This window comes from Stegostoma tigrinum, chromosome 31, assembly GCF_030684315.1.
Source record: "Stegostoma tigrinum isolate sSteTig4 chromosome 31, sSteTig4.hap1, whole genome shotgun sequence".
Taxonomy (NCBI): domain Eukaryota; kingdom Metazoa; phylum Chordata; class Chondrichthyes; order Orectolobiformes; family Stegostomatidae; genus Stegostoma; species Stegostoma tigrinum.
The window spans coordinates 9,090,840-9,327,929 of record NC_081384.1 but is presented as its reverse complement, the minus strand read 5'-3'; the positions used below and the strand labels follow the sequence as shown (position 1 = coordinate 9,327,929).

Sequence of the window (237,090 nt, the reverse complement as noted above, 5' to 3'; positions counted from 1 at the left end):
ACTCTTATATGTCACAAATCAGGAGTGTGATGGACTATTCTCCATTTTTCTGCATAAGTACACCTCTGACTACATTGGAGACTTTTATTTTTCATTATTCATTCACGCGATGCATGTCGTTGTCTAGCCCTGCTTTTGTTGCCATCCTCTAATCACTCATAGAGTAGTTAAGAGTCAGCTATGCTGCTGAGAGCCTGGAGTCACATGGAAGCTAGATCAGTTAGGTACAGCAGACTTCCTTCCCCAAAGGATATGAGTGAACTAGATGGGTTTTTCCAACAATTGATAATGGTTTCATTACTCCAGATTTTCTTTCCCAGATTCCACATCAGCCATGGCAAGATTTGAACCGGTTCTGAAGAAAGGTCATAAAAACCAAAAGACCTGTGGATGCTGTAAATCAGGAACAAAAACAAAATTGTTGGAAGGTCATACTGGGCTTGAAATGTTGACACTGTTTCTTTGTGCCCATGGATGCTGTCAGACCTGCTAAGTTTCCCCAGCAAATTTTTGTGTTTGTTTCAGTCCTTTCAGCATTGATGGTCATTGGCAGCAATGTGTACCAGGTACATGGTGCGCTGCAGTAACTCGCCAAAGTTCCTCTGAGAGCAACTTTCAAACCTGCGAACAATACCCAGGGCAGCAGACGCAATGGCACATCACCACCTGCATGTTCCCCTCCAAACCATGCATCATCCTGACTTGGAACTATATCATCATTCCTTCATTGTCACTGAGTCAAAACCCTGGAGCACCCTTCATTACAGCAGCGTGGATCTCCCTACATCTCAAGGATTACATTGATTGAAGGAAACAACTCACTATCACCTTGCTTAGGGTAATTGGGAATGGACAATAAACATCCACGTCCCATAAACGAACTTAAAAGAAACTGCAGTCAGTGTGCTGTAGATATATTAACAGTGAACCCTTAGCTTCTGGCCCCGAGATAGCAGTATTACTATTGTACAGATTATGTTGGTGTCAAATAAAACATCGATGTTGAGAACAACCTGGTGTGCTGAGCAGGGTGGAGTTGGTAAGCTATTTTTGTGACAAGGACCAACATTTTGGTCTTCATAATATTTCATTGGAAGGCATTTGAGAGAGGTGATAGTGAAGTAGAATTGGACATTGGCAATCTACATTAAAACTGACACTACGGCTGTTAACATTATATCACTGAAGGGACAGCATGCGGTTGAAAAATAGGAGATGACCACAGTAAATGGAGGAAATGAAAAGAAGCAATGTAAGACATCCTTTGGCTATCATTTAGTGGAAAATAGTGGACCAAGCACATGCAGTCCCACCTAGTGATAGTGAAGAAACATTAGAGGAGGAGGTCTGGTCAACTGTGTCAAAAGCTGCAGACAAAATGAGAATAGAAGAGTAGTTTATGCTGAACAATGGAGTAGAACATAACAGCACATGTTTACTGGTGACAACTTGCTCATAAAAAGGTGTGTCAAGACATTTCACAGCAAAAGCTCAAGAAAGGGCCATTAGTCCAGATATCCAGCACCTCGATCAAAGAGTTAGGTTTTAAGCAAGTGTCTTAAAGAAGCTGAAACAATGAGCTTCAGGGATGGAATTCCAGGATCAAGGCTGAAAGCAAACCTATCAACGCTGGGGTAATGGAACTGGGGGATGCTCAGAAACCCAGAGTAACATACAGTTCTCAGAGAGTTGTAAGGCTGGAAGAGGTTCCAGAGTTGTGGAGAGGTAATACAATGGAGAGACACTGGATATCAACTGAGACTACAATCACCAGGCTGCTCCTGGGCTTGAACACCTTCTGACTCAAAGGCAGGAAGACAAAGGCACACTTTTTCAAAAGAACATTACTCCTAACTGTAACGGCATCTGAACATTCTTCTTCCTTTCTTGTCAGTAGCAGTACTAGCTTTTACAGCATGATAGGTAAGGATAACACATCTACCAGAGAAGCTGTTCCTCTAAACGTAACAAGGAAATTGCAGCATGACTCATTATGGAAAAAGTTAAAGCTCGTTCCTCCAATGATCATATGATCCCAAAGAAGAATGCAATGTATCGAATGTGGTATTGCATGGTTTAGGACTGTTCACACAATTATAGGATCTCTTTTTGACAGGGATTTGTTTGCTTCCTTAAATAAAAAGGAAATCTATGCCCAGACCCTTCAGTAAAGTTGTACTGCACTGAGTTTAGAATAAGTGCTGATGGACAGGTCTGAGCAGCTTCCGTTGGTTTAGTGAGTAAATGTACCAGCAATGAAGCATAAAGAAAGCGGTTGTAAGTAATTTTTTTTTGCTGTATGTTGAATTTACTGATTTCATGTAGGTTAGCAGTGGGAATGCTCCGCTGCACGGCAGTATCCCCCGGCTAGGGAGGAGTAAAAATTAGCCAGGGTTCATGTTGCAGGTTAATACTCATTTATCTCTGCTGAGAAACAAACTGGTTTTTTAACAGATGCTGACCGGCCTGCCCATTTCCAGCATTTTACACTTTGCTCAGCAGGTTTAGCATTTGTGTTAATTTGTTCTCTAAAAATGTTATGTTCGAAGAAAAGGAGACAGATTTGCTGAGGGAGATAGCAAGAACTGCAGATGCTGGAAGTCAGAGTCAATACAGTGTGGAGCTGGAGGAACACTGCAGGCCAGGCAGCATCAGAGGAACAGGAAAGTCGATGTTTTGGGTTGGGACCCTTCTTCAGGACGAGGTAGCAGGACTGGAGCTCAGAAACTAATAAAGGGAGGGGGTGGGGCTGGGAGAAGGTAGCTGGGATGATGACAGGTGGATGCAGGTAGGTGGTTGTAGAGATTAGTCAGTGGGAAGGGTGGGGCGGGTAGGCGACAAAGAAGATTGGCAGGTTGTGTCAATTCAAGAAAGAGGAGATGAGAGGGAGGGCTGGACATGGGATGAGCCTGGGGATGAGGAATTTTGAAGCTAGTGAATTCTATCTTGAGGCCATTGGGCTGTAAGATCTCGAGGCGGGACATAAGGTGTTGTCCCTCCAATTTTCGCATGGCGTCGTTGTGACATTGTAGGAGGCCCAGGATGGACATGTGGCCAAGGGAGTGGGAAGAGGAACTGAAATGGGTGGCAACCAGAAGGTGGTTTTGATTGGAGTGTAGAGAATGCAGATACTCTGCAAATCAGTCACCAGGTCTGTGTTTGGTCTCTCTGATATAGAGGAGACCATACCAGGAGCAACGGATGCAGTTGACCAGGTTAGAAGATGTACAGGTGAATCCCTGTCAGATACAGAATGATTGTTTGGGGCCTTCGATTGAAGTGAGGGGGGAGGTGTTGGGGCAGGTATAGCACTTCCTGTGGTTGCAGGGAAAGGTGCTGGTTGTGGTGGGGTTGGCAGGGAGTCTGGAGCAGACGAGATAGTCGTGGAGAGACTGGTCCCGATGGAAAGCAGATGGGTTGGAGTGGGAAACATCTCTTTGGTGGCGGGGTCTGATTGCAGCTGGCAAAAGTGGCAGAGCGTGACGTGTTGGATTAGGAGGTTGGTTGGGGTGGTATGTGAGGATCAGGGGAACTCTGTCCTTGTTGTTGTGGGCAGGAGTGTGGGAAATGCAGGAGTTGTGGCTGAGTAGCTGAGTTGTTGAGCCTGGAATTGAAGTGGTAGTGCACTCGTAAGACCTTTTGAAAAAGTGAGACTTAAATTTTCCTGGAACATAGCTGGCTAATAAAAGCATACAGACGTAAAGGCATTGCTATTCTGGTTTTCAAAAGAGGTATTCAATTTAGTTCCACTCCCAAGCTGGCAAATTACTCAGGAGGTGACCTCCAAAATGCCTAGCCATTATTTACAAGTCACAAGTCAGCATTGTGATGGAATGCTACCTATATCCCTGGCTGAGTGCAGCTCCAAAAATGCTTAAACTCAACGCCATCCAGAACAAAGCTGTCCCTTTCATTGGCATTCCATTCATTTTCTAGCCCCATCAATAGCTCACTGTCACTGCAATGTTTATCATCCATAACACACACTGCAGCAAATTGCCAAGGCTCTTGCAACATCACCTTCAAAATCTAAAGCCCAAGGACAGCAGGTTTATGGGAATATCACCATATCCAAGACTTGGAGTTGATGTTTCATTGCCACTGGGTCAAAATCCAGGAGCACACCACAAAACAGCACTAATCTCCTGGATTGCAGCAGTTCAAGAAAGATAACTCAATACCTTTTCAGGAGCAATTGGAGATTGGCAAAAAGTGCTAGCCTGGCCATATATGGTGAATGAATAGAACATGCTGAATCATTTAGCAGCGTAAAAATGGGAATAAATACCTTGTATTGCTAAAGAAATGTTATGTGTTGTCAAAGCTTTTCCTGTTGCCTTCCTTAGGACAGATGCAAGAATATTAAATTTCAAAGGGAACAACAATTTATACTGCATGAGGATGGGGACATGTGGACGAGAGACCTGTGGCATTGAGTGCACACTATGGGACAACATGTGGGTTCAGTTTAGAGACTTGTGAGAGTTATATTCAGATGACAATAGATGGAGTGGAGATTGGGGCAATAGGGGAACAGACTGTGAGAGTGGACACATGGGGGAGACTTTTGGTGGTGAGTTAGAGATCTTCGTGAGTTTACTGGAGGGGATGGCAGTGGAGCTAAGAGTGGGCTGATGGGGAAAGCTGTGAATCTATGGGTGCAGTAGGGAAGCATGGATGCAGGCTGGAGACCTGTGAGAACTGCAGTCAGATGGCAGAAGGGTGAAGGGGGGTAGAATGACACATGGAGGTAGGTTGGAGAGGTGGATAGAGGCCTGGGGTGTGGGAAGAGGGTTGTGCTATAAAAGTAAGTGCCATGTGGGGACAGAGGGAGGGCTATCAAGTGTCAGGCAGAGACCAGAGACAGCCTCCCAACTTGTGATCCCATGACATAGGTTCCTGAGAAGTCCCAATATAGTTTCTAGCCAGCGTTACTAGGGGCCTGACTGATAATCTTAAAAACATAAAAACAATGAATAAGCGTAGGCCATTCAGCTCTGCCATTTAAATGATCATGGTAAATCCTCTATCGCAATGTCATATTCCTGCTTTCTCTCCATAGCCCTGATGCTTTCAAAAATCTTAAAGTATATCTATTCTTTGCTTGAATGTATTCAGTGACTTGGTTTTTGGTATAATCCTTAGTAATCACTATTAATTTTTAAAATCCATAAGATCTTAAGACGAGTGGAAGCCCTTCAGCCCGTCAAGTTGGCTCCAGCATTCGATGAGATTGTGGCCAATCAGAAGGCCATAAGAAATACGAACAGGAGTAGATCATTAAGCCCCTCAAGTCTGCTTCACGATTCAACAGAATCCACGGCCTGTCCGACATTCCTCACATCAACTTTCCCGCTGTTTTCTATAATTCTTGATTTCTTGACTGATCAAGAATCTATCTGTCTCAGCCTTTCTGATTCACAGCTCTCTCTGGAAAGGAGTTCCAAAGACTTACAACCCGGAGAGAACAAATTCTTCCTCAATCCTCAACTCCACTTTGCTGCATTTTCCCCTTAATCTTTGATTCTTTTACTGATTAAAAAATGTCTATCTCATTCTTCAATATACCTAATGACCCAGTCTTGATAGCTGTCTGTAGTAAAGAATCCCACAAATTCCTACCCTCTGAGAAAAGAAATTCCTCCTCATTTCTGACTTAAATATACAAATTCTTGTTCTGAGATTATGCCCACTGTCCTAGATTTTTCCACAAGGAGAAAAGTCCTTTCTGTTTCTTCCTCATCAGAGAGCTTTATCCTTTGTTGGAGTGTTAAGTTTATCCTCCGTTAGATTGGAAGACCAAAACTCCATGCAATCCTCCAGATGTAGTCTTACCGAGACGCATATAACTGCAATAAGACATCCCTACTCTGAACTCACATCCTCTTTCAATGAAGGCCTATATAGGAGGTGGTGTTCTTGCATTGGTATTGTCAGTAAGTTAGTATTTCAAACCATAGTTTGAAGTTTTGGTGACGTAAGTGTGAATTCTCCCCTGGCAAAGGGTGTAATTTGAATTCAATAAAAAATCTGGAATCGGAAGCGGGCTTAATCAGAACCACTGTCAATTGCTGTAAAAACCCAGCTTGAGAATCTTGAGGGAAGGAAATCGGTCAATCTTGACGAGAGCTGATACAGGTCTTAGCCAGAATCTGAGGAAGGGTCACTGGACTCGAAACATTCACTCTGCTTTCTCTCCATACGCACTATCAGACCTGCTGAGTTTCTCCAGCAATTTCTGTTTTTGTTTGTTGCAGATTATTTTCTTTAATTCATTCATGAGGGCATCGTTGGCTGTGCCAGCATTTATTGACCATTTCTAATTGCCCAGAGGGCTGTTAAGAGTCAATCACATTGCTGAGGTTCTGAAGTTACATGTAGGTCAGACCAGGTAAGGATGGCAATTTCCCTCCTTTAACAACTGTAGTGAACCAGATAGGTTTTTCTGACAGTGATCATTAGACTCTTAATTTTAGAGTTTTAGTGAATTCAAATTCCCATGGCAAGATTTGAACCTAAGTTCACAGAACATTACCTTGGTCTCTGGATTAACAGTCCAACAGTAATTCCACTAGGCCGTTGTCTCTCCACATCCTCATTCCATTTCCAGCCTCTGCAGTTTTTGTTTCACATTAATCTGTCATTCTTGACTGGCCTGGCAACGACAGTGTGACTTTTAAACTGCCATCTGAATGGGTCCTAACAAGCAACTACAATATATAAGATGCTAAAGGGAATTGACAAAGTAGCTGTGGACAATCCAGATTGAGAGGTCTTTTTTGTGAGCAGAACGTAGATGTTCTGTGAAGCGGTAACCCAGTCTATGCATTGTTTCCCCAATGTAGGGGAGATCACATTGTGAGCAGCGAACGCAGTAGACTACATTCTGGGAAGTGCAGGTAAAGTGCTGTTTGACATGGAAGGTATTTTTGGGCTGTTGGATACAGGGGAGGGAAGAGGTAAATGTGCAGGTGTTACACCTTTGCCGTGGGGCTGTAGGGGGTGAAGGAAGAGTGGAAGAGGGTGTTCCGAGGGAATGGCCCCGATGGAAGGTGGGCAAGGGAGGAGAGGGGAATATGTGTCTGATGATTGTATCTCACTGGAGATGGTGGAAATGGCATCTAATGATCTTCTGGATGTGGATGCTGGTGGGATGGTAGGTAAGGACAAAGGGAACCCCATTGTTGTTGCGGATGGAAGGGAGGGAGTGAGGGTGGAAGTGTGGGAGATGGGTTGGACACAGTTGAGGACCCTGTCAACAATAGTGCTGGAGAATCCTCAGTTGAGGAAAAAGATGGACATTTCATAGGCTTCCTTGTCGAAGTTGGCGTCATCTGTATATGCGAAGGAGACAGAGGAACTGAAAGAATGGGATGGAGTCTTTACAGGAAGCAGGGTGTTAGAATGTATAAAGACAACAAGGTGTAGAACTGAGATAACAAAGTGTGGGGCTGGATGAACACAGCAGGCCAAGCAGCATCTCAGGAGCACAAAAGCTGATGTTTCAGTCCTAGACCCTTCATCAGAAAATGGGAATGAGGAGAGGATTCTGAAATAAGTAGGGAGAGAGGGGGATGCGGACTGAAGATGGATAGAGGAGAAGATAGGTGGAGAGGAGAGTATGGGTCGGGAGGTAGGGAAGGGATAGGTCAGTCTGGGCAGGACGGACAGGTCAAGGGGGCGGGATGAGGTTAATAGGTAGGAAATGGAGGTGTGGCTTGAGATGGGAGGAGGGATAGGTGAGAGGAAGAACAGCTTAGGCAGGCTGGGATGAGCTGGGCTGGTTCTGGGATGCTGGGGGGAGGGGAGATTTTGAAGCTGGTGAAATCCACATTGATACCATTGGGCTGCAGGATTCCCAAGCGGAATGTGAGTTGCTGTTCCTGCAACCTACGTGTGGCATCATTATGGCACTGCAGGAAGCCCAGGATGGACATGTCATCTAAGGACTGGGAGGGCGAGTTGAAATGGTTTGCGACTGGGGGGTGCAGTTGTTTATTGCGAACTGAGTGTAGGTGTTCTGCAAAGCGGTCCCCAAGCCTCCACTTGGTTTCCCCAATGTCCCCTGTGTACAGCGGATGCAGTATACCACATTGGCGGATGTGCAGGTGTACATCTGCTTGATGTGGAAAGTCATCTTGGGGCCTGGGATGGGTGTGAGGGAAGTGGTGTGGGGGCAGGTTAGCACTTCCTGCGGTTGCAGGGGAAAGTGCTGGGTGTGTTGGGGTTGGAGGGCAGTGTGGAGAGGGGAGTAGCATCAGAGCAGCAGGAAAGCTGACGTTTTGGGTCTAGACCCTTCTTTCTAGATCCGAAATGTCAGCTTTCCTGCTCCTCTGATGCTGTTTGGCCTGCTGTGTTCATCCAGCTCTACACCTAGTTATCTCCAGCATCGGCACATCCTACCATCTCTTTTAGAATGTATAGGCCAGGTAGCTGTGGGAGTCGGTGGGCTTATAGTGGATATTAGTAGCCAGTCCATCCCCAGAAATGGAAACAGAGATGTTGAGGAGGGGAAGGGAAGGGTCAGGAGATAGACTAGTTGAAAGTGAGGGTAGGGTGGAAATTGGAAGCGAAATCAAACTTTTCCAATTCCAGACGAGAGACGGAAGCAGCACCAATGATATCATTGATATCTCAGAGAAACGGTTACAGGTGGGGGCCGGATTAGGACTGGAACAAGGAATACTGCACGTATGGCACAAAGAGACAGATATAACTGAGGTCCATGTGCGTACCCATGGCCACCCCTCTGACCTGAAGAAAACGAGACGAGTTAAAAAAGAAGTTATTGAGGGTGAAGATAAGCTTGACCATGCGGAGGAGGGTGGTGCTGTGTGGGTACCATTCAGGTCTTGGCTCCAGGAAGACGTAATTGGGAAAGGATAGAGCCCAGAGTCAAATGGTGAAACGGGCGTGACCTAATTGGGAATGGGAGGGGCCTGGTAGGAAAGGGGCGTTGTCACGGCCAATGGGGCGGGGCTCAGTGGAAGGGGCGTGGCTCTGTAGAACGGGCAATGGGTGGGGGCACGGGTGAAACAGGCGGGGCTCCGTTGAAGGGGGTCGGGATAATGGGGAAGGGGGCGGGGCTCAGCGTGAAGGGGCGGGGCGTATCCTCGATTCTCCCGCGAAGATGACGCTTTGGCAGAGCCCCGCCTCCCCACACGTGCAGGCCCGGCCTCCCGCTCTCTGACTGGCTTCAGCCAGTCAGCTGATGCCCTGAGGCGGAAGTCTGGAGTTAAAAGCCGACGTTTGGAATTAAAAAAATTGTTTATTTTTGGTAAAGCTCGATCCGGGCGGCCTCGGTAAAGACCAGGAGAGTAGTGGTTCCCCTATTGGGTGGGAAGGAGCTGGATCGTGGGGGCAAGTAGACGAGAAGGGTTTTTTTTAAGGGGGGGGACTTTTGTAAATAAACCGGTTAGCCGGGGGCCCGGGCGTGTGGTCCAATCAGGTGCGAGGATGTTGGCAGGTGGGTGGAGTGTCGTGTCTGTTTTTGTTTTAATGTTTTTGTTGAAAAGTTGAAGAAGGCAAAGAGAGAGGGAGAAATAATATCCTCCGGTGTGTGGTGGGAAGGGGAGGGAGGGGTGGGAAGGGGAGAAGCGGCGAGTAGCCGGCCGGAGCCAGCGGCAGGATGAATGGAGTCACCAAGAGCAGGTTCGAGGTGAGTCAATCGGTGGTTGCTAGGGCGGGTAGGAGTAGAGGCTTCAGCCGTGCCTCTGCCTCCACTAGGCCACCCCATTTCCTCACCTTCCCCCTTTCAACCACAGCACCCAGCTCTTGCCTTCCATCCCCACCTTAACCCTTCGATATCGTGTGCCAGCTGAGGTCAGGCCTCGGCAGAGGCACGCATTCCTCTCCCTTTCCCCGACCCTTTTCCAAATTTGATTCCGTCTCCAAAACGCTCTCTCTTCTTCTCTCCCCGCCCCCCCTTCGCCCGAAATCCGCCTTGGCTTCTCTCTTCTTCCTCATCCCACCACCTCTTTCTTAAAAAATAAATATAAATCAAGCCTCAGATGTCGTAAAAGGATTTTTCTTTTCACTTCCTTTCACAATTCCTCTTCTGAAGCAGGCCGTTTATTCCTTTGTGTGATGTGCAACAGCTGATGAAAATGTTTTCAAAAGCCACTGCTATTAATTGTCTGTTCATTTTCCTTGATGTGCCTTTTTTTAAAAAACGAAGTCTTTTTAATTTTAATCTCGTCTGATCTCTTTATAGAAGTGGAAAATTCACTTCGCTTTGCTTGATTCATCTATTATATAAGTGTTTTTTTAAACAAAGTGACGTTTCCCCATTTTTCTGATCTCTGTTTTTACAAAATGTGCAATTTTTTTTGTTTACAAATCAACCTTTTTATTCGTTTTGACTTTTTTTTGAAATGAACCTCCTTTTTAATTTTTCTTACTGGATATCTAGATATGAGAATCGTTTTTGAATTGAACATTCGAAATGATTCTTTTACTTTTGTGCCTTGTGGTATCTTTTTAACACTGAAGGTTTTTAGAGCCAATAACTAAAATACATAGCCTGTATTAACTTTTTGGGTTTTATAAAGATTATCACAGTAAGTATTGAGTTTAGAATTATGATTGCAAAAATTTCTTTTTGCATAGTGAGTCTCCTTTGCCACTTTAACTATAATTGGTATTTGTGTTTTAGACTTCTGTAATGGTAATTACTAAAGAACAAAAAAACTTGGGGTGAAACTGGGGATGAAAAACTGAATAATTGTGAGTTTAAACTGTAAGCGTGGGTTTTCTCCACACAATGATATTTCATTTTTTTTATATTTGTCAGTATTTTCTGTAGAGAGTTTAATTTAAATGGAGATAAGGGAACATTTTTGCTTTGCATTCTGTCGGAGGCATATTTTAAGAGGGCTTATTATAGGTAATGTGGTTCTAACATATGTCAACATGTAGAAATGCAGTTGTAGCTGGGTAATTCCCTTGGATTCCATCTTTTTATAGTGTATAGCTATGGTTAATTGAGTGTGACGATTTTGCCATTCAGTCCTCAGTGCATATAGGCAATTTTATCCTGCACCCTTTTTCAATGTTTTCAATTTTTCTTGGTCCTTTCCTGATCAATTCTTAATTTGTATTATGAAGATGCAGTCCTTCTCAGAGAAGATAGCAGGAGGAAAGTAACAAAGAAAAATACGTAGTGTTGGTCTGAAAAAGATGACAGACTTTTTATTACCAGTCCAATAGTGTAAGCATTTACGAGAAAATAATAGTTAAAGCTTGATCTCTTCCTCCCAACTCTTTCTCTTCCCCCCCCCCCCCCCCCCCCAACCAAATAAACAGCTTTGTGGGTGGGGGGGGCAACAAATATGAATTCTACTTGAATTATGCCATATACCTGTAAAGTTGTTCAAGATGCTGCATGAGATTCCTAATGCCTTTTAAAATAGTTACATATTATCTATGTTTCTGCTATGAGAGGGGATTAAATGATTGTAGTAAGTTAATTTGTCCCAAAAAAGAAACTTGTTGAATTGAATGTCCTTTGTTCTCAAAACATGTTGTGTTGTTGGCGGGGGCTGAGCTGGGAGTCTGAGTATGTTCTTTCATGCGACAGGAAAAAGCTTTCCTAGTGATACCAGGAATTTGCAGTGTTGTTTTAAATTGTATTTGTTATTATACAGTCTGGTAAGCATTACAAGAAGAGAGAACGAAAGCAACACGTTAAAGTGCATTTTGTAGACCAGCAGAGAGCCAGTGAAAATTGCTTTTGTGGTTGTTGTTCCACTGTTTATCCATGATCATAATCGCAGATTTATATTGAACTCTGACTGCAGAACTGCTGGACTTATTGGCAATCTTTTATATATTTGAATAGTTCGTATAATAAAATAATTGTAAAGTAATTACTGTCAAAAGGAATTTTCTTTGTTTCTTCTCTCTCGTCCCAACAGTACTGTCCCCTCCAGTCTTCCAAACAATGTCTTTGAGCAGGCCACTAGCCCGGACAGGGTATAGTACAGAGATAATGGGAACTGCAGATGCTGGAGAATCCAAGATAACAAAGTGTGAAGCTGGATGAACACAGCAGGCCAAGCAGCATCTCAGGAGCACAAAAGCTGACTTTTCAGGCCTAGACCCTTCAGAGCTCTCTGACGAAGGGTCTAGACCCAGAACGTCAGCTTTTGTGCTCCTGAGATGCTGCTTGGCCTGCTGTGTTCATTCAGCTTCACACTTTTTGTTATCAGGGTATAGTACTATTTATTTATTTATGAAACCAGGATTTCGTTGACAGGAATGATGGAAGAAAGGAAAATGATTTCTTCATTCAGAGTCCACTTGGGGAGAAAAAAATTAGATGAGGAATCACTTTGCCCTTTGTCAGAATTAGGGCAGTCTGTGATGTACCTTGGACCCAGTTATCAGTTTGTGATGAACCATCTAATTTTGGCTGCAGCACCAGTAAAGGTGGAAGAGGGGAAATAATCATAGTTCTTTAGTATTAATCACTGTCCGTTGATAATTGCATGTGTGCAAGCAACAGCAAGTGTGTCTGTGATGATTTTTTCCTACGTTGGAATAGTTTGCTGGCAAGTAAGGTGAAAAGTCACTCAAGAATGGCGCTTTGCCTACCTAACCTCAACTTCATCAAATGTGCTATATGTTATGGCTCATTTCCTTGCAATGCTGAGTACAACACTTATGGAGGTGTTTATTCTAATTTTTCTTCCGGCTTTCACTCCTGTTTATAGTTCTTACTTTTTGAGGCACATGATATGGGTGAAAGTGGACCTGAGTAACCGTTCACTATGAGGGAGATAGAAGAATGTCATTGCTTAGCTTAGTAATGGTGGGCACTGCAGTCCAACCTTAGCTTATACTTGGTCACCAGTGTGTAATTTCCAACAGAATTTGGGTATGGGCTTCTCATTAAGAGTGGGAGCCTTGTTGAGAGATAATGGGAACTGCAGATGCTGGAGAATCCAAGATAACGAAGTGTGGAGCTGGATGAACACAGCAGGCCAAGCAGCATCTCAGGAGCACAAAAGCTCCTGAGATACTGCTTGGCCTGCTGTGTTCATCCAGCTCCACACTTTTTATCTGGGAGCCTTGTTGAATCTGTTTTTCTATCTCCTTTTTTTTAAACCATTGCTCAGTCATGAGACACTGTCAAATCTTCACCTTTGCTTGGCTAATGTCAGCTAGCATTACGTGAACTACTAATCAAACTTGGGTTTGGGTGGTTTTGTGTGCATGTTATCTCAGACAGTGTCTTTTGTCTAATGATCCATTAGACCTATCTCTCCACAGTTTATCCTCCTTATTTCAGACAGACCAAGCTGTTGTTACAAGTTGGAGAGACAACATTATCCAATATCACCTCTCCAGCCCTCAATGGCAGCATCATAGAACTGTATCCCTGTGGTACTAAAGGCCTTTCTGAGGTTCATATACTATGCAAGATTGGGTGGTTTGATGTCTCCAAGTGACTGATTTCAAGTGTTGCGTTACAATTTCTATATTTTAAGAAACAGTGATTGTCTAGGAGGGTGGGCAGATCGAATGTAATGTGGATGAAAGTGAGGTTTGGTAAGACGAATAGAGGTGTGGACTATTTTCTAATGGTGGGGAGGAGGAAGCTTCAGAAATTGCAAGCACAGACTTGGGAGTCTTGTTCAGGATTCTCTTTAGGTTGACATGAAGGTTTCCTTGGGACTTAGGAAGGCAAATGCAATGTTAGCATTCAGTTTGAGAGGGTTACAATGCAAGAACAAGAATGTACTGACGAGGCTATTGAGGGCATTGGTCAGACTGCATTTGGAATATTGTGAATAGTTTTGGGTCCCTTTATTGAAGGAAAATGTATGCTGGTTTTGAAGGGGTCCTAAGAAATTTCACAAGAACGGTCCAGGGAATGAAGAGCTTATCATTAGAGTGGTTGAGGACTCTGGGTCTGTACACAGTGGACTTTAAAATGATGAGGGGTGGATCCATTGAAAGCTACAGGATACTGAGAGGCCTGGTTAGAGTGGACATGGAGACAATCAGTCCTTGTTTCTCCTATTAATGGAAATGACAGCACAGCCTTGGATGAAGGAATGACCCTTTAGAAACTGGGTTGAGCAGGAATTTCATCAGGTGCGGAGAGTGGTTGATCCAGAGGGCTGTGGAGGCCAAGTCATTGAGTGTATTTAACCCAGAGAAGTCCTTTTTATTGGTAAGTAGATCAAAGGTTATGGGGAAAACACAGGGGAATGGGTTTGAGAAAGATATTAGCTGTGATCAAATTGTGCTGCAGACTTGCTGGGCCAAATGGCCTAATTCTGTTCCCACACTTTGTAGTCTTATGATCGGCAAGGCCAAAAATCAGTATGTAGGTGCTGAATGTTTGAGATGGATGGATACTGCGATAGGAGACATTGGAGTTTAGAGGGATGACCTTCTGTTCTGTTCTCTTCTTTTATCTTCGTTCTGTAATTTGTAGTAGAAGTTTCGAGCAGTGCATCTCAGGAGTGTTTGCAATACTTTATGCAAACTGTTGCTTCATGTTTGGAAATTGCCTCTCATCTCGGCATCAAGTTGTTGGATGAGCTCGGGATAATCAATTATCTAATTGCCTTGCAAGAGTGTGTAGAGAAGGAGGAATTTAAAGATTACTTGGGAGGTTTTTTATTTTAACTTTGCTGAAACCAGCTGAGTGCCAACTTCTCAGTTGCAGTGAGGTACATGTTGGTGCACGCAGCAGCTAATTGGTCTTTTTAAAAATTTATGCTTATTCACAGCTCCCTGCTGGCCAAAGATTACATAGTGTGTAACATATAAAATGTCAGTCCCAGGGGAATAGAGCAGGGAGTAAAGTGAGCTAATGGAATAGTCATATTTATAAATGCTTATTTAGATGCTCAATGGATAAAATTGCTAAACTTTTTGGTCTAGACTTGTGTGTTTTTTGTTTGAGAAGTGGCCAAAGACTGTTTGGGGCAGGGGTTACCAGCATTGGTGGATGATGGGGGTTTGATGTAAAAATGACTTCTAAAGTATATTAAACTATGGATGCCAGTCCCTGCAGAATGGTGTATTATCCCAAGTGGCACATTTGACAGAATGATCAGTGACAGCAGTGTAAATCCCATAGGAACAGCAAGGTTGGAGTAATGCTTGCATGTTTTGTATAACATTAGTTATGATCAGTAACGCACTCCACAACTGCTTATGCAACTATATATGATTATGGGCTATTTTGATTCCCACTGGGTGTCTGGCACCGTATTGTCTCCTTTTTTTGTAATCAAACAGATGTTGCACAGGGAAGTAAGCTAGGAAAGCTTGTCAATTTTGGATGCTGGGAGCAAAGTATTTTAAAGGAGAATGATTCTGGTACTTCAAAATGCTGCAGTGTCTGCAAGTTCTGGTGAATGAGTCATGTAGCCAGGAAGGCTAGTGGATACTGACCTTTACTTTTGTACTCCATTCTCTTGTAATAAAGATGTAATGCTTCACTTGTCCAGGGCACTGATGAAACCACATTTAGGACTGTGTGTACAGTTTGGGTCTCCCTTTTTTTTTTCAGGAAAAATGTAAATATATTGGAGGTGAGTGAGAATGGGCTCACTAGATTGATACCTCAAATGAGCAGTTTATCCTTTTTTGAGAAAAGATTGGACCTATTTGGTTAGTTTTCACTGAGAGATAAATGTGATTTTTGAAGTGTATTCAATTCTGAATGATGGATGTGGAAGGGAAGTTTCCTCTCCCGGATGAGTGCAGAACAAGGGGTCATAGTTTTAAAGTTGGGGGTTGCTGTTTGCAACAGAACTAATATTTGTTCTTTCAGAGGGTTATGAGAATTTTGGTACACTCTCCTTCAGATGGTGATGGGGGTGGATAGGCAAGGGAATCGAAAGTTAACTGGAATAGATAAGAATATGCAATTTGTACCATAATTGATTAGCCATTAACTTAGTGATATGGAAGGCTATAAGGGGCCGAATATCTTGCATCTGCTCCTAACTTGTATGTTCATTTGTGTTCTTAACCATCAGTTGACCTGTCCCTCTGCAATTTTTTCTGCTGTTTGTTAACACATTTCCAACATATTCCTGCCTTTTGTGAGTTGCCTCCAACTTGAATAAATATGCTTAGTTATGGTGCTCATTGTTAATTGAGGGATTACTGAACATCATCTGATAACGGAGTTCCAGAACTCCATTCACTTGGTTTTTTTAAATTTGTAATTTTCAGATTTGATTTTATGTTGGAATTTCTAGGATATCTGAGGTCCTAATTAGATAAGGAATAATGGAGCACAACCACTCCTTCCTAGCTGGGTCATATTTTTCAAATCTGTATATTGAAAATCTTATTAAGCGGGACTGCCCAAGCTATGCATCATTTTGAGCAGCTTAGATGCTTATCTTAGATCCCTGAGGGCCACATACAAAGTTTAAATCCGTGCTCCTATTAATCTCCATGTATCCCAAGCTGCAGGTACTAGATTGTGGCATTTTGATTTACCATTTATCCACTAGGATCTTTAAAACAAATATTTAAAACATTTCCAGATCCGCAACGCTGTTCAGCAGACAAGATAATAAAACTAATATCAAGTAGAAATAAGTTGCCTTGATTTTGGCTGCTGAGCCTCATGCACTGTCCATGGGTTATAATTAACATACTTCCGCTATCTACCTAAAGTAGGTCAGTCATTTCAAATTTGCCTTGATGCTTTGCTTTATGTAAAACAGGAATGGAAAAGTTAATTTGTGCTTGCCTGAAATTGCAGCCTTGAGGAAGGTGGGTAGTGCATTTCCTTTAATTGGATGTTCCTGGATTCAAGACTGACTCAAGCAATTTAAGTAGAAAATCCAGGCCTGCATGTGATAACATGGTTGGAAGTGCCTTCTTTGTAAATTCCAAAAGATTCACTGGCACAATTCAAAAGAAGTGCTTGAAACTTCTGTGGTACCCTGGCCAATATTTGTCTCAACCACCTTTGCTAGATAAACTAATTAGAAGTCCCTGGTCATTATCACACTGCTATTTGTATGATCTTCCTCCTGTCAAAATGACTGCAGTGTTTCCACCATTCCAGCAGTTGGAATAATTTTCAGGAAGCCTTTACCATGTAGATACAATGAATGCTATTGATTTAACTTTTATTTTTTCTTGTCAGTAAGTGCTATCAAAACCTATAAAGAAAAACAAAACTAAAACCAAAGGACTACAGATTCTAGAAATTAGAAACAAAAACTGAAATTGCTGGGAAAACTCAGCAAGTCTGGCAGCACCTGTGGTGAGAAAGCAAGAGTTAATGTTTTGGGGTCCAGTGACTACTTAGGTCTTGACAATAAGGTAACTTGTTGTACAGAAGGCTAGTTCTTTTAATCCTCCCTCCTCACTAGTTCACACCACCAGGCGTCTTTTTTTTCTTGCAACAGAAGTGATTGCTTCAACTTGATCAGTGAGTTTTATGTGGTTCAGAAAGGAGAAAGTTTGCATTTACGCAGTACTTTTTTTTGGTTTGTTTTCAAGTCTTCTGGTACTTCTGCCAGTGAATAACTTTGCTTTTGTGGGCAAATGGAACAGAATTTGTTGAGTGAACACAGTACAGTGAGATAGCTAACTGATTTTAGCTGAGCATTGGGCAAAACAATTGAAGTCATCCAGCAACCTCCCCCCCCCCCCCCTCAAATCCTTTAACTAGCTTTTTGTCCATCTGAACAAGCTGAATTCTTGATTAATTTTGGCATCACAAGGCAGTAACTCTGAACTCACAGCATTCCCAATTCTGAAGTGAAGATCAGTGTAGCATGTGGGCTCAAGGCCTCACTGGTGAAGTGCAGCGTTCTTACAGACACCTGGGAATCATTGGCCCAAGACCAGCCAAAGTGGAGGAGAAACATTGGGAAGGCATTGAACACGTTGAGAATTGCTGCAGGGAGAAAATGGAGGCCAGGCAAAAACAGCAAAAGGAGCTTGCTGTCACACGAATGCCTCACACGTCTATTCCTGTGACCACCACCTGCCCCGAGTATAACAGAACCCGTGGTAGCCGCCGCGGTCTGTACAGCCACCTACAGACTCCGTGAGTGGAAGAGGGTTATCTTTGTCTGCAAGGGACTGCCAATGAATTATGAGCATATGGGGTTAAGTCTTTGAGAGGCTTCAGCTCAAACCTTGGCTGCAAGCAAGTGATAACATTCTAGGCAGCACAGGGCACAAAGGCCTTTTTTTTAAAAAAAATGTTACACTGATTTCCTAAATTTAAAAATTAATTCAGTGCTGAGGTTGACTTTTCCAAGTTTATTTTGACTTTTGGTATGTATTTTTGTTTTTTTTCAGATCTAGTTTCCAGGGTGACATTACACCAACATTTTCCTTAGGATATTGAAGTTTTTAACTTTATTCCTTAATTGCTTATGGGCATTGCTGGCAAGACCAAAAATGTCCTTGAGCCAGCGGCTGGCTAGACCATTGCAGAAGCCAGTGATGAGCCCATCCCGTTGCTGTGTTCTGGAGTCTCATCCCAGGTAGACCAGGATAACAGATTTCCTTTCCCTGAAAGAGATTATTGAACCGCTTAAGTTTTTACAGCCACCATCACAATTGTCATAGCCCCTATTTCTGAGACAGGCTTTATTTTCTAGAATGGCGCACTTGCATTCCACCAGCTGCTGGGTTAGGACTTGAAACCATGTGCCTGGCCTGCAGGATTAATCCTGCAGTTCTGTGACTTCTCTGCTTTGGCATATTTTGAGAATTGGTTGTGGATAACTTGTAGGTGACACAGTAACTGCATTGGTAAGTTATCTGTTTAACTGAAGGGGTTTCAATGGAGATTAATTAAAGGTGTGGGGTTTGGAAGAGGGGAGCAGTTTAATCCTCATGCCCTCTGTCGGTTTTTTTTTGTTCTGTTATAATTAATGGGAGGTTAGGCATAGTTTTTTTCACTTTTCCTTTTCTCTCTCCTAATTCCTGCCATCGAGTTACCCACCACCATGTTTCCTTTGCAGTGGCTAATAAATCATGTATAGCAGGCTGAAAATCCAGTTGATATGTACTACTTGACTGAAATCCTCCTCTGTTTTCACCACCCCCCCCCCCCTTGCCAAATGAGAGCTTGTTTGCATGTAGAGAAATGTATTTGTCCTTGTAAATCATTTTGTGTGTTTTAATTTTGGGAACATGCCGTACAATTGTTCACTGTTGGACCTTGTTCTCCTACAACAAGCAACTTGTTTATTTACAAGGTGTAGTGCAAGGGTAAGTGTTTGCAGATAATTTTGTGTAGTGTTGATACCTTGTAGAAGCATGAAGAAATATGAAGTGCTCAGGGAGTGACCATAAACCATCTGGTTTTAACTGTTCAGAAATATAAATTACTGGTTTGTAACATAAGTAGTTTATTGAACCCACAACTATTACTCTGATCTTGAACATGTTCATTTTCGGAGGTTTTGTTTTGAACTAACCACATCTTTGTGTATCACTACATCAAACACGGCATTAGACGATTAATGATTCTGGTGACTTTGCACGTTGGAGAGTAAGGCTGAAGGCAACTAATGGAGTTCAGTTGTGGATGGTCATAGGTGGTAGCTTGTGAAGGAAATGTTGTCTTGAGGTGGTGACTTGGCAGGCATGATGCTGACTTGTATGTGAAACATGTGGAAGTGTGAATTCCACCCCTCCCGTTCACTATGCAGGAACCCGTTTGTGGGTTGGCTCCAAGGGCAAGACTGTTTGATACCTTATCAGCAACTGTGACTGTATGCTACTCAGCATGTTTTTGAATAGTGATTGGGTGTAGTAGCCTGGTATTTTTCTCAACCTGGCTTTTAGCCCTGGGCCTACACAAATGCTCTAGGTTTGGTGTTTGTTTCTGTGCACAACAGTAATTATTAATGTGTTGAATCTAAAACATTTTGACTTTGGACTGACAGCACTGTGGGAGGTCTGCTATGTAAGTTTGTTAAAATAAAGAATCTGGAATTTGCAAAATAGTACGTGCATTATGTGGCCCCCTGCCTAGTGAAATATTATACCAAAAAGTTTAAAATGTATAACTAACTTTTTGATCACACATCTTAGAATCTTCAATCGAGGTATTAAAGTTGTTTTTTTTAATTTCCATTTTGAGCTGTAGCAAGAATAGGCAGCCAATTTTCAATGGAGTCATAGAGATATACAGCACAGAAACAGGCCTTTTTCAGTCCAACTCATCCATGCTGACAAGAGATACTAAAAATAATCTAGCCCCTTTTGCTAGCGTTTGGCCCATATCCCTCTTAAACTCTTCCTATTCATGTACCCATCCAGTTCATTCCTTACACACACCACCGTCTGCATTGGCAAAAGTTGCCTCTTTAGGGTCTGTGTTTTTATAATTTTGCCCTTCACCTTAAATTTATGCCCTCTAGCTTTGGACTTCCCTTCCTGGATTAAAGACCTTTTGCCTGTTTACCCTATCCATGCCCTTTCATAATCTTAGAGGTTTATAAGGTTACCCCTCATCTGAGGCTTCAGGGGAAAGTTAGCTCCAGCCTATTCAACATCTCCCTATGGCTCCAACCCTGGCAACATCCTCAAATCTTTTCTGAACCCTTTCTAGTTTCACAACATCCATCCTATAAGCAAGAGTCCAGAATTGTGCACACTGCTGCAGAAGTGGCCTAACCAATGTCCTGTACAGCCACAACATGACCTCCCAACTCTTGTATTCAATGCACTGACCGACAAAGGTAAGTGTACCAAAAGCTGCCTTCACTATCCTATCTACCTGCAACAAACTCTGAATTTGCATTCCAAGCTCTCTTTATTCAGCAACACTCCCTAGGACCTTACCTAAGTGTATAAGTCCTGCCCTGAGTTGTATTCCCAAAATACAGCACCTCACATTTATAGGATGTCAGTTGACTCACTATCTCTCTGAAGGTTAGCCCTCCATGCCTGGCAATATGTTGATACTCTACTGTTGTGGAAATTACTTCACCAAACGCCATATTAGCAAGGAAGCCTATTGTGTGGAGACACTACATAAACTATACTGTTAAATTTAAATCAGTAAAGATTTCTTGCCAACTAAATATATTTGAAACATGGGCTGGTGTTTTTTTTTTAAAAGTATGTCTCCTGTGACAGTGTTAACAGACTGAAGAGCCGAGGCCCAGGAAACTAGTAAGTGGCAAGTCAAGAGTTGAGGCACTGGAGAGAAAGAAGACATTAGGGCTGGTCAAGGCTTCAAAGGAAAAGTGCTAACTGCTTGGACTTGTAGTAATTTGCACGTTTGCAGGTAGTGCAGAATGAAGTGGGGAGGTCTTTTGGGTTAAAAGGTGCTGTGTTTTTTTAGTTTTGTTGAAGCTACCATCTGCTTAATTTTCCCAACAAAACTATTGAATCAGTTGATGTAAAATTGTGGCTGACCAAACCCAATTTAAAAACTTTGGAGGGACCTCTGCAGCCAGATTGTGTCTAACGCTTCTTGTGCATCATCCTGGATAATGCTAACATCGATTTACTCATACCCAGGTTTGTTTCTGACTTCTGTAATTATGGCGTCAGTAGTTTCACTGCATGCTGTGAATCAGGAGATCATGGCTTTAAACCCTGCAACAGGTGCTTGAGCCTCTGTGCCAGACTGGTGCTCCTTGTTCAGTACAGAGAGTTCTGCATTGTTTGAAGAGCCACCTTCAGAGGAGATGTTGAACTGAGGCCCCAGCTTTCCCCTCCAGTGGATGTAATAAATCCTACTATTTGGAGAAGATCACAAGGTCTCCCTAGTATCCTGGTTGTAGCTTATTTCTCAACAAACATCACAAACAGATTCAATTCATAATGTCATCTTTTTGTGAGACTTTGAACTGCAAACAATTTGGTTATTCCTATTTTGCAGCAGTGATTGCATTTCAAAAAGTTTTTGTTTTGAACATTATTTGAGACTGCGAAAGCCACAAAAGACATTTCTATTTAGTGTTGTGATAATGTTTCATCTTGTACTTTCGAATGAAAAAATGAAGCTTAAAGTAGCTGATTTTGAAAATGTTTAGAACACGTTTGAGAACTCAAACTGAGATAACAAAATACGAAGCTGGATGAACACAGCAGGCCGAGCAACATCTTAGGAGCATAAAAGCTGATGTTTCAGGCCCATACCCTTCATCAGAGAGGGTCCTGAAAGAAATAGGGAGGTGAGGGAGGCGGACTGAAGATGGGTGGGGAAGTAGGGAGGGGATAGGTCACTCCTCAAACTGATGTTGCTTGGAGAAAGTATGTCCATTGGCGGCGGCACAGGTCTCAGTTAGCACTGCAGCATGACAGCACCAGGGACCCTGGGTTCGATTCCAGCCTCGGGCGACTGTCTGTGTGGAGTTTGCACATTCTCCCTGTGTCTGCGTGGGTTTCCTCCCACAGTCCAAAAATGTGCAGGCTAAGTGGATTAGCCATGCTAGTATTCGGGTGTGTGGGTTATAGGGGGATAGGTCTGGGTGGGATATATCAAGGGGTGGTGTGGACTTGTTGGGCTGAAGGGCCTGTTTCCACACTGTAGGGAATCTAATCTTGATTCCAAACAAAGTGAAGAGGCTGATACTTGCAAATATTGTCCTTCACCTTATCAACTTGCTGTATTAGTGTTCAGTATTGACATTTGACAGCTAGACTGCTGAATAAAACTGAGAAATCAGGCAGTGGTTATCTTTTCCGTGAGTTTAGGAAAGATTGGACTATACCCTCTTGCCTGTGTTTCACTCACATTGCTGCTGGCTGATGTGGAAGAGATGTTGACTGCAGTTGCAGGCCACTTATGTTTTACTCCTTGCTGCTGTACTCTCTGAGCAGTTTTGTTTGCTCTTTCTGTTACAGAATAATGAAGCTGTCCATTTGAGCATGGAAATGAGTGACCTGTTGTGCTAGGATGCAATGATGTCGCTTGCCTAATGACTTGCTGATTAAAGTCATTAAGGCTGTGCAGATGAGAAGGGCTACATGACCTGTCCCCAAAATAGCAGGTAGAAGCTCATTATGTTGTAGCCGGCTGTTATCCTGTTGCTGGTATAACTGCACCTCCAGAGAGTCTGGCGAGCTGACAGTCAGACACACAGCCAGACAATCAGACTGTGATATTTATTTGTGTTGTGCTGCTGGAGGCATAAACACTGCATCATTCTGTATTGCAGTGCTGCTGCCGAAGCCAAAACTGTTTTCAGTCGTGGCACTGTAATGAGAATGGGGCTCTCTGGCACTTTAATAGCTGCTTTAATTGATTCCACTTTATTTGTTCCATCGGCAACTGGACTGGTCCTTTGCACTTACCGTACTTATTAGAGCTCCCTTATCTCCGCAGAAGACGTGAGCCAGTTTACTGCATGGCTGGGTGGGATTTAGCAGAGTGGACGTTGGTTACTTATGCCTTGAATGAGATTAGTGGCCTGCTTTGCCTGAAGCTTCACCTTGTATTTTTAAAAAAAGTTTTGGAATCTGCCAAATCATTAGGAGAAATCTAAAAATTTGAAACATAATCTACTTCTGCCATTTTTTATTTGGCCTATCAAGCCCATTGTGCCATTCAATATGAAATAGCTGAAAACAAAACATGCTGGAGATCATAGCAGGTCAGGCAACATCCACGGAGAGAGGGCAGGTTAATGTTTTGAATCTAGATGACTGTTCATCAGAGCTGATATGAAGTATGATCCCTTCTGCAAATGCCATGATACTGCTCTCATCCTCATTAACCTCGGGACTTTTTAGCTGCATAAAAAAAGTCATCTCTTCCTTTCTTTACTATATGCTGTGACTTGTCTCCGTGACCTTCTGTAATAAAGAATTTCACAAGAATTCCACCTTGAGTGAAGAAGTTTCTTCAGTTTTGGTCCAAAATTGCCAATATGTATCCTGACACTGTTGGTTTGGAGAAACATTGTATCTGTACAGCCTGCTCAGTTTTGTAGTTTTAATGAGATCCACATTCATTCTTCTAAACTCCAGTGACTACTTGCCCAGTTGATACAACGTCTAGTCATGACAGACTTGCAGTTCCAGCAATCAGCCTGATGAACCTTTCGTACGCCATTTTAAGAAAAATCTACCCTCTCTTGGGTAACAAGACCAAAACTGCTCATAATACTCCAGGTGTAGTCTTACTAAGGCCCTGTGCAACGGTAGTGAGATTTCTTGCTGCTGTACTCAAACATGTTTTTCAGTTAGCGTCATTTTATTTTTGAATTAATTATCCATCAGATTTATTTACCACTTGCCTTCCTGATCACTGCTTCACCTACGTGCTTGTTTTCAATGACTGCGGTACAGGGGCACATTTTTGTGCCTTGCCGTTTTCCTAATCGTTGCTGTTTAAGTGATACTCTGCCAATTTGTTTTCCAACTGTACCATATAACTTCACATTTCAGAAGACCAGAAGAACTTGGAACAGAAGGATGCTATTCAGCATGCTCCACTAGCCAATAGGATCGTAGCTGATCTAACATTCTTCTTGTCCACTTTCTTGCCTTACCTATGTAATACTTGATTGCCCAGTGGGTCAAGGATTTATCTATCTAAGCCTTACGTTTTCACAAGAAGGGCTGCAACCTATCAGCTCTCTGGCTAGGAGATCCAAAGACACTCAGCCCTCAGAAGAAATTCCTATTTTTCACAATCTTAAGTTGGCACCCCTTTATTCTGAGACTGTTCCTTTGGCTCTGGACACACATTATGGCAAACATCCTCTCACCATTTATCCTGTTAAGTTCCTTAATGTGATATGTTTCACTGAGATCATCTCTAAACTCCAGTGAGTAGAGTCCCAACCTATTTAGCCTTTGCTCCTAAGACGACTACTCCATACCAGAGATCATCCTAATGAGCCCTGTCTAAACTGCTTTCAATGAAACCATATCTTTCCTTTTCAAATAAGAGGATCAAAACTGCTCAGTGTTTCAGGTGTGGTCTTAACAGCGCTTTGTACATTTGCAGTAAGATTTTCATACTCCAGGCGCCATGAAATTGGAGCCAGTATTCCATTAGCCTTCCTGATTATCCCGTGTATTTTCATTTATACTCCGTGTGCCATGCATTTGTCCACCAACTGAACTTGCCTGAATTGTTCTAAAGTTTCTTTCTGTATCCTCCTCACCAACTAGTTCTGTGTCATCACCAAGCTTGGAAATATTACATTTGATTCCCTTATCCAAATTTGAAGTGTGTTTCCATGATCCTTTTTTATGCTGGGTAAAAATATGTCTGTGTAGAGTAAGACTTGTTTGCAAAGCTAAATTGCAAAATTGAATTAATCGCCTTTTGAGAGTTTCTGAAAAGTAACAAACAGTTATCAGACTCTTAGAATTGGGCTCCTTTAGACACAGATGCTAATTATCATGTTTTAAAAGCTTTTAAATTAATTTAATCATGGACTATTATGTCAGTATAGCTAATGATTTTGTATGTTTTGGGCTTGTATTCAGTTATTTGAAATTGGGGAACTTTGCTGATAGTACTGATGCTGCTTGCAAATAAAATTTCACACTAAGAACTATTTACAACAGTATTACTAAAGGTGCACTAGACTACCCCTCAATGTTTTTTTCCATGCAAACCTTTTTAAAAACTACTTTTTAAAAAAAACGTTGTCTAAAAAGGCTAGTTGCAGTAGTTCAGTGTGGGTTTTACATTTGGCCAAAAGCAAAAGTGAGTGGAATCTTAAGCAAAAATATTGACTTTACAAAGTTAGCGCTATTTGTGCCTGGATCGCTGCATTCAAAGTAGAAATCTTTGGCTTTTAAGTTGGGGGGGGGGAGGAAAAAAAACAGCAGATGGTGCATGCAGTTCTGTTGTTCTAGACTCCACTTATAAGTGCAGCTGCCCATCTTCATCTGGCAGTAGAGGACCTACTAGTCATGTGGCTCCCCCTTGATCATGACCCCACCCCTGACCACCAAACCACAATCTTCCAAATCATCCATAGCCTCTTCACCTCAGGTGACCTCCCACCCACAGCATCCAACCTTATCGCTCCCCAACCCTGCACTGTCTGCTTCTATCTCCTTCCCAAAATCCACAAACCTGACTGTCCTGGTCACCCCATTGTCTCTGCCAGTACATGCCTCACTGAACTTATTTCCGCCTATCTTGACTCCATTCTTTTTTCCCCCTGGTCTGGAAACTTCCTACCTATGTCTGTGATACCACCCATCCCCTCCACCTCCTCCAAAACTTCCAACCCCCTGGTCCCCAACACCTCATCTTTACCATGGATTTGCAGCCCCTATACACCTGTATTCCGCACGCAAATGGCCTACAGGCCCTCCTCTTCTTCCTGTCCTGCAGGTCCGACCAGCAACCCCCCCCCCCCCCGCCGACACCCTCATCCGCTTAGCTGAACCTGTCCTCTCCCTCAACTTCTCTTTCCATTCCACCCACTTCCTACAGACAGAGGGGGTGGCCATGGGTACGCGCATGGGCCCAGGCTGTGCCTGCCTCTTTGTAGGTTACGTGGAACAATTCCTCTTCCGTAGCAACACTGGCCCTAAACCCCACTTTTCTTCTGTTACCTTGACTATATTGGTGTTGCCTTGTGCTCCCACGAGGAGTTTGAACAGTTCATCCACTTCAACACCTTCCACCCCAACCTTTTTAAGTTCACCTGGACTATCTCTGATACCTCTCTGTTTCCATCTCTGGCAACCACCTGGAAACTGATATCCATTTCAAAACCAACTCCCACAGCTACCTTGAATACACTTCCTCCCACCCACCTTCCTGCAAAAATGCCATCCCCTATTCCCAATTCATTCGCCTCTGCTGTATCTGCTCCCAGGATGAGACATTCCGCTCCTGAAAATCTCAGATGTCCTCGTCCTCGTTTTTCAAGCACTGCCAAACACCGTGCCCGCTCTCTCTCTTTCCCCCCCCCCCCCCTCACCACCACCACCAAAGTGGTCAAGAACACCCTCTACCGTGTCTCCCGCATTTCCCGCAACTCATCCCTCTCATTCTTCTTCCTCCTCCCCCCCCCCCCCCAAAAAAAAAACAACAACCAAAACCGAATCCCCAGTGTCCTCACGTACCACCCCACCTACCTCCGGATCCAACGCATCATCCTCCGACACTTCCGCCATCTGCAATCTGACCCCACCACCAAAGACATATTTCCCTCCCCATCCTTTTATCTGCTTTCTGGAGGGACCACTCCCTCTGTCTCACTGTCCATTCCAGCCCCACCACACCCGGCACTTTTCCTTGCAACTCCAAGAGGTGCTACACCTCTCACCTCGCGTCCTGCCGAGGCGCAGCCTTGGGAACCACTTTGCAGAACACCTACGCTCAGTTGGCACTAAACAACTGCACCTCTTAGTCATTAACCATTTCAAAACCCCCTCCCGTTCCTCGGATGACATGTCCATCCTAGGCCTCCTGCAGTGCCACAGTGATGCCACCCGAAGGTAGCAGGAACAGCACCTCCTACTTCACTTGCGAACCCTGCAGCCCAATGGTATCAATGTGGATTTCACAAGCTTCAAAATCTCTGTCTCTGTCTCTGTCTCTCCTCTCTTCTCTCCCCACCACCACTGCATCTGAAAACCAGCCCAGCTTGTCCCCACTTCCCTTACCTGTCCTTCCTCCACTTCAGGCCTCAGCCCCATCTCCTACTATTGTCTCATCCTGCCCCCTTGACCTGTCCATCCTCCCTGGACTGACTTATCCCTTTCCTAACTCCCCACCTACTCACCTTTTTTACTGGGTGCATCTCTGCCTCTTTGATCTGATCTGTCTGTTTCCTCTCCACCTGTATTCTCCTCTATCCATCTTATATCTGTCTTCTTCCTTCCTTCCTTCCCCCCCCCCCCCCCCCCCCCAACTTGTTTCAGAAACCCCTTCCCTCTACCCCATTTCTGAAGGGTCTAGGCCCGAAACGTCAGCTTTCCCGCTCTGCTGCTTGGCCTGCTGTGTTCATCCAGCTCTACACCATGTTATCTCAGCTTCTCTATCTGCCTGGAAAGCAAGCTGAGCACGTTAGTTTTGTTAGCCCATGGCCCTGACGCTAGACAACACCAGATTCCCTGACTTTACAATCCTATTGTGGCACTTCTATCTCTCTCTCTACCCTTGAGCTGATCTCCATGCCAATAGAAATTGTCTGTTTAGATATAAAGCGACTGTAGTCGTAATGGACTGTTGGGCTGCTCTCTCTTTAGAGGCTAGGGAGATATTGAAAAGGAGAATCCTTCGAGGCAACCTCAGCTTGTGCAGGGATAGAACTTGCGCTGTTGTTACTCTCTGGGTGGGCAGGCAATCTCAACCCTTTGTTTTGTGGTTAATCACTGTGTATTAATTTCTAAAAGTATAAAAAGCCACCTAACCAGTCTGAACCACATGATTTGAGATAATGAAAAATTGTGATACTGTTCATTTTAGGTATGATGCTCTGAATGAAATGACACTTAATTGCAGGTAGTCATAAAATTATTCAAATATATGATGGACAAATTACCATCATGGCCATTCTGCATTCAAAGTATTTGGCAGTGCTACCTGATTTCCCAGGGTGCTGGCCACGTGTATGGTACACTGTTTTATAATAATAGTAGTAATGCAACCATGTAATGCACCATTTATTATTCTGCTAATGGGGAATGTACAGACTTTTTAAGATGAGACAGGTAAAGTAAACCTGAGGTCTGATCAATCTGTTTAATTCTGTCCCAACTTTTTGCACTTGTCAGTTTCAATTTGCAGGTCAGACACTCCAGAATCTTGACACTGTTTTGTACAATGACACTAACATCTGAAGTGGGAAGTGTAGTATGACAGGTATTGCTGTTCACCTCTCTGAGCGATTGAGTGCATTTTATTTTTCTTTTTTGTAGTTTTAATTCTTGCTAGCCTTGAGTTCACTATTGTCAGGAAGGTCGATCTGTGATCATAAACCTCTTACCTTACAGCTTTTTACTTAAGTAGAAGTTCTGTATGTTGTCACAACTCACTTGGGTAGTAGACCTTGACCTTAACCCCTACTATTCCTCGAGTCATGATAAATGAGACTATTTAGGCAATCTGTCCACAGTCCTCAATTTGCTGGATTCTTCCATAAAGGAAATCTCAAAAAAATCAAGGCAGCATAGTTAAGATTTTAAGGCTGAGACTGGATTTTTAATCAGTGAGGGAATTTGGGTGTGGGGGAAAAGACTGGGAAAGTGGGACCGAGGATTGTCAGATCAGCCATGATCTCATGGAATGGCAGAGCAGACTTAATGGGCTGAATGGCCTATTTCTACCCCTACGTGTTATGCATCATCAATCTTTATTCTAGCAGTTTCCTGGAATTTTTTTTTCTCTTTCCTAATGATGCTAATTGCTTTTTCAGTCATTAGTGTCATTCGATGTCTACAGCATGAAAGCAAGCCCTTCGGCCCAACTTGTCCATGCCACCCATTTTTCACAATTTAAATTAATCCCATTTGCTTGCGTTTGGTCTGTATCCCTCCATACCTATCCCATCCATGTACATATCTAAATGTTTATTAAATGATGAAATTGTGCTTGCTTCCACCACAATCTTTGCCAGCCCATTCCACCTTCTGTGTGGGGGGAAAAAATGACCCCTCTAGACCCTTTTATGTCTCTTCCCCTCTTGTCTTTAAACCTGTGCCCTCAAGTTTTAGAATCCCCTACCATGGCGAAAAGCTGTCTGCTATCCACCTTATCAATGCCTCTTTTGATTTTATACATCTCTATAAGGTATCGCCGTTCAGTCTCCTACGGCCCAGGCAAAAAAGTCTCAGCCTATTCATCCACTCCTTTATAACACGCAAACCTTTCAGTCTAGCTAACATCCAGATAACACGAATTTATTTCTGATGGATTGCTGATGAAATAAGCAGTGTTAATGGTATAGTGAGTGCATAAAATGTATGCATACATGTAAATGGAATATATTTTTATCACTGAGATTTTCAATCACATACTGACCATTTAAGACCATGGAGTGATGCATTCATGGATTGTTTGGGTGGCATACTTCTCCCATCCATGGTACTTCATGTAAAGAATTCATGATCTATTAAGAAGGAGGCAAGTATGTTCTGGCCTTGAACTATTTTTGATTGCAACCTGGATAGCAAAAATTAGGACAGTTTGCCCAGCATTATACCTATTTGGAATGGAGTTAAGAGATGTAATAATTGGTGCTAATGAAGAAATAAATGGAAAATTTGCACTGAAATCCAGTCAGTAGCACAGATGTAATGCAAAGACAATGAAGACACTGATTCTTATTCGAGATAATGGGAACTGCAGATGCTGGAGATTCCAAGATAATAAAATGTGAGGCTGGATGAACACAGCAGGCCAAGCAGCATCTCAGGAGCACAAAAGCTGACGTTTCGGGCCTAGACCCTTCATCAGAGAGGGGGATGGGGGGAGGGAACTGGAATAAATAGGGAGAGAGGGGGAGGCGGACCGAAGATGGAGAGTAAAGAAGATAGGTGGAGAAGGTGTGGGTGGGGAGGTAGGGAGGGGATAGGTCAGTCCAGGGAAGACGGACAGGTCAAGCAGGTGGGATGAGGTTAGTAGGTAGCTGGGGGTGCGGCTTGGGGTGGGAGGAAGGGATGGGTGAGAGGAAGAACCGGTTAGGGAGGCAGAGACAGGTTGGACTGGTTTTGGGATGCAGTGGGTGGGGGGGAAGAGCTGGGCTGGTTGTGTGGTGCAGTGGGGGGAGGGGATGAACTGGGCTGGTTGAGGGATGCAGTGGGGGAAGGGGAGATTTTGAAACTGGTGAAGTCCACATTGATACCATATGGCTGCAGGGCTCCCAGGCGGAATATGAGTTGCTGTTCCTGCAACCTTCGGGTGGCATCATTGTGGCAGTGCAGGAGGCCCATGATGGACATGTCATCAAGAGAATGGGAGGGGGAGTGGAAATGGTTTGCGACTGGGAGGTGCAGTTGCTTGTTGCGAACTGAGCGGAGGTGTTCTGCAAAGCGGTCCCCAAGCCTCCGCTTGGTTTCCCCAATGTAGAGAAAGCCGCACCGGGTACAGTGGATGCAGTATACCACATTGGCAGATGTGCAGGTGAACCTCTGCTTAATGTGGAATGTCATCTTGGGGCCTGGGATAGGGGTGAGGGAGGAGGTGTGGGGACAAGTGTAGCATTTCCTGCGGTTGCAGGGGAAGGTGCCGGGTGTGGTGGGGTTGGAGGGCAGTGTGGAGCGAACAAGGGAGTCACGGAGAGAGTGGTCTCTCCGGAAAGCAGACAGGGGTGGGGATGGAAAAATGTCTTGGGTGGTGGGGTCGGATTGGAAATGGCGGAAGTGTCGGAGGATAATGCGTTGTATCCGGAGGTTGGTAGGGTGGTGTGTGAGAACGAGGGGGATCCTCTTGGGGCGGTTGTGGCGGGGGCGGGGTGTGAGGGATGTGTCGCGGGAAATGCGGGAGACGCGGTCAAGGGCGTTCTCAATCACCGTGGGGGGGAAGTTGCGGTCCTTAAAGAACTTGGACATCTGGGATGTGCGGGAGTGGAATGTCTTATCGTGGGAGCAGATGCGGCGGAGGCGGAGGAATTGGGAATAGGGGATGGAATTTTTGCAGGAGGGTGGGTGGGAGGAGGTGTATTCGAGGTAGCTGTGGGAGTCGGTGGGCTTGAAATGGACATCAGTTACAAGCTGGTTGCCTGAGATGGAGACTGAGAGGTCCAGGAAGGTGAGGGATGTGCTGGAGATGGCCCAGGTGAACTGAAGGTTGGGGTGGAAGGTGTTGGTGAAGTGGATGAACTGTTCGAGCTCCTCTGGGGAGCAAGAGGCGGCGCCGATACAGTCATCAATGTACCGGAGGAAGAGGTGGGGTTAGGGGCCATTTCAAGCCCACCGACTCCCACAGCTACCTAGAATACACCTCCTCCCACCCACCCTCCTGCAAAAATTCCATCCCCTATTCCCAATTCCTCCGCCTCCGCCGCATCTGCTCCCACGATAAGACATTCCACTCCCGCACATCCCAGATGTCCAAGTTCTTTAAGGACCGCAACTTCCCCCCCACAGTGATTGAGAACGCCCTTGACCGCGTCTCCCGCATTTCCCGCGACACATCCCTCACACCCCGCCCCCGCCACAACCGCCCCAAGAGGATCCCCCTCGTTCTCACACACCACCCTACCAACCTCCGGATACAACGCATTATCCTCCGACACTTCCGCCATTTCCAATCCGACCCCACCACCCAAGACATTTTTCCATCCCCACCCCTGTCTGCTTTCCGGAGAGACCACTCTCTCCGTGACTCCCTTGTTCGCTCCACACTGCCCTCCAACCCCACCACACCCGGCACCTTCCCCTGCAACCGCAGGAAATGCTACACTTGTCCCCACACCTCCTCCCTCACCCCCATCCCAGGCCCCAAGATGACATTCCACATTAAGCAGAGGTTCACCTGCACATCTGCCAATGTGGTATACTGCATCCACTGTACCCGGTGCGGCTTTCTCTACATTGGGGAAACCAAGCGGAGGCTTGGGGACCGCTTTGCAGAACACCTCCGCTCAGTTCGCAACAAACAACTGCACCTCCCAGTCGCAAACCATTTCCACTCCCCCTCCCATTCTCTTGATGACATGTCCATCATGGGCCTCCTGCACTGCCACAATGATGCCACCCGAAGGTTGCAGGAACAGCAACTCATATTCCGCCTGGGAACCCTGCAGCCATATGGTATCAATGTGGACTTCACCAGTTTCAAAATCTCCCCTTCCCCCACTGCATCCCTAAACCAGCCCAGTTCATCCCCTCCCCCCACTGCACCACACAACCAGCCCAGCTCTTCCCCCCCACCCACTGCATCCCAAAACCAGTCCAACCTGTCTCTGCCTCCCTAACCGGTTCTTCCTCTCACCCATCCCTTCCTCCCACCCCAAGCCGCACCCCCAGCTACCTACTAACCTCATCCCACCTGCTTGACCTGTCCGTCTTCCCTGGACTGACCTATCCCCTCCCTACCTCCCCACCCACACCTTCTCCACCTATCTTCTTTACTCTCCATCTTCGGTCCGCCTCCCCCTCTCTCCCTATTTATTCCAGTTCCCTCCCCCCATCCCCCTCTCTGATGAAGGGTCTAGGCCCGAAACGTCAGCTTTTGTGCTCCTGAGATGCTGCTTGGCCTGCTGTGTTCATCCAGCCTCACATTTTATTATCACTGATTCTTATTGTTTCTTAATAAATTTGCTGGATGAGAAGTAAGGCTTTCTGCTAAAATAACTACAGTCTATGAATACAATTTGTACTGTATGACAAGTGCTTTGGAATGGCTCCCACTAGAGAATGTACCGTTGAAGCTCACTTGGAAGTTGTGATCACCTTGCTCATGAGATCAAATAAACAGTGTTTCAGGAGAATTGTGAAAGGTTTGCTTGTAAATATTCATAGGAAATTAATTTCCTGCTCATCACTTATGGCTAAAGCATTGATAAGTGGCAGTAAAGTAAACATTGGCAAAAATCCAGTGCAATCATATGCAATACCCATCAATAACAATGGTTTAATATTTAATGAATTGGTTTAGTTGTTGAAACCAGAAGTTTTATTGATGTGTTTTTAGATTGTTCTTGAGCATTTATTTGGAAGTGTAGTTTTGAGGGCTCTGGTGAGATCCTGAGCATGGATGTAATCACTTATTCATATACAGTAAAACAATTTTAAAATGAGTCAGCTGCACTGTACTGTTTGAATGCAAGGTGCAAATGCATCAATTGTGGAGTGTCGTGTCACTGGCTTGATACTGTTTGTTTAGTGCCAGGCCTCAACCTGTTTTGACTTGACCTACAAGAGGATTATGTAAATAGAGCACACAAAATTTTTAAATGCTGTAAATATAAGATACTACGTTTGGCAGTAAAGGTAAAATGCTTTATTTATTTATGGAGAAATAGCTAATGGTTAGTGGCATGAGAAATATAAAGGTGCTGATAGACTTGGCACTTCACGTGTAATTGCACTGCAGAGCAACATTTGATGAAGCAAACTGAATACTGAACCATTTTTTCAGTGGTTTGGCTCAAATTTTATAGATTTATTTTTGAATCACAATTTGAATTGGATACCTAGTTCTCATTACAATGATGCCAGGGCAGTATTTGAGCAATGTTCTGAGAAGTATAACTCTCTTTCTTTCTGTCTTTCTTTCTGTTGTTTGCTGCCACAGACTTTGGAGTGGCTAATTTCGAGAAGCTGGCTTTTAACCTTAAACAGGAAGTGAGGGAGTGGGAGAGATCTTAGACTGTAAGATTTTTAAAACAAAACTATATTCTGGATTTTATTCTAGATTTTTAAAGTAGTATTAATGGTTCCTGTAACTTGGACTCAACATTCCATGAACTGGGGTGTGGCTTTACCTGCACAATATCTTTTGCATATTAGTGTGAACTGGCATCGGATCTAGAATCTTGTCACATTTCAGTAGTTTAATGTCTTTGCATGTGGTAGTGGGATTCACTGTCTCCTATCAAACTAAACCCAGGCTGTAAGCAATTAACACCAGAGTGGGGAAAATGAGCAATGTTTAGTGCAAAACAGCAATGTTTTGCAATTGTTTTGTTGTTTCTCTGTTAAAACGTTCTAATGTTTAGAAACATTCACTTGTATAACAAAGATTATAATTTTAAATAAACTGAACAAGTAGGGAGTCCCTTTTAAATCTGATACAGATCTTTTAATATTACAAATGGTTTGGGCTGATGTAGATGTGTGTTTCTGTTAGTGGATAGTTCCAAATCTGGAGATTATGAAAATACAATTTAGAAAAAAAAATTATTCCAAGAAAATAGGTATTGTGGTTGGGCCAGCATTTATAAACCTTCCCAAGTTGGCCCTTGAAGGTGGTAGTGAGATGCCTACTTGAAACACTACAGTCTTTTGGAGTATGTGAAACCATTGTACTGTTAGGAAGGGAGGCCCAGAATTTGAACCCAGTGGCAGTGAAGAAAGGGTGATTATAGTTCCAAGTCAGGGTAGTGAGTGGCTTGGATGAGACCATGCATGTAGTGGTGTTCCCTTGCATCTGTTTCGACTAGTCTTCTTGGTGACATGGGTCATTGGTCTGTAAGATCTTGTCCTAGAATCCTGATGAGTTGCTGTGGCCCATTTTGTACTGATACTCACTACTGCCATTACGCACCAGTGGTAAGAGGGGTGAATTTTAAAAGTGATGGGTAGGAGTGTCCCCTAAGCAGCTGCTTTTTGTCCTGAATGTTGTCCAAGTTCTTGTTATCCTGAAAAATGGAATTTGAAGTAGAATTTATTGTTGCATACTCATGTAAAGGAATACGTGAGTACAGTGAAAAGTGTATAAAGTCACCATTCTTTGACGTCCTCTTTGTTATAAATACCAGAATAGTTTTTAAAAAAAACCCGTGAAGTGTTTTCAGTCACACCCCTGCCCTGTGTCTTGGAGATGAAGGACAGGCAATGGGGAGATGGGTGGTAAAATACTTCTGCAGCACTCCTAGGCACTGACTTGCTCTTAATAGCCTTAATATTTTAGAAGTTGGGTCTAGTTTCTGGTCATTGATGATGCCCCAGACTATTGATAGAGGATTTAATTATGTAATACTATTTAATTGTGAAGGGGATGACTGACCAGTGGAGATAATCACTAATAAATCTAAGGAATTTCAGGAGAAATTTCTGTATCCGGCAAATGGTTAGAATGTGGGTGAGCTTGGGAGTGATTTGAAGGGAATAGCACAGATTCATTTAATTCAAAACTAGATAAGTATATAAGAGAAGGCAACATTATCTAATGCAATCAGCATAGTATTAAGTAAGGTGATAGGAGTGCCATGTGGAACGTAAATGCCACATAGACCCCTTGGTCTGAATGGCCTGTTTCTGTGAACCATTCATTGTACAATGTCATTGCTCACTGATCCCAGAGCCTCCTGATTGTAAACCCTCACTGAAAACCTCTGGCCACAGATCAAGCTGTGGGTTTTTTCTAACAACAGTGGTCAAATATAAGTACAAGTAGTAAATTTAGATCGTTGAACTGCAGCTGATATGACTGACCTGTAAGTTTTCATTGAAGGCATTTGGAGCAAGGAATCGTTTAAATTTTTTTTTAATTAAAAAGATTTGTTTGGATATTGCAAATGACAGTCACCATGTGATTCAGGACTGGAGGCCTATGCGTGTCAGTAGGCTCAAAACGAATATTTTGAGTTGTTTAAGCAGTTGCAAGATCTTGAATTCGTACAACACCTTTTTTAATATAGTAAAATATCCAAAGGTGTTTCACAAGACTAGTATCAAATTTGGTTTGATAACAATTCATATAGAGGTATTTGATTCAAAGTTTGCTCAATGCAGGTTTTCAGGAGCGCCATAAAGAAAGTAGAATTGAGAATTTGAGTGCCGAGCCGTGAAAGCTGAAGCCATTCCATTCATAGTGGAGTGATTTTATTGTTAGATGTGCAAGCGGCCAGAATCGGAGCAGTGCAAATCTTGGAGGGCTGTACAGCTGATGGAGATTCCAGAGATAATTGAGAAAGCCATGGATAATTACTTCAAAGGAGACAAGGGGGCAGACTGTGAAAGACACGTGCTGGGAAGAATTTATTCAGAGGGCCACTGAATGTTGGCATGAACATTGGGGAGGAATGGAATTGGCCACTAAAGACCTGTTGGGAGATGTTAGTTGCTTGTTTTGGATGGATGAACAAATGCCAGTCTGTACTTGTGTGTTCATCAGTTTATGACTGACATGCCTAGGCTCGATGCCTGGAGATCCATATCTCAAATTATTTATCTACAAAGCAGTGAAGCCCACATTATTACCAAAAAGTTGATTTTACTACCTGAACTTTTTTGAAAAATTTGGATGTAGAAAATAAATTCTTGACATCCAATGTACACTGAATGTTTAGCAAACTCTTCTTCAGATGAAGTGCCCATCCCTTTGAGATCTTGTTATCTTCAGCTGGAATCTTGCTATGCATTTCCAGGTTTTTTGGCTTTTGAGACTAAGCAATTCTGAATACTAGCAGGTGGAAAATGTGATGTATCAACAATTTCCAAATGGCAGTAAGTTCTGATTACAAAACACTCACAGGCAGTATCGACAGGGTATGTGAAATCTGGTTGTATGCACAACATAATTCACAAAGTAGCAAAATCTGTAGTTCTTTGTGGTGATACAAAAAGGCATGTGCTGATGACATTGGAGATACTGAAAATGAAGTCATTAATTACCAAATTTGATAGCATGTAGTGGCTGAATTACTGGCTCGCTAATTACCTCGCTTTATTTTAATGACTCCGCTCCAACTGTGTTAAAACTAGTTCTCTTCCATTTGAAACTCAGTAATTCCTTCAAGCTCTAATCAGGTGCCAGAAGGAAAAGGCACTTCTTTCCAAGCTCCTTTGTCCTCTTTTCTCCTCCTGAAACTAAGAAGCATGCTGTCATAGGGTTTCACATGAGCAAAGATCTCCCTGCTATCTATAGTCATTCTTTAATTTGTGTTCGGTCCACGTTTGTGTACTGGCTATGTATGGCTACATTTTACACTCAATCACGTTCTCAACCAGTGTTGAGATGCGCATCTTCAAGCAGTCACTATAGGGCAGTAGAAAATATTCAAAAACATTTGATTTCCGTTCATCCTCTTGAATGCCCCCAACACCCCCATCTCAAACTCCAAATTTAGACATCTAAACAATTCGCATTGAGTATCTTTTTAAATGCAGGAAAATGTCCAAAGAGGCTCATGGGAGTGATTTTTGAAAGCAGAAGAGATATGAGCATAGTTAACTAAAAGATCAAAGAAGTAGGTTTTGAGGAGCATCTTTTAAAGGATGTAGAAGATAGAGGGGTTTAGGCAGAGATTTTCAAAGCTAGGGGTTTGGACGAATGATGGCATAGCCACCAATGAAAACAATAAAAACCAGGATTACTTGAAAGGGCAGAATTAGATGAGCGCAGATCTCGGGGTGGGGTGCTGCTTTGAGATTCTGTACAAGATGTGGGAAGTCAATGAAGCTTTTGAAAAACAAGAATTTTAAAATTCATGTTGCTCAACACAACCAGTGTACTTCAGTGAACTCTGAAGGGTCTAGGCCCGAAACGTTAGCTTTTGTGCTCCTGAGATGCTGCTTGGCCTGCTGGGTTCATCCAGCTCCACATTTTGTTATCTTGGATTCTCCAGCATCTGCAGTTCCCATTATCTCTACTTTAGTGGACATGCGGGTGTTGGGTTCACTTGATGTTAATGCCTTCTAGAAGTTTTAAATTTGTAAACTTTCAACAGATTTGTAGCATACTTGATTAATTTTGTGACCCTGAAATTTTTTATTTGCTCATGGGATTAGGGCATTACTATCTAGGCAAGGATTTATTGCCCATCCCTAATCTTGAGTGTTGCTGGCACACTGCTGCCTTGAACTGCTGGAGTCCTTGGGGTCCCATTTGACTCTTGTTTCTTCCTCCCTTCACCCTCATTTTCTACCTCCAGCCAATTTTCAATATTCCAGTATACATGTAAACGTCAAGCAGTAGTAACTGACAACTTGGGAATCGAAACCCAGAGTAGCTTTTTATTTGTCTTTTCCTGCATGATTAAAGGAATTTAGACCTAGTTGCATGCATCAACTGTTGAGATTAACCAACTTAAACACAGACAAGGAATTAAGCATGCTCCTAGTCAGTCTGACCGTCCTGTACCATGCATCACATCTGCCTACCCAGTCATCCAGAACGCCATAGCTCTTTCACTTAATAAATAGTAGCTCTCATGTTGGCCATCTTGTCCTAATAGGTTTTACAAAACCAAACAATAAATTTTAATATGTATTTTGTTAGCTGTGGTCCCTAGCTGTCTCTGCTCAATGTTCCTCTAATTTGTATCCCTTCCCCTGAAACACCATTCATGCTCTACCTCTTTTTTTTAATTGCACCTTCCACTTTGAGCCACCAATGACTGCTAGGTTTTTAGCGGTTGAAGTCCCACTCTATGGCATCGCTTCCTAAACTTTCTCTTTCTCTTCACCTTTGAATATGTTCTGAGTCCTTTTACCAACATCTTTAACGGTGTTCTATAAATGTGGCTTGCTTAGAGGTAATAGATATAAAGGAAATGTAAAACAATTAGGATGTACTGGGAAGCTTATGAAGTGAACAGATTTTTTAAAAAAATGTTGGACTGGAACTGCAAAGATAAGTTATTATTGTATTTACTGATGTAATTCATTTTGTGTATAAACAGTCACTGTTTGGATTTAAAGTTATGTAGCTGACCTTTTCGTTCATGATGCGGGCTGGTTGCCTCAGCTTTGTTTTGTAGTGTTTGTAACAGTTTGAAAAATGCTTGAAACAACAGGCCTGTTTTGCACAGCATTCCCTGGGATATTTTCACTGAGCTAACTTAGAGGTAAATGAGGTAAACACTGTTGACTTGGTGAATGGTATTTGATTAACCCCTCTAACTAGATTAGTTTTCAGAGTCTCGTTAGACCACACGACAAGAACAAAGGTTTTCTTTATTGAATAATTCCAAACCATGGCTCTGATGTAGGAGGAAATGTGTTTTCTTTTTAATGTATAGCATTTTGTGAAGTTTTTAATGTTACAAAGGCTGTTCAAGCAAGGTAACTGCTTATGGCTCAAACATTTTCTTAACACCTTTGTCTGGTGTTCATGGTTCATAAGGAAACTGCTTAAGCAGATTGGATATCTTTTCAACCAAAGAGTGTATCTTTGGAACATGGACCATTTGGTTTACTTTATCTGGGTTAACCATTAATTCAGTGATGTTCTGATCACTGGAGACCATGTGGGTGCCTACCACATGGCCTTGCTTTGACTTTCCTGAAAGGCAGGAAATGACATACCATGAGACCAAAGTGCACAGGGTAAAACTAACAAATTTCCTTGCTGATTAATTATACACAGAGGTCAAATGAGGCTACATGTATCAGGCCATATGGGACTATTCTTTACAGGACTATTGCTTTTACAACTAATAATTAGTTTGTTTTTTCATAGTCCTGGTTGTTATGATTTATGTGGATGATACCAGATCTCAGCCCTTCCATGGAGTTTAAATCTAACAGCTAGAATTCTTCTGCTTCAGATTTTTTTGCTATTAACACTTTTTGGGAATTTGGTTGATCTCTGAACTTTTTGAAGTTTCAATGTTGAACTCTCTTACTTTGAATATTTTTCTTTTTAAGGGCTTCACAATTGGTGAAATTAAGTTGCCATTTATTTTTGTTTGAAAGATCTTAAATAGGTTGTATTCATAACCAAATAACTCAATCAAGATAATTTCTTACCAAAGAAGATCTCTTGACAGTGTACTTTTTAAAATATTTGAATATGCTGTTAAGGTCAGATTGTGTCAACCAGTTGTTTTGTATCCGTCAGCATTGAGAAGAATGGGGTTCCCCTTGACACAGCTGACTAAAGCAAATCTTTTAAGTCGACCCAAAATACCTAATGTTGTCTAAGACATTCTAGAGGATGTCCATTGATCCTCATTTTATGTTGGCTGAAGATGTACCCTGTGGCATCATCCATTGGGATTATTCATAAGGTCCATTCTTGGCAACCTGTGGTAGTGCTGGAGGTAGGAATTTGGCATGTTATTGTTCACTGCATTTCTTACTTAGCTCGCTTCCTCAATGTGTGAGCCTGATGCCATGAAATCTTTTTGTCTATTACTAAAATTTGAGTACTTCTGGCATCAGTGTTCTATAGAATATAATGACTGTTTGAAGTAGCTTGTGTACTGTAATCAGTCGCACAAGATGATCCAACTCTTGACTCTTACTAATCTTCCAAGTGAATGTTAATCTGGTCTATTCTGTGTACATGAAAGATCATTTGTTTTAAAGGGAAGTAGGATGTTTCTCTTGTATTAGTGTACTGTAGTTGTACAGACTTGTTAGTTTTTTTGCTTTCCTGCAAAATGACTGAATTCTTAATGTATTAAGGGGCATTGTACCTCAAACTAACTCATTGGATAAGTGCTTTAGGATGTTTCAATGAAGTACTAAAGTACAATATTAATTTGAATTTTTAACACCACCTTTCTTTCTTTTTTACTGTGTTTGTTAGTTTTAAATGCATGGGATTAACAGCTCTGCATACTATCTACATCAATCTTCTGGAGATGTTATTACACACTCCTGGATAATGTTGGACTTGAGCCTGGGTCAGTTTAGTCCAGGGACAGGGACACTACCACTGCTCCACTAGAGCCCCTTACTGGCTCCTCCAAGTTTCACTCATTTACAATGGAAGAAACTTCAGTGGGTCAGATGCCGTTTCTAAACTCTTGAAACTTCTGTTACTTGATACGCAGCTGAAACATTGGAAAGCCATGTTTCTTTGTCAGTCTGATGTAATGATTTTTGGGAGTCTCTTAATTTCAAGAGTTAAGAGGATTTGGCTGCCTTGTGTCTCTTCATTGGCAACATATCCAATATCTCCACACTCTACTCCACATAGTTAGAACTGGTGATACTTCAGTCCTGATGTAGTTTACAATTGAAAAGTCACTTTTGGACACACGTGGTTATCCAATAACTTCAATTGAGCATTATAAAAATACACGGCAGAAAAGAGCTTGGTGTTTTTTTAAAATAGTAATAGTTACTTGCTTGAATTTAGATACGATTGTATCAAGAGGAATAAACTTGGGGTGCCAGTTAATTAATTTGGAATATGGTGTCTGTAATTTCTTGCAAGGAGGGAAATCATTACTTTCCTAATGTCATTCTACTGTCACTTTTTCCAAACCAATGTAGCATTTGTTTTATAATTTTGCAAGTTATTTACTCTCTCTTTATTTTAACTGCTGTACAGCTTTTCTTTTAGAGCTAGACTTTGTGCCATGGCACTCCATTTTTAAGTTGTTCCTGATGCCATCTTGGATCCAAAATGATAGTACGACTGCATCCCAAATTCTAGTATGGACTGAATTGGATACTATTTTGACAAAGGTCAAACGAGAGGCATCCCTTATCAGTGTCTGAAGCCAGCACTGGACCTTTAAATTTATGAATGTTGCTAATCCCTGCTCCCTCTTGGAATTTTAATTTTTCCCTGAGTTAGCCAGAGCTGGTGTCTCTGAGAAAGTGGCATGTGGATTTGCCTTTTGTTTAGGAAATGTGCAATGCTCACTAATGCTTACAGTTTGGAGATTTCTGACCTCATTGTGAACTTGGACCTCCAATATATCTGAGCAGCACTTCAGATGAATGTTGTTTCTAAGTTGCCTGGCGGGGCAGTAACCCAAATATTCACTTTGCATTTAAATTGGCCTTCTAAGTTACCACACGTGCATAGCCAAGCAAAAGAAAAAGCAGAGCCTCACTAGTATCGTGTGGAAGCCCAAAAAAACACTGCTTCAGGTTGCTACAATTTATATCTGTGCCCTGATAGACCCAGCTGTTTCTCCACTAGGCACCCTATGATCTTGCACAAGCACTCAGATTAACACATACACCCATTTGCAGCTGCCTGCTGTTGTGCTATCTGCATTTTGGGTCTTGAGCTTCAATCTTGCCAGTGAATGTAAACACTAAATAAAAGCTATTTGGCCTATTGAGCCTCCTTTTATCACCCAGTAACATTATGCCTGATTTGTTTGCATTTCACATTTTATATTCCTGTCTAGACCCAAGTTAACCTTACTTTCTTGTTAGGAAAGTGAATCAGTCTATCTGGCTTTAAAAATATTTAATGATTCTGCTTCCACTGCGGTGTGTTCCAAGTTCATCAACCCTTTTTGGGGTGGGGGTGGAAGAATCTCATCTGTTCTTAATTTTTAAAACATTAACCTCCAGCCACCTCACTTTCCAGCGCTGGACTCATGTGTGAGGAAACCTTTTTCCCACATCCACCTTTTCAGAATCCTTAATCCTGCAATCAAGTTATCCTTCACGCTTCAAACCTTCAGTGGAAATGAGCCCAACTTTTTCAAATTATCTGTCATTACTTATACACTAGAACACCCAGATCTGTCTGCAGTTTCAGAATTCTGCAGTCATTTTCCATGTAAGTAATACTGTGCTTTTCATTCTTCCTGCCAAAATTAATAACCTGTCATTTTTCCTTATTGTACTCCCGCTGCCAGATTTTTTTGCAGTCACTTAACTTAGGAGTTTGTAGACAGAAATTGCTAATACATTACAACTGAGTTTCCTACCTATCTTTGTGTTGTCTGTAAATTTTGCTACCATTCTTTTAGTTCCCTTTACAATTTACATTAATAATTTTGGTAAAAAGATGGTGCCCCAGTGCAGACCCATGTGGGATTCCACTTGTCACAGTCATTGGACCACCCAATTTGAATATTTGAACTCTATAGGCAATTCTTAGTTTTTACTTGCCTAGTGGATATGTGGAGTAAAATATTGGTTTAATTTCTTTCTCACTTCACATCGCAAAGCTACTCCTTTGCATTTCACTATCTCTGGTGTGGCTTAGAGCTTCTGATTGGTGTTTTTTTTGTCTCCTACCAAAAACTGAAACATAGTTCAGAATTTGTAAACACCTGATCGAGTACAGTGGAGAATATTAGATTTGTAAAGGGATCTACTCTGGCGCCCTTCTCTCAGAAATCTGAAGTTTCAATATTGAAGGAAGTGATTTGACCATTAATCTGTGTAGTTATTAGCTCCACATTAGAACTATTCGAATTCCATTGCCCTGCTCTTTCTACATATCCTTTTAACACTTGTCCTCTTCAATGTGTACCTAATTACCTGTTACATATAATTGACTTCACAGAGAGCGATTTGTATTTTGTGATTGAGCTACGTTCGAAGAAAACCATACCAGAAGATATCTGTCTGTCTCTCTTGTGTATAGCACCACTTCCTGTAAGTGTAACATTTACTCTGTCATCCTTAAACTTCCTATTATCTAAGCCTATTTGTTATACTTGCCTCAGGTTGGTTCAGTCTACCAATGACTCCAGCTGAGTTCTCCAACTGTTGGTTTGCTGTTCTTTACAGTACTAAGGGCAAAAAGCCCAAGAGAACTGGGTACTTCTGCCTTTGCTAAACTTTGCCATAGAAGTTCTATCACTCTCTCTCTCTTTTCTGGGGAAGGAAGCAGAGAACTTATATAAAAAAAAACATAGTTAGACTTGTTGGCTTCCAGACCTTTCTGTAAGCAGCGTGGGTTCCTATGAATGGCTGTCTGGCGCTTGGCCAGGATTTATGTCAAGCATTGAGCATGCTTGTATTTTAATTGCTGGCATATGATTAACAATTATTGTTAGTGCAATAAGCACTTAATTAAGATAACAGTCCACCCCCATACTAAGAAACCACCTTGTGCTATTTTGAGAAGATATAATGAATTTGCTTTTGTTCATTCTGCTGTTTCCAAAAATACCTTCTGACTCCACCCAGCAAACACAGCAGTACCACAGTCAGAGGTCTCTTCAGTTCAAAGTCTCTCACCCATGCACCCTTTTTTTGATCTCCTCCTCTTCCGTCTCCCCGTACACTCAATCATGAGTTCATCCAAACCAAAAACTTTCTTGTCAGTATTGTCATGACTCAGCATGGGCTTCCATAGTCACACATTATGAATTTGCTAGTGTCATTATCTTCTGTGCTAACACTGTAATGCTCCCAGAATCTTGGAATGCTCTTGCTATCAAATTGTTTTGCCTCCCACCCTACCCTAAATTGTTACATGCCTTCTGCTTGGAACATCTCTCGGAGCATTGTGCATTATGACTTCTTGTTCTTAAGAAACAAAGTTGCATACCTGAGCAAATATATTTTCAGAAATGGTAAATCTGCAGTTCTTTTGTGCTCCCATAAAACAACACCATTTGAATTATTGTTTTTGGTATGAAACATTTTTGTTCTTCACCTTGCCATGAATAACATTGCAGGCGCTTTGAGAGTTGAGAAAACATTAGTAAGCTCAGACACCACACCTCTTGTCAAAGCTGGCTACTGGTGACCACTGTTCCAATATTCAATGTTTCCTGACCAACAAGTAGTGAACTCTGATTTTAGAACTCTTTTCTAAATGTTTAGGCTTAGTTCTAAAGGTCAAAGCTACATCCTTGCAATGTGACATTAAGGGACTTGGCAATTGTGTATTAATTGGCACTAAATCTGTGCATCAGGTGATGTGTAGTTTTTGCAATGGGAAGGAGATCAGTTCTTGTATGGCACCCTTAACAAAATATAAGTACTCCCATGATGCTTCACAGGAGCAGTATTAAACAAAGTATGACATTGCGTCTCACAAGATAATATTAGGTCAGGTGACTAAAAGCTTTGATCAGTGAGGTTTAGAAAGTGTCGGGGAGGAGCATGAGTGAGCGAGGGAGGACATTCCAAAGTGTAAGGCCTAGACAGCTGAAAGAACAGCCAATGATAGTGACTATAATTGTGACTGCATGAGACCAGAATTGGAGTGAAGCGTGGAGCTGAGATGGTTGAAATAAGGAGTGTTCAAGACAAAGTGAGAATTTTAAAATTGGAATGTTTATTAACTGAGACCTAGTGCAAGTCAGTGTACCCAGTAATAGAGGAATGGGACTTGCTATGAGTTAGGATGTGAACGCTGAGTTTATGTTGACTTCAAGTTTTGACTCTTTTTGACTTACTGAGGGTACAGTGTTGGGTGGTGGTGTGAAGTGGTGTGGGCTACCTGAAGTTTGGAATTATTGAATCTGTGGGTCCCCTACTTGGAGTGCAGGTGCAAAAAATAATACAAGATGGCTTAAGTCTGTATCGAACACATTGATGCAGAGAAATATAGAGATATCATTGTATTAATAAATTGACAGCTCAAACATGATGGCAACAATTGATCCTCTAGTATAGAATATTAATCCTTGGGTTTAGTGTCCAAATTTGTGCATATTAGTTGCTGAATTTAAATGGCTAGACAGTATTAAAGTGAAGATGGCAGAGTTTTCATGCTTTTTACCTGGAGCTGGACTTTCCCAGGTGCTGGTAAATGTGCAGTAGTACTTGACCTTAGGATTTAAAGTAATTGGGCATTAAGATCTAAAAGGGACCAGGTAGATTAAACACAGCTGAACCTTGGCCCCAGAACATCTTGCACATGGTGTTGCAAGATTTCAATTAATAACGTCTCCCTCTTTCTGTAGATTTTACATTTTAAACCAAAGGAATTGCAAATTATTGCAGAAGTATAAACGAATCAGCATTGGAACAATTGGCAAGGTGAAGATTTCAGTGGCATTGGTTATGTTCAGTGATTAGACTCCTCCAATACAAAACAAGTTTAGCATTTCCTATTTAATTCAGAGCATGCAATTTAATTCCTTGTTTGCACAGCGATTGTGTAGTTTAAGCTATGTTCAGCAATCTAATCCATTAGTGTTGACTAAATGCAGCTAGTCAGTTTGTTTTTCTCTAGATAGGCACCTCCAACTTCTTTGTAAAGACATAAGGAAAACAATCCTGGAAGTCTTTCGTGCAATCGTAAGTCCCAAGTTTGATACTGTAAAGTTTTTTGCTTTAAGGATACTGTCAGATGATAGGAAAGGTAGAAGAGACTACGTAATACTTGTAGGGAAGAATTTGCTGTCTAGCAGATGGACACTTGCTGTCTCTGAAGGCTTCCCAGCAGCATTCCTTGCTATCTGCATAACCCAACCCTTAGAGCTGACTTAGCTTGCCAGCAGTTTTGAGTACATAATTTTACCCACTTACTGTAATTTCAGCCACAAACCACAAAAGGACCCCCTGAGTATAGTTGAAAAAGCTACAAGGTCAGTTGCTGATGTATAACTTGAAGAAACCAGAAACCGTGGTGGTTTGTGTAGAGACTATACAAACTATTTAACAAGGTTGTCATCTAGATTCCTTACAGGGTGTCCCCCTTTTTTGAATTATTCCTTCTTTGGAGCTTGCAACTTGCCCCAAGCAATTTGCTCACTTTTTTTCCAGAAAAAAAGTAGGAACAGTTGATAGTTTGGGTATCCTTTTCCTGTCTTCACTGCACATAGGATTGGAAGACTGCTAATCTTGCAACATGCTTTAAAAAGCAAGTGGGGTAGATTGAATAATTAGACAAGCCAGTCTACCCTCCATAGTGGGCAAATGGTTAGAAGCCTTTCGAGATGTAGGATAAACAGAAATTGCAGTGATTAATCAAGGATAGTCAGTGTAGATCTGTTAAGACAATTAATATCTTGATTTAATTTTCTGAGGCTTACTTTTATTGGTCAGTGCATTGAGTATAGGAATTGGGAGGTCATGTTGCGGCTGTACAGGATGTTGATTAGGTTGCTGTTGGATTACTGCATGCAGTTCTGACCTTCCTGCTGTAGGAATGATGTGAAACTTGAAAGGGTTCTGATTTACAAGGATGTTGCAGGGTTGGAGGTTTTGAGCTATAGGTAGAGGCTGAATAGACTGGGCCATTTTCCTTTGAGTGTTGGAGGTTGAATGCTGACCTTTGTAGGGATTTATAAAATCATGAGACGCATGGATAGGGTAAATATAGAAGACCTTTTCAACAGGATAGGGAAGCCCAAAGCTAAAGGGCATAGGTTTAAGGTGAGAGGGGAAAGATTTCAATGGGACGTAAAGGGGCACATTTTTTTTTGTGCAGACAGTGGTGTGTGTGTGTGGAATGAGCTGCCAGAGGACGAGGTGGAGACTGGTAAAATTACAACACTTAGAAGGTATCTGAATAGGAACAGTTTAGAAGGATAATGCCGCAAATGCTGGCAAATGGGACTGGATTAATTTAGGATATTTGGTCGCCATGGATGAATCAGACCAAAAACTCTGTTTCTATGCTGTATATCTCTGACTCGGAGTCAAAGTAACAAGGAGCACTTAGGCTGGAGCACTTTGTGGTCCATGTGGATTTGAAAAGGTTTTTGACAAGGCTGCACATGTAAGATGGGCTTTTTCTTTAACAAGAAGCTCATGGGATCCAGGAAATGAAACCAGCTGGGTGCAGGAAACAAAGGTCATAGTTGAGTGAGTTTGCACCTGGAGTGTTGATTCACATGGAGTCCTGTAGGACTCCATTACGAGGTTCTTTTTTACATTTGTGGTAAATGTTAATAATTTGACAGTAAATGTTGGGTACATGATCAAGAAATTTGCAGATAAACACACATCGTCATGGTGGACCGTAGCAGTAGACTGCAAGAAGATATAAGTTGACTAGTTGGATAGATAGTAAAGTGGCAAGTGGAATTCAACATGAAGCCGTGCGAGATGTTGTGTTTGCGGAGGTCAAACGAGGCCAAGGAACACAATGGGAGAATGCTGTGAGGTTTTGTGGAAATGAGGGACATTAATTTCTGCAAATCCCTGAGGGTAACAGGGCAGGAAATAAGGTGGTTAAGAAGGCACATAGCGCATAACTCTGCCGCTGAAGAAAAGAATTCTGTGTAAGAGCAGGAAGGTAATGGTGAAACTATATAAATCATTTGCTAGGTCATAGCAGTTTGGTGCTCTATTCTGGTCCCCTGATAACTGAAAGCATGTAATTGCACAAGAAGATGCAGAAGAGATTTCAGGATGTTGCCAGTGCTGGGAAAAATACCACGATCCAAGAAGGTTGGACTTACTAGGATTGTTCATTTTTTTGGCACTGAGAAAGATGACTGATCTAATTGAGATGTATTGAACAGTGGGGGAGAGCTGGACGCAGTGGATGTGAAATATGTTTTACAGTATCAGGTCTGTAATGAATGGATGTAGATTTAAGTAATTGGCCGAAGGATTAGTGAGGAGATGAGCATTTTATGTTTTTGAACCCAGTGGGTTGTTGGAGTCTGGCAATTGCTGCTTGAAAGAAGATTTAGTAGAAACTGGAATACTTAACTCATTTTGAAGGGGTCTGGGTATATACCTCAAGTTCTGAAACTGCAAGGTTGTGGATCAGTTGTTGGGGAAGTGAGATCAGGCTGGATGGCTTGTTTACCAGATGTAGATACAATGGGCTAAGTGGCTGCTTTTTGTCTTAAAATGTTTATGGAATTTCTCCCAGTTCACCTACGGAGTTTATACTTGTGAAATCCATAGATCTGTGTCGTATCTTTTGAAAGTTGAAATATGGCATGTCACTGATTTGAGAGCATCTAGCCACATGCTTAACAGTTACTGTTTTGCCGAAATTATTTCATCTGGACAGTATGCCAGAAATTCTTGTCATCTGTGTAAAACAAATTGCATCATAGTGTGCCTAAATTGTTTAGGCTAATACCAATAGTCCACTTCAGTGAGATGATTCTAAAAATATGCTGAAAACTCATTTAAGTAGCATTACAGTTCTGTCTGATGTCATTTTTAAGCTGATGTGAAGATTGTTTGTTTCATGTTTTGAGTCCTTTTTTAAAGTCATTTGATCCAGATGCTGGAGCAGATATGAGTACTGTCTCAAATGGCAATCCTATTGATTTAGATGCACCCTAGTGGTAAAACTCTAACTTCTGTTCTGAATTGTTTTTGCTCTGGCCTGGGTAATAAAAACTTGGCAGCAGTATGAGGCTATAAACTCCTGTGCATTATTGTTTGAAAAATGAGCAGAATGGCAGACATAATGAACTTGCAGGTGACTAATAATGATGGATTGGTTGCACCCTTTTCTCTACTCCGTAGGACTAGGGGGAATTCTCTTCCACCGTAACCTCATGTTCACCTGGACCATTTCCAACACATCCCTTACCTTCCTAGACCCTTCTGTCTCCATCTCAGGCAACCACCTACAAACCAATGTCGATTTTAAGCCCACCGACTTTTTTTTCTTGCGCACTCCTACCTGGAATACACCTCCTCCCACCCACCTTCCTGCAAAAATTCTATTCCCAATTCCTTCGCCTCTGCTGCATCTGCACCCAGGATGAGGCATTCCACTCCCTCTCATCCCAGATGTCCTCATTCATCAAGGACCACAACCCCACCCCGTGCGCACTCCCCCACCCCGGCAGTGGTCGAGAACGCCCTCAACCGTGTTTCCCGCACCTCATCCCTCTCACCCCACCCTTGCAATAACTGCCAAAAGAGAATCCCCCTCATCCTCACATACCACCCCACCAACTTCTGGGTACAATGCATAATCCTTCGACACTTCCGCCATCCACAATCTGACCCCACCACGAAAGACATATATTTTTCCCATCCTACCCTTCTCTGCCCTCCGGAGAGACCACTGTCTCTCTCTCCCCGACTCCCTTGTCTGCTCTACACTCCCCTCCAACCCCACCACACCCGGCACCTTCCCCTGCAACTGCACGAAGTGCTACACCTGCCCCCACACCACTTCCCTCACCCCCATCCCAGGCCCCAAGATGACTTTCCACATCAAGTAGATGTTCACCTGCACATCTGCCAATGTGGTATACAGCGTCTGCTGTACACGGTGTGGCTTCCTCTACATTGGGAAAACCAAACGGAGGCTTGACGACCACTTTGCAGAACACCTTCACTCGGTGCACCTCCCAGTCGCGAACCATTTTAACTCTCCCTTCCATTCCTTAGACAACAGGTCCATCCTGGACCTCCTGCAGTGCCATAACGATGCCACCCGAAGGTTGCAGGAACAGCAATTTGTATTCCGCTTGGGAACCCTGCAGCCCAATGGTATCAATGTGGATTTCACCAGCTTCGAACCCCCCTCCCCCACCCCCACTGCATCCCAAACCAGCCCAGCTTGTCCCTGCCTCCCTAACCTGTTCTTCCTCTCACCTATTTTCGCCCCCCCCCCCCCCCCAACCTCAAGCTGCACCTCCATTTCCTACCTACTAACTTCATCCTGCCTCCTTGACCTGTCCATCCTCCCTGGACTGACCTATCCTCTCCTACCTCCCCACCCATACTCTCCTCTCCTCCTATCTTCTCTATCCATCTTCAGTCTGCATCCCCCTGTCTCCCTATTTATTTCAGAATCCTCTCCCCATCCCCCTTTTCTGATGAAGGACCTAGGCCCGAAATGTCAGCTTTTGTGCTCCTGAGATGCTGCTTGGCCTGCTGTGTTCATCCAGCCCCACACTTTGTCTTATGTTCCATACCCATGACCACTTCTATCTGGAAGGACAAGGGCAGCAGATATATGGAAACACGGCCACATCCAAGTTCCCCTCCAAGGCGCTCACCATCCTGACTTGGGAAATATATTGCCGTTCCTTCATTGTAACTTGGTCAAAATCCTGGAATTCCCTCCCTAATAGCATTGTGGGTCATCCCGTAGCAGGAGGTATGCAGTGGTTCAAGAAGGCAGCTCATCACCACCTTCTCAAGGGTAACTAGGGTTTGGCAAGAAATGTTGGCCAGCCAGTGACACCTGTATCCCACAAAATTAATAGAAAACAAAACAATTGTATTGTCGAACTCCAAGCATACACCATCTACAAGTTCGCTGACAACACCACTGTAGTGGGACGGAAAACTAACAACGACAAGTCAATACAGCAGGGATGCAGAGGGCCTGGTGACTTGGCCCATTGAAACCAACCTCCCCCTTGAATTTGGCAAAACTGAAGAACTGATCATAGACTTCAGAAAGAAAGGAAGGTGAACACCAACACCGCCCACCGCCCCCACCGCCCCCCCACACCAAGAAAACACCACCCGTCTGCTCTAATGGAACTGAGGTTAAGAGGGTGGAGAGCATCAAGTTCCTTGGGATGACAATAGCTGACAACCTGTCCAGGACTTCTCACATAGATGCAACAGTCAAGAAGGCACAACAATGCCTTTTCCTCAGGAGGCTCAGGAAATTTGGCATGTCCACAAGGACCCTTGTCAACTTCTGCAGGTGCACCATTGAAAGCGTGCTATCTGGTTGTATAATAGCCTGGTATAGCAACAGCTCTGTCCACGAACCTAAGAAACTACAGAAGGTGGTGTGCACAGCCCAGACTTTCACAGAAGCCAACCTTTCATCCATGGACTCCATTTACATGGCCTGCTGCAGCAGAAAGGTTGCCAATGTCATCAAATACTCATTGCACCATGGTAATGATCTCCTATAACAACTACAATCAGGCAGAAGATTCAGAATCTTGTTTGTAGGCATGAGCAGGTTCAGGAATGGTATCTTCCCGGTGTTGTCAAGACTGAGGCTAGGGAGCTCCATTCAGTGCTGATATTGCCTAGTGCACTCCCTGTGCAAAGTAATCTGTATGCCTCTTAAGTTTCTTTTTGATCTGTACATCCTTGCTCACTTATCTGCCTATACTGCTTATAAGCAAACCTTTTGACTACTTTGGTACACATGACAAAAAATCAGTTGGTCGGTAAGTCAGTCAAAAAGAAAAAGCTATCCAGCCTAATTTCACTTCCAGCTTTTGGTCTGGAGCCTTGTAAGTCAATAGTATTTCAAGCCCTTTTTAAATGTCATGAGAGTTTCTTCCTTTTCAAGCACTTAATTCCATACCCCCATTGCCATCTTTGTAAAAATTTTAAACTGTCATTGATTTTTTTTTTATCCCCTTCTAGTCCAGTTCTGTTTATATCTCGCTTTTTGGTTGTTAGCCTCTATGGATGAAACTAGGTTCTTTTAAATTCGCTGTCTAATTTATGATCAATTAAATCTCCTTCCAGTTTCTCTGTTCTAAAGAAAACTATAGCAGCCATTTCAATTCCCATCCCTTGCTCCAGCCCCTCGATACCATCTAATATAATCATATTCCTTCCTAGAGTACCCTAAGTGTTTACAGTTCTTCAGCTGTTGCCTAACTAATGTTTCATACAGTTTTAGCATAGACATCCAGCTCTTGTATTCCATTCATCGGCTAATAAGGAAACATGTATGTTGCTCAAACCGTTTTCTGTTCTGACGGCTGTGGCCATGCGTTTGAAGATCCTCCTTCCTCTGTTTCTCATCAGTATCATTTATTGTGTATTCTCTTTGCTCTCCTCCAAAGCATTGCCTCACTTTTTTCTGGATTGAACTGCATTTCTATTCACCCTACAGTACATTATTCCTTTTCAGTTTTGTTTTCTCATTATCAGCAACACTTTTTTCACACAAACCCAGAGGAACTTTTTTCTAATTCCAAACATACAAGATTTTAAATTTTTTTGAAAAGATACAAGCATGGATTATGCAGTCTTTAAAAATGTATGGTTATTCTGTTGTCACACTTGCTCACATTCCATCTTCTAAAAACCTAACCTTGATATTATCTGATTTTTGGCATATCTCCCCTCTGTTACTTGTGGTGCTGTGCTGTGGGCCTTCATCTTCGCCTGAGTTCTTGATCATTTAAGTATGTGAGATGTTACTTACAAAGCAAAACTGTACCAGTTTCTTCCTGTTCAGCTGGGATGTTTATTTCTACGTCAGATTTTTATCTGCCAGTCTGTCACTTTTTGTTAATTCTACATATCTAATGGAATATGGATCTTAGGTAACTGGAAGTGGCAGCAACAGGTTAATTTACTTAAACGGTTTTATTGTGGGTTAGAAGGAGTAATTAGCCAGATAGTTAGTTGAAATTTTAAGGTAATAGTTTCTCTTTTTTTTTAAATAACCAAAACAGTTTATTAGTTGTGAAATGTCATTAGGCAAACTGTTTAGTTTACAAACTAGACAATGTTTCCTCCAATCTTTTGATTCTTCAATCTACCACATGCACTTTCTGAATCAGGAGTCTGTCGGATTTGTGGCACTTTTTCAAAAGCGGTTTTTGACATGGCACCTTTTGCCCTGGGGTAATGTAAAGCAACAGCAATGGAAACATTGGTCACTAGTAATGTTGTAATTAATTGTTCTGACTTTTAACAATATCTGACCATTCATTCTAATCGCTATCTGAAAAGGAGACAATACTGTATGATTTTTCATGATTTTAGAGTAGCTTGCATGGAAATGCTTGGTGAGACTTTCCAAGTTTTAATCCACCTAGCCCATTCACTGTCATCAGTTGGTCACAGTGTCAATGTGAAGCAGTTCTCGTTCATTATCTTTATTGGCTATAGCAAACAGTACAACAAGACTTCCAATTCCGACACTTTTTGGTACTTTGTTTTTATTTGCTTTGTAGCTTCTTCAAATGCTAAGCATAACAAGGCTTGGTCACTTACTCTGACATCAACTTCTGAGTGTATCACAAGTGGAATTTTGATCAAAAATTCCCTTTTTTGGCTTGTGCACACCACTTCTGTGACTCAAAAGTTGGGGGAGGAAAAAAAACTGAGATGAGATAATAACTTTGATTTTAATGAGATGGTGCAGGCATGATGGGCCGAATCATCTCCTTTGTCCAAACACTTCTGAAGCTTGCATAAGCATCCTGGGATTTTGCCTGTTTCACTGAAGAATGACAAATATTGTTCTGTTCCCTTCTCCCTGTCTCTTTCTGCTTGTATATAGTCTTATGTGGAAATGTTTGTATACACAGCAAGATCTGGACCTTTGACGGCTTTGAACACATCTCCAGCAAGAAATAATCTAAGTGCCTCGCTTTTGCCATTCAGCAATGTTACTATTGCTGAATTCCCCAAATATTAACATCCTGGGAGTCACCGTTATTCAGAAATTGAACTATATATAGTAGCTAAAAGATCAAAGTTTGGGAATTCTGTAGTTAATAATTCATGACTTGATTCCTGAAAACCTGTCCACCACCTCTCCAGTGCAAGTCAGATTGTAATAAAAACTATTGCCTTCTGAATGCAGTTCCTGTAATGTTGAAGACAAAGTAGCCTGCTTGATTTACCACCTTGAACATTCCCTGTGTAGTGACAGTAAAGTGCATCATCTACAAGTACTGCATCAAGTTTCCAAGTGGAAGAACAGAAGGATAGAGAGGCATGGGAAAACCTCCATCTGCAAGTTCCCCACCAAACCAGACACCATCCTGCCTTGAAATTCTATTTCTGCTTCAGTGCCGAAACCTTAGCGTGATAAATGCACCCACCTTGTAGTCTAAGATTTGATGATGTCACTTCCCTAAAAGGGATGAGTGCTGAATGTTGGTTTTATGCAAGAATCCCATAAACTAATCAGGCTTTTAAAAAATGAGTGTTGACTGTTCCATTTTTGGCTCCAGTTATAAAGATGCACTGAAATTGAGCCATATAGATAAGGAAAATTGCTGTTTTCTGTTCAATTTGATTAGGGTCACCTGAGGAGCAGTGGGATGCTTTACCTTATCGTGTATATGGATGGCAAACAAATTTTGAAATGCCGGCTGCCTTGGCCAAGGATCAAATTTTTGACAACTTTTATATAGTTTTTTAATCTACTCCAGTTGTTTGGAAAAACAACCCAGTGAAGCTGAGAATATCCCATTTGAAGTTGAAGAAACCTGAATCATAAACTTCTGAGCACAAATTTCAGTGCAAAGATCCAAAAGGACGCTAATTCCCTTTTTAGAGGCGACTAGAAACCCGCACACTGACTTAGGATTCAAGGGTTTCTCCTGTGTCACTGTAGAATCGTTGAAGTTTACATTTACATTCAGGTTGCTATGTGACCTATCATCTGACCAGTAACCTTTGATCCCACTTTCCAGCTGTTAGTCTGCAAGCTTTTTAAAGTTTTGATTCTTAAAGCACATGTCCAAGTATTGATGGTTTCTGCTTCTTCCTCCATTTTCAGGGAGTCACTTCCAGATGCCCACCTCCACTTCAGTGGAGACAGAAAATTCTTTTCTTGAATCCCCTTTTTAAGCTAGGAGGAAGCAGCAGTTTTAATCGAAGTCACTGGTTAGTGCTCCCCTCCAGTCAAGGTTCTATCCACTCTATCTCACCTCCCAATTCTATATTTCAACTGGATGTTCCCACGATTTCATTTTTAAAATCTCTCTAAAGCTGGTTTGGAGGTGGGCATCAATATTTGTTGAATAATGCAGCACTGAAAATCTCCCACTCGGCCCATAATCTCTGTCAGCTCTTTTGAAAGAGCATACGTTTAAATCCAGTATTCTTTGCTCGTGATCTTGACTGTTTAATCTCTATTTATTCAGTTGTCTCTAATCATCCTGTTCAGTGATGCTATTACACACCTTTTTTTTGAAGCAGGTAGGATTTGAACCCAGGTCTTCTGACCTAGACGTTGGGACGTTTCCACTGCATCTCAGGGCCTTTTCAATTCTGTGCTTACATATTGGTTTTGAATGTGTTCCATCACACTCTCTCTCTCTGAGGTTGTGTGGGGGGTGCAGTGCATGGAGCACGAGTGGAATCTGTGTCCCTCACTTCCTTCCCTATGTCTTAATTCCTCCAATGTCTTCAATCTGTCCTCCTGGTTACTGATACTCCTGTCAAGTGAACTGAACTATTTTCAGTCAGGTAGCAGAAATACTGTATCTGGTGACAGACAGCAAGTGTTTGCTACTAGCCTAGTTCAATGGCTTTGTACAGCCTGTTTGGAGGTGAGCTGAATTTTTTTACGCGGTTTTGAAATCTGCATACCATATATAGTACTACAGCCTTATTTACCTTTTCATTTGTAAGAAATGGCTCTATTGGGTATTTGAAGTACCATTGGCTGCATTGCTCTTTTTTAATAAGACCATAAGACACAGGACTGGAAGTAAGGCCATTCGGCCCATTGAGCCCACTCCACCATTTAATCATGGCCGATGGGCATTTTTCTTTTGGTTTCAACTTCCGCGAGCATTGTCAGCATGTCTACTGACTAGTCACAGAAATAGTTTAACAATTAAGACATTGAGTGGTTTGTGAACCTTGAGCTGCTTGTGTTGAAATGGAGACCAGAAGTAAACCATATTATTCTTTTGTGATTTTGGTTTGTAGGAGAGAGGAACTAAAGTATATTGTCTAGTTTGGGGATATTTGTTCAACTTTCAAGTTAAGTTAGGCTTTGGGTTGAAATGTAATGACTGACCTGTAGGAGTTTAGCAGTGTTAATATATAACGAGTGCTTCTGTTATGAACTGCAGCACATCATTTGAGTTGTTAATCTCGCAACACATTTTATAATTTTCAGCTTTCATTGAGAAGTTAGTGGTGTTAGTATTTTCTTAGGTCAAGAGCAAAAGAAAAACCTTAAATCCCTCGTAGATTCAGCGGGTGGAGAGATGAAACTAGTGAGGTTCTTTTTTGTTTAATGTAAAGACAAATAGAAAAACTTAAAACGATTTTGGAATTGGGAAAAGGGGTTTAAAAAAACACAACCTCAATATTTGTTTTCTATCTCTTACCAAATAAAATGCCCAGACCCATTGTTTTCTGAATGAAGTTTTCCTGAGTGAGTAACCTAGATTTTTAAAAAATTTAGGTCTGGTATACATCCAATAAAGTTCATTCATGAGATGTGCAGGTCACGGATAAAGATTTTTCTTCTCGTTCAATTTTTGTGATTGTAAGATGTTAGCAATCTGCTGCCCTCTGTGCAGACAATCAAGTGAATCCCAAAACTTCAGCTTTTCTGGCCCTAAGATGCTGCTTAGCCTGCTGTGTTCATCCAGCTCTACACCTTATCTCAGATTCTCCAGTATCAGCAGTTCCTACTATCTCTGCAAGAATTGACAGTGACTTGATTAAAACACTTTTTTTTAAAAAAACATCCTCCTCCTTGCTGTTTCTATTTTCTCAGGGTTACATCTATCCTGAACTTAGTTTTGCTGTCATTTCAGTTTTGGATCCCTGCACAGTTTTGCTCTATTTGTACCTAAAAAATTCATTCAATTTGTGCACTATTCATAAACTAATGGCTTGTACCACAGTACTGTGAATTGAAGTTGGATTGTACAATTGCAGAAAGATGTTATGGAAGTTGCAACAGCTTTGAAACATCTTTCAGCATGATTTGTGTGCATTGTCACAAAACAAATAATGGTGTATTGTATGGGCCTGCTTTCTGGCTCAAAGTCAATCTTCAGTCAGAAGGGAAGCTGCACTGAGCAGCATGCAGGGAGTTGTCCACGTGCATAGCCTGATGCTTCAGAAATCTGAATGTTGTAGTCTGAGTCTGTTCATTTTGGGTTCAAACGCTGAAAAAGTGAAATAGGTTAATTTTAGTTATTTTAGTCATAAATGTACAAAAATGTAACCTGTATGTAAGCTGCTGTATGAACTACTATGGTCAGCACCTTTTTAATATTTGCTCCCAAATTGCTGACTGAACAGGCAACGTTTTCAATTAAATATTGTTGAATGGCGTCATTGGTGTCCCTGCTAACTCACTTCAGTGATAACTGTCTGCTAACTGTTGATTTGGTAATTTTTTCTGTTTGTCCAATGAAGGTTTTTTGTTATTCAGTTGTAACATAGTTTGTTCTATGAAAAGTATTTGAGCCTGTCATGTTTTTTTTTCCCCAAGCTCTGAAGGTCTTTGTTCTCTGCCATGCTTGCAGACTTGGAAAAGTACCAAGGAAGATGTAGCATGTATTTTTTTAAAATCTAGTTTTAACTGGAGTATCCTACAGTACATGGGCAGTTATAATTGACATGGCATAGAACTAGGGGAGAAGAGTGGGAGCTGCTGTCTTCTGGCACTGCATTTAACTGTTATATGTACATATGTATTGAAATATTAATCATTTAGCTTCATACATTGCCTCTCCCTACATATGTCATTTCCTCTCTGAAAGTGAGGATTAGGAGGTAGGATCAGTACTTTGTAATTTTCTTTTCAACTGACAAACAAGATAGCCCAGATGAGACTTTGGAAACTAAAAGCCTGGATTATTCCTAAGCTTCCCTGTTGCTGAGCTGTATATTTTCTGTTTGTGCGCAACAGCTGAAAGTTTTTTTTCAGAATTTTTCATCTTAATCTTGATCAGGGGTTGATGAGGTAATAATTCAAGTTTACCATTCACACAGTAGTTCCAGTGCTTGGCTGCTGTCGCTGATGCCTGCGGGGTTGCTGACTGGCCCTTATTTGAAATGGTCACTATCCATTCTGTACTCCCCATCCCCAGTGATCGCTGCTTTAAACAGCAGTGAGTAAAGAATGGAGCCTCCAAATTTGTTTCTATTCTTGTTGTTTGAATTTTGTTTTGCTCCTGACATGTTCTAACACTAACCCTCTGTTTTCTAGATGTTCTCGAACAACGATGAAGCTGTGATAAACAAGAAACTCCCAAAGGAACTGCTTCTCCGGTAAGAATAACACTAAGCTCCAGTAAAGGAATCTTTTTTGCTCTCATATAGAGATCATAGATCAAAAAGTAAAACAAATTCTTTAAATGGTCAAATTTTGCACATGTACAAACTTGTTATGTTGAAACACTACTAATGTGTCCAAAAAAGTACATACTGGCAGCACAACTTTAAGTTTTTATGGTTTAACTTCAAGCAGAAGCAATTATCAATTTGTTTTTAATGTTAAGACCATTGTATTTGAACCACGAGTATATGTAGTTTTTCCACCCAGAACTAAGCCTTTTGGCTTTTCTGTAATTCCCCACCTCCAGAAAATTCTCTTTTATCTTTGTCTGTCTTTTTAAGTTACATATAGGCTTTTTGGAAAATTTCTTCATGGTATTTTTATTCCTAAAAACTGAAGGCTACTGTCAGAAGGTAAGATTATTGAAGTTTTAAAATGAGCAGCAAACAACAAAGCTCTTGCATGTAACTTGCTGCTACTAAATACTGTAGGTTTTGTTCTGAAGTGTCAAGCGTACTGGCATTTATTTTGAACTTTTTTTACAACATGATTGGTTCTGAACCAATGTAATAGATATTTAGATACCTTGAGAATTTTGACAGTCTTTGGCAAAATCATTTCCTGATGTGATTTCTTCTTGCTGCTTTTGGTAAACTTTCAAAATGACTCGTTTGCCCTTTTTATCAAGTGGCTCCAATTACATTTCTTCCAGCATTCTGTAATGTCCTCAGGGTGCTGCCCAGCTGCTTCATTTTTGAGAAGGTGTCATCAACAAAGGTGCTGTTCTATGCTGCAGTTTGTCTTAGTACATTTATTTTGCTGCATGTCTCACTACGGATGGTGAATTTTATAAGATGTGTGGTTATGTCTGTAACATATGTCATTATTTGTCTCCCTGACAGAGAAGATGGTCCCAAAATCTGATTGTCAGGTTGGGTAAATCCTGACTTGCTTTTGAGACCCAAATTGAATTTTGATTGAGATACCTAGTACTTGAATGCTGAAACTAGTGACTCATCATTTTAATCACTTTTTAGTTGGTAACTAATACCATATTAAAATGGCTTAATTCCTGTTTACTTTATTCATTGTAGTGTTCGTAAAGTAATTTTGGGAGATGGACAGCTGCTTGTGCAAAGATTCAATCAAAAGCACTGATTTGAGAGTCACAAAATGACAATGTTTGACACTTGTTTTACCCTGAAGACTGTTGACTTCGCACAGTTGGTGGCGTTATTGCCTGAATTGAAGGTTTACTCTAAGACTTTTAAGATCTACAAAATAGAATCTAATTTACAATGCACTTAGTTGCAAGCAACTACATTTTCAGAAGTGCAGTTCTTTAGCTTATGCATGAAAATAAATGGAAATTACGCCTGTCATTTTCTAGTGGTTGAGATGGCTTTGAATATTCCATTTTTTAATATAAAAAAAACAGGAATATAACTTTCAACAATTTTCAGATAGCCACCACTCAGTACAATTAATCAGTCCTTGTTCTTGTTACTATTGTTGATCATTTATGTTGCTGTAAAGTAGTTACTAAATTTGACCAAATGTCAATGAACTATCTGAAAGACTGTGATATGCAAGGTAGTTATAGAAATATTTTCTTTTTTGGAAGAGCACAAATTTGAGTGCCCCAAGGAGAGTGCAGTGAGAAAAGTAACTTCATTTCAAAAAATGGTACGATAGGTAGGCTGTGATCACCAGTTAGTGGAGCATGACAAATAAGCTTAGGGTTTATTTCTAAAGTAGTCTGAGAGATTATTTTTGGTTGTTTGTTCTGAATTAAACCATAATAGAACACAACTAATTTTCAATATATTGGAGAAGCAGTGCTTAGAATCTGTGAATTTAAAGAGCCACTGTCCAAGCTGTTTGTTAAATTTTTGTTTCTAAATACCTTTTTTCTTTTAAAACTTCGTTATGCCAAAAATAACTTGGGCAGGAAACCGAATTGAATTAAATACAAAATGATTATTCAAGTATGCAGGAAACAATGTAGTTTTTAACATTTTAGTCAGTGAAAAAGTCCTAAGTATTTTTGTAACTGTGCAGCATAATAGCTTTGATCACAAACATGCCATTTTATAAATAAGTTGGACCAGAAGCAGCGGTGTAATTGGAATCTTTCATCATAGTGTAGTAAGCTCATGATTTCTCCACCTTCAAATGCTGCTCACACTTGTTCTGTCAGTTAAATGGTGAGCAAACAATGGCAGCCGTAGTATAGTGGTTGTATTACGGGCTTAGTAATCCACAGAGCTGAACTAATGATCTGGAGGCAAGTGTTATATCCTTCTATGCCAACTAAGCAATTTAAATTCAGTTAATTAAAAAAATCTGAAATAAAAAAGCTAGTGTTGATTTGTGTGTTCACCAGTACTATCTGATTTCTATCTGATCTGTCTGGTTTATTAATATTACCTAGAGGAGGAAATCTCTGGCTTCTGTATAAATTTGGAACCACATGAATGTTGTTTATTCTTAACTGCCTTTTGATGTGGTTAGTAAAATTCTGGACTGTGCAGAGGGTGACTGACTACTACCCTTAACAAATGTTGGTTTTGTCAGTGGCACCCAGAGAGAATGAATAAACAAAAATGTACATCTTCAAGAGCGAGTAAGGAATTGAAAATAAACAAGTTTGTATTCCTGATTCCATCTTGCTGGTATTTCTATGTCTAGTTCGAAAGTTGGTTTCTCAACTAGAAATGGGCTGTTTTACAATTGGGCACAGAGAACCAATATATACTTTAATGTGGAGCGAATTTTCAGTTCTCTACAAGCATCTGTCTTGAAGAAAATTTATAATCAATCGTTTTTGACAACTGTTGAGAAAAAGAAAATGGAAATTTCCTAAGAGTAGTGTGGTGTTATCAATAGTGATCTGTGAATTTCTTCCAAGACTTGATGGTTCATATTTGCATGTGTTGTTTTATTACCACCTTTAACATTTCGTTTTGTTTGACCATTACAAGAGAAGCTGATTAATATTCGCAGTTCTGGATGGAGTAAATATGAAATGGAATGGGGTTTTAATGTTGTGTGAAATATTCCATATTTTGGTGCAGTAAATCTAAATCTTTGGTAGAATTACATATAAACTTTCAGCCTAAATGTAAACTATTTTCCTCAACTTCCACAATCCTACTTTGGCCATTCAACTATCTTTTTCTCTCATGTATTTATTGAGCTTCCTCTTAAATCCACCTGTGCTGTTCTGTGGTAGCAAATTCTGATTTTTGCATGTTTTGAGGAACATTCAGTATTTCTGCTAGAATAGTACAGTGGGTATGTTTTTGCACTATTTTATGTAAGATATGGAGCTCATGTTCTTGACTTGTGATTTATCTTTTTAAGATTGTGACATATGATTTAACTGGTAGTATGTTGCCTCTTGCACCAGATGGTCATTGTTTCACATCTGTGCATCTTTGATTTGAATATCTAACCTCTCCTGATCCTCCTTTTGCATTACTGACGCAATGCTTTGCTGTCTAAATGCTGTTCTTTTGATGAGACTTTGAAAAGGAAGACTGCAAATGTTTCAGGTGAATAGTGAAAATTGAATGCACTTATAAGATGTTCCTCCTAATGTCCAGACCAACATTCTTCTTTCCGTGCAACCATTCAATGATGAATCAGCCAGCCAATAGTCAATTTCTATTTGTCGACCTTGCAACTCTCAAATTAATTGACTGACTCCTAGCAGCAGTGACAGAACCCAAAAGTAATGAATTATGTGAAGTGCTTTGGGGCCTTATGGCAGATTGGATATGGTGATTAATGCAATATCTTATCCTGAGTGTATATAGACTATAAATGGATCTTCAGTTACATTACAATAGAAATAGTTTCTACTATTTGGGCATGATGTTAAAAATAAATATTGTGCTGCAGGTGATTCACGTGAGACTTGGTTTGGGAAATGAGATTCACGTGTTTTTTTTCTTCTTCAGAGCAGTTGATGGGAAGATGTGTTAGATGTTTTACAATGCTGACCAGCATAGACAAGTTGAGAGCCTGGAATTTTGAAATTAGAACAATTTCCCTTTCAAAGTTTTTGATCTAGGTAAAAGGTGACCATTAAAGCATTTAATATTGTGCATCTTCTTCATTTAAGTAATTAAGAGAACAAAGGCAGATTTGCTGAATTTGTGATACACAGCTCGCAGGGCAGCAAGTTGAGAAGGATTTTGTCTGTGAGAAATATACATAGGCTAAGTAGATGAGAAAAGCATTTGGCAGTTGGAACATAATGTGAAAGGTTGGCAGAGTATAAATTGGAAGGAAACTGCAGAGTGACGTGGTATAAAAGCATTGGAGTGTCCTTTTGTGTGTGAAATATATTTTAAAAATTAGCGTGCAGTAATTGGGAAGGCACATGGACTGTTGACCTTTCCTTACTGGGATGGATGTAAGAATGGGAAGGACTTGCAAGAACTGTGCACTTCACTGGTGAAAGCAAACTGTGGAAACCAAAAATCAATACTTTTCCCTTGCATTAATAGAGATATCCTTGGATGTAGTTTAGTGAAGATTTTGGAAGGAGGAGATTGCTCATAAGACAAAGATTGGGCAATTTAGACCAGATTCTTGGGGCTTGTGAAGTGATCCTATTGAAACATAAAATCTTCAAGTATAGTTAAATAACTCCATGGAGGCTAGTATCCAGACACCAGGTCACCCTTTATTTACGTATGCACAGTACTTGGAGTCTTGCTAGCTCAGGGCCAGGCCTAAAGAGTGAAGAGATTCCACAAGATTCCTGTTTTTACATTTGTCAGCCAGGACTCCTTGATTGGGGCTATCCTGGGCCATTATAAAAGTTCTTACTCAATGAGATCTACTTGGGCAACTTCGTTCCAGTCACTCTATATCGATACTGAGAATATGTTGCCCCACGGCAAATGTAAAACTAGAAGGCATAGTTTGAGAATAAGGTATCACCCACTTGACTCGAGGATGATATTTTTTATTCTTTATTTGTTTATGGGATGAGGGCATTGCTGGCTAGGTCAACATTTATTGCCCATCCCTAATTGCCCAGAGGACAGTTCAGAGTCACCTGCATTGTGGGTCTGGAATCACATGTAGGCTGGAGCAGGTAAGGATGGCCGTTTCCTTCCCTAAAGGACATGAGTGACCCAGATGGGTTTTTCCGACAATTGACAATGAATTCACAGTCATCATTTAGATGCTTAATTCCAGATATTTTATTGAGCTTGAATCCACCATCTGCCATGGGTCATCGCCTCCCCATGTGAAATACATGCAATATCATGAATGTTGAGAATCTTTTAAGAATTCTCAATTTTGGAACTGGAGTCTTTGACTATGTCGTAACAGACAGTTAAACCACGGGAAAGTAAAACTGTAGGAATGTGGTTTTGAGTGGATCAGATAGTGATAAACTGAATGGCAGATTGGGCTTACTGAAGCTTCCTACTCCCTTTTTTGTATTATTTAAACATTCTTTAAAGATTCTTCAAATACGGAAATTATGAATTTAATTTGTTTGTTTTCTCATTGCCTTTTTTTTTTTAAAACCCTGTTGACTTTCTGATAAATCAAATTCTGAATAGAAATGAGTTGGCAACACAAACCCCTCTGGATTGGCATCTAGTACTCTGCTGTGAACAATTGTGGAGAAATTTCATTGGGGCATTAAACATTTTGCTTTTTAGAGTTTCGTTCGAATGCATCCTTACTCTTTGCTAAAGAAAAGGAGATGGTTAAGAGTTTGGAGTGGAGAAGATTCCAATTGTATATTCAAATCTGTTCACTTCAGAATTGATTTGAAAGTGCAATATGTTGTGAAGGTGGACATGATGGTAGATGAATGCTGTGGGCAGGGTAGTAGTAAACAGGAGATCGTGGGTTGAAATTTTTACAAATGCACTTGGAACTAGCAATTCTAGATGGGAAGGTAATGAGGTCTAGGTCTAGCACTCTACTGCAAACAATGCCAACTTAATACCTTTACATGTTTTGCTGTGTGTCCTGGTAACTGTTGCAATTGTTGGCAAACATTGACTGCTTCTGAAATTTGAAGTATTTGAAAAGGCATGTTGAACTAATGACACAGAGCAAATATGCAGGCTTGCCTGATGTGAGATGTTTGCTGACGTCAACAACCTGCATTTGTTGTTATTCCTTTTAAGGTAGAAAATGTATCCCTTGAGCCTTCTGAGAAGCACTCAAAAACTAAGTTTTTGTTACCCCATTAATATTTTGAAGAGTTAGGCTTTGAAGAGTATTGAGATGAGAGGCATGTGGAAAGACAGTAAGATTACAGTAGGTAACTCTGGCACATGGAGCCCCGGCAGCTGTAATCACTGTCTCTGATATGAACAAAAGAAAATAATGTTTCACAGAGTCTGCTGTAAGGGAATGGGGTTAGATCATGAAGACTGCTGTAGTTGCAGAAAAGAGAGGTCATGCCATTCAATAATTTTTAAATATGAAGATAACTTTTACATTTTGAAGCACCAGAAACTTGAGGTTAGGGATAATTGGTGAGCAGGATTAAAACCTATCTAAAATTACAGTATTTAAAAGGAATATGGATAGGTATTTGAAAAGGAAGGGCTTAGAGGGATATGGACCAAATGCTAGCATATGGAACTAGGTCAGATTGGGATGTCTGGTTGGTGCGTGAGTTGGGCTGAGGGGTCTGCTTTCATGCTCTATGACTGACCGAAGCCCATTTTTTAGGGAGGGATGCTGCCATCCTTGCCTGGTCTGGCCTGCATTTGACTCCAGAAACACCACAATGTGGTTGATTCTTAATTGCCCTCTGGATAATTAGGGATTGTCAACAAATGCTGGCCTAGACAGCACCAACCAAATCCCATGAACAAATTAAAAAGTTGTTACAGAATAGTATGCTGGGAAAAAGCTAGGTTGAAATTAGTTTTTAAGAGAGTTTGATTTTTATGTTTGTATGGTGTCCATTCAGTTTTGTCCAAAGAAAATTTGTGCTCATTGTGTTGATGAAATGTTTTAACTTTTCATTTTTTTAAAAAAAAAGTGTTTACTGCTTGCATTTGACTTGACTTCTTCTGATCCGAGCTTGTTGTTATATTCAAGAGTGATCTACTGATATACAACCAAAACAACAGTTCTGGTGCAAAACTGTTTTTCCAAGCCTCCTACTGACTTTAGATTAGATTCCCTACAGTGTGGAAGCAGGCCTGTCAGCCCAACAAGTCCACATCGCCCCTTGGAGCATCCCATCCCCCTATAACCACACACCCTTGAACACTTCTGGCAATTTAGCATGACCGATCCACCTAGCCTGCACATCTTTGGATTGTGGGAGGAAACCGGAGCACCCGGAGGAAACCCACGCAGACACGGAGAATATGCAAACTGCGCACACAGTTGTCTGAGGCTGGAATTGAATCCAGATCCCTGGCGCTGTGAGGCTGCAGTGTTAACCACTGAGCCACCGCGCTGCCCTTGTTCATAGTTTTGTCAGTATCCCAGATTGTTTAATGTTCCTTGTCCCAGTCATTGATGTTCACGCTTTTATAATGGGTCCTAATGAGTTGAGTAGTTGTAGAGATACTTCAAACATAGCTTTTCCTTTCAAAGATACTGGAGTCTGGTAGAAATCATGAGACTATATTAACGGTCCTTTTTTTTTGAAAAAAGAAGCATTGAACTACAACTGAATGCCTAATTGTGAATACCACGTTGCAGCATTTCAGGATGTGCATAAAATGGTGTGAAGTTTTAAGAACTCTTCCAATATTTATTTCTGGTTAAGCAATGCCAGTGATCTGAATACTTGCATCTTTCCTTTCCACCACTGATGGAAAAGCCTTTTGGAGCGTCATGGTCTACTTTATGGAATTCTGTAAACCACTTCGCCTTTTACTTTTTTAAAAAAAAAACCTCCCTTAAATGCCATCTGTTTAAGCCAAGCTTCTGGTTATCTTTCCAAAAAATTCCCACCACAATTTTTGTATTGGCAACATTTTGTTGTTAGTTTACTATGTCAAAACATGCTTTGTCAATTCATAAGGCTGTAACTGTGTTTGTTTTAATTTTAAAATAGCCTGTTAGAAATGCGTTTCAGTATTTTAGTTAGATTGAAGAAGGGGCTCCAGTTCAAATTGGATCAGCCCTTCCTTTGATCATAATGAAGGCAAAAAACTTGAGTCTGTATTCCAAAAATAAATCATTCCCAGAACTGAAGTTCAGAAGTTATTTTACTTGTGATTTTGTGTCTCTTTCACCATGCTAAACTTGGGAGTTCACATTTATCTGATTTGATATACATCCTGCCTGCTGCTGCTGGGTGTGGATTTTGCCATTGTTTTTGACTAGATTTCTGTGATGAGACCTTTTTTCAATGCCTTAGTATTTGTTTAACATTTTGGACACACCAAGTCAATTAACTGTGCTTGTCGCCCATTTTATAAATTCCCAGTGTAAGGAAGATTTGAAGAGACATCCAAATCCCTTTTTTAGGTAATTTGGATCAGCTGAGGAGGAGCCAGTTGGGTTAGATCTGCTGATTTTAAATTAGGACTTTAACAATTAGGAATAAGCATCAAAATGATCTCAGTTGATTTCTTGCTAATCAGAGCAATATTTTCTTTTTGTGCTGTGATGCGATGGCCACAAAGCTAACAGAATTAAGTGAGATTGCTGATACCTTTTTGTCAGAAGAGGATCCACTTGTAAAATGCCAGCAAATGGATGCTGACAAACCCTCCGTTATCCCATCAAACTCAGCTTTAATTGGACTACAGTTGGCAGGGGATGTTGGCGATGGGGCTTGATGGTTATAGCATCTGCCGTTTAAACTCCTGAGTATGCTCCAAGATGCAAGAGAATGCTTAGTGCTTCCTGAGTCACCAGTACTGTAAAATATTGTCCTTCACAAATGAAGAATTGGTGTGGTCATTCGTTCCATTTAATAGTTAATTTTGTAAACCATGGCTCTGAACTTCACTGCCCATGACCGATGTGAAATCGATGTTTTTTTGATTGACCAATGGTTTGGCTTGACTATCCAGCTTGTTCAAGTTGCCAGGTATTGATAAAAATTGTACCAGCACTTTATAAAATGCACATTGATCGACAGAAGTCGTCTTTTCTTTTTTTAAAATATTGCCCCAGCATTTTGTTAATTAGCCCTCTAAGTTTTCCACTGCAGTAATTAGCCTTTTAGATTTGTAATTAGTTAATTGAGAAGAGATTTGATAAAGTTGCTCAAAACTAACGGTCTAGACAGAGCAAATAGAGAAACTATCTTCACTTGTGCAAGAGTGGAGAACCAGAAGACACTTGAGTAGTTTGTTTGTTTGTTTGTTTTGTCAAAAGTGGCACGAAGAAGACACTTTTATTTGCAACTGTTTATGATCTAGGCCCAAAACGTCAGCTTTCCTGCTCCTCTGCTGCTTGGCTTGCTGTGTTCATCCAGTTCCACACTTTATCTATGATCTTGATGCCTTTTTTAAAAAAAAAGCAGGTATGATAGATTCAATTGTGGCTTTCAAAACCGAATTGGATAATCATCTGGAGGGAGAATGTTTTGAAGGACTACCGAGACAATGCAAGGAAGGGAAATTAGCTGAATTGTCCTTGCAGAGAGCCAACATGTGCTCCAAGAGCCGATGGCCACCTGTGCTGTAACCATCGCATGGTTCTGCGGCTCATTCAAGAGAATAGAGGAAAGACTTTTTTTATTCCATATCATTGCCTAAGAAAATTTTAACATCCTTTTCTTCACATAGGCTGGTTCCCTGTTTTTCTACAAAGTCTAAGTGTATGACAAAAATGGTCGTTAATGGTGAAGTGTCTTGATACACCAACATTGTATACCTTGGAGTAGGAATTTTCAATCCTTTGGAGTTGTTTCTGGAGAGGGAAACCACCTGGTAAGGCATAATGGTAAATTGATCAGAATGATCAACCTACCAGATCTTGCTTTGTAGTCAGACCTTGGTTTCAGATACTTTGGCAGAATATCACTGATTTTTTTCTTTAGGTTTTGCCCTTGATGGAAAAATTGTACAAAACCTGAATCAATAAGAAAATATTGAGTGGGGCTGGGAAGATGGGAAACAACTACTATTAGCCTTGCATTGTGAGCAAATGCAGGCAAACATGATGAAATTGCTTTCAACTTAATTTCCCAAAACTGCTGGAACCACCTTTTCTGTAATTAGCCTGGGTAAGTGTGGTTACAATAGAGGTAAGCAACAGCGGTAAACCTTTGTAACAGTTTGTTATTTTGCTTACAGTTGACAGTCCATTAGTACTTACTAAGCTACAAAATAGAGGGACAATTTCACTTCATCTTGTGATTCCTTACACAGGTAGGTTTTCATTTACTTGCCTGAAGAAGCTACTTGGAGAACGTTATTTATCTTGGACTCATCTTATGAAATGGTTCCCCCTTTGTATCTGTGATTCCACAATGACTTCTGGTTCTTGCCTGTTGGTATTCACTGATTCTGGTCTCTGTAAAACAGTTCCAAAAATAAAACCCCTTCCCTTTTTTGTTTTGCATGTATGGTTCCAGTTGTTTATTGTGTGTAGGACTGACATTGCTTTACACCACAAGATAGCAAGCAAACAGTGTCTATAGGTGAGATATTAAACTATTTTCACCATTTAACCTCTTTTGGGTATTAAGATGGTAAGGCATTATATAAGGACAAGTCAGTGGAATTTTCCCTAAAGTTCCAGCCAGTATTTATTCCTTGAGCAGCATTGAGGGAAAAATTATTTGGTCAATTCCTAGGGTCAATAAATGTTGAACTGGAAAAGCACAGCCTGTATCCTGACAAACTGTTTCAGCCCAAAACGTTGACCTTCCTGCTCCTCGGATGCTGTCTGATCAGCTGTCTTTTTCCAGCTCCATGTTTATTGATTCTAGCTTCCAGCATCTGCACACCCCGGTCATTCCTGATATGTGGGAGCTTGCTCTATGCAAACTGGCTGTTCAGTTTCCTACACTTCCAACAGTAACCACTCTTCAGAACATTCTTCACTTGACTGTAAAGCACTTTGTAGCATTCGAAAGTAATGGAAGTTAATACTTTTTTGATGTACTGAACTCAAAGCACACTTAAGTAGCCATTGGGGAAAATCTAAGTTGCGTCCTGGCACCTCAAAGATGCTATGGAATTCCCTTTTTACACTTGTCAGTGCTATTGATTGACCTGTGAGCCCTAGTCGCCAGAATTTTATTATATCGGCCGTTCTGTGCTCTGTCGAATGAGTGTTCTCAAAGCAGATTGCCCTTGCTCCAAGATGACCAGGAGAACGTTTTGTGAGAAGGTGGGTGGGGGGGAATCATTTTGTTATTTGCACTGGACTGATGATATCTATCTACTCATCCTGATAGGCCACTTTAAGGCTTTATTTGAGCCTGGTAGGTGTAAGTTTGGTGAAAATACAAATACACATCCCTCTTCGATCAGTGCAGCTTTTATACTGCAATGCACTTCATGCAGGTTGTTCAGAACTTCTGTTAGTTTGTAGAACTTCCTGGGTTGAAAAGATTACATTTCTTTTTAAACACTTGTTAAAGATGCTCATTCACCTTGCTGAATGAATGTGCCCTTCTAATTTCCTACTTGTGATACTGGAACAGAAAAAACGAAGTTGTGTGTCACCTCCAGAAACCCAGTAGCATGGCACAGCTAAGTGTACTACTCAAAATGAGCAAACAGGAGATTATGCAGCAGATCCATTAAGTGTCTGACTTTTCAAACCAAGGGAGTCGAAGCCAAAAAAATTGGTATTGACTCTTGAGAGAGCCCTGTTCTATTTGACCAGCTACTGATTGTCTAAACCAGCTGAAATATTTGGAATTTATGGAAATGAATGTAAATTGAAGGCTGCCTTTATCCAAAAGTGGTGATTCAGTTGTGAGAAGGCCTGTTAAATAATAAAATAGAAAGCAAATATAACCTTGGTAGAACTATCCAGATTATTTGATGCCAGGGTTGCTGAATTAGATATTGGTGCTAATCGAAACAAAAATTAAAATGCATTTCTGTAAATACATAACGTAAAATCTTTCTTAAAATACCAATTCCTGTCTGCACATCTTGCTTAAAACTTTTTTCTTTTATTTTGCTCAAATTTTACTGTTAAATTTATGTCAGCATTTCCCAATCATTGTTTCAGTGCCAACTGCCCTTAAGTAGTTTCACGCTCTTGCCACTAGGAGATCCTGGAGAGCACATTTCTTATTTGTGTTTTTGAACAGATATCATCTTTCATTTTAGTGGAAGCCTTCTGTAATCAACTGACAATGAACTCTGTGCATCAGTAAAGTAGATTGTAGAGAACAAATGAAGACTGCAGACATCAGAGATAAAACAATATCTGATGTTGGGGCTAGTTTAGGTGAGAAATATTGTCTGGTACATTTCCCAGTTCAAACAACAAGATGTGATCTCACTCATCTGAGTAATCAATCATTTTTGAACATATTTGAAAGGCAGTGCTCTTTGCTTACTAACCTCTGCACTGACATTTCAGCTTGGGTAGTATATATGTATAATGCTTCGGCTTGACTCACCAACGAATTTACTGTGGTAACTTGCATTTATCCCTTCATCCTTTTTTCTGTTTAACAATTTGTAGAGTATATGGTATGGAATTCAGTTTGTCAAGTGTAAATTAAGTCCTATTGGAATTAGTTGGAATAATAAAATCTAACTTGGTTGCTTAACAGCAGCAACTAGTGATCAGAAAAGTCAGGTGTTACTATTTTTATAAAGTTTTGAATAATATTTGTTCACTTTGTGTACTGTACCCAAAGATAATATCAATGCCAAGAAAGAGTTCTTTTACAAATGAAGCAATATTTCACTTCTATGATCTTTCCTGTAAACTTGATAATTGTGCTGTCCTGGGGTAGATATGCAGGTCTGAAAAGGTTCTGACCAATGATTTCAACTTGGTACTGCTTTTCAAGGGTGCAGCAACTTTCCTCCATCTGACGCATGGCTGGAAATGAGCAGGTGGTTTCTACTCCTGATCACTATCCAGTGATACAGGGGAAATTATGCAAAAAATAGCGAGGCTTTGGTAGTTGGTATGAGCAACGTATGCTTGAACAGCTTTCTGACACTTGCTGGCTTGGTCATGTATTAAATGAGGGAGCCATTTGGATAATAACCATAGACCCCTGGTGTGGAAATGCACAATGCTGTTAGGAAAGTGTCAGCCGACTGCAGTGGCTCAAGAATGTGTGACTGACCACCACCTTCTCAAAAGGATCAAAGGATGGGCAATAATTGTTGGCCCAGCCAGCGACGCCCACGTTCCATGAAATGAATTAAGAAAATTGTTGCAGTTAACAAATTGTGTGATGACAGAGTAACCAGACTATGTTGGAAAGTATTTTCTTTTTTGGATCCTGCGCTGAATAGGAGTACACTAAGTGAGCTGAAACAAAAACAGAAATTGCTGGTGAAGCTCAGCAGGCCTGGCAGCATCGGTGGGAAGAAAGTAACGTTTTGAGTCTGGTATTTCTTTTTCAGAACTCTGAAAAGGTGACCTCTAGTTCTGGATTTTTCTAAAAAGAGGAAATATCTCTCTTTATGATCCCAGCTGATGGTAATGCTGGACAAGTCAGATCCCAGACTGAAAGCTGGCATGAAGGATCATATGTTTGACTTTAATGAGGTGGTCTCTTGCTGAAACATAAGCATAATGTTGCAGATTTTGTTATCTCATTAAAACAGAAGCTTATTAATGAAAGAAGCGAAGATATAAATAGAATAAATCAAACCACGAATTAACACACGTTCAAGTATCATTTTAAGCAAACAGCAGAAAGTGTTGAATCCCATTAATCCAAAACAGTCCTTCATAAATTTGAAAGGAAAGCAACAACATTCATAGCACAAAAAGCAGACACTGCTTTTGGTTCAGTACCCAAAAGCACATCTCGAGCTATAGATAGAGTTGATGGTAGTTGATTCTTCCCTAAGATGGGGAATTTCAAGACTAGGGGTCACATTTTATGTTGAGAGGAGAGAGATTTTTAAAAAAGACATGAGGCAGATTTTTTTACGTAGAAGGTTCACTCCACGTGTGAACAATCCTAACGAAGTCATGGATGCAGGTACAATTACAGTGCTTAGACATTTGAATGGATATATGAATAGGAAGGGTTTGGAGGGTTATGGGCCAGGAGCAGGGATCATGATTACTTTTGGGATCACGTTTGGCATGGACTGGTTAGACTGAAGGGTCTGTCTCAATGCTGTGTGACTCCATAACACCACTTGTTCAGCATGAGCCCTAGAGTCCCTGACATCTCAGTAGGTTTAAGATTGTGGCTTTTGCCTATAGATTACAGCTACCTTCTTTCTGGAGCTATTATACCTATGATAAGTGATAATAAAAATATGCATAAATCACAGTTTACATCACACTTTTCCCGTCCAACTTGAAGCTATTCAGGGTGTTAATAGTTCCATCAAATCACCCCTTCCAGGTCTAAGTTCTAGTGGAAACCAGCGCAGCCTGTTCAGCCTGTCTGAAAACCAACCCACTCTCTTCCTGCATCAATCTAGATAATCTCGTCTGATCTGCCTTCAATGCATTTACATCCTCCTTCAAATGAGGAGACCCAAACTGCACACAGTATTTGTGATGTGGTCTCACCAGTGCCCTGTATAACATCCTTGGTTTTATGTTCCATTCATTTCGTAGTATTATGTCCCAATGGCTTTCCTGATTATTTCCAGGATTGGAGTGATCAATTCGGTGAGGGTACAATTTTCTCTCTCTTTTTTAATCTGTAAGTGTATGTTAGACCTTCTTGCATAGTTTTGGTTGTTTGTTCCCATGGTGAAACCAATGCAGAGTGATTATGAATAGTGGGTTCCATTCCCATTTGCCTGTAAAGACACTGCTTAAAACTTCTGAAATCAGGAGCTATTTGTCGTTTTAACCTTTATACCACTTTTTTAAATGATGAAGCATTGCTATCTCTGAGCAATGACCTCAAGTTTGGCAAACTAAGTGAAGGTCTGTTTCCTTCCATGATGTAAACACAAAAACCCTGTTTTCTCTAAACAAATAAAAAACTACTGCAAGCCCTGCTGTGGTTGGCCATTGCTGATGATAGCATATCGCCTGTCTGTGTCGATAGTAAAGTATAGGTAGAACAACTGTTGCTTTGTTTGGTCTTTTCACAGATGCTTAGGTGTTTGCTGTGATCACTTTTCTTTTGGGACAGAGGAAGACAAAATAGTTTTACATTAACATTCATGTTGACTTGAAATTTCAGTCCTGCAAAAGAAGTTGCTGATCCAGTGCCGAAAAAAGTCTCCCGTGGCCTCTGAGTCATGGTTGAAAAGATGGGGCATAGAAACTTCGGTGATATTGGGAGGCAGAATGACCAAATACATATTTTATTTTCTGAATGAGATTTATTCCCGGTAGCTAAGGAAGAACGGTCTTTTTCCAAGTAACCAATTTTAAGCTGGACACCCATTTGAGAAAAGTGAAACAAAGACTTGCATTCGTCACCTCGGGATGTCATAAAATGGCTTTACAACAAATTATTTTTTTTCCCCTGAAATGTGATTCCCATTGTAATGATCAAGACACTAATCCAAGTGGGAATAACAGCAAGGTCCCATGAATAACAGAGATGGTGACCAACTAATCTTGTTTTCAGTATTGGGTGAGGGATTAATACTATTGGTTAGGGCACTGAAAAGCACTCCTGCTTGCTTAAACAATGTCTTGGGCTCCTTTTACATCTACCAGAGGACTTTAGACAGGACCTCCCTGTTAACATCTGAAAAACATTACCTCCAAAAATGCATCATTCCTCTTGTATTGCACTGGAAAAAACCTTTTTGAAGTCACAACCCTCCAAATGGATTAAGACCTGGAGGTGACCACAGCTGATTGCCAAGCGGAGGTAGAATGTAAATCCCCAGGTTTTGTAGCCTAGATTGCTAAGGTTCAATGGATCAAGGATAGCCTCTGAACTCTGGTTTGGGCATGCAGTTGAAAGAAATAGATACATACATTTATTTATTTATGATCACTTTGAACTTGTTCTAGCATTAGCCTTATTCACTGACTTGGATTGACTATATAATCACTCCCCGAGGAGGTGTACGATAATCACTAAACTTCCACGTCCTTAAAGTAGGACTTCACAACTTTGCAGATAATTCAGATCAGAATAGCAGTGATTTTGTTTAAAAAATACTCAAAGCTGTATTTACTGAAAGATCAGCTAACTGCTGATTTTTGTTTTAATCTTGACAACCTTCCTTTGTTTGAAATATCACACCATTTTTCCAGACGAAATGATGTTGCTAAGCACTGCCTATCCTTGCTGGACCTTTTAACAGACTGAATGGTGACAATAGCATTCTGGGGTCATGGGCCTTTAATGAGTCATGTGCTCCCCTTTTAACAATGTCTGCATGAAACAGTATGTATTTTTGTTTTAGTCTTTCTGCAGTGCTGTGTTTATACAACTTTTGAGATATTTTAAATAAAAAAAAATCCATTGTCCTGGCCTGTTCTTGAGAGGGCAGATGTTATTTTTCAGACATTTGCCCTTTTTAATGAAGTAGAGGCGACTTGTGCCTGTGAAATTTTGAATAATCCTATTAAGGCTTAGGAAAATGGACAAAGCAATGTTGGAAGATGCTTTAAATCTTGCTTTAGTGCATTCTGCATTGCAGTACGTCGAGCTGTACCTTTTCCAGGACGGTTTTGAAACAGTCTTAATGAAATAAATATCCTTTCAAAAAGAACTTAGTTTGGCCTACTGCTGTCCTTGAATCGTGAGTATTTAAATGTATGCTTAATTCAGATTAAGCAAACAAAATAGTTAGATATTTAATTGCCCTAATTTTAATAATCTTCAGTTATGCTTAGCACTCCCCATCAAAGCCAAGAAGCAGTGAATTCTGCACAAACATAAATCACAGCACATGTGGTCAGTGACCATTTGCAGTGTTTTAAACAAAAATTGGATGGTGCTTTGCCTGTTCCAAATCAATCATTATGAATGTCAAGTATATCCTCAATGCAAGCCCCACTCATTTGATTGTATTGAGGGAAGAGCAAAATAATGCACGTGCTAGAAACCTGAAGTCAAAATAGAAACACTTAGCAATCAGATTGTGTCTCTCTAGAGAGAACGCTTGCAGTGGCAGCTTTTCCACTTGCAGACTGGAATTGGGATGCAAGAACATATCCAGTTTCTCAGCGCTGTACTGAACATCTACAGTTATGGCCTCAAGGTCTATCTCTGTATTGTCTGAACTGCCTCTGTTTTCATGCTGCTTGACCAACATCCTGTATTGGATAAATGGAAATTTTCATCCAGTTAAAAAAACTTCGGGCCCCACAAATCTATTCCCAAGCTATCAATAGCATTTCCTTCCCTGGCTACTATTTCAAGCTGGATCAGATTTTTTTAGCAAAATTTGTGTTCCATTGAGCCAAGAATTGAGTTCAGGACTCGGTGCTTCCCCCCCCCCCCCCCCCCCCCCCCAACCTCCTGTCTTGATAATTAGTGTTTTCCTTGCCAGCCACCACCTTTCCACACTGCATAAACTTGAGCTTGCCTAAAATGTTGCTGCCCAACCGTTAACATGCTCCAAACTCTGTCATGAACCACTATATGCTTGCTGACCTTCAGTGGCTTCTGGCCCTCGAAAGAATCAATTTAAAAATTCTCATCCTTTTTAATATAAAGTCTGTCTGTACATTTTCCACAGTAAACTCCTACAGCCGTTTGTTCTGAGGAGTCTTTTGCCCCTTCAATTCTGGCCTCTTTGTATACATTCCTTGCATACCTTGCCCCATCATTTTTGGCGTTCAGTCTCCAGCCCTGACTCTAAAATTTTCCCTCACTCCCACCCACCCCCAACCCAATACTGCTTCCCTCACACCCTCTTCTTTTATACCCTTGCTTCCTGACCCCCCTCCCCCACTTATTTAAAAGTAGTTGTTTGACCAAATCTGTCCTAGTATCTCCTCTCTGGGCTTGTATTCAGTTTAGTCTTCCCACATTAATGATGCTAAATAAAGGAGCATTGTTATTCAGAAATCATTTTAGCTTGGTGACATTTTGTCAGAACGCAGCATGTTTAACTATCAGAAATGTAAATATATTGTTAGTTTGTATGCAGGTTTTAGTTGATAAACATGAACATTTTGACTGAATTTTACTGCCAATGAATAGCCACTTAAACTGCCTAAAGATTCTGCTTGAAATAGAAACCTTTTACTTTTGTAGTTTAAATGGGGCTATTGGCCTTTTGCAGAGCTGGTGTCAAATAAGCTTGATTGTATCATGGCATTGAGTGATTTTTTTTTTGTAGGCTAGAATTTGACTATTATCATTTGTTTTACTTCTGAATAATTCCGCTTTAATGCTTGCCTTTCTTTTGCATAGAGAGGAATTGCACCCCATTATTCTAGCAATTACGTTGATTCATATTGTGACACCATTTTGCAGGATCAGAAAAAGGTTTTTCATTCATAATCCTATCAGTTGGCATCTTTTTGTCAGGAGGTTTCTCCCTATTTCCAAACTGTAAGCAACCTAAGAGTCGAGAAAGATGAAACACTGACCCACTACAATGGGATTGGATGTGAAATTAAGGTTTTGTTTTTCTAAGGTGAATAGAAATGATCTCTGGTTGCATGGTAGCAATTAATTTCTGTAGTACGCAGTTGTGTAATACACTCCTTGCTAGACAAAGGAAATATTCTGTAGTTAAAGTAGTTTCAGTAGATTTGGAATTCACCACTACCAGGGATTCTGAAAGAGAGAGAAGTGAAAATGTCTCCTGTTATGTGTACACTGTTTGCAAAGCATGTCATTTTATGGTTGGTGTACTGATTATTCCTATCTTGGCTACATTTTTAAACAAATTTTTTCCTCTTTGTCTACAGAATATTCTCCTTTTTGGATGTGGTCACTTTGTGTCGCTGTGCTCAAGTTTCCAGGGTAAGGTTTTTCATTACCTTCCTCACTTTTAAAGGACTAGTCTGGGCTGCCACAAAGGATAAGCTAATTGAAGTAATTTTTATCTTTGGATTGCTGTTAAGTCAGTTGGTGCCCAAGTGATACAAGTGACTGCATATTCACAAGAAGTAAGTCAGAAAGGGTGCCTAATCCTGGTCAAGATGCTCTGAAAGTGTGCATTAAGAAGCTGTTGATGCGTTTTGGGAGGGAAAGGAAGTGTTGGCATAAAAGCAACCGGGGTTGTGGGGGTGGAGTGGAGGAGGAAAACTGAACCATACTGACTTCTTTATAATGTAATCTGAACTATGTCAATAGTTATGTTAGCCAGAGTGGTGGTGGTGGTTTTCTTTTGTTTTATTTTGCTCCTTCACTAGATGCTCACTCCTCAAAAATGAGGAATAGATGTAGACTGTTTATTTCCTCAATCTGCCCTGCCATTCAATAAGGTTGTGCAGTCAACTCCGCTTTCTCGCTTGACCCCTTTTTAAAAGTAGCTGTCTAAATCTATATTGAACGTAGAACGTAGAACATAGAACATTACAGCACAGTACAGGCCCTTCGGCCCTCGATGTTGTGCCGACCTGTCATACCGATCTCAAGCCCATCTAACCTACACTACTCCATGTACGTCCGTATGCTTGTTGAGTGTATTAAATGCCCCAGCTTCTTCTAGCCTTTATGGTAGGGAGTTCCAAAGATTTTTGACACTTAAGAGAAGAAAATACACCCCAAATCCTCTTAAATGGGAGACAGCTTGTACCAAAACTGTGCCCCCACCATGTGGGAAAACATCTTTCAGCATCTCCTATCAAGAATATAATGTTTTAATGCGATCATGTTACCCATTCTTCTAAACAGCAAGTTGCTTAGACTATCTCCTGAGATTACCCTTGTCTAACTCTTGCCAAAACATTGGCATGTTACTATGTGTAACTACACGGGTCTGAGAGTCCTCAACCTTACCATACCAACCTGTGGTCGTGTGATTCCAGTCTTGTGCTCAGCTGCTATTCATGTGTACTCCCATCAAGGGTTATTTTAAGGAGACTGTCAGATGAAGCTTAGTTAAGCCACTGCAGGGGTACCGAGCTCCACTTCTTCCCTTTACTGTCAGACTGACTTGGATTACCTCATACAGCAAAGGTCAGATCACCCCTTTTTAATCAAATGGACTTCAATGTGGAGACAACTGATCAACAAGTGTGTGTTGGGAATCTTCCAGGGATTGATGTATCAGTGTCCTAGACTCTGATTTTAGAGGGCATAATTTTAATGGTTGCAAATAACAAAACTTGAATCCAGCAAACATTTAGGAGCATATGCTTCATTAGGTTATAAACAGATTGATGGAATAAGCAGATACATAGCAGGTGAAATTCAATTCTGCCCAGTTCTAGGTATCAAACCTGAAGGATAATTAGATCGTGGAAATGGTGAATAGGAGATTTTCAGAATGGTACCATTGATGGGGTCTTCATTTGAGTTGAAACATGTGTGAAGCTGGGCTCGTTCTTTGGAGCAGATAGGTTTAAGGCAATATTTGAATAAAATAATGAAGAGGTTTGATAGAAAAACTAAGAAAAAAAACTGGTACTGATAAGGATTCCAGCTATCTGGCAAAAGGACCAAAGAGACTGAAGAACATTTTTAATGGGTGATTTGTTATGATCTTCAATACACTGCCTGGAAGAGTGGTGGAAGCAGATTGAGTGAGTAGTTCCTTTAAAAGACTTGAACAGGAAATGTTTGCACTGCTTTAGGAAAATAGCTGGGGGATCACGATTAACTGAGTTGTCATTGCAGAAAGCCAACAAAAGCTGAATGACCTCCAATGCTATCGGATTCTAGGTAATATTTTAGACTCGCTGTACCTAAAATGTTTTTAATATTTTGTATACAATGATCTTTTTTTCCCCTCCACTGTCTTATCCCTGTGCCTACCACTCACCTTTTTGGATTTTTTTTTTCCTGTGCTCTTAACCTTTCATTACAACTCATTCTTTGTATTTGATCAATTATTTTGCTTTTCCCTGTGTCCTTTCTGCTCCTTTTTTGTTTTTACAATTTGCTTTTAGATGGTACTTCATATTTTTTCCGGATTCCTGGATGTACTAACTGAAAGTGATGTTTGTGCTGTACTTGGGGGTGGCAATGGCCTAGTGGTACAATTGCTGGATTGTTAACCCAGAGACCCAGATAATATTCTAGGGACCCAGGTTTGAATCCTGCTATGACAGAGATGATTTGAATTTGATTTTGAATTCAGTAAAAATATCTGGAATTACAAATCTAATGATGACCATGGACCCATTGTCGAAAAAAACCAGTATGGCGCTCCAAATGTTTTTAGGGGAGGAAACTGGCATCTTTACCTAGTCCGGCCTACAAGTGATTCCAGACCCACAGAAGTGTGGTTGACACTTAACTGCCCTCTGGGCAATTGGGGATGGGCAATAAATGCAGCCTAGCCAGCAACACCCTCCCCCTCTTAATGAATTAAGAAAAAACCTTTCTGGTTCTCCTGGCATCCTATCAGCCTAAAGAAACGTTTGAAATTACCAAAGCTTACATAATTATTTGCAAGTAAGCTAAAGAGTGCTCAGTATCTCATACTTAGCGGGGTTAATGAAGGGTGATGAAATGTTGAATCACTGGATCTTTTTGTGTTGAGACATCTATTTTGTAATTGTGTTCCTGAGTTTGATTCAGAAGCTCCATACAGGGTGGTCAAATTTGAAGATGTCAGGCTAGAAAAGGCATTTGAGTCTGATCAAATAGCTCAAACTATCAAATAGTGTGGGTGACAGGATGGAAGATCAAATTTAGTGCTGACAAACGCTTATTAAATGTAAGAGGGAAAAAATGAGTAACTTGTGAATGGGGTCAGATGAGACTGAAGAGAGTGTCAATGAAATTATTGCGCCCTCTAACCAATGGCGCTGACAGCGGCAAAGCAAGCAAAATATAACCTCATCAGTGGAGTCCATGTTAACAAAAACTATATGCAGACCATTGTCTGCTGGTCAAGCTACCTGAATACTTTCTGAAGTCTCAACACGAAAAGATCCAGTGATTCAACATTTCTTCACCCCTCATTAACCCCACTAAGTATGAGATACTGTGCCCTCTTCAGCTTACTAGCAAATAAATATGTAAGCTTTGGTAATTTCAAACGTTTTAGGCTGATGGGATGCCAGGAGAACCAGCAAGGTTTTTTCTGAATTCATTAAGAGGATGAGGGTGTTGTTGGCTAGGCAGCATTTATTGCTGGCAAAACTCAACAAGTCTGTTAACTCTGCTTTCTCCCCACAGATGGTAATGTTCAGAGTCTGGTGACTGTTCATTGGAACTTCAAAACTGGACTCAACATCAGCTCTGCTTTCTCCTGCACTGATGGTGCCAGACTGGCTGCGTTTCACCAGCAATTTCTGCTTTTGTTTGAGATCTCCAGCATTTGCAGTATTTTTGTTTTATTTATGTGGGTATTTTCTGATATAGATTATGAACACACCAAGAAGACACTTGAGCACTTTGTGCAGCTCAGAGAAGAGCTGCAAAACTAATACCCATGTCAGTGGTCTTTTAGTTATGAAACAATGCTGGAGAAATGTGGGACTTCTTAGCTTTTGAAGGGCAGTGACTGAAGAGTGTAAAGAAGTAATGTTTTCGAAATACCTTTGACTTTATTTGAAATGGATGGTATGCAAATGTGAAAGGTAAGAACACCCATGTAAGAATAAGTAAAAGTTCTTATCAGACCCATTTACGACAGCTATTTGAACAATCTTTGAGTCTTTCCAGAAGAGTAACCAAAGGTGGGCTGTTATCAGCATCTACACTTTTTTCTATTTGGGATTTGGGGAACAAAATGTATTTTTATAAAAGTTGCTTGAAGCATGATACCATTTTGCTGTTTGCGAAGAACTTTCTATTTCTGAACAGAAAATTCCTGAATTTAGCAGAGAGTTACTAATAATTTTGAGTAACCTTTTAACTGCAGAATTCCTCTGCAGTTTGAATTGGATAGACCTATGGTATTAACATCATACATCTGCGTGAGCGTCAAAATTTAACGTTTTTGTCATTCTTGCATTAACCTTTTCTGTTATTCAATGTCAGTACTTAAAATGAGAACTGTCAATGTAATCTTGTGTCTCAATGATAACATTGTGAAGTCTGACTTTGAAACCCGACCTTTTCAGTTTGTACTGAAATGAAACAATAATAATAACAAAATTATATGTTTTATTATTTCACTGTTTAAAAATAAATTCTTCAAAAATGAGTCATGGAATGACTTTTAACATGGGGCTGAGATAACAACCATGTGACCAGAAATCGCCACCTTCATTGAAAGACTATACTTGGTCTTGATGTCCTCTCCTGCTCAGTGGGAGCAACTTGTGTATCATTTTCAAAGTTCAAATCAGCAATTAGTACTCGGGTCTTTCTGGTGTTGGCATTGACTACTATTGGTTTTGGGGTTGCATGAAATAAGAACAATTGAAAATGATTCAGAAGCTTAACGTTTTGTGTTAGTTCATTTGTGCTGCAATTGTTCCTAATTTTAAATGTATACTTAAAGCTGAAAACCTAGCTGGAACCATTATTCCTGATCGCCTATCTTGTTCTAAAGTTTTGCACCAAGAGGTCCTGGTTATTAAGAAAAATTGGACTTTGGAATTTTTATAATGTGGAAAGCATGTATCTTAATTTTGAATCTTTGAGTAAAATCAAAAATATTTATTTCTTGTTAATTAAGTATTTAACCTTCTAAAACATTTCCTAGCTCTCAAAAGTTATAGACACTGAATATGAACTATTTATTGTTCTCAGAACAGACTCCATAGACCATAGCTTATCAGAACTGATTCTAAAGAATGATCTTGGCCTGACTTTTAACTACATTATGATTGCCAAAAGAAGCTTTTTTAAATCTGAATTGAGGAGATATTGAATTTTTTTGAAGAAAGATTCATGGTACATTTTCATCTGAACACCAGTGAGTGTGACCCTAAAATTGTTGTCACACACACTTTTGGTATTTCTTGCTCATGTTAATGACCAGAGAACAGTATACCAAGTAGAGAATCCAATTTTACATTTTTAAAAGAATAAATAGCCTGAAGTTCTTGCTACTCTGAAATTCACCATTGTTATGTTCTTAAGGCTATATGAGTTGCTCTATTCTGAAATGGGTTGTGATTGATAAAACAGAATTACTAGACATTTATTGCTACAAAACAACAGTCATGAGAAGTTTCCCACATTCAGATTCATGTTCGGGTCTGTACAGCCCACAGCCGTGAGAATTTCAGATCTCTTTTCATATTGCCTTCCTCTTTACTATTGGTTCAAAGTGACATCACTGTTTAATTCCCTGCTTGAGCCCAAAGATGCTGTCTCTTGGGGTTTTTGCAACTGGACACATGGATATGAAACAGCTTCTTCTTCTATCATGGATCCTTTCATCTTTGAGCTATGTAGGGGCAGATCGTCTATAGCATTGTTCATGGGGACACCCAATTATCTCTTCAGTAACTGCTTTGCACAATTCACCCTATACTATTTTCTAAATCCTTTGTGTCCTCTCGTCTCTTTGTTTATTTGACATTCCATTCCCCCCTTGCTCTCTACATGTAGCTCCTTAAACATTTCTTACTGTGATTTCTGTAATTCTCTGCTTGTGACCGACAGGTTGTCTTATCACTGCATGTGTTTTGACATTTCTGACAATCTACTGTTGAACGATGTAGCAAACTGTGTGTGTGTGTGTGTGTGTGTGTGTGTGTGCTCTGTGGCACATGGGTAAGAGGAACATTGCTTTTGGCATTGAGCCTGTGTAAGTGACGTGGTAGAAATTCTGGTAATATTGTATGTTGGTGTGGTGTAAAGACAGTTTAGGGCCTGACACCTTTCAGTGAATAGACCTTTTTTAGAATTCCAAGGCACATGGGAAGGGGCAGTTAAAGTCTGGGAATTGACAATAACCGTTATTTTTTGGTGGGGGTGGGGAAAGAGTGTGGGTCCTTTTGCCTCCCACCTTGGTTCATCTTGCCTGTGATATTGAAGTGAGCACACAGAAACATTTTACATTTGTGCATACATAAGCCCCAGTGATTCCAGTAGTCCCAAGAAAGGTTCTGCATGTTGTTTCAGAATTTTGGATCAGGACTGTGTGGTACATCTGGAAATGAAAAGTTAACTAGTTGGATGGAAGTTAAATATGGCTGGGGAAAGAGGAATGAGTAGGATGGAAAGGTGGAGGGAGGTAGCAGAGCCAAAAGAGAAGCCAGTTTGTGTATGTGATGCTAATTGATGATGGAAGAAACTCTAGGACCCTCATCACACCAGTGATTTGTTTTAGAGTGATATCCAACTTTTCTGTTTCATCCTAGGACTACATTCTGATAGACAGCATGACTACCACAAAGAATTTGAAAGACCCTTGTGCTAGATTCTGAACAAGTGGCTTTTCCTAATTGTTTGTTTGAGCAAATCCACATTATTTCTCAAATGCATAATATGTTTATTGTACTTGCCTCACCTTGTATGACAAGACATTTAATTGTGGAAAGCTAACACTGAGGCATTGTTTCAGAGATAATGGGAACTGCAGATGCTGGAGAATTCCAAGATAATAAAATGAGGCTGGATGAACACAGCAGGCCAAGCAGCATCTCAGGAGCACAAAAGCTGACGTTTCGGGCCTAGACCCTTCATCAGAGAGGGGAATGGGGTGAGGGTTCTGGAATAAATAGGGAGAGAGGGGGAGGTGGACCGAAGATGGAGAGTAAAGAAGATAGGTGGAGAGAGTGTAGGTGGGGAGGTAGGGAGGGGATAGGTCAGTCCAGGGAAGACGGACAGGTCAAGGAGGTGGGATGAGGTTAGTAGGTAGATGGGGGGGTGCGGCTTGGGGTGGGAGGAAGGGATGGGTGAGAGGAAGAACCGGTTAGGGAGGCAGAGACAGGTTGGACTGGTTTTGGGATGCAGTGGGTGGGTGGGGGGGGGGGGGGGGGGGGGGGGGGGTTGGGGGGAAGAGCTGGGCTGGTTGTGTGGTGCACTGGGGGAGGGGACGAACTGGTGTGGTTTAGGGATGCAGTAGGGGAAGGGGAGATTTTGAAACTAGTGAAGTCCACATTGATACCATTAGGCTGCAGGGTTCCCAGGCGGAATATGAGTTGCTGTTCCTGCAACCTTCGGGTGGCATCATTGTGGCAGTGCAGGAGGCCCATGATGGACATGCCATCTAGAGAATGGGAGGGGGAGTGGAAATGGTTTGCGACTCGGAGGTGCAGTCGTTTGTTGCGAACTGAGCGGAGGTGTTCTGCAAAGCGGTCTCCAAGCCTCCGCTTGGTTTCCCCAATGTAGAGGAAGCCGCACCAGGTACAATGGATGCAGTATACCACATTGGCAGATGTGCAGGTGAACCTCTGCTTAATGTGGAACGTCATCTTGGGGCCTGGGATAGGGGTGAGGGAGGAGATGTGGGGCAAGTGTAGCATTTCCTGTGGTTGCAGGGGAAGGTGCCGGGTGTGGTGGGGTTGGAGGGCAGTGTGGAGCGAACAAGGGAGTCACGGAGAGAGTGGTCTCTCCGGAAAGCAGACAGGGGTGGGGATGGAAAAATGTCTTGGGTGGTGAGGTTGGATTGTAAATGGCGAAAGTGGACTGTGTGGACCACACCACCCACGCCCTCCACCTCCTCCAGGACTTCCAATTCCCTGGCCCCCAACTCCTCATATTCACCATGGGCGTCCAGTCCCTATACACGTGCATTCCGCATGCAGATGGCCTCAAGGCCCTCCGCTTCTTCCTGTCCCGCAGGCCCGACCAGTCCCCCTCCACCAACACTCTCATCCGCCCAGCTGAACTCGTCCTCACCCTCAACAACTTCTCTTTCGACTCCTCCCACTTCCTACAGACTAAGGGGGTGGCCATGGGCACCCGCATGGGCCCCAGCTATGCCTGCCTCTTTGCAGGTTACGTGGAACAGTCCCTCTTCCGCACCTACACAGGCCCCAAACCCCACCTCTTCCTCCGGTACATTGATGACTGTATCGGCGCCGCCTCTTGCTCCCCAGAGGAGGTCGAACAGTTCATCCACTTCACCAACACCTTCCACCCCAACCTTCAGTTCTCCTGGGCCATCTCCAGCACATCCCTCACCTTCCTGGACCTCTCAGTCTCCATCTCAGGCAACCAGCTTGTAACTGATGTCCATTTCAAGCCCACCGACTCCCACAGCTACCTCGAATACACCTCCTCCCACCCACCCTCCTGCAAAAATTCCATCCCCTATTCCCAATTCCTCCACCTCCGCCGCATCTGCTCCCACGATAAGACATTCCACTCCCGCACATCCCAGATGTCCAAGTTCTTTAAGGACCGCAACTTTCCCCCCACAGTGATCGAGAACACCCTTGACCGCGTCTCCCGTGTTTCCCGCAACACATCCCTCACACCCCGCCCCCGCCACAACTGCCCTAAGAGGATCCTCCTCGTTCTCACACACCACCCTACCAACCTCCGGATACAACGCATCATCCTCCGACACTTCCGCCATTTACAATCCGACCCCACCACCCAAGACATTTTTCCATCCCCACCCCTGTCTGCTTTCCGGAGAGACCACTCTCTCCGTGACTCCCTTGTTCGCTCCACACTGCCCTCCAACCCCACCACACCCGGCACCTTCCCCTGCAACCGCAGGAAATGCTACACTTGCCCCCACACCTCCTCCCTCACCCCTATCCCAGGCCCCAAGATGACATTCCACATTAAGCAGAGGTTCACCTGCACATCTGCCAATGTGGTATACTGCATCCATTGTACCCGGTGCGGCTTCCTCTACATTGGGGAAACCAAGCGGAGGCTTGGAGACCGCTTTGCAGAACACCTCCGCTCAGTTCGCAACAAACGACTGCATCCCCCGGTCGCAAACCACTCCCTCCCATTCTCTAGATGACATGTCCATCATGGGCCTCCTGCACTGCCACAATGATGCCACCCGAAGGTTGCAGGAACAGCAACTCATATTCCGCCTGGGAACCCTGCAGCCTAATGGTATCAATGTGGACTTCACCAGTTTCAAAATCTCCCCTTCCCCTACTGCATCCCTAAACCAGCCCAGTTCGTCCCCTCCCCCCACTGCACCACAAAACCAGCCCAGCTCTCTCTCTTCCTTCCCCCCCCCCCCCCACTGCATCCCAAAACCAGTCCAACCTGTCTCTGCCTCCCTAACCGGTTCTTCCTCTCACCCATCCCTTCCTCCCACCCCAAGCCGCACCCCCATCTACCTACTAACCTCATCCCACCTCCTTGACCTGTCCGTCTTCCCTGGACTGACCTATCCCCTCCCTACCTCCCCACCTATACTCTCTCCACCTATCTTCTTTACTCTCCATCTTCGGTCCGCCTCCCCCTCTCTCCCTATTTATTCCAGTTCCCTCCCCCCATCCCTCTCTCTGATGAAGGGTCTAGGCTCGAAACGTCAGCTTTTGTGCTCCTGAGATGCTGCTTGGCCTGCTGTTCATCCAGCCTCATTTTATTAACTGAGTCATTGTTTATTTAGGTTAGAATTTAGAACGTGTTTATGGCAATCTGATGTTTGAACTTCTCTTTTTTTTTAAGAAAACGGAAGTGGAAAATCTGAGAGCTTGTCCTTTCCATGGTTTCTCTGATTATGGTAACTCAGGATCAGTTTGGTTGTGCTGTATGTTCCTCATATCTACACTTATCAATAGAACAGGCCTACACAATCCTACAAGTAAAATCATTCGTTTGCAAAGATTATTTAAATAATTTGTCAATTCAGTGTGACAATTTTTCTCTGACGTAATGGTTTTGTTGGAGTAGTAATCCAGAGGATAGGCTAATGTTCTGCAGACATGGGTTCAAACTTCACCATGGCAGCTAGTAGAATTTGAAATCAGTTGATAAATCTGCTTTTTTTTTGGGGGAAAGGTCAATTATTAATAGTGAACATGGCAGCTGTCAATGTTGTAAAAATCCACCTGCTTCACAGATCTTTTTAAGAAGTAAATCAGTCAACCTGGCCTATACGGAAGTCTACGTCCACATCTTAAGTTCCCTCTGAACTTGCCTAGTAAACTATTCTGTTCAAGAGCAATTTTAAAGACAAATACTGGTCTTGCCAGCAGTACTCACCTCCCACAGAGGCATGAAGGAAAAAAGAATCTACACAAAATGTGACAGATCAAACTCTGCCAGATAACATACTATCTCTTCATTCTTGTTCATCAGCAAAGTAATTTTTGGAATTGAGGGTTATCAGGTAGCAGTTGGTCATCACTACCGTTATCAGTTTAGGGACCATCAGGAGTGCTTTGGTCCAGATCTCAACATAACCTTGATCCAAATGTTGACAACCATGGAATTCTTTTGGCTGGCTGCAAGTGAGTGCTTTGACTGACTGTTAAGGCAGTATTCCAAAAATTGTGGAACTAAGGAGTCCTAACTGAGTCTAATGTGGGTCAGAAAACCAACTGTCCGCTGGCTGACTTCATGGCCACCATATGGAAAATAGTTCTGGTTGTTCAATTTCAAACCGCCTGAGGAGCTACCTGTCTTTAACTGCTTCTTTTGTGATCATCTTCCTCCATTGCAATGTCTGAAGTGGGTGTATTTGTTGGAGGTTGGACAGTATTCAGTTAGACTGTCAATTCCTCCAATAATTAAGCAGCCAGTACCCATGTACAGTATTAACATGAAACCATCCAAGTGTGATGTGAGAAGTGGCAAAAACCGTTAGTTTCTCAAGTGTCAGACAGTGACCATCTCTACACGAGTGCATAGCCACCCCCTTAAAAGACACTTGTGCAGCAGCTATACTATATTGCCTTTTTTGTTGGTTTTGCTTATAAAGTGGGATGATTAAAGCTGTATGAACTGATTTTGAATCCGATTTGAAAGAGTTAGTCCAAGAATGCAAACACAATTCAATTATAGCAGGGCATAGATACCGTTTGAAAGATGGAAGTATTTTGTATCTGAATTGGTATGCCTTTTAGCAATTACTATGAAAACTTCCGGCTGTTGTGTTCCACGGGACATGGTCCCTGTGGAAGCTTAAGACATTGCAAATGAGATGGGAAGTGGGTTGCTCTGAGTAAAATTTGTAACTTCTTCCCATAAGAAGGAGGTATGATTGAATGAAATTTGATTTGATGTATTTGTTACTATAAGCAGCTAGTCGAGTCCAGCTGTAATGAAATGCCAGTTGGTGGTAGAAACTTTCTACAAAATAGACGTAGGCTATGATGAAACTTGGTACGTAGCAAGTAATTGAATGCCTGATGAACAGTTAATGTTAGGTTTTAAATGACAAATATGATCCTCCATCCCTAAAATGATAAAATAGAGAAAGCAATTTAGACTAGTTGTTTCACTGTCCATCTATGATATTTTCTTTAAAAATCTATAATCGAATGAAGGATACTTCAGCCAAGAGCTAGTACCAAGAAAAAGCGATCCCACATGTTGGTAGTGCATTTGCCACATACCCCTATTCACCTTGTAACACTGAGGAATTTGTGTTGTGTAACTGCTCATGAGCACTATGTTGAGAAAATGCTAAATGAAACTTTCTGCATTTAGACATTTACATTGCAGATTTCCTGAAATGCTACCCATGGTATCCAGAACGATGTGCTTGCTTACAAATTGAAAAGAGGTGCTGTGTTGTGTTGTTGACAGCATGAAGCCACCAGGAGAGTGGTAGAAAGAATGGAATTAGTACATAAATATTTTGAACAGATCTGCTGGCGTCCATTCAAGATGGCACAGGTTTCAGTACTTCCAAGGTAGCCTAACAACAGATTGGATGGATGAGCAGAGGCCTCGGGGATAAACTGATAGTGACCTTGATTGTGGTAATATTCTTCGGTAACTCTCAAATTTGTTGCACCACTTTGGAGAAAATGGGCACATCCCTAATGGACCATGAGTCATAGCAGAATCCTTTATTAACCAGGCTATTAACTTGGTACAAAAACAAACGCATTGAGTTTCTAGAAGGTTGGGTTTCTCAATATCATGCATTCAATTCCAAAATGAAAATGTTTTTCTATCCTCCAATTATTCATGTCCCTCCATCTAAATTATTTTCTTCATCTCTGGCTTATTTATACTTCTTCCTCAATTTCTCTGCATTCTTCTGTGTTTTCAGTACTGGAATGTCCTGGCACTGGATGGTAGTAACTGGCAGAGAATCGACTTGTTTGACTTCCAAAGAGATATAGAGGTACTGTGCTTAAGACTTTTATAAAGAGTTGCTGATGGAAAAGTTAAATATTTCAAGAGGGAAAAATAAATAATTGGCAGTGTGTTTTATATTTTGTGAGATTTCATGGGGAAATAATGTGATGGACTTTGGTTGTAACTGTCTGGGTGCAACAAGAGGAGCTTGCACTCATCAGGTCAGCTCTTATCATTTTGGAATGCTCTGAAGCATACAAAATTGATGAATTACATTTTGTGCTACAGCCACAATTGGCACTGTCATAAAATGCATTAATTTTTAACACAACTATGTTCTACAAATGATTAGCTGAATACACATTTTGTGGTGTTTTACTTTGGTATACCACAAGACCCTCTTTCACATTCGTGGAGGAGAAGAGTTTCCTTTTGTGTCTCAGCTTGGCTCAAATTAGCAGTGCTCTTGTTTGCGGTGGATTGTAGATTCAAGCCCAATTCCCAAATTTGAAACACTGTGTGGCTTTGCATAAATATTGGTCTTCAGGTGTGGTGGTACAATGTACCGACTGTCAGCTGGCCTTTTTAGTGTCTTGCACCAAAGATACTGTAGCACCATTTGGAGAAAAGATTGCTATTTCTCATTATTTCTTCCTGAGTCAATATTGCCCAGGAAGAAGACTGAATTCAGCTAATCTTTTTGGAACAGCACTGTGTTTAAAAAATGGCAACATATTTACTATATAGCCAACTGTGATTGTAGCACAAATATAATGTTGGTTTTATAATGCTTCACAGAATTCTAAAAGGTGAGAGCTGGCACAATGACGGCAAGCTCCTATTTTTACCTTTAGATGGGCATCAGCTGACATGGTGAAAGAAATATTAACACTATATTAATATTGTATAAAATTAATTTTATAATTAAACAATAACACAAGAAATATTGCCTCCTTTAATGGCAACATCTTAAGTACACGTACCTAGGTACAGTTCTTGGATTCAGCAGAGGAATGAAATTATTTGCATTACCTACAGAGTTGAAAAAAAGTTTAAAAATAGGATGCCATTAAAGGTTTAACCTTTACAGTAAAGTAGGAATTTCAAATGTACATTAGTGTAACAGCTCAGTGCAGGGCCTTCATGTGGTCTGACTGCCCAGTCCAACAGCTGTCCTCATACCACTTAAGTTGCAGAATGCTCCAAGGAAAGTGCCAAGACTACTTCCCCTGTGCCTGTCTTGGCCTGGCACGCTCTGCCTGCATGATGCTTCCTTCTGCTGTTCTGAGGCTTGCAGCCCACACGCTGTTCCACGCTCACTGCCTGCGCTGCTCCGGGACCTGCAGCCTGTGGTCCGCCCTCTTGTGTCCATATTGAAAGTTCTGATGTGTTACTTCTGTGTAATTTAGAACTGAGGAATTGTATGATTTTGATCTTTGCTGGGTAGTAGTGAATGCTTAATTTCTAAGATGCAGGTAGTTGCCACTCTATTTCTGTAACTGCTTTAAACTCAAGAATTGCTTTATGTAAATTAGCTCACATTTAGTGAGGAATGAGAATGGTTTTGCCCTCCCTGTGATATAACTGCCTCTGCGATAGCAAGATAACAAAGGTCTACTGTCACAAACAAACTGGAACTTCAAAAAAAAGTTTCGACTGTGTACTTGAATTCAACTCGTTAAAATTGACCTTTTTTACTATTAAGATTTTTGATTTTTCTTCCCACCTCCACCTCTTGCACCATTAAAAAGACTTGAGCAAAACAAATAATGGAAACACTACAACTACATTGATTGCATTGGACCATAAAAATGCGTCCTTCATTCTCCATTTAATTAGGTGGAATTGTATGTTCCTTTCTGTCATGCTTCCAGGAATAACAGAAACATCTAGCTTTGAATAAAATCGACTGGTTCCCACAATGTGTGTTTCAACATTTTTTCCAAAATGAGTAATTCCAGCTGCCTTTTGCTTTAAAAAAAAGGTTTGATCGCATTTGTAGTTTTAACATCTAGAAGGTGTGTGGTGGTGAATTACTGGCGTCTTTTCAAAATCGGACTGCCTGATTTTTTTTTTTGGTTCAACATCGCCCACTGTAGCCCCAGAGTTCAGGAGCACTGGGGAAAATGAGAGCTGCATAAGAGAACAAAATCGGAAAGTGATGTGGTTGTTGAAATATTGTAGTCACGATAGGTCAGTGAGCTCAAGGTTAGACACTATGGGAAGCTTTGAATGTAATTGGTTGTGGGCAGTGCTCAAGTGTCAGAAAACCAAGTAGAACAGGGAGGATCTTAGTGCCCATTTTTTAAAAAAAGGGAGAGAGCCTGAACAGGAATTTGACCCCTTTTTTTTGCCCTGCCTCTGGACTGTGAGAAAATGTTTAATAGTCTGTACAGCCTCTGGGCAATAATGTCATGACATCAATTTCAAGTCAAAGTCCTTCTCAACATTTTTTTTCTTTCCCCCTACACAAGCCAAGTGGTGTGCATGATTGTGAGAACCTTTTGGACTGTGGGGATTCTGCCAGATGTGCAGGTTTTGTTTCTGCAGAAAGCACTGAAATAGGGAGGCTCAGTTGTTTTTAATGGGGAATATGGAAGTTTTATGTGGACTATTCCATGAGTCATAGGAATTTAAGGATCCATGCGATACACCACCCAGGCCTGAAAAGTCAGCTCTTGTGGTCCTAAGATGCTGCTTGGCCTGCTGTGTTCATCCAGCCGCAACTTTGTTATCTTGCATTCTCCGGCATCTGCAGTTTCCATTATCTCAGAAAATGCTTAGATGTGTGATGTAGGAGAGAGTAAAAGCCGATCCAGGCAAGAACTAATTACAATGGAAATCTTGACCTGGTGGAATGAAAGAAAGATAAAAGTGGGGGTGGGTGTCGGGGGAGAGAGAAGGTGACCAGTTTAATTTTTAGCATTTCTTTTCTATGTCTGCTAGAGTGGGATCAGGTGGAACTTGAGCCCCTGGCCTCCTGGTTCACAGGTAGGGACATCATTACTGCATCATGAGCCGTGCATCTCCAGGATAGAGTCTGAGGCCCAGCCATTCACAGCTCCTCCATCAATGACCTGGCCTAGCCATTTAAATCCTGTAGCTACAAGAGCAGGTCACAGGCTAGGAATCCTGCAGCAAGTATGACAGGTCGGCACAACATTGAAGGCTGAAGGGCCTGTACTGTGCTGTTATATTCTATGTTAAGTACAGCAAACTTTGTATTAACTGGCAGCTATGGGATCAGGAGTGGCCCAGTTGATCAAGACGTCCACATAATCAATGTAAAACACTAGGTAATAGAATTGTAAAGCTGAGGGTGCGCGTAGCACTGTAGCTCATCAACTGACTCCACAAAGCTGGTCCACAGTCTACAAGGCATACGTCACATGTGATTTCAAATACTCCCTACTCACCTGGATGAATGCAGCTCCAAGAACATTCCAATTTGATGCCATCCAGGATAAAGCATGGTTGACATCACATTCTTAATGTTCACTCCCTCCACCTCAGCACGGTTGCAACAGTATGTGCAATCTACTGGATATATTTGCAAGAATTCGTTGAAGCTCCTTCGACAGAACCGTTCCACCTCTGACCATTTTTATTTAGAAAGATGAGGCAACAGATGCCTAGAGTCATAGAAATACATAGCACGGAAACAGATCTTTTCAGTCCAGCTCATCCATGCTGACCAGATATTCTATATAAATCTAGTCCCATTTGCCAGTGTTTGGCCAATATCCCTCTTAAACTCTTCCTGTTCATATACCCATCTAGATGCCTTTATAAATGTTGTAATTGTACCAGCCACCATCACATCCTCTAGCAACTCAAATTCATACATACACCATGCTCTGCAAGAAAAATTTGCCCCTTGGGTCCCTTTAAATCTTTCCCCTCTCACTTAAACCTACGTCCTCTAGTTGTGCACTCCCCCAGCCCAGGGAAAAGACCTTGGCTATTCGCCCTATCCATGCCTCTCATGATTTTTATAAGCTTTTATTAGGTCACCCCTGTAGTGGAGATGGATACAATTACATTGAAAGGCATCTGGATGGGTATGTGAATGGAGGGCATTAGAAGAATCCTGGCTAAATGCTAGAAAATGGGACTAGATAATTTAGGATATCTGGTTGGTATGGACAAGTTGGACTGAATGGTCCGTTTCCATGTTGTACAGATCAATGACTCTCCTAAATGGAGTGCAGCAGTTCAAGCAAGCAGCTCACCATCTTATCAGAGGTAACTTGTGATGAGCAGTAAATGCTAGCTGAGCCAGTGAAGTCCATATGCCACAACCTAGCTAAAATGTTAGACACTGAGTACTGTATAATCATGATATTGCATTTTATTAAAAGAAGAGCAATGTATAATTGTGCCGTTGACTGTTCTATATTATGCAATCGCACAAAGGACTGCTGTGTCTCTCAATCTCTCACTCCATGTAATGGTTATTTCTACTGTTCTGAATATTGTGCACTGTGTTTCATGGGCATTTCCTGTGATGTCTGCTGAGTGTGACTGTTGAAGATGGATCTCTGTCCTAGGTTTCTAAAATGTATGAAGTTGTATGCTGTGGGAAAGCCACCGGTGGTGCAAAAATGAAGGATCAAGTTTGGAAAATTATGCCTATCTCTAATAATGCAAAGCCCCTGATTTTGTTTCTGTACCTGTAACTAAATTTACCCAATCAACAGCATCTGCAGAGGGTGCATGCAAGAGCCGATCCAGCCAGTTGAATCTGTCAGTAAGTGGTTGACCATTCAGCGACTGCTCTAGTCAGTCTGAGCGGTGACAGCATCTGCAACACAGCAAGGGAAAGTGAACTCGGGGGCAAAAAGCGGCAGCTTGAGACTGAATGTAGGGGCAGAATTCCAGAGGTGATGTCACAACTCAGAAGGGATACGAGCTTGGCTGCTCAGGAATCAGGTTTGTCGACTCAGTGAGTAGTGTCTTGAGCGAATAGTGATGGAAGGATGTTTTTCTAACTGGAGATCTGTACCCAGTGCTATGAACCTTGTTGTCTGGAGGCGAGTGCAGTAAGTTTGCCGACAAGACACAGTCTGTGGGAGCTGCGGGTGGTCCAGAGGATGCACCGGGATATAGGAGAATAAGCTTGAGTCTTGAGTGAGGAAATGGCGGATGGAGTTTAATCTGGACAAATATAAGGTGATGCATTTTAGAAGATCTAATGCAGGAGTCAAGTATGTAGTAAATGGCAGAACCCTTTTAGGAGCATTAACATAGAGGGGTCTAGGTGTACAGGTTCACGGTTCCTGAAAGTGCCAACATAAGTGAAATTAGTGCTTAAGGCATTTGACATGCTTGCCACCTTCCTTGGGGCATAGAGTATAAAAATTGGCAAGACATTTTGCAGCTGTGTAGAGCATTAGTTTGGCCATTTTTGGAAGACTGTATACAATTCTGGTTACCGCATAAAACCAAAGGATGTGGAGGTTTTAGAGAGGGTACAGAAATTGTGTATTGGGATGTTGCCCAGCTTGGAGGGTATTAGCTAGGATGGTAGATTGGACAAAGTTGGATTATTTTCACTTGAACATCAGGGGGCAAGGGGTGAACCGATAGAAGTTTGCAAAATTATGCAAGGCATGGATAGAATGGATAGCTGAAGTCTTTTTCTCAATAGTGTCAATTATTGGGGAGACAAAGTTTAAGGTAGAACAGTGTAAACATAAATGAGATGTGTGGAACATTTTTTTTATGCAGATGGTGTTAAGTGCATGGAATGTGCTGCCAGAGGAGGCGGTAGAGGCAGATACAATAGACCAGGAATAGAGGGATATGGGCTTTGTAGATGACAAAAAAACTTGCCTGCAGGAAGACATGTTGTCAGTGTAGTTTTGGTAAGCTGAAGGGCCTGTTCCTGTTCTTTGTTAATGTGATGGCTGTCTTTATTCACTCAGTCACCAACTATTTAACTGGATCTGAAGATGCAAAGGAGAAAGCAGTCCCGTCAGAATAGAAGTTATTGTTTGTTGCTTTAACTTCAGTATAAAATGCAAATTGAGTTGTTTTATGGGACTGAACAGACTTTGACTACTTTTTCCTCTTCCTTAATCACAAAACTCTTTTTTTTTTTTCCCCCTTCCCCACTCCTGAAGGGAGTTTGCATCTTTTAACTTTTTATCCTTTTGGATGCTGATAGACTTGTCACACGATTCCAACATCTTCTGTTTTTAAATCTTGAGTTCAAAGTCCAGACTGCCAGGTGTTTATTGTTGGTCTGCCTTTCTGACTGCCAATTTCGGCACTGGAATTGGCTGCAGTGTGCATATCTGTCATTTCCATTGGCTGTGTAATCTTTTTAATCTCTGAGCATCCTTTGGGCACATCTTTTATCATATAAAATACTTTTCAATAGTTGTGCTGATTCAGAACATTTTGTATGTAGAGAGATTATTTACTTGAAATAATATTTTAGGATATTTTCATTCTTGTCCATGAATGTTGTAGGAAATAATATGTTGGGAGAGGTAAATTCCTAAATTTGGCCTGATTCTTTCTGGCATGTGCCTTGACAAAGGACTGTGTAACAGTGACATTGGTGGGTATGTCAGATCATCTGATGGGAGGATTTTGATACTAACTAACTTGTGTAGGAAAATGTACAATGCCTTTTTTAAAAAGGCCATCTAAGTGAGAGGTTGGTAATGTGGTATGGTCCTTTACTCATTAGCCATAAAACTAAAAGAAAAGTTATAGTATCATGTCTGTAAATCTGACTAACGGAAACAAGAATTTTTGAGAAGGCCAGTAAACCCAGTTCCAAGGACCTCTACTCAAAAAAAGTTAACCTGCCTTTTCACCTCTTTTTGAATGCTGGTGAATCCAGCGTGCATCTCCACTTTTTATTTTTCATTTCTATTATTCTGAGCAGTTACTTATATCGGGATCAAATTTCTTTCAATTTAAAATATTTGAGCACTGTTCCACTGCATTTTTAAAGCAACATTGGAAATGGCACTTTTAGATTTCTCAAACTCATCCTGTATATGTGTCAAAGTTCCATATTATAAGGGGGGGGGGGGGGGAGGAATTCCGGTTTTGAAATTGTTTTTTTTTGATAACACAGGGCCGAGTGGTAGAAAATATTTCCAAAAGATGTGGTGGGTTTTTACGGAAGCTTAGTCTGCGAGGATGTCTTGGAGTGGGTGACAACTCTTTAAGGTAAAAATATGAATTAAATCTATTTACTAGCGATGAGTGATTGTAGTGCTGGTATATGGCTGTGTTTTCCCCAAATGGTGGTATGTGGAAGGCTTTGAGGTGAGGCTGAAGATGCTGGAAATAAGTACAGTTAGGTTAAGCATCACCCCTATTAGGGATGTGTCCTGTGTTCTAGCTAAGTATTTATCGTGGGGAGTGTGATGCTCCATCCGTGGCGGTTGGGTTATGCCTTCAGTGCTAGTCTGATTATTGTGGGTTGAAGCCTTGCTATTTACTGTGGCTTGAAACCAAGCTTGGCAGTGGGATTTACTGGAATTACAAGGCACATCATAATCCTTGAAGTTTCCTACAAAAAGCAATCATTATGCTGTATGTTGGAACATGTTCAGAATATGCATAGGCACAGACACGTTTGAACTGAGCCCATCAAAACTGGACTTCAGGAACAGGTGTGAGCCTTTCAACTCAAACTCTTTTCCCCACTTTTTAGTCTATTTTTCTAATCAATCTGTCCACCTCTGGGGCAGATGGAACTTGAAATTGAGCCTCCCAGTCTAGAGGTAGAGTACTACCACTGTGCCACAAGTTTTTAATGGGTATAATTGCTCTGCTTGCTATTCCTTCACATCACTGCAAAACAAAAATCTACCAGTCTGTGTCCTGAAATGTTAAACTATTTCAATATTCCACAGTATTTTCTGGATAAATTTTTTTTCTAGAACTCTTGCAGCCCTTTTTTATGAAGATAATAAAAAGGATTAAAGGGAAAATGTGTTCATCCACAGGGTGGTGTGAATATACTGAGCTGCCAAAGGAAGTAGTGGAGGCCTGTCAGATTACAATATTTAAAAGGCATCTGAATAGCTTTATGAATAGCATAGGTTTAGAGGGATATGGGCCAAATGCTGGCAAATGGGCAAATCGAACCAAAGGGTCTGTTTCCATGCTGTCCATCTCCTTGACCCTTTGGCTTTACATTTTCAGATTTAGCTCCTGAATGGCATAGCTCTGAATTTAGGTTCATGACTCTCTCTCTGTTCTTGATTTCCCCTGTCAAACAAAATAGTTTCTCGACATCACCCTGTCAAATACTTCTTAAAACTTTAAATTACTCAGTCAGATCACTCCTGTGTTTTGATATACACTAAGAAATACAACTTAAAATTATGTAGTGAAAAACAAAAGAACTGTGGATGCACTAAATCAGGAACAAAAATGAAGTTGCTGGAAAAGCTCAGCAGGTCTTGCAGCACCTGTGGATGGGGGAAAGAACAAGTTAACGTTTTGGGTCCGGTGACCCTTCCTCAGAACCCTCTTTAAGTGAGCCCTTTTTATGAACACGATTTAAATCTTCCCTGAGTATGCTTCCCAGTTTCCACACCTGGGGTGATTCTTGTTGTACTGTATGGGTTCTCCAAGGGAACGTAGTCAAACCATCTCCGAGCAAAGGGAGTGCATGTTGATCTGAGGATAGTGAAGTGAGCTTTGCAGGGAATGTTGCTTTAGTTGGGAGATAGTGTTATGCAATAAACCTTTAATGCAAGACACCCAATAACATTATTGGAGACTTGGGACACCAGGTCATTCTTGGTGTTTTAAAGAAAGCAGAAGTGTCCCTCTCTGTAGCACACAGCACAATCCACTAACCAAGGAAGGCGACACACAAACCTCTGACTGTCAGAAAGGAGGGCGGTCTCCTTTCAATTTTTGTTCAGCCTCCTCCCTCCTGCTGAAGACATCAATGTGCTGCCATGAGAAAAACCTAATATTTGGCATTCGGCAGCTTTCTAAAATGTGGTTGCTGTAAATTCCTTCAACTAGAACAAAGTTAGACTATTAATTCAAAGACCCAGGTTGTGTTCTGGGGTCCTGAGTTTGAATCCTGCTATGGTAATGGTGCAATTTGAATTCAGTAAAAATCTGGCATGAGACTACAAAAACAACCATGAAACATTTTGTTTGTCAGGAAAAACCCATTTTGTTTACTAATTGTGGATTTTTTGGAAGCCATACTTGCCATCTTTGCCCAATATTGCCTACACATGGCTCCCAACCCACAGCATTGTGGCTGACTTTTAACTGCCTGATGGGCAGTAATGCTGGCTGAGCCAATGACACCCACTTTCCATGAATGAATTTTTTCTAAATAAAACAAAGGGACCTGGAGGCAAATAAATAATATTAACCATCTTACGTAGTGTGACTCTTCAGATTGATGAAACATTATCTCTGATTGTGATAGTGTGGTCATTGAAGTTCAACATCTGCAGCTGAATAAGAATGTTCTTCCATGTAAGGTGTTATTTTTGGCTGTGGAAGACACTTACTACTTTCTTCCTTCCCCATAACTGTCATCTTCTGAAGAGTTTTTGAAAAAAATAGCAAACGTTCAAACAAAAGATGAAATAAATATTGCCACAAATGAAACAGTTCAGGCTCAGTGTGAACAATTTTTATAACTTGATTTTGGTTTGAGTTGAACACTGCCCTGCAAACTGTTCTTAATTTTGTCATCTCTGTATGGCATAGAGATATCCGAGTGAGATCGTTACCTGGGAATTGTTTTCCTCATGGGTACAAATTACTAGTCGAGATAAACGGGGGGAGAATAGAAGTTCAATCGTTTGTTGTCATGAAATATTTACATTTTTTATGGGCCACTTAATGTGCTGTATATTTGATATGCTTTATATTTGATACTCCTGTGAAGCACCTAGGGATATTTATCTAATTATGATGCTTTATAAAGAAAACTGTTTGTTTTTTGTTTTATTGTTGGAGAAGAACATTGATTCAACACCTGTATTTAGCTACCTGGTGGAAATATTCTGTTCCTTCTCATTTTTACTAGTATTGCAGTGCACCTCAAGTTTGAGTTTTTATTTGCAATAACTGCTGTCTCTCTTCTGTTGTTATTATTGCTCTAGGACATTTGCTCAGAACTGCAAGAATATTGAACAGTTAAATCTGAATGGATGCACAAAAATCACAGATGCGTAAGTAAGCTAAATGCAGCCATTTGAGTGCTAGTTGTAACCTTTGCCCCCCTCATCCAGGTTTGTATCAAAAGGAAAACAGGAGTTGTAATGCAAGTGGCTGCCATATCTCTAAGACTAGGAAAAAGGATTAATTGAGGACACACTGGATGCAATGATGGATTAAGTGTTTATTTAAGCAAAAAAATGCTTTGTGCACTTTCACTTGTGTTGAACAGCCATTTCATACATGAAGTAGTACATGAGGGGAACTATGCATCTGTGGGACTATGATAGTCGGTGTTCTGAAGGGGGGAAAAAAAGAAAGTTCTGAATGAGTACTTCTACTGTTGATAGGAGTGCTACTGTATTGGTGAATAGTGTACACAGCATTAATAGATTACTTTGGCATATCTTGGTTAGCCAGGAATTTTGATGCTGGGGAGATGGCTTGAATGACTAGATCTACAGATTTTGTATAACTACAACAGTTTCCTCGCCGTTGTATCTTTCGACCTTGAGGTAGAGGCCAGTATTCTATTAGCCTTTTTCTGTTTTCTTGTCCTTGACAAGAAAAGTGATGTTATGTACATGGGCACCAAACCACCCGCCCCACCCCTTTTTTTTTTTTCTTTCTGCTCCTCCCGGAATTCTTAGTTTCAAAATATTCACATCTGTCTGTCTTTTTGAGTGTGTGATTCCACATTTGCTATAGTTTTGCCCACCCACTTAATCTATCAATGTCTCTCTTTTTGCAAATTTCTACTCCCAGTTGCGTTCTCTACTGAGCTACTTCGTGTGAACTTGCTGTCGTCCATAAACTTGGATACGCAATTTTCTATTCCTTCATCTCTGCATCCTTGATAACAAAGCAAAAAGCTGGCATGTGACCGAATTTCTGTGGTTACCACAAGTGACAAGTCCCCAATCATTAGAGACTCTTTATCACCAGCCTGTTTCCTAATGCTGAAGCCATTTCCAAGCTTGTTGCAGGGTACCACAAACCTTGCTGTCATTGTTACTTTTTGATCTCTGTTGTGAGAAATGCCCCTGTTGTTTCAGTGTCCATAGACGCTAAGTGTTGAGGCAGAAACTTTGACACTTTTATAAGGAACCTGGATCTGCCCTTTAACAGTGTAACCCCACATGGCTACAGACCACATGCTGGTAAGTGGAGTTAGAATAGTAGGATCAAAAACAGAAGTTGCTGGAAAAGCTCAGCAAGTCTGGCAGCATCTGTGAAGAAATGGAAAAAGAGTTAACGTTTCAGGTCCAGTGACCCTTTCTCAGAGCAGGACCTGAAATGTTAACTGATTTATTTTTTTCCTCCTTCACAGATGCTGCCAGACCTGCTGAACATTTCTAGCAACTTCTTCTGTTTTGGTTCCTGATTTGCAGCATCTGCAGTCCTTTTTCGGTTTTTATTTCGAATAATAGAGCTAGTTTATTTGGCTCCTCCCTCCTTCCACCACCCCCACCCCCCCGGGGGCGGTGGGGGGGTTGTGGAGGTGGTGGTTGGCCACAAGTTCCCAATCCAGTTGTACATGTAAAGATGATCTCGCTCATGGAAGATGAATTGGTGTTGATTGATTGTAGTCGCTGAAGTTGATTTTGTTCCCTCTGTCATTTTCGATATCCCATCTAACCCAGGTTCTCTGCTCTAACTGAACTCTTCAGTCTATAGTGCTGGAAATTAAAATGCTGATTATTCAGTTTATTTTTCCAGACTTTACTCTTTATTCCTTAAATGGGAGCTCTTCACCTTATCTCAGCAAGTGAGGTTTTTTGTGTAAGTAAATCTTGCAGTTAAACAAAACAATAGTTAGAATTTTGCCTGCCTGCTATTGCCATTCTTAGAGGCAGAGAATGCTGCAGATTGTCTGTGTGTTAGACAGGAACTATGGGGAGAACAAAGGAGGGTGGATTCTCATTGAAATAATTGGAGAATAGCTCGCAAAGAAATTGTTTGGCAGAATGGCAGTTGGATTCTTGATAACTTTTATAGGTTGTGCTTCTTTACAGAACCTGTACTAGTCTAAGTAAATTCTGCTCCAAGCTAAGAAGTCTAGACCTAGCTTCATGCACATCTATCACAAACCTTTCTTTGAAAGCTCTGAGGTGAGTTTCGGTGATTCAGAACTTAAATAACTTACTTATTTGTTAACTTTTTAGTATGGCTTGTAGGTACACTGTTTAATGTTTGATCTGTGAGCCTGTTCTTGCATCTGTGACTATACAATGAATTTTGGCAAATTATGAATTAACAAACTCGTAGATGTTCCAAAGATTTGGATGCATAATACCAGTTCAGTATTTCAATAATATTTGACCATGATAGGATGCAATGGCTTAAACATCTTTTAAGAGGGAGCTACTTTCTCACAATCCATGTAGCAACAGCATGTTTAAAGCTGGTGGGGCATATAAAATCCAGCAGGTGGTCTTCCTGCTGTTTACTTGTCCACCCTGATTGGTCTGAAATTTTCTGGGGCAGGAGGAAGAGAAGAAATGCTGGGCAGTCTGCGCTACCCAAAAACTCTTAAGCTTATTAAGACCTTTTAAATGGTTAATTAATGCCACATAAGGGTCTTATTCCAAAGCTGCCAGTATTTCACTCTGCAAACTCTTCAGTCACTGGACTCAATTTTGCTTTCTTCCTACAGTTGCTACCCGGCCTTTTTTTGAGTTTCTTCAGCGATTTTCTGTATTTGCTATGAGAGCTAATTTGGCAAAGCCAAGAGATTTTCTTTTGGGGCTATCATACTCTATAATGCCAAAAGATGCCCTTTCCCCGGCTTCCCAAATTCCCTGACTTTGAATGAACTTGGGGTTCTCAGTATGGGACTGCCACTGATGGGACTATGGAACTGCTGGTTAATATAGTTGTCAGTTCTATTTGGTGGGATTTGCTCCTGAGACAGTGTGGATGTTTTGCTTTAAAACAATTGGCACTGTTCCTGACATTAAATAGCAGCAAGGTAGCTGTTAGGATCACAGCTGGCCTCCCCACTGACGTTTTCAGCAGGGGCAGAGAGTTACTGCTTTTAAAATGTAGCCTTTGTCATGATGTGCCACAAGGCAGAGGATGGAAAAGTGGCAACATTTCATTAGCTTAGTGATTCCAAATTCAGCCAACCTTTTTTGAGAACTAAACACGTGCTAATGACCCTGTTTACTGCCCCTTAGATTTTATCACCCTTCCCCCTTCAAAGCTCGAAACCATTAATTGCACAAGTCAGATGGACAGCAAAAGATTGTATAGGCTTGTATCACAATTATTGACTTTAGTATTTTTTTAAAAATGTGAAAGCCAATTTTCTTTTGAAATTTGAATTTGGTTATTAGCTGCTGTGAGAAAGCTCAGTGTGGCACCAAATTGGAATACCAGAGTGTAGTGACAGACAAAATGGGGATACCGATTTGTGAAGATCAATGCTCTCTTGATACGGTGGTCTAAAGCTTGTCAATATCGCTGTAAGAAAGTACTGTCCTCTATGGAGGACAAGAAAATTTAGGGGCATCTAAGGAAACTGACTGCCTCTTTGAGGTGGGATACCACAGTAAGACTCAATGTAGCAAGACCATTCTAATATCCCTTGTGAATCATATTTGAATCAGTATAGTTTGTTATAATACTAGATAACTCAACTCATTAAGTGTTTCAAGTGAAATTAGTGATACACTGCCATTTTATGTCAACTGGTGTGATTGGATAGTCTAACATTTCCTTTTTGGGCCCTTTTTTTCCCCCCACTCCTGAGCAAAGTAACTGGGGCCTATTGCAGATTAGTAACTAGCCATCAGCAAAGGTTATTGCTGACATGAAATAAAGCGCTAATTGTGGAAATGCAGTCTAGTGTTAAAAATATGAAGGGAAGTATGCAAATGTATGACTTCTGCTACAGTACAGCACAAGATGGGGTAGACATCTGGAGTTTTAAAGATAATATTTTGAAGGATGGGCAACTGGTAGTTTTCTTCCATTTATAACCTTACGACTTTTGCATCCAGAAAATGCAGAAAATAGTTTTGCAGGTTTAATAATCCACAGTTCTAAAACTACATTGTTGACTGCATCCTGGGCAGTAGCTGTGTTACTAAATTAATAACTGAAGGACTTGAGCTCCCAATTCCACCAGTCCAGTGGGAGAATTCAGTTTGATGTGACCACTAAGCTTTCACCTTAACATTTCTTCAAAAGAATCAAATGTTCCACCAAGATCTGATGGGGAAGGACACCCACCATCTTTTACCAGGTTTGATCTACACGTGACTCCAGCTACTCAGTTGAGTCAAGTCACTACATAGAATAGCAGTTCCTGATCATTAAGCTCATCAGTTTCATAGAGGTGTGGAGCATGCAATAATTCCTGGGCTTGCTGGCGATACCCGCATTCTGGGAATGCATCAGAACCTAGGAAATATGTTGCAAATATATAATGTAATGGGGAGTAGCGTTAGAATTTGTGCCATAAACTGGAAACAACCTTGAAAGTGTCCATATGAGTGGCAACTAAACTATTTTGAGATTAACCACAGCCTTGAGCTCTTTTAATTGTCTGCATTGATTTTGAGTTATTTACAATTAAGTAGCAGCTTCTGGTTCCTTCCATACTTGGACAGTTCCAATTTCTGAATATCATGATACTCCCTGGAGGTTCTTATTCTCTCTTTAATATCTTTTATATCATTGGGGAATCATTTGCAGTAGATTAGTGACAAAAGTGTTGTTTATCTGTGTGGCTGTAAAAGGAGGGTTGATTTTTAAAGCACTGACCACGATAAGAATGATAAATTCACATGTCTAGGCCGCAAGGGAAATTAAAGTTGCGCTACTCTATTTTATAATGCATTAAGACATCACTGATGAAGTTCCTCAGTCAATTAATGGTAGCATTGTACAAGAGGGAGGGGTGTGTAAATTGGAGAAAAGAAGTTTTCGCAAGTGATTACTCAGACAAGTATCTGAAATTTCCCAGCTCCAGTTGACAGTATTAACCACTTATATTCATGTGGCATATAATGAAATGTCCCAAGGCACTTCATGAGAGCATTATGAAACAAAATATGACTTTGAGCTACGTGAGGTATTGGATTAGATGGACCAAAATCATACTCTGTTAGCTTTGAAAGAATGTATTAGAGGAAGGAAGTGAGACAGAAGGTGTAGAGATGGGACTTGAAGTGTGGAGACCAGGCAACTGAAGTCATGCCACCAATAAGTAGAACGATTAAGTGTTACATACCAGAAGTGTGCTGGGGATGTTAGACCAATAGGTAACGAAAGTACGAATGAGGGTTTCGGCAATCCATGAGCTGAGACAAGGGGCACATTAGTGGGGATGGAAATAGGCAGTTTTAGTGATACCACACCAATGTGTTTGTAACTTTTTTATCTTCAGGTTAAATGTGCCACCAAGTTTGTGAATAGATTGGTTTAGTCTCAGAATGTTGACAGGGAAAGGGATGGAGTCCTTAGTTCGGGACAGGGTTTTGAATGTGGACTGAAATCTGTCTTCAGTTAATCTGGTATGTATTTGGAGGAATTTTCTGTTCCTCCAGTACTGGATGTACTGAATAAGTGGCTTGATAATTTAGCAGCAGTCTAAGTCAAGAGGCATATGTTGTCATCAGCATTCATATGAAAACTAACATCATGTTTGTAAATAGGTAGCTCTCAAATAATACAGAAGAAAAAAATTCTTTGCATCTTCTGTTAATTATCACCCCTCTGTTTAACATTCATAGTACGGTATTCTTATTTGCCAAATTATGTCCGAGTTCTGGTAGTGGCAGAAAGAACAAGCAGATGCACAAGCTAGTAAGTTTTAAATAACATTACACTGTATTGTGTAAAAATGATGCATTTTGGGATTGACTTATAAACAGTTTGAATTTGAACCTCGTGATTTTGTGACTGATCATCTTGATGTGGTCCAACCTATTAATACACTGCAAGCTCTTATCCTTCATATATCGGAGTATAAAAATAACGTTTCACTTGCTCTCTTTTAGCATAAGATAAGAAATGTTTTTCACACTAGATGTTATTTTCTGAGTGTTTATTCTGTGATCCTGCACTTCCAGTAAGAGCGTCACTGAACAATAGCTTTGATTAGAGAATTGACAGTGCAGTATTGTAGTTCTGTCACCAGTATGATGTGCCAGTGAACTAACATTCTTGCTGCAAGCTCAGAATTAATGGACTTATCCTTTTTTCATATTGCTTAAAGTTCCAAGTGCAATTTTTTTTTCACAGTTGCATGTCTACAGTTATTCTTGAAGAATTTTGTTTGTTTTCAGTGAGGGATGTCCACTTCTAGAACAACTGAATATATCTTGGTGTGACCAGGTAACAAAGGATGGGATACAGGCACTAGTGAGAGGCTGCGGTGGATTGAAGGCTCTGTTTCTTAAAGGATGTACACAGGTCTGTAATGATCCACTGTGTATTATGTTGTGTGGTTGCTGAACAACACTGACCTAAAAAGAAAATTGAATCTGGCTGACAATACTGGATTGGCATCTTAAAATGCGAAGGGCTTTTTAGCTTATTTCCTGTGGTCATGTGATTATTATGAGCTATAGCAAAATGATTCAAACAAAGGTTGAACTGGAGTATTGCAGAAGTATTTCAGCCGTACTTGTCTTGGAATTACAGTACGGCGTATACGTATTTTGGTAATTGCGTTACAGTTTTTGATTGCACAACTTTCACCCTTTTTAAATACAACTTTACAAAGAAAGCAAGGTTACTTTGGTGATTTAAGTGAGAAGCAATTCCTTGCACAAGGATAGTGAAAAGTAGTGCTTCACTCCTCGACCCCTCTTCCCCCTCCCAAAAACTGTTGACGCTGGTTTCATTAAAAGTTTCAAAGCTGAAATCGATTAGCTTTTTTTAATGAGGTCAGAGATTTAAACATTATGGAATTAGGCGGGTAAACGCACTTACAGATACAGAGCAGCTGTGGCCTAGTTGAATGATCTAACCTAACAGACACTTTTTTTAATGCATTAATGGGATGTAGGTATTGTGGGCTAGTGTTTGTTGTCCATCCATCCTTGTCCTGAAGGTGGTAGTGAGCTACTGCTTTGAACTGCTGGAGTCCAGTTGGCATGGGGAGGCCCGCCATATCATTATGGTTGGAGTTCCAGGTCTCTGACTGAGTGATACTGAAGGAATGACACTATTTCTAATCAGGTTCGCGACTGGTTTGGAGAGGAATTTGCAGATGGTGTTTTATGCAGCTGTTGCCCTTGCCCTTCTAAATTATAGGGATTGTGTGTTTGGAAGGTGTGGAAGCAGGAGCATTGTTTGTCTGCAGTGTGCTACTGTTTATCAGTGATGGAGGGAGGAGATGTTTGTGGATGTGGTGCTAATCAAGCAGATTGCTTTGTGATTTAAAGTGTCAAGCTTCTTCAACATTGGAGCTGCAGTCATCCAAACAAGTGGAGAGTATTCATCTTACTACTGGCTTGTACTTTGTAGACAATGTGCATGCTGTATGGAATTGGGAGATGAATTATTCAGTGTATTGTCAGCACCTGATGTGGTGTTATAGCCAAAGTATTTATATGGCTAGCAGAGGTCAACTTTAGTTATATGGTAATTGTGAGAATGAAGTGGGGGCTTCAGTGGTGATGCAGTTGGATCTTGGAGATGGTTGTCATCTGACACAAAGTGGCATGAATGTTACTTGCCAGTTGTCTGCCCAAATCTGGGTATCATCCAGTCCTTGCTGTATTTTGAGCAATGCTTCACTTTCTGAGTAGTAGAGAGTGGTGCTCAGCATTGTGCAGTTGTTGGTGAACAACCCTTACCTGGTTTTTGTGATTGAGCAAACATCTTTGAAGCAGCTTAAGACTGTTGCGCCTTAGACGCAGCCCTGACAAATTTCTGTAAAGAAGCCATCCTCCAGTAAGTTGTTTAATTGTCTGCTACCATTCACGAAAGGGTATGGCAAGACTGGGCTTAGATGCCAGTCTGTGGGATTGCCTGGCCATGTCTCTTGCTGCTTGCTGTGTTTGGCATACTAGTGGTCTCATTTTGTAGCTTCAGCAGTCTGACACCTCCATTTCTGGGTTTGCCTGATGCTGCTTCTGTTTTGCCCTCTTACAGTAATCATAGCCTGTTCTTGTTTCTTTTCTGGATTGTGGTTTATGACAAAAATGTATTATTTCACTGCTTCTCTCAAATAATAGGCTCTAGAAGTGAAAACGTGTTTTCTTTAGAATTTTTCCTGAGGTTACATTTTAAGGTTATGAAAGGGTTTGCAAGTGTCAATAAGGGCTTGTGATAAGGACTAGAAATAGGGGTTGTAGTGATGTTTATTACTAATAAATCTAACCACTGGGGGCAGTGAAAAGTCAACCACGATGCTCTGGGTCTGGAGTCACGTGTATGCCGGGTAAAGAGATATTTTCCTTGCCTGAAGGACAGTATTGAACTAGATGGGCTTGCGTGGCCAGAGTTTCATTCTAAACTTTTTAAAATTGAATTCGCACTACCATCTTCCTTGTTAGGAATCAAATCATGTCCCCAAGACATGAACCTGGAACTGTTGCCATTCCAATGGTATTACTGCTGTGTTACCAATTTCCCATCTAATGGACAAGCAAGTTACAGGATGTGAAGTAGAAGTGTTAATGGGATTAGATGAAGATAAATAGCAGGAATTTTTTAACCAAGGATAAGCACCATGTGGATCTGTGGAACTGATCAGCCTGATTTTTGCGCTGTCAATGTATTGTAATTTCCAGTAAGAAAAGGTATTATTGTGGGGCAATATTACTTTGCTCTGACATTGCAGCCAAAAGTAAAGAAAATCTTAACCTAGATTCAGCATCAGCCTGATGCCAGTGTTGTAGTAAAGTGTGCCTCCTTTGGTCCACATATCTCTGCTTTAGTTCAGAAGCTGAATGGGTTCTTGCATAACTGAAAAACACATTGTTACGAAAGTAGTCAGGCAGTGGAAACTCTGACTTAACAGAATCATATGATATTATTTGAATTTTTAAGAACTTGGTATTCCCAATAAACCAAAGTTAACATTGACTAAACATTAGCGTATTAGTGGTACACTGAAGATATTTCTTATTAGTTCCTCGGCACCAGTAATCCAAAGCCATGTTTTACGTTATGCTGCAGAATTATAGGTATTTTAGCAAACAGCCCAAAGTTACTCCCAGCTTTCAATGGCTCACTTCTCCCCATTTGCTGGAGTTGGAAGCCAAAGGTAATTTCCCTCTGTCCCTTCTGAGGATTCCCAAAGCAACTTGTAATCGAAAGACCTCACTTTGGTGATTCCTTCTCCTGACCTTTAGTGAGGTGAATCTTCCTGTGAACTTAAATTTCCATGGGATTGTTTTTTTTTGACCAGAGAACATCAAAGGGAGTTGGGGATGTCGTAGGAAAATGCTGTTTACGTTAATCAATATGATCTAGTTGAAGAGCACACTTAATTAGCCAAATGGCCAACTCCTTGTCTAACTTTGTCTTCCTAGAACATGAACCTAGAATGTTCATTTTGCCTGGTAACTAACAGGGAATAGTCCCTTCCTGTGCTGAGTGCAGCAGCTGTGACGTTTTCTGCTGTCATTCTCTGCCTGTCACTGAGTCTCTTTGTCTTTTTAATAATTTGTTTAAGTATCTAAGTCTACCCAAGCAAAACCAGCCAGTGTCTCATCCTTTTTCATTAGTGTCTTTTGCTCTGAATTTGAAAAGGTTTATTTAAAATTTAATTATCTTAAAAGTGCGTCAGTTCTAACACTCTGTGCCAACACTAAACTGTAGTGCAAATGTACCCTACAATGTCCAGGTAAAGTGCTGTTGCTAGTTATAATTATAAAGCAACAATTTCAGAATAAAGCTCTGTCATTTGTAGTGCTGTTACCTGTGGTAGTCGTTTTTGGGAATTTCAAAATTTGTATTTATGTAAGGGATTAGCTTATTGTAAGACTAATGAGTTGAGGCGCTGTGAAGTGTTTACTGTCCAAGCTATGTGGGCTCTCGGGTTCCTCAAACTCAAAACTACCATAATGCAGTGATTCATGTTACCCTGGTTTTCAAAAATGATGCCACATGGCTGTTATAATGGGGTTTATTTACTGCCTCTCTTCACCTCCCTGGGGGTTGGATATAGCAATGACTTAATTAGCAGGTTTGGCTAAATTTTTTTGTGACTTAAAATGTATTTAAGATACAGATTTTTTTTTTCAACCAAGAATGGTCAAATTGCTGAAATACTATTTTGTTGTACTTGTTTGCTACACTCTCTCAGCTAGAAGATGAAGCTTTGAAATACATTGGTGCCCACTGTCCTGAGCTGGTCACACTGAACCTTCAAACTTGCTCCGTAAGTACATGTAATGGAAGCTACAAGACAGTGCTCTAAAATGTTTCTAAGATAAAATCCTAAACATTGTTAAACTTGAGTGTTTTTTCTAGGAGAACAAAACACTTCTTGCAAAAGTGTATCTGAAAGAATATTGCTGAGAAGCAGTGTTTCACTTTTCCTCAAATGTTGCATTGTGTCAATTGTTCTCATTTCTGCACAGCTTGCAGAAAAATTCCAACCTTAGATATTGGTGTTTCAAAAAGAATTTTCAAACTTTTATATTTTTGTGTAATTTGGATCATGCTAATTTTGTTAAAAACCATTAAGTTGTAACCAAGTTTCTGAAGAAGGGTCCCAACCTGAAACGTCAGCTTTCCTGCTCCTCTGCTGCCTCGCCTTTGTGTTTCTCCAGCTCCACACTGTTATCTCAGCATTTTGCCTATTTTGTAGAATTTCCTCCACTTTCTCCATGTCCTATTTCTTTATTCGAGAGAATGTTGCTGCCTAATGAGGGGGTTTAGCGATGGTACCCTTGGCTCTTTGCCCAAGCGGTATTATGCCAGCCTGTTGGCTGTTCAACTATGAAAGGCATCATTTGGCTGGCATTGACACACTACACCATGTAGGAGGGAATCAGTGAGAATTGTTCATGACTCTTATTCCCTAATTCCGTTACTGTAAACAGTTCTCACTTTGCAGCTGATGTCATTCTCTTATGCTAATTGTGCTTCTCCGCACAGTCCAGGGATGGAACCTGGACTATTATTAATTAAATCAAGTAGTCTGATGTCAGTACCTAGAAATACATCTTTTCATTCTTCAAAAAAAGTGCCCTTAGATGTTTTGTAATATTGCACTTAATTGCAAAATAGTTAAGCCAGTGAACTTTGCAAAGCTTGCAATGAACTAATATCTTGGTGAAAGTATTTTTAACCCCTTTTATATTTCAATAAATGCTATTTAATTAGACCATCTTACCAACGATTCTTATTCACTCCTTGTCTAATATGTTTAAAAGCTCTGCCTGCCCCTAATACTGAGCCACCAGCCTTTACTTGGCTATACAATGATTTAATTGAGTATCATCAAAAGATTGGAAGTTTGAGTCCCACTCTGATTTACTGCTCGAAAGAGATCAGTTTAGGGTTATTGTGGCACTCTGGTAGAGTCCCTATTTCTGAGTCAGAAGGGCTACATATAAGTCCCACCTGCTCAAGAAGTGTGTAATAATATCACTCAACAGGTTGATTTTTGTTTTAAAAAAAAATTTAAGATTTTAGCCTCCTCAACTATGTAATAAGTCAGTGTTTCTTGTACTTGCTCTGTAAGCTCCTTACAGCACTTCCTCCATAGATAGAGGAAGGACATAAATTGAGTCATTTGAGAGCTGTTTCCCTTTCATGTGGAATCTTAAAGCTGTTAAGTTTCCCAATTTTTCTGAGAAGCCCATCTTAATTTTTTTTGAAGTTAATACCAATGTTTAATTGCAATTTATTTGCAGGAAATCCTCCTGCTGGGTGTAACTTGTGTTTTTTGAGCTTGTTATTTTGAAAATGCCATAATGTTATGGTCCTTGATACTGGAATGTAGATCAGAACTATTATGCATAGAGAAATGTTATTTGACCCAACAAGTCTGCCTGTGTCATCCTGACACCCAATGACTTCCCTTTTCTCTCACTGATACTTTTTTCCTCTGCAGAATTGCATCTTTCCTGCCTTTAAAATCACCAGTGCTTTTAATACTTTGAAATATGAAGCCACTGTTTAACCCTTCCTTATCAGCCTGACTTACTTCATTTTTTTAAGATGGGTTTTTTTGCTCTCCGTTCCAACAATATGCCATCATTCCTGAAAGACAGGACATGCAGTTGGCTTACTCACCATAAGCTATTGGTGCAGCTGTAGAACCTTTTCATCAAAACCAAACACGATTAGGTATATGTTGCCCCCTACTCTATAGGGAAAGATTGGCAAGTTATCAGGCAGAGAATTCAAGTGGATGCACCAGCAGGAATGTATGGCATCACTGTCTCTTCCGGAGCCTGTAAATCACCTCTCTCTCTCTCTCTCTCTCTCTCTCTCTTTCTCTCTTTCTGTCATTTCACAGCAAATCACAGATGAGGGACTGATTACAATTTGCAGAGGATGTCATAAACTTCAGTCGCTCTGTGTCTCTGGCTGCAGTAACATCACTGATGCTATTTTGAATGCACTGGGACAGAATTGCATTCGCCTTAGGTAGGCACAACTATGTGATCAGAAGCAGTGGAGTAATGACATGTTTTAGTGCTACTCCTGATATAATCTTCTAGCATAACTACCTGAAAGTAATATTCTAATTGTTATTTCACGGTTACATCAACTATAAGAGAAAAGCTCCTCTTTTTATGTGCTTTCTCATTAACATTGTGCTTTGCTTTTTGGTGAGTTGGCTTCTATTGACAACATTCAATGGAGCACCTAGGAGTTTGTCAGCAGTAATCAGTAAACTGGATCTTGAAAGCTTCGCTGTTTTAGACCTTTGTTTTTCTTAATTGACAGTGCACAAAATGTTACATTCAAATTGCATAAAATTTCAAAAGAAAGGAATCTTGTAAAAGTTAGAATAAAGCCATTAGTTATCAGAAATACATTGTGCACAATCAAAAGGGGAGGGGTGGGTTGCCATTTTGTTAAGACCGGTTACTTCTATTGAACCAAATTGACTTGAACTGAAGACCTACCATAGCAAAGAATTTGCATATATGGCTTTTTCCATAAGCTCAGTGTATATCTAAGCAGTTTGTCACTAATGGAGTACTTTATGAAATGAATCATTCCCCTCTGATTCCAGTTGTACATGTAATGATTTAAAATGCTTATATAGATCAAAAAAGGACAAATTAGTGATTATTTCCCCCCCCCCCCCCCCCTTGTGTTTTGTTTCTCAGGATATTAGAGATTGCTAGATGTTCACAGTTAACAGATGTGGGATTTACAACATTAGCTCGGGTAAGTGTAAGCAGGTCCCAAGTGCAGCCTTGAGCATTGAAGTGATGTTATGTCTGAAAAATATATACTACAATAACGTGCATTTAAGTCTTCAGCATCATAGACGCTGTGCAGTTTTTTGGTTTTGCTGAAGTGTTTGTTTAAAGAAACTAGATGCTCAGAATGAGTTTGTGACTGACTGTGTGCTTGGTGTTCTGATGTGTACTTGTGACAAAACATCACTTTGTTCAAAGAGAAGTGTAAACAGAAGTAAGCTAGACTACTTGACTTGTGTATGATCTGAATTGTCCTGGAAGACCAGACTTTTCTTACCCTCCCAACAATTTTTAATCGATTGAAGATTTGGCATTTAAACAGAAAATCTGTCTGGACCCTGAAAATGGCTGTATAAAGATTGTTTATTGGGGATTAGGGGAATCATTGCTTTTTCCTTTTTGCCTTAATACAACTTGCTTCCGTTTTCAGAATTGCCACGAACTTGAGAAGATGGATCTGGAAGAGTGTGTTCAGGTGATTCAACTTCCAGAGCACTTTTACAAACTCTTGCTTTATGAAATGAACAGTGGTTTTTTTTGTCTCATGACAGCAGTTTTGCTGCAGAACACCTTCACTTTAGCAATAATACTTCCTAGCATTTGAGCCAAATCTCAGGTGCACAAATTACAGTCTGGTATACTGTCCCAATCTGCATTGACTGCACATAATGACAGGTTTTCTTTTGCACTTCATTTTTGTTCTTGTGTCTAGGAGAGGCCATTTGCTGAAAGATACTCTTTAAATTTTATACTTCTGCTGGACTGGAGGGGTTTTAGTCACAGCTGATTTTTAACTGTAGGAAGCTCAGTAATAAATCTGTTAATGCGTCAGGAGAGAGTCACCATTCTGATCTTTGATTCCCAAGAGGAATCTAGAATCAATTATTTTTGCTCCCAAATTGATTCCAATTCAGGACTCCAGTGCTGTTCTTTACTAATGTATTCTCCCTGTCTTTTGCCTCCATTCCAGTTTCTACAGTTGTACTTGCAAAGAAAATTGTTAAGGGCTTAGATGGGGTGGAATTTAACTGTTCAGAAAAGTTTCCTCAAGTGGTATATAGAGGGCCCTACTTGAGAAGGGGCAAAACTTCTGGGAAAATAGGACTGGACAGGTGACTGAGCACTTGGGGCCAGTTACTACTGTTCTATTTATTTTAAGATAGTTATGGAGAGGGACAAAACCAGTCCACAGGTTCAAGTTCTGAACTGGGGACAGGGAGCTTGCAGGAATTGATTGGAATAGTTTGTTTGTAGGCAGGTGGAGGCCTTTAAACGTGTGATAGCTAAAGTTTGTGGTCTATGTTCCTGTGAGGCTGAAGGGCAAGGTTGGCAGGAATAGGGACCCCAGGATAACGAAGTATTGGGCTTTGACCAGGAAAAACGAGGTATGGATCAGGGGAAGCCCTGGAGGTCGAGAAGGGTTACAGAAGTTTACTGAAAAAGGAAATCAGAGGACAAAAAGTGGGTATGGTATAGCTTTAGCTGAGAAGATTAAGGTGAATCCAGAGATATCCTCTAAGTATATTAAAGGTAAAAAGAGTAACTTCAAGGCCAAGGTGGACATGTATTTGTGGAACTGCAGGAGATGGGGAAGTTCCTTGTGAATATTTCTGTGCTGCTTAACATGGAAAAACACATGGAGACTTGGGAATTTGGGGAACCTGGGAGACTGAAGCATGTTGTGCCCTTGTGCAAGAAGGGCTGCAAAGAAAATCCTGGGAATTATAGCTTAAGCTTAACATCCGTGGTAGGTAAGTTACTTGAGATGATTGAGGGATAAGGTATACATGCACTTAGAAAGACAGGGTTTGATTAGGAGCAGTCAACATGGCTTTGTGTCGGAGACCATGCCCCTCAAATTTGTCGAATGCAGCCTTGATATCAAGGGCTGTCGCTGCCACTGTCATCTCCCCTCTGGAATTTAGCTTTTCTGTCCATGTTTGAACCAAGGCTGTAATGAGGCTTGGAACTGAGTGGCCTTGGCGGAACCCAAACTGGGTGTCATCTGAGCTGGTTATTGCTGAGCAGTTGCTACTTGATAGCACTGTTACTGACACCTTCCATCACTTTCCTGATGATCGAGAGTAGACTGGGGCAGTAATTGGCTGGGTTGGATTTGTTTTTTGCTTTTTATGTACAGGATATATTTGGGTAACATGACATTGTCAGGTCGATGCTAGTGATGTAACTGTACTGGAGCAGCTTACCTAGGGAACTGGCAAGTTGTGTAGCACAAGTCTTCAATGCTGTTGTTGGAATGTTGTCAGGCTCGTAGCCTTTGCTATATCTCATGCCTCCAACCTGTTCTGATATCACCATGGAGTGAATTGAATTGGCTGAAGACTGGTATCTGTAAAGCTGGGGACCACTGGAGGAGACGGAGATGGATCATCAGCTTGGTACCTCTGGCTGAAGATTGCTGTGAAGGCTTCAGCCTTATCATGGCAGGGCCTTCAGGAGTGTAGTGGAACACCGGGACATTCGCGTTGAGGTGCATGATTCTCTGGAGTTGCAGGTAGACAGGGCAGTGAAGAAGGCTTTTGGTACACTGGCTTTCAGTCAGGGTATGGAGTGCAGAAGTTGGGAAGTTATGGTGCAATTGTACATGATGTTGATGAGGCTGTATTTGGAGTGGAGCTGGATGAGCACAGCAGGCCAAGCAGCATCTTAGGAGCAGGAAAACTGATGTTTTGCACCTAGACCCTTCATCAGAAATGTATCTAGGCCTGAAATGTCAGCTTTTGTGCTCCTTGGCCAACTGTGTTCATCCAGCTCCACACCTTGTTGTTATCTTGGATTCTCCAGCATCTGCAGTTCCTATTATCTCCTGTACTTGGAGTATTGTGTTCAGTTTTGGTCACCTTGTTATAGGAAGGATGTTATTAAACTGGAACGAGTGCAGAAAAACTTACAAGGATATTGCCGGGACTCACTGAGTTACAGGGACAAACTGGGACTTTTTTTTTATTTAGAGCCTAGGAGACTGAAAGGGGACCTTTTATTGAAGTGTGTAAGATCATGAGCAGCATGGATAGAGTGAATGCACTCAGTCTTTTTCCCAGGGTTGGAGAATCGAGGACTAGAGGGCATCAGTTTAAGATAAGTGGGGGAAGGATAAACGGGATCCTGAAGGGTAACTTGTTTCCATGGAAGGTAGTACGCATATGGAATGAGCTATCAGCGGAAGTGGTTGAAGTGAGATGGGCTCGTTAACAATGTTTAAAAGGCATTTGGACAAATACGTGGCTAGAAAAGGTTTAGAATGATATGGACCAAGTGCAGGGAAATGGGGTTAATGTGGATTGACATTTTGGCTGACCTGAATCAGTGTGGGCAGAAGGGCCTCTCTCTGCTATAGGACTCTGTAGCCAGATATGTAGAGTGAGTAGCAATGTTTAATTGCTTGGAATTATGGTGCTGTAGCTGACTCTTGTGATTCTGCAGTTGAAGTTTGTTTGTTTAGTTTCCACTTAATACTTGATGCAAGTGCTAATAACTCAGATTATGATCAAGATTATATCTAACTGAACAGGAGAAGCTTTGAGCTTCATTGCTTTTGAAACTCTCAAGCAGCTGCTGAGAATGAACATTAACATCTTTGGTTCAGAATTGATATTAGTCATTGGCAGCCAGGCCTTAGCCAGCCAGAGTTGTGAATGAGTAACAGAGTACTTCATATTGCATTACTTCACTTTGCATGTGTACTCAAATCGTTCTTGTATTTTTCTAGGATCCTATTATGTTGAACTATTTAAAAGTTCCTTCCACAAATAACTTCTTTGTTTGGCAATCAGATGTGCCATTCTGTGCTTGTGACAGAGAGAGATCAATTTATCAGTTTGTTTTAGAGGTGATTGAGGCAGGGAGGTGATTGAGGCAGGGAGGTGCTATTGAATGGGGAATGCCAACTTGAATCACAAGAATACCCAGGATTCTTCGAAAGAATGCCATTGCTAACAGTGCAGCACGTTTTTTTCCCCCCCTCTTGGAATTGTGCTGGTTTTTTAACCTAATGATGTGTTTAAACCTTGGCAGGGGCTCAGAACATTCCTAATGCAGAGGAAAATTAGTTCACTTGGTGCATTAATTTTAAATTGCAAATATGCAACCTGTGTGATCTTTGCATTTAAGGAACAGTTGCTAGGGCTAAACATTTAGACCATGGCTGATGAAGCCCAATATAGATTGAGATGTTTGTTTTCTGTGCAGATGTTCAACACTACAGGGTTTAAGTAGGTACAAACATTTTACTTAAAGACTAGTAAACTCTGTGTATCTTTTCTTTCATAGCTTGCTATTTTTCATTTTGGATAATCATTTTGTAGCTCGTGTTTGAAGCTGTTTTTAAAACCAAGATATGATGTATTTCATTAAAAATAACCTTGCAACAATTTCCTTGGAGCTGATGTGCTGAATGGCCTAATCCTGTTCCAATGATCTTTTTAATGATCTTGTGATTAGTCCATTGTCCCATTCTGATTCGGTCAGAAATTCTACAACTTAACTAACTTTTAGTTCTAATAACTAAAGATTTTACTGTTCAACCCTCGGTGGAACACCTACAGAACTCTAGAGCAGTTAATGATGATCAAAAAAAGACACCCACTCCTCTCCTGATATGAAAATATATTTACTTGCCTTTTTAGGTGTGTAAAATCCTAGGACCATCGTATGTACATTAACCTCATTCCAGCCTTACATTAGCATTGAAAATTAAAATTTCTTGACATACCTACTGCATAGGAGCCAGAACTAAATTGATACAATATATTGTGAAATATGTGGTCACTTTTTGCCCATCGAATGTTAAATTAATCCATGATACATCTGTTTTGCAAGACTGCCGTAATGACCGATTTAAAGATCACTGGAAAACCTAGCAGCTCAACCAATACGATATGGAATTCTGTTTGTACCAATTGTAATTTAATGTTTTCCTCATAACATTTGTCTGGTGACAAAGCTTATACTAAACATGCAGCTTGTGTCATGTGTAACTTGCAGCAAGTAGGATATTTCTTTTTCCAGCAGCATTCCCCTTTACTCTAGTTGTTTCAGGAGAACAATTCTTTTTCAAAGTTACCATTTCAAACGTTACTCTCTTAAATGACCAGTCTTTGATTTTTGTGCTGTTGGGATATTCTGCATCCGTGTAGGCGATTGTAGCTGGATCATTATGCAGAGGGTCCCTTCCATTGTGCCAAGTGGGATAGAGTAAGGGCAGATTTGACAGCTCAAAATTGAACCTTCACTGTATTTGAATTGGAAGCAGGAACCCATGTAGGCGTGTTATACTGTAGTAGTTATGCTACCATACTCCTAATGCTGAAGTCAGAAGTCATGCGACATGAGGTTATAGTTGAACAACTTGCTTTGAAATCATAAGCTGTTGGAGTGCTGCTCCTTAACCCTAACCCTGTCGCAGGTGAAGTGGAAGTAAGTATATAAACCTGTGTGCTTCCCTCCATTTCACCCTGATGAAGGAGCAGCATTCTGAAGCCTGTTGGACTATAACCTGGTGTCTTGTGACTTCTGACTTTGTCCACCCCAGCCCAACACCGGCACTACCACTTAATGTTCAAAGCATGAATTCAGTCATGACAATTAGAAATGTTAACTTTTTTGGTTTTATGAAAAGTCTGCAAATGCAAATTTTATATTTGTAGGAATCACTATGACTCTGTCGAAGTTGTAAAACCCACTGATTTAATAATGCACTGGGGTGGAGGTGGGGGCATGGGGGGTGATAGCCTGCTGCCCTATCTGTCTGTGCCCTAAATGTAACTCCTGTTCCTGACTACTTCATTCCCCTCTAAAGTGCCCTGCAAAGCCATTCATTTATGGCAAAATTGGACAGTGGCTATTGGATCTGTACCAAAGCTTGTATCCAAGAAATGATCAAAGTCCACTTTTCCCGAAATAAATTGTTACTTTCCTCCTTGCCTAAACCTTGCTGACTTGGCACAAGCTGGCTGTTAACTTTCTTGATAGAGAATCAAAGAATAACTGGAGTGAAGAAATAAGTTGTTTATTTTTTAAGTATTACCAATTTTGACTTGGGCAGTTACCTTTTGTGAAGAAGCATCTAAGAATTGCACCGTCTCATCTATCAGTTATCAAAAGAGGTAAATGTTGCATCCCCATCAGAAAAACATGGTAAAATGGCTATTGGACCCCAGCTGAGTTTTTCTTTTTAACTTCATTCGTGATGTAGGTATTGTTGGCTAAACCAGTACATATTGCCTATCCCTAATTGCCTTTAAAAAGGTGCTGGTAAGTCACTCTTCTCCATGGTGTTAGGAATGTATGAGCAGTATATTTCAGTGACCCATGTTCACTTGTTCAATTTACTTCGTTTCTCCCACAGATTACAGACAATACTTTAATTCAGCTTTCCATCTACTGCCCTCGGCTTCAAGTATTGGTGAGTTGAAACAAAGATTAGAACTGGAGCAGTTCGTTGAGTTTCTGTGTGTTTTTCGTCATTGCGGTTCGGTTGTGCTGATCTGCAGCATAACTACATCTACCTGCTATGGTTTCATAATCATTTAAGTTCTTGTTAGGCAAGGGTATTATCAGTTTTCATTCTGATTTTCAATTGATGTCCAGCTTTTGAGATTTCCACTACCCTTTATGAAAACTTGCTTCTTGATATCGCCTCTGAACTTGTGATTTGATGTACTGTGTTCTGAATTCCCCTCTGTAGAAATTAGGGTCGATTAGTTCCTCCTCTTGATCAACTCTCTCAATCGTCTTTAAAAGACTTGAATGTGTTGATCTGCAAAGATACAGGAACTCTAGCCTTTGTTCCAACACAACATCTGTTCCTCATGTTCGTCATTATAATGGATGTTTTCCTCAAGATTCATCCGAGTTTATAATATTTCAATGTGTTCTCAAAATTCTAGCCTGTGCAGCAGTGAAATACAAAATCTTTCCAAGCTACAAATCATGATAACTTCCATATCGCATCTTTTGTTCGGTTTTATTCCTTCCCTTTCCTGCTCTCCTCCCTAACTCCCTCTGATGCAGAGTATGTTTCGGTGCTGTTAAAACTTCAGAGTGGAAGAATGACGCATTTCCTGCTGCTCATCCACCAATAACCACTCTGGCCAATAGGGCATTGACTTGCAGTCTTAATTTAAGCCAAATAGCAAGACTGCTCTTGCCTTGCTTGATTGGGTTAATGCTTTGAGGATGTTTACTCCTCATGGGAGACGGCTGGGACCAGACAGCATTGTCTCCGAATAAAGCAATGCTAATTTAAGACAATGGGAAATTCTTTTATGACAATTGACAGTATTTTTTTTGAACTCCTTACCACAGTGTTGTGGGGTCAGTCGTGTGTACACTTAAGGCTGAGAGATTTTTTAATCAGCATGGGGGATCGAGAATAATGGCAGAAAACGTCGGAAAGTGGATGTGAGGAACGTCTGATTAGCCGTTATCCTGTTGAATGTTGAAACAGGCTCTGGGGGCTGAATGGTCTACTCCTGTTCCTATTCCTCATGTTCTTACGTATCTGTGTAAAATACTGACTGAATGATCAGCAGTCTTATCTAGAGTTGTGTGGAGCTGTATGGCTCAATTGTTGGACTATGAAATCTGCCTCTTGTGATTGATAGCTCCAGTTTATCACTTAGCATTATGTCATGTCCAATTTTTGCACCAGCGAGGCCTTACAGCCTATAAAAGTAAAACGTTGACAGTTGCAGACACCCAAGTTCAGTTTAAAAAATTCAGTAGATTCATATGCTTGTTCTTCTTTTTCTGTCTGTTTGACTGTTTAATGAAACAGTTCTGCTCTCATTTCTGCTAATGAGATTTATGGCTTGCTGCTGTTATTGTGATCTGCTTTCCCCCTAATTATGTGAGATGACTTTACTGCTGTTTCTGCTATAATGGCTTCATATTTTCTATGCTGTTGACTTTTAGGATTTGTTCTCTGCTTGATGTGCCGCTTTCCCCTTTCTTCTCTTCCTAACAAATGCCGGAAGGCAAAGGTTTCCGAAATACTTGGAGTGTGACTAAGCGTCCTTTGCAGGAAACTTCCATTTGATAGAAAAACAAACAAACTCATCACAGTGGTGATTTGGAACGGTTTAAATAGGAGCTTGGGCTGGTAGCACCTGAATGTAACAGACTTTTAAACCACCGCCATTTCTATACTTGAAGAGCCTGTGATTTTAAATGATTTTGACTCCTGGGTTTCAATCCCTCTTTCACCTTCTCCCAGTGCCATCTGCTCAGGGGTTCACCCTCCCAATTATTTCACCTGAATACCCCAAGACTCTGACTCTGACTCTGGCCTTATTTGTATCCTTTTCAGTCGCTTCAGCCCCAGATGCCAAAGTACCCTTGTTAATCCCAGTTCAACCCCCCTCCTGCCCCCCCCACCCCCACCCAGATGTTCTTGTAGCTTATTTAACCAAACCTTTTTCAAATCCTTCCACTGATCTATCCCTTCCTGGCATGGAATCAGTTTTCACTTCTCATTCGTCTCTTTTAAATGCTGGAGGCAGCTTTGCTGTTGCAGGCATGTGCAGATTTGAGCTAATGTATCTGATGCATTTCCCCCCCCCCCCACCCCGTGCAGAGTTTATCACACTGTGAATTGATCACTGATGACGGAATTCGCCATCTTGGGAATGGGGCCTGTGCTCATGATCGATTGGAAGTGATTGAGTTAGATAACTGCCCGCTGATCACTGATGCGTCACTTGAACATCTAAAGAACTGTCACAGTCTTGAGAGAATAGAGCTGTATGACTGTCAACAGATAACACGTGCTGGGATCAAGAGACTTCGGGTTAGTGTCGTTTTCTCCTGGTCTGTTTGAACTATACTCATTTTCATTCATTTGGTTGTAGCTAGAATCTAATACATTGTCCACAATTTTCAACGATCGCACATTTCGGCTTTAATGGCTTTCACTGTGCAATAGTCAGCCTTGTTTGCTGTTTCTTATGCAGATCAGAGGGTTCACTTTTTTAGGAGGAAAATCATGTTTTCTGGGTAAAATGCACAATTACTTTATGAATGTCTGTCCTCCAGTCTAGTTGATGTGTAAACTTTGGATGAGTTATTTGAGGTTCCTTTCAAGCCAGAGATCAAATCTGATTTTATTCTGTTTAGAGGAAGGGTCACTGGATCTGAAATGTTAACTCTGATTTCTCTTCAGATGCTGCCAGAACTGCTGAGACTGTGCATGAATTTCTGTTTTTATTGTCTGTGATTTCATTGGTTGTGCGGGTTTCCTGAGAGCCTGCAGGTCCTGTGATTCAGGTTGCTTTTGTGTGTCTTGTCTCCGTGTAGTGCTACTCATTTGCTGTGAAAGGGGTAGGTCTTAACTCAAGGGCAATGGTTCAGGAGGAAAGCAGCAGCTGAGCACTTTATGTATCATCATAAAAAAGCAACATGCTGCGGATGCCAGGTATCTGAAACAGAACATTGGAGAAACTCGGCAGGTCTGAGCTTTTCGCTGCACAGATACGGAATTAATGTTTTGAGTCCAGTATAACGTGAAACGTGTTTCTCGCTGCACAGAAATTGCCACTGCATCTGCCGTGCTGGTAGATCAAAGGTAGACTCGAGCAAAAGATAATTGTCACTGATGGGTAGCATCATCTAGTGGCATTGGTCTGTTATTACAGCATGACAGATAAATGGGATGATTTTGCTTAGAGATAATGGGAACTGCAGATGCAAGATGCTGCTTGGCCTGCTGTGTTCATCCAGCCTCACATTTTATTATCTATGATTTTGCTTAGCTTTGTTTTTAAGACTCTGACATACACGTGTCAATATTCGAAGGAACGAGCTAGAAATCACAACACTTTTTAAATAGGAACATACAAGCAGGAATAGGTCATTCATTTGCTCTGCCATTATAGATCATTTACCTCTGCCATTTTTCCCTTCCATGTTCTTTGCAGTTATAAGTCCAATTATCGCTGTCTTGAGCATGCTCAATTATTTGCGCTTCCACAACCCTCTATTTATTCCCCTGTAAGAGAATTCCACTAAGTTACATGAGTCCGGGATGCTTTCTAGCTAATATGAATACTTTCGGCATGGAGTCATAATAGGCAGCCAGTACACACGCAGCAAGGTCCCACAAATCGTAATGTAATTCAAGACCAGGTAATCTGTTCTAATTATTTGATTGAAAAAAATACGTATTTGGCCCTAGGAGATTAGGGTACAACTTCCAATTCAGAATAGAACCTTTGCATTTCCCTGACAGAATGAAAGGGGCTTCACCTTTCAAATGAGGAATCATAACAATTCTGATTGTGCAGTGCTCCCTTAGTACTGCAGTGGATTACCACCCTGAATTTTGGCATCAAGACTCAGGAACAGGAGTTGAAACCACAGCCTTTTTGATTTGGTTATGTACATGCAAGCCTATTGAGTCACAGCCCTAAGCTGTAAATGTACCATCTCCATCTCTCCACTGGCTTCTCCAAATGCATAAAAGCATGACCAGTAATTCCGACAGCAGAATTGGTAAATGTCCTCAAAGTGTGTTGCCGTACAGATGTGAACTGATAACATTGGACTTTTGGATGGTATTTCAACTTGTGGCGAATTATAAAGTTGTACCATTTATTTTGTTTTGAATACGTATAGCTCATAAACTTGGTTCTTATCTTTTGTTTACTTAATTGCAGACGCACCTACCAAACATCAAAGTCCATGCTTACTTCGCCCCGGTGACCCCTCCTGCATCAGTGAGCGGTGGTCGGCAGCGTTTCTGCAAGTGCTGCATCGTTCTATGACACCTACTTTACTTTTTGCAAATCTATTTAAATAGCATTAGAATGGAGACAATTGAATGCATCATCAGTGGTGATCCTGCTGGACTGTCGGGCTGTACAGTAAGGACTGTCCAATCACTGTGTGGCTATGACGGATCACATGGTTACGAGGCAGCGTGGGTGATTCCCATGTCAGTGGGTGCAGCCACATACTAGTTCTGTCACTGTATGATTCAATTCAGAGATTTCCCAAAAATATGGGTAATTTATTTTTTTTAAAATCAATGTTGGATTGAAAAAAAAATTGGTTTTCATGTATTGCAGTGGGGGAAAATCTTTAACCTGTTTCCTAATGAGATAAATCAAGTTGGCAGCACAAGAGTGCTGGTGGCACAACCAAGTTTTAAACTGCATCCTAACCCTTTTGCTCACTCATGCCACTTTGCATGGTAAAGGGGGAGATTTATATAATTGAATTCTTGGCTGTGAAATTTTGTACTGAGTTTTATTTTGTCGGTCCAAACATACAGTAGATCCTGCTATTACTTGAGGAAAGGAGGTTATTGGATGCTGCTTCTAAAAGTGCACCTCTCAAGTTTCTGTAGTTGTCTTCATCCATGTCCTGTCCTTTTAGCTTCTTTACCATTCTGAACTTTTTTAAAAAAAAAAAAAATCTCCTTGACTCTCCCTGCCTGACTATGTTGAAATCTTCCTTGGCGCATGGCAGTTTTATGTACCATGAGCAAGCAGCTAGCGTAAAAACTGAGAACCGTGACCCATGAGTTTTGGTGAGCTGTTTAAATATGCCTGTGCTGTTAGCAGATGGGTTCAGTTCAGACACAAACCTCTGTTGTCATTTTGTAATGTAACCCAGGTTGCTGGGTAGAAATACAGGTCAGGAACCTGAGTTGAAATTTATTTTCAGTGACCTTGGCTGGTGAAAGCTAAAATATTTCATTCATCCCCCTGACTGAAACCAGCAAATTCAACCCAGATTTTTTTTTATATGACTTAGCTGCTAGCTAAATGGTTCTCTTTATTACTAAGTATTTAAAAAGGACAATTTTTTTCTATAATTTGAAGAATGTAGAACAAATGTTCTAGCAGTTATTCAGTGACATCTGTTTTGTACTATATTACCCCACATTGACACTCCCAAGTTTATGGTTCCTGTCTCCAGTTTAAAACACTGCTGAGTCACACCAGCATGTGTAAGTTGTTCTTCCATATTCATGGGATTTAAAACTTGCATTAAAGCACATCTCTTGATGTCAGGCTTGGATCTAAATACAGATAACTCTTAACATCTTCATTGCACAGTTTAATTTTAAGTTTTTCATTTTGATTTGAGGGGAGTGAAAGCATGCATCATGTCCTGTGTTTTTGCTGAGCATATAGAAACTTGGTTGAATCTAGAAGATCAGTGATACATTTCTAAGCTGTTTGTTGGGATCATAACAATACCAATTCCAGGATGTATGTATCTACTGAAATGATTGGTATTCACACTGTTACAGGTGCTCCCTGTGCAATTTAATTTGTAAAAGGTAGTTTTGGAGGCAACTAGTGTCAATGTCTGTTTCCTATTTCACGGCCTATTCTGTTCACAGTACAGACTTGCTGATGAAGCATTGTTGAGATAAACCCCAGGTATATAAATGCCTCAATCTTTATTTTTCCAAAGCCCAGCCCTTGGTATCTCCCACTTCTTGAGTAAGTTGTATTGCTGGTAATTGGTAATACTTTCAGGCTGCCTTTACAATAAAGGAAGTGGGATGTGCTAAGAGCTAGGTTTTGGAGAAATAAAGACTGGAGCTGTTGCTGTATTTGCGGTTTGTCTCAGCACTGTTTTTAGTCTGTACAGTGGTGAACAGAAAGGACCATGGAACATGAGAAAAGAAACAACACATTTGCTGGAGAAACTCAGCAGATCTGTGGAGACGAATCAGATAATGTTTTGAACCCAGTAATCATTGGAACATTAGTTGGACATCGAGCCCAGTCCCTCCAGCAATATACCCTTTACAAATCAATTGTATGTGGAGCATCTAGCAGCAGTCTAAATAACAATTATTGCAGTAAATACATACTTCCTGGCATTTGTACTGTTATGACCCTAACTGGTGGCCGTACTGGACAAGTTAAATCCCTCAGTAAATCCTGGATTGATAGACTGTAAGCTTATTCTTTTTTTATTTACTGTGGTGGTCAGTCATCTAAATATGATTAGCGGGATGCTGCCGGTGTATGCTTGACAAAAGAACAGAAGTTTATTAGGGGGATAAAACCCTAGCAATTAAGAGAATTACAGGAATAATCTCATTGCAGAAGAAATAGTCATCTCTCTTAACCCAGCAGTACGCTTGCAGATTCTGAAATGTCAGCTAAGGTTCACCTCAATCCCTGTATTAAGGTTGTTGCTCAACTGGTATGGCTATAATCTACTTTCAAATTTCTGTGCATTGATGCAAGTTTTTTTTTTTCCCTTAACTCATGTCTTTGACAGACTTGTAGGATGACTTTTTCTCCTCTGGAGCTTTCTTTGACTTCTAAGCAACTCGGGACATCTCCCTAGCCCTGACCAATTGGTGACTGCTAATATCAGCAACTTTGCTGTTGGGGACCTCTTCCTCTGCATGAATCTGCTTCCAGCCTGTTCTCCACTGTCTCAAATGTCCCCTTGTCCTCTTGATTGTACTTGCTTTCCCCAGGCAAGTTGCTGGTCATAGCTGAAATTGTGACTTCGAAAGGCTGTTTTGAACTTGGGTCAAAATGTACTTTGAACACTATCAAAAAAGTCAGAAAATGAGGTCAGATCTTCACAGCACTGAAAACTTTTAAAATTTATTTTCCTCTACTTTAGACCCCAATTTCTTAATATATTGTGACCCTTACAGCAGCATGTAAGATGAAAATAATGGTAAAATGATAGTTAAGAAAATTTGTATATGTTTAAGTTTATTTATTTCCCTCTTTGCTAGTCACTTTTTAGAACACTATATTTATAGTACAGAACTAATCATTTTTTTCTACCAATTCACACCCATTTATGGCATACGTTTATTTTGGGGTGCTCCCAAATGGCTGTTATAACTTCTAGTGAGAGATCCCTTTTCTCATGTTTACACTGAAACCTATGTCTAGAGTTTTCACGTGGTTTTTCCACCAGAGTTAGTAGTGTTCAAGAGGGAGTCAAATTCCTGTTGGAGCCCATTTTCCCAAGTTCATAGTCTGGCTATGGATTGCTTTTCTGCATGACCTTGATCGCTGGTGGTTTTGATGAAGTTTAAATTCACTTGTTTTTCTTTCTTTGTGGTCGCTGAACTTGCCAGTTTTTGTTTTGTATGTTTTTCTTCCTCCTTATTCTAAATATTGCCTAACAGGAATGCCTTTGTACTAAGTCCTTTCAGCAAATGCTGCTTGTTTTTACAGGTGACTTGAATGCCATGTTCATAATATGTCACTAGGATATATCTTAAATGTCAGATGTCCTGCATTGACTTGGTATCAGTGCTGTGCCATCCATTTAATTCACCACTTCCTACAGTGAAGATAAGCTCCAAAGTCTTTAGTTGGTGACTTAGGAGTTATGAGAAATATGGCTGTCTGTAATACCCAAGCACTTCTGATTTGGGTTTCACAGGCACGATGCAAGGTTCAAATTCTCAAACATACAAATTTTTGCTTGGCCCTTCAGTTCAGTATTTCTAATTTAAAACCTGATCCTGTGTAAGTAATGTCCTTGTGGGTTGTCTGTCGGTCTACCATCAGCACATTGATGTTTCACTGTAGTAAGTGCTCGATGCCGACAGAAGTTACATGGCACATTATTTTCCTTGTTGCTGTCTAGACCTCTTAAAGGCATCACCAGCGCCGCCACTGGCATCGATAGCTGTTTGCGGGGCTCCCAATTTTCTTCTGCTATGGTAACATTCCAGGGCCAAACATTTGGAAAATTGATATAGTTTGATCCGTCAACAGCCATTGTCATGAACTTAAGACTGGTTTTGTTAGATACTTCCTGCATTTATATTTTATTGGCAAAATATTCAGCATCACGTGCATGATTTAATGTCCCATTCCCATTTGAAAATCCTCTACTGTGCTGGATGCCATACCATCTGAACAGATCCCCAAAGATTAAAGTAGGAGGATTGATCTTATGCAATGGTGAAACAAGTTCGAGACTGATTTAACCTATTTCTATGCATCTTTTGAGATTCAATTCAGTTTCTTAGTCACCAATCTAGTCCATCTGACATCCATAATAATCCAAATTTGGTTTTCAAATAGTGCCCATGCAGAAACAGGGAAGGGAATTTGATTGTACTTCTGGATGGATAAATTTAAACTGATTGGCCTGTCTTTCCCCAGAATTATTCTGAAATAACATCATGATAAAACAGCTTGGTGGTGATTGGAAGACTAGCTGTTCCACTTGCAATTTTGGCTTGTGCTTGGTGGGTACATGTAGCAGTTGCTAACTCCTGGATAGCTCATCATTAAAAATATTGTGGCCCAAGAATTCAAGAGCACTGGCTATTACTGAAGCAGGATTTTTTCTCCAGTGTCCCAAAACAGCAGATAGTGAATTTCCCCTGAAGCACTCTGTGATGAATCAACTTTTTGAGCAATAGGCCAAGAGCACTATGTAGATCTAGCAAGCAGCAGTCACATATTTAAAAGACAATACCACAAAGATTAATCTTGGCCAATACCTGCAGTTAAAGCCCCACTGTGCATGAATGTTTAAAGTCTGGTTGAACTTGGCTAGAAATTATGAACTTTTGTTATAAGACATTCCTGATGAATACAGGAATAGATATTGCTGATTATTAAAGTGATAGGTGGAGTCACTATTGCAACATAATGTGTGGACGGATTCAAAAATGAAATAAACAGCAAAAAAACTCTTTGCTGGAAATTTTGAAACACTGATGCTCTCACTGTGAGTGGGACAAAGTGCCCTCACTCCTCATCAACATAATGCCCATACAGCAGACCTAATGAGGAACCTATACTGCTATTCTGAGCATGTGCAGAATTTTCAAAAACATGAGAATGGAAGCTATTGTATCTCATCACTGCAGCCCATCAGCCCCATGGCATGCAGTTTTGAATGCAAATGATCTTGTACCTATGTGTGTGGTTTAAGTGGTAATTCAGCTATTTTAATAAAGTTGCGGGAGTCTCCTGTGGTCTGGAGGGAGGGTGATCTCTACAATTCTAAACTTGGAGAGACTGTATGTTTTTTCCTTGAGAAATAGCTGACTAGTGAGTTAACGAAGGAAGCTGAAGAATAATGTGGAAGCGTTGACTAATAGAAATCTGAGCAACCAGGCCACCTCACTTCACTTCTTGACTATGTTTGTTTTTTTTAATAAAAAAATCATTCCAGAAAGAGGGATTTAGGGGTGAAGTGACAGTGCAGTCAAAGTGAGGATATGGTATTATGCAATAGTGTTTCTGCACCTCCTAGATCAAATAGTGGAGGATCTCATCAGATGAGATTGCTTTGCATAGTGAGATGCATTCCTGGTACAACATGAGATTACAACCTCATTTTTTAAAAAAATCGTTCCAGTTCAGTGTTAATTTCGCAATTTTCTGACGATCACTATTGGTGCATAAAATGTGGAAGTGTTGCTGACATTTTTGCTGAGTGCTTGCCTAATATGGTAAAGGCATGGTGTTAACTTAAGTAATCAGAACTGATTTGTGATTTGCCTGAGCTGTTGGATTCTGGAGAGCAAATATTTGCTCAAGTTCTGAATTTACACAATTGCCAATGGGTTCATTTGGTAATCTGGTCATTAACTAGATCTTTTATGTTTTATTCTTTAGTTGTCCAGCTGAAGTTGAATTTAGCAAAGGGATGGATCATTGGCTCTTGGCTTTAGCTGTTACAGCTGCAAAGCTTTACGCTGCCACTTACTGCTTCCATTTTAAATTGAGCAATAGAATCATTAGTTGTGTTGGAAATTGAGACTAATTCCACACTGCAGCATTGTATAACTGTTTTAAGGTTGGAATTTTCTTAATGGCAGGTGGTGGTATGTGCTGTATAGAGACAACCTTCTTTACAGTGCGACCTTACAGAAAGCTGAATAAATTATTGCCATTTTTAAAGTGACAGCACCCACTTTCTGGCCAACTTAATGCCAGATCTGAGGTGTTGCTGTTTGAAATCCAACATGATCACCACAGCCATCCATGTGCAACTCATTGAGGTATTTTTAGATCTTAAATAGAAGATGTTTAAAAATGTTCTGTTCTTCAGGCTTTAACGTATTTTGTTAAGGGAAATGAAGTAGCGACGTGCTAACAAAACACTGACCACTTTGAGTTGTGAATTTAAATTGGATTCAAATGAACAATGTCTTGGAATGTTGATTGGAACTGTCAGCAAAACTTTTGAACCTCCTGCTGTGAAAAAGCTCTTCAGCCTTAATTCTAAAGTACGATTCCTGCCTACATTTTTGATGCTTGAAACGTCCAAGTTCCATAGGTTTCACTGGAACAAAGTCTAGATTTCTCCCCTAGTCCTTCCTTTCCCCCATGGGGAAAGAAAACTTAGCAGCGTAAATGAAACAATTTGATTCCAGGGTATGGATAATCAACTGGACCTACATTTGGAATCCATGTTATGGGTCAGGTAAGTCAAGAGCCTGGTAAGGGAATCTGAATGCCTTGCAATAACTGAGCTTTAGGACAAGTGTAGAATGAATAGACTGAGGCAAATCATAATTAAGTAACCTGTAGGAGGTTGTGTGTTGGGCAATTTTTTTGTGCAAAGGAACATTAATCCAATGCGAGTTGCCATCAAGTGGGGAAGGAAAGAGGACAGAACTGACAAAATGAAGACAGTAACACATAAACCTTTGTGTTGACAGAAGCACACTCTGGTTCACTGCTGATACAAGCTTAACTTCCGAGATAAATAAAGGACCTTGTTGCAATGAGCAAATTTAATTTGAGATAGAGAGTGGGTGAAAGGGTTAACGTGATCAGGAGTAAAAGCTTTTTAAAGCTACAACATAATCGGAGCTGAAACATTTTTAGCATTGTCTGATGAAACTGCAGTTCATTTATTTATGCAAGGTAAAGGCTACTTGAAGAAAAATCATTTTAAGTATGTACATATTTTGTAAAAAGGAAAAAAAATTAAAAATTCATCAGAGATGTGCGGCCTTAATCATCAAGGTTATTCTCTTTGTAAATTATGTAAGAGATTGAAGTCTTTAGTTATTAAGGATGTGACTTTTGACAGACACTCACTCTAGTCAGTGCCGCTGCCTGTGGAAGGGATGATACATTTCAATAATGGGAGTGGTTGGAATGTATGCAGATATATGTAGAACTAATTTTCTTTGCTTTTTTCTCCCCCCTCAGTAGTGTCTTTTGTTTTTCCTACACCTGGAAATGAGAATCAAGTTGCAAACAAACCTGGTCCAGTCAGTTTACAGTGAGGTCTGTATGGTTGCATGGCACAATGTCAGAGTTGGTTCCCTGTTCCTGAACTGATGTATAATAAATTTTCTTCCTTCTGTGTGGTGCCTGTGTACACCACATCTAGTGGGACTATCTAAAGATTCGATGCATATAAACCTGTGATTTAAAAGTTTGCTTTTCTTAATCTCTGACCATTCCCATTTGTACTTTTGTGGAAATATAAGTTAAATTTCTTTTCCTAAAAAAAGTCTTAACATTTGTTTTTTTTTTCTCTTCAAATTTTAACCACTGAGTAAGAGTAAAGGCAGGCTGTCAGCTGTCTGTCTCATTCCTCAGTGCCAAGGTGGGTTGGGCATTTTATTGCTGCTGAGAGTCCATACAGGCCTTACTAATGAGAAATAACCTGATTTGTGTTTCAGCTTTGAAAGAATGTGTTACATTTAAATGTTACGTTTGGTAAATAAGTTGAAATCTTGTTCAATCCCTTTATATATAAACTTGTGTTGTACATACTGTATTCCAATTATATTGTAATCTGTGCTAATATTCTCAAACACTGAGTGTTCATAATATAATGCCAATGTATTAAATAGTGGAGTATTTCCTTTACTGTGTCTCTTTTTTTCTTGTTTCTGAGAATTTATAACAGGTTTTAAGTGATTGTTAACAATTGAGTAATTGCATTCTTCTAGGGTTTGAAACGCAAGCCACAGTTTGATATTCCAATTTCTGCATGAAGCTGTTGAAGATTTTTGAGAGGTTCATGATGCATTAAAACCAAATGAGCCCTTGATGTCGAGTATTGAATAGATAGTGTTTATCTCCATTTCAAACATCTGGAGGTTTTTTAGTTCATTCTGGAATGGAGACATTGCTCGTGAGCCCAGCATTTTTATTGCCCATTTATAATTACCCTCTCAGCTGGTGGCAGTAAGCTGCCTTTTTGAAGACACGTTGTTGTTGGCCTACAGCCACACAGAGCAGGCAAAGCCTATTGCAAATTATGCGCTATATTGGTTTTTACATCAATCCTGTGGTCTTTATGGTCTCCGTTACTAATGCCAAATTTTTTTGATTGGCAGATTTATTTAATTGAATTTTAATTCACCAATTGTTGTAGAGTTAAACATGTCACCATTTCATCAGTCTAGGTTTCTGTTATTCATCTATTAATAGATCTGTTACTATACCCCACTGGTTTAGTACATTGTCTTTTCACTGTTGAACCTTGCGTTCAAACAGAGTCCAGATTAATAAGGTGTAAATTGCTATGCCATACAGTATGAAATTTGGATTGTAGTACCTTGCCCCAAAGGGCATGCATCGCATCAAAATACCTTTGTCAGCTGATATCCAGACTGTGAATATTGTGATTGTTGCTGTGGAAATATAGCAGTGGTGCTGCTCTGAAATTGGGAAATAACAAAGGGGGTAGACAAACAGGAGGCCAGAAGATTGCAGCAGGCCAGGCGGCATCTGGAGGAAAGGAGCAGTCAACCTTTCGGATATTACCCTTCCTCAGGACTGGATGTGGGGGTAGGGCAAGCTGCAGATCAAGGGTCAGAGGTAGAATGCTGGTGATAGGTGGACACTGGTGGTAGATACAAACTGCTTGGTTGGTTGGGATGAATCCGGTTGGCAGTTGGAAAAGAGAAGGTGTAGCTGGAAGGGGAGCCAGGGGATGTGTGGAAAGGTCATTGTTTCCTCCAGTTTCAAAATGTTGAGTTCTCTGGGGTGTGGGGTGCCCAGGCAGAAAAAGTATTCTTCAGATTTTAAGTTCTGAGGTGCTGCAACACTGGAGAAGGTTGAGGATGCATGTGTTGGAGGGGGAGTAGGTTGGGTGGGGGATTGAAAAGGGCAGTGACCCGGGAGGTTAGGTCAGCAGTTACAGGCCAGGGGAAGATACTCCATGAGATGGCTACCTCGTCTATGGTCTCACTGGTTTGTAGAAAAAGCCACATCAGGAGCAGTGGATGCAATGGACTAGGTTGGAGATGCAGGTGAAGCTCTGTCTCACTTAGAAGGGCTGTTTGTGGCCCTTGAGGGAGGTGGTGTGTGGGCAGGTGATGCATCATTTATGGTTACGTGAGAAGGTACCGGATGGCTTGGAGTGGTTGGGGGTGGGGGGTAGTGTGCTGTGAACTAAGGAGTGGTGAAGGGAATAGTCCTTGCGGAAGGCAGAGGTGGGTGGGGAGTAGATGATGTTCTGGTTGGAGTTGGCGGAAGCATTTTGAGTATGACAGGATTCCCTTTGTCTGCACTTTCCACCCCACCAGTCTCTGCATCAAACGTATCATTAGAGAGGGAAGACTGGTGGTGGTTTAACTTGAGGGTCACCACACCAGATGAAGGTAAAAGTGAAGGAGGAGATCCTTGAATGTAGCCTTTAGCAGTACAGCAAATGAACCAATATTGTTAACATTATTCCACATGGTAAACTTGATGTCTGGCATTGAGCTAAGATTTTAATGTGATAGCAAACCATCTGTATGTTTGTACTCAAATCTGTTTACTGTAAAGCTCACCATCTCATCTGTCCTCTAAATGTCTTCCTCCCCCTGAAAGTTATATGTCAGTGACTTACGAACAAAGTAATCCAGGCCCCTTTTGGACATCAGTGCATCTTGTTTACTCTACACCTCGTTTCCTTCTACTAAAGTGAATAATCTAACAATTATCCATATTTTATTCCATCAACCACTCACCCAGCCTGTCCAAATCCCTATAGAAAAGCTTCTTTGCATCCTCTTCCCAACACATTCTGATATAGTTAAAAACATCAAATTGGTACTATTAGATTTGGCTATCGTATCAATATATTTATATAGTGATTTATGAGCAGCTGTAGTTCAAGTACTGATCATTGGGATACTGCAGTAGTCACAACCTGCCAAGTCAAAATAATTCCATTTATTAGAAGTTTTTCTGCACCCTCACCGCCCCACCTCATTGACCAATTCTCAATTTATACCAAAACATTACCACCTCCCCTGCGGTTTAGTTTTGCTTACTAACCTGTGAAATGTTTTTGAAAGCTTTCTGAAAATTCAAATACACAACATCCATTGATTCCCCTTTTTTTTACTCTGTGACATCTTCAATAAAATTTCCAGCAAATTTATTGAACATAAATTTCTGGTGGAAAAATTTTCTTAGAACATAAGGAAAATTAAGTGTCCACTTATAACATCCTCTGATAGATTCTGATATGGCTAACAGATCTGAAATTTCCTGTTTCCGTGATCACCTTTTTCTGTACTTAGAGGTTGTTCATTGGGACCCTTGGTTTTATTAACTTTTAAGTGTAATTAACTTTTGATTTAAAAATTCTCCAGTCTCTGTAATTTAATGTCTCTTCCCACTGCAATGCATGTTTGTGACTACTCTTGTCAGCTTTGAATGTTGCCTTTTAATTATTTTATTGAAACTAAAATTCTCCCCCTCACTCCCTCTAATTTTGTAACTAATAGTTAATCAAGGGAATCTAGAACTAGCGGGTCTAAATTTAAGGTACAAAGGGAAAGATTTAAGAAGGACCTGAGCGTCAGGTTTTTCCACACGAGGGTGCTGTGTATAGGAAATAAAATTCCTGAGGAAACGGCGGAGGTGGGTACAATTACAACATTTCAAAAGACCTAGGACAGCTACATGACTCATTTGGGAAACCTGGTTGGCAAGGATAAGTTGAACCGAAGGGTCTGTTTTCATGCTGTGTGACTGAGTGTGGTGTGTATGTATATAGAATCCCTACACTGGAAGCACACTGTTCGACACAGTGAGTCCATACCAACCATCCGAAGAGCGTCCCTGCCAGATCCACCTATCCCATTGCCATCCCTATAACCCTGTGATTCACGTGGCTAATCTACCTAGCCTGCACGTTGTGGACCCACGGAGAATATGCAAATTCCTCAGGCTGGAATTAAACCCTGGCACTGTGAGTTAGCAATGCTAACCACTTGGCTATTGTGTCACCCATGTATAGCAACTTCTAATGTAGAAGTGTTTTTGTTGGGAATGGGGGTAGGTTTGTTAATAGAGCAATGTGCAGTTTAAACAGCATTCAGAGCCTATGTAGCAAAGGAAAATGCATCTTGCAATTATGTAGTGCGCCTCACAACCTGGAAGATATCCCAAAGTGCTTCAGCAATTAAACGCTTTTGTTTGAAATGTATTTACTGTTGTAGGAAGTGCAGCAGGCAATTTGCAAACATAGAATTCCATACAAACAGTAGTGAAGTAATAGTTTGCTTCAGTGATTAACGTTGGTTGATATGCCCTTTGTTTCTGTACTATAACTGTTTTGTTGGCTGCTGGTTCAGAAAAGCATTTGTTATTGCCGTGGCCTCGATCCTATCACAAAGCTTCTCATTTGTTCTCCCCATCTCTAACTTCCACAAGCTTAAAAATTGCAGTGTTTTATTTCTCTTTGGTTCTGAAAAAAAATTTGGGTTGAAGACCTTTTTAATTCTGTTTCTGTCCTAAGATGCTGCCTAAACTGTTGAATTTCTCCAGCAGCTTTTCGTATTAGTTCAGTTGCATGTGTTGAGTGAGTGCAAGCCAGCAATTGAAATTGGACATCTTTTACTGTTCATTCAAACATATTTTAAGATTTAGAAACCCCTCGCATATTTTTGAGGAAATCCTCTACTTACAGCCATTTCTTTTGTACTGGCAAGTTGGCATTCTCTGAGAGATGTAATGTCCAGAATACGCTAAGTGTTAATGTTCACTTCTGCCTTTTGGTAAGGACTGGGTTTTTAATAAGGTATTCAGGACAGTTCAGGGGTCAAGGAAGACTAATTCAACATGCTAGATACAGGGACTGAGTGAATTGTGAAATACTTAGAGACAGATAACCTTTTGAGCTTTAAGTGCTGATATTTATCTATACTGCAGGATAAGGGTCTGAGCTAATGAGTTTGTGTAGAAGTTGAGAGCATTTCAGTAGCTCTATCGGCAGACTAGGAGAGAAAGAAGCAAGTGCAAGGCTGAAATAAGCTGTACTACTGAAAAGACGACTGAGCTTGTAAAGCGCGTATAATCTCTCTTTCAGTAATTTGATTGTGGACTGAAATTGGAAACAAACCAAAGATTGAAATGCTTGCACTTTTTAAAAGCAAGTTTTTGGCACTTACTGCAAGTACTGTTATCCTATTTTCAACTAGTCGAGGAGGTTTAGTTACAGATGAACTAGCACCAGGGTGTGTATAAAACAAGATTTGGCTGGCAACAAGTAATGATTGGTCTGTGGAGTGATGACCAACTGTTGATGACAAAGGCCTTCTGCCTGCCAACAGCTTTGTGATTGGCTCCTGAGTTGCTGAACAGCTTTTGTGTGTGAACAGATATCCGGAGCCTTCATATCTCTGAAAGTGTCAATCTGCAGATTTAAAAAACCCAGAGTGTGAAGAATGGCATTTTGTTTGTCCTCACCACTTGCTTGACGCTGCCACTTTTAACGAATGAATCAGAGACTTTATAAGTTGTGAATAAGTTGTTCTGTGCGTTCTGAAGTACCTGTGGATGAGATTGAACCACAAGTCCTAACAAGACGAAGAGTTCTCTGTCAGCCATGCAGACTGGAACTGTCAAACTACTTCCCCAGTTTTTCCCTCCATATCAGAACACCTCCTTTTGGCCTGCATGTGTATGTAGGGGGAGTTTTATAAGGTTATATGTTGATGGTTCATACTTTTCAACCTGTTGCTAGATTATGTATGATAGATAGGAATTGTGCATCTCAGTGGCTAGCACTGCTGCCTCACAGCACCAGGGGCCCCGGTTCGATTCCAACCTCTGGTGACTGTGCGGAATTTGCGTATTCTGTCCATGTTTACGTGGGTTTCCTCTGGGTACTCCAGTTTCCACCCACAGTTCAAATATGTGCAGGCTAGGTGGATTGGCCATGCTAAATTGCCCATAGTGTGCAGGAATGTGCAGGTTAAGTGGATTAGCCATGGGAAATGCAGGGATAGGTTAGGGAGGTGAGTCTTCAGTGCCCTCGTTGGCAGTTTCCACACCTAGAGATTCTGAGGTTAATGACTGTTTAAGTACAGTAACCTGGTTCTTGCTTTCTGCCAACGTGGGTTTAAAGACAGATAAATTAGAGACCTTTGCACCGCTTTTTTTAAAATAAAATCTCTAACTTCTGTGTGACTCTAAGAATAGTTGGGTTTGATTTCCAGCCTGTTACCCCAGCAAGACCTGACAACTATGCAGCTATGTGAAGGCTCAGTGGGATAACTGTTGTTGAAAAGGTTGGAGTTATGGTCGTGAATGACCTGCTGGAATGCAGTTTCGGAGTTTAGGGAACAGTAAGCCGAGAAAGTGTGAACAACCAGAATGAGAACAGTCTTTGAGGCAGTCTGTGTCAAAATATCTCTTGAAAGGAAGTGTCTAGATCAAGGCTAGATCATAAAAAGAACTGTGAAACACTCTTGTGATGCTTTGTGAGATTTGATGACTTGTATCATCAACTTCTGAGAGTTACTGGGAAATCCACTGGATTACTATTTGATATGCACCAGGTGTGTTTGGTTGCAGTTTATTGCCTACATTTTCCACATGATATTTCTGGATGCAGGAATGAAGTTGTCAATTCTACTGCTGTTCTAGAATTTTTTAAAAAAAAGTTTGTTTAAAACTGTTGAATCTTAATGCTTTGTTTTCTTGCTGAGTCCCTGGATTTCAACTTCAGTCAACTTGTAGGTTTTTTAAATGTAATCAGACCCACCCAGATTGTGACATGGTCCCAGACAAGATCTCTAAATTATAACTTATATTTGTTGGTCTGTTCTAGGATTTGTAACTAGGATAGTTTATAGGCAACTTTCTTAGATAATGTTCCTGCAGTGCATAAAGGAGAGGATGTTGTGTTCAGTATTATGGGTGTTTGAGAGAGGAGCAGTGAGAAACCATCAATGTTGGGTGTTGTGTAGTAGTGGATGATGGAGGGAGAAAGAAGTTGTAGTACTAAACCACATTGCCCAGATAATCTCAGTTTTGTCTTGGGGTATGTGCAAGATTATCTGTACTTGGTCAGGGCACTTAAATACCTCTGCCTGCGCAATGAATGATCTGCAAAGATAATATGTGGACTTTTGGATGGCATCTCGCTGTTCACTCATGCTGAGTTACATCTTGGAATTTATTTGTGAGCTGGAGGTCCACTTGGATGAGATTCCAGACAGTTTATGGGTATGATTCAACAAAAAGAAAGGAAGAGTGACGGAGACAGTTTGGAAAAGCGAATGGACCTGAATGAGCAATGGAGGAAGATTGTGTTTTTCAGTTGTTCTAACTGGTGTCAGTCTACACCAATCTGGACCCCTACTATAAGCTCAAGAAGTCTAAGTTATAAAGAATGGACTGTTCTGAAATGGTGTAAAATGTCTTTTATTTATGTCTTTGTCACAACCTTTTTAAAAAAAAAAGTTTCACATCTCTTTTTATATAAAATGTTTACATCTTTAAAATGATTAAATATGTATTACCTACAAGACCATTGTGTTGACATTACCAATGTAAAGTGAATGGGTTATTACATAGTTTTCAAATGATGATAACATCTGGAGGATGCTGATGGCAGTCATGATAGATTGACTTTAAAATGTGTCTGCCTTGGTTGTTGCTGTTTTGTATTTGAAATTCCGACATTCTTTCCCCCCCCCCCCCCCACCCCAGTAGACCACTATTGCTAATGTAATTCTCTGATTCACTTCCCTCTTGCGCAATAGTGTTTGAGTTGGGTTGTAGTGTTCTTCTGGAAGTCTTGTTGCAAGCTCATGATAAGCCCAAAGGGTGTCAGAGGCTGGCACATTATCAATCAGAGGCCTTAGAAATGTAAAAAGGTATCATGATGCACCCAGTCTGGCGGTCATTGCATTCTGATATCCACCTGAAAGCGTATGCACACCTCAACAGGATAGTTTTAGAAATGGGGTGCAGTATAGCTCAGACAAAACCTGTCGTATGAATGTCACATAACTGGCTGTTTTTTGTGTTTGTTTTATATTGGCTACGTCCTGCTGTCAATAAGACGTCCAAGCAGATGTTGGAAGAACTTGATATTTTATCACGCACACCCTTGTACCCTACCCAAAGCACTCCAGGTGAATCTTCTTGCGTTGCTCAATGCTGTGACATGGGAGGAGGTTCTGCTTGGTCTTATCAATTGCTGATTTGATTGCACAATAATTTCTGTTGATCTGTGCTCCTGCTGCTCTTGGAGTAAAAGATGAAAGTTCACAACTTCACTGATTTCTTTTTCAGGTGCAAAGGCTTTCTGCTCCCTATTTTAAAATCATGTAGTAGCCACCCAAGCTGTCCACTGTAAGGGAACAACACAGATATGTAACGCAGCAGTGAAATCCCAGAAAGGCAAATGTCTATCTGCCCACTGGATTATGTTGTATGCTTGACTTGTAATCACAGGGTTATTGAGAAGTGCCTTTTTCTTGTTCAAAGGTTACATTTTCCCTGAGGTGAGGTTAGGATCCCAAGTGGGGTTATTAGCTGAAACTTTTGAGGGCACAAGCTCTGTGGCAGTAATGGTTCCCATTAGCTACACTGAGTTATAACAGTTCTTCCCTAACAGCCAGGACCCCACCCCAGTTTAAGGATACAGAGTAGACTGTTCCTCATCTCAGTCCTGAATAATGTCCAGGGGCCATCTGTGGAATTCTCTACCACAGAGTTGCTGAGGCCAAGACACTGATATCTTTAGCGCTCAGAAATATATCTTATCGCCTCTCTGAACAAAGGACAGGTCCCCGCCTCATTTTCCAGCTAATCTCTTTTCTAGTGCACTTGGAATAGAGACACCAATGGCGACACGTTGCATGCTAGGTGAATCCTTCTTCCATGAAAAGTGCTTCAAAATGCATCAGCTTAAAGAGCAGCTGTTTTCCCTTGAGACCCACCCTAGTTTCTCTATGACATATTCATGAGATATATCCTAATGCCTAGATCTGCCTTGCTTGGACGTAAGGACAACCCCCCCCCGCCCCCCGCCAAAATCAACTTGTTGTTCATGTAGTTTAATATCGACCTGCTCAGACGTTTTGTGACACGCCTCTGGGCCTCCTACCTCAAGAGCCCTATCCTGCCTCTGTACCCTTTACAAGTGAGGGCTCATGAATTGTATCTGTACTTTGGATCATTTTACCTTTCAGTGAGTTAATTATAAAACTGGATTCATCTGGAAGGTTCTGAATCATCTGGAAGAGAGCAGTACAAAATATTACAACATTTCATCTCTCGTCTCCATTGATACTGAAAAATGTCGTGATGTGCAACCCAAAACTGCAGCCCCACGTACATAGGCACTCAGTAACTCACCTGATCCCCAACCAGGATATGGATCCCAGCTGCTCCCTGTCTGTAGATCTGAAGGATCTGGCTTGGTGAGATGCTGAATAGAGCTGCCAACTTGTTGGTTAGTTCAGCTTTGGTTAGATCTTCCAGGTAGATCTCCTTGTAAACTAGGGAGGAAAATACTGGGGTTGAGGCTTATTAGGAGGAGAACTGAACCATTTATCTGCACAAAAAGAGACATTGTCAGTATAATGTACGTGAAGTAGAGACCAGTTCATGCCCTAGAGAGATCATTGCTGTAACTGGGAAAGTGCATGTTCAAGGGACTTCCATGGACACCTGGATTAGCTTTGGAATGGAATGCATCTCTCCTAAGGCGGGAACAGTCCTGCTATCTACTGAAAATCGATACTGTAATTGTCTTGTGTTGTCTATAGTCATATGATCAATTATGTGTCTGAGTAATAAACACAACTATAAATATATAAGCACACATCGAAACTTTCTTTGTTGAATCGTCAATCTTGAGCTGTATCCTGGTTCATATAAAACCTTTGTCTTGTTTAGACCCCCCTAACCGTCTCTGTGCTGAATGTCACATCAACAGCTGCACCATAAGATAAGGTACCTCTTGCTAGGTTACTCACAGAAATGCCCAGGAGATGAAACTTCCTGGGCAGCCCTTGAGAGGGAGCATCCTTTGGGCATGGGGTATAAAGGCCTATGACCCTTCCTTCGCTCCAGCAATCAGGGCAGCAAGCCAGTTCTCATTGACCTTCTCAGTCACTGTGGCAGTGCTCCTAACTGTGGTGCTCTGATCCTGATCCGGCTACGTACCACACACGGCGGTATTGGGGGCGTCCTGGCCACCTTCTTTATCCTTTCCCTGTGCGGGCTCCTGACACATATAAACGGTGAGGCGGGGGCGAATGGACCTGTGGACAGAAACAGGACGGTCAGGGGCATGCTTTCTAAACTAAACTTCTTCCGCTGCCACTTTCAATTAAAAAAAAACTCTCATTGTGTCTTCCCCCCGTTGTCTCCAGTGCTCACAATCTTGTGTTACAGATTCCATTCCAGAGACACGAGCACAAAATCTGAGCTGCAGAGCAGCACTGAGGGTGTGTTGCATTGGCGCAGGGTCAGCGCAAAGGAACTGCTGCACCGTCGAATGGTTGGCGCTGAGGGAGCGCTGCGCTGTGGGCGCGTCGGCACTGAGAAGATTACTGCAGCACGGAAGGTTCAGCGCTGGGGAAGGGCCTGACCATGATTTCAGATATTGAACTGAGAACCAGTTAGTTTCCTAGGCGTAACCGAAGGTCTCCGTGGCAATATTCAGAGAAGAGATAAACCCTTCTCCCCAGATGGCCTGGGTAACTTGATTCCTAAATGAAAAGATTATCTCCTCACTGTGATGTTGCTGTTCGTGGGAACTTGCTATGCGCAAGTTGACTGCAATGACTTCTTGTTTTATTTTGGTGTAACATGCTTCAGGATGCCTAAGGTCATGAAATGATCGAGATAAATGTAGATTTCTCTTTACTTGTCCTTTCTAATTCCTTAAGCTCTTAAAAAATCCTTCTTTAAAATGTCCAAATATCTCCTTTTATATATCAAAATCTCAAGTGTTAGAGGTTGTTGAGTTAAGGGCCCTGTAAAATGCCCTGGGACTGTTTTACTAACATAGAAATTGTACAAAACAACTTGTTGCTGTTTCAGAGGTAACAAGGTGTGGAGCCGGATGAACGCAGCAGGCCAAGCAGCATCTTAGGAGCAGGAAAGCTGATGTTTTGGGCCTAGACCCTTCATCAGATGACCCAAACGTCAGATTTCCTGCTCCTAAGATGCTGCTTGGCCTGCTGCGTTCATCCGGCTCCACACCTTGTTACCTCAGATTCTCCAGCATCTGCAGTTCCTATCATCTCTTTTTGTTGCTCTTTCAGCCTGTTTGCTGTTGGGGTTGGGGGGTAGGTGGTGATGCTCATTCAGGATAAATGCCATTGAATAAACTCATTTCATCTGCAAAAGCTCTCCGTTCACTACCATTTTTTTGCTATTCACTTACACACTTCTTCAATTTTAACAGTTAGAGTTTACGGTAAAAGTGCTCTTTAATGTACTAACTAGGACCAAGAGTAGACCGTCTGTGGGGATAGAATCCCTACAAGTATGGAAACAGGCCATTCAGCCCCTCAAGTCCACAGAGAACATCTTGAAGAGTATCCCACCCAAACCCACCCGACTATCCCTATAACCCTGCAATTCCCATAGCTACTCCACCTCGCCTGTAGGAGGAAACCCTCGCAGACACAGGGAGAATGTGCAAACTCCACACACAGTCGACCAAGGGTGGAATCAAACCTGATTTCCCGGTACTATGAGGTAGTAGGGCTAACCGCTGAGCTACTGTACCACCTGTTGTTTTCAAGGCAAGATGCTCAGTGATGATCAGTATGAATGGCCTACTCCTGCTCCTGTCCTATGTTCTAGTACAGCCCTGAGAACCATCATTCATTAAGTTGTAGAGCTGTACATATCCTAAATTAATCTAGTCCCATTTGGCACATAGCCCTCTAAATCCCTCCCTATTCATGTATCCATCCTGATACCTTTTAAATGTTGGAATGGTACTAACCTCCCCCACTTCCTTTGGCAGCTAATAACATGTATGCATGAGGAAAGTTGCCCTTAGGTCCCTCTTAAATTTTGTCTCTCTCAGCTGAAACCTATGCCCTCTTGTTTTGGACTCCCTCATCCCTATTCACCCAATCCATGTCTCTCATGATTTTATAAACTTCTATAATGTCACCTTTCAGCTTCTTACACTCCAGGGAAAATAGCCCAAGCCTATTCAGTCTCTCACTATAGGTCAAACCTTCCAACTCTGGCAACATAATAAAATATGAGGCTGGATGAACACAGCAGGCCAAGCAGCATCTCAGGAGCACAAAAGCTGACGTTTCGGGCCTAGACCCTTCATCAGAGAGGTCTCTGATGAAGGGTCTAGGCCCAAAACGTCAGCTTTTGTGCTCTTGAGATGCTGCTTGGCCTGCTGTGTTCATCCAGCCTCACATTTTATTATCTTGGATTCTCCAGCATCTGCAGTTCCCATTATCTCCAACTCTGGCAACATCCTTTTCTGAACCCCTTTCAAGTTTCATTTTATCCTTCCTATAGGAGGGAAGCCAGAATTGAACGCAGTATTGGCTGGGCCATTTTTGCAATGTCCTGTACAACTGCAACGTGACCTCTCAACTCTTAGAAACAATGCACTGACTAATAAAGGCAAGCATACCACACAGCTTGTTCACTAACCTGTCTACCTGTGACTCCACTTTCAAGGAACTATGAAACTGCTCCAAGGTCTCTTTGTTCAGCAACACTCCCCAGGACCTTACCATTAAGTGTATGAGTCCTGCCCTGATTTGCTTTACCAAAATGCCCATGGGATCACGACTGACCTCTTTAGTTGCTCTTTCCTGCACTATCCATGTATCCCTCGATTATCCAGTTGTGCCCAAAACACTCAACTTCCATTGCAGCCTTGTTTAAATTAGGTTTAGTTAACAAACATAAAACATAACATAGCGTAGGCACAGACCCTGCGGTCCCCCATGTCTGTGCTAACCATGATGCCATTCTAAACTAATCCCATCTGCCTGGAAATAATCCATATCCCTCTATTCCCTACCCGTTCATGTAAATAGCTCTGAAACATTGCTATTGTGCCTGCTTTTACCAGCTCCTCTGACAGCAAATTTTGAGTTTTAAGTAATTTTATAAGACAGATAAGATGCAATGCTGCATTTGCAGTTTTATCTTTGCTTAAAATGGTTCAAAATCACTCGTATACGAGAGAGTGAAACCGGTTTCTGCATTTCAATCTGAACAATCGCATAGAAACCTCTAATACCGGGTGGAAAGTCGGGAATTTGACAGCAGTCATGAAGTTACATTACCTCTAGGGGGCAATCTTTACCTAAGCATAGGTTTGTAATGAAAATGGACTGAAACTGCACAAACGTAATGTAAGGGTCTTTAGTCACAATGTTTGGTGAGGACTTTCTTCTGTTGGATATCCAGGCAACCATGACGAGGAGCCTGCCTCAACTGTTTTCCTTCAGCAGAAAAAAACGTCACAGACCTGCCAATAAACTTTTACTGTAAATCTTAACTTCCAGAAATCAAGAGAAGACTTGGTGACAAATATTCAACTTATCACCTTTCTCTCCCTTTTGTTTTAGCACTACTATTAGCTTGATCATTTTGTGCTGGTTAATGTCAGAATATGCCATAATTTATGTGAATGAATTATGGATCTGTTGATCAATAGAATAGAATCCCCATTGTGTGGGAACAGGCCATTTGGCCAAACAAGTGTCCCTGGAACTGCATTTCCCACAGCTAACACATCCACCCTACACATTCCTGAACACCATGGGCAACTTACCATGACCAATCCACCCAACCAGCGCATTTTTGGACTCTTGGAGGGAACCCACACAGACACGGGGAGATTGTGCAAACCCTGTACAGTCACCAAAGCCTGAAATTGAACCTGGAACCCTGGGACTGTGAGGCCACAGTGCTACCCCACAGCTGACAGTTCCAGACCGCAAAGATTTAAACAATGCAGCCTGATGTTACTGATCACTGGAAACAGTGCTCATTTCGATTCTCATTATCTTTTAACCTTCTTCAAAGTTATAAAGCCAAAACAGGTCATTCATTCAGCCCAAGTGGTCTAAATAGGTGTTTATATTTCTCATCAGCTTCCTCCCACCCCTTCTTCTAACCTAGTTAGCACAACCTTTCATCCTCAAACATCTCCCTGGCCGCTCAATATTGGTGCTATTCAGCTCAGGCTGGTTGGATTGGTTAGGATTACGTTGCCTGGAGTTCAGAAGACTGAGGAAGGAATCTCATAGAAACCTGTAAAATCGACCATGTGGGTTTGATGCAGGAAGGATGCTCCTGAGGTGAGTCCAGAACCAGGGGATATTGATACATAAGAGTCACACAGCACGGAAACAGACCCTTCAATCCAACTCATCCATGCCAACCAGATTTCCCAAATTAAACTAGTCCCAGTTGCCTGTGCTTGACCCATATCCTTCAACCATTTCCTGTCCAAACGTCTTTTAAATATTGTAACTGTACCAGCCTCCAACACTTCCTCTGGCGGTTCATTCCATAGACACGCCACCCTGTGTGGCAAAAAATTGTCCCACTGGTCTCGTTTAAATCTTTCCCCTCCCACCTTAAAGCTATGCCCTCTGGTCTAGTGATTACCTCACAGTTATAAACCTATTTTTGATCTCCCGCACAAGTGGAAATATCTTCTCTGCATCTCTGCTTTCAGAATCTTAGTCTTCAAGATGTGCCTTATGTGTTGTGTGGTCTCCTGTCTGAGCAGAGTGGAGGACCCATTAATTTGTCCAGAGATTCTGGCAGATGCTGACAGCTTTACCTCAGTCGCAGTGTGTTAAAAAGTCTGATTCCATCTGCTGGGCCGCAAATTTGAATGATGTCGTCGCGTGACAGTTTCAGTAGATCGGCCCCTAAGGGTTTGAATACAGAACAGTTACAAAACAGTCAAATAAAAATGAAAGGGTGCTACACAAAATGATACAAACTTGGGAAGTGATGAGCGTTGGCAGTTAATTATTAGTGTGAATTGAGGATTGAAATAATAAGTTGAAAGGGGAGAGCAGGAATGAAGGATTCAATTCATAAAATAAATGATTACACAAACCTTTCCTAGTCCGTTGGCATGTTTGTTTTAAAGCAATCTCCTGAACACAATGCGAGTTTAACTTGTCTCATAAGCAAAAAAACCTCTTTCCAATAAATCAAGTCATCATATGTTTTTATCCTTCTCTTTTAATAAAGATGATATTTGAATCCTCAGCACTTCTTGCAAATTCCTCATTCATTAATCTTTTGTAACTGGTGATAAATATTAGCCAGGTAGAAACAAACAAAAACAAAGAAACCTACAGCACAGGAACAGGCCCTTCGGCCCTCCAAGTCTGCGCCGATTAAGATCCTCTGTCTAACCGGTCATCTATTTTCTAACGGTCTGTGTCCATTTGCTCCCTGCCCAACCATGTACCTGTCCAGATATATCTTAAAACACGCTAACGTGTCTGCGTCTACCACCTCCGCTGGCAACGCATTCCAGGCACCCACCACCCTCTGTGTAAAGAACTTTCCACGCATATCTCCCTTAAACTTTCCTCCTCTCACTTTGAACTCATGACCCCTAGTAATTGAGTCCCCCACTCTGGGAAAAAGCTTTTTGCTATCCATCCTGTCTATACCCCTCGTGATTTTGTAGACCTCAATCAGGTCCCTCCTCAATCTCCATCTTTCTAATGAAAATAATCCCAATCTATTCAACCTCTCTTCATAGCAAGCACCCTCCATACCAGGCAACATCCTGGTGAACCTCCTCTGCACCCTCTCCAAAGCATCCACATCCTTTTGGTAATGTGGCGACCAGAACTGTACACAGTACTCCAAATGTGCCGAACCAAAGTCCTATACAACTGCAACAAGACCTGCCAACTCTTGTACTCAATACCCCACCCAATGAAGGAAAGCATGCCATATGCCTTCTTGACCACCCTATTGACCTGCGTTGCCACCTTCAGGGAACAATGGACCTGAACACCCAGATCTGTCAGTTCATCAATTTTCCCTAGGACTTTTCCATTTACTGTATAGTTCACCCTTGAATTTGATCTTCCAAAATGCATCACCTCGCATTTGCCCGGATTGAACTCCATCTGCCATTTATCTGCCCAACTCTCCAGTCTATCTATATTCTGCTGTAATTTCTGACAGTCCCCTTCACTATCAGCTACTTCACCAATCTTAGTGTCATCAGCAAACTTGCTGATCAGACCACCTACACCTTCCTCCAGATCAGTTACATATATCACAAACAACAGTGGTCCCAGCACAGATCCCTGTGGAACACCATTTGTTACAGGTCTCCAATTTGAGAAACTCCCTTCTACTACTACCCTCTGTCTCCTGTTGCCCAGCCAGTTTTTTATCCATCTAGCTAGCACACCCTTGACCCCATGTGACTTCACTTTCTCCATCAGCCTGCCATGGGGAACCTTATCAAATGCCTTACTGAAGTCCATGTATATGACATCTACAGCTTTTCCCTCATCAATCAACTTTGTCACGTCCTCAAAAAATTCTATTAAGTTGGTCAGACATGACCTTCCCTGTACAAAAACATGTTGCCTATCACTGATAAGCCCATTTTCTTCCATGTGGGAATAGATCCTATCCCTCAGTATCTTCTCCAGAAGCTTCCCTACCACTGACATCAGGCTCACCAGTCGATAATTACCTGGATTATCCTTGCTGCCCTTTTTAAACATGGGGGCAACATTAGCAAGTCTCCAGTCCTCTGGGACCTCACCCATGTCTAAGGACACTGCAAAGATATCTGTTAGTGCCCCGGCAATTTCCACTCTTGCTTCCCTCAGTAACCTGGGATAGATCCCATTCGGCCCTGGGGACTTGTCCACCTTAATGTCTTTTAGGATACCTCACACTTCCTCCTTCCTTATGTCAACTTGACCTCGACTAAGCAAACATCTATCCCTAACCTCAACATCCGTCATGTCCCTCTCCTTGGTGAATACCGATGCAAAGTACTCGTTAAGAATGTCACCCATTTTCTCTGACTCAGCGCATAACTTTCCTTCTTTGTCCTTAAGTGGGCCAATCCTTTCTCTAGTTACCCTCTTGCTCTTTATATATGAATAAAAGGCTTTGGGATTTTCCTTAATCATGTTTGCCAGCAATATCTCATGTCCTCTCTTAGACCTCTTAATCCCTTTTTTCAGATTCGCTCTACATTCCCAATATTCTTGCAAAGCTTCATCTGTCTTCAGTCGCCTAGACCACATGTATGCTTCCTTTTTTCTCTTGGCTAGTCTCACAATTTCACCTGTCATCCATGGCTCCCTAATCTTGCCTTTTCTATTCCTCATTTTCACAGGAACATGTCTCTCCTGCACACTAATCAACCTCTCCTTAAAAGCCTCCCGCATATCAAATGTGGATTTACCTTCAAACAGTTTCTCCCAATCTACATTCTTCATATCCTGCCGAATCTTGGTATAGTCGGCCTTCCCCCAGTTTAGTACTCTTCCTTTAGGACCACTCCCATCCTTGTCCATGAGTATTGTAAAACTTACGGAATTGTGGTCGCTATTTCCAAAGTAGTCCCCTACTGTAATATCAACCACCCGGTCGGCTTCATTCCCCAGCACCAGGTCCAGTATGGCCCCTTCCCGAGTTGGACTATGTACTTACTGCTCTAGAAAACCGTCCTGGACACACCTTACAAATTCTGCTCTGTCTTGACCCCTAACACTGAGTGAATCCCAGTCAATGTTGGGAAAATTAAAATCTCCCATCACCACCACCCTGTTTCTCCTATACCTTTTCATTATCTGTTTACATATTTGTACCTCTATCTCACGCTCGCTGTTGGGAGGCCTGTAGTACAGCCCCAGCATTGTTACTGCACCCTTCCTATTTCTGAGTTCTACCCATATTGCCTCACTGCTTGAGTCCCCCATGGGGCCCTCCTTCAGTGCGGCTGTGATATCGTCTTTGGCCATTACTGCAACTCCTCCACCCCTTTTACCTCCCTCTCTATCCCGCCTGAAGCATCGATATCCTGGGACAACTAGTTGCCAGCCATGCCCTTCCCTCAACCAAGTCTCAGTAATAGCAATAACATCATACCTCCAGGTACCGATCCAAGCCCTAAGCTCATCTGCCTTGTCTACTACACTTCTCGCATTAAAACACATGCACCTCAGACCACCTGTCCCTTTGTGTTCATCATCTGCTCCCCGACTACTATTCCCTTTAGTCACACTGACTCCATTATCTAGTTCCCTACAGGCTTTCGTTTCTACCTCTTTCCTGTCCAATATTTGGTTCCCATCCCCCTGCCACATTAGTTTGAACCCTCCCCCACAGCATTAGCAAAAGCACCCCCAAGGACATTGGTTCCAGTCCGGTTCAGGTGTAGACCATCCAATTTGTAATAGTCCCATCTTCCCCAGAACCGGTTCCAATGTCCCAAAAATCTGAACCCCTCCCTCCTACACCATCTCTCAAGCCATCTCCTTAATACTGTTCAGTCTTCCTTATTGTAGTCATTGAGAGATGATTTGAAACCTGCTTAGCAATTTTACCCTATATGTAACCAAACAAGACAATATAAGTCACACAAAGTTTGTATTTGGCCTTGAATACCATGCCCTTATATCTCTGGCCTTCAAGGTCTCTCCATTATGTATTTTTTAAAGTTTCTATTCTTGTCTTTTATTTTAGATTTTAGACTGGATTCCTTACAGTGTGGACACAGGCCCTTCGGCCCAACAAGTCCACACCGCCCCTTGAAGCATCCCACCCAGACCCATCTCCCTATAACCCACACACCCCTGAACGCCAGGGGCAATTTAGCATGGCCGATCCACCTAGCCTGCACATCTTCGGACTGTGGGAGGAAACCAGAGCACCCGGAGGAAACTCACACAGACATGGGGAGAATGTGCAAACTCCACACAGACAGGTGCCCGAGGCTGGAATCGAACCCGGGTCCCTGGTGCTGTGAGGTTGCAGTGCTAACCACTGAGCCACTGTGCCACCCCTGTAGGGATGTTTCATTGATTTTTTTTTCCTCTCTCCGAAGTTCTTCCTTCTTGTTGCTGAAAGATGAAACATTTTCATCTTGCCTTCATCAGGACATTTCACAAGAATTCCATTGTAAAGGGAAAACAGCGTTTATGCTGGATGAGAGGAGAACGCTGACAAGTGAACTTGGATTGATTGGTGAATGCATTGCCATGGTTCGTAACCAGATAATGATTGACAGTTAACATCCAAGTTTCATTAAAACCTTAAAGCAGGCAGCAGCAGACAAAGGTGGCGCGGTGGTAGTATGGCGCACTGACCTCTACATCGCCGAGGCCAAACGCCAACTCTGCGACACCACCTCCTACCGCCTCCTCGATCATGACACCACCCCCAAGCACCAACCCATCATCTCCAACGCCATCCATGACCTCATCACCTTAGGGGACCTCCCACCCACAGCCTCCAACCTCATTGTTCCCCAACCCGGCACGGCCCGCTTCTATCTCCTTTCCAAAATCCACAAACCTGCCTGCCCTGGTCGACCCATTGTCTCAGCCTGTTCCTGCCCAACCGAACTCACCTCCACCTTTCTGGACTCCATTTTCTCCCCTTTGGTCCAGGAACTCCCTACCTACATCCGTGACACCACCCACGCCCTCCACATCCTCCAGGACTTCCAATTCCCTGGCCCCCAACACCTCATTTTCACCATGGACGTCCAGTCCCTGTACACCTGTATTCCTCATGCAGATGGCCTCAAGGCCCTCCGCTTCTTCCTGTCCCGCAGGCCCGACCAATCCCCCTCCACCGACACCCTCATCCACCTAGTTGAAGTCGTCCTCACCCTCAACAACTTCTCTTTCAATTCCTCCCACTTCCTACAGACAAAGCGGGTGGCCATGGGTACCCGCATGGGCCCCAGCTATGCCTGCCTCTTTGTAGGTTACATGGAACAGGCCCTCTTCCGCACCTATACAGGCCCCAAACCCCACCTCTTCCTCCGTTACATTGATGACTGTATCGGCGCCGCCTCTTGCTCCCTCGAGGAGCTCGAACAGTTCATCCACTTCACCAGAACCTTCCACCCCAACCTCAAGTTCACTTGGGTCATCTCCAACACATCCCTCGCCTTCCTGGACCTCTCAGTCTCCATCTCAGGTAACTAGCTAGAAACTGATGTCCCTTTCAAGCCCACTGACTCCCACAGCTACCTAGAATACACCTCCCCCCACCCACCCTCCTGCAAAAATTCCATCCCCTATTCCCAATTCCTCCGTCTCCGCTGCATCTGCTCCCAGGATGAGGCATTCCACTCCCGCACATCCCAGATGTCCACATTCTTGAAGGACCGCAACCTTCCCCCTGCAGTGGTCGAGAACGCCCTTGACCACGTCACCCACATTTCCCGCAACACATCCCTCACACCCCGCCCCCGCCACAACCACCCCCAGAGGATCCCCCTCATTCTCACATACCACCCCACCAACCTCCGGATACAACGCATCATCCTCCGACACTTCCGCCATCTACAATCCGACCCCACCACCCAAGCTATTTTTCCATCCCCACCCTTGTCTGCCTTCCGGAGAGACCACTCTCTCTGTGACTCCCTTGTCTGCTCCACACTCCCCTCCAACCCCACCACACCCAACATCTTCCCCTGCAACCGTAGGAAGTTCCACACTTGCCCCCACACCTCTGCCCTCACCCCTATCCCAGGCCCCAAGATGACCTTCTATATCAAGCAGATGTTCACCTGCACATCTGCCAATGTGGTATATTGTATCCATTGTACCCGGTGTGGCTTCCTCTACATTAGGCAAACCAAGCGGAGGCTTGGGGACTGCTTTGCAGAACACCTCCGCTCGGTTCTCAACAAACAACTGCACCTCCCAGTCGCGAACCATTTTAACACCCCCTCCCATTCCTCAGATGACATGTCCATCATGGGCCTCCTGTAGTGCCACAATGATGCCACCCGAAGGTTGCAGGAACAGCAACTCATATTCCGCTTGGGAACCCTGCAGCCCAATGGTATCAATGTGGACTTGACCAGCTTCAAAATTACCCCTTCCCCCACTGCATCCCAAAACCAGCCCAGTTCATCTCCTCCCCCCACTGCATCACATAACCAGCCCAGCTCATCCCCTCCCCCCACTGCATCCCAAAACCAGCCCAGCCTGTCTCTGTCTCCCTAACCTGTTCTTCCTCTCACCCATCCCTTCCTCCCACCCCAAGCCACACCTCCATTTCCTACCTACTAACCTCATCCCGCCTCCTTGACCTGTCCGTCTTCCCCGGACTGACCTATCCCCTCCCCACCTCCCCACCTACACTCGCTCCACCTATCTTCTTTTCTCTCCATCTTCGGTTCCCCTCTCCCTCTCTCCCTATTTATTCCAGTTCCCTCTCCCCATCAGCCTCTCTGATGAAGGGTCTAGGCCCGAAACGTCAGCTTTTGTGCTCCTAAGATGCTGCTTGGCCTGCTGTGTTCATCCAGCTTCACACTTTATTATCTTGGATTCTGCAGCATCTGTAGTTCCCATTATCTCAGCTCGAAAGCTATTTGATCAAGGCATTGCTCTGGGATCCAAACCAGCAAATGGCTGTCACTTATTTCACCCAGTTGAAAGAATGGTATTCTTGCAAGTTATCGTCTCAAGCGCTAGATGAAAATCTTTAACAAAGTGTGTCTCCTGTTTTAGCAATACTCAAGTTCTGCACTACCAAATAATTATTTGTTCTTCTTTCTATTTTATTTCTTCTATAGAGTTCTTATTCCAACTGTTCTCATAATCTAGTTTTCTTGAGTTATTGTTGTCAACTCTCATCTGATGTATCACTGGAGGCTTCAAGATGGGAGATCTTCCTGCAGCCCAAACGAACCATTGTGTTATTTCCAAAATTCCTCTAACTAATCTAACTAATTCAAAGAAAATGAAATAAAGCTCCACACTTCACTCCTGAGTTGCTAGCTGCAACATCCAGGACATCAACATTAATTTGTGAATACTCCTGAGTTCCTGAAATGCTGACAATCCTATCCCTGTTTCAGCCTTACTTGCATTTTCTCTTATTTTTCATCTTGCCCTCGTTATCCCCCTCTCTTTCACTCTTTTCTGGCAGACTGTTCTTAATACCATGTGGCTGGCAAGGTGGTTATTGTAATTGCTGTGGGCTACATTCCTGGCACCGCAATCTTCTGACAGGATCTGTGTTTCTTTTGGCCTCACCTGCTGGTCAGTTCTGAGGTCAAAGGGTGGTGCAGGTAATTTGTGGGTGGGAACAATTTCCTACAATTCCAAGATGCCTTTTCCTTCAGAACCAGTTTGACAGACCAGTCTTTCAAGTTGTTGAAACGGATTGACCTGGTTCACAACTTGAGCATGCTCAATCAATACTTGGTGGTATTCTAAACAGGGGTGGACTAAACTGGTCAATGCTCCTTCCTGATACTTGCCTTGATGAGTGAGTTTGCCTGTGGCACTGGAACATTCTGTTCATTTTGTTCAGCTGAGCATGTTTCTTTAGAATTTTTGGTGTCCTGCACATTTCTTGTCCTCTCATTTTGAACAATCAAGAGGCTTTTAGGACTCTTATGTCGGAAATGCCTCCTCTCAGTGCTCTGGGCGTCCCTGATAAATCTCCTATAAAGTGTAGTGTGGAGCGTCCACGGACTCATGGCTAAAGAAGGATTGTAAAGCTGAACTTTTAACTTCATTTCCTTATTTTTCTACTTTGTACCTAGAATTTTGTTCCTAGGCACCTTTGTACATGTGACAATAAAATCTAGTTCTAATTCTCATTCTAACTTTGTTATACAATGAGTACAGACAATGTTCAGTCATCTTGCAGTCCGGTTTACTTAGTTTTCAATTCTTCAGAGATTTCCTGCATTGCAAGACTGACCACATTCTGCAGTTCCCCCCGCCCCTTGACAGGTTCACTCTTACTGCTCCTTCACAATTACTTACTTCCCTGAGTCCAGGTAGAATTCTACACTTTCTCCATTTCTATGGTTATTTTTAAGACAATTGCTTTCTACTATTGTACCCAATAGTTGTCTTCATCCTAAATCTTAACACAATCTGAGTCTCTCCAAACTGTTTCTATCTGGGGAATGTACTCAAATGCTAGAGAAACTGCCACCCAGGTGGATAGAGTTGTTAAGAAGGCGTGTGGTGTGTTAGCTTTCATCAGTTGAGGGATTGAGTTCAAGAGCCGTGAAGTTATGCTCCAGCTGTATGAAACAATGGTTCAGCCACATCTGGAGTATTGTGTCCAGTTCTGGTTGCCTCATTACAGGAAGGATGTGGAAGAATTGGAAAAGGTGCAGAGGAGATTTACCAGGATGTTGCTTGGGATGGAGGGAAGACCTTATGAGGAAATGTTGAGAGAGCAAGGGCTTTTCTCTTTAGAACAGTGAAGGATGAAAGGTGATTTGATAGAGATGTACAAGATGAAGAAAGGTATAGATAGCATGGACAGCCAGAGAAATCTTCCTAGGATGGAGGTAGCTATTACGAGGGGGCATAGTTTTAAAGTGAGTGGAGGCAAATATGGGGGAGACATCAGAGATAGGTTCTTTACTCAGAGAGTGGTCGGGCATGGAATGCATTGCCGGTGGGGATAGTGGAGTCGGCCTCATTAGGGGCATTCAAACGGCTATTAGACAGGCATTTGGATGATAGTATAAGGTAGGGGTGGAGGTTAGACAGACCTCAGGTTTAGGGTAAAGATTCGGCACAACATCGTACTGTGCTGTACTGTTCTTTTTCTATATTCTAAGGAAAAGATTATTAACAAATTGCAAATCAAATACTCTGGACAAGTCATAGAATTGTACAGCACAGAATCAGACCCTTTGGTCCAACTTGTCCATGCCGACCAGATATCCTAAATAAATCTAGTCCCATTTGCCAGCATCTGCCCATATCCCACTTACCCCTTCCTCTTCATACACACATCCAGGTGCCTTTAAATGTTGTAACTGTACCAGCCTCCACCACTTCCTCTGGCAGCTCATTCCACACACGCACCACCCTCTGTGTAGAAAAAGTTGTCCCTCTAATATATTTTAAGTCTTTCCCCTCTCACCTTAAACCTATGCCTTCTAGTTTTGGATGGCCCTACCCTGGGGAAAAAAAACCTTGGTTATTCACCCTGTCCAAGTTCCTGATGATTTTACAAACATCTAATCGTATGCTTGCCTTCATTGATCGGTGCATTGAGTATAGGAGTTGGGATGTCATGTTACAGCTGTACAGGACATTGTGAGGCCACTGTTACAATACTGCATTCAATTGTGGTCTCCCTGTGAGGGGACAAAAAGATGTTCTGAAACTTGAAAGGGTTCAGAACAGGTTTACAAGGATTTGCCAGGGTTGGGGGGGGTGTGTGGTTGAGCTGTAGGGAGAGGCTGAATAAACTGGGGCTATTTTCCCTAGAGCGTCAGAGGCTGAGGGGTGACATTACAGGCTTGTAAATACATTTCCTCATGTTGCTGATACAGCCAATAACATGCTGTTACTTAGTTGAATGTGTTTCTTTAACTGACTTGTGTTTTGAAGATCTCTCATGTTGCCATTTCCGTTAATCCATTGGATTGTCAGGCCCCCTTTGACCTCTGGCCTCGATCCTCTCACACTCACACCCTTCCTGCCTTCATTCATTTGACCAGTCCTCTTTGTCAGAGCCACTCAAACATCTTCCACATCTGTATTTTTCCTCCTTTTCATTCTCGCCTTCCTGTTTCTTCCCTCTCATTTCAAATTTCCATGCCTGACCGCTTTGGTGCGGTTTTCACCCGCCTTTTCCCATTCTCTCCTCCTCACTCATTCCTTTTTGTCAGGCAGTTGGGGCCACTGCATTGTCGGTGAGCCAACACAGTGGCTGATTTGTTTTAGCTTGCAGTGGCGTGCTCCTCTGACAGAGTGACAGTCTGACGTGCCTTGCTTTTGCAGCCTTCAGCAATCTACTGTAGGCTTTGCACAACGCCAATGGCCCTTCCCCAGTAGAAGACCAAAGTATAACTTATCAGTTGGATCTCCTGTCAATTAAAACTTAGCTGGAAGCAAGAATAAAATCAACAGTAACTCTGAGATGTTTGCAAGGCTCTAGCCCTGTTATTTTACTAACGTACCTCAGCTAAGTGCTCTAACTTTTTATGCTGGCTGTGCAATAAAAAAAATTGTAAAGAAACAGAGTACAGACATATAGAGCCACAGAGTTATACAATACTGAAATAGACCCCTCGGTTCAACTTGTTCGCCGGGACCTGATATTCTAAACTGATCTGGTCCAATTTGCCAGCATTTGGCCTATATCCCTCTAAACCCTTCCTATTCATATATCCATCCAGATGGATGTTAAATGTTGCAATGTACATGGCTAAGGACAGGTGTGTAGCCTGGGCTCTTAAAAGCTTCATTATCAACCCTGTGGAAATTTTAAAAGCCTGAACAATCCACTTTGTACAAATTTGCAAGACTGACTGGCAAGAAGCAGGAGCTGGTCCTTCAAAAGTGCCCCACATTTTGATGGACAGTCTATCATTACCTGAACACTTTTTCCCCACCCACACTATACATCAATACAGCATCCCCCTCCGAACTCCCCACACCTCCTCATAGTCACCTGTTGTGGTTTATAATCTACAGCAACAGGTGAAAAAGCAGCAAAAGAAAAGAACGGAAAGGCCGATTGGACTTCGGAAAATGAACACTGCAGGTGATCGAAAGCAGCTCAGAAGTCTCTCTCTGTGTCTGTCTGTCTCTCTCTCACACACACACACACACACACACACACACACACACACACACACACACACACACACACACACACACACACACAGAGTTACCTATAAATCTATAATTTACGCTCATGACTCTGTGGCCAAATTCTGCCTTAATTCAATTCACAAGCTTGCTGATGACACCACGGTTGTTGGTCAGATCTCAGACAACAAGAAGAAAGAATAAAAGACAGAGATTGAGTGCATAGTGGCATGGTACAAATGTAACAATCTCTCCCTCAATGTCAGCAAAACGAAGGGGTTGGTCATTGACTACAGGAAGTGGAGTGAAGGGCATGGCCCTGCCTGCATCAGTAAGTCAAGAGCGTCAGGTTCACAGGAGCGATGATCACCAATAATCTGTCCTGATCCACCCATGTTGATGTGATGGTCAAGCAAGAACAACATTGTCTTTATTTCCTCAGGAGGCTAAGGAAATTCAGCATGTCCACAAGGATCTTACCAATTTTTATAGATGCACTTTAGAAAGCATCCTAACTGGATGCATCACAGCTTGGTTTGGTAACCGCTCTTCCCAGAACCATAAGAAATTACAGAGAGCTGTGAACACAGCCCAGTCCATCATACAAACCAGCCTCCATCCATTGACTCTATCTACACTTCCTACTGCTTTAGGAAAGCAACCAACATGATCAAAAACCCCTCTCACCCTAGTCATACTCTCTTCCACTCACTTCATTTGGGCAGAAGATATAAAAGTTTGAATACTTGTACGAACTGATTCAAGAACAGCTTCTTCCCCGCTGTTACTAGACTTATGAACAGAGCTCTCAAATGTTAATTCTGATCTCTCTCTCTCTCTGCACCTTCTCTGAGGCTGTAACATTGTATTCTGTGCTCTAGTCTGTTACCTTGGTGCACTAATATGGTATGGTCTGCCAGTATAAGCGCTCAAAAGCAACACTTTTCACTGCATCTCAGTACATGTGACAACAGTAAATCAATCAAATTATGTCATCTGCCTCATAGTCAGAACACAAAATGCATAGCATGGGCTTCTAATTTTAAAATAAAGGACTTTTACCCAACTTTGAGAACTTAAGTGAAGACTCATAGTCCATACTGTTTGATACAACACAAGGTTAATCACAGAGAGAAGTGGAGTTCAATCCTAAAGATAAGTCATAAGTGATGCTCAACCCAAGGTCGTTTGGCACATAGTAGGATGATCTGAGGAGTAAGGCTTTCTTTCATGTTGCCCCGGGACACAGGCATTACTAGCTGGGCCAACATTTACTGTCAATCCCACGTTGCCATTCGTGAAGGCGTTGGTGGTGAACTGCCTTCTTGAACCATTACAATCCTTGTGCCGTAGGTAGAATCACAATGCTGTGAGAGAGGGGGTTCTGGATTTTTGATCCAGGGACACTGAAGGATTGGTGATATATTCCCAAGATGGAGAGAGGCTTGCAGGTGCTGGTGTTCATTTGTAGCTGCTACCCTTTATCCTTCTGGATGGTACATGGTACACACTGCCACTGCTGAGCATCAGTGGTGAAGGGGCTGACTGTTTGCGCATGTGGTACCAGTCAAGCGGGGGCTGCTTCGTCCTGGAGGGTGACAAGCTTGTTGAGTGTTGTTAGAGCGGCACCCATCCAGGCAAGTGGGGAGAATTCCATCCCACTCCAGACTGGTGCCTTGTAGATGGTGAACAGGCTTTGGGGAGTAGGAAAATAAACTACTCACTGTTTTTATAATTTTGAGAAATTTCTGGACAAAGAAGACCATACAGTTAAAAACTTGAAGTAAGTTTTTTTGTCCATGACACTATGTATAGATGTACTTATAAGGTATGTAGATGAGCATTTCTACATAACTTTCTCCTTTGTGAACTGTGATATTAAAAATCTTGTGGAAAAGCCATTTCCGGTAGACAGTAGACGAGGCAAGAAGTGACTGCGAAAAGAATCTTGTGAATTTGAAACGATGTAATTCAGAGATGACCGTGCAATCTGATACAGAGGGTCAACTGCAAAATGTTCATGGTTTGAATAGGTGTTTGAACCCTTTGTTGTGATCACTGCATTGTAACAACTGCCAAGATGTGATTCTCCAACACAATAAAGTTATTGAAGACATTTCTTCATTTATTGATGGGCTGCAACTACCATCGATACACTGAAGCTGTCAAACCAATGACCCTGTACGGGAATCTTCCTCATTTTCTTGCCTGATCTGAATCATCATCTCAGACTATCCAACTCTTTTTGTCACTCTATCCATTCTCTTCGGCCAATCAGTGAGCAGGATTCTTACCTGAGAAATTTGCGAACAGTTTACAAAAGGGTGTGAATCGGTGTAGATGAAGCCACTGCTGCGTTTCCTGAATTGTTAATGTCGGTGACAGATGCTGCAAGACAGAGAGATATTGCGCTGACTAACCAAGATTACCTCATATTTCTAACTGGTGTAAAGTTACCACAGTCCTCTCCAGTCAACACAACTTTTGGTTGCTCATACACTCTCCACTTTGTTAATGATGATGAAGCTGAAGTTAATCCAGTGATACTCATTGTAATGATGTCAGCCTGATGAATCCATAGAATACAAGTTCCCTGACCAGGGCTGTTAATCTGGTCCAATCAGGGATCCCTGGCTGACAGATAAGAACAGGAGCATCAGAAATTCTACTCTCTGTAGTCTGCACTAGTCATGTACTATGCACATGTAACTAAAGGGTGATTTGTGATGGGATACTCCCACTCTCTTTCTTATTGTTAGTAAAATCTATCTCAATGAGCAGGCTTTTTGCCATTTGTCCTAATATAGCCTTATGTGGCTGATTGTGCTTTACAACTCTCCTGTGAAGCAACAAAGGCAGTTAAGGGCAGTAAAGCTGCTACATAAATGCAAATTGAGCCTTAATGCCCTCTGAGGTGGCCTATCAAAACCACTCCCCTTTCACAGTCATGGCCAAAGGATGACATGGATTGTAACCTAAATCGTGACAAGTACAGGATGTTTAGGAATGACCTGAAAGTAAGCAAAGGAGGTGGCCTCTGTTAGGTAATATGGTATTAACACGATAGTGTAGGGTGACCTTATTTTGGGAAACAAAGAAATGAAAATTGTTTGTGCAGATATTAGAAATAATAAAGATGAGTCACTTGAGGGAGTGATGCACAAGAGAATTGGTACTGAATCGGACCTAAAGGATACCATCCTCAAATCTTAAAAAGAAGTGGCAAGTGAGATGGTTGATGCATTGGTTTTAAGTTTCAAAAACTGTTTTGTCTCTTGGACTCTCCCACTAGATTGGAAGATGGTGAATGTGAGTTCTTTATTCAAAAAGGAAGATGGAAAGCAGAACACGACAGGACAGTTAGCTTCACATCTGTCATAGAGAAAATATTAGAAACTTATTATTAAAGAAATTGTAACACGGCATTTAGAGAGATTCAAAGTTATCGAAGTCAACCTGGTTTTGTGAAAGATTATGATTTGCCTGTTTGGAGTTCTTTGAGGAAGTACTGGGTGCTGTAGATGAAAGAGAACTGGTAAATGTATTATGCTTAGATTTCCTGAAAGTATTTGATAAAGGTGCCAAATCAAATGTTATAGCAGCCCTCTGAGCATGGCAAAACCTGTCAACATCCTCAACTTTATAAGAACTGATCTCTGAGAGATAAAATATACCGTATTGGATTTTTCTTTCCTAATGCCACATGCACATGAGTCCTTCAGATTTTCTTTCCATTCAGGTGTTATACATATGGATTCATTCAGTTGTCAGACATATACTAACTTATTAGATACTGTATTAGATACTGCAGCTCAGGTCTGTGTGAAGGACAACTCAATGCAGGAAAGAGACTACTGACCTCCATTGTGCTTTGCACTGATCCGTCCACCTGATGGTTTGGAGATGAACAGCTCCTGCAATAAACAAAGTTCTTATCAGATGTCACTTATGCTTCTTTATGTGTAGGGCTACACTCTACTCCATGTGCAAAGTCAAGCCTACACATCTATAGTCATTCTTCCCCCAATCCCTTGACCAGCATTTCCTTCCCATCCCCACCTGCCCTCGAAGGGGTGGTGGGGAGCTGCTTTCTTGAGCTGCTGCAGTCTGTGTGCTGTAGAAGAACTCACAAGGCCATCAGGAAGGGGAGTTCCAGGATTTTGACCCAGCAACACTGGAGGAACGGTGATATATTTCCAAGTCAGCGTGGCAAGTGGCTCGGAGAGGAACTTGCAGATGGTGGTGTTCTGATGTATCTGCTGCCTTGTCCTTCCAGATGAAAGTGGCCGTGGGTTTAGAAGGTGCTGTTTGAGGGCCTTTGGAAAATTTCTGCAAGCAGCAATGGCTCACAACCCATGAGACAAAGTTGTTTTCCTAATCTCTGTTTAAAATGGGCACCCCCTGATTTTTAAACAGTGAGCACAGATCCTAAGGCGTGGAGCTGGATGAACACAGCAGGCCAGGCAGGATCAAAGGAGCAGAAAAGTTGACATCAGCTTTCCTGCTCCTCTGATGCTGCCTGAGCTGCTGTGTTCATCCAGCTCCACACTGTGTTATCTCAGACTCCAGTATCGGCAGTTCCTACTATCTCTGAGCACAGGTTCTAGATTGGCTCACGATAGGAAATATCCGTTCCACATCTATCAAAAATCCAAATCCTCTCTAAGTGTCGCTCAATACCTCGACTTGGAAAATTATCTCAGTTCCTTCACTATCACGGGCTAAATTCCTGAAACTTCCCTCACTAACAGCATTGTGGCTGTATCCACATCACCCCAAGGACTATAACAGTTCACGATGAGCAGCTGACCCGATCCATTTCCACAACAGATGGGGTCTGGCAATAAATGTTGCCCTTGCCAGCAATGACCAGAACCCAACAGTGAATTTAAAAAAAAAGTTCTAGTCGTTCTTGAATATAAGCCCACTCTTTTTCAACAAAAGAAAAGAAAGCTGAGCAAAACTCATCAAGTACTTCAATTTTCACACTCTCCATTAGACACAGGACAATGAAATACTGCAGCCAATAAGCTAAAAGAAACCCTCGATTTTGAGCAATGCAATCTATAAAGCTTAAACAATTTAGCAATATTTATACTCGCATTTCTTACCACTTAGTTTGTCCTGTTTGGAATAGGAATAGTGTGTGTGTTTGAAAAATCACTGTTCCATCTTTGATGAATAAGTGCTAAGAACCCATGCTCAGCCAGTTAGATTAGATTAGGTTCCCTACAGTGTGGAAACAGGCCCATCGGCCCAACAAGTCCACACCGCCCCTTGGAGCATCCCACCCAGACCCATCCCCCTACAACCCACACACCCCTGAACACTACAGGCAATTTATCATGGCCAATCCACCCAGCCTGCACATCTTTGGACTGTGGGAGGAAACTGGAGCACCCGGAGGAAACCGACACAGACACAGGGAGGATGTGCAAACTCCACACAGACAGCCGCCCGAGGCTGGAATCGAACCCGGGTCCCTGGCGCTGTGAGGCTGCAACACTAACCACTGAGCCACCACGCCGCCCCAGGCTATCCAATTAATCCTATTTGGCTGCTCTTTTCCCATATCCCAGTGATTATTTCCCCTTCAATTATTTATCTAACTTCTTCGTGAATGTCACTACTGAATTTGTGTCTATCATCTTTCTTGGCAGTGCCTTGAGTAACTCATTATTTAAAGTTTTTTTGCTGTAAAATTGTGTCGCTAGTCGGCATGAGTCTGAGTCCTCAGCTTACTTTCTGCCACCTCAGTTTTGGTCATGATTTTGTGTACCTCTAGCAGTGGGTTTTGATGGCCTGAATGATCTTTTAACTTCATCCCATACTTTTGCATGTCTTTACTTCTGCTGAACCTGAATCACAGCTTGTTGAGATTCCATGCAAACAACGATTTCTGAAGAAGCACCAACTTACCCTTCTGGGATGTTGAATGGAATCGGAGATGCTGGGCTATAACCTGGACTTCCAGCCGGGCTCATACTTGTGCAGGGTGGGGCATCAGGCCAGGGAGAACACTAATTGAAACAATGAAGGAATAATCTATGAAGTTTATGTCAAGATAGAATCTCCACAACCCGTACAGTTAATAAGGGCTAATGCCTCACCTCAGTTAGCACCGTGGTTTCATATGCCAGCTGGTACTTGGACCTCTCCTGTGGAGACCGTTTCTCTATTTTCTCCTTGTCAGTTTTCAGTTTCCTGTCGGCACCTTTGGGCTGGATTTCAACAGATTACCTCGTCATCATTACATTGCTAGTTATTGAAGCTTGCTGTGTGCAAATTAGCTGATTTTACAATAGTAAACACCTTCAAAAAAATTACTAGGCTATTGAAATACAAATTTTTCTATAACTGAGGAATCTGAACTGACTGCTCCTGCTGAACATCCAGGAAAATTTTGTACAATGGTCTAGCACTCATCTATCCAATGTTCAAGCTAAGAGTGTCTTTGACTTGGAACACATTCCATTGGCAGTGGAAGTGCTTCCAAAAAACTGATGTCTTGATTCCATTCTCCTGAATGTTTTCAGCATCAGGACCTCTTTAGTTCCTCAGCCCTTTAGGTGTAAGGCTGGAAGTGTTGAAGGCCTATTGGCACATCACAGCCACACCCAATAGCCATACACCAAAGGGTTCTTGTGGTCCAGTGGTAATATCTATACCTCTGGGCTAGGAGACTTGGTTCAAGTTCTAGAGGTGCAGAATAACTTTTCTGATTCAGGTTCTTAGGAAGAAGCGAATCCTACACTGTAGGTCAGCAGTGAGGCATTGGCATCCTGGCTAATAATCTACATCTTTTTCCTGCAGTCAAATAGGACTTTTCTTCTCAGTTTGTTTTAACTTGTCCTTTATTCCTCCCTGAGATGTTGTTGGGAAGACCAGCAATTCTTGCCCTGTAGCCCTTGAACCAAGTAGCTCACGGGCCATTCAGACACCCCTGACCTGAGAACTGCAGCCTGCACTACGTTATTGGGTCCTGTTGCCCCTCCCTGTCACAGGCCCTGCTTTGCTGTAGACCCCAAGAGAGAGATTTAGTGAGTGTGGCAGATTTCCTTTCCTTAAAATGAAACATCCTGAGCCTCATGGGTTTTTAAACCACAATCAGTGATAGTTGTTATGGTCACCATCACTGATACTAGTTTTGTTTCATTAAACTTGAACTCCACCAGACACCCTGTTAGGGATTTCAGCCTGTGACCCCAGCCTGGGCCTACTAGGGGAGCACCATTACCACTATATCATAGACATTCTAAGGCCTATATAGTCCACATCAGCTCAATACCTTGAACAAAAGAAAATAAGCAGAAGCTTATGTGATGGGACTCAGGTGGATCCAATGAATCCAAAAGGAGATGATGTAAGAAATATAAATCCATAACAATTGTTCCTAAATTCTTCATCCAACTACACGGTCAGATTGCTCACACAATACAGCAAAATCACGTGCCACATTCTGAAGCACAGAATTCTGCAGCTCTGGGTTGGTTTTTGACAGTGATGAATGGGTTATAACCACCTTCTGTTCTAACTGCCATGGGAAAAGTTCAGTACCTTAAATACTTTAACCTGACAGCTTGCAGAGTGCAGATGCTCAGTGTAGTCTCCGTTCTCACTCAGCTTGAAGGTGTCAATCTGAATTCTGAAGGGGACCCCTTTCTCGCCGCCATTTTTCCTGGGGGTGAATTCTGTGCTGATGCAGTGAACCTGAAAACAAAGGTGTGGAATTTAATAACAGGTTTCCAGTCCTGATCGATATTCCTTCATCTGTGGAAGTAAGTCTGTTACTTCTTGGTGCTGGAGTGTGACTCAACGTCTATAAGTCTCAAAGCGATTTAAATAGAACTCCATTTGCAACATAAATGGACAAGGACATTAATATGTTATGCTGGTCAATTATAGAGAGGAGGTAAATATTGGAGTTGTTGCAGCATGGAAGGCATCACAGTCTATGTGTCTATCCCACTCTTGGTCTGATTCTGTAGCTCACTCCTGACTAAAAGTGAGAAATATTCCACTCCTGAAATTGAAGTTATTAAGGCACTGACTGCATGAAAAAAAGTTCTTTAACCTTATTTTTTAAATAAATGAGACAGTAAGATAAATTGTATTAAAACATACTCTTTTTCTTGTTGCCTATTCCTAATTGACCTTGAACTGAGTGGTTTGCCAGGACACTGTAAGTTATGTGTAGGCCAGACCAGGTAAGGATGACCAATTTCCTTCCACAAAATACATCAGTAAGCCAGTTGGATTTTAAAAACAACAAATGACAATAGCTTCTGTGGTCACCACCACTGATGGTTAGCATTCAATTTCAGACTTTATTAATTGACCATGTACTCTACCAGCTGCCAGGATGGCATTTGAACCTACATCCCCAAAGTATTCTCATGCACCTTGAGAGTACTAATCCAGTGACACTATCACATCAGCCCCTCTGTGTGTCACTTAATTGTGATCAATGTGGCCTTCAACTTTGTTGGGTCATTCAGTACCAAAGTTTGTCGAACATTATCTTCTGTGAAGTTGACAAGAAAACTGTAAGGTGGAAAAGAAGAGATAATGAATTGTTGATATTCTTGAGGCAGCTCAGTGCTATAACTGGTTGAGTTCCAAAGTGTTGTGCTATGGATTGGCGGGCCATCAGGTTTTGCTGAGTCAGAGACGTCGACATGATACCAGAGAGGTAAGGAAAACCTAAATATGATTCATAATGACGGCTGCTTCCGTGTATTATCTGATCATGAAGGTGGATCAGGAAGTATAAAACCTAGGAGCAGGTCACTGCCCTCCTAATGTGGCCCAAGGAAGCAAGGGGATGAGGATCTGGGATAAATGAATGGTGAGAGGCTTGGGGACAAATATTCTAGAGGGATAACTGTGGGGAAGGGTGACAGAAAGTAGAGTAGAAGAGAAAATTAGAGTAGAAGCAATGCGAAAGGAGAGAGAGTGACATGAGAGTAAGGGAAAGGGAAGAGGATTGATCTAGAGTGAGGAAGACACAAACCTGAATGGAGAGAGAGGTTTGTTTCTTTGGATCCCAGAAAAATTCCGCAGCATTCAGCAGCATGGGGGTTACCCGTGGGTCCACAATTCCAACTGACAGAGGAATATCTGAATTGAAAAAAAATCATTTTGAAAAGAGAGAGAGAATGTCACAGTGTTAAAGAAAACCATAGCAAATGATGGATTAGTCTGACTAAGTCAGAATGCTTCAGACCAAAGAATCATTGCTGGCTGAAGGATAGTAGGCAGTATACTGCAGGCCCCTGTTTCTACGCTTTGATTCAACTGCAGTGAAGATAATGGCCTTGATAGAAGCTTCCCCTCCACCTTCCTCCTACCCTTGATGGCAGCAAGAGAACTGAAGTCACAGAGCAGTTGCCAATAAACTGCATCATGGAACTTGTTAAATGTACCGATGCAGGACTTCATTCTGAACCTCAAACGCTTCTTGTGATGCCTTGCTGATTGTTTATGGAAGCAGGCTGCTTCTCTGAATGAATTAAAACCTTTATTCCTCTGCGACACTGAGCTACTGTATCCCAGCTCTAACAAGCCACTCTAACTCAAAATGAATTGCTTTTGCTTTTTTTGTAAAGCCCAGCGAGAACTGCCACCAATCTGGGAGACAGCAAGAGAGCACAATGCTAGATTGCTTTGTACTGTCTGAACACCCATCCAGATTTATTCATGTTTTGAGCAGAGAGAAAGAAACGGCACAATAGCATAATTAGTAGTTTTTTATTGGAATGACGATTAATGAGAGCTTGCCCAGCTACTTCTGCCAAAGTCTTCGAAAGGGATAGTCCTTGTAGCTGATGGATACATTTATCTGTCTTATATTGTGTCCTTCTGTACAGACAATGGTGACAGAAATTTGGTGAGAACTGGAATATTTTCAAGTGTTAAAGATATTTCCGCTTTTCTTCAAAGAATTGCAAACAATTTAATTGCAGAGGATGAGCAGGTCCTTGGTGTAACAATAAAAATGTCTATAATGGGCGTTATGGATTTGGATTTTACTGCCTGACAGAGAGATCAAAACAAATTGAACAGTAGATCTCACAGAGAATTGAATAAATAATGAAGAAGAATACCTTGCGAGGAAATAGGGCAGGAGGAGGGGAATGGGACTAAACGGATTGCTATCCAAAATAGTGGGTACAGACTTAATAGAACATAGAACATAGAACATTACAGCGCAGTACAGGCCCTTTGGCCCTCGATGTTGTGCCGACCTGTCATACTGATCTCAAGCCCATCTAACCTACACTATTCCATGTACGTCCATATGCTTGTCCAATGATGACTTAAATGTACTTAAAGTTGGTGAATCTACTACCGTTGCAGGCAAAGCGTTCCATTCCCTTACTACTCTCTGAGTAAAGAAACTACCTCTGGCATCTGTCTTATATCTTTCACCCCTCAATTTAAAGCTATGCCCCCTCGTGCTTGCCATCACCATCCTAGGAAAAAGGCTCTCCCTATCCACCCTATCTAACCCTCTGATTATTTTATATGTCTCAATTAAGTCACCTCTCAACCTTCTTCTCTCTAATGAAAACAGCCTCAAGTCCCTCAGCCTTTCCTCGTAAGACCTTCCCTCCACACCAGGCAACATCCTAGTAAATCTGCTCTGCACCCTTTCCAAAGCTTCCACATCCTTCTTATAATGCAGTGACCAGAACTGTACGCAATACTCCAAGTGCAGCCGCACCAGAGTTTTGTACACCTGCAGCATAACCTCTTGGTTCCGGAACTCGATCCCTCTATTAATAAAAGCTGAAACACTGTATGCCTTCTTAACAGCCCTGTCAACCTGGGTGGCAACTTTCAAGGATCTGTGTACATGGACACCAGGATCTCTCTGCTCATCTACACTACCAAGAATCTTACCATTAGCCCAGTACTTTGCCTTCCGGTTACTCCTACCAAAGTGCATCACCTCACACTTGTCTGCATTAAACTCCATTTGCCACCTCTCAGCCCAGCTCTGCAGCTTATCTATGTCTCTCTGCAACCTATAGCATCCTTTGTCACTATCCATAACTCCACCGACCTTAGTGTCGTCTGCAAATTTACTAACCCTCATCCAGGTCATTTATGAAAATGACAAACAGCAGTGGACCCAACACCGACCTTTGCGGTACACCACTAATAATTAGTCTCCAGGATGAACATTTCCCATCAACTACCACCCTCTGTCTTCTTTCAGCAAGCCAATTTCCGACCCAAACTGCTATATCTCCCACAATTCCATTCCTCTGCATTTTGTACAATAGCCTATTGTGGGGAACCTTATCAAACGCCTTGTTGAAATCCATATACACCACATCAACCGGTGAACTCTCATCTACCTGTTTGATCACCTTCTCAAAGAACTCAATAAGGTTTGTGAGGCACGACCTTCCCTTCACAAAACCGTGCTGACTATCCCTAATCAATTTATTCTTTTCTAGATGATTATAAATCCTATCTCTTATAACCTTTTCTAACACTTTACCAACAACTGAGGTAAGGCTCACTGGTCTATAATTACCAGGGTTGACTCTACTCCCCTTCTTGAACAGGGGAACCACATTTGCTATCCTCCAGTCATCTGGCACTATTCCTGTAGACAATGACGAGTTAAAGATCAATGCCAAAGGCTCATCAATCTCCTCCCTGGCTTCCCAGAGGATCCTAGGATAAATCCCATCCGGCCCAGGGGACTTATCTATTTTCCCACTCTGTAGGATTTCTAATACCTCTTCCTTGTGAACCTCAATCCCACCTAGTCTAGTAGCCTGTATCTCAGTATTCTCCTCAACAACATTGTTGTTTTCTGGAGTGATACTGTTGAAAAATATTCATTTAGTGCTTCCCCTATCTCCTCTGACTCCACGCACAACTTCCCACTACTTTCCTTGACTGGGCCTAATCTTACTTTCGTCATTCTTTTATTCCTTAAATACCTATAGAAAGCCTTAGGGTTTACCCTGATCCTATCCGCCAACAACTTGTCATGTCTCCTCCTGGCTCTTCTGAGCTCCCTCTCTAGGTCTTTCCTGGCTACCTCGTAGCCCTCAAGCACCCTAACTGAGCCTTCACATCTCATCTTAACATAAGCTTTCTTCTTCCTCTTGACCAGAGATTCCACTTCCTTCGTAAACCATGGCTCCCGTGCTCTACAGCTTCCTCCCTGCCTGACAGGTACATACTTATCTAGGACACACAGGAGCTTTTCCTTGAATAAGCTCCACATTTCTAATGTGCCCATCCCCTGCAGTTTCCTTCCCCATTCTATGCTCCCTAAATCTTGCCTAATCTCATTGTAATTGCCTTTCCCCCAGCTATAACTCTTGCCCAGTGGTATACGCCTATCCCTTTCCATCACTCAAGTAAACATAACAGAATTGTGATTGCTATCACCAAAGTGCTCACCTACTTCCAAATCTAACACCTGGCCAGGCTCATTACCCAGTACCAAATCTAATGTGGCTTTGCCCCTTGTTGGCCTGTCTACATACTGTGTCAGGAAGCCTTCCTGCACACATTGGACAAAAACTGACCCATCTATAGTACTCGAACTCTAGTGTTCCCAGTCAATATTTGGAAAGTTGAAGTCCCCCATGACAACTACCCTGTCTCTCTCACTCCTATCGAGAATCATCTTAATGAACTGAATGACCCCTCTCCCTGCTGAATTATTCTGTGTTTCTGAGATAATGGGAACTGCAGATGCTGGAGAATCCGAGATAACAAAGTGTGGAGCTGGATGAACACAGCAGACCAAGCAGCATCTCAGGAGCACAAAAGCTGACGCTTTGGATGAAGGGTCTAGGCCCGAAACGTCAGCTTTTGTGCTCCTGAGATGCTGCTTGGCCTGCTGTGTCCATCCAGCTTCGCACTTTGTTATTCTGCGTTTCTGTACACTTTATGAGCACTTTTCATTATCTACAGTCCATATGCCATCACTGCACATGGCAGTTGGGAACTACACAACTGTTTGCAATGTTTTGTATATATTAACATTTTAATCATACCATCCCTGTCAGTGAGATATTTGCCAGTTCAAGCACATAATAGGAGGGTTGCAGTTTCTCCAACTATGTTTGCATTGAAAGGACAACCTCTACTTTAAATTTGATTGATTTTAAGAGTACGAGTGTCTAAAGGAAAATTATGTTTTTAATTGTAATGTACCCTGGCATGATCCGAAAGGGTGTGTAAAACTGGCTGATGGGAGTTATAGGTTCGTTATATAAACACTTGTAGAACTCTTTCAATAGCATCAAAATAAATTTATCGATCTCTTATTGCACAGCTGTTTGCTCTTATTGCTGTTTGTGGGATCTTACTCTGTAAAAATGCTGACATCCCAACAGACTTAGCACAGCAAAGGGCTGCTCTTTCATTAGAAACAAACAACTGGTGATGATTTAACCTGGAGGTCACCACGCCTCCGGTGAGGGGAAAGGTTGAGAAGCCACATACAGCCAGTGTGAGAACTGAATGACAGGACAGCTGGTTTGCGATACAGAGAGACAGAGTCATAGAGTCCTATGGAAACAGTACGGAAACGGCCCTTTTGGTCCAACCAGTCCATGTTAATCATAATCCTAAACTAAACTAGTCCCACCTGCCTGTTCCTGGCCCTTATCCATCCAAACCTTTCCTATTCATGTATACATCCAAATGTCTTTTAAATGTTATAATTGTACCCACATCCATCACTTGCTCAGAAGTTCATTCCAAGTGCGTACCACCCTCTGTGTAAAAAATTTGTCTCCTGTGTCTTTTTTAAAATCTCTCTCCTCTCACCTTAAAAATGTGACCCCTACTCTTGAAATTCCACATCTTAGGGAAAAGATAGCTACCATCAACACTAGAACAAGAACAAAAATTGCTGGACAGGCTCAGCAGGTCTGGCAACATCTGTGAAGGAAAAAACAGAGTTAACGTTTCGGTCCGATGACCCTTCCTCAGAACCCGACCTGAAACATTAACTCTGTTTTTCCCTTCACAGATGCTGTCAGCTGCCTGCTGAACCTAATCCTAGGCCCGAAACGTCAGCTTTTGTGCTCCTGAGATGCTGCTTGGCCTGCTGTGTTCATCCAGCCTCACATTTTATTATCTTGGATTCTCCAGCATCTGCAGTTCCCACTATCTCTGACTGCAGTTCTTTCCATTTTTATTTACCATCAACTCTTTCTGTACCTCTCATTATTTTACAAACTTCTTTCAGGTCACCTTTCAACCTCTCACGCGCCTGTGATAAAGGTCCCAGCCTATCCAGCCTTTCTACACAACTCAAACCTTCCATACCCAGCAATACCCTGGTTAATCTCTTCTGAGCCCTTTCTAGCTTGATAATAACCTGGGCGACCAGAGATGGACACAGTGTTCCAGAAGAGACCTCATCAATGTCCTGTACAACCTCAACATAATAGCCCAACTCCTGTACTCAAAGGACTGAGCAATGAACACAAATGTGCCAAGTGCCTTTTTAACCACCCTATCTATATGTGACACAAGATTTAAAGAATTGTAAACCTGCACCCCCAGGGTTCCTGTTTTCTACAACACTACCCAAGGCCCTATTATTAATTGTATAAGCCTTACCCTTGTTTGTTGTACCAAAATGCAATGCCTCTCATTTAGCCAGATTGAACTCCATCTGCAATTTTTCAGCGCATTGACCCATTTGATCAAGATCCCTCTGTAATCTTAGAAAACCTTCTTTACTACCTACAATGCCACCAGCTTTGTTGTCATCTACAAACATACTAACCATACTTTCTATATTCTCATCCAAATCATTTATATAAATGACAAACAAAAGAGCACACAGAACTGATCCCAGTGGCACACCGCTGGTCACAGGGCTCCAGTCCGAAAAGCAATCTTCCTCCATTACTCTCTCTCCTGCCGTTAAGCCAATTATGTTTCCAATTGGTAAGCTCACCCTGAATCCCATGTGGCCTAACTTTACTAATTAGTCTGCCATGTGGAACTTTGTCAAAGGCTTTACTAAAACCCAAGTAAAAAATGTCTACTGCTTTGTTATCCTCAAAAAAGTCAATCAAGTTTGTCAGATGTTATTTTCCTAACACAAAGCCATGCTGAATATCCCTAATCAAATTTTGCTCCTCTAAATGTCCACAAATCCTATCTTTTGTAATCAACTCCAACAATTTACCCACAACTGAAGTTAGACTCATAGGTCTATAGTTCCCCGGTTTCTCCTTATCTTTCTTACAACATTAGCCACTCTCCAGTCATCAGGCACCTCACCCATACTTATAGATGATGCAAATATATCTGCAAGAGGTCTAATAATTTCCCCTCTTACTTCCCACAACATTCTGGGATGTATTAGATTAGGCCCCAGAGATTTACGCACCTTCATATTCTCTAAGACCTCCTGAACTTCCTCTTCTATAATGTAAATTGTTTTTAAAACATCAAAGTTTATTTCTCTGCATTCTCTAGACTCCATTTCTTCCTCCATGGTAAAAACTGACATGAAATAATCATTTAGTAAATCTCCCATTTCCTGGAGTTCAACACAAAGATGATCTCCTTGATCTTTAAGAGGCCCTATGCTCTCTGGTAGCCTTCTTGCTCTTAATGTATTTATAGAATCTCTTTGAATTATCTTTAACCTTATCTGCTAATGCTAACTCATATCTCCTCTTTTCCTTCCTGATTTCTCTCTTAAGACTACCCTGACACTCTTTATATTGATTAAGAAATTTAATTGAACCAAGTTGCCTATATCTAAAATAAGATTCTCTTTTATTCTTGACTAGAACCTCAATATCTTTCTTCATTCATTGTTCCTTAACCTTACCAGTCTTATCCTTCACTCTAACAGAAGGAAAAAGCCTCTGAACTCTCAACATCACTCCCAGAGGAAGTAATGGAGGCTGGTACAATTACAACATTTAAAAGGCATCTGGATGGATACATGAATAGGAAGGAATTGGGGGGATATGATCCAAATGGTGCCAAATGGATTAGGTCAGATTGAGATGTCTGGTTGGCATAGACGAGTTGGACTAAAGGGTCTGTTTCCAAGTTATATGACTCTCAGGCTCTATAAACACAGAAAATGAATGATAAACATGAGCTATTCAGTCATTCAATCCTGTGTAGGATGACTGAGATAACAAAAGCTGCTTTTTGTTATTTCTGTCTCGTTAGTGCCTTCTTGTACGATGAACAACAAAATGCTCTGATGTTATCAGATGTCATGGGAACAAGTCTCAATGTGTGCAATAGAAACAAGACATAAGGTGAGCACAAGTCTGCCTTCCTCCTGTACAGCCAAGTCATTAATCAACACCTGACAAGTTCGAGCATGAAACCTTACAAATACACACTCTGCAACATTGTCCCGATTTCCATTTTGGGAAATTGTAATGAAGCCTACTGATTGTTATGCCCGAATTCTCAACATGTGCTCTCAGACAGGCAGTGTTCCTCACTGGCTGCAAAGCCAGAAAGTTATCCTCATATTTTCACAACGAATCTAATACTATACCAATTATCAGAATTATTCTTTAAACGTCTTTACTTTCTTTTGCTGCAAACTGAGGAATTCTTGTTTTGTCTCTTTGAGGGAAAACCTTACATTTGTGATTTGTTTTGTCTTTATTATCTATCACAATGTTTTCAGGTGTTTGCCACTGATAACATTGTCTCTGAATAAGGAAACTCCATTACTAAAACAGAAATTGCTTGCTAAACTCAGCAGGTCTGGCCACATCTACGGAGAGAGAAAGCAGAGTTAATATTTTGGCTCCATTGGCCATTCTTCAGGCCTGGTTACTGGACTTGTAACATTAACTCTGCTTTTTTTTGTCAGATGCCAACAGACCTGTTGCGTTGCTCTGGCAATTTCTGGTTTTGTATGTTGCTAATTTCTAGCATCCGCAGTTCTTTGTTTTATTTCCTTCCTAAAAGCCTGTCTCTCTATCATTAAGAATCTAATTTAAACCTATCCTTGTCACCAAATTTTCTGGTAATTTGCCCTAAAATATCCTTTAGATCAGCGGCAATTACCCATTGTCTGATTTCACACCTATGAAGAAACGTGAGTTATTTTATTGGGATAGAAGTGCTATACAAATGTAATTTGTTGTTATAAGAAGTTGCTGAATGCCCTTTAAACCTGTGTGCAATTCCTAACAAGCCACCACCATAAATTATGCCCATCCGATTCAGATGAGTCCAGCACAGACCAAGAATCCAATTTTGGCATTAGCAGTTCGGGCATTCAATGCATTTTTTAACTGAGGCAACTAAGGAATACCTATCTAGGTCTTCTGTAAGATGAAATGTGGGAATTGTTTGTCCCTCTTTAAAATTTGTGGCCCTTCTGGGAGTTTGTAATTAACTGTGTTTTGCTTCTCTGCGTTTTCTTTGCTATCCACCAGGGTCACCCAGCACTTGAAGCTCTCTTGTGGAAATGTTGTCTGAGAGGAGCCTCAGCTCATTGTCCACGACACTGACAACTGTGTGGAACGTACCAATATCGAGCAGTCGATCTCCGGGTCTGTTCCATTTCCAGCCCTGGAACTGTTGGTGTTCACTATACTGTAGGCGTCTGTCGTGGAAGACGACCCTTACTATACTCTGCAAAAACAGAAAAGTCAAAGTTGGCTGCTGGAAGGGAGACAGAATTCCAAACAGTTTAGGGAATATGTCTTCTCCCACCCAAATGTCTTGATGTTCCAGCTTCTGCCATCTTTACATCCACCAACCCTCTAAGAACCCTGAGCCCTTCTCAGTCTGGAGTCTTGTGTAACTCCAGTTTCCTCCACTCCATCTTTGGTGCCCATGTTTTCAATTGCCTAGGCCTTAAATGCCAAAATTCCCTACCTAAACCTGGCCTCCTATGCAGGGCTTGGCGTAGCATCTTGCTGTGTGGCCAAAACAGAAACCCTGAATGTGTGACCCTCACATGGGAATCTCAAGGTGCATTGTTAGAAACAGATGATTTTAGCCCTGTAGTTTACTGCAAGCTCACTCCACTGTTTATTTCCTTCTTTCTCCACAGGTGTTGCCAACATTTTCCGATTTTATTTCAGATTTCCAGCATCAGCAGTATTTTGCTTTTGTATTGAGTAGGTTCTATGACATTGCACACCATATAGATGCATAAACATAGCAGTGCAGATGCTGCCGATCTGAAATAGAATAAACAGAGAAGGCTGGTGGAACTCTACGAGTCTTGCAGCGTCTGTGGAGAGAGAAGGAATGTTAGCATTTCAAATGTGATATGACTGTCACAACAGCCTTTGGATTCTGAAAAAGAGTCATACCGCACTCAAGACATGAATTCTGTTTCTCTCTCTGCAGATGCTGCCAGACCTGCTGAGTTTCTCCAACATTTTCTGTTTATATAGCATGCAGATGTGATATGTATGAAGTTGTAGAATGTGTTTTGACATCTATTGAAGCTGTTCCTCGACATCTGCTTGGAACTGTCTGACCCCTGTTTCAGCTGGCTTTTCTTTTCAACTCTTTTCAACATAGTTATCCCTTCCCTCTGTGTAGTACTTACCTTCAGCATCTTCCCATTCAGTTCCAACAATCCCCTTATATTTTGATTACACATCATGCGGATCTCATACGATTGACCTGAATAAGAAATGACACACATGTAACCATAGAGCCCATTCATACACCTTCAGATTTCTCTAATACTATTCTGATGTCTTTGGATATACAAGGTGTTAAAAAGTTCTATGTACCTGATAGGGCCTGGCGTGTTCTCAGATGAGACAGTGCTATTGTTAATTGGCCTAATTATGCAACATCCAAAGAAGGAAATTAACCAGAGTTCCCACTCCAGGGTCTTGTTGCTTATCATCCTGATCCACAATCCTCCGAGACCTTTGCTCCTTGTGTGCTCAAGTCCCAAGCTCTGAAATTCTCTTTCTAAAACTCTACACCTCTCTGTCTCCCTCTCCTCCTTTCAAACACGTTTTAAAACCTTTGACCAAGATTTTGCTCATTGCTCTATACTAATCCCCTTGTATGACATTTAGTGCCAAGTTTTGTTTAGTGATGCTTCTCTGCAGCCCTGGAGGATGTTTTCTTCTGTTCTAGGTGCTAGATAAATTTGCAAATTGCTGTTGATTAATCCAAAGGTGCCAGTTAAAAGTGGGTGATAAAGGATGCCGGGATTGAGATTAGCTGTGATGCTATCCCAAAAGCAGGTAACTTGGCAACACTCAGATATTCAGAATTCTACCTCAGAATTGCCACCTGGACACAGCACGCAATAGCTCCATCAAGGAGACTACAGATTTATAAAATGAGGAGGTAAAGTTGGACAGGAAAAAAACATGATTATAATCATGATTAATTTAAGAGTGCATAATATGAGTCATGAGAAAGAATGCTTTAACTCGTTGTCCATGAGGGTGATAGGATTGATGAAAATCAATGATTCTGAAGGAAATTCGGGGTGAGCATTTGAGAGAAATAAACCTACAGGATGATGGGATTACAGCAGGGGAGTAAATTGCTCTTTCTCTGAGAGATAGAGAGAGACAGATAGCGAGAGTGAGAGAGAGAGAGAGAGAGAGAGATGGTATGGATTACTGGATTGAATGACTACTTTGTGTGTCTCTTTGATGCTACTCAGCAACTGGAAGCAAATGGGACAGTTTGCCCAGCAGGATCATCATATTGCCGACTAGAGGCTTTTTGCTTTGGAAAGGAGATGATTGAATGAGGACCTCAGAGATGTGACATGCAAGATAATAAATGATAAACAAATCCAATCCAGAATATGACTTCAGACTAAATGGTAAATCAAAGTGGCCTGGATTTAAATTAGTGAAAAGCTAATTTCAAACTGATGTAAGGTCTGTTTTACATGAAGATTATAGTGGACTCTTAGGGAGGTTACTAGGGATAGGATTCCTTTAGTGAATGAGTGGTGTGCAATCATTATTTAGATGCTTGAGCTCCGATTTCTTTCCCATTCCTGTCTATCTTGCATAATTCCCCTGTTGTGTTCACCACACCTTGGTTGAGGTAAGTGAGTGTCTCCTCATGCAGTTTCACAGCAGGTGATGTGGCTGCACCCAGGACATACTGGAAGGTGATGGCACTGGTGTCATGGTCTGAAGGAAGGGCAGAGTCTTCATGCTTGAAGAGTGGTAACGGCAGCATGTCACTGAAAGAAGAACACGCAGTCACTTCACTGAATGGAGGTAGAACTTTTGCTATTTTTGTCAATATCCAGTGTAACATCAATCCAGTTAACATCCAGTGTTACATCCTTATCGATTTTATCTCTGTGGTGCAAATTTTCCCTGGAGATCGAAAGAAACAAAGAATTTCCATTTCCATAGCGCCATTCACACTCTCAGGATGTCCCAAAGTGTTTTTTACAGCTGGTGAGGCGTACAGTCATGGAGTTACACAGCACAGAAACAGAGTCATCAATCTAACCTGTCCATGCCGACCAGATATCCAAACTGATTTAGTTCAATTTGCCAGCATGTGGCCCATGTCCCTTTAAACCCTTCCTATTCATATATCCATCCAGATGTCTTTTAAGTATCGCAATTGTACAAGCCTTCACCACTTCCTCTGAAAACTCATTCCTTATAAACACCACCCTCTGTGAAAGAGTTGGCCGTCCAGTCCCTTTTAAATCTTTCCCCTCTCACCCTAAACCCATGCCCTCTAGTTTTGTACTCTCCTACCCTGGGAAAAAACTTTGTCTATTCAACCAATCCGTGCCCCACATGATTTTATAAACCTCTATAAGGTCACCCCCTAGCCTCCGAAGATCTAGGGAAAATAGCCGCTCATTTCAGCCGCTCCCTATAGCTCAAACCCTCCAGTCCTGGCAACATCCTTGGAAATTTTTTCCGAACCTTTTCAAGTTTCTCAACATCTTTCCTATAGCAGGGAGACCAGAAATGTATACTTGGTGCTAGATTCTGTAAGGAATTGCTCTGCTCAGAATTCACATCCAGCAGGATCATCCCAGTAGAGCAGAGCAAAATGCTTCAGGGATTTCCTGAAGGCATCCTTGCTGGTTTATGGGAGACATGTGACCGGCTCATCTGGGAGAGCACCGAAAACTTGAGGGAATTCATCAGCAAGACTCAAAAGGTGAGGTTGATATGTCTAGAGGAGCACACAACACCCCCAAATAGCCTGACCTGCCAAACCCATCAGGGTCATGGATTTAGGGTAAGAGGTGGCAGGTTTAAAACAGAGTTGGGGAGAAATTTCGTGTGTCAAAGGTTCATGAATCTGTGGAATTCACGACCCCAGAGTGTGTTGGAGGCTAGGACAATGAATAACTTTAAGGAGGAGATAGACAGGGTAAGGGGTTAAAGGATTATTGAAAGTGGGCAGGAAAGTGGAGTTGAGTCGGAAATGAGATCGGCCACGATCTGGCAGAGCAGATTCAAGGGGCTGAATAGCCTACTCCTGCTCCTAGTTCTTATGTTTTAATGTTCTTATGTCACCTGCTCCATACGTGGTAGAGTTTGTAGATTGTGCAGTGGATTTATCAGCAATCTCTGAATATATCAAACCAGAGTCTTTCCCAATCCCACCCAAGAAGAAGGAGGAATTTTGAAAGCCAGATGCAATCGTAAAGTCCCATACACAATAATACATGAATGACCTGATCACCGTGGTATTGATTAAAGAATAAATGTCCTGCTCTTCAAATTAATGCCATGAGATCTTTAACATAAGGCATGAGGGAAAAAGTTCCTCATTTTATTGGAGGTTGGCTGATGTGGTGCCATTATTTAAGAAGGCTGTAAGGAGAAACCCGTGAATTGTACACCAGTGAGCCTTACATCAGTGGTGGGTAAGTTGTTGGAGGGATTTCTGAGGGACAGGATTTACATGCATTTGCAAAGGCAAGGACTGATTAGGGACAGTCAACATGAATTTGTGTGTGGGAAATCATGTCTCATTAATTTGACTGAGTTTTTTGAAGAGATGACAAGGAAGATTGATGAAGGCAGAGTGGTAGAGTTTGTCTGTATGGAATTCAGCAAAGCATTTGACAAGGTTCCACATGGTAGACTGGTCAGTAAGGTTAGATCACATGGGATATAAAATTGGCTTGATGGTAGGAGACAGAAGGTCGGGGTAAAGCGCTGCTTTGGTAGCCAAGTGTTGCAAGGATCGGGCTGAGCCCACTGCTTTTTGACACTTATATTAGTGATTTGGATGCGAATATAGGAGCGTAGTTAATAAATTTGCAGATGACACCAAAATAGGCAGTGTAGTGGACAGCGAAGGAGATTATCTCAGCATAAAACAGGACCTTGATCAGGTGGGCCAATGGGCCAAGGATGGCAGCTGGCAATTAACTGAGATAAATTTGAAGGTATTATATTTTGGAAAGGCAAATCGGGGCAGGACTTATACAGTCAATAGTTCAACTCTGGGGAGTAGTGTCAAACAAAGAGATCTAGGGTTGCAGGTGTATAGTTCTTCGAAAGTGGAATTGCAGGTGGACAGGGTGGCAAAGAAGGCATTTGGTACCCTTTCCATCATTGGTTAGGGATCGACATGTCATCTCGCAACTGTACAGTACATTGGAGAGGCCACTTTTGGAATGTTGTGTACAGTTCTGGTCATCATTCTAAGGGGAAAATGTTGTTAAACTTGAAATGGTGCGGAAAAGATTTACAAGGGTGTTACCAGGACTGGAAGGTTTGAACCTTAGGGAGAGGCTGAGTAGGCAGGGCATTTTTTTCTCTGGTGCATCGCAGGCTGAGGGGTGACATTATTGAGGTTTATAAAATCATGAGGAACGTGCAAAGGGTGAATAGCCAAGGTATTTTTCCTGGGGTGGGGGAGTCCAAAACTCGAGGGAGTAGCTTTATGGTGAGAGGAGAAATATTTAGGCAATGTTTTTGTGCAGAGTGTGGTGCATGTATAGAATGAGCTGCCAGAGGAAGTGGTGGAGATGTACGATTACAAAATTTAAAAGGCATGTGGATAGGTACATGAATAGGAAGAACTTAGAGGGATATGATTCAAATGCTGGCAAATGGGACTAAGTCAGATTGGGAAGTCTGGTCAGCAAGGATGAGTTGGAGCAAAGATCTGTTTCCATGCTGTACAACTCTATGACTCTATGTCCTATTTGAAAAACACTAGCTTTGTCAGTGAGGGATTTCTCAGTGATGTGCTGGAGTCTCAGCCTAGAATGAAGCATTGTCTAGTTCTTTAAATTGGCAGAGCAACACTGCTTTTGCAGGAAAGCTCTGATTTTAGCTTCACTGACTGCTTGGTGAGCCGTGTCTGGAAACGCAATGGAAGCAGGTTCAGTAATAACTACAACAAGTAAATTAGATCATGTTTAAAATGCAAGAAATTTCAGGAATTTCTGGAGAAAGTGCTCGGGAGAAAATCTAATTTGAGAGATCTTTTAAAGAGCTAGTACAGGTATGACAGGCTGAATAGCTTCCTGCATAGCTGATTCCATGTTACAGAGTTATGGTCTGGACAGTTTTAATGTTCAGTGTCTTGTTTGTCCCAGGGTGATCCTGGAGGTGTCTCACTTCAGCTCAGTGTCCATAGGACAAGAGGAAAAGTGAACACTTAGCTACCATCGTGGGACGGTGACACCTAATTGCATGGGAACCAACCAAATTGAGCTCTGTTGTGCTGCAGCTATAGTTGAATAGCCCAGCTAGCCCTCATTGTCTAGGATCAAACAAGAAGAATGGGGCTTGGGACTAGGTAACAGAGAATGCATACAGAACCTTACACTGGTAAGTAATAAGATCTTTGGGAGACGATGAGAGACATTTTCTAAAACCAAAATGTACAGCGAGAATTGCAAAGGAAAATGAGTCAATAAGTTTCCAAATAAGTGCTCAAGGACCCATACATCTCAAATCATAATTCTCATTAATTAACACTTCAATGTGTTTACAAGAAATTCTTGATCTCTTCTCAAGACAAATTTCTTTCAACCAACATATTTTAATGAAATCTTTTGTAGAATTGTTAAAATTTTGTATGTCTGCAATTCAGGATAATTCTGAACTAAAATATATTAAAATGAACATATCTATTCATAATGCGTTTAAATTTTTGAATTTTTAAGTTTGAGACAAAGCAAATATTCCAGGGTGGCAATGAGGGGACCCTGCACTTTGGAAGTGATGTCTTTCAGATAAGGCACTGGGAACATGGATAATCTCATAATTTATTTTTTTGCTGTTTGTGTGAGCTTGCTGTAAACAGACTGACTGCTGCATTTCTTACATTGCAATTGACTACACATTGAATATAGTCACTTGTAACAAAGTGCTTCAAATGTGGAATTTTTAAACTCACTTTACCCTTAACCTTCCAAATTCCAGAGAGTGTGATCTTGGCTTGTTTAATTTCTTCTCATAACTTGGACTTTGGGGCACAATGATCATTCAAGTAAATCTGCACCACTCTCCCTCCAAGACCAATATATCCTTCCTAAAGGCAGTATTCGGGGCTGCTCACAGTGCTTAGGGCTAAACTGGATCTTTAAGTTTCATATGAACTGTAATGACAAACAATAGAGTCTTGGTGTAATAAATTATTTAAACGATGACTCCTCCACCTGCAGCACTCACTCACTCACTCACTCACTGCTGCATTGCAGTATCAATTTAAGTGATGTGCTCAAATTCCACAGCGGGAATTGAACCAGCAACCTTTTTGACCCAAGAGCAAAATGACAACCTTGACTTTAATTTGCATGTAAATAGCACTTAAAGAAATCTACTGTGGTATTCATTATGAAAGCAGAGACTTGTATTTATACAGCTCCTTTCATGACTACTTGATGTTCCAAAGTGCATTACAGTCAACAAAGTATTTTTGAAGCACAGGCATCATAATGTAATGAAATAATGGCAACCCATTTGCATTGCACACACTCAAGTCCCACAAACAGCAATATGGTAACAACCAGATCTGTTTCTGTGATACTGATTTAAAGATAAATATTGACCGGGATGCTGAGGATAATGTCCCTGCTCTCCTTCAAAATGCTGCCATCGGGCCTGTTATATACATCTGAGGGGACAAATGATTTCTGAAGAAGAGTCACGCAAGTCTCAGAATGTTTAACTCTCTTTCATTCTCCACAGATGCTGCCAGATCCACTGCGCTTCTCCAGCACTTTCTGTTTTCTCTTTAGGACAGATGGAGCCTTGGTTTGATGCCTCATCCATGAGATGTACCTTTCACACTGCAACTCTCCCTCAGTACTCACAGTTGAGATATTTGCCCTTAGTGGGACTTGAACCACAAACATTCAACTCAAGAGAGTGTAACTACTAAGCCGCACTGTACATTGTCATAAATTTTCTCTTGAAATAAATCTGCATTATATGAAAGAACAATCAAAGCACACAGTTTATTTTAAAAGATACTGAACATAGCCTCCTGTGTGCTGGATTTTACACTGAATGGATTCCTTAAGTGATATTCTTACTCACCGTGCTCCACTAGTGGTGACATACTGGTGGCAGTGCTCTGTTTGAGCTGGCCAGTAATTCTCTGTCTGGTTGTGCCAGTACAACATGGTGTTTCTATGTATTTCCAGGATGGAAAAGTTTCAAGGACAACCAGAGGTTTGCTGGGTGTCTGAAGGAGCTGGAACCTGAGCATCCGCTCCCCAGTCCTTATATTCTGCAAGCTGTGCCTTTCAACAGGTGCAGTGGGAGGAGAGTGGGTGGAAAGTTCTACAGAGCAATTTGCATGCAAATAGAGGAGAAGCAGTCCCCTGGGGCACTGCAATAAAACAGTATTTCAGGTAAATGATCAGTCCACGCCCAGTAAAAACCTGGCCCCAGCCCAAAATATTGCTGCGACAGCCTAACTGAAATCCCCAGAAACAAGAAAGTTTCAGTACTGCATTTTACAAAGAATACTTTTGGTTTTGGATTGAATCTAATTTTTGATTTTCTTTTCATTTTGTCTTGAGTTCACAGATTATTTTAGCAATATTGGCAGAGTAGCGTTTTATTTTATGCACTTCCTGCTATTTCCGCAGCGAAGCTGAACAGTTGAAACACAGTTGGTAAATTAAGTAGGAGTAGGGCAAATGTTAGTTCTTAACCTTTTATTTTGAGTCTATAGATCTACTGTCCTTTTGGATTCCTATTTCCTCCATCTCATCATTTCTAATAGGTCCATTTCTGGCCTAAATGTCCCCTGGAAGTTATCCTCTGCCCATCGTGTGTTGGTAATTATGCTTCGGAAACTGCATCAGAAAGCTTTTTAGATCCTGACTAGGACCACAGCATATAAACCAATACTACCGTGCAGCACTGAGGGAGTGCTGCATTGTTGGAAGTTCTTCCTTTGGACTGGAATGTTAAACCAAGAAAATAGAAGCAGGAGTAGCTCATTCAGGCTTTTGAGCCTGCTCCACCCTTCAATGTAATCATGGTTGATCATCCAACTCGACACCCTGTTCCTGCTTTCTCCCCATACCCGTTGTTTGATCCCTTTAGTCCTAAGAAATCTATCGAATTTCTTGTTGAACACATTCAATGTTTTGACCTTAGCGGCTTTCTGTGACAGAGAGTTCCACAAGTTCACCATTCTCTAGATGAAGAAATTTCTCAACATCTTAGTCCTAAATAATCCTTCCTGATCCTTACACTGTGACCTAAGGCCATTAGACATGCTTTTGGGAATCTGATTATATATCTTGTTTAGTGGCTTGTGATTGCATTTTGTTTGATAATGCTCTTGTGAACATGCCTGAGATGTTTAACTATGTTAATGATCTGTACAATTGAAAGTCATAATGGGCCCTAGCGCTTGCTAGTTGTCACAGTGGGTAAAGAGCAAATTAGGCTATGAGCTGCACAGTGCAGATGATCCAAATATGATTCCAAGTCTGGGCTAGAAATTGATTCCAAGTCTGGTTTTCGGTTGGCAACTGGGGTTACAGCAACTACCTGAAAAGTTAGCGAACGATCAAGTTCCTGACCATCATCCCACTGGAAAATTTTATCTGTGTTGACATGTGAGTGACGGTAGGCTTAGTCTTGATGCTTCACATGGTGGAACAATATGCTGAAACTCTACTGGACACACTTGATGAAATGTTTGAGTGAAGCATCAGCAAGGTCCAGGGCCCTGTGGAACTGTGTCTTATCCAAATGCTCCACCTCCACAAAAGTTCATGCTGGCCAGTTCTCCTGACTTCTGATGGAGCAACACCTCAGTTTGGAAATTCTCATCCTTGTTTTCAGATCCCTGTGGCCTCATCCCTCCCTAAGCTGAAGCTTCCTTCAAGCTCACTATTCTCTCAGGAATATGCTTCTCAAATTCTGGCCTCTTGGTTACCCCTGAATTCAATTGTTCTGCCAATGGCAGCCAAGACCTAATCTCTCAGACTTCCTCTGTAAAAATTCCACCTGCTTTTCTTCCTCTTAGTGATTGAGCCTTCAATCTTCTACCCTGGTAGCTCCTGATGTTTCTCCTCCACCTTGGAACGCCAATGCAAATTCTCTACATCTTCTCTGTTCCAAGAGAAACAACTGCAACTTCTCTCATCCATCCGCATAAACAAATCTCTTGTCCTTGAGATTCGAGTAAATCTCCTTTGCGCCCTGCCCCAAGACTCTCACATCCATCTGTCATGCCCAGGATTGAGAGAAACAATCCAGCTGGAGTACTTTGTGTCCAGAAAATGTTCAGTGAATAGCACATATACCTCAGGATATATTTTTGAAAATAGTATTTTGTTCTTTGTTGCAAGTTCCTTGCCATTTCCCCTCAGCGAGTCCTCCTACAGCATTTAGACTGTAGTGACTGAAGAAAACAACTCAGTACCGTCTTCTCAAGGACAATATGTTCTGGCCCAGCCATTTACACCAACATTCCTCAAGAGTATAAAGAAAAAATACTTCCCTCCAACCCACATCCTCTCATTTTATAAGTGAACCAATTGCTTTAGTCAAAGAGAAACTGGTTGACTTTTAACTGCTCTCAGATGGGCCGAGTAAGACAGTCATTCAATTCAAGAGTAATTAGGGATTTCTTTTATTCACACGTGGACATCGCTGGCTGCCTGTCACTAGTTGAACTTAAGAAGATGATGGAGGGCCTCCTTGAACTGCTGTAGTCCGTGTGCTGTAGGTAGACCTACAGTGTTGATGGGGAGGGAATGGCACGGCTTTGATCCAGTGAAACTGGAAGCAGAGCAATGTATTTCCAAGTCAGAATGTTGAGTGTCTTGGAGGAGAACTTGCAGGTGGTGGTATACCCCTTATATCTGCTGCCCATATCCTTCTAGATGTTGGCGGTTTTGGGTTTGGACAGCACCATCTAAGGAACCTTGGCAAATTTCTGCAGAGCATCTTGTCAATGAGCAACAAATGCTGTCTTGCCAACTATACCCACAACGCATATTTTCTATTCACATATGCGACATGCGCATCACTGATTAATTGCTGTCCCTAGTTGCCCTTGAGAATGAAAGAACACAGTAAAAAGCAACACAATAAAACCAAAAAATGTCCTGAAAATATAAAGATTATTGTTTGGCGAGGAGTCCTTATTTTCAAATACACTTAATTGGACATGTGATGACATATGTCTGTGGCAGTTGGGATTTGAACCTGAACCTTCTTGCCCAGAAAGTTGTCACTGCCATTGTGCTGTAAGACACCCCCAAAAAATATTTTAATCAACTTATCATACATCGTATGATATGCCTCTGTAGCAGGTGAGACTTGAACCCTTCTCCTTCTGGGGTAGGAGCAATGCCACTGTGCCACTAGACCCATAAAGCACACCATCTGGGAACTGAACCCAGTTAGCCAGAATGGAAATCTTGCACGATACCACTACTCCAGGGTCCATTAGTGTCACTCAATAGCGACATAACTAGTGATTCTGCCTGCTTCTTCATCCCATATCATTTGCACATTGTACAACCTCTGAAATATGACTTGAGTTTGCCTGCTTGGTAGTTTTCCTTGCTCAGGAATGTGCTTCTTCTGACAGGCTTGGCAAATAAGAAGCTCAAAGTAGAGTTTGGTGTCAACTCCCATTGACACCCAGTGGGGTAACAGTTAGCTGTTTTCTCAGAATCAAACTTTCATGGCACTCGCTGAATGGGTACCAATCACTGATCCTCAACAATAGCTGCCCCCCTCTGCTGGAAAGTGCTCACAGGTTGATATTTGGTGAAGAGGATGGGTGAGCACAGGACAGTAGGAATGAGATGGATGCAACATGAGACTGTGGTCTAATGTTCTAGAATGTCCACGGGCAGAAAATGGTTACTTGGAAAATCAGAGAACCTCCGATCTCAGGAGGATCCAGAATCTTCTAGAGGGGCAGGAATATTGGAGAGAGAAGTTATAATGGGTAGTGCATGCAGGATAATGATCATTTATCATAATTCTTGAATTGACACTGCTGCTACACTTCATTCTTGCTGAATAAAGTAAACAGAAAACTAGTCTCCTGATTTGGAAAAATGTTTTTGCCATTTTCTGACATACATGGAAGGGTTATTTCTATGAGCTGTCATCCCTTTTAAAAAGGACTCAGGGATCCACTACAATGATCTATTGAACAGCGGATCTGTGCATTGGAATCAGCATGTTCCATATGATTGAGCTGAAGGGTAAACATAGCAGGTATTTACATCCAAATAATAGGTATCAGGTTTTAAATATCAAACAACTGTTTCTCTAAACTTGGAATTACCATGTGATACAGCGTCATGCAGAAAGTATCACAAGAGACAGGAAAGCTCCTTCAGCTGGATGTTTAAGTGTGCAGCTTGGAAGAGATTTCCCTTACCTGAAGGTATTGATGCATGTTGTCCAGTGGTCAGCCAATTGTCCATTTAGCCAGTGTGAGCCCAGGCATTGGCTCCTCTTAGGATATTTGACCACATTGAAACTGAACCCAGTTTACACCCAATGTGGAGATTTTGCATTGGGGGCCATTGAGTGCTGTCCAGGAGCAGGAATCCACTGCACTAGCCTGAGGCCAGTTTACAATATGGGTGAGATCATGTAACAGAGACTTTGAACTGCGTGCTTCATCACAACAGTACCATCACCAATAACTCAGTTGTCTGTAATCACTCACTAAATTGTGTGATTGCCCACTGTGTCATTGTTGATAGGTTCTGTGTGTAATTGTGTGGCTGATAAGCATGATCCTAGATTCTCATCTCCATTCACACATTTGGCAGCTGTTTCTGGGAGGTGGGATTGGTTCTTGGCCTTGAGATCATTAGCATTCTTTTCTTCAGTTCCTTTTCTGTACTTCCTCCTGATGAAGTTCTCAAAAATTGTGTTTCTTGATAAAGGAGGCTCCTCCAAATCAGTTTCCTCTGAACAAGGATCTTCCATAAATTAACATCGATGTTACATTTCTTGAAAGAAGCCTTCATAGAGTCTTTGAAACTCTTCCTTTGTCCTCCTCTTGTTAAAGTTCCTTCCTTAAGCTGCACAAAGGTTTGCTTTGGTAGTCAGGACTCAGGCATCCTAAGCATGTGGCGAGCTCAGTGGAGTTGGTTTCAGACAATCATGGCCTCAACGATGGTGCTGTTAGCTGCTTCAAGGGCACTGGTGTAAGTAAGGCCATCCTCCCAGTTGATGCAGCAAACCCGACTTAAACAACATTGAGGGTAGTAGTCAAGTGTCTCCAGGCAGCATCTGTATGTAGTCCAAGTTTGGAGCCATAAAAAAGAAGTTGGAAGGATAACTGCCTTACACACAAAGATTAGGGGCGGCATGGTGGCTCAGTGGTTAGCACTGCAGCCACACAGCACCAGGGACCCGGGTTCAATTCCAGCCTCGGGCGACTGTCTGTGTGGAGTTTGCACATTCTCCCCATGTCTGCGTGGGTTTCCTCTTGGTGCTCCGGTTTCCTCCCACAGTCCAAAGATGTGCAGGCTAGGTGGATTGGCCATGCTAAATTGCCCGTAGTGTTCAGGGGCGTGTGGGCTATAGGGGAATGGGTCTGGGTGGGGTTTTTCAAGGGGTGGTGTGGACTTGTTGGGCCGAAGGGCGTGTTTCCACACTGTAGATAATCTAAATCTAATCTAAATCTAAATCAAAATCTTGCTATTAGCACAGTTGTCATGGTCATTGAAGACTCCCCTCCTTAGGTGTCCAAAGGTGGCATTTGGAGATTGGATATGATGTTGAATTTGCATATCGATATCAGCCTTCGATGAAAGGTGGCTTCGCAGGTAGACAAATGTTTGGGAGGATTTCTCCATTGATATTAATGGAAGGACAAACCAGAACTTGACCTCAGGAGGGTTGGTAGAGGATTTCAGTCTTCTTAAGGCTGAAGCTGAGGCTCAGACCAATTCTTCCAGTATGTATCCATACGGAGCGATGCATGAAGATTCTCCAAGAGCAGAGATAACATTGTCAATTGCATGCTGAAAGTCCGCGGGCAAGTTCGGTGTCATTTTCTTCTTGAATTCCAATGGGTTGAGGTTGAGTTTTCGTCCATCCTGTACACAACGTCTACATCACTGGGAAGCTTGTTTTTGACAAGATGAAGAATGGTGGTGATTAAGTAGGAGAAAAGGGTGGAGGCATATCCCTGTTTGACCCCTGTCTTGACCTCAATGATTCTGTGATATTATCCTCAATGAGGACTGTCATCGATATCTTACAATGGTGGTGATAGAGGATATTAACGAATTTCACCAAACAGCCAACCTTGAACAGGGTCTTCCTGAGTGACTGAGTCAAAAGCCTTGGTCAGATCAATGAATACTATGTAGACTGGTTTTTGTTGTTCCTGGCATTTCTGTTGGAGTTGCCAAGCCAGGCAACTCATGCCCATTATCCCAAGGTTTAGTTGGAAGTCTCACGAGCTTCCAGGAAGGATTTCGTCCGAGACTGGAAAAAGGCAGCTCACAATGTTAGGTTGTATCAGAGATAATGGGAACTGCAGATGCTGGACAATCCAAGATAACAAAGTGTGAAGCTGGATGAACACAGCAGGCCCAGCAGCATCTCAGGAGCACAAAAGCTGACGTTTTGGGCCTAGACCCTTCATCAGAGAGGGGGATGGGGAGACAGTTCTGGAATAAATAGGGAGAGAGGGAGATGCAGACCGAAGATGGAGAGAAAAGAAGATAGGTGGAGAGGACAGTATAGGTGGGGAGGTAGGGAGGGGATAGGTCAGTCCAGGGAAGATGGACAGGTCAAGGAGGTGGGATGAGGTTAGTAGGTAGGAAATGGAGGTGTGGCTTGAGGTGAGAGGAAGGGATGGGTGAGAGGAAGAACAGGTTAGGGAGGCAGAGACAGGCTGGGCTGGCTTTGGGATGCAGTGGGGGGAGGGGAGATTTTGAAGCTGGTGAAGTCCACATTGATACCATTGGGCTGCAGGGTTCCCAAGCAGAATATGAGTTGCTGTTCCTGCAACCTTCGGGTGGCATCACTGTGGCACTGCAGGAGGCCCATGATAGACATGTCGTCTAAAGAATGGGAGGGGGAGTTAAAATGGTTTGCGACTGGGAGGTGCAGTTGTTTATTGCGAACCGAGCGGAGGTGTTCTGCAAAGCGATCCCCAAGCCTCCGCTTGGTTTCCCCAATGTAGAGGAAGCCACACCGGGTACAATGGATACAGTATACCACATTGGCAAATGTGCAGGTGAACCTCTGCTTAATATGGAAAGTCATCTTGGGGCCTGGGATGGGGGTGAGGGAGGAGGCTGGGGGCAAGTGTAGCACTTCATGCGGTTGCAGGGGAAGGTGCCGGGTGTGGTGGGGTTGGAGGGGAGTGTGGAGCGAACAAGGGAGTCACGGAGAGAGTGGTCTCTCCGGAAGGCAGACAAGGGTGGGGATGGAAAAATGTCTTGGGTAGTGGGGTCAGATTGTGGATGGCGGAAGTGTCGGAGGATGATGCATTGTATCTGGAAGTTGGTGGGGTGGTGTTTGAGAACGAGGGGGATTCTCTTGGGGTGGTTGTGGCCGGTATGGGGTGTGAGGGATGTGTTGCAGAAAATGCGGGAGACGTGGTCAAGGGTGTTCTCGACCACTGCCGCGGTCAAGGGCATTCTCCACTACTGCCTCCGACCACACCACCCAAGACATTTTTCCATCCCCACCTTTGTCTGCTTTCCGGAGAGACCACTCCTTCCGTGACTCCCTTGTTCGCTCCACACTCCCCTCCATCCCCACCACACCCAGCACTTTCCCCTGCAACCGCAGGAAGTGCTACACTTGCCCCCACACCTCCTCCCTCACCCCCATCCCAGGCCCCAAGATGACTTTCCATATTAAGCAGAGGTTCACCTGCACATCTGCCAATGTGGTATACTGTATCCACTGTACCCGGTGTGGCTTCCTCTACATTCGGGAAACTAAGCGGAGGCTTGGGGACCGCTTTGCAGAACACCTCCGGTCAGTTCGCAATAAACAACTGCACCTCCCAGTCGCGAACCATTTTAACTCCCCCTCCCATTCTTTAAATGACATGTCCATCATGGGCCTCCTGCAGTGCCACAATGATGCCACCCGAAGGGTGCAGGAACAGCAACTCATATTCCGCTTGGGAACCCCGCAGCCCAATGGTATCAATGTGGACCTCACCAGCTTCAAAATCTCCCCTTCCCTCACTGCATCCCAAAACCAGCCCAGCCTGTCTCTGCCTCCCTAACCTGTTCTTCCGCTCACCCATCCCTTCCTCCCACCTCAAGCTGCACCTCCATTTCCTACCTACTAACCTCATCCCACCTCCTTGACCTGTTCGTCTTCCCTGGACTGACCTATCTCCTCCCTAACTCCCCACCTACACTTTCCTCTCCACCTATCTTCTTTTCTCTCCATCTTTGGTCCGCATCCCCCTCTCTCCCTATTTATTCCAGAACCCTCTCCCCATCCCCCTCTCTGATGAAGGGTCTAGGCCCGAAACGTCAGCTTTTGTGCTCCTGAGATGCTGCTGGGCCTGCTGTGTTCATCCAGCTCCACACTTTGTTATCACAAGGGTAGGTGATGATTTTCCTACTGATGGAGAGTAGGGAGATTCCTCAGAGATAACTACACTTCCATACAATCTCTCATACAGAGAACAAGGTCCCGGAATGCTATTCAAGCAATTGAAACTTGCAAAATATTTTCACCAAGACATTGAGAGAAATATATTTCTGGTCATTCGGTATTACTTTGTATAAGTGACTTTATGAAGGTAAGGAAAAGTGTGGTATTCCTATAACAGTTTTCTTGACCTCAGGAGATCACAAAATGGTATATGGCCAATGAAGTACTTTTGAAATATCTTGTTTCGCACAATATAAAAACGTAGTCACTAATTTGCTTAATACAAGATATTACAAACATCTAAGTGAGGTTTACCAGTTGGTCTGTTTTGGGAGTGATAAATATTGACCTGGACTCCAAGCAGAAGATGCTTCAAAACAGTGCCATGAGATCTTATATGCCCATCTCAGAGGGAACAAAGAACATAGAACAGTGCAGCACAGGAACAGGTCCTTCAGCCCAGCATGGCTGTGCCAACCATAATGCCATTTAAACTAATCCCATCTGCTTAAACATGGTTCATATCCCTCTATTTCTTGAATGTTCATGCGTCTGTCTAAACATCTCTTAAACTTTGCTGACAGATCTGCAATCCTCCTGTACTTCTCCAGAATTCAAGGATATTTGCAAAATTACAATTATCTCTGTAGCCACCTCTTTTAGCATCTTACATGCAAACGTTCAGGGCTAGGGAACTAATGCACTTTTAGCTCCGTTAGTTTGTCTAATAACACATCATTAGTGCTTAATCGAATTCTCTAGTGATGGTACTTAAGACTTTGTGCAAACGATACAGGAAAGATGAGAGGGGTAATGTTTTTACACTGCATGTGGATGGACCCTGAAACTCACGGTGTATGAGAGTGGTGGTAATGCAGACAATTAATGATTCCAGTAGGAAATTTGCTGGAAACGTGAGTAAACTAGATTACAGGGATATGGGGTTACAGCACAGTTATGGGGAGACTGGCTAAATTGCTCTACAGAGAGAGCTGAAGAGCCAAATGACCTCCTTCTACATAGTAACAACTCTATGATTCTATCACACTGGACAAGATTCAGTTATCAGCATCGGAGTTACAACTCCAAACTATCAAATCGTTCCATGCACATTTGCAGTTTCTCTATTAACTTGACCAGCCTTCAGGAAAAACTAGATGGAGCCAAGACTCATCTAGAACTGTAACCATTCTGGATGCCATCCATTCTGTATCATAAAAGCAACATTTGCATCTGCAGGTTTTCTGATCTCGGTGCTGGGAACACAGGCTCTCCTACTGGCTGAGATTTTTCAATAGTGCTATCTGTTGTGCGTTCTCTTCCACTCTGATAAGAGTCATTGCTTACATTCCCTTCCTCTCTCTCCATGTTACACACACTGTTTAGGAAACATGGTGGCTTGAGACTGTGTTTACATTACAAATACCAGCAAATATAACAGAGTGAGGTTCAACGGTAAGTTCCGCCTGAATATTGTAAAATACAATCTCATCCAGTTACAGCCGGAACTCAGACTCTTGGCAACAGCTCCAACATCCTGGAATATTGTGTCTAATTCCGGGCACTGCACTTTAGAAATGATGTCAAGGACTTGGAGCAGGTATAGAAGAGATTTATCAGAAATGTACAAGAGGATGCAAAATTGTCTGAGTGATGGAGAGCAGAGAATAGTGGTCAGTGGATATTTTTCAGGCTGGAGAAAGGTTTGTAGTGGGCTTCTCCAGTGTTCAGTATTAGAACACTCGCTTTTCCTGATTTATTAACAAAGTACAGGAGGCAATTTCGAAGTTTGGAGATGGCACAAAACTTCGAAGAATTGTAGACTGTGAGGAAGACAGTGTGCAACACTTAAAGGACATTGACAAGTTGGTAGAGTGGGTGGATAGGTGGCAGATGGAGGAAGATAAAGGTGATACATTTTGATTGGAAGAACATTGAAAGACAATATAAAATAGGGCACACAATTCTAAAGGGGGTGCAGGAGCAGAGCGACCTGGGTGCGTATGCACACAGGTCATTCCAAGTGTCAGAATGGGTAGAGAGAGCAGTAAGTAGAGCACGCAAAATCTGCTTTATTAATCCAGATATGGAGTACTAGAGCAAGGAGGTGATATTGAAATTGTATAAGACACCTATTAAACCTCAGCTGGAGTATTGGGTGCAGTTCTAGGTCCCACATTGTGGGAAAGATACAAATGCATTGCTGAGAGCACAGGAGGAGTTTATAAGAATAGTTCTAGGACTGAGAAACTTCAGTTCTGAGGATACAGTGAAGAAATTGGGATTGTTCTCCTTGGAGAGATGAAAGCTAAGAGGAGATGTGATAGAGTTTTTCAAACTCATGAGCGGGCTGGATAAAGTAGACAGGAGGAAACCAAGGTAACTGCTAAAAGGTACTAGAACAAGAGGCTGTGTGTTTAAAGTGATTTGCAAAGAAAGCAAGAGTGATATGAGAAACAAACATTTACGCTTGACTTCAGTTTGGTCTGGAAAGCACTGCCTGGTAGGGCAGTGGAGGCAGGTACAATTGAGGCATTCCAGAGGGGCTTTGAATGATTATTTGGACAGGAATAAGGGTTTGTGAAATTGGCAGGAAATTGGTTTTGGGTAATAATGCTCATTTAATGAGCCAGTGCAGCCACAGTGGGCCAAATGGCTCCCTTCTGTGTTGTAAGGATTTTGTAATTCTGAATCGAGGAACTTCAGATTTATACAGAGACTGGGAAAGCTGGGCTTTCTGTTCTTGAAGCAGGAGTGGAGATTTGGTGTTCAAGACCATCAAGTGTTTTGGCACAGTATATAAGGAGGAACTATTTGCACTGGAAGAAATGTCTGTAACTAAAAGACTCAGGTATAACAAAGTGTAGAGCTGGATGAACACAGCGGGCGAAGCAGCATCTTTGGAGCACAAACGCTGACCTCTAGGCCCGAAACGTTAGCTTTTGTGCTCCTAAGATGTTGCTTGGCCTGCTGTGTTCATGCAGCTCCACACTTTGTTATCTCGGTTTCTCTGGCATCTGCAGTTCCCATTATCTCAGACTCAGGTAAAAATGCCAAAGATTCTTGCGAATTGCTGAGAATGGAATGCACTCACTGAGAGGCTGGCAGAAACAAATCCAATAATAATTCACCAAAGACCCTCGGACAGCAAGTTGAGTTTTGACGTGGACCACCAAAACTGAGGAGGCGTTTCACTTGGAATGCCAAATGTATAGCACAGAAACAGGCTGTTCATTTCAATCATGCCATACTGGGGTTTCTGCTCCAGTCTTGACCCTCTCTCCATCTAATCCTCATGATATGTTGCCACTCGTTTCTTATTCATTTGTTTGTCTAGCTCCCTTTTACATTTATTGATGGCACTCACCACAGCTGCTCCTTTGGGCAGCAGGAGCTATTTTTTTGTTCTATCTTTCAATTTCCCACTTACTTTTTATCTATTCATTTACTTTCGTCCCTCACCTTCTCTTCTTTGCACTCTCCACCCCACTTCCCTGTTCGGCCTCAACCCTCACCCAAACACATCTAAAGACGCGGGCTTGTTCAAGAAGGCAGCTCACCACCCCGACTCTCTCAAGGGGCAGTTAGGGATGGGCATTAACTGCTGGCCCAGCCTGTGACCCTCCCACCCTATCAATGAATAATAAAAGTGAAGTTGTATTGCTGCCAGTGACACCGAGGCCCGGAATCTTTCTTCACTTCTGTCAAGCGATTGTCACCCATGAATGATTCAGGTGGTGTCATAAATGCCTGGGGGCTCCCTTTCCAGCCTTTCCTTTCTGGATAAGGATCCAATGCAGAAATCCGATGCTGAAAACCTGCCTGATTATCCTCCACTGTCTAACCTGTTGTAGCTTCCTCACCTGTACTTCGCATGGAAGAGGGAATGAGCATGGGACCACCCGAGTTTAAACACGGCTTTGTTATTCTCACTATCACCTCGCCTTTAATCGCTAACTCTATGTTCTTCTCTTCTCCACCTTCTGTCTCTTTTAAACTGATTAAGGTCTGCATGTTTGAGGGAAATTCTCCAAGGTAAAAATCATCATCCTTTGCTGTCGCCATGGTTACAGTTGGTGCCCCTGTGTGTCTTCCCATGAAGAAGGAAAGACAAATGCAGCCCCAGTATTCACCTTAACAACTGGATTTAATTAAACAGACTTAAAGAATGAACTCATTCTGAGTACATGTGCTTTTCATTGCGCAAACCAATTGCTACCGATGGGTTTGAGAAATCTCTGTCCTAATGAGGAATAATAATTCTCATTTTCTTTGAGGATTCTATTGGGATTCATACTCATTCCCAACTAGTGAAACACACACAAAATAATTATATTTTTATGTAGCTTTCTCCATCAAGTAGAAATAGCTCCAGGTTATTGACTTTAAACCTTTGAGGAGAGAAATCAACTACACAGCACTGTTTTAATTAACTCCCACCTGAATTCCAAACCTTTATATTCCCTTTGTTCTATTTTAAACACTTGTAGTGAAATTATTCGTTTTTACATTTTTATTCTATCCCACTTCATCTGTTTAATTGCCTCTTCTGTCAGGAACCGTTCCACCTGAACATTGTGACTCTAGTTGTAGTGATTGGGGCAAAATGCTTCATTGCATTACAACCTTCCATTACAGTTGGGTCCCCATAATCCCAGAGGGCCATTCTCTCATTAGAGAGGTGATACAATGTGAATTTAACCTGAGGGTCATCGTACGTCAGGTGAAGGGAGAAAATTACAGGGAGGGATCTTCATTGTAACCTCGCCCAGGACAAGAATTGAGCATGCACCATTGGCGTGGCATTGCTTTGCAAGCCTGTCACCTGAGCTAAGCAACCCCCGTCTTCCGATTGTTACTGTTATGTAAGGCAGTTGGCCTGATAAGGTCAACTTGGAGCTTTGGTATTGATATTTAAATGAGTGCCTCTACAAGGAGATAGTCAGTTATTGGTTCTGTGTGCTACAGTGAATAGCCATGTAGTTTAGATCTCATAAGAGATAAAAATTGCTCTTACCTAGTGTTCATGTAGTTATTCAGTCTGAGGCTAATATTTGATGTCACCTTACTACTCTACCCATTACTCAAATACTTGTCTCTTCTGTCAATGAGTAATTAGTGGTTAATTCTGCACCATTAAATATGATAAAATCCTACAGATTAGTGTTAGAAGAAGGGTTAGTCCTGGCAGGACTAGGTGTCTGCTATGGGCAGCTCGTCCACCGGGTACTTCGTGTAAGCAAATTTACTTCAATTCTGAGGCTGGAAAAGACTTCCCAAACTGCAGCAAATGTGTAATCCGGCTCTTGAACTTTTGAAAACTCAGTCCTATTTATTTATTTGAAACAAAAACAGAAATTGTTGGAGTAACTCAGCAGGTCTGGCAGCATCTGTGGAGAGAGAGAAAAACAGAGTTAGCATTTCAAGTCCAGTGACCCTTCTTCACAATTGCTTTACTCTTGTTACCCTGAGAATCAACTTCTGGGGTGTTTTCCTTGTCAGCTTCTCATCTTTCTCACCTCAACATATATCCTTTTAAAAGTCCTAACATTCAAGGCTATGGGCCAAGCAGTGGTAGAGGGGATTAGGTTGAATTTAAGTTTTAAGTTGGTGCAGACTCGATGGGCTGAAGGGCCTCTTTTGCACTGTCTGATTCTATAAACTTGAGCAGATCCAATTTGCAATGCGCCACATATGTTAACTTTCACCATGTCCCAAATAGCTTAGCTCTGTGCTTGACGATCTAAACTTGCTCTTGATCCAGCAATGCCTTGATTTGGAAATTCTCACCTTGGTTTTCAATTTGCCCCAAAATGTCATGCCCCCACACAAGGATACTCCATCAAGCTGCGTATAGGTATGACAGTGGAGCAATGTGGAAGGTAAAGTGCGAGTTGCTAACAAGTCCTTTCAGACACCATGCAAGAAACCTAAAGGTATCACGCATGAAAGTAAACCGAGTGCGGGTAATAAAGAAAGGACCATTTCTTCAACCCTTTGAGATTTCAGTAGCCTGACAATTGTGGCCATTTATGGAACCCCACTTCTCATTGGTGACCATAATTTAAGCTGCCTGCCCACCTATAATATTCCCCACCTTTCCATCTCCTCTGTCTCCCGCACGCTAAACATGGTGACCACATGGGAAGTGATTCAGATGGAACAGTAAACAAACAGCTGTCTAGCCCAGCAGTAAACCTGCACACCTGTCTGACCCAGCAGTAACCCGTACAGCTGTCTGACCCAGCAGTAACTTGCACAGCTGTCTGACCCAGCAGTAACCTGCACAGCTGTCTGACCCAGCAGTAAACCTGCACATCTGTCTGACCCAGCAGTAACCCGCACAGCTGTCTGACCCAGCAGTAACTTGCACAGCTGTCTGACCCAGCAGTAAACCTGCACAGCTGTCTGGCCCAGCAGTAACCTGCACAGCTGTCTAACACAGCAGTAGCCTTCCCATCTGTCTGTCCCAGCAGTAAACCTGCACATCTGTCTGTCCCAGCAGTGAACCTGCACAGCTGTCAGGCCCAGCAATAAACCTGTACAGCTGTCTAATGCAGCAATAACCTGCACCGCTAACTTCATTTGCTGTTTAGTTTCAAATATCTCTGGGCATCGAAGTTCATTCTACGAAAAATAAAGAAACAGCGAAATTTACAGAATGAGCTGCCAGAAGAAGTGGTGGAGGCTGGAACAATTATAACATTTAAAAGCCACCTGGATGGGTATTTGAATGAGAAGGGTTGAAAGCAAATGACCAAATGCTGGAAAATGGGACTAAATTAATTTCGGATATCTGGTTGAGCTGGACAAGTCAGTCCGAAGGGTCTGTATCTGTGCTGTACAGCTCTATGACTCCAGGATAAATACCTTGTTATGATGAAATGTTGCTGGCCAGAAATGTTCATTCTTGTTTCTTGCTCTCTACAACCGCTGTGTTTCGCTTTGAGTATTTTCAGCATTTCTGCTTTTATTTAATTAAAATCTGCCCCCTTGACGGCAGTTTTGGAAATGCATGCCCCTTTCAGGGGCAAGTGGTGCTATCACGGTAACGTCACTGGGCTAGCGATCTCGTGGCAAAAATTTGGAGATGTTGGTTTGAATCCATTATGGCTGGTGGTGAAATCTGAATTTAATAAAACATTTGACGAATGGTGATCATGTTATGGTAGAGGTGTTGATTGTCATAGAAATCCAAATGATTCATTAATGTCAATTACGCATGAGGGAAGGAAATCTAGTGTCTTCATCTACATGTGACTCCAGACCCACAGCAATGTGATTGACTCTTAATTGTCTTGTGGGCATTTAGGAATGGGAGATAAATGATAGGCGAGCCAGCAAACCCCACATCCTGTGCAGGAAAGTAAGAAAAAGAGATTTGAGATAACAAGGTGTAGAGCTGGATAAACACAGCAGGCCAAGCAGCCTCATAGGAGCAGGAGAGCTGACGTTTTGGGCCTAGGCTGTGGAGCATTTATTGCCCATTCCTATTTGCCCAGAGGGCAGCTAAGAGTCAACCAAGTTGCTGCAGATCAGGAGTTACATGTAGGCCAGACCATGTAAGGATGGCAGTTACTTTCCCTAAAGGACATCAGCGAACCAGATGGGTTTTTCCAACAACCTAGAATAGTTTCACGGTCATCATTAGATTCCGAATTCAAATTCCACCATCTGCTACGGCAGGATTCAAGCCCAGGTCCCCAGAACATTATCTGGGTCTCTGGATTAACAGTCCAGCGATAATACCACGAGGCTTCTCTTTTGGCGACAAATTTTGTTTGATAATGCTTCTGTGAAGCACCATGAGGGATTGTACAATGTTAAAAGGTGCTATAGAAATACGTTGTTGTTATAATTTGATGAAGACATATAGGAATATTGAACAATCTGTGGAAATGAAAGCAGAATACTGTAGAGAGTGATACACTCCAATACAATGTAAGTTCTTGTTCAATTCAGCTGCATGCCTGGTATGCTGATTGGTCCGAATAGACTTCAGTATTCAATGAAGAAGGTGTTTTGTTAATTGTAACACATCAGCAAACCAAAATCCATTTGAGAAAATGTAGGATGAACAATAAACCACTTTATTCTCCAATTGCCACCCCCTCCACTGTATTTAAATATCAACAAACCATCTGCTACTTATCTCTCTCCTGTTAATTGCTCAAGTAAACTCTTTTTTAAATGTTAATTTAGATTTGTAAATTACACAGAATGACAAAGGAATTTTAGCATGAAACAGACAGTTTGATCCAATCCCCCAATGTTACTGTTCATCGCCCACATGAACAAAGTATGATCAATGTCCCAAAACATATAAGGCTCTAAGTAACAGGGCATTATTGATGCCATTGGAGGACAGGAATTTCTGCTCCTACATTACATTTTACTAACATACTCACTGTATTTTCTCTACAATGCCTTTTCTTTCTGCTGTCCTGCAGAAAATCCTGAATTCTTGCTGACATAGGCCAACGATATGCCAGTGACTCACAAGTATGCATGTGATTAGGAATGCAAGTTGTTATTGCGAGGAGAATGGAGTATAAAAGTAGGGAACTCTTGCTATAAAAGTACTGGGTATTGATGGAATTAGAGTACTTCTCAGAGTTTTGGTCATCTTACTTAAGGAGGGATATATTTGGATAAGAAGCAGTTCAGAGAGAAATCATTGGGCTAGTTTTGGGCATGACGAATTTGTTTTATAAGAAGAGGTTGACAACATTGAGCCTATACTTATTGGAGTTTGTCAGATGAGAGGTGATCTTATTGAATGAAATGTATGAGAGTCTATGGGGGGTTGACAGGGTAGATTCTGAGAGAATGATTGCCCCATGCAAAAATCTGGGACACAGTTTGAAAGCCCTTTGAAGATTGTGATAAGGAGAAATTTCTTCTGTCAGAGCATCATAGAATCAAACAGTAGTAAGAGGCCCTTCAGCCCATCGAGTCTGCACCAACAAAAACTGTTGTAAGCCTACACTATTCAAATTTTACACCACTTGGCCCATAGCTCTGAATGTTAAGACATTAATGTCTGCAGCCAGCAGTTAGTGACTGGTACATTGAATATATTCAAGGCCAAGGTAGACATATTTTTGATTAAAAAGTAAGTCAAATGTCATGGGGTGGCGTGGGGGTGAAGAAGGGAAATGGACTTCAGGCCACATCAGATGAACTCTGATCTTAATGATAGGTTCAGCAAGTTAATGGGGCTGAATGGCCTATTCCAGTACCTATTTCTTACGGTCTTTAATTATGTTCTTAGCACCTTAATCATAACAGCAGCAACTTACTATTATGGAATTTTTCAAAAAGTGTTTTCAGGCACTTCACAGAAGTAGTCCTCAAGCAACATTAGACGGTGAAGTACATAAGTACAATTAAGACAGGTGACCAATTCCTGGTCAATGATCAGAGCTTAGAGGACATCCTCTCTCTTTCCTATGTTAAAGGCATCAATGGATATGGAGAGAAAATGGGAGTATGACTTTGAGACACAGCCATTATTATATTGACTGATGGAGCAGGCTTGGAAGGTTTAATGGCCTACTTCTGCTCCCAGTTTCCATGCTTCTATCTCTAGACATAGAGAGAGACAGAGAAAGTTAGAGAGTGAGTTCTAGAGATTCTGTGTTAGCCTATGGAAAACACAATGGTGGGTTGATTAAAGCGTAATATGTACAAGAGACTGTATTGGACAAGGAAAGATGTGATCATGCTGGAGAGGATGCAAAGGAGATTCACCTGGATGTTGTCTGGGATGGAGCACTCTAGCTATGTAGAGAGGCTGGGTAGGTTCAAGTTGTTTTCTTTAGCTCAGAGGAGGTTAAAGGGGGTTCTGACAGAGGTGTAAAAGATTATGAGGGGCATGGACAGGGTGAATAGAAAGCAGCTGCTCCCTTCAGTTTAAGGGTCAATAATAACAGGGTATAATTTTAAGGCGACAGTCAAGGCATTTAAAGGGGATTTGAGGAAAGATCCTCACCCAGTGGATGATGGGACTGTGGAATGCACTGGCTGGGACGATAGTTAGTGTGGGAAACTTCACAATGTTTAAAACTCGAAATGTCATAACATTCAAGGATTTGAGCCAAGTGCTGGAAAATGGGACTAATGCAGACTTAGAGTAATTTTTGTAGGTGGAAATGCGATGGGCCGAACAGCCTCTTCAGTACTGTATGAATTTATGTACTACAAAGGGTGAGGGACCAGAGGAGGTTCTCGAGTACAGAAGAGTAAAACTCTATAAATGTGATTCATTTACCAATGTTTGCCTCGAATGTGAGCTGACTGAACGGTGCTAATTGGGTGAGTGATAATGAGAACTGCAGATGCTGGAGATTCCAAGATAACAAAGTGTGAAGCTGGATGAACACAGCAGGCCCAGCAGCATCTCAGGAGCACAAAAGCTGAAGTTTCGGGCCTAGACCCTTCACCAGAGAGGGGGATGGGGAGAGGGTTCTGGAATAAATAGGGAGAGAGGGGGAGGCGGACTGAAGATGGAGAGAAAAGAAGATAGGTGGAGAGGAGAATATAGGTGGGGAGGTAGGGAGGGAATAGGTCAGTCCAGGGAAGACGGACAGGTCAAGGAGGCGGGATGAGGTTAGTAGGTAGGAAATGGAAGTGTGGCTTGAGGTGGGAGGAAGGGATGGGTGAGAGGAAGAGCAGGGTAGGGAAGCGGAGACAGGCTGGACTGGTTTTGGGATGCAGTGGGGGGAGGGGACGAGCTGGGCTGGTTTTGGGATGCAGTGGGCGGAGGGGAAGAACTGGGCTGGTTTTGGGATGCAGTGGGTGAAGGGGAGATTTTGAAGCTGGTGAAGTCCACATTGATACCATTGGGCTGCAGGGTTCCCAAGCGGAATATGAGTTGCTGTTCCTGCAACCTTCGGGTGGCATCACTGTGGCACTGCAGGAGGCCCATGATGGACATGTCGTCTGAGGAATGGGAGGGGGTGTTAAAATGGTTTGCGACTGGGAGGTGCAGTTGTTTATTGCGAACCGAGCGGAGGTGTTCTGCAAAGCGATCCCCAAGCCTCCGCTTGGTTTCCCCAATGTAGAGGAAGCCACACCTGGTACAATGGATGCAGTATACCATATTGGCAAATGTGCAGGTGAACCTCTGCTTAATATGGAAAGTCATCTTGGGGCCTGGGATGGGGGTGAGGGAGGAGGTGTGGGGGCAAGTGTAGCATTTCCTGCAGTTGCAGGGGAAGGCGCCGGGTGTGGTGGGGTTGGAGGGGAGTGTGAAGCGGACAAGGGAGTCACGGAGAGAGTGGTCTCTCTGGAAGGCAGACAAGGGTGGGGATGGAAAAACGGCTTGGGTGGTGGGGTCGGATTGTAGATGTGTTAGCTGATTATTTGAATTTGAGTAGGTGGGTGGATAGGTATGTAACAAGCCAGAAGCCAAACTGTCATCTTGAACTCAAGTGGCAAAGAGAGCAGAAAACATATACCTTTAGTAAAAGCAGTGTGGGTTTCTGAGCATTTGAAGAGGGACTCAGTTCCTTTTGTATCATCCTCCCTTTTCCACATTAGAGATGACGATGGCCTAGTGGTGTTATCACTAGACTATTAATCCAGAGACCCAGTCAATATTCTGGGTTTGAACTCTGCCATGGCAAATGGTAGAGTTTGCAATCAATAAAAAATCTGGAATTGAGAGTGTCTATAAAACCATTTTTTGGGGAAAAAAACCATCTGTTTCACTGACTTCCTTTAGGGAAGGAAATGGCCATCCTTACCTGGTCTGGACTTCATGTGATTCCAGAGCACCCAGCGACATGATTGACTCTTAACTGCCCTCCAATAAATACTGGCCTATCCAGCACTGTGAACAAGTTTAAAAAAATCAAATGAGCGTTCCAATATTTTATTTTAAAATTCTCATCCTTGTTTTAAATCACTCATGGACTCACCCCACCCACCCATTGTAATCTCCTCCAGCCCCAGAACTTCCAGAGATATTTCATCCAATAATTCAGGTCTCTATGGCATCCCCCATTTTAATTTGTGCCATCTGTTATCTAGTCTCAAAGCTCTAACAATCCCTCCCTATATCTCCCTACATTGCTCTCGTTCTTTTAGAAACTCCTTATTGTCTACTTGTTTGACCAAGCTTTTGGTCTTCTGACCTGATAGCTCCTGATGCAGTTTAATGGTGTATTTTGTGTTCAAAAGCACATGTGGAGAGCCATAGGCTGTTTCATTGGATTAAAGGTATCAATATAAGTTATTGTAGTTGTTGATGTACTCATCAAAATTCAACTGGAGCTCAAAATTTCTATCAAACGGAATGTTGAACTTAGCACAGCTGACTCAATCGCTCTGTTGATATACTGCTGGCCTTTTTAGTAAAGCTGTCTGTTGTGATTTCCTGTTAATTATAATAAGAGACATTTCTTACAGTCCTTTCTCATATACAGCACCTTGTTTCTGCATCACACACTGTTTAGGAAACATGGTGGCTCGAGACTACGTTTACAATACAAATGCCAGCAAGTATAGCACTGTAGACAGATGATCAAAGGTGAGAACCACCAAAATACTGCAGACAGTATCTCAACCAGTTACAGCTGGAATTCTCATTTTTAGTTACACACTTCTCTTTGCCATTACTGTAGCATTTAAAGCCACTGCTTCTTCTCCTGTAGCAACTGATGGTGCTGTGAATGTTGTAACAATTTTGGGTATTTCCAGACGGCAGCCCAAATAATGAAAGCAAGACTTGAAATAAAAACAGTAAACGCTGGGAATCCTCAGCCGCTATCAGAGAAACTGAGCTCATATTTCAGATTAGTGATCTTCTCCCAGAACAGGCTAGCAAACAGCATACTTCACACACTAAGAGTTCCCCGATAAGTCTTACATGAATACATTCATAGTCATAGATTTGAACAGTACGGAAACAGACCCTTTGGTCCAACTCATCCATGCCAACCATTTATCCTAAATTAATTAAGTTCCATTTACCAGCATTTGGCTCATTTCCCTTCTAAACTATAAGAAAAAGGAGAAGCATGTAGCAAGTTTTCATAACCAGAGTGATAATGATCCAAAGATCTGTTGGTTGAGAGGTAAGTATTGACCAGGAAGAGCTTGCCTGCTTTCCTCAAGATAGTGCCATGGAAATTTTTGGGTCTATCTGACAGCCTGAATTTATAGTGAAACAGAATTTTGGAGAAACTCGGCAGGTCTGGCACTATCTGGGGAGAGAGACAAAAGTGTTAATGTTTTGAGTTGACTATGATTCCTATTCAGAAATTATAGGGGCTAGAAAATGATTGTTGAAAGTGGGAGGGAAGAGAAAGTGGAGCAGATGGGAAATGTGCCCAGATCAAAAGGCAAAGGGAACGTTAATGGTAGCAGTGGTGTGATGTAGATGAAGCGTAGGCATTAATGGGGACGTGTTATTGGCAGAAAGTAGGTTAGCTCTACTGACAGCAAGCTCATGCGAACAGGACACTGGCAGAAGGGCAATAGTTAGAAAGGAGGACAGAGTTCATGGTCTGAAGTTGTTGAACTCAATGTTGAGTGCTGAAGGCTATAAAATGCCCAAATGGGAAATGATTCGCTGTTCCTCCAGCTTGCATTGAGCTTTGCTCTAGCAGGGCAGAAATATTAGCATAAGATAGTGCATTGAAATGGCAAGCGACCTGAACCTCCGTGTGATTTCAACTGACAGAATGGAGGTATTGTGGGGAGTGACCACCCAGTCTACATTTGGTCCAGGATGTGTCATTACTTGTAAATAACACTTGCAAATGTGCTGATATTTGCAGAAGATTCCAACTCACACCGCATTTTAAACCATTTCTCTAATAGCAATCAGGAATAATTGTTTAAATACAAAGGGCTACCACAGTAACATTTGGTTATTGCCTTCATCACTGATTCACAACCTCAGGCATTCAATGGTGCAAGATGCTACTGTAGGATAGATTAGAGAGAGAAGCTTTTATTAGAGTCCTTTGAGGAGATATCAAGCAGGATAGAAATAGGGAAACTAGTAAATGTGACATATTTGGATTACTACAAGGTGTTTGGTAAGGAATTTAAGGCTACTTAGCAGATAAGAGTCCATGGTGTTGTGGATAACTTATTAGCATAGGTGGAGGATTTGTCTTACTAAGAGAATATAGAGAGTTAGGATAAATGCAACCAGTAACTACCGGAGTGCTGGGGCTACAGTTATTGACTTGGATGATGGAAGTGACTATATAACACCACTTTTATGGGTATTACAAAGATAGGTGGGGAAGGCAAGTGATGAGAATGACACAAAGATTCTAAAGGGGGATATAAACAGAGTAACTGAGTGGGCAAAAACCTGATAGATGGAATACAATATGAGGATCGGCATTTTGGCAGGAAGAATAGAAGAGCTGAATATCATTTAAATGGTGAAAGACTGTAGAAAGATGCAGCACATAGGGATTTGGAGGTCCTCGCGCACACAGATTGCAGTGGTCAACCATCTTCTCAAGGGCAATTACGAATAGGCAATAAATACTAGCTAAACCAGCAACGTCCACATCTCATGATTGAATAAAACAAAAATCATAAAAGTAGCAACCAAGTTCAGAATATAGTGGAGAAGTCGAATGGAATGTTGACCTTTATTTCCAAGGGAACAGGGTACAAAAAAAGGGGCAGTTTTCACCCCGGTACGGGGACAAGTGTAGCACTTCCTGTGGTTACAGGGGAAGGTGCCGGGTGTGGTGGGGTTGGAGGGCAGTGTGGAGTGGACAAGGGAGTCCCGGAGAGAGAGACCAAGTGCTACACTTGCCCCCACACCTGCTCCCTCACCCCCATCCCAGGCCCCAGGATGACGTTCCATATCAAGCAGATGTTCACCTGCACATCCGCCAATATGGAATACTGTATCCACTGTACCCGGTGTGGCTTCCTTTAAATTGGGGAAACCAAGCGGAGGCTTGGGGATTGCTTTGCAGAACATCTCCACTCAGTTCACAACAAACAACTGCACCTCCCAGTCGCAAACCATTTTCACTCCCCCTCCCATTCCTCAGACGACATGTCCATCCTGGGCCTCCTGCAGTGCCACCTGAAGGTTGCAGGAACAGCAACTCATATTCCGCTTGGGAACCCTGCAGCCCAATGGTATCAATGTGGGCTTCACAAGCTTCAAAATCTCCCCTTCCCCCACTGCATCCCAAAACCAGCCCAGCTTGTCCCCTCCACCCACTGCATCACTAAACCAGCCCAGCTCGTCCCCGCCTCCCTAACCTGTTCTTCCTCTCACCTATCCCCTCCTCCCACCTCAAGCCGCACCTCTATTTCCTACCTACTACCTCATCCTGCCTCCTTGACCTGTCTGTCCTCCCTGGACTGACCTATCCCCTCCCTACCTCCCCACCTATATGCTCCTCTCCACCTATCTTCTTTTCTCTCCATCTTCGGTCCACCTCCCCCTTTCTCCCTATTTATTCCAGAACCCTCACCCCATCCCCCTCTCTGGTGAAGGGTCTAGGCCCGAAACGTCAGCTTTTGTGCTCCTGAGATGCTGCTTGGCCTGCTGTGTTCATCCAACTTCACACTTCGTTACCCTAATTAATCAAATCCCCTTTGCCAGCATTTTGCCCATATCCCTCTAAACGCTCCCTATTCTATACCCATCCAAGTTTTAAATGTTGTGATTGTACCAATCTCCACCACCTCCTCTGGCAGCTCATTCCATACACACACTACCTTCTGAATGAAAATGGCGCCCCCTTAGATCCCTTTTAAATCTTTCCCCTCTCATCTTAAACCTATGCTCCATAGTTTTGACATCGCCTACCCTGGGGAAAACGCCTTGTCTATATTAGGGGCAGCATGGTGGCTCAGTAGCGCTGCAGCCTCACAGCACCAGGGACCCGGGTTCAATTCCACTCTCGGGTGACTGTCTGTGTGGAGGTTGCACATTCTCCCCATGTCTGCGTGGGTTTCCTCCGGGCGCTCTGGTTTCCTCCCACAGTCCAAAGATGTGCAGGGTAGGTGGATTGGCCATGCTAAATTGCCCATAGTGTTCAGGGAGGTGTAGATTGGGTGGGTTGTGTGGGGATGGGTCTGGGTGGGATGCTCTGAGGATCAGTGTGGACTTGTTGGGCCAAAGGGCCTGTTTCCACACCATAGGGATTCTATTCACCCTATCATGCCCCTTGATGATTTTATAGACTTCTGTAAGGTTACCTTGAGCCTCTGATGCTCCAGGGAAAATAGTCCTGGCCTATTTAGCCCCTCCCTTTAGCTCAAACCCTCCAACCCTGGCAACATCCTTGTAAATCGTTCCTGAACCGTTTCAAGTTTCACAACATCAACATCATTTTCACAATGTGGAATAACCAATGTCCTGTACAGCTGCAACATGTTCTCCTAGCTCCTATACTCAATGCACTGATCAATATAAACAAGCATACCAAATGCCTTTTTCACTATCCTGTCAACCTGCAACTTCACTTTCAAGAAACAATGAACCTGCACTCCAAGGTCTCTTTGTTTAGCAACACTCCCCAGAACCTTACCATTAAGTGTATGAGTCCTGCTTTGATTTGTCTTTCCAAAATGCAGGTACCTCACATTTATCTAAATTAAATTCCATCTCCCTGCACCTTGGCCCATTGGCCCATCTGATCCGGATCACGTTGTACTCTGAGATAACCTTCTTTGCTGTTCACTACATCTCCAATTTTGATGTCATCTGCAAACTTACTAACCATACTCCCTGTGTTTACATCCAAATCATTTATATAAATGGCAAAAAGCAGTGGAGCCAGCACTGATCCATGTGGCACACCGCTGGTCACAGGCTTTCCAGTCCGAAAAGCAACCCTCCACCACCACCCTCTGTCTTTTACCTTTGATTCAGCTCTGCATCCAAGTGGCTAGTTCTCCCTGTTTTCAATGTGATCTAACCTTGCTAACCAAGGAACCTTGCCAAACACATAGATCACATCCATGCTCTGTCCTCATCAATCCTCTTCATTACTTCTTCAAAAAAATCTCAATCAATTAATGAGACATGATTTCCCACGGTCAAAGCCATGTTGACAATTCCTAATCAGTCCTTGCCTTTCTAAATACATATAAATCTTGTCCATCAGGATCCCCTCCAACAACTTGCCCACCACTGTTGGGCCATGCTTGTTGGTCTATAGTTCCCTGGCTTTTCCTTACAACCTTTCTTAAATAGAGAACATATAGAACATTACAGCACAGTACAGGCCCTTCGGCCCTCGATGTTGTGCCGACCTGTCATACCGATCTCAAGCCCATCTAACCTGCACTATTCCATGTACGTCCATATGCTTATCCAATGACGATTTAAATGTACCTAAGGTTGGCGAATCTACTACTGTTGCAGAGGCACTATTTTAGCCCACCTCCAGTCTTCCAGCACCTCACCTGTGGCTATCAAAGATACAAATATCTCAGCAAAGGGCCCAGCAATCACTTCCCTAGCTTCCCACAAAGTTCTAGGCTACACCTGATCAGGTCCCGGAGATTTATCCACCTTTATGAGTTTTAAAACATCTAGCACCTCCTCCTCTGTAATATGGACATTTTCAAGATGTCGCTATTTATTTCACCATGTTCTCTAAGTTCCATATCCATCTCTGATGCAAAATACTCTTTCAGCGTTTCCCCGATCTCCTGCAGTTCCACACATGGACAGCCTTACTAATCTTTAAGGGGCCCTATTCTCTCCCTAGTTACTCTTTTGTCCGTAGAATCCCTTTGGATTCTCGTTAACCCTATTAGCCAAAGATATCTCATGCCCTCTTTTTGACCTCCTGATTTCCGTCTTAAGTATATTCCTATTGCCTTTATACTCTTCCAGGGATTCACTTGATCACTGCCGTGTATACTTGACATACGTTTCCTTCTTTTTCTTGATCAAAACCTCAATTTCTCTAGTCATCCAGCATTCCTGACACCTACCAGCTTTGCCTTTCACCCTCACAGGAGCACATTGCCTCTGGATTCTCATGATCTCATTTCTGAAGGCTTCCCACATTCCAGCCATCCCTTTACCTGTGAATATCCAGGCCTAATCAACTTCTGAAAGTTCTTGCCTGGCACCATCAAAATTAGCCTTCCTCTAATTTAGAACTTTAATTCTTAGATCCAGTCTATCCTTTTCCATCACTATTTAAAAACTAATAGAATTATGGTCACTGGACCCAAAGTGCTCTCCCACTGACACCTCAGTCATCTGCCCTGCCTTGGTTCCCAAGAGTATGTCAAGTTTTGTTTCTTCTCTAGGAGACTGTATCCAAATATTAAATCAGAAATTTCTTAAAGACACTTAACAAATTCCTCTTTGCCTAAACCCTTAACTGGCAGTGCCAGTCTATGTTTGGTAAGTTAAAATCTCCTACCATTACCATAAGACCATAAGACATGGGAGTGGAAGTAAGGCTATTCGGCCCATCAAGTCCACTCCGCCATTTAAATCGTGGCTGATGGGCATTTCAACTCCACTTCCCTGCACTCTCCCCGTAGCCCTTGATTCCTTCTGAGATCAAGAATTTGTCGATCTCTGTCTTGAAGGCATCCAACGTCCTGACCTCCACTGCACTCCGTGGCAATGAATTCCACAAGCCCAACACTCTCTGACTGAAGAAATGTTGTCTCATTTCAGTATTCAATTTACCCCCTCGAATTTTAAGGCTGTGCCCACGGGTCCTAGTCTCCCCGCCTAACGGAAACAACTTCCTAGCGTCCACCCCTTCTAAACCATACATTATCTTGTAAGTTTCTATTACCACCCTTTTATTCTCACAGATAATTGAGATCTCCTTACAAATTTGGTTCTCAATCTTCAGCTGACTATTAGTAGGTTCACTACATTGATTCTGGGTACGGAGGGATTTTGTTACGAGGAAAGGCTTGCTATATTGGTCTTGTACTGATTGAAGTTTTGAATAGCAAAAGGAGACCTCATTGAAACATGTAAGATTCCTGGAAATTTGACAGGGTAGATGCAGAGAAGTTGTTTCCCCTTGTGGATGAGTCTAGGACCAGAGGGCTTAGTCTCAGAGTAATGGGTTGCTCAGTTCAGACAGAGATGGGGAGGATTTTTTTTTTCTTTTGGAAGGTAGGTGACACTAGAATTGTTTATGGCAGAGGGTTGTTGGGCCATAATCTCATTGGATGGCAAAGCAGACATAATGGGCCACATGGTCTCCTTCTGTTCTAGATATTATGGTCTTAGCTTCAGATTCACTTTGGAGCTTAGTCAAAAACTTCAGACCAAATGCCAACTAACAGCTGAACAAAAGTATCTCTTGTTAGATGTAATGAAACGATTGGGCAGTACTTGCTGAACAGTTCTGAATGCGCTAATCGTTACATTTTGAACCAATTTAAGATGATCAGTCAAACTCATAACATAGCTCTTTCATAAAAACTGAAATAACTGTGGGTGCTATAAATTAGGAACTAAAACAGAAGTTGCTGGAAAGGCTCAGCAGGTCTGGCAGTACCTGGGAAGAGCAAAATCAGAGTTAATGTGGTGAACAGTTCCGAGGAAGGGTCACCAGACCCAAAATGTTAACTCTGATTTTTTCTTCACAGATGCTGCCAGACCTGCTAAGCTTTTCCAGCAACTTCTGTTTAATAGCTCTTTTATGCTTGCCAGAGGCAATATACATTCATTGTCAAGGAAACATTGTCTGCAACAATAGGAATATATCAAACTTTTCATTTTTTAAAATTGCCTGGGACTCTTCAAGCCTACAACTCCTCTTTCCTCCAATAAACCATTTCCTGCTCATGATCCCATACTGTGAGCAAGGACTTGAGGGGAGAACAGCTGGGCAGGAACAGTTTTGCAAGTGATTGTAAGGAAACATAGATTCTGAAATCCGTGGTGTGAATGAACCATAGGGACTTCCATTACCAAGTGTTCAAAAGTCTGGCTTCAGATCGAATCTGGAATTTGAATGGGTGCACAAGTTCGGGAACTAGGGGTGAAAGAAGTGAAAGGGTGCCTCAAGGAGGAGGGCGCTGAAGGCCACAACTTAGTGATTAGGAGGATGAAAGGTCACAAGTTGAGGTGAGAATGTGTGGGGGGCACCAAGAGTGTTGCGCAGAATTCAATGTCACGTACATCTCGTGACATTCAATGAGATTACAGACCTCATTGACCTAAACAACTTTAAAGTGAAAATATTGTTAAATGGGGCTATTTTAAACAAGGATGTACTTAAATAGGAGCAGGGGTGAAGGTGTTAAAACAGTTCACAAGCTGATGCTAAAAGTGAAAAACGTTACTTAATAGAAAAGATTGAGCAGGCTGGCAAATTCGGCAAACTGAATTTCGAGAACACAGTAGCACAGTGGGGAGGGAAGTGCAACAGTACGATTGTCTGCTGCCATGTTTATAATCATTGGCCTAACTAGGCCTACTTTCAAATGTTTGCGTACACGAATTTCTGGTTTCTAATCCAAATTCCTATCGCCATGGAGTTTACAGGAGAAGGTAGTCATTAGAAAGCGAATGCTTGAGTTATTTCTTTAAAATGGAAAACACAGCTGTGTGTCACTTTACAACATCGATCTGTTTGCAAACAAAAATGTTTATACAAAATACTAGTGGGTAATGTTACTGTAAATCAAAGCGTCTGTCATGTGAGCACTGAATGAAGAGCCTCCCTCAATGATGTTTCATCGTCAAACACCAGCCTTTGTCACACTCCTCACCTGGGCCATGGAGGTGGTGGAGTATTGATGGGTCAGCAGTTCTGTATCAGCAAAAATGGGGTTAAATTCACGAGCAATTAATATTTCACAAAAACTTGGATGTAGCCAGTCCTGTGGAATACTCTGAATTTCCTTAAATACTGCCCTCCTCTCCATCTTCCTGTTGCCCTGTTAAAGACCACTTTTAAACCCAGATGGTTGGCTGGAATTTTAGCTGGGAGGTGAAATTGGACATTAGCAAATTAGCCTGCGATCCACCTCTGTGTGAGAAACTTTGGCAGCTGTCCTATATTAAAGGTGCTATGAATAGTTGAATGCAACTGAAATCAGGGAGAAACTCTGCTGCCAAATTGGCAAGCACTGCTCACTGAAATAACTCATGCCCCTGTGTTTCTCCTGGCAACATGCCAAGGCACCAGGTACACCACCCTTCCTCCTAACACCACTTCACAAGGAGGTAGGCAGTGCCTTTTAAGCAATAAAATTTCAAGTCTGCAAGAAGCCTAGTGTTCTTTGATATGGAAAGATGGAAAATTGAGTGGATTGAGTCAGCTGGAATGAATCTGTGAGCCGATGGAGTCAAAGAGTTGTCACGACTCAGGAGGATGCCACTTGGTCCGTTGTATCTGTGCTGTCCCTCTGAAGGATCAATTTACCTAGTGACTTTCCCCCTGGTCCTGCATATTTTCCCCCACAAATAGTGAACAAATTCCTTTTTGAGGGCATCAGTTGTCCCCTTAATTTGCCCCACTGTTCGGGATTGATAGATCCTGGCCATTAATCACATGAAAAAAAAACTTTCTCTTGTGTCACCATTCTCGTTTTGCCAATTGCCTTGAATCTGTGCCTTCACATTCTTGATTTTTCCACCAATGAGAACAGCTTCTCCCTATCTACACTGTCCAGACCTCTCATGATTTTGAACATTGCTGTTAAATTTCCTCTCAATTTTGTCTTCCCCAAATAAAACATTCCCATATTCTGAAATCTTTCTACATGGCTGAGAATCCTCATCCCTGGAAACATTGCCCTGAATCTGCTCTGCACCCACTCTGATGCCTTTACACTCATCTGAATGTGTGGTACCCAGAACTGAATGCAATACTCCAGCTGAGATTGAACAAATGTTTTATACAGTTCAGCATAACTTGCTTGTATTTCTACTCTTAGACCCCGAAAGCTGGATGCTTTGTGAACTTCGCTGTCAATCTAACCTGCCGCCTTCAATGATTGGAAAGCTGCACTGAAAAATCAAAACATAAAACACCCCTCTCCTTCCACCTGTACGCCCAGGGATGTGCTGAAACAAAACCCCCAAAAATGTTGTCTTTTTTCCCTAGGATGGGGGATTTCAAGACTAGGGAGCATATTTCTAAGGTGAGTGGAGGAAGATTTAAAAAAGACATGGGGATCAAAGGATGAGAGATAATGGGAACTGCAGATGCTGGAGAATTCCAAGATAATAAAATGTGAGGCTGGATGAACACAGCAGGCCAAGCAGCATCTCAGGAGCACAAAAGCTGACGTTTCGGGCCTAGACCCTTCATCAGAGAGGGGGATGGGGGGAGGGAACTGGAATAAATAGGGAGAGAGGGGGAGGCGGACCGAAGATGGAGAGTAAAGAAGATAGGTGGAGAGAGTGTAGGTGGGGAGGTAGGGAGGGGATAGGTCGGTCCAGGGAAGACGGACAGGTCAAGGAGGTGGGATGAGGTTAGTAGGTAGCTGGGGGTGCGGCTTGGGGTGGGAGGAAGGGATGGGTGAGAGGAAGAACCGGTTAGGGAGGCAGAGACAGGTTGGACTGGTTTTGGGATGCAGTGGGTGGGGGGGAAGAGCTGGGCTGGTTGTGTGGTGCAGTGGGGGGAGGGGACGAACTGGGCTGGTTTAGGGATGCAGTAGGGGAAGGGGAGATTTTGAAACTGGTGAAGTCCACATTGATACCATATGGCTGCAGGGTTCCCAGGCGGAATATGAGTTGCTGTTCCTGCAACCTTCGGGTGGCATCATTGTGGCACTGCAGGAGGCCCATGATGGACATGTCATCTAGAGAATGGGAGGGGGATTGGAAATGGTTTGCGACTGGGAGGTGCAGTTGTTTGTTGCGAACTGAGCGGAGGATGGTTGGCTTGTGGAATGAACTTCCAGAGGAAGTGATGGATGGGAGTACAGGTACAATATTTAAAAAAAATTTGGTTAAGTACATGAATAGGAAAGGTTTGGAGGAATATGGGCTGGGAGCAGTCGGGTGGGACTAGTTTATTTGGGATATGGTCAGTATGGATTGGCCGGGCTGAAGGGTCTGTTCTTTGCTGTGCAACACTATGATTCTGTGAAGGAAGAATTAGGCCACTATGTTGTGATATTGGGTAAAACACAAAGGAGATTAAAAACAGTTGATCCAGTAGAGGGCACTAATGGTTCTTTATACCACACAGTCCCACACAAACAACATTCAGTCTTTTGTTGTAATAAAAACTCCAACTTTTCCTGAAACCCGATTACCTGCCTTGGAAATTACAGACTGGTTGGTTTAATAACAGTGGATCAAAGATTACTGGACCCTGTTATGAAGGGATCATCGTATGTATTTTGAGCAATGAACAAAAACACAGCATGGCATTCAGAAGAAGAAAGCTGTGTCGAGCAGAATTATTAAAATTCTTCCAAGCTACTGTGTAACGGATGAACAGGATGACAAAGTATCTCTTCTAACTCCTGGTAATGGGCTGTCATCCACATCTCATCATCCAGAATTCCAGCTAAACGTCTGTCCATAACTGGGCAGGAAATCATAAAACAGTGATCAATGCGGTGATCACTGAGTGCCTCAACATTGAATCCTGTCTGGAATTTTCACTATGATGCATTTTTGAGGATTTGCGGTGGCACAGTGGCTCAGTGGTTAGCCTCACAGCACCAGGAACTCAGGTTTGATTCTGCTCTTGGGTGACTGTCTGTGTGGCATTTGCCGAGTCTGCGTGGGTTTCCTCCTGGTGCTCCGGTTTCCGCCCACAGCCCAAAGATGTGCAGGTTAAGTTGATTGGTCATACTAAATTGCCCATAGTGCCTGGAGAAGTGCAGGCTAGGTGGATTTGCCATGGGAAATGTGGGGTTACAGGGATAGGATGGGGAGATTGATTCTGGGTGAGATGCTCTTCCAAGGGTTTGCGTTGACTTGATGGGCTGACTGGCCTGCTTCCGTACTGTAGGGATCCTATGAGGTGATTGGTGTTAGCTTGTTGATTAGAATGGAAGAAGGATCAAATGCGGACACCCTTATCCTTCAAGATGTACCTTCTTTATTGTAGGATTGCACTGCTGAGAAATAACTGCTCAGTCCGTTAATTATTTGCTGGTGTCCTGAGGAAAGGTCCCTGGACCCGAAACATTAATTTTTTCTTCATTGACGCTGCCAGACCTGCTGAGCTTTTCCGGCAATTTCTGTTTTTGTTTGTACATTTGCTGGTACCTTGAAAGAGCTATACATTTGACTGTTCAAACATCAAGGCAGATCGATTTATTGACCAGGTTGATTAAGTTGTTGGAAAGAGCAGTGCCATAATTAATTAGATGAGTGCAGCACCAACTACACTCAGGAAGTCCAACAACATATTGGACAAAGTAGACCACTCGACTCAGACTCTGTTCACGACCTTAACTCTAAAGTTCCTTCAAGGTGCTCCATCTACTAGGGTTTCATAATCTACGTGAGGCACTGCAACAAGATGCAATTCCTATGACAGCATCTTCCAAAGCCAAGGTCAGTATCTCCTAGAAGATATAAAGGTGGCTCATCCAAGTTGTCCTCCAAGACACACACCATCCTGACTTAGCAATATATCATTGCCATTAGGTCAAAATTCTGGAACTCTCTTTCTTTTCCACTGTTGGCGTTTCTACTCTACATGGACTGCAGTGGTTCAAAACGATAGCTCACCGCCAAAGTGAGGTTAGGGATGGACAAGAAAAATGGCCCAATAAGCAACACCCATATCCCCAAAAACATTTTTAAAAATTCCCCTTCAATCTCCCTACCTCAGTGCTCCGATCTCTGAACTCCAACCTGCAGACTCAGGAGTGACAATACCATGGCCGAGAGCAGATGGAGAACTTACCGAAGGTACCTGGAGAAGTGTGCCTTTCAGAACATTTTTGGTTTTTGTTTCTTTTACCGAGTACATTGACTCATTCACTTGGTGCATTTGTCAGCATTTTGGAGCAGATTTCTCAATCTTTTTTTGACATCCGCACCATTACATGAGCAAGAATATATCCCACAGAGCTGGATTGAAAACAAATGCAATGATGACATGCACACTGTAGGAAACCTTCCTGAACAAATGAATATGCTTGCTTTCTTGACTTTTCTGTTAAATTGTTTCTTGCTGGACTGCAGTACCTCTTAGACCTTACAGATTGCATGAGATATTAATAGAGAAACAGATTTGCATTTGTATAATACATTTGTATAATATGGTCTCTGTTGTGATGCAGCTGTAAAATCCACTCATTTTGAAAGGCTGAGGTTTTCATTAATGTTTACCTAGAAATGTAAACAATCATCGAATCCCTACAGCGTGGAAGCAGACCATTCGGCCCATCAAGTCCACACTGACCTGCCAAAGAGCATCCCACCCCCTGCATTATGGGGCAAGTTAGCATGGCCAATCCACCGAACCTGCAAATCTTTGGACTGTGGGAGGAAACCACAGAACCCAGACAAAACCCATGCAGGCACGAGGAGAATATGCAAACTCCACACAGATAGTCACCCAAGGCTGGAATTGAACCCCAGCCTCTGGCACTGTGAGGCAGCAGTGCTAACCACAGAGTCAGTGTGTGTCTTGGAAATTAAGTACTATGCAATGGTCTGAAATAGCATATATAATAGCATAGACAACCTATAAAGCCATATAACAGCAATATGCAACATTTTTTTATTCACTCATTAAGGTGTGGCTGTCTCTGGATAGACCAGCATTTATTGTCCATCCTTAATTGTGCAGATTCAACCACATTTCTGTGGGTCTAGAGAGGCGTGTAGGCCAGACCAGGTAAAGATTTCCTTCCGTAAAGGATATAGTGAACCAGATTACCATTTCAATTCCAATTTCAATTGTTTGTCACTGAACAATTTCTCCTTTAATTCTCACTTCTGCCAACTCATAAGAGTGGGCACCTACATGGGTCCCAGTTATGCCTGCGTCTTTATGGGGTATGTGGAACAATCCTTGTTCCAGGTTTACTGGAACCATTCAATTCCAGACTCTTTCCTGAAGTCAAATTCCCCATCTGCTGTGGTGAGATTTGAACCCAGGTCCCCAGAATATCTGTTCTTCCCTACGACAGGAATTCCAGTTGATTCTTTCGCCATGCGTATCTTTGTTGCTTTCCATTTCACTGCTGGTGTTCGACAAGGCGTTTGCCAAAACTCGCTTCTGCAGCCGTGTTTCCCTCCTCAGTGACTGCCAACGACGCAGACTTACCCCACATAGGCTTCAACTCGCTTCTGCAGCCGTGTTTCCCTCCTCAGTGACTGCCAATGACCCAGGCTTACCCCACATAGACTTCAACTCAAGCTTCACCCTTCCCGTTTCGAATCTACCCAAATATCTCCAGGGTATATACCGTTCCTCGGACTGCCGTTCACACTGGATCTTGCGATCCACAATCAACACCATGCGCTTCTGCCCAGCAGCAACATCACCTCACTCTTTCTCAAAGCCTCAGTTTCACTTCATCCTCCACCCTCCCTTGTTGCCTCAACAAAAGGCTTTTTCTCTTTCTTATGGACGTCAAGCTCCAACAGCTTATGGACTCCAACATTTGTCTTGCGGACCGTCCCTTAGCACCCACCCCTTTCCAGCCCTCAGATACCATCACTTTCTGTCCCAGTGGGGTCACTCACCCCAACTCCAGCCCTGACTGTGTATTCACCCCATACCTCCTTACCTTTCCCTCTCTGAAGCCAAATGCCTTGTCCTCTGATACCTCAACCATATTGCCAATTTCCAGCTCCCTGGATCTAACTGCCTCCGCTTCACCATGGATGTCCAATCCCTCTATACTTCCATTCCCCACCAGGAGAGCCTGAGAGTTCTCAGCTTCTTCCTTGACCAGAGGTTTGAACAATCCCCATTCACCACCATTCTCCTCCATCTGGCCGAACTTGGTCTCTCACTGAACAATTTCTCCTTTAATTCTTCTCACTTCTGCCAAATTATACGAGTGGCTATGGGCACCCGCACGAGTCCCAGTTATGCCTGCCTCTTTATGGGAAATGTGGAACAACCCTTGTTCCAGTTCCCCCCAACCCACAACTCTTTTTTTTCCCTGGTACATGGATGACTACTTCAATGCTATTTTGTGTTCCCACCACGACCTTGAAACATTTGTTGATTTTACCTCCAACTTTCACCCCCCTATAACTTTCACATCACCCATTTCTGTCATTTTCTTTTCCTTGACTCACTGTCTCCAGTTTGGGGAATAAAATGTCCACTGCCATCCACCAAAACTCCCATATCTACCCTCACTGCAGCTCATCACACTCCACATCCTGCAAGGACTCCATCCCATTCTCCAGTTCCTCCACCTGCGTCGCATCAGTTCGGATGATGCCACCTTCCAAAACAGCTGCTGACATGGCTTATTTCTTCCAGGAGCGTGGTTTCCCACTCCCTGTGGTTGTCAGGATGCCCGGTTTGCATTTGATCTATCACTCATCCTTTTGCCCTTTCCCATCACTCGCGACAGTGTAATTGAGTCCCCCTTGTCCTCACTTTTCATCCCACCAGCCTCCACATTCAAAGGACCATTCAGCGCCATTTCAGACAACTCCAGCAGAAAGCCATCACCAAACACATCTTCCCCCAACTGCATTTTACCGGGATTGTTCCCTCTGGGACACCTTGTCATTCCACAACCACCAACACCACCTCCCGTCTCCATGACACTTTCCCATGTAACCACAGGAGACACAACACTTCCCCCTTCACCTTCTCCCTGCTCACTATCCATGGGCTAAACAGTCTTTCCAGGTGAAGCAGCATCTCACCTGTACCTCTTCCAATATTGTGTATTGTATATGCTGCACCCAATGTGATCTACTCTACATTGAAGAAACCAAATGCAGACCAGGTGACCGCTTTGCAGAACCCATTCCAGGTATGTGCACAAGCAGGACCCCGACCTCCCCGTAGCCGGTCATTTCCTGTTCACATGCCCACTTGTCTGTCCTCGGCATGCTGCAGTGCTCCAGTGAATGACACCACAAACTCGAGGAACAACATCTGGACTTAATATTGAGCTCAACACCTTCAAATTGTGAACCGACATTTCAGCTAGTTACATGCTGTTATCATGTCCTCTCCACATCCCCCACCACCAACACCCCACCCCCAGATCCCATTGGGACTGTTGGTGCTTTAAACTTTGGCAGGAGACGCATCATTGTTCTGCCATTCTCACATTCCAATCATTCCAATCACTTAATCTGAGCAATCAACATTTTTTCTCCACCAGCACCTACACCTACTACGCCCTCATCCCTTCCATTCCAAACTATAGCTTACATGCTGTCCCCTCCATACTTCAGCTCTGACGAAGAGTCATCTGGACTGAAATGTTAACTTGCTCTCTCTCCGTGGATGCTGTGTGACCCACTTTGATCTCTAGCTTTTGTTGTTTTCCCCAGAACTTTAGCTGAGATTCTGGATTAATAGCACTGGACCATCACCTCCTCAGACTCATAGAAGGAATAATGTGATAACAGTTCTTCATCGCGACAAGTACCACAGACTATTCTGATCTTCATCAGAAAATATTGCTGGGAACAGTTTGGTTTGGTCCATTTGTCATTTTGTGCCTTTAAAACCAGGACCTGATGCAATTACTGGATTCAAAAATGAAGGCTCTGTCCTTATTGAGCAACGTGTCATGTTTGAGATGATACACATTTCTTCAAAACAGGGATAGCAATCAAATTCGAAGTGGATCGATGTGCTCACTGAGCAATATAATATCATTTCATTTTGGGAATATCTTCAATATTTTCTTCTGGCTCCCCTTTCCTGTAGGAAAGTTTGATAAGGTCAGAACATCTATTCAGAACATCTATCAATTTACTCCAACTAATGGGTAAGCTATGTGTAGGTCAGAAACCATTCACAGTTGATCATTTAATGATGGGTTGGAGTTTCATTGCTGGTGTGAATTAAAATTTTATGAAGAATGCTGACAGTAGAGTTGGGAATTGTTATAAATGACAATGCAGTCGTAATGGGAAGTCAGTTGTAATGTGATTTGTAAATATTTGGATTCATAAGGGGGGATTTGTTGTGATTAATCTTAGGAGAAGCTTTTAGTGTTTTTTTTTAGGATCCAAAAGAGCTAAACTGAAGATTTTTTTGGATTGGGCCCTGACACCCATCATAGACTCCTTACGTCACACTAACCCCATTGAAGTAAAAGTTAAGACAGCTGAGAAGGTATCAGAGATAATGGGAACTGCAGATGCTGGAGAATTCCAAGATAATAAAATGTGAGGCTGGATGAACACAGCAGGCCAAGCAGCATCTCAGGAGCACAAAAGCTGACGTTTCGGGCCTAGACCCTTCATCAGAGAGGGGGATGGGGAGAGGGAGCTGGAATAAATAGGGAGAGAGGGGGAGGTGGACCGAAGATGGAGAGTAAAGAAGATAGGTGGAGAGAGTATAGGTGGGGAGGTAGGGAGGGGATAGGTCAGTCCAGGGAAGACGGACAGGTCAAGGAGGTGGGATGAGGTTAGTAGGTAGCTGGGGGTGCGGCTTGGTGTGGGAGGAAGGGATGGGTGAGTGGAAGAACCGGTTAGGGAGGCAGAGACAGGTTGGACTGGTTTTGGGATGCAGTGGGTGGGGGGCAAGAGCTGGGCTGGTAGTGTGGTGCAGTGGGGGGAGGGGACGAACTAGGCCGGTTTAGGGATGCAGTAGGGGAAGGGGAGATTTTGAAACTGGTGAAGTCCACATTGATACCATATGGCTGCAGGGTTCCCAGGCGTCACGAGCCTAGTTCGTCCCCTCCCCCCACTGCACCACACAACCAGCCCAGCTCTTCCCCCCCACCCACTGCATCCCAAAACCAGTCCAACCTGTCTGTGCCTCCCTAACCGGTTCTTCCTCTCACCCATCCCTTCCTCCCACACCAAGCCGCACCCCCAGCTACCTACTAACCTCAACCCACCTCCTTGACCTGTCCGTCTTCCCTGGACTGACCTATCCCCTCCCTACCTCCCCACCTATAATCTCTCCACCTATCTTCTTTACTCTCCATCTTCGGTCCGCCTCCCCCTCTCTCCCTATTTATTCCAGCTCCCTCTCCCCATCCCCCTCTCTGATGAAGGGTCTAGGCCCGAAACGTCAGCTTTTGTGCTCCTGAGATGCTGCTTGGCCTGCTGTGTTCATCCAGCCTCACATTTTATTATCTTACAGCTGAGAAGGTGCCAAGATTAGGAAACATGAACAAGTGTTTACAATTTTAACTGCTCCCATAGTTTGGGTGTGAGTCCTTATAAATTCAACCAGGAGAGCTTGTGGCTCATGTTAGGTACAAGTGTTAAAGATAAATTAATTGCCAGCACCAACATTCTCTTAGGTTAATGAAGGAAAGAAAGAGGGGAAAAATGTTCCCCTGTCAAAATGGCTCAAACCTAAAAAGTCCCATGAAATAGGAAGGTTCCAAAGTCAATCCTCACTCCTGCCTGGATTGGTTGACTTGCATTGCCAAATATATTCAGGATTCCTGACTGTTACAATACTCCGTGTGGTGACTCATTGAATATACAACACAGAGCAAGGCTATTTGCTCCATTCTGCCTGTGACAGCTCTTTGAAACAGCTATCCAATTAGTCCCCTTTGCTGCTCTTTCCCTGCTACCCGACAATACTATCCTTCTTCCAACCTTTTATCCAACAGCTTTTTAAGAGTTGCTATCGAATCTGCTTTCACTGCACTTTCAGGCAGTGCGTTTCGGATCACAGTTATTTACTGTGTAGCAAATAATTTGCCCCATCCTACCTCTGATTGTTTCGCCAATTAATTTCATAAATGCCAGGTCTTGCAGTGACACCCATAAAGACAGAGTAAAAGTAGCGTCACCATAAAGGATTGCTCTCTCTTATTGGGAAGTGATGACTGCAGGTGGTTTACCCTGAGGATCATCACACCAAAGGCAAGGGGGTAGGATTTGAGAAGAGCATCCTTCATGGTCACTTCAGCTGGCACAGGAATTGGAACCATGGTTTTTTTTGTGTGTGGTACCCCATTTCCCGTGAATGAATGAAGAAAATGCTGGCATCATGTTAGCATCCACTGTTTACGCTAGCACCGGATGATAATTTGCACTCCAGGAACTAGGCCTGAGGGACAGTTGGAGAATGTGAGTGAAGAGAATATTGGAGAAGTGGTGTTAGCTGGCTCAGTGGGGGTTTATGTCACAGAAGATGTTTACCTGCTCATTGTCATTCAGTTAATTAGGGGCTTAATTTTTAATATGTGTTGAAAAGAAAGCTTCAGCATTTTTACAGGGAATAGGATTTCCAAAGAATACCTCAGAAAAGAATAGAACATGGAATGAAAATTCTTACAGATAAAATATTCTAATGAGGTTAATGAAGCATTCATTAATGAACGAAGCTCCCAAAGATATTACAATTGATGCTAATCAGCGCCAGCCATCGACATGCATACACTGCCTAGCAAAGGGTTTTTCTTCTCCTTTGCTGTTGCTCAAAATGAGCTCATTAAAAGTGCCCTGTCCCAGTTGTTGACGGTGAGATTCACAGTCGGTGAATTAATGAGGTTGGAAGTAGCAGAGAAGCAGAGGTAACTTGTACTGCTGTGTCCTTTAAACACATGCTGTTATTAAAAAAATTATAAAATGGTAACTTATTGGAGACACATTATTTTTAACAATAATCAAAATTTAACACTGTTATAACCTCAGCACCACTTTACATTGGAAAAACATCAGATAAATCGGTCAATATACTGGGATTCAGCTAATCTTCATTCCTTAATATAATAGAAATAAATGGCTTACATTTCCTAAAGTAATGATTTTTTGAAGTATCATGATTAAATCATTTGCTGCATGCTAAGAGTTAATCAGGTCAATATTTCTTTTGCATGAGGTTTAATCTAATTCTTGTTAATTTGCTTTAGATTTTCTACAGAAAGTTGGTCAGGAAGCAAGGAGTATATGAAAATATTTCCACAGGGAAGCTTCAGTATTCGCAGGTATCTGAGGGAATATTAGCCTACATTTTATCCAGGTTGAACCCACCCAGAAATGTCCTCGAATGGCAAAGGGTGAAGATTAATAAAAAGAATCATATTCTGATCTCCAGCATTTGCATCTTTCACCTTGATGGCACAGAATCCCTCCTCTCTAAAAAAAGACACCTGCGGTCTAAAGTTAACATGAACCCAGAGTCTAAGTGGGTCATTGTAGAGCTAGGCTGAGATGCACCATTTTTCAAAGCTCCCTTGGGCTCCCATTAATGAAACTCATCCGTACATTTCCATCACTAGCTGGGACTAGGCTTTTTTTTTAACTCTTAAAACATTTCTCTTGAAACGTATGCCTGCATTTCCTACCTTATATGGCAGTCATTGTTCTCCCTTGTCATAAGTTGACTGGTATCAAATCAAATGAGAGAACGCTGAACAAATAAGACTGGATGTTTTTGCGCATCTACTGCAGACATGCTACTGCAGTCCAATGAGGCAATGAGAGGGGGACATATCAGATCTGTTTTAATGAGACTCCCAGATACCTCGCATTCTGAGTATGATTTAATGCTGTGAGTCTGCAAGGAGAATTGCCTTTACTAAATACAACCTGCAATAATATTAAAAGTTGCAAAGACTAAAAATTGACAGCTTTGTGGAAATCAAAGGCTTACCATGATCATGTGACAGTCCCTGTGCATTACTCCCACTGAACTGGTAGCCTGTTTAGAAGTTAAATTTCTCTGTTACAGCAGAAGCTGGAGGAACGTGACCTGAATGAGTTAGATCTTCCCCCTTGAATATTGCTAGGAGCTGTTTGCAAGCTCGCAATCTCACGCTCAGTAGGCTTTTATAAACTGAACCTCTGAACAGTCTTTGCAAGGAGCCCCTGTCACCCTCATGTCAAGAAATAACTTCATGCAGTCAGCAATTAATATCAGGTGGTCTTCAGGCTAGGGGGAGAGTGAGGATATAAATGTTGGAGTCATTCAAGAAGCAGTTGACATTATGAGAGAGACAAATTCAATGATGAACTTCTTCAATTGTTCCCAGAGTGCAGCCCGCGGATCTCTGGGCATGAAGGTAAGGATTGTGATTAGAGTTGGTTTAGGATTAGGACTGGGGTTAGGGTAGGATTGGGGTTAGCGTTAGGACTTGTGTTAGGATTGGGAGTGAGGGTTAGGCTTAGGTCTGGGGTTAGTGTTAGGAATTGTGTTAGGATTGGGAGTGAGGGTTAGGGTTAGGTCTGGGGTTACTGTTAGGACTTGTATTAGGATTGGGACTGGGGTTAGGGTTAGGTCTGAGGCCAGCAATGGGGCTGGATTTGGGGTAGGATTTGGTTACATGGTAAGACTGAGATTTAGGGTTGGCTCTGGGAATAGGTCTAACTCTGGGGTTAGAGTTGGGGCTGATTTGATAACTGGGAGTGGGGTTAGTGCTCATGTTAAAATTAGAACTGGTCTTAGGTTTAGGATTGGGATTCATGATTGTATTGGCATTATGGATACTCAGAGTCTGTAGTCAACTTTAAGTGCTGTATGAGCTGGTCCCAAATGCTTGTCTCTGACCTGCAAGGTCACAGCTGAGGCCATATGAAAGAACAGGCAGAGTCCTCTCTCCATTACAGTCAGCACCAGACAGATTCCTGTGTAGAGCATGAGCTGTCTTAAGCACAAGAAACAACAATGTAGTTTTAATGTGAGATTTAAGGTTGATGTTAAAAAATACAACTGCAAGGTCAGATTTGTAAAACTTGTGGATCCAAAACGGTGAACATGGATCCCAACATGAGAATGAAGCTGTTCAGCTCAGAATCAGACATCACAACATCGGTGTCTCATCAAACACAATTCATTCCATTCAATGTTTTGAATCTTTTCAGTGGGCAGCTAAAACTGGATGGGGTAATTGGTCTGCATCTAATGATTCACCCAAACAACCCAAATACTGACAAAAATGGAGATGGGGGGGACTGTATGAGATGGTCAAATGGTTTCTCCTTATCTCCACGACTAAATGTTTTAAATGATTCTGAGCAAGAGAGGCCAGGAAGATTCCAGCTTGCCAGTTCACTGATTTCAATATTAGGTGATTGGGCACTTGTTCCAATGGGATTTGGTACTTTTGAATTAGAATCCTTTGTGACCTTCCCTTCCGGGAAGTGAACATGTATGGATAAGCATCGGAATGGGATAGATGATGGGTGCTGTAGTGGCTCCCAGTAACACAGAGAAAATGAATGGCCAAAGGAACCAAATAAAATGAGCTCAAGTTGGAGGATTTGCAGAAAAGTGAAAGAGATTAAACAGTGATATATATGGAAGATAGAGTCATAAAGATGTACAGCACAGAAACAGACTCTTTGGTCCAACTTGTCTATGCTGACCAGATATCCTGGATTAATTTAGTCCCATTTGCCAGCATTTGGCCCATATCCCTCTAAACGCTTCATAATCTTAGACCCAAGAAGATGCCTTTTAAATATTGTAATTATACTAGTCTCCACCACTTCCTCTGGTGGGTCATCCTATACACGCACTATCCTCTGTGTGAAATTGTTGCCCCTTAGGCCCCTTTTAAAGATGGCAGGACTTAGAGTGGAATAGAAGCAAGACAAAGAGGCTGTGCTATAATTTTTAGGATGATGTTTATCAGTCATTATACTAGTCACAGAACAGACTGACTGTGTAAATATTAAGTTTATAGTCATTTGATTTTGTTAACACACTGATTTTACTGTAGCATTTCTTCCAAAACTGTTGAGGAGAAAACATTGCCAGCAATTACCTGGAGTCTAACGGACCTCTAGTACGCAGGTGGTGTTGAGAATCTTCCATTGCTGCTCCCTCACTTTCCACAGTTAATTAACTCCTCACCCTTTCATCTCTGAGCCGGGCAATGATAAAGCTTGAGCCCATTTCCTGCTCAGAGTGAGGGTAATTTATTATTGCAGGCACAGGAGCAGACTATTACATTCTACTACTTCTAATTCATCTATGTCGAAGAGACTGTTTAAGGCTTCCTTCCAAGCTATGTTTTCCCTTTTGACAGCGGCTGTCATCAAATCTCCAAATAATTGGTTCGTTGAGAGCGGTGATGTGAATCAGTTTTGATTTTGTATCTCTGTGAGAGTTGCAGCCTAATGGCAAACGCTCGAGGTGTTAATCCTGAACTTGGAAAAAATCTAAACCACAAACAGAGATTGATCCCTTTAGCCTGGCTAAGAAGCTGAATTTTCCCACAGGGGATCCATTTTACCCTTATGATCCCTTTTCCATGGTTGGCTTCTGTGGCTAGTAGAATGAAAAGTGTTACATGTGGGAATCGGCAGAGAAATGATTAGGCTGTGTTCCTCCTTAATTTGCGAGAGTCATCTCCAAAGCAGGCAAACATTGGAAGGCTCAGCTCTGCTGAGAAAGTACTCAGTCTATGATAACCCCTACAGGGCCCATGGGGAATCTCTAAATTCATCTCCCTGTGGAATTCATTGAGTATGAGTTCCCTTGGTAACAGGTAATGGCTTACCAAAGTGGAACTCATCACCTGAGCCCTTTATAAAATGGCCTACAGTTGCATGTAAATTTCTAATTGGCTACATGGGTGGTTTACTGGTGTAGTTAAAAGAAAAAAAATGCAATAAAAAGGTCATGGTAATTCTGGTGGAGGGAAAGTCGCTCAATTGGGCCTGGTAGCACTTCTGCGTATATAACAAACTGAAATACAATAGAGCCCTGAGCTGTCGAAGGGGTCATATCTGCTATCTGCCTCTCTTCTGTGGTTATGTTTGTGCCTGGGTGTCCTTGGGGATGGAGCACATAGTGCCCATCAATGCTCTCTGTGCCTTTAGAGAAAGGTGGGTACTGTGGGAGATACACTGCTTTATTTGCTCCTCCAACCCCATTCTGATTTAGTCCCTACCTGTAAATATTGAATTGACTGTGTGGATGATTTCTGGTGGTGGTCGGTAGTAAATTTTTAAAAAAGCCACGTTGATTTGGTGATGGGAAAGTCATTCAGTTGTGTGTGGCAGTACTTCCAGACATAAAAAAAGAGCAGACCACAACAGTCCTACCTCTGAGCCACAAAGCCTAGGTTGAAGTCCCGCCTTCTCCAGAGGTAATGTCATAACATCTCTGAACAGGTTGATTAGAAAATAAAAGAAAAGACAGCAAAAAAGGGCTCCTGTGGTGCAGTGGAAGTGACCTGACCTCTGAGACAGGAGGCCCAGATTCAAGTCCCACATGCTCTGGAGTGTGTGTGATAACCTCGCTGAACAAGTTGGTTAGAAATATCTAAAATACAATAAAGCAGACCCCAAGGGATCTTGTGGCCCTGTGGTAGCGTTCCTACTTCTGACTATTTCTGAGCTAGAATGTCTGGGTTCAAGTATCCCTGCACAGGCTAATTATGTTTTTAAAAAGGCAGACCCAGGGATGGGTCTGCAGGACTGTTTATCCTGGGCTGGGACTAGCCTATGTACACCACAAGTAGTGGCTTTATTTTGCTGTTCAACAATAAACAATGTTCCTTTCCAGTTGGACTTCCTAAGTTATTACAGAAGTCGTAAACATTCTGTTTCAAAACATGCTGCTCTGTTGCAGTTTTTAAAATCACTGCCACCTAGTAACCTGGGCTCGCTGCTACTTGGCAATTCATCATTTTAAGCTCCCCTCTCTGCCTTTCCTTCCCATTTGCCATTTTCTATCTTTTTTTAGTCCTTCCCCCTTACTGCCATGGCCAAATCTTTGAAGAGATATGCAATATGCGTAATAGTTAATAATCAGCCTTCACATCACTGAATAACAGAGAAGGCTCCAGGGCCTGAATAACCTATTCCTGCTACATTACCTCCTCTTTCCTAGTGTCCTAGTCTCCATCGTTCTATCTCTTCCCCTGGCTTTTATCCCTTTTAATACCACTTGGTATGCTCCTTCTTTATTTCTCTCTGCTTATCTTTCATTATCTCTTTCTCCCTCTGTTTTTAGTTCCACTCTTTGTAAATTTTCTCAATTTTCTATATGGCGTGAAATAATACTGTAAACCTGGTAGCTCTGTTGACACTTCTCACAGAATTAAATTCTTTCCTCCCCAGGTTTCAACAGTCAGAGAATTAGAAGTTTGAAATGTCTATCTGCTCCTCATTTCTGGCCATCGCTGCTACTTTACAGAATCAATCAGTGTATATTCTGCTTGGCTGTGTTCTATTTTGTAAAACCTATCAGGCAGAAAACAACATGGGCATCATCGAACCTGTATAAAATCTGCCCACATCATCTTTCCACAGTGGGAAGGGGACGTGATGCTTTGAAAGGAGCTAGGTCATTACTTCATGCATGCCTTTGCCAACGCTGTGAATTCTATCACCTTTTAAGTCAGGAGAGAGAGAGAAAGATACAGTACATGAGCAAGGATATTGAAATTTTACTTGTTAGACCTCAGTTGGAATATTGCATACGGTTGTGGGCGCCAAATTATAGGAAAGATGTCAATGTATTAGAGTATTAGAGAAAGTGCAGAAACAATTTACAAGTATGGTTCCAGGAACGAGAAATTCAGTTCCAAGGATAGATTGAAAGAATTGGGACTGCTCCTCTTGGGGAGCACAAGGCTGAGAGATTTATTAGAGGTTTTCAAAATCATGAGTGCACTGAGCAGAGTGATAGAGAAAGGTTATTCTGGCTCATAAAAGGAAACAATATCAAGAGGGCATGGATTTAAAGTGACGTACAATCAAAGCAAGGGTGATGTGAGAGAAAAAAACCTTTTCAACCAGCGAATTGATGGCCTTTGGAATACACTGCCTGGAAATGTGTGGACAAAGTCAGACACCAGGTTGTAGTCCAACAGTTTTATTTGAAATTACAAGCTTTCGAATTGTGCTCCTTTGTCAAGTAAAGACTTCACTGACAAACAGGCTGTGCTTTGAAAGCTTGTGATTTCAAATAAAGCTATTGGTGTCATGTAACAATGTCATGTTACAACCTGGTGTCGTGTAACTTCTGACTTTGTCCACCCCAGTGCAACATTGGCAACTCCACATCATGGATATATGTGGAGGAAGGTTCAATCTGAGGTGTTCAAGAGGCATTAGCTGATTATTTGCAGAGATATGGGGAAAAGGTAGAAGATTGGCACCAAATAATAGAAGTAATGTAAACATCAAGGGCTGAATGGTCTTCTTCTGTAACATAACAATTCTGTGATTCTGAGATAATAGGACAGCTGTGACTCTCTCTCCCAGCTGTACATTATCCAACCTGCACATATATCACTGTTACATGGAAAGTTCCATGATTTTGACCCATTGACTCTGGAAGGACAAAGATCCATTTCCAAGTCAGGATGGTGTGGGTAATGGAAGGGGTATCTCCGGGTGACACCCATTCATTAGCTGCCCTTGACTTTCTAGATTTTCTGATATTAATAACATCAAAGAGTATAGAGAGAAATGGGAATATGCCATTGAGATAGAGGATCAGCCGTGATCATATTGACTGGCAGAGCAGATGCATAGTTGATGAGAAATGTGTGACTCTATACAACAGGCAGGACATTGCCATGAAAAGAATGAAGATTGAGGTGACAAACAGTTAAAATCTGAAAGGTGGAATTGAAGAGATGGATGACAGGGCCTTTACCGATGGGGAAAAGAGAGGAAAGCAACTGAGAAACTTGATGACAATCAACCTCAGAAGACCACTGACCAAGGATTTAAAGGTTTGACACTACACAATTCAAAATTCAAAAAATATTCTGTTACTGAGTGGAGTGAAACTTAAATTCTGTTGAATCATCAGAACATAAAATATGGGACAGGTCCCTGATGGGATCTGGTCTAGGCTCTGAGGTGTAATGAAGATTTACGATGCACAAGGTAAGCTGTTTCCTTGTAATAAGGTGCAAATTAACGCTTGATAACAATGCAGTGTGTCACATGGTCCAGCATTAATATAGCATGAACCATGAGTCCATATTACTGCTGTATGCAGATCATAATTTCATAATACTGCAATAAATTGCTGCAGGATAAGGCACATAGTCTATATTATTACTGTGAGACACATAACACAGCATCAGCGCAATGGTACACTGTTACTGTTGGGTGAATCACAATTTATAGTATTGCTGCAACTTATATTGTTACTTTATAATATCAAGTCATGTGGTGTAATAACATTGCTACATAACTCATGTGTTACAATAATATTGCTGGTTGAAGATGGAAGCAACAATTACATCTATATTTAGAGGTGGATGTGCTCCTGAGAGGCTTTCTCTCAGTTTTCACAGCAGCGGCAGGAGCAGCAACTTGCTCTTATAATTTGTTATGTGATTTTTGCATGGCTGTTTAGCGCAGTATTTATTGACCTTGAGAAGGTGCCATTTTAAACATTCCACTCCTCTGGATTCAGGAGCATCCCAACAGTGCTGTTAGGAAGATCTAGGCTATTGACCTAGCGACAGCAGAGGAATGAAAGTGGCTTTCCAAGCCAGGATGGTACGTGGCTAGGAGGGGAGGTTTCAGGGAATGGTTTCGATCTGCTGCCCTTGTCCCTCTAGGTGGTAGATGTCACAGGTTTGGAAAGTGCTGCTAGAGGAGCCTTGGTGATCCTCTGAAGTCCACCTTGCAGATAGTACTCAGTGCTGCCACCGTGCTCTAGTGGTGAAGAGATTGAATGTTGAAGATGATGGATGTGCTGCCTGAAGGGGAGCTGTTTTGACTTGGATGGTGTCAAGTTTCTTAAGTATTGTTGGAACTACACTATCCAGGCAACTGGGCAGTATTCCATCACACTCCTCATATGTGTTTTGTACATAGTGGAAGACTTTGAGGAGACAGCAAGTGAGTTACTAGCCACAGAGTTTGTAATCTCTTGTGGCCACCGTATTTATATGGCTAGTACAATTCAATTTCTGGTCAATGGTAACTTCTTGCATGTTGATAGTAGGGGATTGGAGAAGGTAATGCTATTGAACAGGTAGGGGCCATTGTTAGATACTCCCTTGTCGGAAATAGTCATGGCTTGTCACTTGTGTGGTATGAATGCTGTTTGCCACTTATCAGCCCAAATCTTGCCATTGGTCCAAATCTTTCTATGGGCTGCTTCAGTATCTGAGGAGTATCATTCAGTATCATGAATGGTGCTGAATATTAAGTAGTAATCAGAAAATACCCCCAATTCTGGCAGTATACAGAATGGAAGGATGTCAATTAAACAGCTGAAAATAGTTGGGCCTATGACATTAGAGATGTCCTAGCATTGAAATGATTGATCATATTGTATATTAATCGAAATATTGACAAAGGTAGCAATATAAGAGAAGGTGAGGCCTTGAGTGAATTAACAATAACAAAGGGAATTCTTAATTTGAAAGCTTTGGAAATCTGGAATCCAAGAAAATGAGCATGGGCATGTGTGAATAGGGGTTGGTCCTGAAAATGATTCAAGCAGGAGAGATTGTACATGAGCTATAGTTCAAGAGGTCCAGAGGATATCCAGAGTATAATTTAGTCTACAGAATGCAGAAAAGCGAGTGAGGCAGGGCAATGTGCCAGGTGTCATGTTTATGTTCAAGAGAATGTGAGCTTGGAAACTCAATTGAGAATCAAATAAGTTGTTGAGAATTGTGAACAGTTTGGTTCCGTTTGAAATAGAAACCAGAGAGGTCTGGAGCCCATTGTAGGGGCCTGGGACACTGACTATGGTCTTCCCAATGTTTTGTTTGAGGTAATTCCAACATAGCCAAGTTTGAATGTTCAGTGTGTAAGTAGATGCAGGGTGTAGTATACACCAATGACAACAGCTTGAAATTAACGAAGCACCTTTAATATAATAAAATATCCCAAGGCATTGTAAAGAGGTAAAACATTAAATTGAGTCACGTGAGGATGTATTACCTAGTCAAAGCGATAGGTTTTAAGGAAGGAAATTGAGAGGGGCAAAGTGATTTATGGAGGAAATTCCAGGGCTTCAGTGACTGAAGGTGCAGCCGCCCGTGTTGGAGTGTTTAAAGTCAGAGATTCTCAAGAGGCCAGAATTGGAGGAGCAAAGATATCATGGAGAGTTGTGAGGCTGGAAGAAGTGGCAGAGGTAAAAAGCAGCGAGGCTATGGAAGGGTTTGAAAACAAAGATGAAAGAGGTTGCCTAAATGCAGTTGCCTTAGAGGCTGAAGAGAAAGGTTCCATGTAGCACTCTACAAACAGAATTTGAGAATGATGTGTCCATAAGGAAAGATATAAAAGTAATTTGATATGCCAAGTTCTCTGTGTATTGGGACACCACTGCGAAGAAATGTAATTGGACCCTTTGTGTAATATTTTGCAAACATGTAAAGATGTAATGTAACTCACATCATAAAACATGTTTTGATACATGACCTCGCTTTGACCCTTCACTGTTTCCCCATCTCCTCTCTTCAAAGTAATTGTGATTGAATGACTCACCAGTACTGAAATGCAACTATCTTCCAAAAATCACATACCAATCCATTAATAATAAAAAAACCTGAAAATTCTGGAGATGATTAGCAGGCCTGGCAGCATCTGTGTAGAGAGAAGCAGAGTCAATGTTTCGAGTCCAGTATGACTTTCTTCGGAACAAATCCACCATTGACACAGAGTCACTGAACCAGGCAGATTGTAAATAGCCCAGGGACAGTTTCCCATCCATGCTTCATTAGCTAATCTCAGCTGGGCACAAAGGATCGATGAGAATTTGCATAGGCAGAACACTTTCATCACGCTAGCATATCCGAAAAACTCTTTCCAACTGAATGAATATGTTTGAAATATCGTAATCGTCACAACATAGGAAAACTGAATGTTGCAAGGTTCCACATAGACAATTTGATAAAGACCTGGTTTTAACTGTGGGTTGAGGGATAAATATTGGTTGGCACACAGGAGATTTTCCCCCTCTTAGAAATATGGGAATCATAGAATGGTAAAGACCATAGGAGACCGACATCCCCACCACCACGCCCATCCCCACCTACCCCAGCCCCACACCTACACACACGCACACCTACACACACGCACACCTACACACACGCACACCCATCTACACACACCCATCTGCACACGTGCACACGTGCACACAGACACACAAACACACATACATAGACACACACACATACACACCCACACACTCCAACACACACACACAGGCACACACACAAAGCACGCACACACACACACACATACACACCCACAAGCACACACACACTCTCCTCCAGTCTCTCTCTCTCTCACACACACACGCGCACACGCGCACACGCGCACACACACACATGCGTGCGCCACGCACACACACACGCACACTCTCCTCCTGTCTCTCATACACACACACACACACACACACTCTCCTCCTGTCTCTCGCACACACATACTCACACACACACGCACGCACACACTCTGCCCGTCTCTCTCTCTCACACACACGCACACACACATACACAAACATGCAAACACACACACACACACACAGAGACACACACACACTCTCCTCCTGTCTCTCACACACACATACTCACACACACGCACGCACACACTCTTGCCCCTGTCTCTCTCTCTCACACACACACACACACATGTGCACACACACATACGCAAACACACCTACACACCAACACACTCACACACACACACAGACACACACGCACAGACAGTCACAGACACACACACACACACACACACACACACTCTCCTCCTGTCTCTCACACACACATACTCACACACACACGCACGCACACACTCTGCCTCGTCACTCTTTCTCTCTCTCTCTCTCTCTCTCACACAAACACACAAACACACAAACACACACACACACAAACACACACACACACACACACACACACACACACACACACACACACACACACACACACACACACACACACACACAGTGTCCCTGCAAGAATAATTAGGATAAAAGTAAATTACTGCAGATGCAAATTGCTGGTGATGTTCAGCAGATCTGTCAGTGTCTGTGGAGAAAGATCCAGAAGTTATATTTCGAGTCCAGTGTGAGTATTTTTCAAATCTGCGAATCCCCATCCATTAGACCAGCAACTTCTATTTGCTTCACAAGATTATTCAATTTCACGCTGAAAGCCACAATTAAGTCTGCCTGCATTGCACACGTAGATCCTGACCACTCTGGTCTTCAACATTTGGTGTCTCTTCTTTTGCATCCAATGGAGAGAGTACGACAGTGATTTGGAAGATTGACCTGAGAGGTGGCAGTCAGAATCTCATGCCCTCCCTCTGCAGATTATGGTGACAGCGGTGTTGGTGGTGGGGGTTGTTGGCATTTTATTCAGTTGAGAGGTCACCTGCACCCAGTTAACTTCATGACAGGCAGGTCCACGAATGACCTTCCCAATGCACTGCAAATCAAGGCAGTTCATGCCCAATGAAGGACTTCAAACCATTGCCAGTGGCATTGCTTCCAGCTGTGGGCAAGAATCGTGGCAGCCAGTGAGTGCAGAGTTAATTATGGGTTTCTAGAGGATTATTTGTTAAAAGGCACCAAGTCCCTAATATAGAGAGTGCAGGCAGCAGCAAGACTGAGAGGAATACCCAACTGCCCAGGCAGCTGACAACTCGCCACTTCCACCAGGCAGCACAACCCCCAAACCCACCATCCCTCCCCTGCTGCCATCATTCATCCCTGACCGGTGACCCAGTGATGATATCAACTTCCAGTGAGTGACATGCTGGAAACATCAACCCCACTTCCCCAATGACACTCCTGTTCAGTAGAACTGCTGGCCTCTGGGTGTCTGCCAGCTTTTGGTAAATGGGAAGTGTACCTCGGTTGGGGCGGGGGGGATGGGGGGTGCTGTGGGGCGGGCGGTTGGGGAGTGGTCACATGTTCCCAGAGGAATGCCTGCTACCGGTGTGTCAAGTACTTGCGTGGAAGACGGTGGGCGTTTCTTCCCGAAAAATGGCCAATGGTGGGCTCTCACCAGAATCCTCCCGACCAACTCCACAAGATGCCACCCAGCATCTCCAACAGTGCAAACTTCCATTGCACTGAAAACTCAAACTAGAGTTTGTGTTTTATGTTATTGAAGTGGAGTTCTGAGCCACAACTTTCTAATTCAGATGCAAGTGTGCTCTGTTTGGCTTCAGTGCTGTAAGACTGTAAAGGGAAATTGGCTGATTCCTTTTCCTGATTGCCATTGGTTGACTTGCCATAGAAACCAGGCAGACCCATTGTTCATCCAGCTTCACACTTCATTATCTTGGATTCTCCAGCATCTGCAGTTCCCATTATCTCAGACCCATTGTATTTCTATATGTATCTCCATCTGACCTATCCCCTACCTCCAACAACTTCCTTTTGAAACCCTTTGTCCCTTTCTGATTCAATCCTTCCAATGTTCTTCTATCCAGCCTGCCATCACACACCATCTTATTAAAATATATAAGAGTCGGTGTGGGGTAGATGATGAGATGATGTTTCCCTGAGTGGTGAAGTCTAGAACTAAGCATCTCCCATTTATGAGATAACAAGGTGTGGAACTGGATGAACACAGCAGGCCAAGCAGCTTCAGAAGAGCAGGAAGGCTGACGTTTCAGGCTTAGACCCTTCTTCAGTCAGAAAGGTTTTCTGAAGAAAGGTCTAAGCCCAAAATGTCAGCTTTCCTGCTCCTCTGATGCTGCTTGGCCTGCTGTGTTCATCCGGTTCTTCACCTTGTTATCTCAGATTCTCCAGATCTGCAGTTCCTACTATCTCCCATTTATGATGCAGTTTAGGAGGAGTTTCTTTGCTCGGAGACTCGATCATGTTTGGCATTCTCTCCCCAGTTAGCAGCTGAAGATGGATCATTGAATACATTCAAGGTTAGTTGATTTTTGGTTGTCAAGAGAATCAAGATTAATGGGCAGAAAAGAAGAGTTAAGATCACATTATTGTCTTACTGACTGGTGGGACAGGCTCAAGGGGCTGAATGGCTGGCTCCTGTTTCTTACATTATGATATTTTATGTTCTTATAATTCAGCTTATCCAAAGCTCTACTTCCTGTATCCATTCTGTCCAACCATCAACTCTCTGCTCGCTGACCTACTTTGATGTCAAATTGAATCTCAGTCAACTGGTGAGACAGAAACTAAGATACCATTCTTTGTGAATAGAGTTTGTTAACTACTCAGTCTTACAGCTCCTTCCACCCACCAGGGCCACTTGTTCTCTCTTTATCTCTACCCAGTCTATTAATTCATCAATTAACTCCAATCACCTACTTAACTGTCTGCTACATTTACAAACCTCCAACCCTAATCTAAAATTTTTCAAATTCCCCAATGACTTGTCCC

General features: G+C 42.1%; 2 protein-coding genes across 11 annotated transcripts; one reads left to right on the top strand and one right to left on the bottom strand.

Annotated features, from left to right (window-relative positions):
• Positions 1–9,222: 9,222 nt before the first annotated feature.
• Positions 9,223–132,570, top strand: LOC125466186 (F-box/LRR-repeat protein 20). 5 transcript variants are annotated; one of them, XM_048560376.2, is made up of 16 exons: positions 9,602–9,658; positions 43,727–43,818; positions 58,922–58,983; positions 77,930–77,984; positions 90,190–90,264; positions 97,315–97,409; positions 100,337–100,405; positions 102,407–102,502; positions 106,688–106,814; positions 110,665–110,739; positions 112,831–112,961; positions 113,654–113,714; positions 114,180–114,224; positions 120,117–120,173; positions 122,346–122,558; positions 124,423–132,570. In XM_048560376.2, the coding sequence occupies exons 3-16, from the start codon at positions 58,922–58,924 to the stop codon at positions 124,528–124,530; spliced, it is 1,269 nt and encodes a 422-aa protein (XP_048416333.1). In that variant the 5' UTR covers positions 9,602–9,658; positions 43,727–43,818; the 3' UTR covers positions 124,531–132,570. The 5 variants fall into 5 exon arrangements, with proteins under 5 accessions (XP_048416334.1, XP_048416336.1, XP_048416332.1 ...); XM_048560377.2 differs by lacking the exons at positions 9,602–9,658; positions 43,727–43,818 and adding an exon at positions 9,223–9,466; XM_048560379.2 differs by lacking the exons at positions 9,602–9,658; positions 43,727–43,818 and adding an exon at positions 9,281–9,302.
• Positions 132,571–139,647: 7,077 nt separating this feature from the next.
• Positions 139,648–183,376, bottom strand: LOC125466122 (transcription factor CP2-like protein 1). 6 transcript variants are annotated; one of them, XM_048560304.2, is made up of 15 exons: positions 183,236–183,376; positions 177,779–177,930; positions 176,305–176,381; positions 175,268–175,373; positions 166,756–166,862; positions 165,300–165,452; positions 163,853–163,963; positions 163,662–163,762; positions 161,602–161,656; positions 160,037–160,130; positions 146,750–146,840; positions 142,117–142,214; positions 141,304–141,446; positions 141,131–141,182; positions 139,648–140,293 (listed from the first exon to the last, which is right to left on the bottom strand). In XM_048560304.2, the coding sequence occupies exons 1-15, from the start codon at positions 183,319–183,321 to the stop codon at positions 140,256–140,258; spliced, it is 1,464 nt and encodes a 487-aa protein (XP_048416261.2). In that variant the 5' UTR covers positions 183,322–183,376; the 3' UTR covers positions 139,648–140,255. The 6 variants fall into 6 exon arrangements, 5 of the variants coding, with proteins under 5 accessions (XP_048416261.2, XP_048416257.2, XP_048416258.2 ...); XR_007250385.2 differs by lacking the exon at positions 142,117–142,214; XM_048560300.2 differs by lacking the exon at positions 139,648–140,293 and having other exon boundaries at positions 140,994–141,182.
• Positions 183,377–237,090: the final 53,714 nt, after the last annotated feature.

Coding starts and splice junctions, on each gene's coding strand:
- LOC125466186 (XM_048560375.2), top strand. CDS start 9,629: ATGAATGGAGTCACCAAGAGCAGGTTCGAG. Junction 100,406..102,406: donor TGCACAAAAATCACAGATGC/GTAAGTAAGCTA, acceptor GCTTCTTTACAG/AACCTGTACTAGTCTAAGTA. Junction 106,815..110,664: donor TTCTTAAAGGATGTACACAG/GTCTGTAATGAT, acceptor ACACTCTCTCAG/CTAGAAGATGAAGCTTTGAA.
- LOC125466122 (XM_048560300.2), bottom strand. CDS start 183,321: ATGTTGTACTGGCACAACCAGACAGAGAATTACTGGCCAGCTCAAACA. Junction 176,382..177,778: donor ACTCACTTACCTCAACCAAG/GTGTGGTGAACA, acceptor TTTCTTATTCAG/GTCAATCGTATGAGATCCGC. Junction 166,863..175,267: donor AGATCGACTGCTCGATATTG/GTACGTTCCACA, acceptor TTTTCAATTCAG/ATATTCCTCTGTCAGTTGGA.